We start from the raw sequence: 288,358 nt of genomic DNA, 5'->3' as shown, positions 1-288,358 counted from the left end.
ATAGCCACTTTGTTCGAAAGAAGATAAGCTACTAGTATCTACATTACCGTCGTTCTCAACACCTGCAATGAAATCATTTTGGTAAATATAGGATTAATTATATCTCTGACATTTAATTTTGTAGAATCAGAGCTGCCAACTTTCTCAGGTGGATGAGAAAAGATTCTGATGGTAGCAAAATTTATGGTCTAATGTCAACGATTCAGAGCTTAGTAATTTCGATTTAAAGTCATTTTGCCCACCATTGCATAAGAATAATACCAAAATTAGTATAAAACGCTCCTTTAGATTAGTTATCTAGTGATGGGCCTTTTATAGTGCTGGTAAACTTGAAAAAATTTTACTGGTATTAGCTCTAATACTTTAACACTTAATAAGTTTATTTTCGCTGTTGCGATCCCTGCAGAACATTTCAAATCTCCTTAATAAAATATTTCTGATTTTGTTAAGGGGAAAAATAATGCAGGTTGATATTCAATATTCAACAACGTAGACTCCAGCGTGACTACATAAATTGACTTAAATTCACATGAGATCTAACACTGTATATTATAAGCAACCCCATCTGAGACGCATATAGGTAGCTGTTTATAACACATAAATACTCTGAAAAATTCATTTCAAATAATCGCTAAAATTCCAACTTTTCCTGGCTTTTATTTCCTCGTTGTTCAAAGCGAAATATTGTAAGTTGGAATATTTATTTTTAGTATAACGTTCATTTAGATTATTAGAAATAAAGGAATACACTTATTTAAAAATACTAGTATACAATCGGTTAAAAATGGGAAGAATGATTGACGAAACAAATTTATTTTCATACATAGCTAGCAACTTGTACGGCCGTTGAGAAAAAATTTTCTTATTGGTAGCAACACTAGCGTTTTGGCGAATTAAATCTTGAGATTTAAAGTTCCAAAAAAAAAAAAAAAAAAAAATACCGCGACGAATCAATAGTTTAAAAAAATATGTAGATGAGATATACTTGTTGGCTAATTATACGTACGGCCCTGTATTCAAAATCTTCTCTTTCCAAGAGCAAAAGGCAGTTGCAATTCTAGGCAAACATATTCATACCAACGTACGATTATCATGCATTTATATATCTCCTATAAAGGTTAATTAAATGTAAAATAAGAGACTCTAGAATTACATAAAAGTATTAATGCATTAGGCTTCTTTTACAATTGTTTATTTCACAATTGCAACATAAATAAAAAAGACAGAAAATCACTAAACTCTTACTGAAATCAAAAAGCTTTCACAAATATTTACTGAAAGTAAAATTATTTATTTATAATTAATGATAAACACGGAAAACTTTTATTAAATAGAAGTACTGAAGTGAATATCTTTTACAAAAAGAGTTCAAATACGTAACAGTTGACAAATAAAGCTATAAAATGTAATTTTAATTTACTTAAACGTACTAGTTTAAATACACGTAGTACAGTAAATAAAGCTGAATATGACATAAGTTGAGTGTTAAAAAAGGGCCGTAAGGCCTCAGACGCCCAGTTCCACTACAACGAACGAAGTTCCACTACAATGACATAAGTTGAGTATTAAAAAAGGGCCGTAAGGCCTCAGACGCCCAGTTCCACTACAACGAACGAAGTTGAGTATTAAAATAATATTAAAAAATGCATTTTCAAAAATAATATTAGCATTGATATCAACTTGCTCCGCTTTGTAAAAATATATTTTCTATTGGCAGCGAAATTTCAGTTATTTCTAGTTTAGTATTTTTCCTTTCAAGTAGTGTCCACGACGTATCAAAAATTCAAAGTATTATAAATATGTATTGGAACTTTATTTGCAGTTATCTTTTGGTGACACTGTAGGGTGTAATTGTCCTTAGTCTGAAATTTATTCGCTACCAATTTATTAAAAAATTTTCAGGTGATATCTCTGTATTACTACTCTGTTTTTTTACAACGCATTTTACTACTTAAAGCTATTTCCTTTGAAACATATGTTGCAATTGAGATTTATTTTTTTTAACGAAAAAGTCATAGTTATCTGAAAGCAACTGCCTTAACTCACTTGTTGACCAGGTGGTAGAGCCGTCAGCGTGCTACGAAGCCAACGGTTCAAATCCCGCTTAGGACATGGATGCGTGGAAAAAAATTACTAATCTTAATCATTCACGGCACCGAGTAACGATATGTCTGTAGCCTGCCGCCAGAACACTTGTGGCAGATCATGTCTGTTTATTTCGTTCTGTTGCCATCTACTTTATTATAAATGTACTGCGTGTCAGATTTAAAAAGATAAATATTTTTATAATTAGTATACTATGGAAGAAAGAACTATTCAGTAAAACAAATCCTAAACACTTTTATTACAACTTTTTTTCTTTTTAACAAATGTCATCTTAAAAGAACACATGACACAAATAGATTAAGAAGACTCCTCACCGAACAAGGCGTGAAGACGGGGAGGGAAAATGTATTTAATTCATGTATTTCTCTATTTGGTAGTATCCCTCAGAACATGCAAAATATAAGGTCGTCACCCAATCTGAATTTCAGATTTAAAGTGTGCGGTATTTTAGATTCTCTTTTCATTTTTTAACATAAAATTATACAATCAATAGTGTTGTTTAAAAGTATCTTGATTTTTATGCAATTAACATTAAAGTAAAAGATATATAGAAATTAGTATAATGAAGATTATTGAAGAAGAAAAATTATTAAAGTAAAATATAAATAATTAAAAAATTAAAAAAAAGATCTGTATAAATATATAATAATTTTAAAAATATTTTTAAAAAATTTAGTTAAAAAGAATTAAAACGCCGAAAAACAAAATAATGAAAAGATATAATCTCCTCATCAGCTCACACGAATATATCCGCAAAAAGGAGTGCTTTCTAACATACCAAAGCAAAATGTATCAAAAAAATAGTGTGAAGAGTGCCCAATTTTTTTACTTAGAACAAATTAAGTAAAAAAATAAAAGAAATAAAATATATTAAGAAAAAAATAGAAAATAAAATGTAACAAAAATACAGAATAAAATATAATCTATAAAGCGAGAAGCGAATTCAAATGAACTTATACGTTCGGGGATCTTTCAAGAACGATTTAAAATAGTTCAGCTAGACAAATGATCTTTTGCTTCTGTTCTGATTAAATTTTGTGAAAATTGTATTTGTTCCAAAAGTTTATTTTCCATTTTATTACCACTAGAACACGGAGAGATCATGTATATTTGTCATTATATCGCTCCCAATTTTCCAGCCTTTAACAGACAACTGAACTGTCCTGTAGTGTCTGATTTCTAATAATTTACGTAAAATTAATCCAAACATCTATATAAAATACTTAATAATTAAGAGGGATTGTTTTCCGTCTCCAAATAATTAGTATGAGAATTTGTTTTAAAAATCAAACAAACATATTTTTTAATTGCTTTTGAGAAAAATTTCCTCAATAAGAAAACATGTTGAAAACTAAGCTACATACAGTAGGTTAATTCCAACTTTCAAGTAAATGCATTTTTAATAATATTATAGGTTCAGTGTAATTTTGCCTGAGAAAAAGAACAATTTTTCACTCAATAGAATCCTCTAAAGATTTTCCGTATTCAATGGTTGAACTACTGCGATGCCTATTGTTAAGTGAAGCGACGACAACGCAACATTTTCACCAAAGTGTAAAATTTCCTTGCTTTGTGAGTTACCCTTTCCTTCATTAAAGTAAAAACAATTGAAAAAGTAGAAAATGTAGTAAAAAAAAAAAAGAATTTGGGAAACTCTAACCAGTTTTACTCGAATAGATATATTTTAAAGTTTTCTTCTTTTCCTTTTTTTTCTTTTTCTTGCTTTATTGCGAAACATCCGTTTCTTGTTGCATAAAGTAAACGAAAAAAAAAGTAATTTAGTAATGATATGTACAGAAAAGAAGGTGTAAAGTTTTCAAACAAAAAAAAATTTCATAATTCTGAGAGCTGTTCCTTGTCATTTGCTGGTTGGTCATGCGATGCTAATTCTACGTTTGCCAGAACATCGAAATATTACTTACAAACTAGAAAAGCAAACTTTGATTTTTTTATTTTTATTTATTTATTTATTTTTTTGTCTGGCTGAAAATTGAACTAAGAGCAAACAACATTTTCAACGTATAAGTGGGTACAACGCACAATTTGCAGAGTTCCTCTAATTCTTAATAAAATTTTATTCTTTTGGAATCCAGCATATTTCTTTCTCTTTTTTTCCAAGAAAAATTTATCATGATATTAAAATTTATAGTGATATCATGGTATTAAATTATCAGTTAGATGCGCATTTATATTTTAGGTTAATAAAAACAAATATAAAAGCTTCTTAATTTTTTTTTAGCTGTTAATTGCTTTAAAGACAGTACGGATATAAATGCAGAGGAAAATGTAAAATTGTGATAGAAATTCCTTTCATATTTTCGTCTCCTAAAAGTGCATCTAAATACGTAAACAGTATTGGCAAGTAAAATAAAAAAAACTAATCAGAGAAATGATTATTCCTTTCAGACTTTTTTTCTTTCTGTGAGTGTTCATTTTTAGATGCTATTAATTTCATTTTACATTCTAATGTTTGATAATGATTATGTACGGAGGCTGCTATAAATAAATAGTGAGATAGTAGATAAATAGTGAAAAATTAAATACACAAATGAGATAAAATTGCTACCATTTTTTTAGGGTGCATCGTTTTCCAGTTGTGGAGTTAGATTGATTTTTACGTTTGACGCGAACTGCTACGTGGAAACTAATTTTATAGTTTAAGTGTGTTGCAAACTGCTGCTGCTAGAAAAACTGTTTAAAAGCAAGCTCGTTTTAAGCAGTTAAGAACTTAACGAAATATTTCGGATATTCCTCTTAAGAAGATCATTTTAAATAAATTAAGATTGTTCTTTAGCGAAAATATTCTCCAATCTTTCATTAAATAACCATGTACAATTTCCATTTATACAAACACGTTAGCTGCAACGTTATTGAAAAAAAAAAATGTAACTGAGACACGCCATACTTGCCTCATGGCAGCTAACGTGTTAAATATCTACTAAAATATTCCTTAAAATCTTAATATCTATTTAATACAATAATCACAAAAAGGGTAATTGTTTAAATTTTCTAACTTTAACCCAATAATTCAAAGTGCCATAATCCACTAAGTATACAAACCCAACGGACATTATTTTCTTGTAATAACTTGATTCCTTTTTTTTTCTATTCAAAAACAAAATAAATAAAAACTAAGATAAAATAATAAGTGAAATAAAAAAACAAAACAAAAATGCTTGTCAACGTTGGAAGAAGCTTTGTGATGGGAAAAATTAACATATTCTTGGGAGAATAATTAAAATAAGAAAAAAAAAAGCTTCTTTAGAGAAACTTTTTCGTTGCTTTTTTTCTCCATACATCACCGAGTTTTTTCTTTGGCATAATAAAGCGGGAAGTCCACTTTGGCAGATATGACAATGTGTCCCAGCATTTTGAACATTAAAGCACAAAAAGATACTTAAAAAAAATAATAATAATAACGAAGGAAGCACAGAATTTTATTTTTACATTATTTATAAATTTATATAGAATATAATCAAGACTTTTAAGTTCTGATTTATGATTGATAATAATTATTAATACACAAAATACAATTATTTTTTGTTAAAATAGTACAATAACTTTCAATTGTAGAAAGACACCTTTAACATGATATTAAAAAATAAATAGTTACAATTATATCGAAGCAACTATTTTAACCTCTTCAAGTCGGGCGAGTCATATATGTATATACGAGTCATATACGTATATGTATCATACATCAGGGTAAAAAAATAAAACTGGTAGGCAAAATGTTTCTATAGCAATTTGTTTTGGGGAGGAGTAATAATAGTTTGATTTACTTAATATATCACTTCTTAATTCAAAATAAAAATTATATAGTTACACTTTGAACTAACATTAATAAGATATGCTAGAATTAAAGTGAAAGCAAAAATAAAACTGTTAAATTATAAAAAATAAGCCTTGTCCAAACTTAAGCTACCGCTTTTTACTTTTTTCCATTCAGATTCTGGTTCCGCACAAATACATTTATGACTCGCCCGTCCCGAAAAGGTTAAAGACAATATTTTCAGACACTAAATAAAAACCAAAGGGTTTGTAACTTTTAATTTTCTAAATTCCGTCTATACATTAGCATAGCTAGTAACCAATATGCTTTTTGAGTTTCATCCTAGTACAGCAATCCCAGATAAAGTCAATATTGTTGAATAGTTTAAAAAAAAAAAAGTAAAATCCTCTTGGAAACTAGCTAATAACTGAAATGAAATGGTTTTACTACCAGTCTATCCTCTTTTTCGTTTCCCTTTCACACCTGTGTGACTATCAATATAAGTTAGTTTTTATTAATTTATATCTTTATAAAATGGTACCTTTAAAAAATAAGAAATTTAGTTTTCGGCTTGTTTTCGGATCAAGTGCGGAGGAGCGAAGTTATAAAATATAATGTGCTACTGTGCTACACAAAATTACCTTCTTTCAACAGAATAAATATGCCCTATTGTTATAACTTTAATGTTTTTGTTAAAGCCGATCGGCCTGTGTAGGGGTCAGGGAACTGCCCTTGCATCAGTAAGGTTCTGGGTTCGAATCCCGGGCAAGGCATGGATGTTCTTTCCTTCTCTGTACTATCTGCCCTTACTGTGGGAGCAACGTTGGCGTACTTAATATGGTGCCCTGAAAGAGAGGCTAACAAATCTGCCCTCTAAATGCCTGAATTGACGAGAAAACAATTTTTTTTAGCACATGTGGGCAATGGGAAAAAAAAAATTTTGTTAAGGGAATTGATATTTTGATGTCCTTTTATGGAATTGATGACCTTTTTAATGTGTTTTTATTAGTTTCATCCCATTTTTTTTTTTGTTCTGAAAATAATATTTTTTAAATAGCATTTCTAAGAAGACTACAGAATGTTTTTATGTTAGAAGCACGTTGTAGCTAGGAAAAACTACCGAAGATTGATTCAAATTACGTAGTTACGTAGATTGTTACGTAGTTACGTAGAGGTGTTACGTAGACAGAGATGCCAACTTGCTCCGGGCAGCAAATCTATATATTAAAGTGGTAGTTTATCAATTGTAATTCTTGGTTTAACAAATTCTGTTTAGTGGATTTTTATCCACCACTATTTCCTAATAATTCGTAGGTTTATATCATTCACCACTTTATTGTACTAATGTCATGCTGCACCTTTTTAAGATAATAGTCATATATTTGCAAAATTTGCTTTGTAGTTATCTACCGTTTTTTTAATTATTTTGGTGTGTCCGGAGCAGTTGGCATCTCTGCTTAGATTCCAAAATGAGTGAGCTTGAAAATCATATGAACATAATTAAATTTTTCAATCCCATTTTTAAATTTATTTTTTTCTGAATATGCAACTGTCTAAAACAATAATTTTCTTAATTTATTTACTTGTAAATTACACTTGAAAAGTTTTTCTTGAATTTCATTCATCTTGAATCTATTTCAACTCTTAAACCCATTCAAGCAAAATTTCCAAAAATAGCTTTCAGAGAAAGAAAAAAAAAAAACCTATGCTGTTGGTCAAATTTAAACATACCTTTAATCAGTCTATTAATTCATTCTGCTGTGTTTATTTTCTCTGTCGCTAAAGTGCTCACGACATGAAAACAAAGTTGGTGGGAGTAGACATATAAAAACAAATAGAATATAAAAAAATAGACTAAATATACTTCGCGGTCGATTAACCTTAAGGCCTACCCCCCAAGCCAGCGCCGTCACGCTTCTTGGTCGGCGTCTCTATACCGCTTTGACCGCCTTCTGATTGGTTGATTTTGGATCTTTGTCCATTTAGTGTTCGCATCAGGTGAGTTATCCAACAAAAAGGAAAAGAGTGAAAACTAAGAATTCGGTTATAAAAAAAAATAAAAAAAAGAAACACGAAAAACCTCTATTTCATTGGTGGAAGCAATATTTGCACCATCGGTCATGAGTAATAGCAGGGCCTAACTGAAAGAAAAAAATAAAAAAAAAAGGAAAGAAAATAAAAATTATGTATATATACATTTATTTATTATTATTATTATTTCTTTTTTTTTTTTTTTTTTGGTTTTCAAGGTTGCGAAAAATGGTTTTTTTCTATCTTTAACAGCAATACTTATATTACTCATATATAATTCTAACTCTAAGCCGAATAGCATAGCCGAATCGGATGTGCTGTAAATATAACTTATTCTATTTAAGATGGGTGTGCAGACAAGGTGTTGGGGGGTTTGATATTAATCTGTCGGTGGCTATAAGTTTGGAGATAACATCTGGAAGATGGTTATCTCCCCCCTTGTTCTCACCCAAAGTGGTGGTTTTGGGTGCATTTCATTACGGTCGTTTCCCGTGGTGATTATTTTTAGGCGTGAAGGGCCTGAGTTGGCCACATGCCGTGACACGTTCTGGTCGTCAATGAAAACTGACTCTGTAAAAATAGTTTCATCACATGCCAAGATTGGAAAGTGTTAGATTATGATCAGTTGTCAAGTTTATTTACTTTCTTTGTAATCCCAAAATGACTTATTGAAAGATAAAATGGGAAAAAAAATGCGTTGGACAGTTTGCATTGTCGACAAATGAAGGGAAAAAAAGTAATGAGAAAACATCAATAATTTATGTTAATAAAAATGATAATTTATGGTATAAAATTAACCTTCCTTATATATAGTATTATATTTCAAGTATTTCTCTGTATAATACTTTAAAATAACTAATTGAAACATAATAATATTTGTCTTAAAATTTATCTTAAAAAAAAAAAAAAAAAAAAGATTCAATTTTAAATTATGTGAAATTGTATATTTTTTCTAAGAATTACAATATATTCAATTTCTTTATACACAGTACTATATTTCTCCAATTGTATTACACATAGCAACCAGTTCTGTATAATATTCAAAAATAACTAATTGAAGAAAAAAAAATTGTCTGTCTGCAAATAAAACAATTTAATTTTAAATTTTGTAATAACATCTTCTTTAAATACAATATTCAATTTCTTTACATACAGAATTATATTTCAAATTTTATTACACATACTTAACAGTTCCGTATAATATTCCAGAATAATTAATTGAAGCACAAAGATATTTATCTTTGAGCAAATAAAACAATTTAATTTTAAATTATGTTAAAATACTTTTTTAAAATATTGAATGATATTACATTTCGTTTTATACGGTATTATATTCCAAATTTTATTACGAGTAATAACCAGTTCTGTACAATGTTCCAAAATTTCTAATTGAAACACAAAAGGATTTATCTGTAATAAAATAAAACTATTTGATTTTAAACTGTGTAAAAATATTTTTTTAAATGCTTCATAATATAATTTTTTTTTTTTTTTTTTTTTTTTTTTTTTTTTTTTGCATGCAGTATTATAATTCAAATAATGCACATTATAACTAGTTTCGTATAACATTTCAAAAGGACTAATTGAAACTCAAAAACATTAATCCGTAAACAAATAAAATGATTCAATTTTAAATTATGTAAAAATGTGTTTTTAAATACTACATAATATTCAAATTATTTTTGTTCATTAATATGCCAAATTTTATTGCGCAATATAAACTGCTCTATATAATATTCTGAAATGGCTAATTGAAACATTTATCTGTGAAAAAAAAAACGATTTAATTTTAAATTATGCAGAAATACATTTTTTAAATATACTACCATAATATTATATTTCTTTATGGAAACAAATTTTTTTTATATTTCTCTAAAATACTTAAAGAATCAGTTTATAACTTCAGAAGCGTTTAGATCATGCAATTTTTCATATTTATCAATACAGTTTAAATCTTTTAGGGGTTTGAGGGACCGACAATAAATTACAAACCGATAATAGTGTTTTTGAACACCCTATGTCAAAGAATGTAGTAATAAATTTGTAACTTGTAACAATTATATTTATATATATATATAATATTATAATATTTACACAAATATAATATTAATCATATATATATAATATTTACACAAAATTTCTTAAACTTATCTCAAATATTTATAAAAAAAGAGAAATTTTTCGATAAGAAACTATTTTTTTTTTTTTTTTTTTTTAACGTTTTTTTGTGTAGCTTTGAAACTATTCAATAAAATTAAGCAGAATTTTTGGATCAATTTAAAATTAATCAGCACAAAATTATTGCTTTAAAATTTAAAAAAAATTATTTAAAACTGCATAAGATATGTGTAATTGAAGTAATCTTTTGATACTGCGCATGAGCGGTAAAAATTTTAAAAAAAATTTCCCTAATTTTGTAGAAAAAAATTTGGAAACTAATAAAAAAAGTTCGATTTGAATATCTTAAAAACTTAAAAGGTTTCAAGCGAATTTCAAAGTAGTTTTTGTACTTTTTTTTCAAAAAAATCCCTCAAAATGATGAGGGGTATTCCACAAATTTCATTTTACACTATTAAATAAGATTTATTAAAAATAACACCGGTTGTTGGGAATCATCTCCATAAAAGTATCTTTTCCTTTGCCTGTTTTTTTTCTTTATACAGTTTTATTTGGTGTACGAACGTTTACTGTAAGGCAATTTCATTTGTTAATTAAATTTCTCTTATGATGTAAAATAATATTAAATTGCAGAAAACTCCTTTTAATTTTGAGTTTCTTTTACAAAGTACAAAAACTACTTATCGCTTGGAACTTTTTAAATTTTTAATTATTCAAATCGGACTTTCTTTATTAGTTGCCAAATACGATTCTCCTCAAAATTAGGAGAAATTTTTTTATTTATTTTTCCCTCCATAAGCAGAATAAAAGACTTACTTTATATAGTACTTACATCTTGCGTAGTTTTAAATAAATTTTCCTCAAATTCTAGAGCAATAATTTTGTAATTAGTTTTAAATTGATTCAAAAATTTTGTTTAAATATTTTTGAAGTTATAGTAAAAAGAAAAAAAAAACGTAAAATAAAAAAGTTAGTCTTTTATAAGAAATTAAAGTTAGTTTTTTATAAAATTGTCCATATCTCCATAAATATTTAAGCTAGGGTAACTAAATTTTGTGTAATTATTACCTATAATAACCAAAATAATTATTACAAGTTGCAAATGTATTACTACATTTTTTGGCATAGTTCGTTTAAAAGCATTATTTTCCGTTTGTAATTTATTATTGGTCCATAAACCCTATAAAATCTTTAAATCTCATTGTTAAGTATGAGAAAATGCCTTTCCGACGTTATAAACTGATTCTTTAAGTATTTCTGGAGAAATATGAAAAAAAGTGTTAGTATAGAAATGTTTCTATTATTTTGTCCACCCCCCATATTATATTCCAACTTTTATTGCACATAGTAACCAGTTCCGTATACAATTCTAAAATAACTAATTCAAATACCAATTAGTGGAATAAACTTTATAAGGATACTACCAAAGACTATACGCGAATACCAAATACGCTACCGTTACTACATACATTTATCTGTAAACAAATAAAATAATTCTGTTTTAAATTATATCAAAATGTTGTTTTAAATACTATAAAATATAATTTTTTTTTATAAAATGCTTTTTTTTCAAAGTATTGTTCCGCATAATGTACTAAAATAGTCAATTGAAAAATAAATGCATTAGTCTGAAAACAAATAAAGTGATTTAATTTTAAATTATATAAAAATAAATTTTTTATATACTTTATAATATCCTATTTCCTTATATACAGTATTTTGCTCCAAAAATTATTACGCCGAGTAACCAGTTCAGTATAATATTCCAAATTGTCTAAATAAAACACGAAAACATATATCTGTAAACAAACAAAATGATTTTGTTTTAAATTATATAGAAATATTTTTTAAGATATTTTAAAAGATTATTTTTTTCTATTATTATTTTCCAAGTATTATTCTGCGTAATATTCTAAAATAACTATTTTAAACATAAAAACATGTATTTGTGAGCATATAATACGATTTATCTTAAATGATGCAAATGTGTGAGTTTAAGCAATATTCAATTTCTTTATATACAGTATTTTATTCTAAATCTTACTTCGCATAGTAACGAGTTCCATATTAGATTCTAAATGAACTAATTGAAAAATAAAAATATTTATCTGCAAACAAATAAAACGATTCAATTTTAAATTTCATAAAAACATAATTTTAAATACGATTTAATATTCAATCTTTTTTAACGCAGTATAATGTTCCAAATATTATTTTGTGTAGTAACGAGCTCCGGACAATATTCTAAATTGACTATTTGAAACTTAAAAACATTTCTTTGCAATAAATAAATAAATAAAATAAAATAATTAAAGTGATTTAATTTTAAATTATATAAGTACATAATTTTAAATACTATATAATATTTAATTTTCATATGCATATTCTATTCCAAACATTATTTCGTATAGTAACGAGTTCGTACAATATTAAGAAATAACAAACTGAAAAATAAAAACATTTTCGATAAACAAATAAAATGCTTTTATTTTAAATTAAATAAAAATATAACTCTAAAAACTGAATAACATTAATTTTCTTTACACATGGTATTATATTCCAATTTTTGAAGCACAAAATACTTTCCGGTAAGCAAATAAAATATTTTTATTTTAAATTATGCAAAAATACAATTTCAAATAATGCTCATTTTCTTTTCGATTTGTATTCAGATTTAATTACAGTTAAATTATCAATTACATCGAGTAGAGTAGTTTTCTGTCCAATAATTGGTACGATCGGGAATTAGTACAGCAATGCTCCACTTTCTGCAAAAGTTTTAAGAAATTGTTAGCGAATTAAATTATATAATATGTAGAATAAGGATAATTACGCGCACTCTTTAAAGATCCAACCACGGAATAGCTACTATAAAGTTCCATTTCATATGATGCTTTGAATTTTCAATGATATGTAGAGGAAGGAAATTTAAAACTGAAGAATGTTAAACTAAAAATAACTTAAATTTCGTTACCACTAGAAAATATTTTTTTACGAAGCGGAACAAGTTGGCATCTCCGTGAGTATATCAATATCAGCAATATCGGTATTGAGACATTTAACGAAAAAAATTGTTAAGTTATTCGGGAAAAAATTTAACTGAAAATGTCACATTTCTTAAAAATGCTTTAAATTAGTGCATATTAATAGATGCAAATGTAGACAAATAAAAGTGAGAGGAAAAACAGCTTGGCAAATGTTTACGTATGCGATCAGATTACCAACCATTCTAAATTTTCCTTTTATGCTTAAATCAGAGTTGCGATGATTCAAAGGTTAAGGCACTGAACCGTTATTGTGAAGCACTGGGATTCGATGGGACTTGAAGCCCACCCAGCTTTAGATTGATGGGCGCTAGTTTCTCTAGGATATAAAGGCAACCTGTCCGCAGTGCTGACCAAATTGCAATTATCATGCCGCTAGTCATGAAATTGTGGAGCCTAAGCTTTCATAACCCTCTGGTCCACAACGGGCTATTGTGGGATTGCTTGACTTTTTATACTTAAATCGGGATTGCAAAAATTATATTTAAATATCTGATTCTCGGTTTGGCAAATTTAATTTAAAATTATTTTGTCTGCCCCGATGCATAAAATACCTGATAATCAATGAAATTTGTATATATACATATATATATATATGTATATATATATGTATATATATACAATATATATATATATATATATATATATATATATATATATATATATATATATATATATATATATATATATATATATATATATATATATATATATATATATATATATATCTCCTTAAATAGAGATTTGAACAGGTTATAATTAAGAATTGTAAGAGCTTATTTTTCTCGTCACGAAGGAAAGGTAGAAATGAAATGATTTTACAACCAGTTTTTTTCTCTTATACCTTACTTTATTACTTCAGCTATCACTTAATGTTTTAAGGAAAGGCCGCTAACGGCCCCAAACGCCCAGTTATATTTAAAATTTAAAAAAAATAACTTTTTTTTAAGGAAAAAAAGAAAAGAAAAAGGGGATTGTTTGCATTATGTCATATCCGTATTAATTTCTTTTTTAATATTAATACATTTTGAAGAATACGAGAGTTTTACATAAGCAAGATATAATAATACCAATGAAATTATGTTACTTTTATTTAAGATAAAATATTGAAATTTCAATATATTTTCGAAAAATTAGATTAAGTATTATAGGAGAAATCTAAAAAGCAAAACACTTTAAATGCATAAAATTATTTTAACATAAAAAAATCGAATTGTATTACAATAGGATTTAATGTTTTAATTAACATATTATAATTATATATACACCTCTTTAAAAAAATAAGTAAACGCCTTAGATATTTTCAAATAAATCGACTCCATTCCTGGATAAAGTCACCAGCAAGTCTGAGAAGTTAAAAGGTGTTGAAGATGACCGTTTAACTAGCTGTTGATAGGCGAGACTAGAGGGTCAGGAAGATTCTGATTGATGGGCCGGCCACTCGCCGTGATTGATTCTTTAGCCGACCGCCAACGTTGTAGTCCCGACCCTGAGAGGCTTTAGATAAGGGTTGCTGGAACTTTCTCTTGCCGCCAACAGCGCCGTACAAAATGAGACTTTTTCAATGGGGATACGGAAAGAAATATTCCGAGTAAACACAGATTTTTATACTGCAGTGAGTTTAATTAATATGATAATCTTATTAATATTCTCATTTAATTAAAGTTAATTATGTGTATTGTTTTGGAAATACTTTTAAATAAAATTGGAATAATAAGTAATACAATATTGTATTAATTTTTAATTTAAAATGAATTGTTATACTTTTATACTGCGTATTTTTTTAAGGGTTACTAGATTTTTCTGCTGCAGCCGAAAAAATAATGTTTACTGTATCAATGGGAATAAGGACAGAAAAACAAAATAAACACAGGTGCTAATACTGCGGTGTTCACTTCATTATTTAATTAATATTCTCTTTCAGTCTATAAATTTTAAACTAATAATGTGCATTCTATCTTCTAATTAAAACTGGAATAACATTGATTTTTAATTTAAATTAAATTAATGTATTTTCATGCTACGTATTTTTTTAAAAAGTTGGAACTGTCTGTTGCCACCAATAGCGCCGTACAAAAAATGGAAATTGTTTACAGTTACTTTTTCAATGGAAACATGAAAAAAAAGAAGAAAAAAAAAAGAAAAAAACAAGTACACACAGATCTTTATACTGCACTGATTTAAAATGACTTGATTATTTTATTGATATTCTCTTTTAATCTATAAATATAAAGTTAATTGATAATGTGTATTATATCGGACTTATTTCTAATTAAAGCAGGAACAATAATACAATGTTGCTAAGATTTTTAATTTGAAATAAATTAATGAATTTTCATACTGTGTATTTTTTTGTTTGTTTTTTTTTTGTTTGATAATTATTATGTTAATCTTTTTATGGAAGATTTTATCACCGTATCCATGATTAATTTCTTTTCAGCAGCGTTTGCAAAATAATAATAAAAGTTTTTAAACAATAATGTTTTTTATGCCGGATTTATGAATAATGAAGTCCAAAAGACAGTTTGCTTTGCATTTTATCAGCAAACTTTTATAACTAAACAGTTAATTTAAATTGTGATAAAGTTTTTAAGAAGAAACGAAATTATTAGAATATTTAGGGTAGAGAATATTTAGTACTAATGCGAATCTGAAATCACAATTCACAGAAGTTAATTATGATTTCAAATTCGATTTTCTCCTAAATTTTAAAATGTCATCTATACCGTTGTCCTGAAAATCACTGATTTATATTTAAATGTATTATCACCATGTTATCATCGGGAAATTATAGTTTGTAAGTAATGAAAATAACATCAACAACTATAATAATAACAATGTAAAAATTTATAAGCATTGTTTTAAGTGTGCCTCACGAGCCATATGTCATATTTGGACTAAGATTTTCAACAGAAGGAGCTTGTCGAGGTTAAAAAATAAATTTTTAATAATTACTATATATCACAGAGAGCTGTAGTGGCTCTGGGGAAAAAGCGCTCGCCTCCCAATGAATTCAATGCCAGCGATAGCTGGTTGATTCGAATGCAGCACCCGGCTCGCACCGACCACGGTCCTGACATAAAATATCCTCAGTGGTGGACTGATCAGGGGCTTGAGTCCTTTTGCCTTGCCTCAGTTGCATTATAAAGTCCTCCGCGAAGGCAAATTTCTCCTAATGCTTGATCTAGGAGTTCCCTTGTCTTCTGGATTGGATTGGTTCAAATTTTCCAGGCTACGGAGTTGAACACTAGTAGCAGTAAACCCTAAATTAGGTCGACTATTCAACGACGGTTATAAAATTATAAAATATATATCACAGAAAATCATTATTTGACATTGAGCGGATTCCACAAAATGCGGGCTTTTAACTTTCCATTGTTAAGCACTAGGGAGCAAATTTTTTGTTGCTTTCTTTCAAATATACTTGAATTAGGTAATAATTCGGATGTTTACAATTTTAAAAATTTATTTTGCTTGGAAAGCTACAGATTTGTTTCAAAAAAATATTTTTAGTTTAGTTTGTTTTTTGTCTGGATATATCTAGTGTGATTTCTCAAAGCGATAATGAGATAAAAATTGAATTAAAATTGCAGGTAGTAATATTTTTTTCCATTCCATTTCTATAATTCTTTTCCATTTTGCTAAAATCTAGATTCATCATCATATCATTATATCGCATTTATCAATACGTTTAATTTATTTATATAAGGGAGAGGGATAAGATACCGGGCTGGTGTAGACAAATGGAATAATCACTTCAAAAATGTCTGTAAATTATGGCAAAATTGCGTGACACTATCATAGGTAGTTTTAATACAAAACATCCGTTATAAAGCAAATAAATAAATAAGGTTTTTATGATGGAACTTCTTAATTTTTGATTTAATTACAACTTTTGACTGTTTTTATTCATCGTTTTAAAATCATTATGTTATGAATAAATATGTTCATAAAATTTTTAGAGTCACTTTTGATGTATCTTTCTTTAATTAACGGATAATGATCTTAAAAGAACTAATGACTACAAGTGATGCCAAGACAAACCGCGTCTTTAGTAGTAAATTTAATGGTAGCAAGAATTTCCGCTTTTAATGTACCACTTTAATGTCCAGTATTAATCCCTTCTCATGCAGATATTATTATTAATTTACAAGATAACTTATAGTGGGAATCGCAAATTTATTAATTGATCAAATTTTGTCTAATTTTCGTTAACAGTGAATAAAATTTTCAAGCGTAGGGAGACCTGTTATGATATTTACAACAGCAGAAAGTGTAGATTCTCTTAACATTTATGATGCTAGTGTAATAACAACTAAGAAAGCCCGCCAACTACTACGCTTCTGTCAAAAAAAAATTTAGAAAGTGAAAGACATTTTAAAAGCCTCACCAAATTAGGTATCTATTGGTTACGAGACTGACGTGCTACCAAGACTTACGCATGGGAAAAAAGTGGTGTTACATATGAGTAGTGGTGTTTAAAATAGGTTTAAAAGAATAAAAAAATGATACATTAAAGCACTAACTTAGATACCACTAGAACAAATTTTCACAAAAGCGTAGAAAGTTGGCAACTCTGCAATTGAAATTTGCAATGTTTAATTTGGTCATCATTTAAAGGTTTCTACGCACTATCAACCAGTCTTATATATTTATTTCGAAATGATAATTAATATCATTTGATTTTATAAACAGCATGGAACATACGACTTAATTCTGAGTTAAAGACTATCAATGTTCAACTCCATTGCTTAGCAATTTTGAACCCAACCCAGTAGACAAGGGAACACCTGTTTCAAACATTGGAGCAAACTAGCTTTCATAGAGAACTTTTCGATGGAGCTAACCCGCATTTGAGTTACACAGAGAAGAAAACCGTGAAAACCTTCTACGGTTAGCCAGACGGCAAGGAGATTCTAACCCATAATGCAGGAGTACAATTTTTTTTTTAGAAAATACATGAACACAGAAAAGTCGTACTAAACTAATAAAAAACATTTAATACGCCTTCATTATTAATATACATCTATACAGGTCTGCAACTTCCTATGTTTTAGTAACCATAATACTCAGTATAATTGTAACTCACACTATAATAGTAACCATGCAAATAAAATGTTCTTATTATACTTTACTACTTATGTAATAAGACTGACTTTTGATTAGTTTCTCAAACAACTATGCTATTTGACATATCTCTCTGGTATATGACATAAATAGTAACATTATTGAACGAAATGCTTATATTATATGCTCTTGTTTATATAATAAAACTAATCGTTATAACAAAGAAGTTATTAGATTAATTTATTTTTATTTATTTATTGTTACGCATGCATGCGCAAGCTTGTATACTCTATGCAAGATATTAAGATATTACCTGATTGAAAACTTCATTTGCTTAAAAAATTTATAAATAGGAAATAACAATGGATGTTTCCATTATCAAGACTTGCCGGGAGTGAATAAGAAGAAACAAAGTGATTTTAAATATAAAACGAAACACTGCCAACAAAAATACACTTTTGTTTCTTCTCATTCGCGTCTGACGAGTCTTGAAAATGGGTGCCTGTTTTGGAGGGCTTGAAAAAAATCAACAGTTAGTTCCCATTGATATATTTTTGAAACGAATGAAGTTTCTATTCAGGTAACATCGTAACAGTAGCTATATAAAACTAAAAGTTCATGTCATTAAATAAGACTGAGTATAGATTAGTTTGTTTAACAACTAAGTTATTTTACATATTACTCTGATTTATCATATAAACAAACACATTAAATGAAAAGTTCATATTATATCTTATAGTTTATGTAATAAAACCTAGTATTATAATTAGTTATTAATATTATGTATAAGCAAATCGTATTCTAACAAAGTTATTTTACATGTCACTCTGATTTATCCTATAAACAACCACATTAAACGAAAAGTTCATATTATATCTTATAGTTTATGTAATAAAATTATATTATATATTGTATTATAATTAAATATTAATAGTATGTATAAACAAATCGTATTCAAACAAAGTTATCTTACGTAGCACTCAGATTTATCGTAAATATACTGTTTGTATTGTATTAATGAGTATTATAATAATTATATTTCTTAATATTTATTTATAAAGAAAAAACCTTAAAAAGTGATAAGTTTGCCAAATGTGGCAACCCCAAAGCGATGAAGCAGTCCACTTTTCCATTTTATTTATTCCATCTCCTCGTCTCTTCCCCTCTCTCAAATAAAACTTACAAATTGCCTTAGCACCTTCGCTCCCTTGTCTTTTTGGCGGCTTGAATAAAACATGACAGTGGTTAACATGATTTGACACGTAGCAGAAAAAAAGAATGTCATCACATACATAGCTGTTTTCTTTTTTCCTTTTATTATACTCTTTAGCTTCATTTCTATTAGTCTCGTGATGCCCTCATAAAACTTATAATGATCATCTGCGTGTGCATTGTGTTTAACTAAATAACACGATATTTGAAACACGCATAATTGGTTTCTTTAAATTTAATAGATTCCATTTAGTTGGTCTTTCGATTTAGTAAATTGTTAATCATTAAATGTCATAATCAGGGGTAGAAAATCTCAGCCCAATATTTTAGCATTTTCAAATTGTTGTTTATATAAGAAAATATAAATATTTTCATTCAAACATCTTTAGAAGAAAATTTTCCATAATAGCCGCAACTGAAACCGTATTAAAAAGTGGTTCGAAACAGATTGTTTTCACTAATTCTTATCTACCAAGATTGGAGCACCTATGAACTTCTTATAGGGGATAAATTTGAAAATATGTATGAAGTTCCATAGCTGCCAATCTTTACGTAGTACTTAATTTTTATATGTAAATTCTAATGGAATGTAATCTATTATTGATTATTGATGGTTTAAGAGATAATAAAATTTGTACACTGCTATTTAATAATTCTTTGTAAATAGTTAAATTAATACAATTTTAAATGGTTTTAACCGCCACTACATGCTTGTTATTTATACAACTGTGTGTTTAAACCATGGTTAAAATGAGGACGCATTTTTTTCCCCTTCATTTAAACAAGTACTTGATTCTATCTAATTCGGGAGTTGCGATTCCAAATCTATCATTGGTTTCCTGCCGAAACCTACATATAATTAAAAGAAAATATATTTCGTAGTAACATAAAATGGAAGACTCGATTTCTTTCCGAATTAAATTTTTGAACATTAAACATTCAATTTACCAGTTTTTGCTGGTTTGAAAAGAGAGAAACATATTTATTTATCTACAATTGAAATGCAATTTTTTTAGTTTCTTATGATTTCTATACTTCTTTGTAAATAGTAAAAGTTGGCAGGTATTAAGCCTGGCTAACTTAATTTCTAAAAGTGAAGTGAAATTAAAAATATTTAAAGATTTCATCTGCCTCATTAAATATTTGTTAAACTTCCAGCCATACTGTATGCAGACAATATGTAAAAAGTAATTTTCTTTCTAATGAAGTGATAGAGAATTAGTGCTTAAACTAAGCTGATAAATTTTTACCTGTCTACCTCTTCAATTTTTAAAAAAATTAAGTGCATAGTTTCAGAGATAGTGCAGAAGAAGAAATAGTGCTAGAGAAGTGCATAGTTCAGCACTAGTGGTTCAGTGCTAGGATTATTTTTGTATAAGCTAGGCCGCTTTACCAACCATAATATATTAATAAAATAAACCTTTATAATGAAATCTGACCTACGGCACACTACTTTTTTAAAGTTAAATTGGTAGGTAAAGTAAAAAATATGTCCTACCATTTTTTAGCGAATAGTTTTTTTATGTAAGCCACTTTTTACGAATGGGTTAAGGGGCATCGAAATCGTAGTTCATAATTATAAATTAAAATAAAATGCTTAATCTTACTAATATATCACGGTAAGCAGGCGTGGTAAAATTTAGTATAAACTTAGTATAATAAGTTAGTATATTAGTTTATAAATTTAGTATAATAAGTCATAAACTAAGAATGAAATTCCTGTGCTATTTAATTTATGTGATAGCAAAGACATTTCATCATGGATTAATCCATTAATTTCCATCTCAAAAATGTGGTCTATGTATGAAATGTATGAAAAATAATTGATACTACCAAGTAGATATTTCTTTCACTTTAGTTTTAAAAATTCGTTAAATTCTTCTTCGGATCCAGACGGACTTCGGATCCATATTTTTATTCTTATATATTATAATAGACAAAACTGTCTTGTTTCTGCATAATGAATCTCAATAATAAAAATTGGTGATACCACTTTTTTTTTCTTTTCTGAAAAAGGAACTGTCCTTTTAAAAGTATGCAAAGGGCAAATGTATTAACCCTTTCGGGCCGACTGTTACAAATGCGTGCCAGCATAAAACCGTATCAACCAGGGTAAAAAGATAAAACTGGTAATCAAAGTAATTCTTTAGCAGTTTATTTGCGGGTGGGGTAATGATAGTTTGCTTTGTTTAATTCATCACTGCTTAGTTCGAATTAAAAATTGTATAGTTACACTTTTAACACACATGGATTGGATGTGTTAGATTTAAAGTGAAAACAAAAATAAATCTGTTAAATTAGCTATGACCAAATTTAAGCCACCGCTCCTTATTTTTTACCATCCTGATACTGATTCCTTACTAATACATTTATGACTCACCCGTCCCGAAAGGGTTAAAGTCACCAAAACTATTGTTCCTACTTTTTTCAAAACGATAAAAATTCATTTATTTATTTATTTTTTTTTTATTTTGCAAATTTATTTCTGCGAAACAAAAACATTCGTGTTCACCAAAATATAATATAACAACTTATGTTATTAGTAACAGAAGTTGTTACATTTTTTTCCGAAATTATGAGGCAGCAGTATTTTTTTAAAACTCAAATGATGCTAACTAGAGAATTATAAGACGCGATTACGGCACCCCATACTTGAAAACACCATTCACCAATTATTATTACGTAACATTAGCCCGGCAACGGCAATAGTCGAATTCAAGGCACAAGGCCAAAGGGCCAAGGCACAAGGTCTAGTAGGTGTTGACAAGGCCCTAAGTCATGAATGAGAAACAGCACCCATACTTTAGCCTACCAGCAGATAAAACCTGCTAGCAGTAGAAGCTATAAACCGAAACCTACCGGGCGGCGATGCCAATCGCCCGCAAGCGACGGCTAGAAACTTAGAATTATAACCTAAGCTTAAGCTTTAATCTCTAGATCTGTTTCAAATGTACTTTATACATCAAAAAGTGTAATGCGAAAGCAATGTCAGCAGGAAATAGAGTAACAGGACAAATTATATTAATTTTTTGATGTATTAAGTACTTTATACATCACATCAAAAAGGTACTTTGTAACGCAAACACAATGTGAGTAGGGAGTAGATTAACGGTTATTTATTAAAGATATATTCATAGTATAATATAATAGTTAAACTGCGTTGATAAAGAAATGACTTGTAAGCACTATCCAACAAATGAAACAATGCGATGAAAGGAAAACAAAATAAGCATCAAACGAAATACATTTATAAAGACGTCAGCGTTGAAAAGGGTTGGAATCTTTGATGACGGAAATGAACTAAAAAGGAAGAAGGAAACAAGGCAAAGTTCGGTCTGCCTTTGCCGTAGGAAATGAACACGAAGCTGAAAGAAAAAGCTTAGCTTCAATGGAGCCGAATAAAACAGCTCACATTCCATTAACGGGATTCTGATGAATAGAATGGTTGGCAATTTTTTTAAAAGCTTCTATTCAAACAAATAAACATTTGGATAGATCAAAATTTGCATATTTTGGTGTCGATAAATCAAAAAGATTCCTCAATTTCTTCTCGTTTTCAAACTTTGAATATTTGAATTTGGTTTGAAAGCTCAGGTTTATGTCGTCAAAATGCTTATTTTTAGTATATAGCGAGAGTTTAAAATCACTTGATTGTATTTTGGTTCGAAAATTATTTAATTTGTTTTTATAGATTTCTGGAGGAGGATTTTTAACGCACTTTTGGCATGGAAGGCAAAAAATGTCACAATTTAAACACTCGAGGCATAGCTATAGTTTAAAGTACACCAAATTGCCTTAAAAAATTACCTGCGATTTAAAATGTTAAATAGCTTAAACATTTTAAAAATTATTAAACTTTAAAAGAAAATTGCCAGTTTAGCAAAATTTCTCCCGCCTAAATGAGAGTCATTAAAATCAATTTATAATTCTCAAATTTTGCTAATTTCCTTGAGCTCAGATTATATAGCGTTGGAGTAAATTTTTAAGTATTATTAGCTTTTATCATAAATGCCTTTTATTTTCCTTAATTTTTTAGGTTTTATTAGCTTTTATCATAAATGCCTTTTATTTTCCTTAAATTTTTAAGTTTAATTAGCTTTTATCATAAATGCCTTTTATTTTCCTTAAAAATGCGGCATTTATGAATTTTGTGCCATTTTAACATAGAAGATGATGGATCTGGTAAACAGAGTTAAAATTTAAAAAATGTTACAAAATTAGAGGAACTATGAAAATTGCATATTATTTGATGAAATTCATTGCTTCGTGAGATAACAATACCTACGAAAAACAGACATATATCAATGGTTTGATTCGTAAATTTCTTTTGTTAATGCTTTCATTTGTGCTATAAGAAAAGGCAATTTTTTTTTTTTTTTTTTTTTTTTAAGTATACCAGAGATGTCAACTTGCTCCGGACAGCAAATATATATTTTAAAATCGTAGTTAATCAATTGTGATTCTTGGTTTAATAAATTCAATTTAGTTGATTTTTATCCACCACTATTTCTAAATAAATCCTAGGTTTATATAATTCACCAATTTTTAGTAACAAAATCCTGCTTTACTTTTTAAAAAACAAGAAAAAATAGTCAAATATTTGAAAAATTCGCTTTGTTGTTATTTACCGTTTTTTTTTTTTTTTAGTTGTTTCGGTATGTCCGGAGCAGTTGGCATCTCTGGTATACGTACCTGCCAACTTTTAATCCTTTCGAGGACGATTTTCCCCAGTGGTCGTAAAATGGAATTTAAATGGCAATTTTAGGCAGAAATGTATTTAGAAAAAGCTTATGCAGACGACCACAATAGAATTACATATAAATATATATGCTTATTTTTTTAAAAATAATGGTGGTCAAAATGATTATAAATTAAGTTTATAAATGCAAGGAATATATAGAAAGCACATATTGTACCACCAATTTAAATATAGAAATGAAATTTTACGCCAAATGCGTAAAAGTTGGCTGTTATGAGTATATGCCTGTGGGAGTTTACATTATTCACAGCTTCCAATAGTTACAGCTTTAGAATTATACTTTTTTTCATTATTGTTTGTAATTATTATTATTTGCTTATCATATTAGATGCAATATTCATATTTGCTAATGACTATACTGTTTTTCTTCCAATCCTTTGACTCAGAATTATTATTAACATATTTTCGATACCTCTTTTTCATTATTTTGTATCAATTTAAGTCAAAATGCGAGAAAATATTATATTTAGCATTTAATTAATTTAAGATTATGAGATACAGTAAAAAACACCGGTATCTTTTTCTGCGTTAAGGGTAAAATCTTCCAAACCCTTCTAAGCAATATTTTTTCAAATTGGCACTTTTTTGCAGTTATTTTGATCTAAGGAAAACTTTAATTCGTCATTAAATTTTTTTTTTAATTTAGAAAACTAATGATTGATACATTTTTGAATATGAATAATAATTATTTTTTCAAAGTACTTTTTTTGAATTTTTATTTCAGTACAAATATAATTATAACTATTACTATAATTAAAAACTACCAAAAAATTTTTTTTTCTTGCTATTATATATATAGAGCGTTAATATATATATACATACACAAACACATATATATTTTGAAGTTTTGAACAGTTTCTCAAGGCCCACTATTAGCGTGTAGAAAACTCCAGAAGCGAATTCCACAAAACATAACGTTCTTTTTTGGCCAAACTTATAAATCAAACAAATTTCCACTGGTGTTTAACTTAAACTTGTCGCCGCATGCCTAAAACTAAATTGTTTTCTAAAGTGAGCTGGATCCCAAATGGCAGAAACAATTGTATTAATATTCAACACAGAGGAAAAATTCTAAACACAATCTGTCTTATAACTGGACATTTTTAATTATTAATTTTTGACCGGAAGGTCAATGTGTTTAAATGTGAAGCACCCACCGTCATGTTCAAATATTGTGAGCAAGGGTTATTTTCTTCAATCGTAATATTATTTTGTTTTGTAGCATTATTTAGTGGTTTTATGAAAAATTAATAAATAAAAAAGCTTTATTTGTTCGGTATATTGAAAACTCCAACGTGGATAGGTATTATTTGCTTACATAATCGCATAATTGAAAAAAATATATTCTGTGTCATAACTTAAAATTTGTGAATCTGAACAGCCACCATTTTGTTTTTAGCAATTTAAAATAATTCATTTTTAGTTATCACTAGTTGTATAATAACTTTTTTTTAGAATTTTTATTTATTCAATTGTCTTTCCGAAAACAATTCCACAAATATGCTTAATTTTTTTTCGCTATAAGATCGATATGACCTCGCAATATCGGCAATGCGTGTTTTATTATACGACCAATAGAAAATATCTTTTAAAAAAAAGTAGAAGTTGTTAGAATACATGTTTGGAATTTCTTTCATTTGAATTTTTTCCCACGTTCAAATTTTCAACGCTAATAATGTGAATTCTTAAACCTATAAACAGATACTTAATACAATAACCTAAATTCAAATTATAAGCCCTTTTCTTTTTTTTCGAAAATAAACAAATAAATAATAATAGGTTTAAATAAATACTAGGAAAAAGGTATTGAAAAAACTCATTAACAGAATCGGAAATAACGGCTCACTTATTGAAAAAATCAGTCGATTTCAGATTTTTTTCTCTCTTTTGAAGAAGATAAGTATAAAAAAAGTGATTAGAAAAAGCCAAAATAATTAAAAATATATTTATTCTTATTTATTTAATGATTTAAACAATGCCAACAAAAGCAATGCCTGGAACAGGGACTAAAGTCACATCTGACTTCATGGGAAGGAATTTTCTGAAGAAATGTTTATCCATCGTTATCAAAGATTTTGAACTTTACTTTCCCACGTCCATGATGGAAATGTTTCGTTTAAAATTTGCTCATGAAACTAATTTTAGAGAAATTCATTGAGCCATGAAATTATTTTGGTCTCTTTATTTTATGAATTGTTAGCGATACAGAGGAAAGTGGGGTAAGACTTAAGATTCAAAAGCCTAATGGAGCTAAACTGTAAGACCCAAAAAACTGTCAGATTTAATCAAGAAATTCAGTGTACAATTCCTGTTCTTACCACATCAGATTGATAAAACCGGGTACGCATCTTCACTCCATAGGAAATTTAGAATTTCAGTGAAAAAGTATCAAACATAAATTAGCTACTTTATATGGCTTTTTAAGAAAATTATGCGTGTAATTTACTTGTGATTTAGTCAAGGTAGTAATCAAAGGGGTGAAAGAAGGACAATCGTCAATGGGCCCGAAACTGTTAAGGGCCTGACCAAAAAGATATAGTGTTTTTGACCCACCCTTACAAAAATATAGTGTTTTTGACAGTTTCCATAAAAGAAAATGACTGAAAATTCTTTCTATCTATATAAGAATTGCAATTTTGTATTATGGGTTGTAGTAGTGAAAATAAAGAAAACTATTATTACCCCTCCTACAAATAAACTGCTAAAAATTAGTTTGGCCACCAGTTTTCTTTTTTTCCTTGATTATCGACACCCTGAGAATTCATATAGTATGACTCGTCCGTCTCGAACAGATTAATTACTGATTTCTTTTGCTTTCGTGTAGCTGATTTATAATCTGCACTCTTTCCAAGATATAGATTTATCAATGACATTTTTAGTCCTTTTTTTATCTGCATAAACAAGTTTAAAAACGTTATATATATAAACGTTATATATATAAACGTTATAATGTTGTGACAAAGTTGTAGAAGAGAACTGACGGGTGATAGTAGGGAAGCACCCCTATCTGAGCACGATGACATTTCCAGGCATGATTTCCTATGCAATTTTAATCCTGATGGTGTGCCCTAACGCCCCTAAAAGGGAGTCGCGACATTCAGGAAGAAACCTATTATATGTAACATTTTTTAATTTTTTTGAACTCTTGATCATTTCGACAAAAATAGACTAAAATGTCATTAAAAAAATCTATTGCTTTAAGAGCAAAATTTCAGGTTTGAAATCCCTACACCAGCATTAGTCAAGACCAAGTATTTGTATAAATGGAACAAAAAATTAATGGATATTGCCAGGGAACAAAAAATTTGTTCCCTGGTAATATCCATTTTATTTACAAATGCATACCGATAGATCGGAATTAGTCAAAACAATTTGTTTCTCAAACCTTTCGTTTCCACTTTTTAATTTTTACCCGATTGCGATTGCATTGTTAGTTCTCAGAAAAAAAGAAAATTTTTTGGATTTATTGATTGACTGAAAGTTATTTCGTCAAAATATGTATTAAACATACATTTTTTTTATCTCTAGTTCTTTTTTTAATCTCTAATTTTTCTTATCATTATCTCTAAAAAAATTTTTTTATCGCTAATCAATCTAAACTATTTATAAAAATATAACTTTAAAAAAAATCTATAATTCGTCCAAACTGTTTCCAAGAACACAACTTTTTAATCTACTGTCTGGTTATTATATATTTTTTAACCCATAACCACCGCATGGCTATCAAGCTTGCCTTCCACCCCTCCCCCTCGAATGCAGAAAAACTGCTAACCCTATTATTTTATTCTTAATTTTATTTAGGAAAAACGAAATTTGACTATCTACTGTGATGCATAAATAACTTTAACCGGTTAACGCCCAGCGTCATATATATAGGACAGTTCCTTTTTTCAAAGACACTCATTGTGGTGGGAAACTTTTTTCAGAATTTTCCTTTATCTGGGTGAATTAAAAGATTCTCAGATACCGCAATGATTTAGTTATTTCTGATTAGATCTAGAATTATAAGGAGCAAGTACTTTTTGATCTATCAATGACTTTTTGAATGCCCTAACAGTAGAAAAACCAATTAATTTCGATAATATATTATACCACTTTTTCCATAAAACCACTTTTTGTATCATTTCAATATATAAATTCGGGACAAAACTGGTTAAGGTGCTCATTTTAGACTACAAGGAACGGAAATAATATTTTTTGAACTTAAGTGATACCTAGCATATGAAAATTACCACTTTTTATATATATATATATATATATAAAGATGGTAATAAAGTAAAATAACTTACATACCTTGTTCCCTATTCCCATTAATAGAGCAATTATTGTATTTCTTAGCTTTAAAACTTTTATATAAGAGCAACTTTTACAATATTATTAGAGAACATTTAAATTGTTTAAATGGATAACTGAAGGGCTGCTAAACATTACCCTTTTTGCAAAATATTTCATATAGTGGTTGACAGCTGAAGACGAAAGCTTTCAGAATTTTTGGTAATTTCACCCCAACACCTTGAGAGAGCTGAGGCAAAGAGGTGTTTTTTTTAAACTTTTGAATCATTTACATGTAGTGGTGTGGAAAGTAATTTTAAATAAAAAACAAAGCAGTTTAAATAAAAAAAATATTCCTACGATTATAGAAATCAAGTATGAATTTTGTTTATGTTATATTACGATATGAGTAATAAACTTTGGAAAGCCCTAATCTAGAAATTTCATTACTTTCTCCAAGATATATTAATAACGAAATCAAACATGATTATGTTGTTTAAAGTAGATTAAAAGCAGTTTAAACAATATTTTTTCGAAGTTATTTTTGATTATGTAACTTTTGTTGCTTAAAATCTGGTTCATAATTTGGTAAAAATCAGGTAAATAGTAATTATGACAAAGAGATATAAAAAATTAAATTAACTATTATCGTGGAAGCATTATTGAATTAAATTTAAAACAACTCAGTGAAGGAATATAGTAAAAATATATAAATATATTTTTATTTTTATTTACTTTGCTGAAAAATATTTTCTTAAACTCATAAGATTGTAGTAAAACTTTCAGCTTTATAATATAATGAATAATTTTTTATACATAAATTTTACTCCGTTAAATTATTAAATAGTATTACGAACTTTTGATTAATATTTACTAATACTTACTATTTTTCATTATCTAGAAGCATGTATTGGAAAATGTTAATTTTACACTCTTGAATAAATGCATGTGTTGCAAATTTTTTTTTTTAAATTGTTGCAAATTAGTATAAAATTTTCCATTGCTTGTTTTAAATGATACATAGCTTTAGTAAAAATAGTATTTTAAAGTACTGCAAAAGATTACACTACAATCACATGAAATGCCTGGATGCTCCTAGAGGTCCACTAAAAGTATTCAAGTGGTAGCAACATTTATACTATAAAATATATCGCTTGATTTTACAAAGGGATAGCTTAATTTGTTTGGTGACCACAAAGATTTGGGAAATTATTGCAATTTTGATACATGTTAGATAAAAATTATCTAGATAGAATTGGGTGCAAAATTAGGTATACTTCAAACTGCTTTAATGAGTAGTTTGCTACCACTTATATATAAATTTTTATAAGTATATAAGTGTATAAGTATATAGGTATCTAATATACTGCATACTATCAAAATACCATTAACTTTATCATACAACTCTACTCAAGGGGATCTCCCCATTCCAAAGATGATTTTCACTTCAAAACTCAAGATTTACTTCTTTAACGACTTGATTTGTTGTTACAACATACTACAACTTCAATGATATTTAGGTCCTCCTAGAATACGACAAAACAGATTCGATGAATCGGTTAGTGGCGCTTCGCGCCAAACGCCGAGCTAACCCCAATATTCAGCATCCAGGTATCTAATATATATACAGAGATGCCAACTTGCTCCGGACAGTGAATAAATATTTTTGAGTGGTAGTTAATTAATTGTGATTATTTGCTTAATAAATTCAAGATATTTGATTTTTATCCACCACTATTTCTAAATAATTCGTAGTCTTATACATTCACCACTTTATTGATGTTATGCAGATATGCCAACTTGCTCCGGACAGCAAATATAAATTTTAAAGTGGTAGTTTATCAATTGTGATTCTTGGTTTGATAAATTCAATTTAGTTAGATTTTTATCCATCACTATTTCTAAATAATTCATAGTCTTATATGATTCACCACTTTTTAGAAATTATGTCATGCTATACCTTTTAAAAAGCAAGCAAAAATAATAAAATATTTGCAAAATTTATTTTGCAGTTATTTACCGTTTTTTTAATTATTTTGGCTTGTCCGGAGCAGTTGGCATCATTTGTATATATATTAGATACCTTTGGGAGCTCTGCGTATCCAAAATCGGCTCAAACTTTCCGTTAGACCCAATATAAAGGGTTTCATCTTTCAGAACCAAATATTTGATTGTATAACTCGGGGGGAGGCTAGGCAGTCTGCCACAAAAACCTCTTCTCTCTCTCTTAAATTTGTTTGTTTAATCTCGAGACTTTACGCTAATTTTCCCTCGGTAAATGCTACTGAACCACAACTTCTACCATTTAATTGCGCTTCGGCGATTTATCATATACATTCCCATTCAGGTGAATTAGTTAGAGCCCCCCGCGGGGCTGATGCTAAGATAACTACCACATTTGAGTCTGATCTGAGTATTGGATTGTATTTTGATGGATATAAATGCTTTGCTAGATCAAATTTAGTATTAGCAAAGAATTTATGGAGTTTCCAGTCCATTTTGAAAAAGGAAATGTTTCAGAAGTAGAACATTGACATTTAAATAGCAAGCTAATTAATATTTCAATAAATTTGAATCGAAGTTTGTCGTCCACACTTATAAATAATTTAAACGTAGATATATAAAAGGTTTGTTGAAGTAATGGCTGGGCTGACAACTTTTGATACTTTTTGGGAAAATTTCTTCTAGTGGAAGCTAAGTTTATGTTTGAAGGCTTAATTCTTTATTTTGTAAATTAGATTTAAAGTTTTTTTTTCTGCACCACTAATTGTAATTGATTCAAAACTTTATATGAAACGCCGGTTTTTTCCTTATCGGATCGCTTAGGGAACTGCCTGGCCAAGCACTGTGCAAATCGTAGAAGTTGCGGGTTCGAAACCTGAATGCATTCTTAGTGAGGTTCTTCCACTTGAAAATGGTTTTTAACCTGCGAGTCTGCAAATGTATATAATTTCCGTAAACCAATAAGCCATCTCGCTCATGGTTAGGCTTTCAAAATGTTGGCAACATTAATAAACTCTCTGAAAGTTTTAGGTTTTAACAATTTACCACTGTATTAAATATTTCCCAAAAATTTTAGTAGTTAGCAATCCTGCAATGCTTTTAAATTCTGGTAACAGTCTTTTTTTTTAAATTGTTTGTTTCCGCTGATGTTCACTTTCATAGGAAAAATATTTTTCAAAAGCCTCAAATGTTGTGCCAAATATCAATCAAAGAATTGAATCAGTATAATATTCTTCAGTTTATAATTGAAAGGCAAGAAATTTCTTCTTAAACCTACAAGCATTAATAATGTTTTTAGTTGGTGGTAGTTACGAATGACTAAATAATTTGAAATATTGAAAGTTTTTAGCTCTTTTTCTTTTTTTTAGGTACGCAATCCATCACTGAATTCAAGCATTATATATAAATAATCAGATAATGATGCTGTCAAATTATTAAGAGAAATTAAAATCTTCACAGAATCTTTATTTATTATTTCACCAAAATATTGTGGGGAGGTATGCTATTAAATATGCATACTATATTTCCCCTGCTACCTATGGAAGAAAAAAAAATCTTTGATAACAATTGTGTAAAATGTAAACGAAAATTTAACTGTCAACTACTACGCCTTTTTTACTATATTTTATAGACTGGTAGACACTTAAAAACTAAAGTTTTTAGACTTTTTGGTACTTTTGCCAACATTTTTAAGAGCAGTACGGTGAAAGAGCTGTTACAAAATACATCAAAATATAAATTTAGCTATCACTAGAAGAAATTTTCCCCAAAAACATAGGAAGTTGGCAGTCCCAAGTTAATTAAAAAGTTGTAATAAAAAAGTGATAGATATTTAAAGATCTGAACATATTTTGTTTTAAATATGTCACAAAACGAGTGTTTGGTATACGTATTAGGTTTTAAAGGGGCAACTTCATAAACGCACTCAAACACGAATTACTTGTACACAGTCAAAAGGGTTCTGTCTACAATAATAATAGTATAGATATTCATGTTGGAAATCTTTCTTAAAGCATCATAAGTAACAAAAGAAATACCTACTTAGTTAACTATTATGTACTACCTCTTTTTTCTTAGAAGTGTTTTTTACATAAAGTTTGCTATATATAAAGTTTACAATATATAGAAAGATATGCTGGATGAATTAGTCAGAGCCCCTCGCGGGGCTGATGCGAAGATAATTACAACATATGAGTAGAAAGCTATGCAAAGATTATCACGATACACAAAGAATATATATATATACACACTCTTCACCCATTATGTTTGAATTAATTCGATAATTAGTTTTTAAATCAAAAATTAATGTATGTAAATGTTTCGCACACTAACATTTACATAATACGAGTACATAACGCAGAAATTTAAAAATTGCACTTTTTAGGGAAGTTTTTTTTTCTTCTCATTATTCGAAACCTTTAACTATATCTTCGATCTCCTGTTTAAAGTTAATATATAAATTGAGGTTTACTATTAAAAAGTCTAGTTAAGACGTGCTACATGTTATTAGGCGGAATAAAATGTATTTTAGTTGATAATATTTCTCTCTTTTTTACCGAATGAAAAATCACAATGAAAAAGTAAACTAAGCAAATCTTAAAAGTGCTGTTAAGATTATTGCATTTTATTATGTTTGTGAGTACTACAATAACCCTGATAACTAGATATTTGAATTTTCAGTTTTAAAGTAAAAGCTAAGAAATTTGCGGCTCTATTTGCTGTCAGTTTTTAATTTTTCAAGGTTTGTAAAACCCCTGTAAACTGAACTAACAGTACTATAAACTAAGTCTGATTTAAAAAAAAAAAAAAAAGACATAAAACCGTTATTGTGTTAGAAGGTTAACCAAGGGATGTCAACTGTTCCGCTTTCAGCAAAAGTTTTAAGAAATTGGTTGCGAGTTAAAATAATAGAATAAAGATAATTACGCTTACTTTTCAAAAGTGTCACCACTGCAATAAAGTTGCATTTCATATGATACTTTGATTTGATTTAAAGAATTGGATTTTTGATACGTAGTGGCGGAAAATTTATTTACAATGAAAAATACTAAACTGAAAATAACTTAAATTCCGTTACCACTAGGAAATATTTTTTTGCAAAGCGGAGCAAGTTGGCATCCTTTTGCTTTTCACTGACGGAGACCACAAAAATCAAAAATTCGAATTTTTAAATTTTTGTAGCTTAATATTTCGTTTTACTACATTATTTTATGATATTTGGTTGTTACGTTGTAATTTTGTATCATAGATTTTAAATATTTTACTGTTCACATTAAATAAAATTTTAAAATTTTCAGAGTGCAAAAGGTTAAAGTAATTACATGGTATAACAAGAGTAAGACTTAGACTGAGTTCTTGACTCAGCAATACATAAATTAGTACACATAACTAATTTTACTGAAGATCATTAGCATTTAAAAAACGGTTTTAAATACGTCAAAAAAGTTCCAGGTTAACTAAAATAGCACTGACAACAGAAAAGAAAAATTTAAAAGATTTCCTAATTTTAAAACGAAGTTTTTTCGAGTTTCGTAACTGATTAATATCAGTTCACTTTTTACACATTTTGATATTCTATTCACATCAAAACAGGTTTTGACCAAGTTCGTTTCATGATTAATGTTATTTTTATAAAACATTTCTTTACAAAATGCAATTGAGGTTCTGCATAAAAATGAATACTGTTTTTAAGTATTTGTCTTAATTAATGCATAAAAATTATACAATGACTTAGTTTAGTTCCTAAATTTTTGAGCTAGTTAATATATCTGTCTTGATTTTTTCAACATTGCTAAGTTAGTGTTATCTATGTAAACTTAACCCATATGTGCCTGGCATCCTTTTAAAAGAACATTTTCTTTTTTTTTTCAAAAAAGAAAAAAATTGATAGTTCAAGTGGTTCATTGCTGGATTAATTTTGCACAAATATGGGAACTCTGCCTCCCATAATGTATTAACACTACAAACTTTTATAAATGGATCTGAAGTAAAGCACATTACTTTTTTAAATTTAAAGTGGTAGGTAACAGAAAGAACTATCCACTTGGCATAAGTTAATATGTACTACAGCTTTTCAGGTTGTAGTTTTTCATACAAAGACCGCTTTTTGTGGCACAAATAGATGAGGAAGGGTACTCCAAATGAGAATTGATAAAAATTATTTTCCAGATACTAAGCATCAGGTCTGAAAGAATGGAGAAAAAAACTGATAGTAAAGCCGTTTTATTTTATGGAGGAGTAAAATATGCTCTTACAGTTTTCCCTTATAATCTCTTCATCACTTTTATCTTTTCATGGGTAAGAAACAGTCCCATATATATGCTATAAATGCTAAAAAAATCTTGGTAGACGTAGACATTCTAATCTAAATTCAATTGAATTACCAATAATTTGAATTATAATAATTGAATTATATATGATAACTTAATTATATTCATATAACTTGAATTATACGTAATAAATTGAATTAATGAACTAATAATTAATATCTTAAATTGAATTGAATCCAAGAATGCCACAAACTAAAATGTAAAAATTAAAAGAGGTGGTAGAATGTGTGAAGCTGCACTAAAAATGTAAGAAGTGGTAGAAGCACTACTCAATATTATTATTGTTTTTCATCTTGTTTAATTATTCACTCATGACTACGACCGCATGATATAAATTATTCATAGTTGATGCGAATAATTCTACTGGTTCACCTTCAGCAGTAATCTGTAAGAAATATGTTACGAAAAAGTTATAATCTCTTTTAATAGATTTTTGCGTTTAATTTATCGCCACTTTTTACATTTTTAGTCTCCTGTGCCATTTCTGGAATGAAATAGAAAAACCTGAGTTTTGTTATCACTAAAGATATAAAACCTTCGCTTTCTCATTCAAGACTTGATAAAGAAAATTTCTTTCATTCTTTTTCCTAACCACCGTGAAGAATATGTTTTACAGTCAAACCGCCAGTAGTTCAAATGACAACATATAAACTTGAAATTTATATAGTTTGATAGTATTTCTTTCCCTAATAAACTTGAATTTAGTGTTGAAGATATATTCTGATAAAGCTATTATCCCTCCATTAAATTTGAACTTGAAACATCTAACGAGACAATTCCAAGACAGGGTTTAACCACCGCTTACAACTAATGATTGATGGGAGTTACTCACCCCTCCCCTCATGGGGGTCCTAATAATACACCTTAATGGATTTCCTTGGGCAACAAAAGCCATCAAATGAACTTACCTTGATGCTGTTTCCTAGATGTTTTTTTCTCTTTCATCCATGGATATTCAGCAACATTGGAATTGAGACCGGGATGCTGTTTGCTGGGTGGACTTGGAGATGTATTTACAGTACCATGCATCGTGCTGGAAGGCTGGGGGGAGACTTCCAGCTGACAAAGGGAAGGCTGCACTGATGTCTGCATCGCATTGATTGATGATACTCGGTGAAAAGTTTCATTGATATGGGGTAGGGCCGTCATGAATTCGGCCATAGATGGTTGACTATTAATAAAACCGCTTTCACATGTTACTTCCATTCTGAATAGACTTCTTAATTGGAAGTTAACTTCTGTTTTGTCATTTTAAAATAATCACAAGCATCTTGCTTGTAAAATCAACAATTTTTTTATCACAGGAATTTTGTAAAATAAAATCTGAAGAATTGCTTATCAAATAGATATATTCAGCAAAAAAAAATTTTTTTGTAATTTTATTTCGAATCGCTGTTTTGAAATCTTGGTTTGCGAAATTTCAATAGATTAGTGAGAAAAAGTCTTTTTCACCTTAGGGGTGGTGACTAATGTTTTACTTTGTTGCACACACTCATTCCTTAAACGTTTTCTGGTAATAGTTTTTCTTGTGTCGTTTAACTCTTTTAAAGAAGGTAGACAGTTGTAAAACTGCTTTAAATAGTTTCTGTTTTTTTGTCAGCTGTCTATAAGATGTGAATGAAATCTTGATTTTATTTTAAACAGAATCGCAACAATTTCATGAATTTTTAAAATTTAGCGTTAAAAATATTATTTTGATTATGTCAAAGTTTTTATTTGTTGCTTTACGATTTAATTTATTGACAATAGTTAAAATATTAAAGTGCTCTAGGCATTGTAACTTTCATCGGAGCTTCGAAAATCTCAAGCCGCTACTCACGTAAGGAATAACGGGGAGAAAAATTGAAACTCACCGTCGAAGATCTAGTCTTGTTTTCTTTAATATACTCATTATTGCATATCAAATCTATTCGTATAATTTTCTGCTAGTCGAAATCTAAATATTGCACTATAAATTGATTAAGATTTTTCTCCGTTAAATGAGTATCACAAATAGTTCATACTTCGGTTTGTTTACGAACGGTCGGTATACGCTTCGGAGTCATCAACATCTCCCCGCGTTTCTGAATTGATATCACCAACTTAGAGAATTTCGGTTTCGGGATATCACGTGACCAGACCCTTTTCCAACCAATGATAGGGCGCGCTCCATCTATGAATAGAAGCTAGGCTGCTCGGACGCGCGGGAAGCGGGCGGCCATGCGCGCCGCCCTAGGGTTGCCGATTGGTGGAATACCATATCTACTATTTTATCACTGGTTTGAAAGAGAGAAAAAAAGATTTTCTTGCGCGCCAAATCTTTATTGTGAAAGCATTTAGCGCGTGGTTGATAAATTATCGGGCAAACAAGTGGAAACTGAGAAAGTTAAATGGTGGCAAAGTTAATTTTGCATTTCAGAGGAACATTTTTTGATTGAGATTTAATTTAATTTTAGTTAAAATTTCCTATGAAGTATATCATTTCCGTCTTTAAATAAATATCATTCTTATTTCTTACAATTTGAATACATTTGGATAGTCAATTTTTCGAAATTAAAGGAAATGTGATTTATTTCATATAAGAGGCTATGTTTTTAATATTTTGCGTTTTGAGCAACGAAAATCGCTTATAAATGTTTAATATTTTTAAGTGAACATAATGATGAATTAATTTTTAAGTGAACGCAGCGATACATCTATACAATTTGATCTATTACTTAATTTTGTGTCTGAAATATTATTAATTTCTTAAATTTCAATCTAATATTCAACAGAAAACACTCATTTATATATCTTCGTTAAAGAAATGAATTCCAGGGGCCACAAGTCCTGAGTTCAATCCTCGGACTAGCCAAGGCATCCCTTCAGTGAGTCGATAAAATGATTACCAAGCATGCTTGGGGAGTAAACACTGGCGTTCGGCTAATCACCCCAATCTCCTCCTGCACCTCAGAGCCCAAAGTCAAGAATACTGAGATGGGCCTTCTTTGGGCACTGAGTTTAAGAAATGGCATCATTCTTAATTATCTCATTTTATTTCCTTCTGCTCATTTAAATCTCTACAGCTTTATGTTATTATCTTTTTTTTTAAAAAAAAAAGAAAGGTCAATGCAATATTTAACATTATTCCAAATCAAAATTACACAGCTTCGTTAAAATAAGGATACTTATTTGTTTATTTTATCTACAACCATAGGTTCCTTACCTTCATTCTGCAACACATTTGAATACAACTAAACAGCTTTGTTATTTTAAGTACTTACTCAGTCATCTACGTTTTGCTGGTGCTAACGACATTTGAGTACACCTCTATAGCTTTGTCATTTCAACTAAATAGGTCTTTTGCATAGTAGGGTAAACTAACCAGTGAAGAAACACTTAAACTTCGCTTGCCTTTTAAAAAATCATTAATTTCAAAATTCGTAATTTTAGTTAAATGACAGTGTCATTATATTTGTTACTAATTGCAAATTATGTAAAAAAATTGTAGCGAACTTACATAATATTGTTTTAAAGTTTTGGAGGTTCAAATAACAAGTAGTAAGAAGTCCAAGTGAAGGAACAGCTCTTACCAGTGACTCAACACCCAGTAAAGGAACACTTAATTTCGGTTATTTTTTAATGCTCTTTATGAATTTATAAGCCATACAAATATTTAAAAACAAGCCTATTCTTAAAATTATAACATATAAATACTTGGAAAATGTTAACTTTTTTTGTAATTATGAATTGAAAATTAAAGTGTCAGCATATTAACACATACTGTTCATTCACTGAGAAATCCATGCCCAGTAAAGGAACATGCCTGTTCCCTCACTGATTGGAAGTTATTTTTCGTATTTTTAACGTACTTTTGATCCGGAACATTACTAAAGGTACAAGAAAATTAAAGTTTGTCTTATATTTTCATTAACTTAGAAAAGAAAACAGTAAAGGAACACTTGTTCCTTCACTGGTTTTTAATCGTTGGTGATCCAGTGAATAAACACCCCCTTATCTCAGTACTTTACTATGCTTTGATGCTTTAAAAAAAAATAAAACGTAACTTCAATAACTATATTTTGAATTCTCTTTTTCACCGTGAGAAAAATAAAACTATTACATGCAATTAATTCCACTTCAAACATATAAATACAAATACTAACCTTATAATTTTTTCAAAGAAACGAGGTGTTACAGAGATAATAACAAATTCAAAATTTTTTCCAGAGAAGTCTATTTGACCAGGTAATCCAAAACATTGCTACATGACTTCTTATTGTTTGGCAGTAAGCTATTGTTACCAATCTAACAAAAAACAATCTAAAGAAAAACTTTCAAATTCTTATTTTTAATCAATATACATGAAATGTTCCTTCACTGGGTAGCGTTCCTTCACTGGTTGGTTTACCCTACATGTATTCACGACATTCGCATACAACTCTTTTATAGCATTTTAAATGTTAGTTGAGTTATTGATATTAGGTATGGGATGGCTCAATGAATTCAGATTTGAATTCAAGCAACGAGTTTGAATGCTATCCTCACTGTACTTACCACTAGCAAAAATATGTATGTTATTAAATGCAGTTCTGCAGTGGACTGATTAAAAAGACAAGGTTCCCAGTAGAATACCAAAGTCAAGAACCACTGGCTGCAGTCAGTAAGTGACTAAGTGACCACCTTGATCAGCCTGCATAGGGATCGAGCGTTCTACCGTGAAGTGCTTGACTTCGCTCGTAGATCGTCAGGCAACCAAAGCGGCAGAGCCATCTCCTCTGCAGAGAATCAAAATTGTGATGACATATCTCTGGTTTATCCTCAGGGATATTTCCTAGATCGTTGCCAATAGCCCAATATGCAGCTCAAGTGTGACGTAAATAAATTACCTACCTACCGTAGGATGCAAAGAAAAATTATTTATTAAAAGTCAAAATTACGAGAAAATAGAAGTTAATGTGTATTACCTTAACTCATAATTTGTATAGCCAGTTCAGCGACAAAATTGAGATAAAAAAAATCTTACTCCAAATTAATAGACGCACTTTCACGAAGCGTTCTACATGCTACCGTATGCGGTTCTGCGTAAGCTCTGTACTTTATTTTGCGGGTGGTAAGAGCTGAAGTTGTTTTGTGATAACTGCGCAGCTCAGAACTTAGGTGTAGTCTGTCTACGAAAAGAACTCTCTTCGCCATTCATTTAGAGCAGCGGCGGTGACTATGATTACGAGGTTTAACTATATATTTCAAGTAGGGAGTCGGTTTTGGCAGCGATAAAGAGAAAATAATTGTTCTTCTGTGTGTTGTGACTTTTTTGAAATGTGTTATTTTTTGTTTCCATACTATAGTAGCAGACGGTTTTGTGGCAAGATGAGTTCTTTATATAGACAGACTATTTGTGAGTGTGAAATCTCTATAACCACTTGAGTAAAAGTTATCCGAATTTAAGACCACGAAATGCAGTGATTCGATTCTGATCTCAGAATAGCAGACAACCTTTCGGCAAATGAATTTTAATTTTTATTTGGTTAGCTTAGAAAGGTTGACTAATTAATCCTTTTTTAAACTTAGAAATATTAGAGTGCAAAATTTTGTTTTCTTAGATTTGAATAAATGTATGCATAAACCATTTAAAAAAGCAAAAAAAAAAAAAAAAATCAAAAAATCTTATTATTTACAGGAACTGTAGACCTTTTTTACCTTTTTTTTCAGAATGAAAAAAAAAAAAACTCGGCTCTCCAAATATGAAATTTTGCTTGCGTTGAAAACTTAATTATCAAGCCTACCTTCAATTTTAAACAGTCAAAGAAGGTTAATAAAAGGATCTGCATATAAACCTTGTTTCAGTTATGGTCTTAGAGTGTAAAATAGACCTTGAGAAGGTGAATTTATCCACGGTTTGAGAACGCTTTCTACTTTTGATTTGTGGAAGATGATTCATTCTCGATTTCGAAGTTTTTTCCATCCTTGCTCTGTAAAGACACACTCAATTTCGATATAAAAGGCCTGTTTATGCAAACCTCATAGGACGACATAAACTAGCGTAATTAAATTTAACATTGTTTCGAGCTCGCAACGTTTATTTGCTAATCATTTATAAACCTTGTTGGGCTTGGTGATGAAAGTTACTGTTGACGTTAAATGAACCTCACACTGCTATCCTGGATGGTTAGAACCACTGTTTAAGACACAAGAGATATTTCATGTATGCAAAAGTGTGCACAAATAATAGAAATTTTTCTACAGTAACTACGTTTTCAGAATATGCATACTTGAAGGTGAGACATGCTAGTTAAAAGGTTTAAATCTCCTTATTTTATGATGCAATATACAAACCTATGACGAATTCATGATACAATGTGTGCCAAAGATAACTTGAGTAACAAGCTCTCTGAAGCTACTAGCTAGGTATCAGGTATTATAATTTTAAGTTTTTTTAAGTATTCTAAATTTTTTTCTACAAAGTTATGCTTGATATTAACTCATTTGTGCCTAGCAATCATCAAAACAGTTTCTTATTGGAAAAGGGAATTAAAACATCCGTTTCATTATTAAGATTTATTTTCCATAACCAAAGATAACTACCCTAATATATGAATAATATAAATACTTATTTTTTATCAGAAGCAGTGTTTTTTAGTTTATTAAAGCAAAAGGGGAAAGTAACAGAAAGAAATGTCCCTTAGAAAAAACAACTATGCTCTACTACTATTTTGTAGGCTAGGCTTTAACCCTTGGTGGCACAGTGTAGCTAGTTTGGTAACACTAATTTCTTAAATGTTACAAACCACTAGAAAAGTGAAACTAATAACTGTTAAACGTTTAGCAACCACTATTCTTCAAACAACAAATATTTAAAGTACGTCGCGTCACGCAGAAAGATGCCAACAGCTCCGGATTCCACAAAAAATTTTGAAAAACGATAGTCCGAAAACTAAAATTTGCAGCTTTACGGGTAATGATGCGAATTTTTTAAAAGGCTTACAACAGTAAACTGCAACAAAGTGGCGTTTTATATAAGCTTTTGAATTTTTCATAAATAGTGGTGGATAAAAGCCCTACAAATTTAATTGACTAAACGAAAAATCATACAAGATTACCACTGTAAAATATTTATCTGCAGTCCAAGTTGGTGTTTTTGAATGTACTGTCTGATGTCGCAGCTGCTAATGACCTGTCTGACCAAAATTTTCAACCATAATTTGCTGGTCCGAAATACAGATTAAACAATTTCCACCAAAAAGCGTCGAAATAACCTATCCATTTAACACATAAGTTACTGACCACAAAATAATCACAATCATTGCGTCATATAACTGTAAGCCTCCTCACAATACTTTATAGCTAGTCCAATCTGATCATTGCGCAAGTAAACCAGTTTGCAAAGTATCCATTTAATAGAAAACCTACTAATAACAAGAAAGTGGCAGCAAAAATATTCTTAAAGCCTGTTTTCTTAATGAAAGTGGATGGTTTGTCTTATTTCCTTGTTAGCCACCACAAATTAATCTATCAATTGTATGAATTTTGAAGTAAGTTTCTTTCAGTTTTTTTTTATAATAGATTTTCGGTTCATGCACAGAGCTGGTTCACTTTTTAAGTAGTCTGCGCTGACTACTATTTAAAAACTGGTTAGTCTTTCTGATGAAGGAATCTAAATGCATTTTAACACCAATTTGTATAACTGTTTTTTACCCGTAAAAACAATGATAGTGATAAATAGTCTATATAGTGTGGCCACATCCAAGAAAGATTTCAGAAATGGTGGTAAATGTATCGCGACACTGTTATAAAGGTCCACTTTAAGAATTTAATAGATTAGTTAAAACATCTAGATATGTTTACAAATACAGAGGTTGGACTCTAATAACTCTATATAACCAATCTTTCTTTTAGCAAAAAAATGTTTTGGAAGGTGGCTGAACCGGTGACACAATTTGAAAAATCCTGCTTGAAGAAAGGGTGACCTATGGGAAATTCGGATTGACTGAATCAGCATTTGAAGCTTTTTTCCTTTTAAAATAACGCTATGATTAAAAAGAGCATTCTCATACGTAATGCGATTCTATAGAATGCCGCTATTAAAGCTAGAAAGAAGCTATTAAGTTTCTCTTATCATTTTGGTTGCTTTGGTTTTCGCATAGATAAAAATGGTACCATTTCTAGAAGTTTCTGTCAAATTGGTCTAAGAATTATGTCATAAATAATCCTCCAAAACATTTACTGCTTAAAGAAAGATTAATTTCATATACTTAACATCTAAGTGATTGTGTTAATATCATCAAACCCCTGTACATCGAGTCGTGGGGACGCAGGGAACAGAGCCTTCCAATGAAGTAACCGAGATTCGAATCACAACAGTGGCTTGTTGATACGAATTCTGCTCCCGATAGGCAACGACCACAGTGCTAAAGCGAAATATGTCCTCAATGGCTAACGGATCATGAATTAAAATTCCCTTGTCGTCAGGCTGACCGTGGGAGATTTTCATACTTTTCCTCTCCATCTAATGCAAAAGTGGGTTAATTACATCAAAAAGACTTCCAAGAAGACAAATTTGACCCCATACATGATCCAGGAGTTCTCTTGTCTTCTTAGCTTGGTTCAAAATTACAAGACTGCGATGTGAACAGTGATAGTCATAAACTCAGAATTGGATCGGCTGTTCAACACCGGTTATACACGAAAAAAAAAAAAAAAACCCTGCATATTTTGGTTGATAAGAATTATCAAAACACATAGTTTTCATCCCTCTTTCTTCATGAGTCGTGGTGGCTCAGGGGATAGAGCGTTCGCCTTCCAATGAGGTGAAAAGAGTTCGAATCCCAGCGATGGCTGTTCGATTTAAATTCCGCACCCGGCCACTAGATCATGGGTTAGAGTCCCCTTGCCATCAGGCTAAACATGGTAGATTTTCGTGGTTTTCCTTCCCATGTAACGCAACGCGAAAAATCCTCCACGAAGGCAACATTTCTTCCACAACTCGATCCAGGATTCGTACACCCCTGGAAAAAATAAATTGTATTAATTTTGTTTTAATGAAAGTGAATATATCTCAATATTAGCTTCAACTATCAAATTAACATATCCGCTACTTTCGGTATATATATATATATATATATATATATATATATATATATATATATATATATATATATATATATATATATATATATATATATATATATATATATATATATAAGCCCGTTTTGCAGGGAGGATCCAATCATACTCAATTTCTCATCCACAAATAATAATTTTTACCTAAATCAAAGAACGATCAATATCCAATTCAGTACCCCCCAGAATCATTGATTTGTTATGGGAGCTTGGAGAACTTTGTGACCCCGATAAATTTAACGTGCACCAGTCTCCATTAAATAAACGGGGATACTTTGGCCTGCGGAATTCGAACTTGCGTTCTCGCGAACACGAGCCCAATGTCCTACCAACCAATCTATCCCAGCATAATATATTATAGTAGGTATGAATGCCTTTTTTTTTTATCTAAGATAAAGCTAACGATTATATTTCTAAGTTGCCAGTCCTTTTCCTTAAACAAAAGGGTTCCACAAATTTCATTCGACAGCGACTTTTAACGAAATATTCAACCTTGGAAACTAATGTAGACCTTTCACCTCCGATGCCTCAACCATCAAAATAAATAATAATCCTCAACATAGTCCTCAATAGTCAAATAGTCCTCAACAAATCTTATCACAGTCTCAACCACAGCTTCAGCATTTGAAATTTCTGTTTAAACTACAATTCTAAAAATTAAAATTCTACAAAATTAAATCACAACTGCTAAAGTCTTTGAGAAATGAATATTCAATTGTCATGTAGACACATTTTTTACTCATCTGCAACTGCAACTAAAATTTTTGAAGCAAACCTAGTTTGGCTGTCTTTCCACTTATTTTTAGTTACTCAAGTAAAGTCAGAAACCTCACTGCCTGTTGAACACAAACTGAATTCATGATGAATGGGATAAATTACGCCACTAGATTAGGTGTTAGACTCTAAACAGCCAATATACGAGTCACTTAGGCATGAACGGGTGCCGACTAAACTCAATTTATTTATTAATTTATATTGCATTTAATTATTCAATCGTTACTACCACTATTTCAATTTATTCATATTGGAAAGCATCATTATAGTTCGTTCACCAGGAGTTGGCACTTGGCTCCACCTCCTCGGACGCAGAGTTCATTTCAGCGCGGGGGAGTAAGAGGAAAAACATTTCCCAGCTTTAAATCGAGATAATCTCTAATGCGCGCAAAGCCTCCACACGGTTTTTTATAGGGAGTCCGATCAGACCACTATGAAGGCAAACCAATTTACGAAAGAGCCCTTTAATAGAAAATCTAGTAGAAATAAGAAAGTGGTAGCAAATATATGTCTAAAAAATTTTTTAATTTTTGAATATGATTAGTTTGTCTTATTTACTTGTCTACCACTACAGATTCAATTCTCAAATATATATGATAAATTCCTCTCAGTCACTTTTAAAATAGAATTTGGTTTCATGCGCCCAAACTGTTCACTTTTTAAATAGTCTGCTCAGACTACTTATAAGAAACCTTGTGAAGGCTTTCTGATGTAGAAGGTGATGGCCAAACACAAACAGTGAATTCTTTTTCAGTCACTTACTTCGCTTTATCATCAGCTATTATACCTTTCGTTATTCTAGCTAATTTATATTTAAAAACTTTTTCCCAGCAAAATATCTCAAGAAGAACAAACTATTCAATAAAAAGAGAGAAATATCAACATGTTTATAAAATAAAATGCGCATGTTCAAAATATGCTCATGAAGATTGCGAAATAAATATTTTTGTCATACGATCGCCAAATAGCAGCCTTGTTCACATCCTTCTCCCCAAAATAGCGAAATAGTATCATCCGATACCATGAGATGAAGGCGGATCCAAGTGCCAACTCCTGGTGAACGAACTATAGTAGTAAATTGGAAAAAATATGCTAAAAATGTTTCTAATTTTAATCATCTTTGATAAAATTTTGAATTTAATTTCCCACCTCTTTTTGTAATTTTAGTCACCCGTGGCAATTACACGTGGTCATATATATATATATATATATATATATATATATATATATATATATATATATATATATATATATATATATATATATATATATATACGCGACTGATACTATATGCAATGCAGTTTTACAACAAATATAATGAATTTTTTTTATAATTATTTAATAATTTATTTAATGAATTTGCAATAACATCGGAAGTCGAGGAAACTAAAGTAACAGAAGGAAAAGGTATTTTTACACATTGTTTTTAGTATTTTTTTTTATTTTCCATGCAGGTCACATGACTCTCACCCTCTTAGATGAGTTTTCAAGTCGTTAAAATGTAACGGAAGACTGATTCAAATAAAAACCTGAGATCTTAATAAAAAGTCTTGAAAAATGTATAAGATGATTATTTTGTTGCAAATATTAATTGGTTTATTATTTGTGTAGATTACGCAAGCTAATTTATTTGCAAAAAAAAAACAAAAAAACAAAAAAAACAATCAACTTACAAAAATACTGTGTAAACACTTTGCCTAACAGCAAATTTCAATTGAAAATTTTAGCCAGACAGTACTTTTTAAGTGAAACGACATACTTTGGTTCTTGGTTCTTCAAAGAATAGTGGTTTCAATTTCTTAAAAGGCAATTAGTTTTGCATTTTTAGTGGCTTATAACATTTGATAAATTAGAGTTGTTGGTCTGGCTGTACTGCTCCGAAAAGGTTTAAAAATTGCTTCCAAGTTTTAGCTGCAATATTTTTTTGTTTTGTTTTTGAAATAGCGCAACTGTAAAGATCAAAACATACGCCTAATACTTCGAAATACCCTAACTTTTGTACTTGAGTTACGTGAAATTTGTTCAGAATTAAAAAGTAGTAACGCAATTACATTTAAACTAATCGAACTTTCCTTTAGTAATTACTTTAGAATAAGCTTTCTAATAATTTTGAAAGCATGCATGATATAGTGGATAAAAATGTTTGCAATGAATATGACACTAATGAATTATTCCTTCTAGATAGCTAGACTCCCCGAGACATCGGTGTTCCTGCTTTTATGTATATATATTTTTTCTGACGCTTTAATTACAAGCAAAACTATATTTTGATATTTTTTAATTGTGAAAAAAACATTCTTATTGCTGCTGAAAAATCTGCTTGATTATCGGAACTATATTTGCACTGAAATATAAAATCTAAAAAAAAATTAGTTTGAAATTTTTTGTTCATTCATATTCAAAAATTTACCAATAACCAATTTTAAAAATTAAAGAAATTTCATTGATGGATAACTGTTTCATTTAGATATGCAAATAAGTACAGGTTTGGAAAATTATTGTTTGGAAGTAAACCATGTTTGGAAGCCTTTAACGCGGAAAAAATAAAAGCCGTTGTATTTCATAGCCATAAAGTAATAACGCTAATATAATTCTTTTCACTTGCTTTGACCTAAACTAATAACCAAGAGGTGAAAGCGAGACAGAAAAGCTGGTTTGAAAAATTATTTCAGTTAGAGATAGTTTTCTAGAGGAATGAATCTATACTTTTCTTCCAAATATTCAGCGAAGTCTACATTTCGGGGGAAAAAGAGCTGTTTTGCATCTAAGCTATAATTGTAAAAAATCTTGGAAGTTGCAGATACTTCTCTCAAAAAATGCTAAAATGAAATGTTTTAATCATATCAAGAGTTTCTCTTTTCCGTTCTGATATGTATAGATTTTCAGTCATGTACCTAATTATCGAAAAGAAATATCCCTAGCAGCAAAATAACTTGGGAACTCATTGGACCAATATTCCCTATATAGAATTATCAGATTCATCAAATATTTTATATTCATTCATCAGCCAATATAGGCCCCATAAAGGCCGAGATTGCCCCTATATAGGAATAATATTAAAAAATCTAGACACCCCTATATTGGTTCCTTGGTGCATGTTCACATAGAACCCACACTGAGTCAATTTGGAGCTTAACCGGGTCAAATGGTTGCTAGGGATGTTTAATCAAAAATCTATGCCAAAGGGTTAAACAAAGTTATTATTTTAAAAGGATAATTAACTCAATTATTTAATCAACAATTTATTCTACGGAGATACGTGGCATGTGTAACCAGGGGAATTATTATCATAAGGTTTTGTACTCAGCACTGTAGTCCTTTTATTGTTTTGTTTTTCTCACACTCAAGTGGTAGCTAGGATGAGAACTCAAGGAAACTATTTAATATTTTTTAAGTCACATGGAGAGAATGTCTCATCTGAATTAATTATTTTTATCATCATTGTATAAGCTGCAAAGGGCCATCGAAAAGGTGACATTCCTTTGTCACGCTATAAATTCTCTTATTTTTATTATGAAGCTTAATACTCTGAAGATTTGATTTTTCGTTATGGAAATTTGAAGCAAGAAAATATACTACGATTTTTTTTCCATTTCAACTTTAATATATATATATATATATATATATATATATATATATATATATATATATATATATATATATATATATATATATATATATATATATATATATATATATATATATATATATATAAATACAAGAAAACACGAAGAAAGTTAAGCACTCTGTTTTGCGGACATAATCGTGTGGGCTGATGAAAGATTATATCTTTTTTTTCCGGTTTTTTTAAATAAAATTTCATCCTTTTTTTCCTTTTTTAAACTGTTGTTAGTTATTTTTTTACTTATTATTCCCCCCCCCTTTTTTTCCATATGCCTATAATTTTTCTTTGTTTTATCTTCATTTTGAACTTTATATATATATATATATATATATAAACACTTTGGTGAGAAACTTAAATTTTAGAAAATTATGATCAATCAATTATTATTTTATTACCACTTAGAAAAATCTTTTCCAATGATCTTACAAGTTGACTTGTATGAAAAGTCAATTTCCAGTTTTTGGAACATGCGTCTTTTCCAAAAAATGAAGACAGGTAACTCAAGTATTTCATTGTAAAAATCTTGGAGAAGAGAGACATTCGTATTTGTTAGAAGAATCTTTTCCAAAAAACGCACTAGTTGCTGGTATAAAACGCCAGTGTTCAATTTTTGAAACATGTTCCTACTACAATAGATGGGCTTTAACACGTTCACGCCAGGGTGACCCACCGGTAGGTCAGGCTAGATTGTCTCATCTTGGCAGCGCACCGGAATAAAAACTGGTAACAGTAAATTTCATTTTTTAGTTTTTTTCCGGGAATAATAAAGATCCGTAACTACCGATTTTTTTAACGGAATATATTGGATTTTTTTTATATTGAATTGCTTCTTCGCCGTGATAAATTTCCTTATAGCGAATTGTTATTGTTGAGAATAGATTAACTCCTCCCGAATATTATCTAATATTGAAATAGTTCTTCTACTAGTATTTTCTCTTTTCCCGTACCAGTATTTTCACTTTTCCCGGCTTGAACGTGTTAAAGTAGCATTGATTCTATGGAACAGAAAGCGGGACTCCATGTTGCAGTAGTTATAATGGAAAGATCTCACTAATGAGTGTAGACTGTGACATGGAAATTCATATACTAATAAATAATATAAATTCATAACAATTTGATTACGTCTACAATAATTGTAGTAATAAGCGCATATTGTTGCTAAGAGTCTGCATACAACTTTTTCACGATAAATGCTTAATGATATAATGTTACAGTGTTATTACCGTTTTTTTCTTAAATTTATATTTTACGTAACCTACGACTATATCCTAGTAATATATAGAAATGAGGCGGTACCAGAGATGCCAACTTGCTCCGGACAGCAAATATATATTTCGAAGTGGTAGTTTAACAATTGTGATTCTTGGTTTAATAAATTCAATTTAGTAGATTTTTATCCACCACTATTTCTGAATAATTCGTAGGCTTATGCAATTCACCACTTTATAGTACTTATGTCATGCTATGCCTTTTAAAAGGCCAGCAAAAATAGTCAAATATTTGCAAAATTTACTTGTAGTTATTCACCGCTTTTTTAATTATTTTGGCGTGTCCGGAGCAGTTGGCATCTCTGCGGTACTACTTGGTGCTGGCTCTCCTATTGCAGAGATGCCAACTGCTCCGGACACACCAAAATAAGTAAAAACACGGTAAATAACTTCAAAGTAAATTTCGAAAATATTTGACTTTTTTTGCTTGCTTTTTAAAAAGTATAGCATGACATAAGTACTGCAAAGTGGTGAATTATATAAGCCTACTAATTGTTTAGAAATAGTGGCGGATAAAAATCTACTAAATTGAATGTATTAAACCAAGAATCACATTTGATAAACTACCAATTTAAAATATATATTTGCTGTCCGGAGCAAGTTGGCATCTCTGCTATTGTGCTATCTGTCCTCTTCTACTTGACGAAGGTTTATAGGCCTATTTTGAGCACACAAGCCTGAAAATTTATGTAATTGCAATAACCAATAACCAACAGTAACATATAAACAAAAGTTCATGCTTTTTAAGGAAAAAACTTACGTTTTGAAATGACACTATTATTTTCGAAAAGAGGATACCGGGTGTTTCATTTCCATTGATTTTGAAGACACTCTTATAAATATACATTGTGTATACATTATAAACGTTTAATGTCTACACAAATATACACTAAACGTTTGAATCGTATTAATTTCAAACCTAGTCATTGATACATTAATTTCATATCTCATAACAGACTTATCAGCAGGAGTTGGATTAAAATATGGAATCTTTTAGCGGAAAATCTTTGGAACTGCAGGCGCATGCTTGAAGCTTTTTTAAGTAAAGCCCTTTTTACCCAAGCAAAATTTGGATCGACCAATATGAGGAAGTAATTGCTTTTTTTTTTCTAGCTTTCATACCAGTAATAAGACATACAGATGAACTGCAATATTTTTATTAGAATCTTTTTTTAATTATAGTGGTAGTAAAAAAGCTTTTATTTTTATGCTCTCATTTTGGTAGTATTTGATCGCAAATTTGATATAGGTAAAAAGGACATCAATTCTTAACGCCTGATCTTTTAAATTATACCAACAGTTTTGCCATCTTCCAAAGTATTTGCTGCTTAACACGTTGAACGCCACGCTAATTTTACATGTCTTGCTCTTCAGACCACAGCGGTAAATAACTACAAACTAAATTTGCAAATATTAGACAGATTTTGCTAGTTTTTAAATGGTTTAGCATGACATATCTGAAAAAAATGATGAATTTTATAAGCCTTCGTATTGTTCAGAAGTAGTGGTGGATAAAAACCTAGTAAATTGTATTTATTAAACCAAGAATCACAATAATTATGTATATATTGAATAAATTTTCCGCAATTCCATAAAAGAGTGTAAATTTTATAGTTCTATATCATGTTATACGCTGTCAGCCAGCTGTTTTTCGCGGCCTATGTGAAAGGTCAGTGTTAGCCACCGGTGGTTGACGCAGCGCTCAACGTGTTTAAAAAAAATGAGTTTACATAGATTTAGTGTAGAAGTTTTTCCATATTTTTGTCCAACCCCTGTAGTTGTCATATAAAAGTTTATATAAGTTTGTATAAGTCGTAGTTGTTATACTGGTTGGAAATAATTTTTATAAAACAATCATGATATTCAGAATTATAATTTTTTTGCTATCACTTATTACTTATTAAACTACTATTACTTTTAAACACAATTAGTAAAATATTATTTTGAAAATTTATACAGAGGTGGAGGATATTAGTCCTCCTTAGGTGGAGGATATTACTCAATACGTATCTTAGTCTGTAAAAATCTTATTTTGAATGAGATGGTTTAATTTTATTTTATTTATTCTTTTCTCTATTTGCTTTTTAAAAGAAATGTCAAAAATGGATCTAACTTAAGATACAATTTTGTGATATACGCTTGAATCCATGGAATAAAAATAAAGAAAAGAGTAGCTGCGTAGTGCGTAACACTAAAATCAATTAGATAAATTCATAAAAACACATTTAAATGCATGCTTATATTTAAATACAAAGAAGATATAAACTTCTTTACTTTTTATTGAATACATACAAATTTTATGGATAACATTGCACAGTTCTATTTTTTATACATTTATAAGTCATAATTTTTTTTATTATTCTTAGTCTCGATGAAAAAAAAAATGCCGGTTGCTTCTAAGCCTGATGTATTTTATCAATTCTTCCACCCGCAGACAAAGAAGAGAAAAAGTGAGATATGTTACAAAAAATTGACTCCAATTCTTTTAAAGTCCGTTCGTAAAAATGACTTAACGAAATTAAAAACGAACACAGATGATAAAAAATGATAAGTTCGGGGTGCACGCACAGACAAAAAAAAAAAAAAAAAAAAAAGTTTTTTTTTCTATAGCAAGTTTCAATTTTTCCCCTTTGTCGTGATAAGAGAATGAAAGGAGGGTTATAATTTTTTTAATTAATAAGAGTATAATTGAATTCCCAGTTAGTTGGCTATCATTGGCGGTAACTTGTTGGGCAAGTGATGATTAAATTATATTACCGCTGATAGAGATAAGACATTTTTTATCGCCTCGTGAAAAATATTATTATTTTTTAGAGGAGGGACTCTGTTTTTATTGAAAGTACTTAATGGACATTAAATGTTTTGCTAGGTTGTTATGATTTGAAGAGAAACAGATACTAAATTTGTTGGTCATAAATTAATGAAAAATTAAATCCTGCACAAAAGTTCTTTGTAACTGTTTTTATACATAATGAGAGTTCAGTGTTTTCGGATAATTTAATGTTTTTTAGCTTGACTAAAAAAATATTATCGCACTCTAAATTGCTTTGCGTTACAGTTTAGATGTAGAGTAAGTACCTATGAAGCATTAATCTTTCTCACTGTAGAAAAAAAAAATAATGGTGATATGAGATTTGATTAAATGCCTCTTAAGTATTTCCTAAGCTTCATAAACCTCGTAAATGATAATATAAATGTCAAAAAAAGTACGTAAGGGAGAAATAAAAAACTGGGAACAATATTTTGAGTCAGTTACAAAAATTGTAGAGATAATTATTACAAATGGCTGCTATTCATGCACTCTGATAGTCTAATTTGCCATCTCTCGGAATCAAAATATTAGATGCACGTAGTATGTATATATTTGGAAAGATAAACTTTGCTTTTGTGCTTAATGCGTTTTTCAACTAATAATAATTAAAAAAAAACTTTTATTAGCAAACAATCTTTTTCCAAGAGACAAAAAATTTCGGAACACAAATAATTATGTAAATGTATTAAAAGATGCTGCGCTAAAATATAGCCTCCTAGCATTCTAAGCTTACTAGAAAATTTTTCTTTTAAACTTTAATACGGAGTAAAAGAGTAAAATAAGTTATATGGGTTATTAATATTTTTTAAAATTTATCTAACACTTGACATCTTATGATTTTCTCGTGCTCTTTTGATATATTACAAAGCTGCGAAGACCTGAAAAAAAACCCAAAGGAAGAGAAAAAAAACTATAAAAAAATGCTTTCAAGAATTTTTCAGAAATTTAAATGATTTTCAAATTTAAAAAAAAATCTGGAAATTAAATAAAATTAGGAAAATATATTATCTCGTCGTCTGCTCATATGATTCTATCCGAGAAAACAGGGCTTTCTAATATTGTATTAATATAGCCTTCTTTTTTTTAAAAAAAATGCCCATGATTTTAGAATAAGATTATATCTTTATATTCATATTATATAAGATTATATTTTCATAACTTTCCTTGCTTTTTGAGAAAAAGTTTTCTAGTGCGAGCCTAAGTTTTTGCTTTAATGTATTATCCTTTGTTTCGTAAATTCGAATTAAAGTTTTTTTCCGCAACTCTACTTGTAAATGACTCAAAAATTCATACGAAATTTCCCTTTTTCCAGTTTTCTAGTGGTGAGGATATTAAAATGTTGGTAAAATTACCACTAAATAGAATATTTTGAAAAAAACCTAGTGGTTGGCAGCACTGTATATTGCATATATCACGTTAGCTGGCACGCTTTTATATCGCAAAAATAATTGTACAACAAGCTTTTATGTTAACACTAGGTTTACGGACGTTTCTTATATACCTATCTCTACGAACTCGCGTCAATTTGACGTATGAACGAATACATATAACAGCACTTACAGAGATGCCAACTTGCTCCGGACAGCAAATATATATTTTGAAGTGGTAGTTTATCAATTGTGACTCTTGGTTTAATAAATTCAATTTAGTAGATTTTTATCCACCACTATTTCTAAATAATTCATAGATTATTATGATTCACCTCTTTATATTTTCAAAATTTACTTAGTTGTTATTTACCGTTTTTTTAAAAATTATTTTGGCGTGTCCGGAGCAGTTGGCATCTCTACACTTGGAAAGCAATGTAATTAGATACTATAAGAAAAAAAATGAAAGTATGAGATATATATTTATGAAATATTCTAGTATTTAATTTTTCAATACTCGAACTAAGCAACTGAAACCTTCAAAATCTGACACTCTGACATCAATTGACATTCTGCGTTTGTTCGTTCTATTATTGCTTATCGGCAATAGTTGTTTATCGCTTGTTTCATTTGAGATAACGATATCGGATAACGGATCGAAGTATTGTCGGTCCATTAATATTTATTATTGATGTGATGTTTGCATGTTTACTCAAAATTTTGTCTTAATCATGATAGCGTCAAATCGACGCGTATCCGCAGAGATAGGTATACCACAAAGAGAATTTTAATATTTCAACACTTTTGAAGAAAATAGACTTCAATATATCAATGGATAAAAGTCACTACAAGAGATAAAATAAAAGTGCAAGCGTATTTCGTAATTTTCCTTATAAAATTCGAAATGCGTCAAAATGACGCGTCCCGTAAACTTATTGTTAACTGTCAAGATTTCTTACCAAGCTACTGAGACGATTCTCTTTGAACTTTTAATTTATGTGTTAATCATGTGTTAATGAGTGACACTCAAATTAATGGACTCTGAAAAAATGTCAAAATTGGGGTGGTCACTTCCGGAAAAAATTAAAAAGTGGAATAGAAAGAAACAAACAGATTTTACTAGTTCCTATCTGCAAAGATGCATTTGTAAATTAAACAAAATATATTTAGACTTTTAAACTGGCTAATCTAATTCCTAAAAGTGAAGAACGTTTAAAAATTTCAAAAACATCACGAAATAGTTTTCACCACTGTTTATATCGTTACCGATTGCTACTACCCAGAAAAATATAATCTTTGATACTCGAGATTTTCTTGATGCGCTACTTTATATAAGGGATAAACTTATTTAGGAATAAAACTAAAAGAAAAGATGTAAATAGTTCCATAGAATTATTGAAAACTTTCAGAATTGTTCGCAAACATTTTAAATGCCTCACTACGAGGAGTCACTTTTGAATAGTTTGCATGAAGTTGAGTGAAAAATAATATAAAATTAAATTTACAAGATAAAGAATGATACGCTGAAACATCTACTACAAGAGAAACTTTCCAAAGCTGGTTTTTGAATATTTGTATGTAATGGTGAGAAAAAATTCTTAATCAAACTTACTAAATACAGACAATTCATATGACCCGAATTTTTCACCCTTTGTTCCAGCTAGAATTAAAAGAATCTTATCTGATATTTCATAGGAATAATTTAACCAGAAAAGAATACAAGGCTGCCCCCTTTTGTAAAATATTTAATAGGGCGGTAGCCAATTAAAAACTAATGCTTTCAGAATTTTTGAAAATTTTTGAAAGTTTCACCATGAGAGCACTGGAACAAAGTGGCATTTTGTATGATATTTTGAATAATTTTTATGTAGTGGAGAGGAAAATAACTTTAAACCATATTTACAACACCATACATTAAAACATAAATAAAGTTACCACAAAAATTTTCATAAAAAGCGCTGGACAGACTTGATGATGTACATAAGATAAAAAAAAAAATATATAAATATATAAAAATATAAGTAATATTATAATAAAAGGTCAGAGATTAACGTTACCAAGTTAGTTAATTTTAATAAAACCTTAAATGTTTGAGGTTCTGATAATGATTAAATAAACTTCCCTTCTTTAGTAAAAGCAAAAATAGAGTTTATGTACGTGGCTTTCAAATTAATTGATTTCAAAATATAAAATAGCGAAATCCACGTGTCATTTCGATGGAAACCAAAGCATTGGATTACGTCACAGCAAAACAAAAATAGCCGGATCTCAAACTTCTTCGGCCAATATCCGAAAGTTACTCAAAGAGATGAAGCGAATAAATGCGCGAATGGATCGGCGCAAACGATTCCTCCTCATCCCTCATCATCTTCTCTCTTCCACCCCCTTTTGCTCCACCCCTGAGCCATGAGGTCGCTTTCTATGCTTCAAAATGACCGCAATGACCGTCTGGTCATTTCCTGTTGGACAAAAGGTGTAACCGTATCAATATGTTGTAATCTTTCTCCGGGAAGATCTTGTCTCTGACTGTCCACTTCAAGACAGTGCTTTCATCTTTTCTCAGAACTGGAATTCTGGAGTTTGAAAATTCGCGCCAGATGTGTGAGTCATATTTTTCGGAGTCAAGTTCGTCGATGTGTTTAGTATTTTTGTGAGGCTTCAGGTATGTAGAAAAGAATTTTTTTTTCTTTTCTAAAAGTGTTCTTATTTTGATTTAGTTTATATTGTTGGAAATTTGATATTTAAAATTTTTTTTTTCCCTTCTATTAAATAGACAAATAGGTTACGTGAAACAAAATAGTAAAGAATTGAAAAGAAAAAAATGGAATTGTCTTAAGCTTATTTTTTAGGATAGGAATTTTAAGAATCAGAAGTAGGTTTAATCAGGAATATGTATTTTTAAGATAGTTAACATAGGAAACATTTCTATATAAGAAAATGAGCGGTTGAAACTTTTTTTAAATCCTGTATAATATATTAAGGGCTGATTGGATAAAATTTTAAGAGATATTTCAGTGAATTTGAACAAATTAATCTTAAAATGTGAACTTGCCAAAATGGTAAAAAATATCCTGGCTTAAGTTCATGTTATCAATCTTCCGATCGAGGAAATCTATAAATATGAAGCATTTATTTCAACTGTTTGCGTCATAGCGTTCACACTGGGTTTTAATTTACTAAAGAACGGCCTTCCACGGTTCGACTTTGTTGCAAAATGTTGTAGGAATCTTTTTGCACTACAAAAGCACTAAAAAATTAGGGTCTCTATGAAATTTATTTGAAAAGGTAGAAAATTATACAAACATATATGTTTTAAGCTATTTGCCAAAAACATTTAAAGAATAATTATGTAAACTATTCTCAATTAAAAAGTAAATTTATATGTTTTTAGTAGAAAACTACCACTCCAGGTCTTTCTTCCTTCCACTGAGATCTACAAAATTTAAAGAAATAAGGTTAAATAAATATTTTTTTTTCAAAATAACTTCCCAATTTAAAAGATTTCAATTATATTGAAAAAAATGTATATTTAGTTTATTGGCGCGACCAGAGAAGGAATCCATTTTACCTCAAAGGCATTCAAAGTTTTAATCGATTACTATTATTTTCATTACGAATTTAAATTTTTCAAAAGATAAATATTTCATTTAGTATAGGAGGGAGAAAGGAGACGAATAAAATATTTTTTTGATTAATCATGCAAAAATTCGAACGCAAAATTGTGTAACGCTTTAATATGTAGTTTACAAACGTTTATGTAGTTTGCGAGAAAAGATTACAACATTATAACACGACTACATTGTAAAGTAGCCAATTAAAAAATAAGCAAGGTTTTGAAAAGTAACTTTTTCATTTCTGCTTTAATTGCAATTTTAAACTATTTTTAGCCACTGTTTCTTAAAACAGCGGGTATTATGTTTTGAACGAATATGTTTATTTCACATTTTAATAGTAATATTTGAAGTGTCTTTCTTGAATTAAAGAATAATGAGTTTAAAAGAACTAGTGTTTCTGTGGAAATGGGGACACATAGTGGTGGGGCCATAGTGAACAAGTCGATATTAACAAGGTTCGTACGAGTTTTATAGTGGAAATAAACTATCGTTATTGCAAGCAGGAATTTACATTGCCACGTAACGTTTAACCCTTTGGGGCCGACTGTCACAAATACGTGACAGCATAAAACCGTATCAATCAGGTTAAAAATATAAAACTGGTAATCAAAGTATTTCTTTAGCAGTTTATTTGTGGGCGGAGTAATAATTGTTTGATTTATTTAATTCACCAATCCTTTGTTCAAAATAAAACTATTTAGTTATACTTTGAATTAACATTGATTATATATATGTTTAAACTAACAATAATTAAATTAAAAGCAAAGTAAGTCTGTCAAATTAGCAACGACTACATTTACGTTACCGTTTTTTATTTAATTACGACTTGATTCTGATTTTGTACGAATGCTTTTCTGAATCACCCGTCCCCAAAGGGTTAAAGGTCTATTAAGCTAGAGCTCTCATGCAAATATGAATTTTTTCTACAAAGTAAGAAATGTTGATTATCACAAATGTATTAAATGATCAATGTTTATCTCCCTTTTGTTATCACAATTAAAGTTTTCTAAGAATTGCAGGAACACATATGCTATATTTGCATTGTTATTGATTTGCATATGCCTGTAATATTCAACCTGTTGATGCCTAAAAAGTGGTCAATGTATGAAAACTACCAATACGAATGTTTGTTTTAACCAAATGTTTGTTTCGTTCTATTACTTACCACTTGAACTTTTGCTAAGTGGTAAGTAATAGAACGAAGATGCCTTAGAGGCCTTGATTTTCGATCTAATTATAAATATTTATATCAATGATATATTGCTGCAGATATGGAATTTCCTCGTTAGCGTAAAATCAATGCTAGTCATGAACATTAGTGCTATCACTTCTTTTTTTTTTTTTTTGGAAAGAGGAACTATCACATTAAACCCTTAACTTGCGCGCAAGAGTTAATTCGAGCACGCTATGCCAAACTGTGCACACTCGAAATAATTCGAGCGGCGTTGTATTTTATGCTGCTATAATTTTTCGCTCTCGAATATAATCGAGAATTGAAAACAACAATGTGAAAGCTAAGAAAAAAAATTGCTTTATTGATATTTATCATTTACATAAGATTGTAAGCTATAACACTTATTTTTTTCAAGAATAAAATATACAGAGGTGCCAACTTGCACCGGACAATAAATATATATATTAAAGGTGTAGTTTATCAATTGTGAATCCTGGTTTAATAAATTCACTTTAGTAGACTTTTATCCACCACTATTTCTAAATAATTCGTAGGCTTATATAATTCACCACTTTATAGTACCTGTGTCATGCTATACCTTTTAAAAAGCAAGCAAAAATAGTCAAATATATGCAAAATTTACTTTGTAGTTATTTACAGTTTTTTTAATTATTTAGGCGCGGCTGGAGCAGTTGGCATCTCTGAATGTAGGCTTTTTCAATGGAACAAAAGCGTAGCATTTCAAAATTTTTCACCAAACGAAAAGACAATGTTTCAGAGTGTGTTTTTTTACATTAAAAAAAATGATTTTTTTGACCGTTTTTTTTCTGTGCATTAAGGGGTTAAAAAAGATGCTAGGTACAAATGGGTAAAAATGGTAGTGTAATTTTAATTAAGGTAAGAAACTTCTATTTAATATTGCCATCATCTAAAAACTTGTCCGCTGTCTTGACAGTTGTTATTTATTTGTTTAAATTGTGATGGTCAAATTATCGTTAATCAAATTTATTATCCTTGTAGTCTTTAAAAGAGCATAAATGTGTTAAAGGAATCATTTGCAAAGCAGGAATATTAAGTTTACGAAAAGTTTACAAGATTCACGAGGGTCTTGTAAATTTTAAAAAGTGGTAACGAAAATTAAACAAATGTCGATAATTTAATTTCTGTGTAACTACCACTAAAAATTGTTTTCCAACGAAAGTATATGAGCAAGAAAATTTCAGCTTCTAGACAACTTAACGAAGTTGGAAGCTAGAAATATCTTCTAGAACTAACCTAAATTAACTACTAAATTTTTTCAAGGATCGTGGGAACCCTTGTTTTATTATAATCAAAACCAATGAAAAAGAAGGAGCAAAACAGATTATTAGGTCGTCCAGAAAAATCACGTGCATACATATGTAACGAAAATATCCATTATGAAACACTTTGCAGGCATTCATTAAGGTTAGCAGTCGTTGTGGTCAGGCGATGTTTGCATTTTGAAAACGCATATTTGAATTTTTTGTAGCTATTAGAATAGTGGTTGCTACAAATTGGTGTTAATAAATGCTAAAAATGCATATTTTATTTAGTTTTTTAGAAACAAAATGTGACCAAAATGGGACTAGTAAAATCTTTTGGGTTCTAGAAAGACTTTCATTCGTACTGGGATTATTCCTGGTTAAACATTCTATTATCGGTGGCTGCAATTATTTTAATGAAATTTAACATTTTGGAATATTCTATATTGTTAAAATTTTAAATTCAGTAAGAAATATGAAGAAAAAAAATCAAGTAATACAGTTACATTTTTCTTATTTTAAAACTCATTAAAAATTTTAGAAATCGATGCTTATGAAGATGAAATTAAAACACATCTCTGAAGACTTAAACTTATTATGAAACGGCGTGCAAATTAAAAGGAAGCTTAGCAAACGGAGTTTAACTTACTTTTCCTAAAGAAGTTTTCGGAGAAATAAATTCCGCGAAAACTTTCATTATATTAAATTTATTAAACTATTACGTAACTTTAATGAAATCAGTCTACATCAAAATTGGTTTATAGGGGAATTCCTTTTAAGTTTTTTTTCTTTCGTTCGACTTGGAAGTCGAAATTTATGAAGCTTCTTAAGTTTGTTGCAACTTTTGCTAAGATGAAGGCTGAAAGTTTTCTTTCACGTTTTGTTTACAAGTCGTTAGCTCTAATTATTCTCTTAGAAGTTTCAGAAGGAGTTTTACGTTCAATTTGGTACGTGTATTATTCATTAATGAAGAAAGCTCGTTGTTATGCTCGAACGGCAAAGAGCTCGGTGATTGTTTAATTCAGCAGAAATGCCATCCCCAGCAAGAATTAATTGAACGGAAAGTGATCAAGACGTTTAATTATAAAGAGAACTTCTCATTTCTTTTTTAGCCATTTATCGCGAAATGTTTTAAAAACACATGCCTTGCAAAAGAAGCTTCTTTCCATTAGAAATAACTAGAATCAAAAGATCTATCTCAAAGTCGCATAAAAAAAGTTTTTTCTTAACTTTTAAAATTCAATTAAAGCTACTTGTATTATTTGTCTGGGAAATGTGAAATGAAATGACGTTTTATGGACAAAGTGAAAAATTAAAACTTAAATTTTATTTAATGAGGGAAATGTTTAAAAATAAGTCTTTTACTTTTAAATAACAGAATCAAGGAGAGTTAATTAATTATACTACCTTTTCTTAAATTTATTATTATTTATTATTGTTTGATTATAAAAAGACGGTAAAATTCCCAAGAAATTTCTTTCTTAGCGATTTATCGCTACAAGGAAATGCTTTAAAAACACATGCTAAAAAAGCAAACATTTCAAAAGGCAGTTTTTTTCGTTATAAATAACTGGAATCAGAGGAATCAATAGTACAATCTATTTCAAATCATTCGAGCAAATATATTGCAGTAAAAAAAGTTTGAATACTTTTTTCAACTTTTGAAATTTAATTAAAGCTACTGGTCTTATTTGTCTGGGAAATGAGAAATGAAATTACATTTTATGAACCAAATGATAAATTAAAACTGAATTTTTCTTTTATGGGGGAAATGCTTAAAAAAGATTCTTTTACTTTTAAGTAAGGGAATTCAAGAAAGTTATTTATAATAACCTTTTTTAAATTTGTTATTATTTATTATTGTTTAATTACAAAGAGATGATGAACTCTCCAAGATTTCTTTTTTAGAAATTTATCATGACGAGGAAATGTTTTAAAAACACAGGCTGAAAAAGCAAACGTTTCAAAATTCAATTCCTTTCATTATAAATAAAAATCAAAAGAATGAATAATATAATCTATCTCAAAGTTTTTGTGCAAATTTATCGCGCTAAAAAAAGTTGTGGAAAATTTTTTAAGTTCTCTAAGTTAATTAAAGCTAAAGAGTAAAGCAGGTTTGCTACGGGCGACTAAATTTGCAAAACGAAGTAAATAATAAAATTTAAACTTTTATTAAAATATTTTAAAATTAGCAACTGTTTATAGCATGTTTTTTTTTCAGTTTAATGCTTGAAAGTTATTGCAAATAATGTTTACGTTTTAAATATGAATAATTGGAAATAATTCAAAGCGGTAAGCGGAGATTGAATAATTAAAGAAAAAAAATGATTTGAGTTTCCATCATATTTTTAGTGACCCGGGACATCCCTGGGTAAGGAGAAATAAGATGAAGTTTAAAGAACCCAAGTTAAAATTTAAAATTGATTTTGTTTGAGACAGAATGCTTAAAAAATTGATGCAGTGGAGAGAAAATTCTTTTTATTTTTAACGCATTAGGGCTTCGCAATAAAGAGTGGTCTTTACCCGAAAAACATTTAGGTAAGTTTTAGAACATCTTTCTCTTCACAGTTCCCAAAAAATGACCAAAATATCGATATTTTTTATTGCTAATAATAAAAATTCAAACTATTTCAAATGCACTGAAAAAAAATCATCTCTCTATCTATATTTTTAAAAAAGTTATGAATGATTTTAGATTCCCCTAAAACAGAAACTTGATCAGCAGACAGACTTTAAAGTGCTTTTTCTCATAGATCATAATTTTGTGTTTTAATATTAATTAAATCCCCGAGGAATTTTTTCTATTTAAGATAAAGCTTTGAAGTAAACTTTTTTATCACAATTATAATACACTTATTTAAGCTGTGCATGGAATAAGAGTGAGTATGACATTTTATTAGTATTAAAATTTTTACAGCATATTATATATACCTAACAGGAATTTTTAGCCTTGTTTTCTACTTTTTTACAAAATAATCTGTAAAAAATGTTTTCATTGATATATCGACGAATGAATGCACAAAATTGCTAAGATGAATATAATAAGCACTAAGAAAAGAAAATTTGAAAACATGTGGAAATAAAAAAGCCTTAACGATTTAAACATTTTGATTTTTTTCAATTTTTTCAGACTTTTTAAAAACTTAAACAGTTTAATTACTTTTTGAAGATAAATTATTGACTATAAGTTAAATGAACATGTAAAAGTCTCCACAAAATAAATGATTATTCCTTTATTTAAAAAAAATGTTGCTAGGGTACTGTGACCCCTAACAACTACTTCACCTTTCGCTTTTATTAATCCCTTTATTTTTAAATAGGTCAAATTAGGAAGACTAATTATACCACATTTTTTAACCCCTTGGGGACGGTGATTCAGAAAAGCATTCGCACAAAATCAGAATCAAGTTGTATTTAAATAAAAAACGGTAACTTAAATGTAGTCGTTTCCAATTTTACATACTTACTTTGCTTTTACTTTAATTATTGTTAGTTTAATCATATATATAATCAATGTTAATTCAAAATATAACTAAATAGTTTTATTTTGAACAAAGTAATGGTGCATTAAATAAATCAAAAAATTATAACTCCGCCTACAAATAAACTGTTAAAGAACTACTTTGGTTACCAGTTTTATCTTTTTACCCTGATTGATACGGATTTATGCTGTCACGTATTTGTGACAGTCGGCGCGAAAGGGTTAAACAGGGTTCCCACGGTCCTTGAAAATTTTAAATAGTGGTAATAAAAATAAAAGAAATTTTGACATTTTTATTTCTGTGTAGCCACCACTAAAAGATGTTTTCTAAAAAATATATATACTCACGAAAATTTCAGCACTTTACGATGAAAAAGCATATTAAAACAAAAAAATATATTATAGCTCCACCCTAAATTTACTACCACTTTTTAAATTTTTCAAGGACCGCGGGAACCCTGTTAAAGCTCCCTTAAAAATATAGTTTCTTAAAAAAAGTTTTTAAATATTTTTTTAAAGTCTTTTAATTTAACCGCTTCCATTACCAATTTTTTTGAAAAAAAAGACGCAAAAAATCAGCATATTTTTTTATTTCATTAATAAATACAAGGAACTAAAACAAAACACAAGTTCTAAGTCGAAATTTAAATTTTTTTATGTGGAAAATATATTTAATTTACCATCAGTTTACAATCCAAAATTATCTCGGGCAAATGAAAAAAGTTAAATATTAGTGTTTGTATATGTTCACATCTTCATGATCTGAAAAATCATCTGTATTACTTTCACTTTCGTTCGCAAACGTCATTTTTTTACTCTTTTTTTTTCTATGTGAATTCATCAACCATTGTATATACAATTGTAAAAAACACGTCTGCAGTTCCACAAATAACAAATCTCCCAAACAAATATTGGCAAATTTCCAATCAAAGATTATTATTATTTTTTGCTTTACTTCCGGCCGAATAAAATCGTGATAAAGAAAAACGTATTGACGAATTCTGCTATGCTCGAATTTACTCGGGCTAATAAATGTTTGAATTATATACATGGCCGAGTTTACTCGGGATAATCCGGGAAGTGGTTAAATAAAGCGTATTATTTATCTGGGTAATAAGAAATGATAAGTTTGATAGATCAAGTTAAAAATAAATTTTTCTTTTACGAAGGAAATGCTTAAAAAGTAGATTCTGAAAAACTTTCAAATATTAATTCTTTCCCGAATTAATTGGAATCAAGGAAATTAACCACTTTTTTAAAGTAATTTCCTTAAAAAGGTTTTACTCATTTATTTATAATTTTTTTAAACCTAAGTAATGATAATAGTAATATTTGTCTAGTAATGAGAAATAAAATATTATTTGATGAAATAAATTAAAAATTAATTTTTTAATGGGGCAAATATTTAAAAATCAGATGCAGGAAAATAGGAGTTTAATAATCTAATTCTTTTAATTTTAAATAATAGGAATCAAGAAAATTAATCATGCCACCAGTTTTAAGGCTTCCTTGGAAATTTAGTACGCAAAATTATTTTTAATAACTTTTTAAAAGCTTTATAATTTTTAAAATGCCTATTATGCTATTTGTTTAGGGTAATGAGTAGAAACTCTCTAAACTAACTATCCTTATTCTGACGCACGCAATATTTTAGTAAGAAAATCAATCGCAATTTAGACAAAATACTTTTCAAATTATTTTATCTCCCTAGTTATCGATATACTTATCCTAGCATTTTAATTTTTATGGTTTTAGTTATAATTTTTGTTATTCGTTAAAATAATGATTACGTAATTTTTTTTTATTTTAACTTCTAATGGGTACTCTTTTTAATAATTAATTTAGTCAGCCTATTTATGTGTTACCTATTTAATCATTATTTACTTATCATTTTTCTAGAAACTATTTTCTAAAAATTAGTTAATTAATTACACTTACAAAGAGTGGGCGTAGTTTTCCTTATTCTACAAGTTTTAATATTTCATTCACTACCAATTTACTATAGCTTTTGCAGAAAGGAGAAATTAGCATTGCTGTATTCACTTTCAAAAATAAACCTAAAAATTATGCTAGCAAAAGTAGCTTGGTTTAATTTCTTTTAATAAACGTTAAAAAATGTTAGCGAACTACTAATTAAAATTTGCAGATTTTTGATAAAAGTAATTCAGATTGGTAAGGTCTGAAGAGGTTAAGATACAAAAAAATTTAATTTATAGTGATGACCTCTGATGACGCATCAGAGGCACTATGGAGTGCTAAGGGTTAAGCTAAGGCTCCTATACTATCAGAGCTGACCTATCAAGTAATATTGGAGCAAACAAGTTCGCAAGTTAACGTTATGTTAGTAATGTTATTACAGAGATGCCAACTGCGCCGGACTCGCAAAAATAATTTAAAAAACGGTAAATAACTAGAAAGTAAATTTTGCAAATACACTGGTTATCATAAATTAAGGAAAAATCACAAAAATAGCGATAACTCTTTCAAAAGTAAGCCAAACCGTGCAAAATTTGCATATGTTGTCCACTAAGAGTAGCTGAGTAAAATTGCAATATGCAAATTAGTGGCGCTGCACTCGGCTTACGTCATCTGCCTGGAGCATAAAAGTCCAAGTTTGAGAGAAAGCACACAAATTTTACTGTGATTGCGACATTGAAAATCTGAGATAGCCAATTCGTAATAATGACCTCTAGGCATCATTTGCCTGAAGAACTACGATGGAGAGCCATCGGGAGACTAGAGGCAGGGCAGAGTCAATCAGAAGTGGCCAGATGGCTAAATGTGAGTCCATCTGTGGTTCATAGACTTTGGAGGCAATTTCAAACCACAGATTCGGCATCTAGGAGGTTCAGTCAAGGACGGCCAACTGTTACGACCAGTGCCGATGACCGATATTTGACATTAAGTGCACGCAGGAATAGAACCGCTACTCCGACACATCTTAGATCCTCTCTTGCTGCAGCCACCGGAAGGTTGGTGTCAACGTCAACTGTGCGCAGAAGGCTCCACGAAGGTGGTCTGTATGCGAGACGACCAGCCATTTGCGTGCCGCTCACATCACGCCATAGGAGAGACCGTTTGCAGTGGGCCCGACAACATGTCCACTGGACGTCAGATCAATGGAGGCCTGTTCTCTTTACGGATGAGTCCAGGTTTAGTCTAGAAAGTGACAGTAGACGTTATTTGATATGGAGAGAACCTGGGACCCGTTATCATCCATCAAACATCCGTGAAAGAGATGCATACGGAAGAGGCAGTGTCTGTGTTTGGGGAGGCATATCCTTAGGAGGGCGCACATACCTCCATGTCTTTCCAAGGGGAACCGTGAATGCTCAGGTTTATCGAGACAACATCCTTGATGCTTATGTGCGCCCATATGCCGGGGCAATTGGTGATTGCTTCCTGTTACAGGACGATAATGCAAGACCACACAGAGCTCGCATTGTTGATGATTATCTTCAACAGGAAACAATTACTCGCATGGAGTGGCCAGCTCGATCCCCGGACTTGAATCCTATCGAGCACGTTTGGGATGCTCTAGGGAGGCGTGTATCTGCCATCAATCCGCCCCCTCAGACCCTTGCCACGCTTGCAACTGCTTTACAAGAGCAATGGCTCTCACTTCCTATTGAACTGATAGACCGCATAATTGAAAGCATCACACATCGCTGTTTGTGCTGTATTGCTTCTAGAGGCAATCATATTCCATATTAAAGGTACTTTTTCTATTGCAAACCGATACTTCCAATTTGTTTATTTTATACATGTGCTAATTTCTATACTACTATTAATGTCTGATAATTTCTTTTTATGTTGTTTAATACCTTACTATGTGTTGTATATTGTGGGTAAGTTTCATAAAATTCCATGTGTAATTTCTTGAGTTATCGCGATTTTTGTGAATTTTCCTTATTTTATGATAACCAGTGTAGTTGACAATATTTGCTTGCTTTTAAAAATGTAAAGCATGTAATAAGTACTATAAAGTGGTGAATTATATAAGCCTACGCATTGTTTAGAAATAGTGGGGGATTAAAATCTACTAAATCGAACTTATTAAACCAAGAATTACAATTAATAAACTACCACTTGAAAATATTTATTCGCTGTGCTTATGTTAGCTCTTTGCTCCAACAATAAATGATAAGTCGGCCTGTCTAATTCAGGGGCTCTAGGGTAAGCTAAGAAAAAGACAAGAGATGTCAACTTCGTACCTGCCAACTTTTACGCATTTGGCGTAAAATTTTATTTTTACATTTAAAGTGGTAGTAAATATATAAGCACTTTTTCTTTTATGAACTTAATTTTTAAATGACTTTGATCATCACTGTTCTTAAAAAATTTAAGCATATATATTAATATGTGTACATTCATGGTTGTTTAGTTAAGATTCTTCTAATAAAACGTATTTCTTTGCTTAAAATGGAAATTTTTATTCCGTTTTACTACCTCTGGGAAAAATCATAATGGAAGGAATTAAAAGTTGGCAGGTATGAACTTGTTCCGGACAGGGAATAAATATTTTTGAGTGGTATATTTTAAAGCATGATCATTGGTTTAGTAAATACGATTTATCAGGTTTTTACTCACTACTACATCTAAATAATTCAAAGGATTATGTGATATGCTACTTTGTTAAGCCGTGTTAAGCCTTTTAAAAAATTTGCAAAATTAACCAAAACCTACAAAGTTCAGTTTATAGTTCTCTACCATTTAATAAAATATTCTGTAGAATACGGAAGATATTAAAGCATAAACATGGCTGCATTGAAAGATGCACTGATTGAAAGATTGCAGAAGTCAAAAACTCAGTCATCTATAATGGAAAGTGCTTTAAAAATGGAAACATTCGCTTTTCTAATGGTTCAAATTATACTTTTTTTAAAAATACATTGATGATAATTACATTAAATCGTAAAATAACACAGTTTGTTGCTTTAATTATCAATTTCCATAACTGAAGTCTGTTTAGTTTAAAAAGCTTCTGAAAATATTATTAAATTTTGCTAGAAACATATTCCAGACACCACCTTTTTATACCTTTCTTAAAGTATAAAATATCGGATAAATTTTGTATTTTGTACTTCTTTTAGCAAATAAATTGGGAGCACAATTTTATTCCATTATTGTTTCCAAAATGCATTTCAAACCATTGGACATTTTTTTTCGTTTCCTCTATTTTCAGAGAAACCTTTTTTTATTATTAATATTCATTTTCTTATTCTTATTTACACTTATATTTCTTATTTTGCATATAATACCCAAAATCGGATAAGTGAAATCCATTTCTCTTCAAAGAAAATACCAAGAAATTTTAGATTATTTACCACAAGATCGTAGGAGATTTCAAATACTCTACTTATATTTGCATAACAGCATTGAAACACACGGATGGGGGAAAAATATATAAATATATATTTACGAACGCGATTTTTTTGCACTTTCTCAATTCGCTCCCACTGCCTTTTATCTTAAATACGGAAATAACCCGAAAAGCAGCAAAAACTTAACGGATAAGACAGAAAGAAAAAAAAATAATGAAAAGAAAACTATAAGCAGGGATGTAATTTAAATGTTATATCGAAATCAACTTTAAAGCACTTTTTCGCTTATTTTCATCTGATTTCGTAGAAAGGAGTTATTACATTTGGCATATAGCCAGATATGGGGGTTTTGGGGGTGTGAGGTAAAAAAAAGGGAGAAGGTATATAAGAAGCAATCCCTTGATACTTAAGAAATGGACAATGAAGTTTCATTTTTATTTTTTTCATACTTTCCATTTATCTTGCTTTTTGGTAATGGGCTTGAGTCTGGATTTCATATATGCAAGAAGTGTTTGTAAGTTCTTTCTATTTGAAGAAAAAGCAGGGGACAGCGCGTGGGAGGTAAAGAAAAAAAAACATATATTTTATTTGTGATTTCTGCGGTGTGATTGAAAAATGAAACTTTCACAGTCTTGAATGCATGTATACGTATATATATATATTCTTAGTTTTTGCAAATCAAGAGATTTATGGACGTTGAATGTTTCATTTAAGAAGACGGCTTTCTATAAATAAAAAGAGAATAAGAAAAAACGTTGCCTTTTTCGAGTAAATAGAGGGCGCAATATCTTTGTATTGAGTCGATAACATATTTGGTTTTTATTGGTTTTATATTCTGAATGGCCATGTTTCGGATTTTTAAGAAATAGGAGAATCGTATCAAATTTCGATGCTAGACTTAACTTCGGATATTCAATAATTTCCTTTGGTTGCGTTGAATTTTTTTGTAGACATATATCTAAAGTAAATTTTGTATCGATCATAATTTCTTTTCTCTGGCGATTTTTGGTTTAAAAAGACAGAGATGGAGGAAAATTAATCTTATATTATGTAAAAATAAATAAATTGGCTGGTTTTTCTTTTGGTATATTAGATATTTCGCAATAACCTACGTAATGGCGTTGATACCTATTGCGTCCTTTCTACTAAATATTTTATTAAATAGCAGTTATTTAACATATTTTATTAAAAAAATTATTATAAAGATAGGAAATCTTTTAAGCAGTGCCTTCTGGTTTAAAAAAGTTGATATACAGTCATTGTGAATGAAATATAATTTCAAAAATGCATAACGTAATGATGATACGTGCGCATAAAAATGCAAATAAATAAATAAATTAATTAAAAATAAATAAATAAATGAAAAATTCAAGCTTAAATAAATAAACCCAAGAAACTGAATCTGTAAGATATTAATTAAAAACTTCATTCGCTTCAAAGATACACAAATTGGAAATAACAGTGTACAAGTTTCAAGCACTCAAAAACAGGCACCAATTTTCAAAAGTAGCCAGATGTTAATAAGAAGAAACAAAAGTAATTTAAAATATAAAACGTAAAGTCGCCAACTAAAAATCATAAAATAAAGGTGAGAAACAAAACTAGAAAAACCATGGTAGTCAAAAGAGAAAACAAAACTATGAAAAACAGAACAAAAAAAGACACAGTGGCCGAGAGGAGCAAATCAGGGTAAAATGCATTCCCAGGCGTTATGAAGAGATGGTGAGGAATTAATGTCGTAAAAAAGGAAATCAGCATTCATATGATTAAAACAAAATTCCATGGTACCCAGAGGACTTGATGTGATTGCGGTGAAAATAATTTTGCATTTGCGGTGAAAATAATTTTTCAAATTGATTTTGCGCCCAAGATTCTAACAATGTGTTGTAATTGATGATATTTCGAATTACTGATAATGGAGATCTTGTGCCTTAATTCTAAATTTTAAAGCGCGACTAATTTGCTCTATGTATCAGGGAGTTCTCTAAAAGGAAGGCATTTGAATCTAGTTTGTTTAACAAGAACTGAATCAACTATAGCATGGTTAGCATCAGGCAAGATGAGATTTGTAGTTTAAAGAAGAGTTTCAGAAAACGAAATTATGAAATGCAGAAAGCTTAACGTGAGCCCTGCATATCTATTCATAATTATTTAATCGTATTTTGTAGACTGACATTCTCGGCTTTACAGAATAAAAATCCTACCAACTGCTCAAAAAGGGTCGATAATACAAGTAATTACACGAAATAACACAGTTATTACGTAAAACTAATGCGTTTGTTACATTCAAAAACAGGATTGGCAAAATTCATGATTTAAAAATAATAAAAAAATCTGATATATATGATTTAAATTGGATTTTTTTATTCATATTTTCCAATCAAATCAGATAAAATATGTATTGGGAGTTCTTAATTTTATTTGAAAACAATAACATGGCTAAAATAGTTGATATTTTCAACTGAAATGTTTCAATGTTTTTTTATTTTTTATTATTATAAACTAATCATTGAGTTTGACATTCTAAAATTTTAAAGACAGGGATACGATTTGCTAGTTAGATATCCAATGAAGAGTTAATTAGTTTTGATCAGAATACGTTAAAAAAGAAAAATAAATAATCTAAGTTACTCTGGACAGAACAAGTCTTTCTTCAATATTGGTAAACTCTGCTTATTTTCTATATTTTAAAGTAATAAAAGTATTCTAATAAATAAAAAACTTAATGCGTATAGTTGAAATTTGTTTATTACTAGGAAATTATTTCGCACACAGCTAATGGAAAATTATAATTTTACAGTTTAATGTTCTTTTTAATAAATTTTAGTCCCTAATTTTATTTATTTATTAGTCTAATTTGAAATATAATGAATGAAGGTTTCAGTATCCTCTTGTCTAGAGCGAATACAAAATGTTAAACGGTCGGACATTAAAGCAGCACGTTGCCTTGAAGCAATTGCTATAAAAATACCGCTAAATCGAGTAAACACGAAGGTTGCCGTCCCAAGTGCTCCTATATATATGCTCGTTCGGTGGCAAATCTGTGGCAGGCCAGGGAAAGACTGTCTGTTGAAGAGTATTGCTTGTTGAAAAAGAACTCCTGGGAGCCCTGTCATTAGTGGCAACGCATGTGACTGAATGGTGTCGTACCACTGGACTGCCATGGCACCGTGGATCAATATTAGAGGTGATCATGTGTCGTATGCTATGGTACCTTATACCATCACACTAACCGTGGGTGCTTCTGAACAGCGTACGCAGGATTGAGACCCATCACTGTTTGGACTGAAGTCGTTCTCGGTGGGATTGTACTGCAACCGAATGGAAAATCTTCAGTGATGAATTCAGATTTAATTTAGACAGTGATGACTCTACGTGCGCCTGTGATGAACATCCTAACTACACTGTACAGCTGCATCTACATCTGGTGCGATGGTGCCATCGCATACGTCACACTATCACCCCTTACTATTAAATTAATCCATGCCGACCCAGCTGCAGGTCGCTTTTTAAAGACACAAAATCAAGACAAATTATTTTTGTACCCTTGATTTCCTTGGTGCCTTCAATATTCATGAGGTACATGCGCTATGTCTTATTTATATGAAGAAAATAAATAGTACAATGCATATGTATCTTTAATTTAAACGTTTCGTTTTTGTAATGTTATGTTAATGTAATGTTAAGTAACTACTTTATTTAGTAGGTAATCTAGGTATTACAAAGTGAGTGTGTAAATAATGAATTATGTCTCGTTGTAAACTTCAAGTGATTAAACTTATTTTTTAAACCGGTTTTTAAGTTGCAAAATGGTAATAATTCACGATCGCAATTTCTTAGCGTCATTGACGCATCGGAGACAAATTTATTTAAAAAACAACCAAATGAAATACTGGTAGTAAGTTTTTGATACACAATGATAGGATCTTTTATATGTTCCTTCACCAAATATTTTCCCAACTGATCTCTTTTTGAAATAAAATGATAGCAAAATATTTCGGTAACCTCTTTTTATTTGAGATAAATGCGTGAAAAGAGTCACGATTGGACAAATCAAATATGCCAACTTTCTCCAATTTGAGGGATTTCTATTGGCAGCTAAATTTATGGTTAAACCGATTTGTACGTAGCATCCTTCTTTCAAAAAAGAAAAAAATTGGTAGATCATGTTGTTCATTGCTATAACTAATTCTGCAGAAACTAGATAGCTTTTCTGTCATACATAATATATTAACCTTTTCGAGATGGGAGAGTCATATATGCATTCTCAGGGTGGCGATAATCAGGGTAAAAAAGATAAAACTGGCAGCCAAACTACTTTTTAAGCAGTTTATTTGTGGACGGGGTAGTGATAGCTTGCTTTATTTAACACGTTCACGTCGGGGTGACCCACCGGTGGGTCACGCTAGATTGTCTCATCTTGGCGACACACCGGAGTAAAAACTGGTAAGAAATCAATTTCATTTTTTAGTTTTTTTCCGGGAATAATAAAAATTCATATCTACCAATTGTTTTTAATGGATGCAACTTTTATATTGAATTGCTTCTTTGCCGTGATAAATTTCCTTACAGTGAATTGCTATTGTTGAGAATAGATTAACTCCTCCCGAATATTATCTAATACTGAAATAGTTCTTCTACCAGTATTTTCACTTTTCCCGGCGTGAACGTGTTAAATCACCATTACTTAGTTCAAATTAAAAATTGTACAATTACACTTTTAACACACATGGATTGATGTGTTAGATTTGAAGTGGAAGCAAAGATAAATCTGCCTAATTAGCTATGCCCAAACTTAAGCTACCCCTTTTTATTTTTTACCATTGTGATACTGATTCTTTACGAATACATTTATGACTCACCCGTCCCGAAAGGGCTAATAATACAAACGGCATCATCATCATCAATATTTATCTGGGCGCCTGGGGCCGTTAGCGGCCTTTATAATACAAACGTTTATAATTGGATCTAAAGTTAGGCACATTACTTTCACAGTTAAATTGGTAGTTAACAAAAAATTGGTAATTAACCAGTTAAACACAGTTAAATAGGTAATTAACTAAAAAAAATATCCACTTGGTATAAACAAATACTTTCTACCACCTTTTTCAGATAGCAGTTTTTCATTTATTGACCGCTTTGTCTGTCTGGTGTATAAATGGGTAACAGAGATGCTAAGTTGTTCCGGTCATCGGATAAACATTTTCGTGTGGTAGTCTTTTTAATGTCTGATTCTTGGTTTCGTAAATTCATTTCATAGGGTTTTTATTCCCCACTATTTTGGAATAATTCGTAGGCAAATGTAATACGCAGTTTTGTTACAGTTTGGTTGTGCTTTTAAAATGTTGACGAAACTAACCGAAAATGTGCAAATTTTAGTATGTGTTTTTTTTTTTCAGTTTTTAAAAATGTTTTATCGAATCTGGAGCATCTCTGGCGTCAATGTATTACTTTCGGTTTTAACTCGAAGTGATCACAGCTACGTAAAAAGAGTTAAACAAATATACGTAATGTCTATTATTTTGTGGCTTTCAACAAGGCTTTCGCGTGTGACGTCATAAGAACTCAGTTCATTTTTTGTTTATTGATTTATTCAATCCTTACTACCCATCATGGCATTACTTAGTAAGCTATTAATATTTAAAGTAAAAAAATTCTTTGCATTCACCATCTGAAAGTAATATACTTTAACCAAACTGATAGAAATATGCTGGAAAAAATTGTTAATTTTAACCTTTTCTAATAGTTTTTGCTTTCTATTAATGACCACGTTTTACATTTTTTGTCGCGTGTGGCATCCTTGCTTTTAAGGGGTTAATAAAATTGAACAATAGTAAGTATGCATGCTTCAGTTTTCACCACTATATAAAATCTCTTCCGGAAAACAGAGCAGTTAGCAACTCTGGTTAAAATATAATTTCTCAACAAAGTAAATTAATTTCGTTTGAAAGCAAATAACACTTTAAACCGTTTCCAACATATATTTTTGCAAGAAAAAATTCAAAGAAAGGATTTTTTTTAACCTGAAAGTAAATGTTAAAAATGCTTTTTATGGCAGATTACCTTTTATCTACACAGTTTTGATCTGAGGAGGAAAATCTTTTGAAATAAAGATGAGCATCTATAAAGATACGCGGAAAAATATGAAATGCTTTTATATAATCATGATTGTCTTAAATTGCTGTATTAGACATTTTAAGAAATGTTTGAGGACATAGAAGAAGTAATAATTATTTGCAATGTTTTCAAGAAAATCTTTCAGAAACGATCACTTTATTAATCGTTTACCTGATTTCGCTCTATTTGGGTTTGTAAATCTATTAAATAGAAATTTTCTTCAGCTGGCTACTAATTTTGTTAAAAATGCAAAAACTGTTTAATTTCAGAAAAGCAATATATCGCAAGAGTTTTAGTTTTGCGTGATTAATAAATTTTGGTTGTTAGGAATATTCAGTTTTTGTAGCTAAGAATAAATATTTGAGTTACCAGTCTTTAACATTTCGAAAAAGAGACAAGTTCTAAAAACGGAACATGTTTTTATGTTTCTCTCACTCATTTAAACGTTAAAAATAGGCTTGCTATTTATCTTTGAAGACCATGGATGCCAACTGCTGTGCTTTGATCAAAAGGTTTGATAAATTGGTAACGAATTGCATAGTAAAACTTATACAAAAAGGATAATTCCGTTCACTCTTTAAAATTGTCACCCCGACGTATTTGTAACAAAGTTGCATTTCATATCATACTTTGAATTTCAGATATATAGGGGTGAAAAAATTACTTAAAATTTTAAGTACTGAACTAAAAATACCTTAAATTTCGTTACCACAGGAGAATAGTTGTTTACATAGAGGAGCGAATCAGAAACTCTGGAAGACCGTCTCCTCACTGCGATAGATAAGCAATATAAATTTTAATATTTTTGTGGATTTTAAGAAAGATTTTTAAGTAAAAAATATCTTCCACTTAATTTAAAAGAACACTTATTGATGTAAAAGGTTTGGTTTTTCACAATAGTAATGCGAAATAGCTTATTTTATTACAGAGTCTACCTATTTGAGGCTGTTGCGAATTATTTTTTTTCAGTGGTAGAGAGTTTAAGCAGATTTTTTTCGAAAGTTTTTTTTTTAAAACGGAAATTAATTAAGCACGAAACAACAGGCGAAAAAAAATGTAAAAGTGGTAAAACCTCAATTCATTTTTTAATTATCTCTTTAATTATTCAATCATAACTACCACTATGATTTACATTTTAAATTATTCATATTTAATACAAAAAAAAGTCTTTGTATTCCCTTACGATAGAGAACTGAACTAATTTTCTCGAATAAATAACTAATGTTTGTATACTTTAATAAAATTTCGAACTTTATTAACCCTTTCGCGCCGTCTGTCACAAATACGTGCCAGCATAAAACCGTATCAACCAGGGTAAAAAGATAAAACTGATAACCGAAGTAATTCGTTAGCAGTTTATTTGTGGGCGGAGTTATAATTGCTTGATTTATTTAATTCACCATTACTTTGTGCAAAATAAAACTATTTAGTTATACTTTGAATTAACATTGATTATATATATGATTAAACTAACAATAATTAAAGTAAAAGCAAAGTAAGTCTGTCAAATTAGAAACTACATTTAAGTTACAGTTATTTATTTAATTACATCCTGATTCTGATTTTGTACGAATGCTTTTCTGAATCACCCGTCCCCAAGGGGTTAAGCACCGTTGTTAGCAGTTTCATTCTTCTATATGACATACTGTTTAAAATAAATTGTGTTTAGAGGCTTTTTTTTAATTGTAATTTATTAAAATATAAATACAGAACAACGGACAAGCGGACTCAGTTTTAAACTTCCTCACCTAATGTGTCATAAAGAATTGGAAAACGGATCCATATGCAGAGGTGCTGAAATAGTAGATTTTCATTTATTCTATTTAAGTTTAAAATCTTAGCCCTGACTTTACATTGCAAATTATTCATATTCAAAACAAAAAAAATTCATTACATTCACTTTGCTGAATTGGAATACTAAGCTGAAAGAAACATGTTGGAAAAAATTGCTGATGTTAATGTCTTTTAATAGATCTTTATTAGTCGCCACTTTTTAAATTTTTAGTCGCCCCTGGCATCCCTACATATGAAGATACCTCTGTTTTATACTCAAAAATATAAAGTTTCAAATCACACGAAAAGTTCCTTTTTGAGAAGGATTTTTCTTAGTTGTAAGATTGGAATTGCAGATGATTTTTATTTCTAAAGTTAGCAGTTTCCTCCAATGATTATTATTCCATTCAAAGTTGCTTTTTTATGTAATGACGATAAAAGAGTAATTTTGAATCAAATTTGTCAAAGCAGGAATCAATTATTAAAACTTTTATTTAGTCAATTTTTTAATTGTTTAAACGTCGTCATCATATATTTTTCAATGAGTTTGAAGCCTTTTTCGGCCCTTTTCCTCGATTGTTCTATTACTGGAATATGTCACTTTTTTAAACAGATCAAAATTTGTAACTCAATCACTATTGCAATCTAAGAGAAATATATCTAGATGTGAAAATTATTGGAATTCCTGAAATTAATGCGAAAAATATGAAATCGGAGTCCTAAATGATACGTTATATTACGTTTTATTTTTTCAGATTTTATTAGTCTAAATGATCTTTATCTTTGAATTATTGCAAAATCATTTTAAAGCGAATGTAAAAGAAAAATTTTTGCAATTTATATAAATATTTTTGGGAAAATTTCGACCTAAAGTTGTAGAAACTGAAAGTCTGAATAAAATTTCATTTCATTTGTGATGATTATTATATTGATTAGAATCAAATTTAGGACTTTTACCAATTGATCATTCTCGAAATACTGTTCCTTAAGTCCAGATGTGAAAATTATTTAAATTCCTGAAATTAAAATGTATAAAGTCAGTGTCATAAATTATACGTTTTACTAAGTTTTATTTTTTTCCAGACCGTAGTAAGCTTAATTACGTTATCTTTCAATTATTCCAAAGTCATTTTAATACAAATATAAAAGAAAAATATTTGGTACTGCTCTAAATATTTTTTAATAATCAACATTAATCTCTGCTATATAAAGTAGCAGAGATTGGAAAGTCTAAATAATGTCTCGAGGAACAATTCATGTGTAAATTGTTTAATCTAATAAATAAAGCAGAGCTGCCAATTACTGCGAGTTTTGGAAAATATTTTATAGAGTGGTAGAATTAAAGACTAAATCTTTCAAAATTTTTTCCACATCACCAACATTTCTTATAAATTGCTAAATCATTCACATGTAATGGCATACCTGCCAACATTCATTCTTTTCGAGAACGGATTTTTCAAGTGGTAGTAAAGCAATTACCGAAAAACAGTTTTACTCAAAAAGTTATTTGTATTTTAACCAGATTGAAATTCGCTAACGTGAGGACTAATATGCTTTTTATATATTTGTTGCAATTATTTATATGTAGTGGTGGTCAAATTCATTTATAATTATTAATATAATTCAAAAAGTTAGTGATGAGTTTAGTGAAAAATTTAGACATGAGTTGTGCTAGCACTTTAAATAAGAAAAAAAAAATTTCCGGGTAAACCGGAAGAGTTGGCAGGTATGTAATGGTATTGAAAACAACTCAATAATAAATTTACAAATCAAAGAATAATGCATTAAAACATTAACTTAGCTACCATTAGAAGAAATTTTCTCAAAAAATATGGAAAGTTGGTAGCCTTGAATAAAGTTTCATTTTATTTGAGAAGATCATGATATTGATTGGAATAAATTTTTTGGACATTTCCCAATTGTGTATTCTCGAAATACAGTTGAGAATGGTCCTCTATGATAGGTGCCCAAGAGTCAGGGCCTACGGTCAGGAAAATGCCGGAAAGAGGCTACCTGTGGTCTTTATCAGCTATAGTAGAAGCTTTGAATGAATCAGCATTGCCAAGCTAGAGACTAAGTTATCCATTGAACAAGAACATCCACTTTCTTTAATGGCAAAAATCGATCCGTAGTGACTATACCTTATCGCTGCTTTCTTGGACCTTCAGGCTTTAATCAGGCTGCTTGAAAGCTAAGCTATGTCCCAATTTTTTCCTCGGGACTTCTTTTTCCCAATTTTTTCTCCTTTTCCTTTTTCTCCTGTGTTGTCTGTGCGAGCTGTTTATTTATTTATTTCTCTCTCTTTGGAGGGACTTTTCTTCTGTCCTGGTCAAAACTTTTCCATATTCTCATTGCCTTCAACTTGGATTCTTTCTTTTAAGCTTAAAACTTATCTTTCTTTTTTGCTTCTTTTTCCACCGCAGTTGAAAAAAGGCATAGAATCAAAAAAAAAAAAATTATCGACAGTCATGCCAGTAGAGAGAAAGAATTTTTCCGGAAAAAAAGCAAGATAAAAAAGAAAGAAAATGATTCTTTTTTCATAAGGCCCGCTCTTGGCCCATAAATCTACGGCCCCCAACTTTATTATTATTTTTTCACCCGCTAACTTTTCAAAAAGCTCATATAGGCAGATAGATATCGGGATAGATTCGGAAAGTATAGAAGAGTATATCTTCTACCCCTGCAAGAATCATTAGATTGCGGAGTGAGTTTAGAGGTTCGTGCGGATTTTTTGGAAAGGTTTACTTTCCTAGCAGTCATTTTCGTCCCGTTTCCCATATACTATCTTCTCATATACTTAAGGGCCGAGCACACCTTGCATTTTAGAAGATGATGCGAGATGCATAAGAAAACCCTTAGTTTAATGTTGGGGTTTCCCTCCACTTTTTGGCAGATATGAAATATGAAGCATCAAGTGATAAGGAGAACTCTTTCTTTCGATCGAAATATTATCTGATAATCCACCTATAAAATGATATCATTGGCTTTTTCAGATAAATATGAAGAAAAAAACATATTTCAGAATATGTATATTTATTTAAGAATACGTTTAAGATTAATGACGGTACTATAGAAAAATAACTTTTCAAGGTAATTTTCTTTCACCAAATTTCAAGATTTACAAACATATTCAGAAGAAGCTAAATGAAGAACATATTTCTAAACTTATTACAGTTGCTAATTTTTTACTTTCAAAAACGTAAAAATTGGGCGCGTAATTTTTTCCTTTTTAGTTCTTGTTTGAAAAGGGGAAAAATCATGCCTGTCAGTCGTAATTCTTTAATATTCCATTTGTCGTTAAAGTCCCTTTAAGATAATGTTTTTTTAATATTTTTTATTTATTTATTTTTGAAAAATGTAGCTGCACAGATATTTTATTATTAGGATTTATTTTGCGAAAATAAGATAGTTTTGCGTACCATAATACGTTTTAACATTTATACTTGAATTTTAGTTCATGGCAGGGCTGAAAGTCCTTATATATCAAGACGGAAAAGAGTAAAAACTGGTATTAAATAAATTTAAAATTTTAATTTTTTTTCGGGAATAATAAAAATCTATAACTACCAGTTGCTTTTAGCGAATATAATTTTTTTATTGAATAGCTCCATCGCTGAGAATAAATAAAATACAGTGAATTGTTTATTGTTAAGAATAAAATAACTCCTCCCGAATATTATGTAATATTGAAATAGTTCTCTTACCAGTATTTTCTCCTTTCCGCTTCACTTTCAGGTCTGGTTCATGGTACAGTGCACATCAAAAATAGCACAAAATCTCACAAAACAAATTATTACGATGTATGCTAAGCACGCTGAGATACATGATCAAAGAAAATATACACAAGCTAGACAAACTCAGTCATTGCATTGAAAAACTGAATAATTTTTTTAGAGCAACATTAACCAGTTGGGGACGGGTGATTCAGAAAAGCATTCGTACAAAATCAGAATCAAGTTGCAATTAAATAAAAAACGGTAACTTAAATGTAGTCGTTACTAATTTGACAGACTTACTTTGCTTTTATTTTAATTATTGTTAGTGTAATCATATATATAATCAATGTTAATTCAAAGTACAACTAAATAGTTTTATTTTGTACAAAGTAATGGTGAATTAAATAAATCAAACAATTATAACTCCGCCCACAAATAAACTGCTAAAGAAATACTTTGATTACCAGTTTTATCTTTTCACCCTGATTGATACGGTTTTTTGCTGGCACGTATTTGTGACAGTCGGCGCGAAAGGGTTAACAGTCGTAAACCCCAAAATTGGATCTTCTGTTCAACGACGGTTATATAATGAAATAAATTGCGAATATATAAATTTTGCTACCACATTAAAAACTTTTAAAAAATCCGGAAGAGTTGGCAAGTATGCAATGAAAAAATCAGCGAAAGCGACAAAAAATGTGAAATTGAGATTTTAATATATTTGCTATTTATGTTCCAAGCTACATATTGCTAAAAAATAAATTTTCTGAAATTCTATTTTAGAGCATGAAGCGAAGGAAAGAAAATAGTGGTCAAGCTTGTTTTCTCTATAGTGTTATCGAGAAGCGGTGTTTTTTCAATTGCACGGTAGTTTTTTATGAAAGCAATATAACTATTCTTAATTACAATCAATACATTCGTCAGAAACTGTCCAACATATGTTCAGACCATTCCGAGGAGGTATTTCCCAACCAAAGGACAAATTGAAATGCAATTGTAATTTGCTGTAGACGAAATCAGATTAAATTTATACATCCAAAAATTAAAAAGAAAGGTTCATTACCAATTTAAATATAGAAATGACAACCCGTAGTTGTATTATAATTCTAGTAAAATCTAAGTACTAATGAAAATTTTACGCTGGAATTAATAATCATTTTTCCAGTCTTTTTATTCTTTCTATATTAAATTTACAGCCATGATGGATCATGCTCTTAGGCTGTGATGAAAATTTTAATGATTTATCTTATTTATTTTCTTATTATTTATTTATTTAATGCTTTAGATAACTTTTCATCTCAACAGAAAAAATGTTTCCCCAAAACATCACATGCAGGTTTATGATTTTCAAAAGAGGTATTTGCCTAGTGATAATTAACAATGAAATGAAGATTGTACGTCGTTGTTTTGTAAAGGCAACAATTAAAAACACTATCTGAGAATGCCAGTTAACCCTTTAACGGGCCCTTTATTTCAAGTAAAAGTAAATTAAAGTATTTTTGGAATTGAAATTGTTTTAAGAGCAGTAATTGATATATATATATATAAAAGCTCATTTAATTTATAAAAATGCCATTTTTTTGGTGGTAAATATATTTAACATGACCTATTAGGAACTTACTGACTTTTATTTTTCTTCATTTATAAAATAAATTCCTTAAATGCTACCAACTTCAGTAGGAATTATGTATTTTATAACTTTTATATGTTTTTTAAAAGTGACAAGTGGTTACCAATTTTATTCAAACTCACTTGTTGAAGTTTTGCTGAGAAAGCTCACTTGCTGAAGAAAGCTGAAGTTTTTGAAAAATGGAAACCTAAATTAAAAGTGGTAAAACGTGGTGGTAAGTATACTTACCACGGCCTTCAAAAGGGTTAAAACAGAGTTATGGGGGTATATTTTCTCCTTCATCTCAAATAATCGAATTAAGGGTAGGAATAATAACTAAGTCCGGTCAAAAAAAGAAATAAAGAATTGTATATTAACGAAATCTGGGATATAAGTACACAGTAGCAGAGATGCCAACTGCTCCGGACAAGCCAAAATAATTAAAAAAACGGTAACTAACTAGAAAATAAATTTTGCAACTATTTGACTGTTCTTGCTTGCTTTTTAAAAGGCATAGTAGGGTATGAATACTATAAAGTGGTGAATTATATTATCCTACGAATTATTTAGAAATAGTGGTGGATAAAAATCTGCTAAATTGAATTTATTAAACCAAGAATCACAATTGATAAACTACCACTTTAATATATAAATTTGCTGTCCGGAGCAAGTTGGCATCTCTGCAGTAGTAAATAATCGGAATAGAACACCATCAGAAAGTTAGCAGGCCTACCATATAGGTCTTTAAATTATTCAAATGTAATGGTAGTGAAAATCATTTTTAATAGCATTTATTTAATGAAAAACAAAATCAGATACCACTTAATTAAATATATTATTATGATTATTAAACCATATCCACAGAACAGAATAAAGTTACCAGTATAAGCTTATTCCGTCATGACTTATGAGCATAGAACAAACCAGTATAAGATAAATCGGTTGGTGGCGCTACATATATAGCAACAGAACAAAGTCCACAAAACAAAATACACCATAATAAGATTTTCCACCATATTAAATACTTAGATACCAACTTGCTTCGGACAGCAAATATATTTTTTAAAGTGGTAGTTTATCAATTGTGACTCTCGGTTTAATAAATTAAATTTAGTAGATTTTTATCCACCACTATTTCTAAGTAATTCGTAGGCTTATATAACTCACCACTTTATAATATTTATGTGATGCTATACCATTAAAAGCAAGCAAATATTGTCAATTATTCGTAAAATTTACTGTGCGATTATTTGCCGTTTTTTTAAAATTAATTTGGCGTGTCCAGAGCAGTTGGCATCCCAGTAAATATAAATATAAAATCTTCCAGGAAAACCGGATGTGTTGGTAATGAACGCGTTGGAGGATATAGAATGCATATAAAGTTGATAATTTGTTTTCTGATCTTTTATTTTTATTAATTATATGTAGTTGTGAAGTGTGATATGTATGTATATATATATATATATATGTATATATATACATACATATTGCATATATATATATATATATATATATATATATATATATATATATATATATATACATATATATATATATATATATATATACATATATATATATATATATACATATATATATATATATATATATATACATATATATATATATATATATATATATATATATATATATATATACATATATATATATACATATATATATATATACATATATATATATATATATACATATATATATATATATACATATATATATATATATATATATACATATATATATATATATACATATATACATATATATATATATATATATATACATATATATATATATGATATGTATATATATATATATATATATATATATATATATATATATATATATATATATATATATATATATATATATATATATATATATATATATATATATATATACAGAGAGAGAGAGAGAGAGAGAGAGAGTGTAAAATACCGTAAATAGCTTGTTTACACTCTCGACAGGTATAAACATTAATTTTTAAGAAATCCATTAATTTTGATTATTTCTAATTCTAGCATTAAAAATGAAAAATCATTAAGAACGTTCGAGACAGACATTTGTAACAGCTCATAAAAGAGAATGCTCGCCATGTTGAGATAAGCTTGAAAACAAATTTAGCTGTTTCAGCGAGTCGGAACTTGCCGAATCAATGCCAATTTAAATGCCGCCAAGCTATAAGTGTTTGACAACTGGAAAAAATGTCGACGATCAAATAATAATATAAGGAAGAATGCTAGCTATCCAATATTGGAACCAGGTAAAAAGAAATCGCCCTAAGCCTTTATCGTTTTCCTATATTTTGCTTACAGTTTTCCGAGAATGCATTGAGGCATATTAAAATAAACATCGCCTGTTTTCTAATGAAAATATTTATATACATCTGAATTCCTAAAAGTATATTGATCCTATATTGATTTAAAAAATATGGGGAACCTCGAAGTTCAACGAAATAAAAGTACTTTTAATATTTACTTAACTTCGTTCATTGGAGAAAGAACATACGCTATTTATAGGTTATGTACTTTAAGAACAGGGCTTATATATATCAAGACGGAAAATAACAAAAACTGTTACGAAAGACAATTCCCTTTTAGCATTTTTTTCGAGAAAAATAAAATATCTGTAACTACCAAGATTTTCTTTACAATTGCATAGCTGCCAACTCTTCCGGTTTTCCCGAATTAAGATTTTAATTTTGTATTTAAAGTGGTACCGAAACTCATGTCATGCCATTAAATTTTTGAATTATAATAATAATTATAAATGAGTTTGACCACCACTACATAGAAATAATTACAACGAATATATAAAAGCATACTAATCTTTACGATAGCGACTTTTAACCTGGTCAAAGCATAAATATATTTTTGAGTAAGATTGTTTTTCGATAATTGTTTTACTACCACTTGGAAAATTCAATTCCAGAAAAAGCGAAAGTTGGCAGGTATGCAATTGTAGGATATCAATAAAACTGCTTCATTCCCGCGAAAAAGAGAACTCCTATTTGCTCCCTAAACTTTATTTTTGTCATGTATGTTTCTTAGTCCAATTTCAGGATGAATGGGAAAAGGTTCATAAGGCCTCAGACGCCCAATTCCACTAGAACGAACCGAGAAGTGTTGATTTGTTTGGAATCGAAAACTAGTTATAGGTGGAACAAGCTATTCTGTCCTAAATTAAAGATTGTTTCGAGCAAATATGATACAATATGACACATTGCTGACCGGATTTTGTGGCCAAGCGTTGGTAACCGGTCACGAGTCATAGCAATCATATTAGCAGTGATCTCATGGTGACTATTTTAAAAAGTGGGCATAATTTTCCTTACTTTTCAAGTTTTGCTATTTAATTCCCTACCAATTTATTATAACTTTACGAAACCCCATTTGCAAAACTTGTGGTGTACCATTACACGAAGGTGATTGTTATACTTTTTATCATTCGAAAAAGAAATATTAAGAGTTGAATAATAAATAAAAAATTGTAATTTAATTCCTATAATTTTCAGAAAGTTTGCCTGTCAGCAATTGTTAAAAGTAATGGTTATGATAGGGGAACTTACGATAAATTGATTTTACTATTAGAATTATTCTTGCAAAAAAAGTTACAAAATTAAATATGTTATTCTAGAATCAATGCAAACGTTAATCTTTAGCGATGCAGTTGATATCCATGCACAAGTGACACAGCATGAAGCTGAGCGTAGCAGCCAAATTTTACGATTTTTTGCTAAAGAGTTTTCGTAATGGTAGTTGAAAAAGCAGAAAAAAAGTTAATAGGAAAATTTTTAATATTTGGTCCAGCTTTTACATGCGTAAGGTATTATTAAAGCGCTGAATGGAAGAACCAGGTAAGTGACATTTTCAGAGCAGGGCTGCCAACTTTTTACAATTTTTGTAAAAATTTATTTTAGTGGTACCTAAGTTTATGTTTTAATGAACTTATTTTTCACCTCAACACATATAAATGATTTAAAAGTTAATACTCAACGCCACTTTGTATTATCTCGTTAGTGGTGAGGCTTTTAAAATGTTGGTTAAGTTAACAAAATTCTGAAATCTTTGCTTTTTAAATGTCTACCCCTCTATAAAATATTTTGCGAAAAGATTAGTTGTTGGCAGGCCTGTTGGAGTAGAGTTTCTTATCAGGTTGAGTCCATTATCAGGGTAAGAAGGAAAAAACTTATTCGAACTAATTTTTTTAATCAATTTACTTTGAAGGTGGAACTTTGCCTTATTTTATTTAGCACTACCTAATTTAAAATGAAAATCACGCAAAACATACTCAAAACTTATGTTGATTTGTTATCTTAAAATTATATGAAAGCAAAATCGAATTTTATACTCATTTTAATACTAAACATGTCCATACTCGTGAGACCACTTTATATAATCTTCCTTGATTAATAAATACCCCTGAAAATGTCGCTTACCTGCTTCATCCACTAAGATCTTCAATTATTAGGTTTCTACAATCGATTTTTCAATATATATATATTGTATTTTTAACTGGAAAGACTTAAAACTTCCCTTAAAATGCTATTATAACTTATCTAAGCACTGAAAATTTTAAAATATATCATACAGAATTTTCATATAATTTTTAAAAAATAGTGGTTACTAATTATAAGGATATAAAAAATTCAGAGTGGTAACTTTTGATGATGATGAGAGGTGAGCAAACCGAGTCAGAGATGAGACCGAGTGTAAAGGGTTAAATCAAATCAATCAAAATATTGAAGCACAAAATTGACTACCATTAAAAAACAACGTTTGTAAAAATCGCAAAACTTGGCAGTTTTGTAGGCGCCATTTGCAGGGCTGAAAACTACTACGCTCTTCGTAAACTATTTTATGGAACGGTAGTCAATCAAAAACTTTAATAATTTTGCCAACTTTCTGAAATCCTCAGCATGGAAAATGTTTCTTTTTTATGTAAGTCTTTTACGTGTAGTGGGGTGGAAAATAACTTAAGGCTTGATAGATAATACAATTGTATGAAAACTGTTTCATAGATATTTTATGTTTGAACTTTTCATTTGTTCTGTTGTCCTTTTGAAATTTAAGAAATCAGGACATTCAAACATAAATTTTAATAACATGAAGTCAAATTTTCCTTAACTTCCATACAAGTTGGCAATGTATATATTTCTAAATAATTTAGCTATCTAATCTCTGGATTTGTCACATTTAACCTTTTCATTAAAATGCAGCAACTTTTTACGGAAGCTTTGTGGGCATTTTTATTAAAATACGCCACATTGAAAACCCACGAAGCCATATCTATGCAAATACACAAAATGTTGCATTTAAGCAGTATTCTGTAATAAGTTCTACAATTTTTATACATATTTCTTTTTAGAAAAATTCAAAATTTTCAAGATTCTGAATTTTCGTTTAGGTTCTCTAGAGATTTTTTTAAAAATTTGACTACTTGCCATATCTGTATAAATACTATATAAAAGGAAAGACAAAAAAGGAAGAATAATTATAATAATAAAATAGATATTCTCTCCCTCTATTTTTAATTCAGCCTTTTGAATTCGTTCAAAGAGTTACTAATTGTTATATCTATCTAAATAGATAAAAGTAAAACGTAAGAGGAGAAATAACCATCCATGTAACAGTCTTATACATTCTGAAATTTGCTTCCAGTTACTATGTTTGCATCTTTGCAATCTGCAAAATATGCAGTATGTTTAATTCATACAAAGCTCACAGCTAGCTTTATTCAGATGAATATATAAATAGAGGACAGAAAAATAGCCTCCTCTATCTTTTATAACAGTAGTAATTATCTGTTATAACAGTAGTAATTTAAACAGTTCTGTAAATTCTGAAATTAGTTTTTAGCTATTCTCTTTACCTAGCATTATGTTTATTCCTTTTTTAAAAAAAATACAGAATCTTGAATTGGCTAAAAAAAAAAAAAAAAAACTCATTAAGATAAATATATAAAAGGAGGACCAAAAAAAGACAAATAGCCTCCCCCATCTTTCATAACAGTACTAGATGTCATCACTTTTTCTTTGATCTTTTTATTTTCTCTCCTACTACCGAATTTCGCGTGACTTGCTTCCATTTACTAAACCATTACGGTTTGTACTGAGTTAGTATTCACGGCACCAATACATTGCGAAAAGAAGTCAGATACCGTGCTAGAATCACGAAAAAAAAAAAAAAATATTGAGGCGGCTTTTTCCTTCGTATTTCCGAATCGTATGTTAGTTATCACGGAGCATTAACTTATGCGTAAAAGGCAGAAATACAAATAAAGCAGGAAAGAAGCATCATGTGAAAGTGATCATATTTTTTATTAGTAAAGGCTATTCTTTTCTTCTTTTGAAAAATAATCGAAGACATTTTTTCCTGAAATTTATCCTTTATTTTCCTTTTTTTTGTGAGGTCTAGTTATATTTTTAAATATACACAAAAAAGTTTAAAATTGTATCTCTTCCAACTAAGCATGGAAATTGTTTTTATAAATATACTAAGCGTATTCTTACTAGTACATTTAATACCATAGTTATGACTTATTAATAAGAATAAGAATATGGCAGAAACTTTTTATCAAGTGAAAAGTGACTGTATAATACATCTGGGCATCCCATTCATCTTTAGTTTGAACTTTGTGCTGTTTCGATGAGATTGTGAATGCAAATGTGAAGTAAATAATATAAACAATTAAAATCATAACAATTAAACAGTGTGGTTTTTAATCAACCATTTCTTATTTAAGAAAATTTAAAGATAAAGCAAATTTTTTCACCCTGGATATGCATAGGCAATATCAGTCACCCCAGAGACTCCTCCTGAATACAAACTGTTTATATTTTTAATTTGTCTATAATAATGTCATGATGAATGGGATATGGGTTTTCTGCGCTGCCCAGGTACCCAACTTTTGTTAAATTAAGTAAAGTAAGTGGATATGCATAGGATAACCACATTTCTCCTGTCTTTTCGGGACTAAATTTCTTACCGAAAATTTTCTTCCCCCGAAAGGTTAATTAAGCACAATTATTTTTACTAAAAATTGCCAACCATTGAAATATCAAAGCTGCATTCTACAGTATTTGCTTGAATTATAAATCTGCCGTAGCAGAGATGTCAACTTGATAGATGAAATATGGTTGGAAATATTTTCGAGTGGTATTGTATGATTCTTGATCAGGGATGAATCGGAAAAGCTACTAGCAAAACCATTTCAGTTATTACTAGTTTTTCTGAGGACTTAATCTACTTTTTTTCGCAAAAGAAGCAGTTTTATATGCATTTGCTATAATTTAAAATAACTTTGCTTTGCTTTATTTATTAAAACTGGGTACCCCTACCCCATATATCATGAAATATAACTTACATTGAGTTAAAAACATATTGGGTTTAGCATCATTATGGTAGCTAATTTCAAATAAATAAATTAATTAATTAAAAAAAAAAGTCTAGGTAGTTACAGAAATTTTTTTTTTCTCGATTGATGCTAGATTGAAAGAAATGCTGGATAAAAATGTTTTTGCACCAGTTTTCGCTTTTTTCCAATTTGATACATGTAGGCTTTCAGCACTGTTCACGGTTCAAAAATTCGATTCATAGGGTTTTTACTCACCACTACTTTCAATTTGAAGGCTTATATAATATGCCATTTTGTTACTGTTTAACCACGTCGATACAAAATATTTAATTGCCTTTTCACTCCAATTTGCATTCCATTTATCAGAAAGCGCCATCTTAAAAACAACATTACAAGACGGAAGGGAAAAGGGCCGCAAACGGCCTCAGATAAATTTTGATGATAACAATGTTCGAACCTTTTAAAAAGCAGATAAAATTTGCCCAAAATCATGAAATTTTAGTTTTTACTTTTCTATTTCAAAATGCTTGGGCGAATTCGTAGCACTTGGCATGTCCGTCGTAGTAATCAAGAACTCAAATTATCTCGTACCAAAAATAAAATGTCAATTTACAAAATCTGCTAAAATTGAAAGGAGGCACCTCAGTATTCCTATAATTTTACAGCTATAAACATAGCCCTAAGCTTGTGAGCACGAATGACTTTTAAGGAATAAAATAGTCCAATTGTCTGTATGCTCTAATTAATTAAACTATTTTAAACTGCTACTTTTATATAATATCTCACGAAATTTTCCCTCGGGATTCTCAATTGCATCACTTTCTTTCTCCAAAATAAAGCCAAACAGGAATAAGAGGAGTAAAAATATAGAAAATCCAGTTGAATTGTCGGAAAAGGACTTTTGGGAACGGGGGAGCTCCGGGGTGATTTACTGCTCTGTCTGGTAACATCAAGTGGGCCGCAAAAGCAGTTTATTTTCTCACTTGTCAGGACAAAAAGATCGGGAAACCCCAGAGGGTCCCTTTTAGAACGAAGGAGAACAGCGGCGAGAAAAGCGTAAACGTGATAGTTGAAAAGTCCATCCTTCAGAATTGAAAGATTGAAGGTTTCTTAACAGCCAATCTCGAGTGCTTTTGTCCCGTTTATCAATCTTTGTCTCTTTTAAGAGAAAGAATTATTCTGTAAATTAACTAGAAACGTTTCATGGTTGATATTATTTTAAATGCTGCAATTGACCTAAATTCCAAAATGCCTTTTTCAAAAAAATTTTTTTACTTTAACTGTTAAAACATTACTAGACAAGTAAAAAAAAAAAAAAAGTAAAATTTTGAAGCTGTAAGTACCGAACACAACAAAATGTAATGAATTTCTTTATAATGATACTTTATTTACATCGCACTAGAGCTGCACAATGGGCTATTGGCAACAGTCCCTGAGGATAATCCGATGACATTATGATAAGGAATCACTAAATCTTGATCAAAATTTTGATCCACTTCAGAGAAATCTCATTCATGAGGTCACTTCCTTAATTTGACAAAGGGGAAGGAAATTTTCTCCAGACCCACGGTACTGCTCAACGTTCAACCACAGGGATTCCGCAGATTTTACAAGGACACATATTGCATGTACTCAGTGAGTCTTTAGCGGAGTCGATGATCAAATCTTGGCCCTCTCGGCCGGAGTCTGATTCTCTAAATACTGGGCTATCATTGCCTTTCGGTAATGTGAAACATTTATATTTGTGAATATTAAGTATGGATTAAATTACATTTTAATTACAAACCATCACCTGTTGAGTAAATGATTTTGTTTTAGAAATTAAATATGATGGTTATAATATTGAAGCAAAAAATTCAAACAACAGCGAAGTATTAGTACAGAGTTCTCTCATGTCTTGCAATACCGATGGAGTTTTCTAATTCGAAAATTCGTTAACCCGACCTTCTATAAATGGGCCGGAAGGAAAATCCCGGCTCTTTTTATCACTTCATTCAGAACTTATAGTATTATCATATGAACCTTGTTGGCTAACTTGGAAATAAAATCAAAACTCTTTTGAAGTTAAAATAATTTCCTTCATCAAAGAGATTAAATTAATATTGTCTGTTTTCATTAATTTTATGAATTAAATCTAGAAAATCGACTGGAAAATTTCAAAAATTAGTTCTGTTAGGAATTAATTCACTTGGGTAAATTTGCTCAGATAAAATTCCAAAATCATCAAAATTTATTACCAAAAGATCATCAATAAATCTGAGAAAAAAGGAATTTGAAAGAAGATTATCAGATAACTTTAATGAATTCTTGTAGAAAAAGTATTGCTAATATCAGTACTAAAATTATTGCCCATAGTAATACCATTAATTTGTTGAAAAAGACAATTATTAAGCAGAACATATTTCTTGTTTAGTCACTAAACAGAATATAATTGTTGTTATGAACGAGAAATTTAAAGCACTTTTTATCAACTTAATCATTAAATTGGCTTTGAATTTTGAGTATCAAGAATTTTATTAATTGGAAGGAATGTATATAGGTTTTCGAAATCAAAAAAGCTTATAAAATTGATTCTATTCAAAGTTTTTAGTGCTTTTTAAAACGTTATGGTATTTTTGATATTCACATTCAGGTGATTATTACTTTTAGTGTGTTTGTTAATTATTTTGTATATCCTTTTAAGAATATTTTCAAAGTAAATACCTATTTTTTTCATATTACTATTGATACCACTAACAATACATATGAATTTAGTTGGGTTTTATGGAATTTTGGATTAACAGAAAGAAAAAGAAAATTTTTAATGATTTTGATTCAATTCTAAATCTTTTATAAATCGTTTTATTTATATTAATAATAATATCACTAATGGCGTTAAGTTTTTTATAGTTAATACTGCGGCTTAGCTCATCCGAAACAGGTTGATTGTAAAAAAAAAATCAAACATTATTACTACCGTAAACCGGGGCGAGTCTACCCATCCAGGGGCGAGTCTACCCATTTTAGTTTTATTTAATTTTCACTATTTCAAATTGCAAATAAATTTTTTTTTACCGACGGAGGACTTAGTTCAGACTCTAAGGAAGATGGAGCTGTAGTAGTTTGATCCGTTTTTATTTATTTGTCATCTTTTTAACCGACCTGTTCAAACGTCTTCTGAGAGATTAGTATTGAAAATCAGCAAACTTTTAGTTGGTGCTCCGTAAGTATATTATTATTATTATTACTATTTTCACTTTGGTTAAGTGATAAACTTATCTAAGACTAAGATTACATTAATTTTATATGAAAAAAAAACAAAAAGAATGTAAGTTTTGCTGTTGTGAACAAAAAGCCAGAATTCGCGGGGCGAGTCTACCCATTCGTATTTAGTTTTAATAAAGCATAATAATATAATTTAGAACTTTGTTTACATTAAAATTAAGTAATTTTAAATGAATTTTATTATATTATTTTAATTCTGCATTGATAAGTTTATCATTAATAAAAAATTTATAGGTTAAATATAAATGTGAATATAAAATATGTTTATTTTACCAATTTTTTCAATCTTTATATTACAAAATTAATTTTTTTTATTTAATATTATATTTCAACGAGAAAACATTGTAAGAAAAATGACACCTCCCAAAAGAATGGGGAAAGGATTTTTCATGATTCCTAATGTTTGAATTTCGATTTTGTTAATAATCTTTAATTATTATTATTTATTAATTATTTAATTGTAAATTTATATTAATTTTAATTTACTTTTATCAACAATAATCAGAAAAAAATGTTATTTTATAATGTTAATGATTATAAAAACAAAACTGTGATCAAAATGTGATAATCGATCAAATACTCAATTTGTGTTATTTAATGAATAAAAAAATGGAATATATAATAAAGTTATGAATTTTACTTCATACATATCCCATGTGGTAACTAAAATAACAATTTAATAGTAAAATTTGATTATTTACAATGTTAACCATTTTAGTAGAATGGGTAGACTAGCCCCATACGAGAGATTTGTCAGCAGTTCTATAAAGATATACAGTAACAGCGTAACTGTTAATATTTTCTAAAATCGATTTCACAGCTTTAAAGAGGGATAAATAGCGATTCCGAAACACCTATTAAAAGCCTTTTTTCTTTAATATTTACAAAAGTTTGACCACTTGAAAGTTGACAAACTGAAAAAAATGGGTAGACTCGCCCCGGTTTACGGTAGCTATATTCAGGAGTGGTGAAAAAGAAACTGTTTTGAATTGTTTTAATTTCTTGTTTCTGTTTAGAGTTAAAATTAAAATCTTTATGAACAATTATTCTTTTCATATTAGTTTTAAAAGCATTATTGATATTTTCTCACCATTAAAATAAAATATTCAATTGGAGAATTATGTTTGTGTGGTAATTTTGAAATGAATTCATCAAGAATTTCATTAAAAATAGTTGTAACTTTATTCTTAAAAGTAGGAAAAAAGGGTCTAAATTTGGAACCTAAAGACATAATTTTTTTATCATTATTAATAATATTTAGATCTCCCGTAACATCATGATTACGGATGGTAATTAAAGCAGTATTGCTTTTACGTTCCTTACACTTACAAAGATTGTACAAACTGTCTGTATCTAAAGCCTTATAATTAAAAACTAAACTTTTTAAATTTTTGTATACCTAAAATTAAGTGTTCAATTTAATTGAATAAGAAAAAAAATATTTATTTTCGCAATCATAATGTTCAAATAAGGTTTATTTAAATTTTTATTTGTAAAATCTAAGACAAAATTTCATAAGTCGGAAAACATGGTTTAAATTTTGAACCTTATGACGCAACTTTTTTAAATTCATTATTTATTTATACACACACGTATTATATATATTATAGGCAATACACTAAAAGCATTAACTTCCTCATCATAAGTAAAAATACAATCTTAATTAAAAAAAACGTAATAGTTGTAATTACAACTGTGCATCAAAGAAAAAGTCGCAGATGAGTGTTATATTTTTATTCGGTGACTGGTAAATATAATTAACTTAGAAAAATTTTCCCATCTGTAGTAAATCCGCCTTCTTATTTTCCTCTGTTTCCAATATGATAGTTCAGTCCATTGACTCTTAATTATAGTGAATAACAATAAAACGATGTTCATTTTAATATAATGATACGGAAGAAACTGGTAACAATAAAGAAGAAATTTGTTTAGTTCTATAATTATTTCTCTTTGTAAACCAAACAATTTAAATAATAGCCTACAAGTAAACAAATTACAATATGAAATATAAACAATTCAAATAAATTGTTATAAAAAAAGAACGGAATGGGAAGATAATTCAAAATTTGTGTCAATTCTTGAATTTTCATCCTATTTAAAGTTACAAAATGTGTTTGAAAATTTCATTGTTTAAACCTAGATTATTACATATTTGTTAAAGTGATGCTCAACTTATATCAGTTTTAAAAAGGGGGAATATTTTCGTAACCCTTGACGTTTCAGTAATTGCCAGGAAAGTGTTATACTCTTTAATTTAATTAAAAAGAAATTTCTTCCAGTAAAAAAAAGAGAGTCCTAAGATATTTAAACCTCCACTCTTTATTTTTTTCCAAAAATTTCTAATTTCTTGCAGTTAGCTTATAAATTATAACTGTTTGAATTGAATGTTAGAAATGTCTGAGTTAGTATTATGTGAACATGAAGCATTGAAAAATCACAATCTTGCCTTAGTGTATTCATTATTTTTCCCAAACCATCAAAAAATATGTTCCTTAAATATTTCTCTGATTGTTTAATTTAAGTAGAAAGGTGATGCATCAAATTCATTTCAAATATAAACTCATAGGTCAGTAGACATTTTCAATAAAATAACGAATAAAGTATAACACATCAAAAATGTTAAACGAAATTTTTTTTAAATTGTTTGATAAACTTTTCTTTAAAAAAATTATATAGAGAACGTAGAAAAAATATTTGATTTGCAAAGTGGCTGTGAGCTAGATGAAAGTTGGGAACCTATACCCCTACACTAAAGTTTTTATTTTGAAGGGTCAAGTGCTACAGCCTGGAGCCGCAGCGGCTCTGGGGATGGAGCATTCTGCTCCCAATGAGGTCACCCAAGTTCAATATCCAAGCAGGAGCTGGTTAATACAAATTTGAATCCAGGCCGCAGTGCTGACGTAAAATATCCTCGGTGGTAGACGGATCATTGCTTAGAATCCCCTTGTCTTCAGGTTAACCGTGGGAAGTTTTCATGTTTTTCACCTACTATAATTTAAGCCCACTTTATATAAAATAATAACCACCAGATAAGTGCAATAAAGTTGCATTTCATTTAATATTATGAATTTTTGATTTATTGTGGTGTAAAAATTACCGAAAATGAAAAACACTAAACTTAAAATAACTTAACTTTCGGTACCACTTCAAAATATTTTTTTACGAAACGGAGTTAAACTTAAACTGTATAAAATATCTGGGCACCCGAGGCCGCTTGCGGCCCTTTTCCCATACATCTTGAGCTTGATCTGTGTGGTGCATCGATGAGGTTTTACGAAACGGAGTAAGCTGGCATTTTTGTAACTGTTCACTACTAATTACTTTCTCACAGGTAAGAAACAGTTCCTCCATACATTATAACTGTTATAAAAATTGGCAGTCATAGATATTTTACTCTTCTTAAAACTAAACTAAAATGGAATTATTTTTCTAAAAGTTGTTTGGGTTTCTCCCTTCTAGATGTATGTAATTTTTCAGCCCTGACGCAAACCCGGAAGTCTTAACACCCTGCAATATTTAAATTGGTATAAAATATATTTATGCATACCTGCCAACTTTTACGCATTTGGCGTAAAATTTTATTTCTATATTTAAAGTTGTAGTAAAATGTTTGCTTCCTTGCATTTATAAACTTAATTAATATTCTGTTTGACCACCACTGTTTTTCAAAAAATTAAACACATATATTAATATGTAATGCTATTGCGGTAATCCGCATAAGCCTCCTCAAAATACTGCTTATGTTTCTGTCTAAAATTGCAATTTAAATTTCATTTTACTACCACTGGGGAAAATCATCCTCGAAAGGATTAAAAGTTGGCAGGTATGTATATATATATATGAAGAAAAGGTTGATTTATGTACTCTTTCTCGCTCTTAAAAACATCGCTTTATTGAAATTACATACATTTGCAAGCATGGCTTCTCACAGCGGGCAATACCGCTCGTTCAGGGAAGCCCAGAACTTCAGTGTTAGGTCTGTGTTATTTGCTTAAATTATTTATGTATAGTGGTGCGCAAAATAATTATAAATCAAATTTCTTAAAATTAATTGATAAAGTATACTTGTATGATGAAAATCTCTCATCAAAAGTGATACCAAACAAGCAATTGTAATTCTCTTAGAGCTGAAATACTACATTGTAAACGGTAGAAGTCAACTTGCTCCACTTTTTGTAAAAGATTGTTTTAGTGGTAACAAAATTGATGCTTTAATGTATGATTGTTAGTTTAGTTTTTTTTGCCCCCCCCCCCCTAAAATACTTAATACTTAAAATATAATATTTAAAAATTCATATAAAATATTAATTTATTGCAATAATGTTATGTTGAACCTCATAGAATATAGCAAAATTTACAAATATCCTGTAAATTTTTGTTTCTCCATCACTTAATAAAATTCTTTTTATTTTAAGGGCTTTCTTCCTATTTCTTTTGAAAAGGGGGAATGTTGTTTTAGTAAAAATAATATCTAACTTCGATCAACACTCGAGTCTATCGGAAAATTCTGTTCGCGAAAGAACACTCCCCATTATGCAAGGATGCTAAAAGTATTTTTATAAATAAAAGTGGAGGGGCATTTACCCTTAAATGTATAAACCAGACGTACCACTGTTACAAGTTTGAATATGTAGGCCCTTTCTCTTTAGAGCCATGTATGTTGTGTCTCTTTAAGCTAGAACATCCATTGAGTTAAAGGGTAAACCCCTTTTGTATTACTGTAAAAGGAGGCGTGTGCTTACATGGGCAGAGCATTACGGTAGACCTATTAGTAAAATGCCAAATTTATTTTGATTTAGTGCGTATTATTGCTAACATATAAATTCTATTAATTTAGATGTATGGTTTGCTTATTGATATGTAGCGATAGTCAAAATCAATTTAAATTAAGTTTATTTTAGTAAAATTAAGTCCAGTAGCAAGGTAGCCAGAAATGATTTTAAAAAAATGTTTTAACAGATTACTATCAGATAAATATATTTGGAAATAAAATACTTGTGATATTGACTGAATTTCTGAAATTGATTTGAAAACTGACTTAAAATCGAAAACCTATAAAAATTACGTGACCTCATAAAACATTTGTCTCATTTTTTTAATTTTTCCAGACTGTTGTCACCATGAATAATTAAAAAGAAATGTTACTAACACCTTATAAATGAAAATAAAGTCTTTTGAAAGGAGCCATTAACAGCCTTAGATGCCTGAAATAAATTTCGATAACGATAATGATGAAAATATTACGGAAAATCTATAAAAGTTTACAACTTCGAAATGGGAAATTTTAGACTTCTAGCGTTGTAAAGATAGTGTTTATGAAAAGAGCGGTTTAGTTTTTATTAAGCGAAAGGTTTTTTGTTTACATTACAATCCTAAATGTCACAAATTTCTGACCCAATTAATGCATTGCAGACGGATAACTTTTCCAAAAAATGCATTACAATGTATATTACAATCCAAAAAATGCTAGAGATTTAAAAAAAAAAAAAAAAAAAAAAAAACACGATGGGCTATTGTAGTAGTGATTCCATATGAATCATTTATGTTTGTGGTAATAACGAATGAAATGTTTCATTGCAAATCAGAGAGGAGAAGTAGTTATGCAAAAATTTGCACTTGCAAAATTTTTTTTAGCATGCTTGTTCTTTCGTTGGCGGAATTTTCTGGTAAATCTAATAATAAAAGCACTGAATCCTTTAAATTCATGAAAAATTATTTTATACACTAGCTTACAATCATACAAGTCACAAATACGTGCCAGCATTAAACCGTATCAATCAGGGTAAAAAGATAAAACTGGTAACCAAAGTAGTTCTTTAGCAGTTTATTTGCTGGAGGGGTTATAATTCTTTGATTTATTTAATTCACCATTACTTTAGTTCGAAATAAAATCACTTAGTTATACCTTGAACTAACTTTGATTATATTATACATACCAGCCAACTTTCATTCTTTCCGAGAATGGATTTTCAGAGTGGTTTTAAAACAATAAACGAAAAACAATCTGACTCAAAAATATATTTATATTTTGATCACATTGAAATTCGCTTGCGCAAGGATTATTATGCTTTCATACATTTATTGTAATTATTTATATGTAGTGGTGGTCAAACTCATTTATAATTATCATTATAATTCAAAAAGTTAATTGGAATAACCTGAGTATAGCTACCACTTTAAATGGGAAAATAAAATCTTCCGGAAAATCCGGAAGAGTTGGCAGGTATGTATTATATGATTAAACTAACAATAATTAAAGTAAAAGCAAATTAGCAGCTCCTACATTTAAGCTACCGTTTTTTATTTATTTGCACCCTGATTTTGTAAAAATGCTTTTATGAATCACCCGTCCCCAAGGGGTTAACATAAGCATATCTTAAATTTCGGAGTGATGATTTTAAATTTCCAGGTTTGAAATGTTATTGATTTCAAGAAAGAAAAGAGAGATATCTGGTGAAAAAATCATTACATTTTAACTTATTTTCGGAAAGAGTGATATGTTTTAGAGATATTATAGACAAACTACTAATTTTTCTTTAAATTCAATTTATAACTCACATATAGAACTGTTTTTTAGTTGTGAGAAAGTGAATAGTGATTAACAGTTTAGGATTAAAAATAATTTAGCATATTTTACTCCTAATCTGCCTGCAAATGAAATGGTGTTAAAGTACCAGGTTAAAAATTTCTTGTCCCGTTCACTACCGTTGGAAAAATTTAAGATGTTACGAATAGCCTCATATGTTAGAGAATAAGAACTTCTTTATTTGCAATAGTGACAAAAAAAATATTACTTTGTGAACTTTGCATAAAACTTAATGCAAAGTACTGTAACCAGTTGCGACATGGCAAACGAAATCCACATAAAATTCCGAAATCTTTCTCTCACAATAAAAATAGGAGCCATTGAATGTATGCAGTACGTTGACAATACCTTCTCAAACGATTTGTTAGAAAAAGAAGAAAAAATAAGCAAAATAAAAGAGAGGACTTCATTGAATAAGTTAGTGCTTTGATTGCCCTTAATATTTCCTAAGCTGAAGTTCTAATAAAAGTTTCATAAGAAAATTATATTTATTTTGAAAATTTCGATTCTAGTTCATTACCACTGGAAAAGAATAATTCCCCTCAGCCTTATTTGTTTGAGGCTACGAACTTCTTCAATTATTACTTTGAGAGCAAAGAAATTAATTCCTTTACGAATTTAGGATAAAACTTAATGCAAAATACTGAAATCAGACGCAACATGGCATACGAAATCCACATAAAATTCCGAAATCTTTCTCTCACAATAAAAATAGAAGCCATTGAATGTATGCAAAACGTTGACAGTACCTTCTCAAACCATTTGTTAAGGAAAAAAGTAGGAAAAAAATAGGCAAAATAGAAGAGAGGACTTCATTGAAAAAGTGGGTGCTTTGATGCGGGACCCTACTAGGGGTAGGCGAATTAGGGAGGTAGTACGAAAAGTACACGGCTAGGGGTTGGAGGAATGATTTATGATGAAAGTGGGGGAGATTTCTAGGGTTTACTTTCTCTGGGGATTCTTTCATTTTGCTGAGGATAGAATCCTCCGTTTTTCTGCCGATTTCTCATGGTTCTTCACTTGGGGAGTGAATCCCAGTAGCAGCTATGAAATCAATATTGTATAAAAGAAATGGATTTTAAAATACACAACTTTATTTAATCATTTATGAAATTATTGTCAACTTCCATTAAACAATTAAAACGCTAATATCGTAGACAATTATTTTACATTAAAAACAGCTAATTACTGATTAAAAAAAGAAAGAAAATGAGTGAAAAGTGCATAATTTTCGATTAAGAAATAATTCGTACCTTTTTAATCCTTTATGACGCGGTGTAACTTTTTTGTAAAACTTATTCTAAGATTCTTAATTTACTTTTCTAAAAAAAAAAACTTTTTTAAGAAACTACAACAGTAACTATGGAATGGAACTTAAAATGTGCGCTATTTTACTTAGAAAACATTTAATGCCTTAATTATTTATGAAATTCTTATCAATTTACTCAAACAATTAAAATCCTAAAACCGCAGCTAATCAATAATTTAAAAATTAGCGAAATTTTCTTGATTTGAGATTACAAAATAATTCTTGCCTTTTTAACACTAGATTGCCTAAGGAAGTCATTTTGACTGCTTTTAATTTCAATTAGAGAAACAATGATGTATATAATGGCACAATTTCTTAGAATTTTGTGACTTTTGTACAACATAAATTTTTTTTATCGTTAATATTTACTAATAACTTGTTATATAAGTGTAAATAATATAAAAAATGGTAAAAATTAATTTTAAACAAATTAATTCACGCATTCACAATCCAGTCATTTTAATTGCTTTTGGGCAATATAGGTATAGACTAATTTTCCGTCTTTCTAGTGTTAAACCTTTACAAATGTACCCTTTTTGTAATACGCATTCTTAGATTCTTAACGTAAAACTGTTTATCTCTAAACATCTAAGATTTCATAATAATCACTTATTTTTGAAACACGTTCACTGTTAACCGAGAGCAGTTCGTTATGCTATATCTATCAATGAAGAGTGGCTATCCATAAAAAAAAATGAAATCAAAATTAAGCTTTCCTGTTTTAGCAAATACTTCAGTTTTTAAATTTTACAATAAGTTTATTTCAGAAATGAAAATGTGATTGTCATGAGAAAACATCATATTTTCTGCAAAAATAGTTGATTGCATCTGGTTATCACTTGATCGATTTTATTGACACGAACTGTGATTTCGTCTCGCTATATTGCGTGATCGGCAACGAACGTATAAAACAATATAGAAAAAATAAAAGTACATAGTTGCACTAAATTTAAGAATAAATCCTGTATAAATATGCCCTTCTTCAATTTTTGCTTTTTTAAACTTAAAAAATAATAAATAAATAAATAACTAAATAAATCCCTTTCAAAACGTTTTGTAATACTGCTAGTTTTCAAAATTTCTCCATTTCTCATGATTTGATAAACAGAAATTTGCGGGCTTTGTATCTCAGTAACTTTCAAGGCCAAAGTTTTTAAAGTTTAGTCCAAAATTTCAACCGCTCAATTGACTAAACTATTAAAACAATATTTTTCAGATTGCCGCTACCCCCTATATTCTGAGGGTCAAGAATCCAAATCTGTGGATAATAAGGTATTCATTCTTGTGTCTGATTTCGTCACATAAAATATCACCGGTACTAATTAATTTGTACCATTAAGCCCTGGTACATCCAATCATTTTATCACAAATTTTTCAAAGTGCTCCATTTTTTATAATGCGAACTGGGTTACGAGTAAACGAAAATCTGCAAATTTCAGTTAGTAGTTTCCGACCGTTTTTTAAAATATTTTGTCAAATTTGGAGCAATCGGGATCTACATTGCTGTGACAAACATAATTAGCAAAAACAAATAGCTCGGAAATTCATATTGATTTTGCCTAATGAGATACTCGAATTTATTTTCTTAAACTTTACTCATCAGTACAAACTGAAAATCCGAATTTACATACAGTGATTAAGTTTTTCTTAAAAGCAATGTAATAATTATTTAAATTATATAATTATTAAATAATTATTTAATAATTATAAAAAATATTTTTCTAAATGCATCATCCTATCAAAATCAGGAAGTTAATTAGCCAAGAGAGTAATCTTTTGTGATAAAATTACATTTAATTAAAAAAAAAAAAAAAAAAAAAAAAAAAAAAACGTTTAAAATCATAAATGGTAATTTTTTTTATTAAAACTTGTACGCTTTCAGATGTTACATTGGTACCCCTTCACCAGTAGGATCTTTAATCCAACCGATGAAGGTGAACTAATGAGCCACCGAAACCGGAGTTTCCAACTACTACCCGTTTTACGAAATATTTTATAGTAGTGATATGCAATTAAAAATTAAAGATTTCTGAATTTTAGGTAATTTTGCTAACATTTTAAGAGACCTACTATGGGAGAATTGGAACAAGGTAGAGTTTGATATGAAATTTTGAATCTTTTACATGTAGTTGTATGGACAATTATGTAAAATAAAATTCATAAGGCAACGAAGCAAACATTAAAACGTAAAACATTAAAACGTGGAAGTAAACATAAGGGTTGCTGTTTGATCGCCAACGTTTGCCACTTCAACGGTTTTTTCGCTGAATGGGCGATTTCGTTTGAATCGACTGAGCTTTCGCTTTTATAGAAAAACGAAAACGATATTCGGTTTTTGATATCTTAAAATTACATACGAAAGTGCAAAATTAAAATATTTACACGAAAATACGTTTCTAATTGTTTCAGTAAACACATAATTTTATTTTGAGAATAGTTTTAATGTATTTTTTTTAAGTTCAAATTAAATTAGTTTTAATATATTTTGCTTAAATATCTATGCAAAACATAACTTTTATAATTCCATCGCAAAAGTCGTATAGAATTAAAAGAATATGCTAAAAAAATACTCTTTACTTTCATAATTAAAATTTTTTTTTACATTTATTAAAAGTTAAATAATATTTAAAATAGTTTTATGTTTCACCGACTGATTTAAAAATATATTTGAAGGAACTTCATTGATTTGTATTTTTAAACTGTTATCTTTATTTTTCTAAGGGAAGTATGTTTGAAATCTATTTTTTTTAACAGGGAATAAAATATCGTTCTTTTGAAGTTTGGTAAATTAGAATCATCGTCCACAGCTTTGAGAACTTAGTTTATGGTCGGAATTTCGTTACGGCGGAAAAAATCATGAACTTTTCTTCTTACAGCATTTGTGTCGAAATCGTCTATGTCATCCAAAAAAGTTTTACGAGGTTTAATCCACTTCGGTGAATCTAATACACTATCCCTTTTATATTCTTTAATAATTCTGAAAACAGAAGCTGTGCTAACTCCCGATGCAGAAACCGCATGATCAGCCGCATCAATGATTGGAACATCTGGTTTTGAATGCACTTCTGTTTTATAAATGTTCAGTATTATTTCCTTCTCAGCTTTACTTATGTAAGATTTCTTCTGCCGTTTTTTAGGAGGACTTAATTCCATCACTTTATTTTCTATATTGCTCATGAAACACCTGCAAAAAGATACCACCTCGAAACAAACAACCCTCTAAGAAATAATGAGTTTTTGCTTGACTAATAGGCGCTATTTGTCATTAATCCGGTGCCAACGGTATTGCGCCAAATAGCACGCCGCTTTGCTTACTTTCACTATCAGTTCTCGTTGAACAGACTATAGAAGACATTTTCCCGAAAAGAGTCGAAAAGTTGGCCCCTAAATGTATATCAAAACGCATAAAGTGATAAATAAGTGATAGAAAAGTTAGTGGTTTTTAACCTTTGACACAGAATTTTCATTAAACATGTTTTTCTTACTTTTTTTCATTATTTTTTTATTAATTTTGGTCAAAATAAGTGATAAATTGTTTAGCATTTCAATAGTTTTTGTTTGTGAAATACAGCATTGAACACTGATGTCCCTTTTTGCGTTAAAAGAAAAATTTTCCAAACATAGCTCATTTCCAAACAATAATTTTTCAAATTTTCACTTATTTGTAGTTACTTAGATTTAGGAGAAACAGTAATTCATCATTAAAAATTCTTTAATTTATAAAATAAATTGTTGACAAATGTTTGAATATGAAAGGAAAAAAAATGCCAAACTACTTTTTTCTTTGGATTTTATATTTTAGAACAATACCGAGATTCTAACAGATTTTTTAATAACTATCAGACTGTTTTTTATAATTAAAAAATGCAGAAATATATTTTTGCTTGTAATTAAAGCATCAGAAAAAAAATATATAAAAGCGACTATGATGTCTCATCTGCGCCAAAGGGTTAAGCGTTATTTTTAATGAAATGCAGGTTACTGTTAATAGTTATAAGTAACTTTTATACGAAGACTTCAACAGATGCTTACTACTGTACTATAAATTTCTATAAATTTATAGTACATAATACAATTATAGGACTATAAATTTCGCAGTATTTTTGTTTATTCTGTAAATGCATTAAATTCCTTATCGCGTATATTTAGGTGCCATTTTGTATATATGTTTTAGTATTTAGATGTATTGGTGATCAAAATTCCTCTGAATCAAATTTTCTAAATAAGAATATATTAAAGCATCAAATATTAAAACATAAACTTTACTGAGACTTAGAAGAAAAATAATAAATTTTTTTTCTTTTTTTTTTGGGGGGGGGGGGAGGAATACGAAAGTGGTATTTTGAAGTACTGCAAGTTAATATAGGGTTCGACAGTTTCCAGGGAAGTAAAAAAGCGAAATATTTGTAGTTTAATAAAATGGTGTAAACCTAATGTTTGATACTCTCTTGGCACGATTTTCTAAAATTGAAGCAATACTTGAATTAAGAAACTATTAGTTATATTTAATTTAAAACATGCTTCTATTAAATTTATTATTTTTTTTCGTCTTATCATTGTCTCACAATAATAAATATGAACTTGAATTTTTGAAATGATAATGTTTCTCTTAGTCCTTAGCTCTCTCAAAAACGTTGACATGATCTAATTTGTATTGTTATCAAAAATACTCTGTAAGAGGCTTACGAAGTTTAGATGTTTAGATTTATTATTTCAAATGTCAACGTCTTTCAAAACCTCACCTCACGTTTCATTATATATATATATATATATATATATATATATATATATATATAATATATATATATATATATATATATATATATATATATATATATATATATATATATATATATATAATTTTTAATAGTTCAATTTTTTACTTTAATGGTTAATAGTTTAATTGTTTACTTTAATAATAATGTTACAATTTCAAGTATTGCAGGGCACGTCCGTGTTTATTTATGTATCAGGTTAGCTACTTTCTTATAAACAGGCAAAAAAGATAGAGGAAACAAAACGTTTTAACTAATTACCATCAACCAAAAATATTAACAAATTAAATATCTATGTTGCACCTGAAATATTAAAAATAACCTTTTCTAAGGTAGTGGTAAGCATATTTAGCCACCACTTTTAATTTGGTATGTCATTTGTCCTCAGATCTAATGAAGTACGTTTTATTAAAATTGACAACAATATGAAAAAAAAAATTCGAATCTATAAAAACAAATATGTAATTCATTTTTTAGTTTGTAGCACTTATAAAATGCATTTCATGAAAGGAAAGAAATAAAACCCATTAGGTTTCTTACTTTTCATAGAAAATTTAGTGGGGAATGAAAGAATATATACCACAAAAAAGGGTACTAAATATCTTAACAATTAAGGTAAAATATTAAACTGTTAAAAATTAAAGTAAAAAATTTAACTATTAAAATTTAAAGTAAACAATTAAGCTATTAAGAATTAAATTAACACGTTCACGCCGGGAAAAGAGAAAATACTGGTAGAAGAACTATTTCAATTTTAGATAATATTTGGAAGGAGTTAATCTATTCTCAACAATAATAATTCACTGTAAGGAAATTTATCAAGGCGAAGAAGCAATTCAATATAAAAATTGCATCCGTTAAAAACAATTGATAGTTATGGATTTTTATTATTCCTGGAAAAAAACTAAAAAATGAGATTTATTGTTACCAGTTTTTACTCCGGTGCGCTGCCAAGATGAGACAATCTAGTGTGACCCACCGGTGGGTCACCCCGACGTGAACGTGTTAAACAAGTGACTATTAACAATTAAAGTAAACAATTATTATAATTAGAGTAAACAAATTTTCTGTACTTAGTTGTTTGAACATAGAAAATTTCTTTAGATGGAATCGCAGGAAGCAGAAAATTTTCAATCTGCTTCTAGTTAGAATATTTCTGATACTATTTGTACTTAGAAAATTTCTGAAGTTATTTGTACTTAAAAAATTTCTTATGTTACTGGTACTTAGAAAATTTTGTGAAGTTTTTCGTAATTGAAATAACTTTGAAATTGTTTTGACTTAGAAAATCTTTCAAATATTTTATACTTTTAAATAATCTGATGTTGTTAGAACGTAGAAACCTTTTTTAGTTGAAATCGTGGAAGTTTGAAAATTTTCAACTTGTTTGTACTTAAAAAATTTCTGATGATATTGGTACTAAGAAAATTTCTAATGTTATCTGTACTTGGAAAATTTCTGAAGTTGTTCTAACTTGAAATGACTTTCAAATTGTTTTGACTTAGAAAAACTTTCATATTTTTTGTACTTAAGAATATTCTGAAGTTGTTTGAATAAAGAAAATTGTTTTAGTTGGAATCGTGAAAGTTTGGAAATTTTCAAGCTGTTTGAAAAATTTCTGATGCTATTGGTACTTAGAAAATGTTGGAAGTTGTTAGTTCGATTACTTCCATACGTAATTTAAAGTATAAAGTGAGTTGTGGCAAATATAGAGTGAGTCATAAAGTATCAAATACTGAAAAGAAAATTTTGAGATTTTGATAACAAATTATGAGAGGTTGAGTTTCTCGGATCCGGAATTTCTCTTCCAATAATTTGCTTGCATTTTGATATTTTGAAAATATTTTTTAGGCTAAAAAAACAGCATGAATAACTCTAGGTGCGCATAAACTCAACTTCTCCATACTTTTAATTTTAAATTAGTTATGGAGAGGAAGCAGAATTGGCGATGAAAAGTTTCTCCAGTGGTATAGCTTTCTTTTAAGTTTAAATATCTCCCATCCAATAGAGTACAAAATTCATTCTATAAGGATTATAATAGAAAGGGAGAAATTGGAAAAAGGGTTATTATTGGGAAACGTTTTAAAAATGAACAAAAGTAAAATACCAAATATATTTTTTTTATAACATTTATTAATTCTTGATTTTTTCTTTCAAAACAGTAAGTAAAAAATAGTGGCAGTATAATTTCAAGTGGCAGTCAATTTATATTGGTAGCAAAATAACAATTATGGTCAGTATAATTTCTTTTATTTACATCTTCTTTAATTTACTGAGTTGGGCATGCGGCCCCTATACCATCCATCATGTTTATTTAAATAGTTGTGATGGAACTTTATAAGGTCAGTCAACTGCGTGATGGCTGTTATTAGAGTTCACGAGCTTTGCTTGAGTAAATAAAACTAATGAAAATTATAAGGAGCATCTTGCTCTAAACTATGTGTGGTTGAATTTAGTTCGATGATCAACGCGGGGAAACGCTTAATCAGGTTTTCAGTATCGCTATTGAATTTGATGCTTTGAATGGATCTGTAAATAATTATTTATGTTGATAATTGTGATATGAAGCGTTGGATGTGAAGTAAGCAGCTATTGGTCTTAATTTAATCTATTTTTTATAGTCTTCAAAGTTGAATATCTGAATGAAGTTAACTACGTTGCATTTTGTGACCTTGTCATAGAAATCTGCATTTAATTTGTATATATATTCTGATAAGGTCGGAATCTTGAGATCTTCATGGATATTTGAATTTCTGATGAACCATCTGGCACGGGTGATTTTTCAGAGTATTTTGTTCTGACTTTGGTTGAATTTTTTCATGAGGTGTTCCGTTATGGTTGTCCAGGCAGGTGAGGCATATGCGAGAATTTGTCAGATCATTGATGTATATAGTAGTTTTCTTACCTTTAAAGAAACAAAATTATTATAGATGAGAGGTTGTATTGCAGTTGTTGCTGCGTTTGCTTTATCTATTATATTTTTGATATGGTCATTCCAGATGAGCTTGCTGTTTATTATAAAGCCGAGGTAGTTTGCTTTTTTAACTATTGGATTTTGGATGTTGAACAGTTTTGGTTTGCATTGCGGTAATATTTTCAGTCTTCTTTTTGTATGATTAGGATTTGGGATTTGTCTGCATTTACTGCTGTTTTCCATTTAATGCACCAGTCTCCTACTTCATGAATTTGATCCTGCAGTTTCTGTAATGCTAAATTTGGATTTATTGATTTGATGATGATTCCTGTGTCATCTGCATAAGAAGTTGTAATACTATTGCAGTCTGTTTTATTAACTGGAAAATCATGAGTTTATAAAATATATAGGATCGGCCCAAGAATGCCGCCCTGAGGTACTTTAGCTGTGATATTTCTTTTTGATAATTTGCAGTTTTGAATGGATACTTGAAATGTTCTGTTTGATAGATACCAGGAAAGTAGCTTAACTAGATCAGGTCGAAAATTGAGTTGCAAAACTTTCTTTTACCTAGAAATCATATCTAATATATTTACTTAAAATTATATTTACTTTATTAAATTTTTTATGTTCAGTGGCGATCAAAATTATTGCAAATCACGTACATTAAATGATAAAAAAGGGCTTAAAATTTACCAACATTCCAACTATTTAAGAAAAATCTCCCTCTGAAATGGAAACACATACTGTCTGTCTTTATCAGAAGTAAGAAGACAAGAATGCGTGATTGTAAAGGAAATATATAAAGGCAGTGGGGCAATATAATGATAAGCCACATATTTAAAAGAGCATTTTTGGTGAAAATGCTACAATTTCTATGATGGCAATAATATTGTTTTATGCATTTTACTATTTCCTAATGAAAAAACTCGTAAAGTAATAATCCAGAAATAATACTAAGGAATAGTTTGACTAAAAAATATCTCTTACAGAAAATACGTTGTTTATCACTACTTTCCCCAAGAATGTTCCATTCAAACTACATATTGCATTTATGCTATTTATTACTGTTCAAAAATAACTGAGAAAACTCGTATATTTTTCTAATCCGTTCACTCTATTTTTATAAAACAAAAACCAACAAATCCAATGAAATGACGCAATAAAACCCCTGTTCCCTTTCTGCTACGCTATTTGAGAGCGTTATTATAGGAAATAAAAAACAATAAAAAATTCAAAAGTGGGAATTGTCGATCCTTCGATAGAAGTAGGGGAGGAGAAAAATAATTCGCCAATAATTCTCTGCGTAACGCTAGAGGCTTGTTTAAAAGCGATAAAATATCTTCACCAACATAAAGCAGGTTGCGCTATATTGAGGCATAACGCGGCCATAAAACTACCGATTAAATGACGAAGCATTTAACCACTAAAATGGACTTTTTCAACAGACGTTTGATGGCCCTGAATATTAAATGCTGTGAAAACTTATTGACCGTTTTAGGGAGTCATTCCCCTACTTCTATAGACAGATCAATTTTGTTAGAGGACTCTCTTGCTATGCTGGATAAGAAAGAGTTTTTAATCCTGTAGTTTTCCATTTCTACCTAGACAAGTTATATTTTATAAAAATGTTTTTTCTTATTGAGGCTATTTATTTTATAACTGGTTTTGAGAAGTCGAGCCATTTACGACTATCATTGTTCAATTTGTGATTTTGAAACTGATCCGGATGACAAAGGATTAGTTTCAAAATTACAAATCGAATAAGGGATTCAAGGATTCTTCTGAGTCAATCTAACGCTCGTGGAGGATTTTTTAAAGAAATTACCAACATTTACACATTTTTGAGGCATAGAGAAGAACATGTACAACGTGCTATAAGGAGAGAAACATGTACAATGAACATGTTACATGTAGAAACTTCCACGGTCATCCCAATGGTAAGAGGATTCTAGAGCACCATTTATCATTGAGTATATTTTTCGACAAAGTCGGTATGAGGCGATAAGAGTCATCCAGCCATTGATGGTATCTGAACCAACTCATTGGGAGCTGAACCATTGAGGCTCCTTGAGTCAACTTTGGCAAGAAAAATAATTTTTTTCTCTTGCAACGTTTGATTTGTGAAAACGCCTTGTGAAAACGTTGAAAACATAATAATTTTTATCAACCTTTTTTTTTTTCGTTGTATGACATTTTTTTGTAAGACACATTTTCAAAGGAAAAGAAAGCAACTGAAACCTGATACATATTGTACCTTAATTTAGTTTCAACAACCATCTTACTGCCAAGAACATCAGTATATCGATGGAACGTATACTCCCAGGAAAATTGGTCCATCATTGAAATTTTTTTGCGTACAGCGAAGTATAATACGGAGCATATTTGTTGCAATCTTAATAAGATGCTAAATTGAACCATATTTCTGTTCAAGGTGAATTTCAATGCATTCCTTCATCTTCAAATTGTATCGTTTAATAAGAGTTACATATATAACTGTCCTAAAATTTAATAATTTAGAAACTATTCGACCAATTATGTTCAAATTTCGTATTTTGCCTTTTAAAATTATATTTTTTAAAATGATGCAAAATAATTGTATACCTTAAAATAAATTTTTTCGACCATCATTATTTTATCATAAAATAAAATTTTAAGAAACATAATAAGTAATTATCAAAAATAATGTAATTATAAATAATAAATTGGTATCATCTTGAATTTTATAATTGTATGTAAAAAAAATTTGATTTACTTAAGTTTTAAAGGTATGGGAAAACACTCAAAAAGAAAATTCAAACTTTCGAGCGCTCAACTGAACCAAACTATAGGGATCTGATTATTGCTACCTCTCCCCCTATATTTTGAGGCACAAGAATCCGAATCTGTCGAAAATGAGGTATGTTTATTCAGAGAAAGTAAGCTCTTGTATCTGCTTTTGTAACTTATAGTATCATCTGCATTAATTAATTAGTCAGTCCCTTGAATCTCTAAAATTAAGTTCTGGTACATGAAAATCCGATTGTTGTATCAAAAATTATTCCGGGTGTTCCATTTTTTATATTGCAAACTGTTCAACTACTTTTTCTTTCGTAAAAACACTGTATTATTTGTGACTGGGCATTTATAAGGAAAGTTCAGTACCATATGTTATCTAGCTGCTCATCCTGCTTTTTACGCTTTTAAGAATTAAATTTCATTATTCCTATATAAACATACCCTTCTTCAATTTTCCATTTTTAAAATTTAAAAAAAGTTTTTCTCATTTTCTCGATTTCTCATGATTTGCCAAAACAAAAATTAGCAGGTCTTGTATCTTTCATCTCAGTAACTTTTTAGTCCAAAATTTCTCACTTGACCAAACTATTAAGACAATGTTTTCTAGATAGCCATTACCTCTTATATTTTGTGGGTCAAGAATCCGTCGAAAATAAGGCATGTTTATTCATAGAGAGTATGTTCTTGTACCGGATTTCGTAACTTAAAATATCGCCTGTACTAATTAATTAGTCAGTCTCTCGTACCATTTAGTTCTGGTACATGAAAAAGTCCGATCATTGGATCACAAATTTTTCAGGGTGTTCCATTCTTTATATTGCGAACTGTGCTACGAGTTATCTTTATCGTTAAGCTACTGTATTATTTGTGAACAGGAGTTTTTCATGTACGCGCAGTACCGTTGGTCATCCGGCTGTACGCCCATGCTAACTTTAAAGAGTGTATTATTTAAGTACATCGCTGCATTAGATTTCATTTTAAATCCGATATAAACATGCACTTCTTTAATTTTAGATTTTTTAAGCTATTAAATAAAATTCCTGACCAACACATTTTTACATTTTCTCAAGATTCATAAGAACAGAAATTAGCAAGTTTTGTATCTCGGCAACTTACGAGGCCAAGTGTTGCAAAGTTTAACAAGGATGAAAGTATGCTGCTTTAAAATTCACATCCCCTAGTCCCCCATGCAATGTCCACGCTTACTTTCCCTGTAAAATAAAGAAACTCATTAAGCTCTAGAAAATTAGTCCCGCTTATATGACCTGGAAAGGTCTACAGAGGCAATTAGAACAAGCATAAAGCAAAGTCCAAGTAAAGTTTGTGCTGAATAATGCTTTTAAACTCCTTTCTGACTGATGGAAGATTTTCCAACATGGTATCCTTCTCTTGAAGTCCGTGTTATTGACTTTTGCAATAACTGAACCCACCTCTATTCCCCTGAAACTAAGTCCGGTGGTAGACAATAGGATTTGCAAACGACATCCGAGTACAATGTTTCTGCTTCGACTACTTGTGAGTAGACATCGTTTGGAATGTCGCCTGACGTTCGCTGACCCTCAACATTTTGCAGAGGATTAAAACCAACGTTCAGTAATTACGCCTTTCTATGTGAGAATGAGGATTTTTCTCACTCTTTTAAAATTCCGCAGGTAGAGGACAATCAAAACATGTCATTAACAGTCATTTTGATTCGCGGAGTCGGGATTCAGTGCGGAAAATCTCACCCGGATTTGTTATCCGGCAGGACATTCATCTTTCTTGATGAGCTTCCTATTTTGTGCCGCTCTTCCGGCACTGAAAGGCTTAGAATATTTTATTTGGTGCTTTCGATGCTAACTGTTCAGTTTTGAATACGTTTGTTAAAAGAATAACCCCATTGTTTTTCGATTAAAAAGATATCGGAGGTTAAAAATTTTATATTAATTTGATAAATAATATAGGTGAGATTAACTATTATAAGCCATATATAAATATATATATGTTATCCAACAGGAAAATTCATCTTTCTTGATGAGCTTCCTATTTTGTGCCGCTCTTCCGGTACTGAAAGGCTTAGAATATTTTATTTGGTGCTTTCGATGCTAACTTTTCAATTTTCAATACGTTTGTTAAAAGAATCAACCTATTGTTTTTCGATTAAAAAGATATCGGAGGTTAAAAATTTTATATTAATTTGATAAATAATATTGGTGAGATTAACTATTAAAAACCATATATAAATATATATTTGGAATACAACAACAACAGGAAATACAACAGGAAAATTCATCTTTCTTGATGAGTTTCCTATTTTGTGCCGCTCTTTCGTCACTGAAAGGTTTAGAATATTTTATTTGATGTTTTCGATGCTAAAAGTTCAGTTTTCAATACGTTTGTTAAAAAAATAAACCTATTGTTTTTCGATTCAAAAAATATCAGAGGTTAAAAAATGTATATTAAGTTGATAAATAATTTTGGTCTGATCAACTACTATAAACCATGCAGTTCGCATTTATTCTCGATTATGTAATATTAAAAACAGCATGTCGTTTCTCAGTTGAGGTGATAATTCCTTTTCATCAGCAACGTAAAATATAACAATAATCTCAGATAAAAAAAATTATTGCTAACTGCTTTTTCAGTTGTGTAGAAGTCACAAAAACGTATTTTCTTCTTACAAATATGCCTTTTTCTTATGGATTGGGATTTTTGCCCAAACAAAATAATGGAGGGGGTGGGTTAACTGCATTCTGAAAAATATGTTTCTAATAGCTTATTTAGGACATCATTCGAGAAAGTTCAGGTCCCTTAATGATATTATTTTCACTTTTTACCTGTTTTAACTTATCTCGGAAATTTTTTAAGCGAATCAAAAAAATTTGTGCACACCTTTGTGTATCCAAAATAATTCCATTTGAAAAAAAAAAATTCTAGAAATTATTTATTACATTTTAATTTTATTTAATTATGATTAAAAATATATTAAAATGTAAGATATACAAGTTTTTCTTTATTTTAAAATAACTAAATTCGAATGATATAATGCAATGTTTGAATTTGATAGTTCTCTCGAATTTCAAAAAAATACATATTTTTAATTTTTCATTTTTTAAAAGCTCAACAAAACTGGGCAATCTTTGCTTTATCTTACATTGTTCCATTTTCAAATTATAAATAAATTTTAGTTTAATTGCTTTGCCAGCAATTTAAATTTGTTTTAAATTTATTAAAGCCAGAAAAATATTTTCTAAAAACTTTTTCTAATAATTTGTTTTTAATTTTACAAGGAAGTTATGCTAGGAGCAAAAATAACCTTAGTTGCTCAACGTTTACCTAATTAAGCAAATCAGTATACCAATTTCTTTAATGTGTACTAATTGTCGGTTAACAACAATTTAGGAAATATATTCATGGTATGCTACGCATTTGTCATATCTGTATTGAGATTTTTTGTGCAATAAATCTGTTAGTATGATGCATAAATATATTGTAAATAATGATGGTTATACATTTTATTCAGGTTCAACGAAACGAATTTCAGAAATATGTATTTCATCTCCTTTAGAAAAAATGTGGTATCTTTTTCAATTTCTGACAGCAATAATCAAAAGCATTTCTTGTCTTCTGCGGTAATTTAATAAACAGTACTCTTTCTATATTTTTTATCCTCTTCTCTCGCATACTTCATCTTTCTTTTCTTCTATTAATTCTTTCTTTTCATCTCTCGAAAGAGAAGAAAAAAATGGATCATTTCAAGTTGTACATGTTTTGCAGGGGATTTCGATGCATTAGATTTAATCAAGCGCCTAAAACTAAAGCAACTCGCCTTCACTTCCAAAAAACGCAATATGTCAAAAACAAGCCCCCGTCTTTCATTTTGCATTATCCCCCCTACATATTTTTTTAATATTTTTTTTCTCCAAAATCTTATATTTTCCTCCTTTACTAAGATGACGGGGCTGCGACGAATCTATCCCACCCCTAGCTACCCACTCGAAGTTTCTAAGAAGGGACTAGTGCAGGCGACTCGCGGGACGAAGGGGAGGTGTGTAGCGAACGCGTGTTCTGTCGCTTCGACGATTATCAATGCAAAACTTGGTAACCAAGTGATGCGAAAAGTAGAAGCTAACTCTTTTCTCTCTGTGTAGTTCTGCACATTATCTCTTCTACACAGTGAGCCAAAGATTGGTGGAGGGGGGTCTAGAAAAATTTCCAGCCAAGCGAATGACGCCAGTGATCAAACGTTCAGAAGACAAGCAAGAGGCGAAATGAGGGGTAAAAGAATTTAGTAGGGCTTCAGGCTGAAGCTTGGCATAGTTTCATTAATTTTGTCAAACGCCGTCTAACGGTGTGTTGTCAGAGCTCCCCCCCCCCCCATTTTTGTCTTTACTCCCCCACCTCCTCATCGTCGGGAGATTCTCTTTTCTCCGCGCCTCCCCACCCCTCGGGAATAAAACGTGTTAAGTTTTGGATAGAAGACGTGAAATTTAATGCAATATTATTCCGAAAGGACTTTCTACGCACGCTCTTTTCAGCGTTTCCTTTCCCCGCAGAAGCGTTGATAATTCGTTTGGAAAGAATAAAATTTGTTTGAATGAGATTTCTCGCGTAGGATGGGGGGGAAAGGGTCTTTCTGAATATGAGGGGAGGCGTCAGTAGTGAGTTATTCATCTTTAAAGCGTCTTACAGTTTAACTGAGATAATTAATATATAAAGCAATGGGGAGGAGGGATTTTTATAAGTCATAAATGAATTTTCGCTTCGGGGTTAAGCGTTTGAAATAAATTATTCCTCCTTAGTGTTTTACGTGTGAAGAGAAAACGTTATGCGTCGGCAAAGTGTCGGCGAAGCATTGGTATCCATTTGGTTTTGGTCTTTCACCCCAAATGAATTGCGACTTTACCAACTGAATAAATTATCTTCAGATGATCATTGTTCACAAATAATTTGAGCTTAATGTTCTAGTTGAGAACTAGAAGAACGGAACTTTTGAAGAATTATTTTAGGGTGAGGAAGAAAAGGATTCTACGTTAGTGGAACATTAGGAAATGTTAATTTTTCTGAAAAATAATTGCGAATGAAATATTGCACTTTGTTTTAATTTAATAATTATTAACAAAAAACTCGTTTCAATGGGTTTTGTAAATTACGATTAACATTTGATAAGAACAACATTTAAATATCGCTAAGAAAATGCTAATTTCTAAAAAATAAAAATAAATCACTTACATTAGTAACACAAAAATGATTAATTTAGTGCTGTTGTTTCGAATGATACTTAGAAAAGACAAAGCCGCCAGCCATAGACCTTGTGAATAAACGAAGGAAGGAGTGCCTTTCGTTTGATAAGAGAACACCGCTGGAGTGAAAGTGCGATTAAGCTCAGAAACTCTCGGATAGAGGGCACCACCACTTATTCATATGGCCTCTTCCACAATTTAGACATAGTACTTAAAATTAAATAGTAAAGCTGCGATCCAGGTCCGTAGTGCTCATACGCCAAAAATTCTATTCAATCGCTACGAAGCAACACTGCAGCAGCATGGGTAGGCCAAGCAACCTCGAGACATGTGCGTGAAGGAGTACCACAAATCAGGTCGAGAGACAAAGGGAGACTTTAGCAATCAAGCCCTTTCACACTACACCCACAGGGTGGCAGTGCAGCAGAGAGACATCCCCACACCACGAATCACTGCGTGGCCATAAGCCTGTAAGATCTACGAACAAATTTCTTCCCATAATTCACAGTTTTGGTTTAACTTTTTTGGCAAATTATATATCATTTACCAAAGCAAAATAACTAGAAAGCAAATCGCAACGTATCACATTATGAAATGTGTTTGTGACTGATGGTGTGCATTTAAAAGTATATTGAATTGTAATTATTTTTCATTGATTTGCTTGCTTGTTATCTAAAGCGCTATCAGTTGGAAAGTTTTTAACTGGAATCAGAATTTCTGGGAGGAGAATCTCTTGCCCTGACACACAAATTTGCCCGTAAAGAAGAAAAAATAATAAATAAATAAAAAAAAACACATTTGTTTTTCTGTTATAAGCATTTAAAAACTTTTAGCCCTGAATTAATTTTACTCAAATTGATATTCCATTTTAATGAATTGAAAAACATAAATTAGCTTGAACAAAAACAAAACATAGATAGACACCTATCACTTATAGTTTAAAATGATAGTTTAATGCCACGTGTAAGGCACATAAACAGTGACAAAATGATTCGGTTATTCAAAAAAATTTTTTGACTGTGTGCAATAAGTACAGGGTGAAAACCATTTAAATTTAACCCTCTTGTGTCTAGGTACTGTTAACCATAATTTAAAAAAAGTGGTCAAAATATTGATTCATTAAGCAGAAACAAGATAATTCTACCTACCATGCTAAATTAATGATGTAAGCATTAATATTTGGATCTTAAGTCCTAAATGTGTACTTTTTTAAAGCTTATGTGGTAAGCTGTGAAACAAATTATCCGCTTTTCTCATGAACGTGTTTTTTTCATATATTGACCCTTTTTTTGTGTCTTAATATTAATGGATTAAGCGATTATTTGATCAGAGTAATATCCTGTTATTTTGAAGGCTGGTTTACTATCTCTTAATTATTTCTGGCTAACAACGAGGAGCCATGAAATTATTGGTTAAAATTTGAAATATTATGTTACTAATATATCACTGATAACAGGTATGTTTTGTTCCTCCAAAATGAAAACTTCAAATAAACTAATTATGCAACCAGTTATTGAGTTTTGAATATAAGAAAGTTTTCTTGACAAGCAGTTGTACTCTGAAAGAGATGTTCAAATCAATCATCATCTTACCAATCAAGTGAGATTTCTTAAAACAGTCTGTAGTATGTTTTTAAATCTTTTTCTATCATATTTTAATGGTTGGTCAAACAATGAAAAAACATAACACTCTTGCTGAGCATCATAATAGTAACATTATATTTTCTATCATATTTTGATGGTTATTGTTGGACTAACAATACAAAACACAACCTGCTGGTTGACAATATAATGATAAAACAACATCTTCCATTAAAATATGATGGTTAATATATGTCCATCGAAAATAAAATATTACTTAATGATTTACCACCATTGCACAAAAGCAACCTTTACCAAGTTTGTTGGACCATCAAAAACTATTAAAACTTGATGAAAATTGTTGTATGATGGTGACTATTAGCATATGTTGGCAATCAAGAATCTTATTTAAACCAACATAAACCATCAAAATCATTTCTGGTACCATAAAAAATTTTGACTTGGGTCATGAAGAGAAAAATTGCTGCTTAATATTTGAAGTATTATATTACTAATATATAACTGTTAGCGGCCATGTTTTGTTTCGCCGTAATAAATATTTCAAATAAATTCATTGTGTTACCAGTTATTGGGTTTTGATTAAAAGAATTGGTAAGTTTTCCTGACCAGCATCTGTATTTGTACCAAAAGAGATACGGATGTCCATATGCTTCTCAAATCAGTCATCATCTTACCATTCACGCCAGACAGATTTTTTCTTGAAACAGTCTGTAGCATGCTTCAAAATCCTCATCTATCATATTTTGATAGTTGTTGTTGGCCCAGCAATGAAAAAACATAACATGCTTGCTGACCCTCACAATAGTAAAACAAAATTTTCCATTCTATTTTCATGGTTATTGTTGAACCAATAATACTAAACATAACTTGCTGGTTGACTATTATAATGACGAAACATCATCTTCCATCGAAATATGTTAGTTAATCGTAGTTCAATAATCAAACATTACTTGTTGGTTTACCATCATAAAGCAACATTTAGCAATTAAAGCACTGAAGCAGCATTCACCATATTAAAATGATATCGGTTTGTTGAACTATTAAAAACAATTAAATCTTTATAGAAATCGTTGTATGATGGGGACCATTAACACATGTTAGACCATCAAGAATCATATTTAAACCAAAATAAACCACTCAAATCTCTTGATGATACCATCAAGAATTTTGACTGGTTAGGAAGAGATAAATTACAGGTTAAAATTTTATGTATGTATGTATGTATGTATGTATGTATGTATGTATGTATGTATGTATGTATGTATGTATGTATGTATGTATGTATGTATGTATGTATGTATGTATGTATGTATGTATGTATGTATGTATGTATGTATGTATGTATGTATGTATGTATGTATGTATGTATGTATGTATGTATGTATGTATGTATGTATGTATGTATGTATGTATGTATGTATGTATGTATGTATGTATGTATGTATGTATGTATGTATGTATGTATGTATGTATGTATGTATGTATGTATGTATGTATGTATGTATGTATGTATGTATGTATGTATGTATGTATGTATGTATGTATGTATGTATGTATGTATGTATGTATGTATGTATGTATGTATGTATGTATGTATGTATGTATGTATGTATGTATGTATGTATGTATGTATGTATGTATGTATGTATGTATGTATGTATGTATGTATGTATGTATGTATGTATGTATGTATGTATGTATGTATGTATGTATGTATGTATGTATGTATGTATGTATGTATGTATGTATGTATGTATGTATGTATGTATGTATGTATGTATGTATGTATGTATGTATGTATGTATGTATGTATGTATGTATGTATGTATGTATGTATGTATGTATGTATGTATGTATGTATGTATGTATGTATGTATGTATGTATGTATGTATGTATGTATGTATGTATGTATGTATGTATGTATGTATGTATGTATGTATGTATGTATGTATGTATGTATGTATGTATGTATGTATGTATGTATGTATGTATGTATGTATGTATGTATGTATGTATGTATGTATGTATGTATGTATGTATGTATGTATGTATGTATGTATGTATGTATGTATGTATGTTGCTTTGAAAAAAACACTTGTACGAACGTACGTACGCATGCATGCATGCATGTATGTATGTATGTATGTATGTATGTATGTATGCATGCATGCATGCATGCATGCATGTATGTATGCATGCATGCATGTATGTATTTGAAACAGAAATATGAAGGGTCAGTATGTACATGCATGAACGTAGGCTACATGCATGCTTAACTACATGCATGAACTTAGGCTACATGCATGCTTAACTACATGCATGAACTTAGGCTACATGCATGAACTTAGGCTAATGCATGCATGCATACATGTATTTGAAACAGAAATATGAAGGGTCAGCTTTCTGCAACTTAATCATTTTTGTACCTAGCGTCTTTTAAAAGTTCATTTTTTAAAAAATAAAAAATGATAGCTTATGTGGGAACTAAGCAGTCTAGATAGAAATGTTTCCCTTTTTGGACCCTCTTCTTTACACCAAATTCAAAAAGGCAGTTTACATTCTTTTATCAAATAGAGTAGCCTAAGTTCAGATAGAAAAAATAATAGGACTACGTTATAATTTTCGAAACTATTTTCCGTTTACCCCTAATAGTTTCCATATTCAAGCCATTACGAACACGGGACAATTATTCTATTATTATTATCATGGTTTTTCGAAGCTCTTTCGCCAAGGAGAATTAAAAATTATCGCCGATTAAATACTTAACACTTGAAGCAAAACTATAATTTTGAACTATATGTGTCCGGGAAGAATTTATCTCGGCTTTAGAACGACCAAATAACTTAAATATTTTAAAAGTTGTTTAACGTTTATAAAAGATCTTCAATTTGGAGAAATTTTTCCCTTTGATGAAAATTATCAAAATTAATGCCTTCTTTTTTTGCAAATCTTTATTTGCCCAGATAATCCAGCATTGAAGTAAGTTTTTAATCAGACCAGAAACGCTTTTCCTTTTTCAAAACTGTCACCGACATTTTGCGCCATTTTCAGGATAAACATGAAGGACTGAAGATAGGCTAAACATGAGGATCTAATAGTCATGAGTGTCTCTAATTCATAGCAGTTATGAAAATAGCATACTATTCGTACAAAGATATCATTTCATATCAAACCTGAAAATTTATTTTCGTACCAATGAATAAATGGAGAATAAAGTTTGTAATACAGAAATAAATTATCCTTTGTAAGAAACCGTTCAATTATGTATTCTTCAGAGAGGATAAAGGTTCATGATGTAATGCAAAATTTTGCATTAATAAGAAAATATTCAACTATGTATTTTAATATTTATGATTCAGAAAAGATAAAAATTCATCCAATACAGAAATAAATTCTCCTTTTCAAAAAACAGCATTATATTCTTGCCCACCAAACAGACCTTGTGCTTGGAGCAGCATTTCCTTTTTGGACCTTTTGCCATTAAACCAACTCTTGCCAAACAAATCAACCATTTTTATGTAATATGCCGTATTAATATTGGTTGCACCATTTGCAGTCAATTAACGAATCCATATTAAGAGACATTAATGCCACTGTATCTTTATTTTCATAGATATTTACCTAGATTTGCATTTGCAATTATTATTTTCAAAACTATATAAAATTTCAGTCTCAGTTTGCAATTAAGGGAAATTTAATATTTTACATAAAGGAAGAAAAAGAAACTAAAACGCACGTAAGTTGCACAAAGTTGCACATTATTATTTAACGCCCAAGGGTGAAGATTAAGTAAAAAGCTAGTACTCAGTGCATAACAATTCTTTTGTAGTCATTTAAGTATCTTAGTTATTACATATTCCGCAATATGGGTAATCTATAAAAATTTTCATTGCCTTATTTTATCGATGAATTCAATAGACTTTTTTGCTTGATTACATTCGACACATAAAGGGATACTTATATAGCCTATACTTAATTTAAATAACTGGTGTTCTCGTCTTGTGTGGGAGGAAGGGAAGTTAAAAAAAAAAGGCATGCACACTCCCACTCTTTTTCTTTGTATCAAGAAGGCCCGGAAGTAACATGCGAATTTTTAACATGTCGATTAAAGAATAAATAATAAAAATAAAAAAAAACTTAAGAAAAACGTGGTGTGAGTAAAAGGAGAGGCTGAAATAGAAAAGAGGAACAAAAAATCAACAAAAAAAGGGGAAAACTCATTAATACCCCCAAAAGAAGGAGATCAAAAACGAAAGATAAAAATAAAAAATCCAGCAATCGAATAAAACTTTGACAGTTTTTGTGAAAAATGAATAGGCACAAGGCTGACAGAGTGTCGCTGCGTTAAAAAAATCCAGGGGTGGTTGGGGTGAATAAAAAAAACTAGCTGTTAGGAAGAAGAGAAAGGGGCAAAGAGATGGAGGGGTGTGTATGCCTGCAAAAGTGATAAGACCACTTTTGTTCCTTTACGTAGAAGATAACACTTTGCTGCATACTTCTTCCCATCCTCCCTTAAATTAAGGAAGGACGCTCAGAGGTATCTTTTATAATTATGAGAAATCACTTCGTTTCTTTTTAATCGACTATCTTCTTGAAGAAGTCTGGACCCTTGGGGGACCCCTAATAGGGTTGCAACGATTTGTAGCCCTGCGCCAATCATAAAAACGTTCTGTCTCACACATTCGCCAAAGAAACGATCTTCTTTTTCACTTTTTTTTTTTTCCTTTTTGAATATTAAAACAGTTTAAAGGATTTTTCCCGATGCTTTTGGCTCCAAATGAGCTATAACACCAGGAATAAAAAAAAAATTGTTTCGAAGTTTGCAAGGGAAGTTCAGGGTTAATGTTGAAATTTCGATGGAAAGATTGCTTTGCTTATATGCGCATATTATGCATGTCAATCATACAGTATTAATTTCATGAGTATTTTCAATTTTTAACGCGTGAAGAAGTGAATAAATAAACGTGTGAAGAGGTTTATTGCAGAAAATAAAAATGAGGGTACTTAGTAACATATCGAAATGTGAAGCACAAATACTTTACTTCCTTCATTTATGGATGTTTTTTGTATTGTACTAAAAAGTTATTTTTTAGAAGAAAAAAAGAAAATGGTCATATGCCCTTAGACTAATTTGTTATTTTCCAGCCTTATCTACTACTTTACAAAAAAAAAATTTAGGATATTAGATTAAGAAAAAAACAAATGTCTCTGCAAGTAAACTTTTACAAACTGAATAAATACTAAACTCAGAGAATATAGTCATACTAAAAGTTAGCAGCAAGTTTTTGATATAGTAACTATTTGGACTAAGAACAACTTCCACCCCAATACCAACCAGGACTCAGGGAAAAAAAATCAGAAATTAGTAACAAATATTTTAAATTTAGCTTTTTTGAACTACCAACAGAAAGAACGACCAATTTATTTTAAAAAAAAACTTGGATTGGAAAACTTGCTATAAATTTACGTTTCGAGCAATTATTATAACGAGCTTCCCCAAACTTTATTTTTGTCATGTATGCTTCTTAGTCTAATTTCAGGATGAATGGGAAAAGGGCCGTAAGACCTCAGACGCGCAGTTCCACTACAACGAACGATCGAGCAATTATGAAATCAATTTAGTTGCCACGAGCTACTAGTAGCTCATGATCGATGATTTGGTGGTCACTGGTCAACACAATGAAAGTCTACTTTTGATTCGGAATTATAGCGTTACGAAAAGTAAGTCTATTAAAAGGACTTAAAGCCATTTAATATCAGGGTTTTATTTTAAAGTTTATTTAATATAAATATTTATAAAGATCTATCAGCAGATGATTTTCAAATAATACCAGTTGTTATAACATTTTTATTTTACCTGAAATTCGACTCGTCATTGGAGGATAACAATGGGGAAATAATTATATTTTGTTTTCAGTTGCATGAGGTTTTTTTTAAAGAGATCTTAGATATTTTCGCATCTCAGATAATTTTAATCTTATTTCTGCAAGGTGTTTTTATGCAATTTAATGAAGTAATCCGAACTTTCCAAATGCATTCAAGTAATAACTAAGTTTTCCCACTTCGCTGGTACGTAAGACATGAAATAATTTGGGAGGTAAAACTTCCGGGTTGGTAAAACCGTTAAAAGATGGTGATGAATCACTTAAAAGATAAAACGGTAAAATAAATATGAAACATTTGCTTAAACGATTTACAAAAAGAACGAATACTTCACTTTTTGTAAATGATGTGAAAAATAACCCTTCGAAGACTTTGAAATGCTGTTTTAACTAACATAATGCAGTATTTTTATTTAATTTTTTAAAATTCTTAAAATAATAAATAATTAAGCTTCAAAGATTTTTAATTTTAGAGTGGTGACTGCTGATGGCACCTCAGAGGTGACATTGGAATGTAAAGGATTAAAACGTAAAATTTTTTGAATTTTCTTAAATTTTGTTGGCACAGCTGCATTATATGTGTGCATTAATTTTCAGCTGCATTATATGTGAGAAAATATCTTTTGAATTTTTAAATTTTAAATTATTATAATAATTTTTTTTCCGAAAACAAGCTACAATGATACGTTTTTTTCTAGTCTTGGTGTATAGAAATTTATGCCCAACGAACTGTGTAGGGATCAGGGAGCTGGCTTTGCATCAGAAAGGTTGTGGGTTTGAATCCCATGCAAGGCATGGATGTTCTTTTATTCTCTGTACTATCTGTCTTTACTGTGGGAGCATCGTTGGACTGATACGGTGCCCCTGAAAAACTGGGAAGCAAATCTGCCCTGTAAATTTCCTGAATGGACGAAATGTTTGCACAGATGGGCATTGGAAGTAATATATATACATATTAGCTTGCAAGCCGGCCAGGGGGCCGAGCGGTTAGCGTGCCTGACTGCGAAGCCATAGGCTGCGGGTTCGAATCCCGCTCTGGGCATGGATGTTTCTCTCTTTCTTTGTGCTGTCCTCTGTTGTGTGTGTGTATGATGTGCGAATGTGGCCCACCCTATAAACGGGTTTGTGGCAGTGTGGCGTGGGCAACGTTGCTCGCCTCCGTGACTTTGGTTCACAGGTGCCCACTGGGTAACGCGAAATGAGCAACAATTCTGGCACAGTATAGGCAAAGATACAAATTCAGTGCCCGCCATTGGAGAAAAAAAAAATTAGCTTTTAAACACGCATCGTCAGGCGAGTGGGTTAAATAATTTGGCTCATCGTAGATCAATTTTAACTAATCATACAATGAGTGCATTAAGCCTCCACACAGTTTCTTGTAGGTAGTCCGATCAGACCACTATGAAGGTAAGCCATTTTACGAAAGAGCAATTCAATAAAAATCTTGTAAAAATAAGAAAGTGGTAGCAAATATATGTCTAAAAATTGGTTTAATTTACAAATATTATTGGTTTGTCTTACTTATTTGGCAACCACTAAAGATTCAATTCTCAAATATATATGATAAATTTTTCTCAATTACTTTTAAAATATATCTGTCCTCTTCTACTTGACGAAGGTTTATAAGCCTATTTTGAGCACACAAGCCTGAAAATTTATGTAATTGCAATACTTTTAAAATAAGCAACTCCACTGCCTGCTTACCTCAATGCTCAACCAAAGCAGTGCTAAAATTCCAGATGAATGGGACAGTCACTTTACGGCCCAGGTGCGCAATAAAATCAAAACACTAGGACTACTTTTAAAATAAATAAGTTAGAGCCCCTGACGGGGCTGATGCTAAGATAACCACCACATACGAGTATGAGTACTTTTAAAATAGAATTTGGGTTCATGTGCACAACTACATATAAAGTATAGTGGGGAGGATTGAGCATACTGAGTACTTTAAAATTCTTTCCAATTTATTCTAAGTACTTATTTATTTAAAGCATTTGATGCAATATTACAATGCACCAACTAACAAGCATAAAATAATGTGTTAACAAATTATTAAATTCCAAAAATTTAAAATTTCAAAGTGGTGACTTTTAGTGTCACTGTGTAGATGTTAGTGGAATGCAAATAATTAAAAAGGGGCTCCCACTGGTTTAAAAAGGTTGTTAAAAGGGTTACAACAATGTTAGTAGTACTAATGTAGTTAGGCAGTAAGTTATGTAGAAGAAATAGAAGAGTGTTGAAACACCATTTTAATACTTGCACAGAGCTGAAAAGTTGTAAGCTGTTGGAAAAAATTTCTTCTAGTGGTATATGTTTTAATGTTCAATTCTTTGTTTTGCAAATTTGATTTAAAGTTATTTTCCAACCCAATACATGTAAATGATTCAGAAGTTTATATGAAGCTCCACTTTGTCCACACGGAGAAAATTAACTAGAAAGCATTATCTTTTAACCATGAGTTAACATATTTGGCAAAACATTTAGTAGTAGTTGGCAATCCTACTTGCTTGATTGATTGATTGATATGAGTGGAATCTCGGCGTTAAGCGCGAATCGCTTCTAACCGATTCATCTATACTGTTTTGGCATTTAGACTAGATGTTATATGCAGTTCAAAGTTTTAAGTTAGGATCAGATAATAAGTCCATGATGAGGTGAGGCATGAGTTGATACAGTAGTACATCAGTTGGATGGGGAATTCCCCTGGATTAAAGTTGTGAGAAGATGCAGCACGTCTTGGTCCTTCAGCAAGTCTTTAAGTTCACTGATGAGGCTAACAGGTCTGTGGGCTGTAGAAGTAGGCGTGTCCTTGGTCGTTTTCCTCTTTCGACTGGGGCGGGCCTCGCACCCAGTGAAATTTGAGGTGTGGTTTTGCATGCAGATGCAGCATTTAGCTGGGGAGTCTCGGCTCTTTCTGCACTGGAATGAATAGTGCCCTTCGGCACATTTCATTCATCTTGGGCCTGAGGAGCAGGAGCGTTGGGTGTGACCAAAACTCTGACATCGAAAACACGGCAGCGGTCGCCGGCCGCCGTGGTATTTCTCTATGCTGATCGGGATCTGCTTGATGCTCTCAATATGGTAGATCATCTCGTGATTGGCTAGCATTGGCATAACGATGAGGGTCCTACTTGCAGTGATTATTATGCAAATATATTTCTCTAAAAAATATTCTGTAGTGGTGGTCACAGTTGTATTAAAATATCATTTCATTATCACTTTATTATAACACCCATAAGAGCCCTTTTTTTTTCTTTTTTAATTACTTTCGCTTCTTTTCACGACTAGAAGCTAATTAAAAGCCAAAAAATTTCATAAGCTTATTGTTTTAAACACTTTAGCTATTTCTGAGGAGATTGAAAGTGATTTCAAAATTATGCCTTAACACTTTTTAACTAAAAACACGCAAAAAGGTAGCAAAAGTAAAGGCATAATTTCAAGAAACTTCAGCTTCTTAAAAATCATGTTTATGTTGTATAGTTGCCAAATAACTTAAAATGAAATTTATTAAACAAGAAATGAAGTGTAAAAATATTAAGTTTGCTATTTATTTAACTCATTAACAGCCGACTTTTCAACTATGTTTAAAACTGCCCTTTTTTGAAAGTTAGTTAGTCCCGCGACATAGAGCTCTTGAAGTCTGCTCCAAACTGTTTTGACAATGCCGTTCGAAAAGTTTTAATCTTAAAAGAAACTATATTTGTTTCTTTCTATTTTTGTAATAAAATTAACGATTTTGTGCAGAATGTTTTAAAAGCACACTTTTCATTTTAATTGTCATTCCTTTTAACTCAGATTTCTTTTTCCATCAAACCATGATCTCAAATTTTATGTTCTCATTTTTAACCGGTTAACGCCCAGCGTCATATATATAGGACAGTTCCTTTTTTCAAAGACATTCATTGTGGTGGGAAACTTTTTTCAGCATTTTCATTTATCTGGGTGAATTAAAAGATTCTCAGATACCACAATGATTTAGTTATTTCTGATTAGATCTAGAATTATAAGGAGCAAGTACTTTTTGATCTATCAATGATTTTTTGGATGGCCTAAAAGTAGAAAATACAATTAATTTCGATAATATATTATACCACTTTTTCCATAAAACCACTTTCTGTATCATTTCAATAAATAAACTCGGGACAAAACGGGTTAAGGTGACCTCTCGAAATGACGCAGGGTGATCGGAATTCAATTGTTTTGACTCCTAACATAGATGAAACAAACCGCTTCTCTCACGGTGACCAATTAGACTGCCGTTATTCTATCATAGATGAAAGAGTGGAACTCTGTATCTCATCACGTGGTCGTAAAATTTTTTTTTTTTTTTTTTAACCTTTTCCGAGGCAGTATAGCTAGTCTGCAGGGATGCTACAATAAATTTAAGACGTGATACAAACACAATTAATTTTGTTTAATTTCTATAATCATTCAATCGTAACTATCACCTTCACATACATTGTAATTTATTCATACTTAAAGGTAAAATGTCAGCTTCAAGAGATGCGTGTTGGAAAAAGTTTCCAATTTTATTCTCTTTTAATTGATTTTTATTAATCACCACTTGTTACATTTTTAGTCACTTGTTGCTTCCCTGAGTCTGGCTACAATTTAACAAATGTTACAAACAACTAGAAATATAAAAATCATGATTTTAAAACATTTAGCAGTTGCTATTCTTGAACACTAGATTTACGGAACGCGTCATTTCGACGCATTTCGAATTTTATAAGGAAAATTACAAAACCCGTTTGAATTTTTATTTTATCTCCTGTAATGACTTTTATCCATTGATTGAGGTAAACACATATTGAAGCCCATTTTCTTAAAAAGCGCTGAAATATTGAAATTCTCTTTATAGTATACCTACCTCTACGGATATGTGTCAATCTGACACGGTCGTAATTTAGACAAAATTTTGAGTAAACATGCAAGCATCACATCAATTAAAAATAGGAATGTACCGACAACACTTCGATCCGTTATCCGATATCGTTATCTCAAATAAAACAAGCGATAAACAACTGTTGCCGATAAGCAATAATAGAAAGAACAAACGCAGAATGTCAATTGATGTCAGAGTGTCAGATTTTGAAGTTCTCAGTTGCTTGGTCCGAGTACTGAAAAATACAAAACTAGAATATTTCATAAATATATCTCCCATATTTTAATTTTTTTTTCTCATAGTATTTAATTACATTGCTTTCAAAGTGCAGAGATGCCAACTGCTCTGAACACGACAAAATAATTTTAAATAACGGTAAATAACTTCTAAGTAAATTTTGCAAATATAAAGTGGTGAATTATATAAGCCTACTAATTATGAAGAAATAGTGGTGGATAAAGATCTACTGAATTGAATTTATTAAACCAAGAATCACAATTGATAAACTACCTCTTTAAAATATATATTTGCTGTCCGGAGAAAGTTGGCATCTCTGTAAGTGCTGTTATATCTATTCCTTCTTGCGTCAAATTGACGAGTGATCGTAGAGATAGGTATATAAGAAACATCCGTAAACCTTGTGTTAAACAGCAAACAGCTAAAGTATGTCGCTTCTCTCATATAGTACCAGAGATGTCAACTTACTCCACGTTTCAATAAATCATTTTCGAGTGGTAACGATATTTAAGTTATTTTCAGATCAGTATTTTTTTTTTAATAATTTTATCGTATGAAATGGAACTTAAGTGCATTTACCCATCACCTCCTACATCAGAAAGCCTCCACACGGTTTCTTATTAGTAGTCTGCGCAGATTATTTAAAAATTGAACTACTTGTACGTATGACAGAGATGCCAACTTGCTCCGGACAGCAAATAAATATTTTAAAGTGGTAGTTTATCAATTGGGATTCTTGGTTTAATAAACTCAATTTAGTAGATTTTTATCCACCACTATTTCCAAATAATTCGTAGGCTTATATAATTCGCCACTTTATAGTAGTTATGTCATGCTGTACCTTTTAAAAAGCAAGCAAAAATAGTCAAATATTAGCAAAATTTAGTTTGTAGTTATTTACCGTTTTTTTTAATTATTTTGGCGTGTCCGGAGCAGTTGCATACCTGCCAACTTTTAATCCCTTCCATTATCATTTTTCCCACTGGTATTATAATGGAATTAAAATTTCAATTTTAAACAAAAAAAATCAGTTGTGTTTGAAAACACTTTAGCTGACAGCCATGATAGTAACGCATACTAATATATGTACTTAATTTTTTTAAGAATAGTGGTGATCAAAATCATTTAAAAATTAAGTTTATACAAGAAAAAATATTATATCTTTACTACCACTTTAAATATGAAAATAAAATTTTACGCCAAATGCGTAAAAGTTGGCAAGTACGCAGTTGGCATCTCTGGTATGAGCCCAAATTCTATTGTAAAAGTACTTGAGAGAAATTTATAATATACATTTGAGAATTGAATCTGTAGTGGTTGACAAGTAAATAAAGCAAACCAATTATATTCATAAATTAAAAAAAATTTTAGACATATATTTGCTACCACCTTCTAATTTTTAATAGATTTCATATTAAATGGTTCTTTCACTAATTGGTTTACCTTAATAGTGGTCTGATCGGACTACCTACAAAAAAAAAACGTGTGGAGGCTTTCAGTTATAGGAGGCAATGATTTACCTCGAGGTGGCTCTCTTAAAGAATGATTATTCTTATTTAGGGTTCCTATGATCGGGAAATATAAAAATGGGATAATTCAACCTACCAGCAAAAGTGGGATAATTTAACCTACCAACAAACTTTTAATTTAAAAGTAAATGTAAATGGGTGCCAAAAAGTAATTCAGGAGCAACAGCTTGGTGCAACATATCCACATCACTCCTTAAAAAACTCAAAATATGCCAGAATAAAATCCCCAGGAAAATAACAAAAGCGAGATGGTTTATCCGCAATAAAAATATACATCGTGACCTCAACATAGATTTTTTAGATCATCATATTGCAAAGTTAAATTTCAGATTTTTCGAAAAGATCATAAATTGTGACACCGCAGGATTCAACGAAATTTTTACTTTTGAAAACTTAAGAGAAGACGTAAACCTCAGACCGATGGCAGCTCATTTTTGTAGTGACGTAATTTTAACTAAAATACAAAATATTTAATTCCCTTTTATTCCAATTGCATTCCAATTACCAGAAAGAACCTCCTTAAAGACCACAATACAAGACGAATGGGAAAAAGGCCGCTAACGGCCCCAGGCACCCAGATATATTTCGATGATGATGATGATGATAATTCAGGAACAACCAGTATAAGCTTATTCCTTCATCACTTTTGAGCATAGAACAAACCAGTTAGAGATGAATCGGGTGTTGGCTCTACGCGCCAAGTACCGGGGTACCCTACATATCCAGCATCCAGCACCAGTAATTCAGGAACATTTTCGTAGTTCTCAAATGAAAGCTAAATTTAAGCATTTTTCAGTAGCCTTGAAAAAATCTTAACTACCATTCATTTTTTTTCTCCAAGTCGTGGCAAACCTGTTATTCTACAAGTTTTACTAGTTAATTCGCGACCAATTTATTAAAACTTTTTCAGAAAGTGGAGTAATCTGCATCCCTGCTGTACTGCATAAGATTGCACTTGCTAATGTCCAGCTTGTCTAAAACTTTAATTTTCAAGAAAAGGCTAATGCAAGCAGAGAGCAATAGACGTCCCTGAAATGGCAAAGAAACTAATTGCTTTACTTTCAACAGAATATGTTAAAGAGAAGTATGGTATAAGACATTAAAATTTATAAAACATGTTTTATTACTTTAAAATTATGCACTCGTTTAAAATATGAAGTAGTTGCTATGTCAAATAGTTTAAATTGGTATAGGTACGATGAAAAGTAGCACCGCCTTTTATTTAAGCTTGTTTCGAACTGCATATGGTAATAACATTGGTAATAATATTGATTTTTTCTTGCCAACTCTGCCCGGATGATTTTAGTTTTATATTTAATGTTATAGGAAAATTTAACGAATCACATTTTATCCTTCATTAAATGAATACGGTTCATTTAAATAAATATGGATTTTGACTACCAATACATTTGAATAATTTAAATACGTATATGATAGCTCTCTGATTATCAGGGTTTCCGAGGGTCTTATAAATTTTAAAAAGTGGTAACAAAAATTAAATAAATGCCGATAAATTAATTTCTGTGTAACTAACTACCACTAAAAATTGTTTTCCAAAGAAAGTATATGTGAGGAAAATTCGAGAATCTAAATCACTTAACGATGAAGTGGTATATTAAAGCAAGAGATATCTTCTCGCGGTTACCTAAATTTACCATACCCTCCAACTGCTACGGAATTTCCGTAGTTTCAGAAATCTTCTTTTCAGACGGTAGCAAAATTAATGTCTTAATATTTTAAAAAAATTAATTTTAGCGTAACTTTTCCACTATTACTTATAAAAGTGCAGGCCATATGGCTAGATTCTTAAGTTCTGATAAAAGTTTTATGAGAGATCCATTTGCTTTAAAAATTTCTACTTTTGTTCGCTACCACTAGAAAGAATTATTTTCAAAATCCTCATAAGTTGGAGGGTATGATTTACTACCACTACTAAATTTTTTCAAGAGCAGCGGGAACCATATCATATGACAGTGTTTTTAATTGGCGTAAATTTTTACGAAATACCAACATACAATTTCATTGGCCTTAGCCTTAAGGTAGGAAAACACCCTATTAAAAAGCGTAGAAGTTGGCAAGTATGGTAATAAGATTTGTCTGTAAATCAGCACATGATGTGAATAAAATATCATGTTCTAAAATTTACAAAGGCTAAAAAATATAGTTTAAAAAAATTTTAAGAAACTGGGACTATTTGAGAAGAATACAATTTTTTTTGTAATTTTCGAGTTATTATGAAATATCATAAGTTAATAGGCAATCATAGAGAGATTTTGCTTTGCGTTTGTATTACTATTTTAATTTTCTACAACTCTAAAATATTTCACAAAAAGCGTAGAGAGTTAGCAACTCTACAAATGTATATATACGTTACAGTGATAAAGACCAAACATAGTCACCATTTTTTCGTGAAGGTTAACCCTTTTGGGACTGGAGAGTCATAAATGTATTCGTAAGAAATCAGCATCAAGATGATAAAAAATAAGAAGCGGTAGCTTAAGTTTGGGCATAGCTAATTTGACAAATTTATGTTTGCTTTAACTTTAAATCTAACACATCCAATCCATGTGTGTTAAAAGTGCAACCATACAATTTTTAATTCAAACTAAATAGTGGTGAGTTAAATAAAGGAAACCCCGCCCATAAATAAACTGCTATAAAAATAGTTTGGCTACCAGTTTTATCTTTTTTACCCTGTCTATCCCCACCCTGAGAATTTATACATTACTCGCCCGTCTCGAAAAGGTTAACAATCACACAGTCGCTTTGGATTGGTAAATGTCAAAAATATGTGACTTGATATTAATGTATACATCAATATTTAAATATTTATTAACAATTCTGAAATCCAATTAGGAAAAACATCACAATTGGGAATATCGGGCAGGCATAATAACATGTTTTCTCTATCCTAATGTTTTATTTTTTTAGATTTATAATCTTTGTATTTTGTTATCTGGTTTACACTTTACCGGTATTCCCTACACTGATTCTTTTTAAAATTAAGTACTCTTGCCCTACAACCAGTATTCCCTACGTTGATGTTTTTCTTAAAGTTAGGTGCCATTCTTGGTTTATACTTTCCCTACACTGCTTTAATAACCCTATTTTCTACTTCTTAGCGATTCTGTGATTTGTTGAGAAATGTTTAATCAAGTGCTGTGAAGCTAAGACGCTTAGAGAGAAATAGTCTCGAATAAAGGTTCTTTTTTTTTTTTTTTGATGCACCTAAACATGCAGTCCATTGTAAACATATCACTTGTCGTAAAACATTGCATGAGCGAAATACGTTTTTGAATTTTCTGGAGTTATAGAAAAGTGGCCCCATTTCGTTTCATTTCTGTTTTTCAAAGAAATAACTTGATCTTTATTGCAACAAACATGATTGATTTAGAACTAAAGGATTTTATTAATGATAAGAGTTTATTAACCCGTTTTGTCCCGAATATATATATTGAAATGATACAAAAAGTGGTTTTATAGAAAAAGTGGTATAATATATTATCAAAATTAATTGATTTTTCTACTGTTAGGGCATTCAAAAAGTCTTTGATAGATCAAAAAGTACTTCGTCCTTGATTTGGCTGAGGCCTTTAGGCCCCGAAGGGGCCTTTTACCTCTTCATCTTCAACTTGTTGGTCTTCAGATGTTTCTGTCTTGATGTGGAACCTAGAAAGGAAAAGATTAAGCAAAAGAACTATTAAGATCATATTGGGGATCAAAAAGTACTTGCTCCTTATAATTCTAGATATAATCAGAAATAACTAAATCATTCTGGTATCTGAGAATCTTTTAATTCACCCAGACAAATGAAAATGCTGAAAAAAGTTTCCCACCACAATGAATGTCTTTGAGAAAAGGAACTGTCCTAAATATATGACGCTGGGCGTTAACCGGTTAATAAAATACTTAATTCAAAAAATAATATCCTCTCCTTCATATCCTTGAACAACACACTTTCTGAGTCATCACCCACTACATACGTAAATAGATCAGAGCTTCCTTAGAATAATTAAAGCGGTAAATAAATTTTTGGATTAAAATGTTTTCATGTTTTTTTGCAAAAAACAACTTGAAGTATCACCACAATAGCTCCCTAACTCAATCACATATAATGAGTTAATTTGTGGTTAATCCCCAGCTTAAAATTAGTAAATTTCATGACCTTTAAATCCATGATCAACAAGTTAAGATGAAATGGTTGGGTAATAATTTATAGCATTTAAGTAGTTGCAGGTGAATTTCCACTGATAAACGAGCTACCACTATAGCAGTTTTAAGGAGCCCTTGTTATGAGTGTAATGCTTTTTATCATATTTGTCATCAATTATGTTTTTCATTTTTCAAACATCAATTATTGTACATATCAAATCATGTTTTATCTTTATTTTTTTTAAGTCTTCAATCAATAGTTCTAATGTTATGCAAAAACGTCAATTTGTCATATTGAGTTTTTTCATTGTTTTATTATTTTACAAGCAAACGCCTTGATTTTCTTATGGCTACCACAATGTTTGCCAAATCAATGTATTTTACCTTACTGTATATAATTTAATGATGAATGGAATAGGGGCCGCTTCACGGCCCAGGTGCCCAGCTTATTTAAATAAATAAAGAAAGAAAGAACGAATAATATTTGTGCCAAACGTCGTTTTAAAAGAACAGTTACTTTAAAAAAAAAAAGAGAAAGAAAATGTTTCTAGCTCAACTGGTTCATTGCTGGTATTAATTTTGCAGAAACCTTTTCACCATAATATGTTAATAATATAAAAGTTTATAATTTGATCTGCACATTATTTTTTTTTTAAAATTTAAAGTAGTAGTTCGCAGAATGAATAGTAACTTGGTATAAATTAATATGTGCTAAAAAATTTTTCAAATAGTAGAATTTTATACATAGACCGCTTTTTGTACCTGTGCATAATTGGATTAATAAGCATAAATTTTAAAATTAAAAAAAAATACATAAAAACATTATTTTTATTATAGATGTTTTTCAAAACTTTTATGCATTTCGAAAAATATCAATTAAAATTACATTTACAATAAATAACTTCGATAAACTTAAAATTCCTGAATCCTTATCATTGTCTAACAAATCACGCATACTTTAAAACTTTCTCGTAAGTATAGCAACCCACAACATCTTTATGACGTGATTCAAAAAGCTCTCCTATCTACCTATTAGCCAAATGAGCCTCATAATTAACTTGAAGTACCTATTATCATAGAACAAAATGAGCTACTAAGTGATGGCGTGAAAAAGCCGAAGGAAAAGGCGATTCTCAGCCAAAACTAGGCAATCCCATTTTATCGAAAAATCCCTATTTAATAGTCTTTACGAGATCTACCTTCAACACCGTTGACTTTTCCCGTTATCTTTGACTTCCTTTTTCCTCTTAAACTTCTCCATTTTTTCCCTTCATTACGTCATTGTCTTCCAGTCTTCTTACTTGCACTGACCCATAGCAAATCTAATTAATGGACCAGTGCTATTTTGCAAATTGCTATTTTGGGAAGAGGATGACGTTTCTTTCCAATAATCGTTTTTCTTGTTTTAGAAAGAGAGAACATTTAAAAATCTTCACTCTTATATCAGTATCAAAATGATAAGAACAATAAAACTTTATTTGAAATAGTACAACTTAATTATAAATATATTATATGTAAAGAACTTGTAAACGCATTTTTTTTCCGCACTTTTTTTTATAACAAGTTAAAGTAATTATAGTAATATAAGAATGATTACATTCACTATACTAGTACGTATTTAAAGAGAATAATTTTAGTTTTCTTATATAGTATTAACAACAGGCGTATAGTAAGCTGATTAGCTTTCCGGAAAACTAAAAATTAATAGCAAATTTTAGAAAACGGTCCATGTCGTTTCGATCACTTTCAGATTCAGTATAAATATAATTTTTCAGCTCATTAAATTATTTATTTATTATTTCTAGTGACAAAAAATCATTAATTTTTAAATGGTTATTAAGTATTTAAGAACTATTAAGAGTGGAATTAAGCGTCTCAAATATTAAGAATATTTGCGAGGGGGTTGCTCACAATTTTCTAATAAATTAACGAAAAGCGTATATATATATATATATATGTATAGCTTTATCATTCCAATTTCTTTTAAATTTTATATAAATAAATAAATCGTTGCAAAGGATTTCTGGTCTCAGAACATTAAATTAGAAATTTAAAGCAGTGAGTTTTTGAATATCGTAGAAACTTTATTGTTAGTTTATTGATGGTTTTACCGGGGCTTCCGGTAAACTTTCGTGTGTGCCAGGTTTTTTATCAATACATCTTTTAAGCAGGGAAGCTAACAGTTCCACTTTAGGTAAAAGATTTTATAAAGATGTGCAAAATTAAATACTAAATTTCGCAAGATTTAGACTAATTCTGATAATACTTTAAAAACCATCCCGCTAGATAGCGGGAAGAAAATGTGTTTCATGTATAATTTTAAATTATATATGAGCATTAGAAGTCTAAATCATTCTAAACGAAATTTAGAAAATCAATAATCATATAAACTTTGTTACTATTTAAAAGAAACTTTTCTCACAAAGCGAAGCAAGTTTAAGTACTTTTAAGTTCAGGGGGTGACAATCATAACGAAAGGGGGAAAAGTGGGTGGTATAATAATGATTTAAATAATTTTATTCTACAATACTTATTTCAAAATGAAAATCATATCAGTATACTTTGAAGTCATCTAAATGTAAAAATTAATGTGAAAGAAAAAACTTTTACATTTGTCATACACATCTAAAGGTCTTTGACACATTACGTAAGCACATAGGGGGTTTGTAATTTGCTGATATGTTTGGATGGACTCTCCTTATTGATATATATATATATATATATATATATATATATATATATATATATATATATATATATATATATATATATCACTCACATATTCCAGCGCAATTCAAATGCATCGAAAGATTTTAAAAAAAAGTTAAATTCAGATTAATTCGAACGTTAAATTCGAAAAAAGAACAAAATTGTTGAAAAACTTTTTCAATTAGTTTCAAAATTCTTATGAAATAGATGATTCAGTTTAAATTTTATTTTAAGCAAAATTAAATCCTCTACTTGAATTTAATCTTAGAATTTTTAAAATTGTATTTTGGCTTTAGTACGTAAGCATGAGAGGAGTTTGTGACTTGCCTGTTTCGACTGACAAGTGACAAAACATGCTTAGGTATTATTTTATCAGACCTTACATATTTGATTTTTTTTTACAATTGTTGCCACTTTGTCAGGCTAAATAACTTTTAGAAGTGGGAGACAAATATAAACCAACTTTATGAACACTTAAAAACTCCCCCCTGTCTACTTTTTTCCTCTATTTTATTTTTTTATTCTATTTTATTTTTTCTTATCTTACTTTTAAATAAACGTTTTTTTCGCTTTATAATTAATTTTATTCATTATTTTACCGAAAACTGTACTTTTATCCATACAAATTATTACTCGTAAGTAAATATTACTACTCTTTGACGTTTATTTATTGTTACACATATAAATGCAGGCTTTAAAAGGAACCTTATCCATTCTACATAAAAATACAACAATACTTATTTCTCACTTTCGATAGTACTAATAAGAGACGCATTCATTTCTCCGTTATTATTAATCTGTTGCCGCGACAGTTCCTAAATAGCTTTTGAAAAATTAAGATTGTTAGAAAGAGTCAAAGAACGAAGAAAGAATCACTTTTCCCGGAAAACATTTTTAAACCATTAAGTCCGCATTCAAATAGTACTTGAATTTTTATTCGAGATCACCACGAAAGAGAAAAAGTCGCCAAACAACAACGATCAATGCAAGAGTATTGCTCGCTCTTTCAAAAAACGGAAAAAGTAAATAAAAATTTGCTCTCACTTCGTTCGCTTCCATGCACTAAATTGCAGAGTATAAATGAGGCAGTTAATTTTGAACTGGGGGTTTTCAAGAACAGATTAAAGCTCCCTGCTCCACTTCTGAAATATTACTCAGAATTATTCGTAGGTACTGACCCTTATAATTGTACTTACAAGTCATTTGTTTAACACTAATCCTCGCACTTGAAAGAGTTGGCTGAATGCCTGACTTGCGGTATGAAGATGGGAGGGATGCCCCCCCCCCCTCTACTGAAGGCCAATGAACAGAGCATTAAGGGGGGGGGGCGTGACATAATGGTAAGATTATTTCTATCACATGCATCTCTTGATTGTTTTCCTGAATTTTCTTGCTTATTTTCTTCATCTTTATTTGTGTAGAGAGTTGTTTAAGGAAAACATATTCTTTTGTTTGGGTTCCTACAATGAAGAAAAGTTTTTTTATTATTACCCCTTTTTTTTTACACCCATTCTCTCTCGTCTTTTTCGACCCTTTAAAAATAAATTAAGAGGAGCGGTGAAGAATCTTTAAACATTTTTTCGATTAAAAATTTTGCAAAGTATGAATAGGGTAGTATTCTTCAGTTGGCTTCATTAATTCAAGAAAAATCTGTGAATATCTCTTTTTTTTTTAAATGAATTATTCTAAAAATTTCTTATTGAAGCTCAAAAAGTATTCATTGTTGGGGATATAAATAGAATTTTAATTGTTCAGAATAGAATGTTGAAAAACTGCATTATTACCTTCATTTTCATTGAGTGATGCCACAAAAATATGAAGGAAATAAACAATTTGTAAGCGAATTGTATTCTGATAAGTTCTTCAGAAAAGTCTTTCAATAGTAATGGCTCTGGAAGATTCTCATACCAAGATCCGTATATTGCTGTAATACTAAAATTTTAAAATCAGCAAAGGAAGCCAGTACTATTTTAGATTATTCTAAATAGCGATTTAGATCATTGGTATTAAGAGGGATTCCTGAGAGATTAACCAGTAGATACGAATTGAATATTGGCACAAGTAATGGAAGATTTTTACACTAAATGCGATATTTTTTTCCTTCAGCTCATTTTAATTAACTCTCATAGTTATTAATCAACTCAATCACGTTCTCATTGTGACTAAAAATTCAAAAAATCATACCTAATGAAACTTTATTAAAAGAGATTTAAATTAGCACCATTTTATAATATATATTTTCTGTTGAAAGTGAATGCAAATAATGTTTTGCTTTAAATATGAATAATTTGAAATGTTAAGTCATAGTGGTAGTTACGATTGAAGGAGATAATAAATAAATGAAAATCAATTTATCAGTCATCCTGCCAACTCTTCCGGTTTTTCCGGAAGATTTTAATTTTGCATTTAAAGTGGTACCGAAACTCATGTCATGTCATTAAAATTTTTGAATTATTACAATAATTATAAATAAGTTTGACCACCACTACGTTTAAATAATTACAACAAATATATAAAAGCATACTAATCTGAACGATAACGAATTTTAATCTAGTCAAAATAAAAATATATTTTTGAGTAAGGTTGTTTTTCGGTAATTGTGTTACTACCACTTGGAAAATTCATTCTCAGAGAGAGTGAAAGTTGGCAGGTATGAGTTTCTACCACCTTTTACATTTTTAGTCATCCTTGTATCGTCAATGAAGAAGAATTTCTCGGTTATGATGTTTAAATGTCTACCACTGTGTAAAAAAAACTAAAAAGAAAAGGCATAGTAGTTGGCATGCCTGTCTATGCAAGGAGAGTCTAAGCAAAATGTCAAAACTTTATTGGATGATTACACGTATCTACACGAGCAAAATTTGTCTTAGAATGTTTGATTGGAAAAAAAAAGCAGTGAGTAATTAAAATTTAGATTTCTTCAGTCACATTTAAAAAAATTAATACAAGATTCTTCAAGAAAGTTTTTAGTCACGGGTTGGGTATAATATTTATGAACAGTGCGCGAAATAATCACATTGAATAACTTTTGATCTAATGATCGGATTTTCACGTTCTAGGACTCAATCTTAATGGCTCAAGGGGGTGACCTCAAATATGCTACTTAATAAGTGCAAACGATATTTTGAATTACGAAATCAGACACAAAAACGTACTTTCTCTGAATAAACATACCTTTTTTTTCAACGAATATGGATTTCCAGTCCCAAAAATATAGTGGTTAACCGCAATCTAGGAAATATGTTCCCAATAGTATGGTCAACAGAGCGCTCCAAAGTTTTGACGGCATAATGTTAATTTTTACTTTTTGCGAAAAATAACTTTTATTTGATATTTATTCTTTTTATTATATTTTTTAATAATGGTCAAATCAATTTCGAATTGTAAGGTATACAATTTTTTGCATAATTTTGAGGTATATAGTTTTACGTGGCAAAATTTGAGTAAAATCAGACGAAGGGGTACTACTCTATCCATCCCCGGCCGTTCCTACCTGCGTTTAACCACAGAATTATCTCGCACACCTGCCTTAGATTAACTCCCCTCCTATAAGTTCAAGATCGACTGCCGCATAAAAATTTTTAACGTGTGCGCCAGAATAACGAAATAAAGCCAAATCCAGATGGATGAAACTGATGGCTGCCTTCTTGAATGATGCGTAAAATAGTCGTCTTCAACGATTTATAGCTACAAAAATGTTGCTAATGCAGCTAAGAACATGAGAAAAAATGGCGATGCCGAATTAAAACAAGTACCAGTCAAAATATCTGTACATGAAAAATATTTCTTAATGTGCGTGTGTGTGTGTTTTTTTTCTTTTCTAATTTAGAGCTGCAATGTAAAATTTATTTTGACAATTAAAAATTTTCTTCATACATTTCGAATATGATTAATTATTAATCTTGTTTAAATGTATTCTTACCATAAAAAGTAAGCAATCTCTCCTTTTTAACGCGATAATTTATCTTTCCTGAAAATTAAAATTACATCAATATTGTTTTATAATGAAATATTCTACAACAATCATGTTTACTAATTAATTACAATTATACATTTTTTTCTATGTAATTCTGTACACTGATAATGTTTTTAAAACACAATATTTTACTGTCAAATTTAAACAAAATCATATTGTATAAAATCGAGTAGTCTGAAAAATTAAGTAATATTAAAAGTCTAGTAAATTGTCGTTCCCGAAATTTGATTTAACTTATATTTTTAAAATATTAATCTTATTAACAATGTTTCATCTTAGTTAAAGTATATAAATAACATGTAATTCGTCTTACATCTTTACATAACTATAGTTTTTAAAGAAATTAAAATAAAACAGCAATTTTTTGGTTAATTACTTGAAGGTTCATTACACTATCGCTTCGTTTAACAACTCCTATAAATCTACCTCAATCATTTTAGCTTTGTTTCTTCCTAAAAATCGATTAAGAAAAAGATTTTGTCTTTAAAATTCTCGTTACTCTTTTAAGCACATTTTGTTAAGATTTAATTTTATTTGTTAAAAATTTATAAATATAACTTTCTATCATATAACTGTTAAAATAAGAAAATGTTTAAATTTCTTTTGAATCGTTTATATTTTTAAAAGTTTCGATAAAAATATATACTTTTAACAGTATCAAATGTTTGAATCAGTGTTTTATTAAAATGTGTCAGTTTTTGTAGCTTTTGACATAAAGTCAAGTGTTAGTACTCGCATCCAAAATGAAAATTTCGAGACAAAAAAAAAGCAAAAAAAAAGAAGAAAAAATAATTATTTAATTGAAATTATTCAACTTAAAAGAAGTTTAAGAAATGGCAAAAACGCGAATAAATCAGTAATAACTTTTCGTACAAATTGTAATTGCCCTCTATAATTTCAGTTACGCGAATATATATATATATATATATATATATATATGTATACACACACACCCGCAGTGGACTGATCGTAAAAATTCGGTTCCTAGAAGAGAACTGAAGTCAAACAGCGCAGGCTGCAGTCAGTAAGAGGGTGAGTGACCATTTTGATCAGCTTGCGTAAGGACCGAGGGTGCGCGGCATCGGTCCTCGTTAAACTCTTCTACCGTGAAGTGCTCGACTTCGTGCGCAGGTCGTCCGGCTACCAAAGCACGTGAGCCATCCCCTCTACAGAGGATCAAAATTGAGATGGTATGTCTTCGGATCATCCTCAAGGATGTTTCCCAGACCGTCGTCAATGGCCCATTGTGCAGCTCTAATAGCACTTAAATAAAGTATATATATATATATATAACATTTAAGGACACCCTTGTATTGATCATTTCGGGTGTAAAGTCTTTCTCCACACCCGTTTTCACCGATACAAGACCAAGCTGTCTTGTTCTTCAATTCCCCATGAAAATAATAGAGGTACTTTTCCTGTTCCAGGATTTTTTTTTCTTCCAAATATTGAATTATGAAAAAGTATCTCCCTCTTGATTGTTAAAAATACTATATTGACAACACGTTTAGGGGTTGCTAAACAGATGTTTCATTCGCGATGGACATTTGTTGAAATTCAAGAGTCTCCTCTTCAAAGATAACAATACATTTTCCACTTTGACACATTGATGGACATGGGTGAAAGCCCTTATATAGCAAGACGGAAAAGAGAAAAACCTGGTACTTAAAACATTTCATTCCAGCATTTTTTTCGAAAAAAATGAAATATTTGTAACTATCAAGATTTCTTTTATAATTCTGGCATATATATAAAACTGCTTCTTTTCCAAGATAATGTAGATATTGTTGAAAAATTTAAAAAAAAGAATAAGTAAACTCCTCCCCAAAACTAGCTATAACTGAAATGGTTTTACTACCAGCCTTTCCTCTTTTCCGTCTCGCTTTCACCCCTGTTGATGGATCATATCTATTGTTATGACCTTCAGGTTGAAAAATCCTAGGATGGACAGGCCTGTCCCCCGTCGAAGAGTTTCTGAGAAATTGAATTTTAAATGCCTTACTTTTTTTTTAAAATTCAATTTCTCAAGAGCTTTTCAACCGATTTTGCTCACATTTTGTATTTTCACATGCAAAGTTATATTTTTAAAAATGATGCGGAAAATTTTATGTCTTACAATTCAAAATTTTTTCGACCATTATTAAATAAAATAATTAAAAATAATAAATATTTACTAAAAGTTATTTTTTGCATGGAATTATCTTTAAACAAACGAATTTTATAATTGTGTGCAAATATTTTTCAATTCGTTTAAAAAGTTATACAACGCAAATACGCGAAAAGTATAATTAACATTAACAAACTTTGGACCAAACTGTTGAGACCCAAATTGCGGCTAACCCTTCTATGTTGGAGGTCAGAAATCCCGTTGAAAGAAAGGTATGTGTACTCAGAGAATTTTGTTTCTGATTTTGTAACTTAAAATATAGTCTGCACTTATTAATTAGCTTAATTTGAGATCCACTCCTCAAGCTGAACTCAAATATTCTAATTAATAAGTGCAGACGATATTTTAAATTACGAAATCAGATAAAAAACGTACTTTCTATGTTTATTCAGCGACGTCTTTGTGTCTGATTTTGTAATTTAAAATATGTTTGCCCTAATTAGCATATTTGAGATCACCCCCTTGAACAATTAAGATCGAGAACATGAGAATCTGATCATTAGATCAAAAGTAAGTTTATTTTTTTGCACACTTTAGAAAGAAATTGCTCAAATTGAAAACTACCTTTTAACTCTTTCGGATTCTATTTCAGGTATTGTTGTCTCCACACGGAGTTTAATAAATGGTCTGATCAGACTATTTAAAAAGTGAGCCAGTCGCATATCTGCCAACTTTTGCGCATTTGTCGTAAAATTTTATTTCTATATTTAAAGTGGTAGTAAAATGCATATTTTCTATATATTTCTTTCATTTAAAAACTTAATTTTTAATCTTTTTAACCACCACAACTTTCAAAAAAATTAAGTATATAATTTAATATTTAATAGTGTCATGATTGTCTGCATAAGCTGCTTAAAAATACAGCGTATGTTCTGCTTAAAAATGTAATTTAAATTCCAATTAACTACCACTGGGAAAAATCATCCTCGGAAGGCTTAAAAGTTGGCAGGTAGGCAGTTGTCAGCATGAATCCTAATCCTTTTTTAAAAGTAATTGAAGGAAATTTATCATATGTACTTGAGAATTGAATCGGTAGTGGTTGACAAGTAAATAAGACAAACCTATCATATTTGAGAATAATGCAAATGTTGAGACTTATATTTGTTACCACTATCTTATTTTCACTCGATTTTCTATTAAATGCTTCTTTCGTAAACTAGTGGTCTGATCGGACTATCTACGAAAATCCACGTGGAGGCTATGCGCGTTCGCAGTAAAGTTTTGCCGTTTTCTTCAGACTCATTCTTTCGTATTTTAAAAATATGGTTTCTCTGTTCGGACGATTTCACTCAAATTTTGTATTTTGCTATGTAAAATTAAATTATTCAAACCATTGTAAACCTTACGATTCAAAACTTTTCGACTATTATTAAATAAAATAATAAAAAATAATAAATACTTATTTATAAATATAGCAACAAAGAAAGCGAAGGAAATAAAAATAAAAATATGACCACCGAAGCCGACGTCTTCAGGGGGTACCGGCCTCGGAAGCCATAAAACTTTTTTTTTTTCAATCAGCGTATTTTAATAGAGGGCGCTGCTTTCTTTTGTTTTAAGTGTTTCCTCTGCATTTGGTTTGCTTGTGAAATCGCTATTTGACCGGTTTAATGTGAGTTTTATTTTCTCAAGATTTTGTGTGAATTTCTTTTCTGAATTGGTTTTATGTATTTCATGTATTTTTTCCTGGACTTATATAAAACCTACGGGGTACTGAGAGAGTTACTTTTAGCATTCAATTTTGCCTCTCTCTCAATAGAAAAGGTTTTGTTTTATGGCTTTCGAGGCCGGTACCACCTGAAGACGTCGGCTTCGGTGATCATATTTTTATTTTTATTTCCTTTGTTTTCTTTATTGCTATATTTATTCTTTCTTTGGGCGACGCTGCTCCACCGCCGTGGCTTCGCCACAGATGCCCACTGGGTAACGAGAAGAGAATAGAAGTTCTGGTACTCCTGGCCAATGGGACAATACATCCCAAGCATTAAAAAAAAATAATAATAAAAATTAAAAATATTTATTCTTTCTTTTGAAAATTCTGCTGCTTTTAAACACGTTTCTTTTAAAGAATGTTTTGTCACTTTAAAATTAAATATTTTGTATTCTTTTACTACTGCTTACTTATAATTATTTTTAGCTTGTAATTTTATCTTTGGATAAACGAATTTTATAATTGTATGCAAATAAATTTCAGTTCGCTTAAAAAGTGCTCGAGATCTAGAGAAATGCGCAAAAAGTGAAATTAACTATAAGGAATTTCAAAGGATTATGGAATTAAAGGATTTAAAATTAACACTAAAGGAATTTTTGTTCACAATTATAAAATTCGTTTATTCAATGAAAATTATATGCAAAAAATAAATTCGGTAAAGAACTTTTATTATTTAATTTAATACTAGTAAATTATTTTGAATAGTGAAGATATACAATTTTTAACATCATTTCAAAGAATGCAATTTATCATGACAAAGTACAAAATTTGAGCACAATCGGTCGAATAGTTCCTGAGAAATTGAGTTTTAAGTATATAACTATTTAAAAATTAGAATCAGGGTAAAAAAATCAGAATCAGTCGAAAAAAGGTATGTTTATTCAGAAAAAGTATATTTTTGTGTTTGATTTCGAAACTTAAAATATCGCCTCCTGGAATTAATTAGCGCATTTAAAATCACCCTTTCGAACCATTTAGAATGAGTCCTAAAACGTGGAGATCCGATCATTAGATCAAAAGTTATTCAGGTTGGTCCATTTCTCATTTCTCAAGCTCAAACTTACAATGAAATATACAGATTTTTATCTTTTAGGTAAAACACTTCTTAAAAAATATTTATTTTTTGGGATCTGATAAAAACGTATCATGAATAGAAGAAAAACCTGTTGTACTAAACACGAAGAAAACCCCAAATATCCATCAAATTAGTTAACTGTAATTTCAATAGAAAATCTCTTATATTTTTTTTTTCAAATGAGTGTTAAATTATTCACCGTGTTGGGCTGCCCTAAAGCTTATCTTTCTTTTTAACCCCAATAAGAAAGAGGGGTGAAGAAAAGGAGAAGTTAGAGGGAATCGAAGAAAAAGAACAAAAATAATATTAAGGGGGAAAAAAGTAAATTTAATCGAGACATTTCCTTTGATAATAACGAAGTTTTTGAAAGTATTGACTTCGGTCTCTCTCTTTTAATATTTCTTTTTTTTTTAATCTTTTCACCAGAAATATATAAGACTGTGTTCTTCATTATTGATCTAAAGCCTTAGTAAGTTTAATGTCGTTACAAAATGTTTCCTACTCCATTCTTAATTAAAAACGTTTTCTTATTTTCATCGTTTCTTTTCTTCAACCCTCCAACTATCTTCAATATTTTGTTGTTTTCTTCTTTCGTCAAGCTTCAACCATTTTTTTTTCAACCCATTTTTTTATCATTTTTTCATTCTCTTATTATAATCAGAAAAGGAAAAATGTTTATCGCTTTTTTTTAATCCTCAGACTTAGTGGATTTTCTTTATTAAATTGGGGATGAGCCTTTTTTTCTTTTGCTGTTGATTGCTTTTCTTCTTTTCTTCTTTTTCTACCCCCTCTTTTTAGTTTTCTTATTTCTCTATCGCGTCCTGGAGGTTTCAACAGATAATTTAATTATAAAAGTTTTCAGTTTATTTTTCAAAGTGATGTTCCAATATCTAACGTAATTACGTTTTAACTCTTTGAAGTTGAATTATTCTTCCATGGTTTAACACAAGAGTTGGAAATTTTGACAGTAAACAAAATATGGAAAATTGAAATGGTACTTGTTTTATCATTAGTTTTTTCTAAAAATATGGGACATCAAAACCAAGATAAGAATCAATTGCATAAAAGCGATTTCTTTTCTATAATGTGACATTCAAGACTACATATTAATTTATTATTGCATATACAAGCATGAATAATTATTCCAAAGCATGTCTTATAAGCCCTTATTCAGTTGAAGAACAGATTGCAAAAACTAGAGAAGGATACCACAAAGATTGCTTTGGGATTTGAACCCACTGCGTTAACTCTACAGAACATTTGAATGTATGAGGAAACCCAACATTCAAGACTACAAATTTATTTTTCTATTGACTATTGCAAAGTGCGTCTTATAAGCCCTAGTTAAGTTGAAGAGACAACACGAATTAGAGAAGGATATTACAAAGATATATCCAATGTTATCGCTTTATTAGGACGCACTTCATCCTCGCAAAACGTTATACAGAACGTTTGATGGTACTTGAAGTCCGACATTCAATTGTATGAATTTATTTATATATTTATTGTTATATATACATATTCAGGCACATGTACGCATTACAGAGACGGTGTATAAGTCCTTGTAGTTGAGGAACATGTAGAACAAATTAGAGAAGCACATTACGAAGATATATCCAAGGTGATGGAGGGATTCGAACCAGCTACTTCCACTCTACAAAGCATTTGCAGGTGATAGAGCATAACATATGAGTCATGAATAATTTTTATTGTTTATTTATTGAAAAGAGTATTATTAATGAAGTTAAACTACGCAGTATTAAAATGTATAAAAATTACTTTGGTACACAATTTGTTGTTGTTGTGTAGTTTGTTTACGCCGCACTAGAGATGCAGAATGTTTATTGGCGACGGCCTGGGAAACGTCTATGATTATGATCCGGAGACATACCATCACAATTTTGATCCTCTGCAGAGGGGATAGCACCTCCGATTCGGTAGCCAGACCACGTGCGCGAGAAGTCGAGCACTTTTCGCTAGAACAGTTTTACGATTACCAATACCGCACACCCTCGGCTGATCCAAGTGGTCCGCCCCCCCCACTGACCGCAGCCAGTGATAGTTGAATTGATTTATTTATTGAAATTACATACATTTGCTGACTTGTGTGCTCAATATAGGCTTATAATTCATTGTCAAGTAGAAAATACAGATAGAACAATTCAGAGAAAGACATCACAAAGAATACATCCAGGGTTACAGCGGGATTCGAACCCCCTACCTCCACGCTTAACAGAGCGTTTGGAGTGATACTTGACTTCGGTGTTCTACAACAATGTCTTAACGATCAGTCCACCGCGGGACGGTACACAATTTTATATATTTGATGAAGCAGTATTTTTTTTAAATTTCTTTTTTTTCAACTAAGGCAAAAGAAAGTAACATTTTAAGCATATTTCAAATGATGGCTGAACATTTTAAGTCAGAAGTAACGAAAACATTAAAATATATTCAGCTTAAATCAAGTTATATTTAATTTCATAAACTTTCAAATTAGAAGTACTATTAATTATAAAATACAAAGTAATAAAATTAATATCAAATAAAAATTAAATGAAAGATGGGAAGGACAACATTAATCGAACTAATAAAAATATTTTTATTTTTAAACTAATTTCAATGCCAAAATCTTCTGCCTTTAAACTGAGACTTTACCATATTTTACCTTCATGTAAAGGATAAGAAGTCATACAAACTATTATTTCCCTTTTTATCGGCTTTTAGTGGTCAATTTAATAATATTTAGAATAAGTAGACACGGGACAAGTATATTTCAGTGAAGTAAACTAGGAAACAACGTTTTTCTGATTAATCGAGAGAATATAGAAAAATGCTAATAAAAATATAGGATTCATTTCTAATAAACTTGACATTTAGCAGCAAAAATATTCACTATATATAAATTTAACATCCTTTGTTATGACAGTAAAAATTTATCTTAAATATCAAGTTTTAAGGGGATAGAAGGGACATTTTACACATTCTAATTGAACTGTTATCATGTGTATAATAGTATATACACATGAATGTATATACTATATACATTCAATATAGTAACGGTATAGTTACTTCCATCCGATCCACCATGAAAGCTAGTTTGTCCGAATGCATGATTCAGAAGTTCTCTTATCTTTATGTTTGGGTTCAAAATTACAAGGCTATGTTGTTAGTCGTAAACTCAGAATTAGGTCGGCAGTATAAAATAGTATATATATATATATATATATATGTGTGTGTGTTACCGGACCGGCACTGTATAGAATGCCGGATTTTTTTAGGCAAAGTATGAAATAAACGTCCTGATGAGGTTATTATGTAAATGATGTGCATGTTACTGTGAATGACCGAAATCGGTGGTTGTTGACTTTCACTGGTGAATGTTGACAATCACATAGTCGCTTTGGTGAATGTCCGAAATATTTATTACATTCGATTTAATATTAATTTATTCGAGCTTATACTTAGAGAAACATCAATGTATACCCTACAAGAATCACAATTAATAAACTACGACTAGAAAATATTTATTCGCTGTCCGGAGCAAGTTGGCATCTCTGTGTATATAAATAAAACTATTTTTGTGTGTTCTATATTGCATTAATTTCTTCAAACATTTTAGTAGCGATAATAATACATAAGAAAATTGAAAATTTACTCGAAGCATGTGTTTCTAATAATCCTGCCTTCGCCGGTCTCCGGTGACCCCCATGGCATTCAACGTGTTCACGAATTTCCAATGGTATTAAATTTATTTTAAGAAAGCGAACTGAACTAAACTGTATAAATTTATAGGCTGAAATTGTAATCTTGAGCCGCGATGGCTCAGGGGATAGCGCGTTCGCCTTCTAATGATGTGAACCGGGTTCGAATATCAGACGATACGAATTCCGCATCTGGCTTGCACCGACCACAGGGCTGACGTGAAATATCCTCAGTGGTAGGCGGATCATGGGTTAGAGTCCCCTTGCCGTCGGGCTAACTGTGGGAGGTTCTTGTGGTCTTCCTCTCCATGTAACGCAAATGCGGGTTAGCTCCATCAAAAAGTCCTCCACGAAGGCAAATTTCCCCCAATACTCGATCCAGGAGTTCCCTTGTCTTCTGGACTGGGTTCAAAATTACAAGGCTGTGGAGTTGAATATTGGTAGTCGTAAACCTATAAAATTGGGTCGGCTGTTCAACGACGGTTATAAGAAAGAAAGAAAAAAAACTGTATAAGAATGTCTGTTAATTATATGTAATATCATATGTAACAAATGGTATAGCTCAGACCTATTTTCAAGTATTATTGCAATGAGGCTTTTATCTTGGCAATTCAAAATAATTAATACATTGCTTACCACGGTACATATTGCATATAATTTTGTATTTCTTGTATGTAATAGATGATAGAGTCAATGGTATAGCTCAGACCAACTTTCACACAATTATTGCAATGTGACTTACATCTCTGCAATAAGAAATAAATATTACACAATTTAGCTGGGCACTGTGTACTTGTTTCACATAAATCCTTCTGTAGCAAATTGCATCTTATCATACATTCCTTCCTAGTACATCTCACTGATTACTACAGGGTAAATGAGCAACCTTTATTTTTAAATAATTTAGAGCTTTGATTAAATAGATTTGATTCTCTTTAATTTCCAATAAAATAAGATGAACGGGAAAAGGGTGGCTATGGCAAACTCCCAGTTCCAACTTCGCGTTCAATTTTCGACTTGTTTCGACTTGTGAAGAATTTTTAATTGTTTATTTATTTATTTATTTACTTTTTAGTTGATAGTAAAGAGCCTCGGTAGCGCTATAGGCAACGCCTTAGTCTCATAATTGATAGTGTTTAATAATTTGTCCATGTTTGAATGATTGTTTTTAGGTTTCGTAAAGAGGCTCAGTGATTAAGTAGTAGCGGTTCACTCTCCTGTGTCACAGGTCAGGGGCTCTATCCTCAGACCGGACAAGGTTGACTCAGCATTTTATTCCTTCAGTGGGTCTATAAAATGAATACCAAGCATGCTTGGAAACTAAACACTGGGTGTTCAGCTGACCACCCAATCGGAACATCTGATGCATCCCAGAACTCAAGGTCATGAAAATTGGGATGGGCACAGGAGGCCTTGGCTCTCTATGGGCTGTCGCACCACTGAGTTTAGAGGGAAAATTAAAGCTAAAAACACAAATATTTTGAACATAAGTATAAAAAACCACTTTACTCCAATTACATTGTGGTGAAGGTTTTATGATGTTCTTATTATTATACAAAATTCTGAAAATGTTTGAGTTCAATTTCTTCAGACCCAGAAGTTATCCAATAGGATACTTCACCAAATGCAGGATACCCACCATAGAGTTGAAATAGTAGGTAGAGGAACCAAGTTCGCTTTATTCCTTCCGAAAAGACACGCCACAGATAGCAAGCAAAGAGTTACAATCACGTGATGGAAAGAGTGCAATACTTGGCGCAGTATCACAAATGTTGGCGCACTAATTTTTTAAACAGCTTTTTTTCGATATTACCGATGCGCAAATAATCGGAGCATTTGAAAGAGAGAAAAAAAATATTTTCGTTAATCACATTTCTTTAATATTATTAAATTGGTTTTTAAAACATGGAGTTTTTTTTTTCTTAACAAATAATTTTTTTATTAAAGTACTGCCTTTATTAAAAAAATTTCAGTAGTTCTCGTCTTTACCCTTAACACTATTCCTTAAAATTTATTCATTATATAAAAATAAAAAACGATATTCTGCATCCCTTATATTTATTACTATATTCAGAAGAAAATTTTTTTTAATGTTTTTATTGCAAAGACCTATTTTTATAAAACAAATTAACAATATATATTGTAATAACTATTATTACATTTAACTATTGTTATTTTTTTTTAAAAAATAATAACTTCGATACAAAAATCAGGATTTTTTATAAATCTACCAGGGCTTAAAATGTGAATTTGAAAATGTTGCCTTTCTTTTTTAATGAAACATAAATAAATTTAATCTTTGCGTTTTAAAAGTTTTATTACTGTTAGATAAAACAAATTGTAAAATTAAACAGATTGTCTGAAAAAAGTTCGATGCTTAGAAATAACGTTAATGTTGCAACACTTTTATCATTTTTATTTATGTTCACCAAAAGACTGCTCGAGAGGTAATATTAAATTTCGGGAAAAATAGCTTCGAGGAAAATAAAATCCGTTTTTAATAGAATAGATTAGTTAGAAAACATATTTTTGATTAAATTTAATTACGTTTAGAATTTTATTTATATATTGAATACATTAAATTATTTATACAATAAAGATTATTTACATTATTAATTTAGAATTTTGACTTTTTTTTTTCCTGATACTTAAAATAGATATTTTCAAAAATAAACTGCTGTTGCATTTTAACTTAATACTCAACAATTACTAGGAAGTTTGAATTGTACACGCAAAGAGACTAGTAGAAAAGCTTTCGAAATTTAAATAAAAGAGAAAGCAATTAGAATTTTTACTTTGTACTAAATGTAGATTGAAACTAATGACGAACTTATAATTAAAATATCTTACTTTTATTTGTGATAGAAATTGCAATTTATGCAACTTTTTATGAGGTAAATTTATGCAACTATTATAGGTCAATGTATATTTAATAATTTTTATACAGAAAACCAGTAACTTAAAAAGTAACAGTTAAAAATATTTTATTTTACAAATACAAAACCATAATCATTTTATGGACATTAAGAAAATTACAATGCCGCTCCATAAAAAATGTAATTTTCTTAAATAGTAAGCGCATTTAAAACTATATCTTTTAACCAGCTGCAAATTAAATCTATACAAAGGTAAAAACAGTTGAAATTTTACAAGAAAGGTTCACGATGTTAAATCTTTGCACCACAGCCAGCTGTTAGCCTTGGCCGTCTGAGCAGTTTATTCCATACCAATGCATCACATGCGCTAATTTACTGCACTAATTTACTCCTATACAACTTAGCCACTTCTATGTTATGTTTTCTAAATTTGTTGCACTAAATCAAACTAATTCTACGCTTTAATATACTAGTAAAATAAAGTATTTCCAATATAGCAACTACTGTTTAAATAAAAAGAAGATAAACAAGTACTTAATGATTATATTAAATATACCTTAATTTATTTTCTAAATAGTACATAATTTGTATTCATTTTATGTATAGTTACAGAATTATACAATTTTATTAAAAATTAACACTAAAACTACTATACACTATTTTATATTTAAATACTAAAAATATTTCATAGAATTTAATTATTCATCAAACATAAAAGAATATACAAATAATTTGTTTTTTAAGCATTCCTATGTAATTTAAAAAACACAACTTCTTATGTACCATATTTTTTATTTAAATATATATATTTAAAGGAAACATTTTAGAACAAGATAAATATTGGGTTTTAGTAATCAAGAGGTAAAGATATACAAAATCTTCCGAATATACAGAAATGATATCGACATTTAAAGAGAACTAAAACAAAACCGAAAATTTACTCAACTGTTCCTTGGCGCTAAAGTATCTCGCCAAGGAAGCCAACAAAGCTTTGCAGCTATTTCAGCTAAAAATAGAGTATATATTGAAATATACTTAAACATTATAAGTTTAAAGTTTAAGAAACAATAAAAACTTATGTTAAATGCAAAAAAAGTGAGCAAAAACGAGCGTAATTGATTATTAAAGCAAATAAAACATGATTATCAGAGCATGACTGAGTATCAGAAAAATTTTAAACTCAATTTTAAAATGGAAAAAGTGAAAAAAAATGTCGCCCTTTCTTGTAAAAAGTTATCGGACAGTCCCTAGAAAACTTCTCCATGCAGCAAAATGCTCAGGACTTTTGTACCATTCTTATTTCTGAATTAAAAAGACAGACAGTTAATTGCATCAGACGATCGCAATGCTAAACGAATGGACGGGAATCGAAGCGGTCTCAGTGAACGGCAAGTTTGGGCTACAGTCACGTGACTTTATCTTGTCCACGGGTCGGGGGTTATTCTACTCTCTCTACCCAGTATTTCAACTCTATGATACCCACAACCAGGAAAAGTTAACAAGTGGTTTCATAAAGTTAATTTCCGATTGATTTTATAAAATATATGCTTTTAAAGGTATATGTTTTTAAATATATAAATTATCACTCCCCGGTAAATGAAATGAAAATATTTTTAGCTACTACTTCAAAAATAATTTATAAGCCGTGGTTGAGGCCCGCCATTGCCTGAGATACCACCTTGCTACAGCAGATAAATATTTTCAAGTCGTAGTCTTTTACTGTATGATTCTTGGTTTAGTATAGTCGCTTTGTAGGATTTTTACACCCCAATACTTAAAAATAATTCAGAGGCTTATAGGATAAGCCATTTTGTTACCATTAAGACATGATGAGACTTTTAAAAAGATTGCCAACTATGCCGAAGTGCTTTTTAATTTGTAGTTCTGTACCTTTTTTTAAAATATTTAGTCAAATCAGTAGTGGTTTCCATCGCTAGTCGGAAGAATTTAACCGATAAAACCTTATCTAAACTGAACTGTATTAAATATCGGAGCAACTGAGGCAGGCCCTTATCCCATTCATCTTTAACTTGAACTTGGTGGTATTTCGATGAGGTGGTGGTATGCAAATGAAGTAAAGGTGTTGGTTGGTTGGTGTCGTGTCATGGACAGAAAATAATTTTAAATGTGATCAAAGTTCCTATAAACAACCTCTGCAAGTTGAGGGCAATTATCTTCATATAAGTTCGCCCACGGATTGTCACTTAGTTGCTGCATTTGTGCCAGTATAGCTGGACAGTTGAAAAGATGTATGGGGGTTAGTTCTGTGTCTGGGCAATTTTTGCAGAGGCCGTAAGTCCTTGTTCCGTCACCATGAATCTTCATCCTCGGAGTCTTGTTAGTGTGCTGGGGAGAGCTCTATTGGTAATGATTTCTGGTATTTGGTGTTTGATTTAGATTTTCCTACTATTGAATTTTGCCTTAGTCACTGAATTGATATCGCTGAGAGTGACATGAGTAACTTTTCTGTTGCTTAATTGTCTTACCTCTTTTGACAAGGCATCAACCATCTCGTTTTCAGTAATGCCAACATGCGCGGGAATCCGCTGCCTGGTGTACTGTTTCCTCAAATGGAAAATCTTACGGAGTGTACTGTGTATATTTATAATTAGCCCTGAAGAACCCCTTTGAATTGTTTGAAGAGCAGCTCTACAGTAGTGGAAGATGAGTAACCCTTTGGCTCTTTCATTTTCTTCAAGATTTATATACTCATCTAGGGCTTTTTGGATGGCAATGAGTTCACAAGTGTAGTTTGAAGCTATTTTGCCTCCTCCGATCTTAAATTGCTTTGTGCTTCCACTCTTTGGGAAAGTAAAATTGACACCAGCTCCACCGTTGTCAAGAGTTTCATCTGAGGAACCGACGGTGAAGGCAAAGACAAAGTAAGTGAAGGAGTATTTATGTGGATAGATGAGTTCTGACTGTGTAGTTATATGCAGTAGAGTTATAAGAGCATAATGTAAAAACATGAGGTATAACTTGAGCTAAGCTGGTATGGTGAAAATGAGGTTATATATATATACTATGCTATTGATGTCATCACAGCAATAGTATATTGCTATTGGTCTGATGTTCTTGTCTTCAGTTAAATTTTCATATAGAAATATTTCATTGAAATTTACTGCAGATCAGGAAGTAGCATCTTCATAAAATTTGATTTTTAATTTAGGTATATGGTTGTCTATTGCATCTATTTTGAAATCAAATGAAACCTAAACCCAGAGAGCGAGCTATACGTGAAAAAGATCAAGAAAATAAAAGTTGTAGTGCATATTCGGTCATTACCTATATGATATTACAGCTTGCTATCTACCACTTAACTTAAAAACGTACCTGCCAACCTTTAATCCTTTCTAGGATGATTTTCCCCAGTGGTAGTAAAATGGAATTTAAATTGCAATTTCAGGCAGGAACATACGCTGCATTTTGAAGAAGTTTATGCTGACTACCTCGACTCATACTCATATGTTGTAGTTATCTTAGCATCAGCCTCCGCGAGGGGCTCTAACTAATTCATCTGAGTGGGAATGTATGATAGATCGCAATTGAATGGTGAAGGTTGGGGTTCAGTAACATTTACTGAGGGAAAATTTAAATAAAATAGCAAGATTTAAACAAGCAAATTTAAGAGAGAGAGAAGATGTTTTTGTGGCAGACTGCCTCGCCTCCCGCCGAGGTATAACCTCAGAGCTTCGCAGGTGCACAGTAGTCACATAGCCTCAGAGAAATAGGAAAAATACATGATAATAAATGCGCAAAAATATATGCGAGTATTTACAACTTCAGTAGAGTCCCGATTATCAGAGTTAATGGGGACCGCAACAAACTCGGATAACTGAAAAACTCGGTTAAAGCGAAGAGTATAAAAACGGAAAGAAAAACAGAAGGTATTAATGTAATATATTTAAGAAATACAAAAAGTATACGAGTATACCACATACAATTCATATTATAATTAAAAAGCTTACTTAAAAACATTTAAAAAGCATACTTTACGAGAATGAAATAGTTTTTACTTAAAAAAAGTCCTTAATCGTTTTTCGTTCTACGTAACTTAGGCGCTTTTCTGTAGTAATGTTTCGCCTTTTTTAGGGATAACAGGAAGGCTGGTGTCGAATCTTTTTGTTGTTCTATATATTCAATAGTACATTCGATAGCTTTTAGTCCATCTGTATGAGAGATTTTTATATGTTGATCTTAATAATCACTGTCTTCATCATCTTCGCTAGATTCATTATCATTATTGACGATATTAACGATAATTTCATCAGACCAAGTTGTCGGATTTTCTTTTTCTGAGTGTTTGGAAGATGAAATTCAGATTTATTTTTCAGCGGTTTTTTAAAAAATAAACTAGAACAAAAAAAATCCTTGAAATATTTGATAGCTCGGTTAAAGCGGAAACTTGGATAACTGGGGCTCGGATAATCGGGACTCTACTGTATTTACAAAATTTACGCGACGAAACCCCATCGGATAGGAAAAAGGCGGTTGACGGGCTATATTTTATGTTGTCTTTGATGAGCTCAAAATCAAAGTTTTTAAAGTAGTTGCACGTATGACAGGAGAGTGCATCTCTGAAGAGATTTGCACATAGTTCAGCTATATGCTCATCTATTTTGTTGATTTTTAAATCTTTTCTTAGATCTTTTATTCTCACGGATCTGGGGGCTCCAGTGATGTATCTAAGAAATGTATTTTGAATACTCTCTAGTTTCTTCTTTTGAGTAGCAGTGGTTGTGCTCCATGCCGGGGCTGCATAGCTCATGATCGGTCGAATGCATTGGAGATATAGCGTTCGTTATGTTTTGAGTGCAAGTTTTGAGTTATAGTTTAATATCTGCTTCAGAGCTCGATAGGCTCCTTGCGCTTTGCTAATAATATAATCAATATGGGAATTCCAGTTTAAAATACTAGTAATGGAGACTCCTAGGTCTAACTGGCCTTTCGAACTAGTGGTATTGTATCATTGAATAGAGTAATATTTGGATAAATGACTTTCGTTTTACTTGATTTTCTAATAATTAGTAGTGAAGATTTGGTGGTGTTGATGGCTACTTTCCATTTTGTGCACCAGTCTTCGATATGAGGTATGATATTACTGAGATTAGTTACTGACTTCTTAGAATTTATGGATCTGCTCATAAGGGCAGTATCATGCGCGTAGAAGGCTGAGGTGATATTTCTCATATTATTAAAATTTGGAAAATCCGCTGAAAAAATTAGGTAGAGCACAGGGCCGAGGAACTACCACGACACTATTACATATTAATAAGTGCGTTTAATTTTTTTAGAAATAGTGGTGATCAAAAAAGTTTATAAAATAAGTTTATAAATGCAAGGAATATATAGAAAGCATACATTTTACTACCACTTTGAATACTAAAATAAAATTTTACGATAAATGCGCAAACGTTGGAAAAAATGAATAAGACACTAAGAGTTGACTTCATATTGATATATATATATATATATATATATATATATATATATATATATATATATATATATATATATATATATATATATATATATATATATATATATATATATATATATATATATATAACTAACTAGAATAGTTAGATAGATGTAAAATCAGATAAATAAAGTTCAATAGTTTTTTAAGCACTGGTAAATAACAGAGTAAAAGTTCCACTTAACAGAAGAAATATTATGTAAGGGATTTTTCATGTAACTACAACTTGTGTAAAATATCCTTTAGTTAGGCAGTTAAGCTTTTAAATATTTTTCAAGTAGTTTAATTTAAAAAAAAAGAAGTTTTTTATTAGCATAGCTTTTCATATCTTTTCCTAATAATTACAGAAGTTCGCAGATATGTACAATTTAGTTAAAAGATAGAATTAATTGAACTATAATAAAAAACCTTTTTACAATACGCATGAAGATAAAATCTGTTCTGTCAAATAAACTGGAAAAATTCGATTATTCTAGAAAAAAAAGAAGGGATATATCAATCAAGTCGGATGTAGTCCATGATATCGCAAAATCGCATTATCTTGGTCATCAAAACATTCCAAACAGTAGTCAAACTAGCCATAACTTTTACCAATACTTTTTTTACCTTTTATAATTGTCTATTGAGCCAAAAAATAATGAATCTTAAAATAGAGTTCAATTAATCGTGTCTTCGAAATCGTACTCTATTATCAGCTTCAATGAAACTGGCTTCATTCCCATTAGAGATAAATCATAATTAAATTCGGAAACAGTTCTATGTTGTTTCATCTATTGTTGTCATTCATTTTTACGATTCAATACTACTGAAATCATTGGACGTTATTTAATTAGATTCGTGCTGCGCCTTTAACTTATGCGATATGTACAAGATCATTGATTTTATTATAAGAATAACCTCGATTCTTAAGACGAAGGAATGCAGTTTTTCCATCATTTTATATTATTCGACACCATTATCTCGCTTAACGCATATTTAAATGCAAACTTCCGCTTAAGGCGAAGTTAATGTCGCACCGAATGAAACTAATACTCTATGTGATCTTCGATGAAACAAGTTTTTTGCTTGTCATAAACTGGAAAAGTGAGGATAGTAAGTTTATTCTTGGAACTGAGTTTATGGTTCACCATTAGTTCACATCAATCTGCAATTGTTATCGTCGCCTACTGTACATGTGAGAGGGTGGGCCTTTGACGACGTGTTAAGCTGCACCAACCTATAGCTTGCCTATAGAAAGAATTCCCTTTGCCACAAAGTCTGAGCTCGCATGTTGCTTTAGAAATAAGGAACAGCCCATTTTAAGGAGGGGAGCTTTTCTTTCCCCTGGTGCCCTTTCTCCCTCTGACTCGTTCCAAAACCTGTCTTAAATATTGACCTGACATCCCTACTTCAATTGGTTAAACCTCGTAACCACAGTCACCGCCACTGTATCAGACGAATGGCATGGGGAGTTCTTTCCATAGACAGACAATAGGTGGTGACGCAAGGGTAGGAGAAAGGAATTGTATTGTTGTCCCAGTGCAATTTCCTGCTTAATAGCTTTTCTGCTCATTCTTTTCCAATTAAGTGAGGATCTTAGTGGAAAAAAGAGGAAAGTGACATTTTCAGGGGTATTTAAAAATCTGGGAGAATAACATAAAGCGGTTTCGTCAATATCTGTATGCTTAATGAAACAAAATTGTTCTTGTTTTAACTTTAATTTTAAGGAAAGTCAATTTTAAGTTTTGAGTATGCTTGCATGATTTTTATTTCAAATAAGGCATTGGTAAATAAAATAAGGCAAATAATTATTATCCACGCTTTCTAATAAATTTATAATAAAATAGTTCTGCTACCACTTTTTTTCTTCTTATCATGATTACAGCTACTCTTAAAATGTAACTTACCTGGTTCTTCCAGTAAGTTCTTCAAATATAGACCCAGGCAATATTAAAGTCAGGACTGCCAATTTCCTATGCTTTTTGTTTAAATTTGTTCGCATAGTAGCAAAATTTTTGTATCAATATATGATCCTTTGTTAGGTGATCTCAGATGGCAAGTCGACCAGCGAAGCGGGTTTACGACTTTTCGCAACCACTGCGTAAACATCTCCCTGCACTTCCGAAGGTCGTCAGGACCCAGGCCCCTCGGGGGCGGAAACCACACAGCCATCACCCAGAAGACGCAATTGCGGTCCTGCGCACCTAGTACCAAATCCTACAGCTCTACAGATCCACTAAGCTCGTCTGTCGAGGCTTGCTGTAAGGGAAGGGGGTTAATACATAAAATTCAATTACTTCTACAAATTATTAAAAATCGAAATTGCTCTGATTAAAATTACTAAGTTTACTTGATTTAAAATTGCAGAAATTACGGAATTGCAAATTAATGATATAGATTAAAGTTACTTGAATTAAATAACAAATGATCCTTTGTTTAATAAGTTTGATTTAAAATTATTTTCCACACCACTACATGTGAATGAAGTTCATATATAAATGCACTTTGTTCATTCGTGCTCACGCTTTTATATTGTTGACAAAACTAACCAAAATTTTGAAAGATTTTCATTGTTTATCACTTTATAAAATATTTTGCAATAATTGATTTCCGGTAAATTAATATTTTTGCTATCATTTCAAATAATCGAGAAAAATTGGAGAAAGTAGACGAAAGTAGTATCAGAGGAATAAGCAAAATCAAGTCCCTGATTTACGAGCATAAATAATTCTCATAACTGGATGAAGATGTCAAACGCCTATATATTTGAGCCTTTTATTGTTATAACTAGGAATGTTTTAGGATAATTTTTTAAAAACACATGATAGCTAGATGGAAAAGAGGGTAGTAAAAGCATTTTAGTCTTAACTAGTTTTCGAGATTAGTAAATCTGTTCCCTTTTTCGAACTATTCAACAGCATTTTTTCTTCTTTTCTTGGGCTTGCTTGCTTTATTTAAATAAACTGGGCACCTCTGGGCCGCGAAGCGACTTTTTATGGGTTCCTTCGTTCGTTGTAGTGGAACTGGGAATCTGAGGCCTTACGGCCTTTTTTTTCTTCGGAAAGAAGCAGTTACATATATGCTCTATAATTGAAAAAAAAAAAAATCTCGGTAGTTACAGAAATGTAATTTTTCTAGAAAAAATGCTAGAATGAAATGTCTTCCGTACCAGTTTGTGTTTTATTTATTGCCTCATTGAAATTACATCCATTTGCAGTCTCAATTTAGGCTTCTAAGCATTGGTCAAGTAGAAGGACATCAAATCCAGGGTTACGACGGGATTCAAACCCACCACCAGTTTGTGCTCTTTTTCGTCTTCACGCAAGGGGTCGCTAAAAAATTATGCATGGAGTTTGTGATTTGCTAACAGGATTAGGGCAATGCATTAACACGTTCAAGTCGGAGTGACCCACCGGTGGGTCACGCTAGATTGTCTCATCGGGCGGCGCACCGGAGTAAAAACTGGTAACAAATAAATTTCATTTTTTAGTTTTTTCCGGGAATAATAAAAATCCGTAACTACCAATTGTTTTTAACGGATGCAATTTCTATATTGAATTGCTTCTTCGCCGTGATAAATTTCCTTACAGTGAATTGTTATTGTTCAGAAAAGATTTCTCCGAATATTATCTAATATTGAAATAGTTCTTCTACCAGTAATTTCTCTTTTCCGTCCCGCTTTCAGGCGCAACACCCGGCGTGAACGTGTTAAAATATCAATGTTCTCAAGGCACTTGAAAATTTTGAAAAGTGGCAACCAAATTAACATCTATATTTTATTCTCTTTGCACCCGCCACCAAAAATTATTTTCCAAATGAAATATATATGCATGAAAATTCGACCTTGCTAAGTCAGTTACGATAAAAAGGTATATTGAAAATATATATTTTAGTATTAACCCTTTCGCGCCGACTGTCACAAATACGTGACAGCTTAAAACCGTATCAATCAGGGTAAAAAGATAAAACTGGTAATCAAAGTATTTCTTTAGCAGTTTATTTGTGGGCGGAGTTATAATTGTTTGATTTATTTAATTCACCAATACTTTGTTCAAAATAAAACTATTTAGTTATACTTTGAATTAACATTGATTATATATATGATTAAACTAACAATAATTAAAGTAAAAGCAAAGTAAGTCTGTCAAATTAGCAACGACTACATTTAAGTTACCGTTTTTTATTTAATTACAACTTGATTCTGATTTTGTACGAATGCTTTTCTGAATCACCCGTCCCCAAGGGGTTAACCTAAATTTACTACCACTGCTAATTTTAAAGGATCGCGGAAATCCTGGTATTTTCTAGAAAATAAAAAGACACACGCTGGGCTGACAATCATTGCGCTTCATGCAAAATATTTTATAGAGTGGTAGACAATAAAAAGCGTTTAGAATTTTCAGTAATGTCTCACCAAGAGAGAGCTGTAACAAAGTATTGTTTAACTTTTAAATCATTCAGATATAGTAGTGTGAAGAATAACTTTAAAACAAATTAACGCAACAAAAAATCATACATTAAAGCGTAGCATAACACCAGAAGCATTTTTCCCAAAAAGCGCAGAAAGTTGGCAACCAGGTATGTGTGGAAAATTTCAGATTTGGAATGAAAGTTAAATTCGAGGAAAGAAAATTTTCAAAAAAATTTCTTCGCGTTTTAGAAAAACGAATTAACAATTAGCAATCCAGGGGCGCCATCAACAGTCACCAATTTAAAGCTAAAAAATCTTAAGAATTAGCAACCACATTATTTTAAGAATTTAAGAAAAGGCTGTATTAATGTATTTAAACAATTTAGTGCTTATATCTGTACAAACATAATCTTAAAGTATCCGGAGTGCAAAAAGGGTTAAAACGAAAATTTCATTTATATATTTCATTTCAGTTTAATCCTAAACTGCACAGATGCCAACCTGTATATGGGTAGAAAAAATAATTTTCTTTATGGTAGCAACTTTAACGAATTAAATCTTGAAATTATAAATCGACAAATTAATATTTTAAGAAAATATATAAAATACGACGAATCAATAATTTAAGAAAATATGTACACTAGTTCTATTTGTTGGCTAATAGATGTCTTCACTGTTTTGTTTCTAGAAAATTCCTCCAAACTGAATTGTTGTTTCACTACCACTTTGTAAAATCTTTTTCAACGACCGTCCAAGTTGGCAGGTGTAAATCAAATTAAAACAAAGATCTAAAAATTTGGGTGTCTAAAATTGTCCAAAGCAGGTTTACATAATGTGTTTGAAGGGCCCCTTACAATGAAAATATTGAAATCACTATTAATTTTGGTGAACCGATGGAAGCCTTGTAAATAATACTTGAATAGTTTTAACGATGCAGTTATCCTAGTACTGATTATATTTCAGTTGATAGAAATTATTATTTATTATATAATTACTAAAATATTAATTATGATGTTTCTATGTTAAAAATTTCCCAATAAAATATATATATTTAAATATAACAACCCCTAAATGAGGTAGAAGAAATTAAAAAAATGTGTTTTTATCCTGAATAAAGATCAACCGTAATAGTATGTGACAAAATCTAAAAACAAGACATGCCTACTCCAATGAATATTCGTGAATAGCAGTCGGGCAAAAAGTGGATTGTCACTGTGAACCGTGACGATCCAATGGCAAGCAGGGAATGATCAGATAATGGGGAGAGTCGTAATTGGACCCACGAAAAGCCAGCGAGACAGGAAGGACTGCTTAAAACGGGGTTGGTGAGACCCCATCCTGGCGCCAACAATCAGACGATGTCGATGAAAAAAAGAATTGGTGCAACAATTAATGCTTCTTATTTCTCTTATGTAACTGGGATAGATTATTAGTCGTGTTTTATTAGATATTACACACAGCACATTTTATAGAATTTGGAATAAATAAAACTAAAATCGGGAGGCTATAGGTGACTATAAATGTAAAATGTGGTAGAAACTCAATTCAGTTTGGTTTATTCATAATATCTTTTTAATTATTCAATTGTTACTTACGAATTTGACTTACATTTCAAATTATTCATATTTAAAACAAAATTATTCCTTGCATTCACTTTCAATAGTTAACTGGGAAATATATGCTGTTGCTAATTTTAATATCCGTTAATAAAATATTAGTCACCAATTTTTGCCTTTTTTAGACTCCCATGATAACCTTGCAGAATTGAATAGTTTCTTTTTACATCATTGCATGCGGACAACTTGACCAAAAAATGTCTTACTGTTATGGATTACAATTTTAAGAAAGTGGTAGGCAAGATTTCAAAGTTGGAGCAAAATTTTTCATAATAGCTACAACTTCAACTTGAAAAAAATTTATAACGAAAGATAATTTATGATTGTGGTAATCACGAACGGAAATTTTTTTTGAAAAACAGAGCTACAACGAAGTAGTATTGCTACAACTTTTTAAGCTTTTGTATGGATCATAGAATTTTCAAAAACGTATTTTTACGTGACCCGCTTCCCATGCATACCTGTCAACTTTTGCGCCTTTGGCGCAAAATTTCATTTCTATATTTCAAGTGGTAGTAAAATGTATGCTTTCTATATATTCTTTGCATTTATAAACTTAATTTATAATCTTTTTGATCACCTATTGCTAAAAATATTACGCCGATATATTAATATGTAATACTGTTTTGATAGTTCGCAGAAGCTCTTTCAAAATACAACGCATTTTTCTGCCTAAACTTGTGATTTAAATTCCATTTTACTACCACTGGGGAAAATTATCCTGGAAAGGATTAAAAGTTGGTAGGTTTGCCTATGTGTTAAAAGCGAAATAATAATAAAAAAGAATTTTTTTACTCGTACTGGTGACGTTATTACATAGTTGTCGCCATATAGTTAAAGAGAGTTTGTTTACTGATTTGTGGGGAAACTTTTTGTTTGCTTAGTAATATTTATGTTATAAATTTTACTAAGCAAACAAACTAAGCAAACATTATAAAAAAAGAAAGAAAAACGTGACAATTTAACAAATTAAAATGTTTGTATGAATGATGTTGGTCAGACTGTTGGGCTCTTAAGAGGATGGTATATAGCAGGAGAAATCTTTCATTGCAACTTCTGTCTCCCTTCCAAAACTATTTTAAAATTTGAAGTATTGAAAAAATGAGTTCAGGCAAATCTAGAGTAAACCAATTGCTGAAAAAAAATTTTAAATTATCAAAATGTTAATTAATTATTGAAGTTATTAATTTATTATTAAGTTACTTAATTATTAAGTTATAATTATTTATTATTGCCTCTTCAGCGCTCTCAAAATTTCCGTAAACAATTCCTACTTGTTACCTCTTTGTAAAATTTCTCTAAGCGACCATACAAGAGGGCTGGCAGCTATTTTACTAGATTTATTTATTTTTTAAAAGATTTAGCTCCCAGTGTCATGTTCAGATGCGTTCTTTCTTTCTATCGGTCTTTCTTTTTATCAGAAGAGTAAAAAGTGGTAACAAAATTAATTCGTTATAAGGAAATATTCGTATATAGGAGAAACAGGAAATTTGCGCCTAGTTTAATATATTAACATATTGAAAATTAATTTTTTGATTTGATAACAGATGTGTTAGCGATTTTTCAATACAAAAGTTGTAGCTATTAGAAGAAAATACCATTTTATTTTAAAATTAGACACAATGCCATTTATTTTTCAAAAATCATTTTTGCTTCACTTAAATAAAGAATGTCGGAAATGAAATGGGTTGATTTGACTACATTAATTTAGTTTGCTCAAATTTGTTTTGCAAAAACAAAAAAATATAAATTACTCGATTTTACTAAACGGAAATGACGGAGATATCCCCTCCCCCCAATTGAATGTAGTTTATATGGCATTACTAATTAAGAAATAATTATGTCGTGTTTTGAACTTTAATTAATTTTTTCTAAAAATGCATCGTTAGTTTTTAGAGGTTAAAGAAACATCATAACTATATTTTCTTTCTTACTGTATTGTGAGCAGTTAAAGCATATAAAAGTAAGATACGTTTTTCATTATAAATTGAAAAATGATATCAATTTAAAAAATCTGTGGTATGAAAAAAAAAGGAAGTAAACAGGGCAACATTGCATTAAGCTTACAATAAATACAACGTTGCATTTTTTATATTCTGCACAGATTTGAAAAACAGTCAAAACAAATCTGAAACGTAGTTGTCAAGTTTTAGGAACTAGTCCACCATAATAGCTACGGATTCTACAATTTTTTTCAAATTCTTATTGCTATGCTATCGAGTATTGCAATAAGAATTTCGTTCTCGTCACACATCCATGAAACTAAACAAGGCACCCGTCTAATTTACTTAAATGCCACTCTACATTTAATTCCCTAACACCAATGCCATAAAAGTAAAATTTAAAACACAGAAAAATGTTAATTTCTACAACAGTAGCAATTCCTAAAATTCCGCTAAATCCTTCGAACTGATAGCAAATTTTTCTTATAAAACACATTCTTTATTTTTGAAAATTGATCGTTAAATTTTTCTTGGTCCCACAAAGGTTTTGAAACTTATTGCATATATAAAAGTTTTATGCTGTCTAGATGCTTAATAACTAAATTTTCATTTTATATCAGAGGTTGAACAGCCGAGACCCGATTCTGAGTAAGCGACTATCAATGTTCAAATCCGTAGCCTCGTAATATTGAAACCAGCCCTGAACACAAGGGAACTTTTGGAGCATCGGGAGAAACTGGCCACCATGGAGAATTTTTTTGTTAGAACTAACCCACAATTGTGTAATATGGAGAGGAAAACTACGAAAACCTCCTCTGGTTATCCCGATGGTAAGGGGATTCTAACCCATGATCCGCCTATAACTGAGGATATTTTGTGTCAGCACTGTGGTAGGCGTGAGCAGAGAGTAGAATTCATTTCAATCAGCAATCGCTGGGATTCGAACCTGGGTCATATCATTAGGAGGTGAACGCTCAAACCCCTAAGCTTCTGCGGCTTATTATCTAAATTGAAGTAATTGCGAAATTAGGAAAACTTTAAATTGATGAGTAGTTTGCCACCTTTTAAAAACTTTTAGCGGACCTTTAGGCTCCCTGAATATTTCCTCATAAATTCATAGAGCAAACTTGAATAACATAATTCATTACTTATTGAGCAAATAATAATTTATACTACAAACTCACTTCAATTTATCACCATTTCTTATCACAAAAATCACCTTTGTAAAACATGATGAAGTCACGACGTTTCAAATCCCGCATCATAGGTTCTAACGTTGTTGTTTCTTAAAAAGAAATGTGAGGGTTGAATAACATAATAATAAATGAAAAACGCCAAGAAAAGAACAAAGGGAGGCGGCTGTGCGTGGGTGTAAAGAAGAAATGCCGATAATTCAAATCGGGTCCTGATTTTCCAGTGATGATTATTGGTGCAGAGCTTTTTCCTTCCAGTTTATTTTTTTTTATTTTTTATATTCATCTTTTACATTCTTTTGCCATTCAAAAACAAAGCCTGACCGTGTGGGGGAGGGGTTGGCAAAATCGAAGTAAAAACGAATAAAAAGACAATCGAGAAAGCAAGGGAGGGGTGGAACGAAAATAATAAGAAAAAAATACAAAGAAAGAAGGGTGGGGAAAAACCTTGAAATGATAGATAGATTGGTGAATAGTGAACGAGAGATAGAAGGATACTTTCGAACGTTCTTTATTCTGAACACCCCATACCCCCTCAATCGTATCTTCGAACTTCGTAGGAAAGTGTTGAAAAAGTTGAGACTGTTTGGTTATTGGCACTGCTGAAAGACAAAGAATGAGAAGAAAAATCGATGAGATTTCTTAGTCTTTTTGTGTCTATATTTTTCTATTTTAGAGCTTTTTTTTTTCCTACCGTACCCTTATTTCTTCTCAATAACATTTCTCCCGAACAAGAGAGATCACGGGGAAAAGAGAAAAAGGATAAATGGATATCCTTCATTTTTATTCTTTCTTTTTCATTTTTTAAATTTGTTTTGCCGATTTGAATTAGTCGAAATTTTTATCAATGATAACATGGGGTGTTAAAATTTTTGCTTAAGTTTTCAATTCAAGCAAATGTTTGAGTAATCAGTACATGTTTAGAGTTTAGCACGTTATCGTTTAAACCTTTGATGAATAATTTTAATTATTTTGTATTAATTTATATCAAAATAAGTAAAAAATATTTGATTAAGTATTTTAATAATTTATGACTATGAAATACAGCATGAACACCGGTGTCTTTTTCATCGTTAGAGATTAAATTATTTTATATTATATTTATATTAAGTTATATTGAGTAAATTATTAATATTAAGTTATTATTAATATTATTGGTTCATATATTATTGACTATTACGTATTATTGGCTTATTTATATATTATTGGCTTATATTATAAGTGCTGTGAGTTTGAAACTCATGATTGTTAGGTCAAATTTAGCCTGTCTACAGCCAGCGCTGTCTACGCTTATTTTGAAAATAACGCAAAACATCAATATGAAGAAAAGCCACAGTTTTGTGAAAATGAAAAGCATATAATCATTAATTATTTAAAAACTTAATCTAATGCTGCATTACCTGAACTCATAAACATTTGCAAAAGCTTAGAATATGGCAGTGATTTTGATAATTTTAATCTAGGAGAAAAAAGGTCCCCAAATTTGAGATTTTTAAAAATGTTTTTTTTTATTTTATAACCATCGTTGATCTGCCGACCCAATTTTTGGATTTACGATTACTAATGTTCAACGCCGAAGCAATGTAAATTTGAACCCAATCCAGCCAATTGTTGAACCAAAGCCAAATGCTAAATTCCTATCGACCAGCCATCGCTGGAATTCGAACTCGGTTCACCTCATTGGGAGGCGAGCGATCCCATAAGTCATCACGGCTCTTTTAAAAAAGTTTCATAACTTTTTCAAGTTGTCGGTTCTAAAGGCCGGAATTCTTCACGGCAAGATTATATATATAGCTTAAAATCCTACCATTGCTTCAAGCGTAAGACCCTTAAAATATGACTTCTTTATTTTTTTGGTGACAGAGCTAATCAGGCAGATCATTAGCAAATGCGACCTTATCTGATGATAAGTGAAACTAAATACTTTACCTCTTCGATGTTTAAAAGTATAGTGGTCACGAAATGGTAAAGATATTTCTAGTAGTTTGTAATATTTATTTATGCCAGACTTACTGCACTGGAAAGGGTTAAAAACACTAATACAATTTACTTGAAATGAATATTTGTTCCGATTAATAGAGTCAAAATTAATGGTCGAAAAGTATACAATATATAAAAATAAGCAAAATTCAAATTAAGTTTCTAAAGTACGCCCTTCTTGATTCTGCAATTGTTTCCATCATGTAAAACCATAACCTTAGATTGAGTCTCCCGAAGTAATCCATTTACGATAATATAGCATGCAAATCTCACTTATGGATCTCTGTAAATCCAGAGCAAGAACACTGTATGTGTTTGTTCAACATTTTAAAGTATCAATCCTTCTGATCCCAAAACTTGATGAAATACCCGTAATATAGGATTAATTTTATAACCAATCAATTGAATATATTAGAATAACCTTTGTTAATTACTCTCTTTGGATTCAGCAATATCGTGAACATCAAAATTACGTACCTTGCAGGTTCAGTCAAAAATATACAACTATACGTATAAGTTGGTCAATGTTAGGTGCAAAAAAAAGGTACAAAATTGTACATTTTTGTATAAAAAACCCTTATAACTTCTAAACTTTTAGTTCGATCGACTTCTGATTGATCTCATTCAATTTATCATAAAAAAAATAGATCAGAAAAAATTCATTCACCTGTATAAATGATACACAATTCTCTACCCAAATCATCTCCATTCCCCCTCTCCTAAAAAAAGGGGGCAACGCGCACAGGGGAATTGTAGGTAGCTTTCAGCTCCTGTTTATAATAACATAGTAAAGCTTTCTGTGGAAAAAAAAATATCTTGGGGATATATTTTTCCGAAGACACACTTTTTTTGCTATAATTACTTGACTATATATTTAGCCAGAATGATTTTAATAACGTTAGTTTCTTGTATTTTCTTCAACATCTTGTTTTTATTCTTGCCCTCTTTATGTTTTTTCATCACTTCACTTTGCGGAATCTAAAATTTGCAATTATCTTTTGACTGGTACTTGAAGGTTTTTATAAAGGTTTTCGTATAGACTGTAATATGGTTCTGATAACATATACATTAAAGTCCCTGCTTTTGAGAAAGATGTATTGTTTCCATTGCCATAAAAACACTTTTTTGTACAAGTTTTAATTTCATTTCGTATTCTAGAATGTTTTCATTTCGTCATTTATTTATTTAATTAGCAATAAGCTGTGTTGCCACTTTTAGAGAAAACTTTATTTTTAACGAAAAATACTGTTTTTAATTTTAAACTGTTTCTATTTAAAATATCCCTTATATTTAATAAAGAATGGGCTAATTAAATTGGAATAAAAACTTGGAAATAAATAATGAGAGGATATAGCGATCGTTTCTCGTACAGAATACACGTATCACCCAACCAAGATTAAACAACAAACCCTAATCTTTTAACAACCATGGTATGAATGCAACGTAATTTTGACAATGGTCAGACGACGTGCGCAGCGTCTGATCTGGTGCCCCTTTCCTCAAACTTCCACAGCACAGCCAACGACAGATTTAACGTGCACCTTGTTGCGTAAACACGCCGGTGGTTTTGTCTGCAGTCAAGATCGAACTCCCGTATGTGAGCAACGCCATAATCGACTATGCCGCTGGAACGGAATCTGGTACAGATTATCCAGGTTTGAATCCTGGCTAGACTTGGTGAGTTAGAAAGTACCAAAGAGCTGATATAAGGAAGACTCTTGGTTACCATGGTTCATGAGCACGTCCTAATGCAACGAAAACGCTGTTTAATTCCATTCATTGAATCCAAAGGTTTGTTTCGTTTTTGATTCTGTAATTCAATTGTATTTTGAATTTAGTTTTAAGCTTATGAAGATGGAAATTGTTTCCTCGAGTCCAAGTATGTGCATAATATGTTCAGATAAAAAATAATAATAAAAAAATTATAATCACAAAAGAGAATATATGACCCATATAATACCCGTAATCAAAATTTCGCTAAAATATTTATCAGCAATGCTGACGTCACACCCGTTGAATCATTTAATAAAGTTCTCATTCAATGGGGACAACCTTCTTTGCTGTTCCCTCAAAATTATGATCTGTTCGATACCTTCCCTCTGAACAGCTGTCTTAAGATAATAGAAACAGAAAGGACAATTTTGTTCATAAAGCTTTTTCATGATATATTACGAAATATGTGACAGTTCCACTTGACAAATAAGGATGAAAAGGAATGTCGAAGGAGAAAAAGAGGCAAAAAAGAAGAAGAAAAAATTTATAACAAAAAAAAAAAAAAATTCTCATCTTCCCATACGTTTACCCCATCTAATATCCCAAGCTTCTTCTCAGTACCAACAATGCTTTCTTTACCATCTGGCGTCAGCTAGGATAGGGGAAGATGGAAAAGGGTGGTGGCAAAAAAACGCCTGGTAGAAGGAAAAAGGGACGAAAAAGAATTTTTGTCTAGCACAAAATGCACGTACTCCAAACACTGTTGCTAGTTTCATCGAGAAGATGCGTACATCCTACTCCGAAAGCTGAAACCGAACCTGCAGCAGCTTGCCCGTTCGGCTCTTGTTCTATTTCCTTTATTTTATCTTCAGCATCTTTTCTCTTGCCTCTTAGCATCCTTTGCTCTGGAGCTTCCCTTTTCATTCTTTGACGTCATCCCAGCTGTGGCCAAAATCCACCCCCTTCTCTTCCTCGTCTCTCATTTCTTGGAGCTCCACCCAGCCCTCCTTGTCTTCGTCAACCCCTCTTCCACAATCCCTTTTCATCTACATATCAGAGAATATTTACAGCAAGTCCCTAGGTCTCCCCCATTCTACGTCCCTCAATTTTTAAAACAGAATTCTAAACTGCTTGTTCTAAATGAGATGCACGACTGCAATTCGTTTTCAGATCCTTTTTTATGCGTTTTCACCTATCTCTTTTCATGTTGAGGTTTATTGAAGGTGAAAATTCGATAAATTGAGATCCATGTCTTATGGAATGGTAATAGTGTCAGTCTTAAGCGATTTGTTCTGAGGAGTTGTTTGCTTTATATCCTTAAACCCATCTACAAATTTTCCAATGAAGTAAGAAAAGCCTTTACAAGCACCGAGAAAGTTGATATATTTTTTAAATAAAGTGAATTTTTTTCTTGCAACATTTTTTTGTTCTACTTTTAATTTTATACATTAAAACCAGAGTTCCAACTGGCCTTAAGAATTTTTAACCCTTTTATTTTTTGTACTTACTCTTATTTTTCAGAAATTATTTTATTTTTCTGAACATCGGATAAATAAAACTGTAATTTCTTTATCAAATTGATATTCTACCTGATAAATATCTGTTCTTAGATAAAATTTTTGATAAGTCGAATCGTTAGACATTTTTAGAAGGGTAGGTCAATTTAGTTTTAAACGCTTTCATTCCTGGGCATTGGGCATTGAATCAAACAGAGATTGGATAGCATGGACGGGTACAGCCTTCCATGCAGCTTCAACATTATGCCACAATTCATCGACCATAGTGACTGCCAGGTGGCGTGTCAGTCGTACGGCAACCATTGACCAGATATTTCCAATTGGTGAGAAATCAGGAGAACATGCTGGCCTAGGCAACAGGTGAACATGTGCTGTGTCAAGGAAGGTCAGGACAGAGCGGGCAATATGCAGTCATGCATTGTCCTTCTGAAGCGTAGCGTTAGGGAGGCCTCAAAGATAATGCAAAGCAACTGGCCCAAACACCTCAGAATTGTAACAGCTGCTGTTCAAAATGCCGGCAATGCGAACACGATGTGCTCGGGACGTGTATCCGATGGCACCCCATACCATTACTCCAGGTGATGGACCGGTATGACGATGTCGAATGCAAGCTGCCAATGGGCGTTCTCCACGATGTCACCAAACGCGGATGCGGCCATCATGATGCTGAAAAGACAACGTCATGCCATTCCTGCCTCCAGGTTCGTCGTTGATCACACCATTGGAAGCGTTCCTGCCTGTGATGCAGCGTCAAGGGTAGCCGAAGCCATGGTCGCCATGCTGATAGTCCATGCTGCTGCAAACGTCGTCAAGCTGTTCGTGCAGATACTTTTTGTCTTGCAAATGACCCCATTTGTTGACCTAGAGTTCGTGATGTAGCTGTACGATCCCTTAAGGCCATGTGGATAACATGTTTGTCTTTTCAGCTGTTCAAGATGGAGGGTAGCTGAGATCCCACCCGGCTTTCCGTATGACCGTCGTGAACCCATCGATTCCGTATTCTGCTAACAATCAGGAGATCTCGACAAACGCGAGCAGCAATACTTCGGTATGATAAACCGCAATCCCGGTAGGCCACAATTTGACCTCGATCAAACTCAGACGGGTGCTGGTAGGTATTTCTCCTTCTTACACAGGGCATAACAAATTTTTTTTAACCAGAACAATACTCCAATTAAATTTTTGTATGAGAAACTTACTGTGAAATATCTTCTTTTATGATAGACAATTAAAAACTAAAGCATTCAGAATTTGGGGTAAGTTTACCAACATAACATTTTATAAGTTTCACCCAAATAGAGGGGTATTTACTGACTTCATTTACCAAAACTGGGCTACCCGCAGCAGCCCCTATCCCATACATCATGAAATAACTATATACATTGATTTAAAAACATTTTGATGTAAGCAACATTATGGTAGCTTTTAAAAAAGTCAAGCTCTTTGCTTGATAAATTAAGAACAATTTGCATTACAAGAAATTTAAATATGATATTTATATACAGGCATGATTTGAAAATATACGTTGGTACTTATTTACGGACATAATTGGTGAAAAATAGACGGGTAGCAAAATAGATGTTTTATATAAACTTTTGAATCAGTTGCATGTAGTGGTATGGAAAATAACTTTAAATTAAATTTATTAACTTAGAATAATTCAACAGACATAAACTTAGCTACCACTAGAGTAAATTTCACCAAAAAGAGTAGAAATTGCCTGCCCCAAATCTTTAAACCTTTTTTTTTCTTTTAATTCTTGAAAATTTACACACATACCTTCCCCAAATAATTAAAAAAAGACGGTAAATAACTGAAAAGTAAATTTAGCAAATATTTGACTACTTTTACTTGCTTTTTAAAAGCAAGTAAAAGTAGTCTATCACAATGGATAAATTACCACTTTAAAATATATATTTGCTGTCCGGAGCAAGTTGGCATCTCTGCTATCCACTATTTCTATTACGGAGAAAATTTTAAAAAAAATAACCGCTTAAAAATTTTATTTACAGCTTTCAGAAATTAACTGCGAATTTAAAAACATAAACAATATATTTTGAATATCCAAAATTTAGAAGTATATTTTTTATAAGTTTTATAATTACTAGAAAACAGTAAAAAAAACTAAATAAATAAATACAATCGAAGGAATTGTAGGAATCCTAAAAGAGATTCTTATTTTTATCAACGTAAAGCAATTTCTTTTAAATCTCGTTTTTAATATTTACTTCCCCTTTAATATTTTTATTCATTTTTCAGATCGTTGTCGATTTTCTTGTTTTCATTGTCTCCCCATTCTTTCGTTGTCATACAGGGATGTAGAAAGAATTTTTATTGTTTTCTAAGAGATAGGAAAATTTTTATTAACGCCAGATATCACATCTCTTGTTTCGAAATTAACAGAGCGAAGCACCCGCGGGTTGGCGCCTCTATCCATCCTATTTTTGTTTTTCCTTGGCGAAAGAAAAAATAACTTTTCTCTCAATTTTTCCTAGTGTGCTTCTTTATTTATTCCAAAGAGTATTTCTAAAAGTTATATCTGGCGGTACTTTGTCAAAAATGTGCGCCTTGCTGAAATTAATAACTGTCTTTTGTAAGAAGCAGGTTGTGGCCCAGCTTGAAGCTCTAATATTCTAGAGATGAAAAAATAATTGTATTATACTGGCTACATGTTTTTGGTTTTTTTGACAAAAAATAAATAAAATAAAATAAAGAAAGAAAGAATTCATTGTTTTGTTTTCAGAAAACGTATAATTCTTCTCTTTTTTTTTTATTTATAAATAAAGTTCAATTTTAAAATTAATGACTGATCTTATTGTGGCTGTGAACAATCCAGTATTTCATACGCGAAAAGTAAATTTTCTTATGCATAAATAAAAAGTGACATTTTGTTTTAAAATAACGTTTATGATTCGAGATTCGAAGATTAAAAATAAAGGTAAAAATTATAAGATTTGAAATAGAAAATAGTGTACGTAAAATTTAAAACACTACCCTATAATTAATTTAAATTTATTCCAAAATTTAAACATAATGCTGACATTAGACATTTCAAGTGCTAGAAATGAAAATTGCAGGAGGTAGAAAAAGGGGCAAATATTAGATAAAAAATATTTCAAAAGGAGTCTAAAGTTTACTAAATAACTCAAAACAACTGTTTTAATTTCTGTCTTTTGTATGAGACAGGCTGTAGTCCAGCTTGAAGCTATAAAAATGTAGAGATCAAAAAATAATTGTATTATCTTGCTTTCGCGAATTTGGTTCTTTTGAAAAAAAAGGAAAAGAATTAAGGAATTTATTATGTTGTTTTCAGGGAGCGCGTAATTCTTCTATTTTGTATGAATGAAGTTTTAGTTTGAACTTAACGGCTGATTTCATTGCAGCGGATAACAATCTCGTATTTCATAAGAGAAAATTTCTATAATATAAGTAAAAACGTGCAATTTTATTTTGAAATAGAGCTTATGATACGAGCCGGGAAGACGTAAAAAACTTGAAAAAATTCCCTTAAAAGTAGCAAATAATGTCATTGAAATTTTAAAACATTACTTTATAATTAATTTCAATTTATTTTAAAATTTCGGCGCATTTTAAAGTGATTAAGCTTGAAAGAGTTGCAAAAAGATCCTAAAGTTTATTAAATAACCCAAAATCATATTCGAAAAGAGATCGGATTGCTACTACCAGGAAGAAAAAAAATCAAAAATGAATTGATAAGTTTTCTCAGCGCTACTAAAAAATATATAATTCTTTTCTTAGGCATTACATTTCCACTGTCTTTTGACACTAAAATAAAGTATCTAGAATTTTCTCTTTTTTTTTTATGCCACTTCAAAAAGCAACGTTGAAAATTCTTCCTTGAGAAGTACAAAAAGGCCGAAAAATGTAAATTTTATCCATACCTCATCTATAATATTTTGGGGAGTTTAGTAAAACGGTTAAATGATAAAAGAATAATAGAAAATGCGCTTTAACAAATACTGAAACATTAGAGTATTATTTACAAAACTTTCTCTTTTTTTTAAAAAATCAAAGCTGTCTTTCTAATAATCAGTTCATCCCTGAAAAAAAGAAACATTAAAAAAAATATTGGAAAAAAATATCAATAAATTAATTATATATATACTACCTGCACATTCTAAAATTTTTCACGTATGCTTGAGTAAGAAAGCAGCTATAATCGAGTAAAGATATGAAGTAAGTGATCTAACTTCCAACCCGGCAGTCTCAGCTAAAAAGATCATTGAGTCTTGGAAGATAAAATTTCTTTTAAAGCGTAGCCACCAAACAACTTTTAGGCTAGAATGAGATAATAAGTTGAAAGGAATAAATAAATAGGTAGGTTGGAAAGTACATTATTTACGCCATACTAGAGCTGCTCAATGTTCTTGCAAAAATCTCGGAAAGCCCTCCCTCATTAGTCAGCGTGCGACAGTCGCGAGTGGGGAGTGGGTCAAGTAGAGATTTTAAGAAATGTCTCCTGTTTCAATGTCATTGCTTTTCTTTTACTGCGCAATACGCATACTATATCGCAAACATCACTGTATCATATCATAAAAGATAGTGCATACATAGTTTTTTTTTCTTTTTTTTTGCATAATGTGACTTTAACTATTAATATTACTGAAGAGTTTTAAAGTTAATTACTAATCATTATTTTAATTGAATACTTTAAGCGAATATAGTTTTTTTTCGTATAATCATGTATTATTAAAGAAAAGAGAATCAAAAATAGCTGAAATGATAAAATAAGTTTAATTTACATGGCATAACTGCCATATTTCTCTAAAATAAAGGAGGTTTGGGCGCAATGCTGACAGCAATCTCAGAACCGTAATATATTTTTCGTCGGTAAAGTGATTTAAAAATAATGTGAATTTAACTATTAATACTGTCTAAGAATTTGAAACAGTTATTAAATATTTGTTATTTTAAATCGATAAGTTGAGTGACAATAGTTTTTTTCTTTTCTGTATAATCATTTCCTATCGAAGAGAAAAGTAACATAAAAAAGCTGAAATGATAGAAAAAATTAACTATAGGGATAATTAACTATATAATCATATTTCTATAAAGGAGGTTCGTGCGCAATGATGATAGCTCTCTTTGAATCGTAATATATTTTTCGTTAATGAAATGATTTAACAATAATGTTAATTTAATAATTAATATTGCTTTAGAGTTTTAAATAGTTATTTACTATTTATTATTTTAATTAATAAGTTGAGAAAACATAGTTATTTCTTGTATAATCATTTACTATTTAAAAAAAGTAACAAAATTTACCTGAAAAGACAAAACAAATTTAATATACGTAACGTAACTGCCATTCTTCTCTAAAATAAAGGTAATATGTGCGCAATGCTGATCGTCCTCTTAAAATTGTAACATATTTTTTCTTAATAAAACTGTTTAACAATAAAGTGAATTCAACTATTAATATTGCTTAAGAATTTCAAACAATTATTTACTATTTACTATTTATTATTTTAATTGCATACGTTGAATGAACATAATTATTTCTTTTATATATATATACATATAAATATAAAAATCTGAATTGACAAAATAAGTTAACAGAGAGTAATTATTAATTTGTCTGGGGGAAATAAAGGCGGCCTGTGCGCAGAGCTTACATACCATTGGTCAATAGATTTTGGACCCCTAACCTCCCTGTCCCACAACGACTGTCCCGAGTATATTTTACATTCCTTTTATTTTTATACAAAGCGTAATGGTAAAAAACGTATGAAAATTCAAAGATCCTTATAAAGAAAATAGAACTGGATAAAAAAAAATACCGTTAAATAAGAGATAAACTTTGGTAAATAGGAGATAAACTCATGGTTAAACATAACTTTTATTATTTTTAAGCTATTACGAGTATTAGTATTCGTTCAATAGTTCGTCTATAAGTGCTTATTAATGATGCTCAAACAAGATAGCGAATAATTTTTAATCAATAAGAAAACTTATCATTTTAGGACTATTAAATTTATTTTTAAATAATAAATAATGCGGAGTTTAAAATCAAAACACTCTTATTAAAAATTAAGAAAAGAAATAAATACATTTTTACGAAATCACAGCGCTTTAGATAGTCAACAGCATTTTAATTTTTTATGTTCCCTAAAAATCACTCCCTTTAACACGTTCACGACGGGAAAAATGAAAATACTGGTAGAAGAATTATTTCAATATTAGATGATATTCGGGAGGAGTTAATCTATTCTCAACAATAACAATTCACTGTATGGAAATTTGTCACGGTGAAGAAGCAATTCAATATAAAAATTGCATCCGTTAAAAACAATTGGTTGTTATGGATTTTTACCCGGAAAAAAAACTAAAAAATGAAATTTATTGTTACCAGTTTTTACTCTGGTGCGCTGCCAAGATGAGACAATCTAGCATGACCCACCTGTGGGTCACCCCGACGTGAACATGCTAATGACCCCGTGCAAGGAGTCTCCTGACCCACGAGCAGGCACACGTCATTTTACATGCAGAAAGGTAGGCTGGCTGGTTGTGGTCAATGGCGCATGGCATCCATGTCTAATGAGGGAGGGCTTTCCGAGATTTTTGAAAGGTTGTCCTCAGCCTAAGAATGATCGAAAAACGCGCCATCACAGTTTTGTAAGGTCACTACCTCAATTTACACATAGATCTGAAGGGGAAGGAAATTTTCTCCAGATCCCATGGTACTGTTCAGCTACCGACCACAGGATTTTACAGATTTTACGAGTACGTATATCGCAAGTACTCTGTGGGTCATAGCGGAGTCGAGGTGTAATAAATAAATAGAAAACTACGAATAAAATTGAAATTGCAGAAAGCTTTTTTTGGTTGAAAAAAGGATTAATTTTTTTAAAAATCTAATTTAAGTAGAAAGGACACATTTAAGTATAATTGGCCATCTAGAACAAGTCAGAAAAAAAAAAAAAAAAAAACTACAATTTTTTGATCTAGCGAAACAACTGGTTTGGCCATCTAGTGAATTATATGGAGCGTGCATTAGTTCTATTAAGAGATCGAATCAAAGGAAGTGAAAAGTGGCTATCCAATAATCTAGGTAATATGAGAGAATCGAAGAAATATGAGCTTCTAAATTCTAAAAATAGAAAAGAAGATTGGGGAATTTTTAATCCGATATACCAATGAGAAGTTTCAAGAAGTGTGCATACATTAACGGCAAGAGAAGTTGTTCAGTTTATAGAATTTCTTTCCGATAGATGGCGTTCAATTTTAATGTCATTGAAAAGGTTTCTGTTAGAAATTTGTTGCCTAAGAAATCGAATGCTTATCAATAATGTTCATTAGTGTAGAGTATGAATCAAAATGTGAATTGAATTAAATAATGAAAGTCCCATTTCTGGGTTCTAGGAATTAATAATATTTTCAAATAAATCATAATTTTTTTTTCAGCAGTAAGAAATCCCAAGCCCATTTTAAGGTAGTCAGGTAAATCCGTTTAATAACTATTTAAAAACTTACATATCGAAACAGATATTCTTCAGATACCTAATTCACCAATGATATTGTGATTGTGCAAAAACTTCGTAATTGTGTTAAAAAAAGTACCTTTTCGACCACTTTCTTCAAAAGTCTGTCAAAAGGTAGCATTTCTATTAGTTTTATTTTTATTACTCACACATTAAATGCGAGTAATAATGTAATAAAAATTCAAAAAGTAAAAATAATATAATAAATATTAGTATATACATATATATATATATATATATATATATATATATATATATATATATATATATATATATATATATATATATATATATATATATATATATATATATATATATATATATATATATAGTATTATTATTTTTATTTATATTTATCTAAATAACAAGCGCTATTCATAGATAATAGATATAAACTTGATAGAAAAAAACAGCCAGTATATCTTAAGAAAGTTATCAATATATATATTTCAATTCGTTGCCAAAACGTAACATTCTTGTGAATCTAATTTTATTACTCACACAGTAAATTATATATATTAACTCTTTGGACAACGATGTCCCCACGGAGGCACCAACAACAGTCACCACTTTAAAATTAAGAAATTTATACTTTAAAAATTAGTAACTACATTACTTTAAGAATTTTAAAATTGTATTACAGTAGTATTTTGAGTATTTTAAATGCTATAGTGCTGATCTTGGCGAACAAAGATCTTAAAAACTCTCGTATCCTTTGGCCAAGGTGCTGATATTAGATCAAACAGCTTTTAAAAGTACTCGGGGTGCAAAGGGTTAATATACATTTATTATATATTCCTTGTTTATATTTTTCCAATTCCCCAATGATATTATGAGTGAGCAGACATTTCGTAATTGTATTAAAAATGTACCTTTTTGACCACTTTTTTCAAAAGTACTGCTTCGGAAATTTACGTTTAATTAAAATTGATAATTTATATATATATATATATATATATATATATATATATATATATATATATATATATATATATATATATATATATATATATATATATATATATATATATATATATATATATATTTCATTTGCTGCCAAAGCGTATTAATTATATTTCTATTACTCACATAGTAAATGATATGCTTATTATATTATTTTTTTAATTTATAATTATCTAAATAACAAACTTTATTCTTAGATATATCTAACCGATATCAACATGGTATAAAAAAGCAGAAGATCTATCTTAAGAATGTTTTCATAAGATATTTTTTTTTATTTTCTGCCAAAACCAATCATTTGTATTAATTTTATTTCTGTAACTTGCACTCTCTGTTTAAAATACTGAACATTAGAATTTAGTTGAAGTTGTCGACGAAATGGATTAAAAATGATGCTGCTGAATTAAATTGATTTAATGCGTAAACTGAGTTCATTGAGTACCGCAAAGTAGTCAATTAACGCGGAGTTCTTCACGTTTTCTAAACGAGTCGAAGGGTCAAACTAATTGAGGAATATTCTGGCCACTAAAACTTTTAAGGGACCATCTCTAAATTGACGAAACATAATTTTATAATTCTTTCAGAACTTTAAAGGTTGAAGTTATCTGCATGAATAATTTTGGTAAAACAAGATTCTAATTTTTTCTTTTAATTTGTAAAGTTTGCCTGTTTTAAAAATGAAAGCAAAAGGAAAAAAAAATTAGTTCGCTTTTTAGTTTTCTTAACGATATAGTTAAATTTGTTACAACTTTGTGCGGATGATTTTTCTCATTGAAGGACCATTAAAAAACAAACGGCGGAGAATGACATTTATAAAAAAATGACTTACCCAGGCGATGCACTATTCTGGTAGTTTTAATGCTTCATTTTTATTATTTTTTTAATTTTTCTACTTTTAATTTGTTATTTAACTATTTCTAAGGAGAATAGTTTAAATAAAAGAATGTAATAGTGTTGCCTACTCGATTTCGATAAGATTTCTTGAACACTTAACTGATCTATCATTTTTTAGAATATTTTGTTGGAGTCGGAAAAGCTGTTTGCTCCAATTTCTAAAGCTACAGAAATTATATTTTTCTCGAAAAAAATGCGAGATTGATAAAACTTTCGTGTCAGGTATTTCTCTTTTTCATCTTGATTTATATAGGCTTTCAGACATACAGAAATGTAATAGTGTAACAGCTGATGATTTCAGTGGGGAGTTTTTCTTTTTAAAGTGATAACAAGGCGCATAAATTAACATTATTATCTTGATTTAAAAAAAGTTGAATTATAATGATTACGACCACCACTATACATAAATAATTAAAATAAACGTATAAAACTCCTAACAAGAAGTGTATGTATAGTTTTAAAAGATCGCTGCCATTACAAGCAGACAGGCAGCAAAAAGTTCTGGCTTAAAAAATTCGAAATTTTATTATAATAGAGTAAGCGTACCAGCATCCACACTTTCCGAGAATGGTTTTTCCATTTGATAGCAAAACAATTACCGTATCTTTCTCAAAAATATACCTACTTCTATTACTCAAAAATATATATTTTGGCGAGGTTAAAATTCACTAGCGTAAAGACTATTATGCTTTTATATATTTTTTTAATTATTTATATGAAGTGGTGGTCAAACTCTTTTATAATTATTATTATAATTCAAAATCTTTAATGGAATAACATGAATTCAGCTACCACTTTAAAACAGAAAAGAAAATCTTCCGCAAAAACCTGAAGAGAATGAATCTATGAAATTATTAATTTTTCTTAGCATATTCTTTTCAGTTTACTAGGGAAAGTGAAAGCTTATAATAATTTTGCTTTGTATATGAATAATTTGAAATGTAAGCAGTATTGGTAGTCATGACTGAGTATATAAAGAGATAATAAATAAACAAAAATGAATTGAGTTTCTGTCAGTTTTTGCATTTTTAATCGCCCTTTTTAATCTTGAGAGCTTTATCGAAAATGTGAGAAAAACTGCATCTATGACCCGATCTGATCCTCCTATATTCCAGTGGCTCCAGTTATGCCCCGAGGGTAACAGAAATAAATGTATTTGTTGTACTCTGTATTTATTTATATATACTTTTAGATTTCATCGGAATTTCCTGATTTTATCTATCACACTAGCTTTAAAAAAGTACTTATTTTACATAGATAAAAGTTGGATTTTGGGATTATTACAAAGGCAGCTTATAAACCCTTTTCAAGTTCAAGAATATACAACACAAATTCGGAAAGGACGATACTCAGATACATCCAGGTTTGAGCAGAATTTGAACCCACTACCTCCGTGCCGTTTTTTAATAATGAAAAAAGTATGAAAAATATGTTCAGTAAAAATTTTGCGTCAAAAGGTTAAAACAACTTCAGGATAAAGTAACACATAATGGAGAGGAAAAAGGTCCCTACGTGGACTTCGAGGAACCATATGACTATGTGTTTCGTCCTAAAAATTTCAGTACAAAATTTTAGTATTGTACCATGTAATAAATTTAACCGATAAACGAGTATTTTGTCTGAAAACTCTCCCTTCATTCATTATTCAAAACGAAAAACTTTTTCATCATTGATTGATTTCTTGTTCAAAAAAAAATAATTTTTTCCTTCAAGAAGTAAAAAAAAAAAAAATATATATATATTTATATATATATAAAAATTAATAACTTTGAAAATAACGCTTGTTGCTGAGTGATGATAGAAAATAGTATGATAGTATATAGATGTTTGAAAAAGCGAAATAATCCTAATCAAAATGCATAGCTTCCATTAGTACTGTTCTCAGAAACATTTTACAAAGTGGCTAATAATACTTAAGGTATTATGAATCATGTAAAATTATATTACTTTACTTATACACCTATAGGCGTTATTATCCCATGTTTGTGTAACACCTAAGATGTAACTTTCAAACCTTGCACTGTGTATTTATTCAATGGTTGAAAAAACGGACGTAACCTCAACAAGTATACCAGATTAAACTTACTATTTGCACTCTTATCATATAATCCCAGAAAACCATTCATAAAGTTTTCAATAGACATTAAGATATAAACTTTCCAAAATACTAAAATAATACTAAAATCACTATTTGGATTTGAAAACTTCTTATATTTTGAAGCTAAATTGTTGACTAAACGAATAAAACATCGATTTAATTTATTCACTATAAGCAACTTTTTTCATAAAGGAGCTTTTTTTTGTTGTAAAATGTGACGGATAAGCTTTTACAATATCCATAGCTGTTTTCCAAGAGTTTTGAAACAACAGTTTTAACAAATTGTTATAGCACTTTTTATTACCCGCAGAGAAGTAGTTTAAAATAGTAAGAAATTATTTTACTCCTCACAAATACCAACCTATTCTCCTTTCCATTTTACTTTCCGATTTTTTGTTTCTGAAACATTTAACTTCTTTCTAGCAGAGGAACCAATTTAGACATTACCATTAAATGCGAAAACTAAAAACTATTGACAAGGAATTTCACTTTAATGTAATAAAAATATTATTGTCACCCCTATATTATTTGAATTAGTAATATTTCTGGTAACTATGAAAATTTTAAGCTAGGTATGTTTTCTCTCCTTTTAGAAATGCCACAAGAGCCTAAAAGTGTCAAAAGTTTAGTTTAACAAAAAGCAAAAATTTACTAAAAAAGAGTAAATATTAGTCACTTTTATTAGCATATTTTCTTCGGTTTACTATTGAAGATGATTGCAAAGGAATTTTTAGGTTTAAATGTTATTTATGTTAGGGTGATAGTTACGATTGAACAAATAAATAAAAAATAAATTGAGTTTTTACAACTTCTTACATTTTTATAAGTGTGTGGAATCCCCGTACCACATTAAAAAATTTTACGCGCCGTAGGGACTTAGAAATATTTTAGTCTCTCATATACAGAGGTAGGACAAAAATATAGAATGACTTATATAATAAATCTATGTAAACAATCTTTCTTTTAGATGTAAATGTTTTAGAAATTTTTCATGACAAAATTGTTGGATAGATTTTAAAAGATCATGCTTAAAGCTTTTATAAATTAGTCCTTTTCCCTAGTTTTGCGTCAACTAAAAGCCTGAAAGCTTCTTTCTCTTTTCAATACCACTATAAATAAAAGAACATTTCAATATAAATACTGCCATCCTACATAATGATTTCAGAATTGCTGGTATTCAAACTAGAAAAAAGAAAGACTTGGTCGATCTAAATTTCACATGGGTAAAAATGACACAATTTCTAAGCTCATGATCTTTCAACAATTTGGAATGAAACAAAACATCTGCTGTAAAAAGAAATATTGTTCACCTTGAGATAGTGTGTCCATATTTTTGTCCAACACCTGTATATGTCTTAAAAGCGTTTGCACAATTATAGGCAGATTAGAATAGAGCAGATATTCTTTTTTTAAATAAATAATCCAGCTTCTACTTAATTAAAAACTTCATTCGCTTCAAAAACATGCAAACTAGAAATAACAGTCAACATGTTCAAGCATTCAAAAATAGGCGCTCATTTTTAAGACTTGCTAGACTAGAATGATAAAAAACAAAGTGATTTAAAATATAAAACGTAAAGTTACCAACGAAAAATATGAATACAATATGAAAATTCTGGCTTTTTTTCGTGGGCAACTTGAATTTTTATATTTCAAAACACTCATTTACGTTTGGCAAGTCCTGAAAATGGGTGCTTGTTTTTGATCGTTTAAAACCTGTCAGCTGCTATTTCCAATTCGTATATTTTTGAAGCAAATTAAGTTATTAATCAAGTAATATCTTAAAGCTTCCGTTTCTTGGGATTATTTATTTAATCCAGTTACTGTAAGAGGCAAGCATTCACGTTAGTTAATGCGCATGCATTCTTTATGCCACGTGAATGCTATTTTTAAAACCTCTAACGACTTGTCTAACAATGAAATTGACGATTATTGCAAAGCACGAATAATTATTATTGTTCTTAAATCTTTGCTCAAAAATAAAGCAAAAACTATAATTATGTTCTGAGCTTCTTTCAAAATATGTATTTAATTGCTTTCGTTAGTTGATGGCAATTCTAAGTTCGAAAGTCATTGAAAAAACTCACCGCTGAAGAAAGTAAAGTTTTCTGGTATCTTAATTTAGTTCAAACTATATTGTCACGTGGGGATTAGCTGCGTTGAAAATTTTCGAGTGCTTTTAATGATAATCCATTTAACCATATCTGTTTTAATTATATTTACGCATTGTGTTATGTAAATAATGCGCCAAATAAGAAGGTTTGTATCTCCGAAAGAGAAAAGGAATTTTTCCCGAGTGGTGCGAATTGGAAACTGCAAATAATTCAGAGCCATTGTAGAAACATCCCAACGGTAATTATCGTTTGCTAGAAGTATGGAAAAGGGCTTTTCCCTAATCTACTACCCCTGCTTCTCCTTTTCATTATGCTTCCTCATTTCTATGCGTCACTTGATGAGAAGTCTTTCTTTGTTCCGAGATCTTGCATTTCCGGAATATCTTTTAACGGAATTTTCCGTCCAAGGAAAATATACCCCCTTCCACATTGATATCCACACAACATGGAACGGAAATTCGGACAAGTTTCGAATAGAAACGGTTAATTATGATGATGGAGTCTGCTTATTGTTTGGTAAACCGACTAAGTCCAGGTAAACGGGAAGACAATGGGAATAGTTCGGAGCATCCCCCAATGGAACTTCAGCGCCATCCTCCTATAAAATCAGAAACCATCATCAAATACATTTTGAGTGAATCCTGGTAAAACAAGTCTTTACCTAACAAAAACGGTAAAGGTGAAATGAATAATGATCTTCTACAGATGAAAATAATAAGTTTGTCGCGTTTGCTTCTACATGTGGGAGGCCTTATTCATTTTAATTCGAATCTTGCTAGTCATTAGTACCATTTTGTTATTAAGGGGACTAAGTGGGGTGAGTTGGTGAGGGAACTCGTTACGTTTTCTTTTGTGTTTGGACTCAGTCAATCAATCGAAGAATAAGTATTCTTTTTCCCCAGCATTTTGCTGAGTTTTCCAGTTGTGAGCCCGGAAGCAATAATTCGTATGAGAAAATTAGTGCCTACGCCTGCAATAGTTTTCGTTGAGACCGACCCTACGCCCCCAGTTTTCCTTCATTCTGCAAAACCACCACCAAACATGATTGTTAATTAGTAGAGGTGGAAAATTCCGCTCCCAATAAATCCCCTTTTTTCATTTATATATCGGCAGTAATTAGCAAACAATGGACTGAGTTATCGGAAAATTTTGAAACTCATCTCCCCTTCAACGTTTTAACAAAATACTCTCATTCGTTTCAGGTCCTTTATAGAACCTTAGAAGAATTTTGGTGATATCTGAGTTTCTTCTCCAGTTTTGTTTCAGATCCAAAAGAAAAGGCATCTACCAAGTAAGATGTATTGTTTATGAAAACTTTTCTAATCAGCGTTTTTTTTTTTTTTCCTTAAATAAATTTTTTTAACTTCCATAAATTTTCAAGCATAATAGCAATTTAAAAGAAAAGATGCGACGGCATGGTCGAAGGAAAAGCGAGATTTATTGTTTGTTTTGCAACATTAGGAACAGTTATGGTCTATTTGTTTTTCTTTTGCTAAAATGTTATTACCTCGAATAAATGACGAAGAAACGAAATTTCCACTGAAAAACCGCGGCACTCTATTAGCAATTGGTTTCGTAAATGTTATAAAAATCATCATTTAAAAGTACGACTTGGTGGATTCTTGCAAATTATCGAGTTCTGTTAGTCTAGAATCTGGATGTACCGTTATTTCTTCCACTGGCCACAAATTATTTCTGATAAATGGAAAATTCAAAACTACCATATATATAGTAGCCCGTTTATGTATTGCAAAAAGACAGTTACTTTTTTCAAAATAAAAAAAAGTTGTATCTTAAGTAATTAATTACTTGGATTAATATTGCATAAAAAAGATAGCTTTATCTACCATATTATATAACTCATACTATATAACTCATTTATAATTGAAACTTCAGTAGGGCGCATTACTTTTTTTAAAGCAGTAGGTGATGGAAAGTAACATCCACGTATAAACAAATTTGTGCTACCACTTTTTTCGGATAGTATCATACGCAGGCAACTTTTGGGCATAACTGGTTTAATAAAATAGTCTCTAACATATAGATGTTCTCAATATTTTCAAAAACGGTAGAGAACTACGAACTGAAATTAGCAGATTTTCGGTTAATTTCGCCAACTTTTTAAAAAGCTCAACACGGCTTATATGTAACAAAGTAGCATATCACATAAGTCTTAAAACAGTGGTGTTCATACATTAAGAGACTACTACTCAAAAAATATTAATCCGCTGTCCTGAACAACTCTGATAAACTGAAATGATCCAATTTCAAATTTTGAAACAATGCAAATTATCCCCTTAATTTAAGCACACTTTTTGAACTTAATTTAAGCACATATACTACCACTTTTTTCACAAAGGCACTAAAAAGGCAAATAAAAAGGCAAATAAAAGTGTTCTGTCTATAAAAAGGTTTCTAAAATGCCGCTTTAGAAAAAATACTTTACGCCCTACTATTAGAAAAAATACTTTACGAAAATTTTAAATTTCAGGAAGTATGCGTTTGATCGTCAATGCCCCATGCTTTTGTAAAATAATAGAAAATCATAAAATAACGAATAATAGAAGCTAATAATTCAGTAATTTTATTAGCAATTATCAAGCAAAACATTCGCATCAGCATTCCCAACTTTTTCCGTTTTATCGAGGGATTTTTCCTGAAAGGTAGTAAATAATAATTGGTAGTGAACTAACAGCTTTACCATTCAATATATAACAAATTTGATTCACAATGATTTTGACAGCCATTAATTTTGACCACAACACAATAAAGAGACAAAAAAAAAAAAAAAAAAAAGACAGATTAAGGAAGAAAATATAGAAAAATAATAAGTTTTATTTACTGCGCAAGAACTGCAAGTGCAGTTTTGCAAGATGCTGATAATTTATTTGCAATGATATACAATTGACTCAATGATATCCAATTAAAAATTATTGAGTTAATTGTATATTATTATAAATAAATTTACTAAAAAATTTACTTCTTAATTTATATAATTTTTACTATGTGCAAATCCATTTCGGGCAAATCCGTGGCTAAAATTATGTGCAAAACAGGCAATTCATGTTTCTTTCACTTTTCGATTTCATTTTTTTCTTATCGAAATGCTAATTTTCTAAAATTAATAATTGTCAACTTCTTTGAATTATTCAGTATAATATTACTTTGCGCACATCCATTTTCGGACCCATCCTTGGTAACTAACAAATCAAACGCACTTCAGTAATGCAGTAAGAACGCACTTTAATTCGAAACACCTCTATTTGCGCTTTTACCTCAATTTGCGCTTTTGGTTTCATATTTTGCAATCTGGCAATCTTGTTACGAAAATATTTTAAATCATTCTCGAAAAATTTCCCGTTCATGTAAGTTTATTTGAATTCGCTACTCGCTTTATAGATTTCGTTTCATGTTTTATTCGTTTTTTCTTTATATTCGTTTTTTCTTTATATTCGTTTTTTCCTCATATTTTATTTTTTATTTTCTGTTTCTACATGATATTTTTTCTTAATGCGTTCTATTTTCTTTGTTGTAAATTTTTTTTGAGTGCTCCTCACACTCTTATATTGATATACTTTGCTTTGGCTATATTGATACAATATTGGAAAGCTCTCCTTTTTACGGATATAATTGAGTGAGCTGATGAAAAGATTATATCTTTTATTTTTCGGATTTGTATTAATTTTTTTCCCTTTTTTCGGATTTTTTTTCTTCAGGTTTCTTATAATTTTTCTTCCCCCCTTTTTTTTCATTGTTCCGTAAAATTTTCCACGTTTTCTCTACATTTTGAACTTATTTTATGAGTTCTATTTACTTTCAACTTATGCGCAGTAAATAAAACTTATTGTTTTTCTTATACTGTATTTCTTATACTGTATCTGTTATGTTTTAATTAATGATACGTGAAGCAATTTAAGATTAGCTTTGAGAATAAAATTGAAATATTAAAATAGGAATATTGTTACTACTAAGAATCCTCAACAACCATACGGCATCTATTCTTTACAGCTTAGAATGCTCAAACAGTTCAACTTTACTGACTTCTTCAATGATATTTAGAGAATAGGCTTTTTCCCTTCAATGTTTTACATCAATTCTAATTTACATTGTCTATTTTCGATTTACGAAATCAATCCAATAAGTTTTTCTGTTTACCTTGAGTTGAATTTCATGCAGAGACGTAGTTTCAGAAAATAATTTTCCTAGTGGTAGCATGTTTAATAGATTTATTCAACAAAAGAAAAACTGTTTCGGTTAAACTACGCGTTTGTCTCTTTACTTTCTCTACCATCATTTGCTGTTTAGTCACTGATGAAGATTCTTCTTTACAGAAATGAAACTCGTTCATTTATGAACTTTCTTTTCTATTATATTCTCGTTGATTTTTATTTTCATGCATTTACATTTTAATAAATTGGAATTTCAAGAATTATGTCCACCACTAAACGCAAGTAATTTGAAGAGATATATTTGAGGTTATATAAAAAAATTTTTTAGTTCCAGTAATTTTTTTAATGAAGTTTTAATTTCCAGAAAATTGCCACAGCATCAAATAGTTGGAGTCTTACTTCTTTCTGTTTTTAGAGGTGGATTTAAAATAATAGTTAGAAAATAAACATTGAACTTCGCGAAAAAATACATAACATCTTATTTATAGGTCTCTGATTCAAGATTTCTGGAATTCCATTGGAAATGAGTCATGCCCATGTTCTTTAGTGATATTTACATACCTGCCAACTTTTAATCCCTTAAAGTATAATTTTTCCCAGTGGTAACAAAATGGAATTAAATTTTCAATTGTAAGCAAAGAAATATGTTGTATTTGAAAAATCTTTAGCTGACGACCATGAATGTAATGCATATTAATATATATGCTAAATTTTTTTAAGAATACTGGTGATCGAAATCATTTTAAATTTAAGTTCATAAAATAAAAAATAGTATATATTTGCTACCACTTTAAATATAAAAATAACATTTTATGCCAAATGCGTAAAAGTTGGCAGGTATGTATTTAGATAACAGGCCTTTCAAAGTTTTAGTCAAAATTTGACTGGTGCTTTACAGGTAAATCACAGTGCCGTGTTTGAATTCTATTTCACATTATTTATTTTTGCTAACAAAATCAACCAAAGCAAGATTTTTCTATTTATCTTACACTAATTTTCATTCATTGCATTGATGTCATTTCATGACATTAGACTCTAACTATGTATAAGGTTTCTCCGTAGTTTCAGAAAATATTTTTCTTAGTCGTAGTAAGGGTAATATAATTTTAGCTTAATAAATTAGAATGAAAAGAATTGTGTACCCAACTAAACACAAGTAATTCAAAGAAATACTTATACGGCTGTGCAAAAAAATGTTAAAGTTCTTAATATTTTATTTTATTTATATATATTTTAAAAATCTGCTAAAAAAATTCCACTTTAGGTCCAAAGCAAGACTTTTCTATTTATCTAGTGCTGAATCTCATACAGAGACACTAAATATAACGGACTCTCTGTAGTTTAAGAAATTCCAAATTTAGAGGAAGAATTCTCAAGAATATATTTTTCTTCTAATATATTTTCTTAAAGTAATTTTTGTTTCAGCAAATTCGCAACAGCGTCGAATAGTTGTTTTTGTGAAGGTGTAACCTGTTACTTCATTTTTGTTTTTATAGATTGAAAACAATAGTCTGAAAATATAAATTGGACGTTGTGAAAATTTATATGCATCCCATTTATAGGTCTCTCACTTAAGCGGTTCTCATTTCTGGAATCCCATTGAGAATGACTCACGCCCCTGGTTCTTCATTGATGTTTAGAGAATAGGCCTTTTCCATTCAATTTATATATATATATATATATATATATATATATATATATATATATATATATATATATATATATATATATATATATATATATATATATATATAAATTCTTCCCCGTTTCTTCCAATATTACCCACATTGAGAAGAAAAAGAGGGGAAAAGAAGGCGTAGAAGGGGAAAATTTTTCATGCATCAGTTGCATGGAGTTTTAAGGGGGAGCGAACCCTGTCATTGCCAAAGGCGGTCCTATAGACTAAGAGAAAAAGAAAGGGAGGCAAGCAGGGAAAAAAAAAACCCTATTTGAATGAATTTTGCATTTCTTTCTTATCATACAAATACATATATATATCTATAGATATTTCTTCCATCAATGTTCTATTCGAAAAAGGGATGGACGGTAAGAAGGGGTGGAAAAAGAAAGCGAAGGTGGGAGGAAGTGAACTGCTAAAGTCTGGGGAAAGCCCCGGTAGCAAACCCGTTTGCCAGTGGGGCTGTTAGATATTGGTTTTTATTTCCGATTTCAAATACTAACAAGAAAAAGCTTCGGCCAGTTTTCTTATTTTTTTCTTCCTTCGAACTGCGTAGGGAAGGAAGGAATATTAAAGAAAAAAAAAGGAGGGGAAGGAGTAAAATAAAGGATATTCTAAAAGAAAAGAATAAGAAAGACGCAGAAATTCTGAGAATGAATAAGGCGAAGGAAGAGGAAGAAAAAAAAGGGAGCGAACGTTTTCGAGGAAATGAAATGGTCGAAGGCAAAATAGGAAACAAATGAAAAGAAAAAAGAATGTGCATAAAGGGGGTTACAAACGTTCTGCTTACTTGCTGATCGCTCTGCTATGCGAAAAGAATAGACTACAAAAAGTACGCGCAAAAATTCAGCTACTCAATGCTTATCTTGTAAGATCTTGCATTTGAAAAAATTATAAAAGAATCTATCTGAATAAAGAATTCTTATTTTTATACTAAAAATCGTCGAACCAAATCTAAATATGACAGTTACAAATGTAGATCACTCAAACAGTTTATTTCATTTACCTTTAAATTTTACAAAATCACAAGATAAATGATTTTATTCACCAAAATCTATAAATATAAATGGAGACAACAAATTATTTCAGTTTAGTTTTTTTTTTACTATATACATACAGAGGAAGAATTTCATCTTTTTTTTCAAGTTGACATCCTCTTTCATTCCTATTAATAACGTTAAATTATGCTAGAATGCATTTTATATAGGATTTAAATAGTTAATATTAAATTCTGCAGTATTTAATTCCGTATTAAAAGTAGTAGCAAAAATGATGTCAAAAGATGATGAAACTTTTGCCACCAACATTTTACGATTACAAAAAAAAAAAAAAAAAAAATGCAAATTCTACTAATTCCGATATTTGGACATGAAAGTGGTAGCTGAAGCAAGAAACTTTTCAAAATATTATTGAGATGTTTTGTGAGAAGTGAAGCCTGGGTTGGCGGAGTCAAAGAAAATTTTGCGGAAATCAGCGTTGAAAGAATTTCCGACTCCAGTTAGTTAAATATCATATTAAAATATGTATATTACTTGAATGAAATTATCACAAACTCTTATTTAAGTCCCCGTGCCGTCAGGCTAACCGTGGGAGGTTCTCGTGGTCTTCCTCTCCATGTTACGCAAATGCGGGTTAGCTGCATCAAAAAGTCCTCCACGAAGGCAAATTTCTCCCAATGCTCGATCCAGGAGTTCCCTTGCCTTCTGGATTATGTTCAAAATTATAAGACTATGGAGTTGAACATTAGTAGTCGTAAACCAATCAAATTGGGTCGGCTGTTCAACGACGGTTATAAAATTATGAAATATTAAACTCCTATTTAAGAGCCGTGTTGGCGCTTGCCTTCCAATTAAGTGAACTGCGTTCAAATCCTAGTGATGGTTGGTCGATACGAATTACGCACCCGGATTAAACTGTCCACAGTGCGGAAGGAAAATATCCTCAGTGGAAGACGGATCATGGGTTAGAATCCCCTTGTCCAGAGTGGGAGATTTTCGTGGGTTTCCTCTCCGGGTAACGCAAAAGTGGGTGAGTTAGATCAAAATGTCCTCTCCGATGGCAAATTTCTCCCAATTCTTGATTCAGGAGTTCCCTTGTCTTCTTTATTGGATTCAAGATTCCAAGGCTACTGAGTTGAAAATTGGTGTTCGTAAACTCAGAATTGAGTCAACTGTTCAACCCTGGCTATAAAATAAAATAGAAAAACTCTTATTTAAACATTTTTCAGCCTAAGTTTTAACGAACTATTGAAACAGAAAATAACTGAAACGATGGAAAATTTCCAGTAAGTTTTTAATTAGTCATCGTTTAATTTATGAATTACCAAACCAAATTTGTTTAACCTAGTTATTAAGTTAATTTAAAGAATTCCACGAATGAATTTGTTGTAACAGTTTCCTATTTCATGAATATTACAATTCTGTTAACATAAGACTCTATACAATTCTGTTGTTATAAGACATTTTTGTAAGTGCAAGTGTGTTTGTGATGCGTTTTTCTTATAATTGTTTTGTATATTTTTATAATTTGTACAAATATAATTCTTAAAATTTATGTCTTCAACTGTTATATTATAATACGAAATGTAATTTTAGCCCTTTCATTCTAATCAAGCACAATTTTAGTTTATAATTTAAAGATAACAGTTACACAAAAATATTAACCATTTGCACTCCGAGTACTATTAAATGCTGTTTGATTTAATATCGGTAATGCAACATTTAAAATACACAATATACTATTCTCATAAAAATTTTAAATTCTTAAAATAATGTGTTTACTAATTATTAAGATATAAAATTTCTTAATTTTAAAGTGGTGGGGACATCCGAGTGCAAAGGGTTAATAGTTGCTGGGATGTGGCGGAAATTTTATTCAGTTTAGGTCGGATTTGGAATTGGAGTTAAGCTCTTTGGAAGGTCATCGGAGTTCTCTCTTCAATGCAATCAAGTTTACATTAACCGAAATATAATAAACAAGTGAAAAACTAACCAACTTTTTCATAGTTTAAAAATTTGTCATCGAATGGTTGATAGGAAAAAATAAGTAAAATGAAAATTCGAACATTTGCAAAATTCAGACAAGATGCTTCAAGAAAGTTTTTATTCAAGAAAGTATTATTGATAAACAGTGCGCAAAATAATCACACTGAATAACTTTTGATCTAATGATCGGATTTTCACGTTCTAGATCTCAACCTAATGACTCAAGGGGGTGACCTCAAATATGCTAATTAATAAGTGCAGACGATATTTGAATTACGAAAGCAGACACAAAAACGTACTTTCTCTGAATAAACATACCCTTTTTTCAACGAAATCGGATTTCGGATATGGGGTGAAAAAGTACTTTTTAAAATTCAATTACTTTTATACAATAAATATTTATTACTTTTAAAAATACTTTTAAAATTTGATTTCTCAGGAATTTTTCGACCGATTTCATTCAAACTTCATATTTTGACACTTAAATTTGCATTTTTTGAAATTATGTAAAAAATTGTGTTTTCACAATTCAAACTTTTATCAACGATTATTAAATGAAATTTAAAAAAAATAAATTTACTAGAAATCATTATTTAGGTGAAATTATCTCTAGACAAACGAATTTTGTAATTATATGCAATTTTTTTTTATTATTTCCTTAAAAAGTTCTCGAGATATGGTGAAATACACATAAAAGTAAAGTTAACATTTAGGGGTCCAAATTTTCGGCTATCCCCTATATTTGGGGTGTCCGAATGCGTGGAAAGAAAGGTACGTTTATCCAGAGAAAGTACCTTTTTGGGTCTGATTTCGTAACTTAAAATTTTGTCTATAATAATTAATTCGCTTATATTTGAGGTCTCCCCCTTGAAACATTGACTCCCAGAACGTAAAGGACCGATATTTAGATCAAAAGTTATTCAGGGTGAACCGTTTAATATTTTGCGTACTGTACAGATAAGGTGAGGAACTTCGTACTTACTAGTTCGACATTAATTACATACTTCTTGACGGTATTTTTTTTTGACAAAAGGATGCATACTTATCTAATGAATAACCAATATTCTTAAATAATTACCAAAAAAGATTTTAAGTTACTGCAATTTACCTTTATGGAAAATGTAACCAGCACAAAGCATTGCATTCAGCCGGTTAACATACACAAATTTTCTCAAAAAAATCTTCGCCCTTTTATGAAATAAAATTGCAGGATAGACTAATACAGCGGTTCACTATTTTGTTCCACTAATATAGTCTGAATAGTCCCCCGCCCCGCGGGATGTGCATTAGCAATACTGAACAAATTAATGAAAGAAAGATAACTAATTGTTTTGAAAATATTTAATGTGAAGAGTGAAATTTTTCATCGTTTTATTCATAATAATCTTTCATTTTAAGCTAAGTTTTGAAAGATTTAAATGAAGTTTTTAATTTAATTATAAATATTAGAGAATAACTTTAAATGATGTTAGAAAAGGGTTATAAGCCAACTTGCTCAGAAGGCTGATTAATATTTTCGGTTTAGTAAATTCGATTTAAAGGGTTTTTATTCACCATTACTTCAATTTAAAGACTTAAATGATACACCAGTTTGTTAGAGTCATGTCGATCCTCCTAACACGTTGGCAGCTGCAAATTCAAGTTTTCCACCTTTTTTCTTTTCGTTTTCTTTTCTTTTCTTTTTTTTTTTAATATTTAGTCGAATCTTGAGCAGTTAGCATCTCTGATAAGGGAAGCACTTTTATTTATCGCTAAATTTAGCTCTTTTATTTTGAATTGAAAAGAACTATGAGGAATGCAAAAACAGTTTTTTTACACTCATTCAATCTTTTTTCAGATGAAATAAATATACAATAAATAAACGCATTTGTTTCTGTTTTAGATTTTAATATTGTATATTTTTATTACTCCATTGAACGCATTGAAGCTTTACAAATTATAAAATAAAGAGCGTTTTTTTTTTCTCTCTTTTTCGACATGGATGAAATGCATGACCTAAGATTATAAATCGAAGGTTGCGATTGCAACAAAGAAAGGTGTTATATTTTACTCCTACAATGCAAAGATAGTAATGATAGAAAAAACTGAAATGTCCTATAATGTTAATGATGCTTGAACTTTATATTTTCATTTCAGATTTTTCAGAAGTTGAAACGTGTGTTAGGAAACTTTCAAGGTCTGCTTCATATGGAAAAGAGTTCGGATATGTGATTTACAGTTTTTCTATATGTGACAAGAGATCAACAAAATGTTTATTTTAATAATAGTTATAATGAAAAAAAGTCGTTGCATTATTCTTTTAGATCAAAATACGTACACTGGATGTTAAAAAAATTAAGAACACTAAGCCCATTAGTATTTAGTATCTCTTTAAAATTGAAAAACAGCTATTAAAAAAATGTGAATAATTACGCTAGGAAACACATTTTTGGTGATTTCATACAAACCTGGAAACCTGGGAATTTGAAATACTAGATTATACCAAATACGAATGTGGGAATTTGAAATTGAAATTAGTTTCGCACCTAAGCACTTTTCGTTGAATGAAATTTTTACTCAATTTTTTGTAGAAATTGACAAGTTTAAAAACGTTATATATATAACAAGTGGTAAGATGTAAATGTTGCGACAAATTTCTAGGAGAATTAGGGCTCAGCATCAGGATTAAAACTATCTATGAACCCATGACTGGAAATGTCGTCGTAAGCGGCTAGGGGGGCTTTCCTATTATGACCTTTTTAGAAGCATGCAAAGAAACAGTTTATAATAGGGGAAGTGAGCGTAGTGGCGTATGATGACATCTCCCGGTATAGGCTATTCTGATGGGCATAAATGTTGCATCAAACTCTCCTGGAAGTTTGTTGCAACATTTATGCCACCCCTGTTGTATATAACGTTTTTAAACTTGTACATTTCGACAAAAAATAGACTAAAAATATCATTTAAAAAAATGTAAATTGGAGAGAGAAACAGATTGCAGATTTGAAACGAAAATATCTAAGATCGGCAAAAAAATCTTATGCAACAGAAAAAAAAATGTTCCCAGCGTTATTCTCAGCAAGCATCTGTCTGGTGTCCAAAAAAATAATTAAATAAATTGGTAAAAGGAAGAAAACGAATAAGGAAAAACAGAAGAAATTTATTTATACCAAGTTTCAAAGTAAATTTCAAAATTTTTCAACAGATTCGACTGCTGAATACCAAAAGTTACGAAATAATGTTCTCAAAATATCTAATATATGCAGAAAAAATGCTTCACAGTCCAAGCTAAAAAGTTACGTAATTCCGTTTAAATTTTTTTAGTTAGAATCATTTGAAATGCAGTGGAACTGCATTTCAAATGATTCTGACTTCATAGTTTTACTAGGAAAATTACGCCCTCTGTTGACAAGTTTTAAAAATATTTTTGAAATAGTTTGAGAATTAACTCTAGTTTCTTAAGAAGAATGCAGTGTACTGTATATGCCAACCCTCCTTTCGTTTTCTGAGATCAAAAGATAATTCCATGTAAAAAAAAATAATTTTGAATAACTTTGTTTTTTATATTTATTCTACTACAGCCAAAAACAATTTTTAACTGCTTCGTGTACAAATTTTTACATAATAATAAGAAGTGCAATATTAAATGAAAAAAAAAATACGAAACTTTTTTACATGTTGTATTTTGTCACCTAAAGTAAAGCAAAAGTTTTATACCTTATAATTCAAAATTTTGCCGATTATAATTAAGTAATACAATATAAAAATTAAGTAATTATTATTTATTTAACTTTTACTGTGAATCTTTGAATAAACGAGTTTCATCATTGCGTGGAAAAACGTTTCAAGATATATCGAAACAGGGTTCCAAATTTTCGATCGCCCTTTTACCTATACTATTGGGACTGAATTTTACAATTTTTCTATATTTTGAGGGTCAAAAATTCAAATCTATGAACAAATAAATAAAAAAAAAGTCATGTCCACTTGGAGTAAGTATGATTTTGTAATTTAAATTATCGTCTGTTCCAATTAATTGGCGTATTTTTGGGTTGTTCCCTTCTTTATTTTATGCATTTTTTATTTCCCTTTTTATTTTATGCACTCACATTCATTTAACGTATTTTCATAGATATGACACTTTTTGCCGATGGGGATTAATTAATTAAATTAGGCACGTTTGAGTTAACGTTAGTGACAGTTTATTAACTAAAATATAATAATTTAAACTGTTAGCGTGCTCTGGTTTTAAAAAATGGTGCTTCATGTAAAATTAATGAAAAAAGACTAAATTTCCTTTTCTTAAGGATGCTGCGGTTGTTGTGGTTGTTACTAATGCCACTTGCCAATATCAGCAAGCATACGTTAAATGAGGCAAATTTTTTAAGGCAGAGGGTGACGCCATTTATGTCCAGGAATATGACTTCTACCACACACATGCCACAACCCGTTTTACAGACAGGACCTAATCACACTCCTGTCATTCTTTCACAGATCGCAATTTTGACTTGAACCAGAGAACGATCAATCTCCAATTCATTGCCCCCAGAAATATTGATTTGTTATGAGAACTTGGAAGATTTTATGACCCCGACAGATTTAATGTGCACCTGTCGTCATTTAATACACGGGGATTCGTCGACAGTCCGGTTTCAAACTCCCACTCTCACGAACTTGAGTCCAACGTCCTACCAGGCTATATCGTCCCGCTGTGGTTGTTTTCACGATTTAACGATTAGAGCTAGGAGTACTAGTAGAATCGTTTCTTTGCCACGAGGAAAAGTTCAGAGTTTTTGAATGTTCTTATAGAAATTTTAATAAAGATGTGGCTTAGTAATTAAAGATGTGGTAGAAAATTTAAAATTAAGTTTTGAGAATGCTTCATAGATTTAGCAAACAATTGGGTTAAAGAAAAATACACAGTAAGTTGATTACAGACCAAATTATAAAATCTAGTATTATTAAAATATGTTGGTATATACAGTGCGCAAAAAAGACCACACTGAATAACTTTTCATCTAATGATCGGATCTTCACTTTCTAGGACTCGATTTTAATAGCTGAAAGCAAGCCTGATTGGTAAAACTAAGCTTCTTTGAAGCAGAGGGTACGTTTCTTGCTTTTCAGTGGCAAAATCTACGGCAAAGAACACGACTTATAAGGCTGACTTATTCATACATGCATTTATTCATCCACAGATCGTAATCTTGACCTGAACCAGAGAATGATCAATCTCCAATCAGTCCAATCCCCCCCCCCCAGTGGGGGATTATTTGCTTTGAGAACATAGAGGACTTTGAGAACCGACAGATTTAACATGTATCAGTCACAATTTACGACAAGGATCGAACTCACGACCTATTGGACATGGGTCCAACACCCTACCAACCAGGCCAAAAGTATATGGGTGATTCTCACGAAATATGACAATTCACAGTCTCTTGCTCCAAGATCTAATACTATATTACTAAAAGAGCTTTTAAAAAACATTTAATAAATAGCATTGCTGTTAGCATTTTAAAATGACTTTGCCCAAGCATTGACTGCTTTGTATAGTTAAAAAATTTAATTGAATATCAAAATTTAATTTTCCTGGTATGTCACAAACAATATTTCCAATAATAACTTGCTTCAAAACTACCCATACAGTTTTCAATATATAATTTCTCTTTTTATCTCAACCGTTATAAGCATTTCTAGAATATATGCAAAGGGTATTATTTCCAAAAACTGCGTTGAAAAAATTTTTTTCTGTCAATAATTTGTTTGTCGCATGAAAATCAGTCATTTTCCTGGCCACTTTATTTTAGTAATTTATAACCAAAATCGATAGCTCCAGCAATCAATACCTTAGGTTAAGAGATTGATTAGAATACCATCCTATCAGAACATGTCTAATTGCAGGAATAAAGAACCAACTTTCTGAATCAAAATGTATTTTCAAAAATTTTACAAAGTGAATAGGTTTATATGTTGTCTTTTTCCTGTCCTCTTGAAATCATTAATAACATAAACTATTTACATTTACCTTAGTTATTTCAGGAAATCCTGATGTTTTTTGCGGAAAGTAAACGTCTTGGGTCAAAATGTTAAATTAAAGTAATGTTAATACTGTAAAATGGCAAAATTGTCATTTTTCTAACTTAATTCCCGGACATTAACACAGTTATAAGAAAATTTTTTAAACAATGTAATGTAAAGAGGGAAAGTAAATATTAACCTAATACTCAGCTTATGAAAGATTGTAATAAGCTAGCATGCAATTAAAGTTATTTATTTATTTAATGATTGATTATTATACACATTTCATTTTGGCTACTGATATCAACAACAAAAACATTTTGGATCATTTCTACAGCGGATAAAAGAATTAGTTTAAACAAATCATGGTTCATCTAACGCAAAGGTGTCAGGAGATTTTTTTTCGAAACACAGTTAGTTAAGAATATAAAGGATAAACTAAGAACATCACTGTACAATTTAATTCTGTCATAGTCTTTAAACGCTACTTGGGTGTATAAATTAAAGAATGTAATAAAGTTGTAAAATAAAATGATTTTAAATATCTTAAATTTAAACAATATTATAAAAAAATTTCCGATGTAAATTATTATAACATTAATTTTAATGTAAATTTTTATAAAGTAAATTCAAAAATTCCTAACATTATCATTTTCACTGTAGGAGAAGTTCTTGAAGTCGTTCATGCAGATATTAAAGTCAACTGTATTATTCGTGCTGGCAAACAGACTACTAATCATTTTAAGTGGCCCGGGAAAAAAGACTGTGTCAAAGTTGCTTAGAATATCACAAATTCAAAAATGTCTGGTTTAAAAATGTCTGTCTGTTGAGATAGTTTTTAATTTACCTAATATCTTCCAGGCATTTTATTTCCTCTAAAAGCTTCAAGATTAATGAAAATTTGCAAAATTGTACTGTTTTCTTTGTTTTAACTGTTTCTTTGCAAATTAAAGTGTAGTAAAATTAAAAATTATCTGATTGCGTGTGTTACTCTCTCACTCTCATTATACTTAACTAATTTGTTAAAATTGTTCACAATAATTATATTTGGAATTTATTGACATAAAAAGTTAAAATTAACTTCTCAACTTTGTCTTTTTTGAGTAAGTTGAGTTACTTACTACTAGCTTAAAATGACTGTTTTCTTAACTTTTAAGATAATATGTCATTTTCCTGGCCTTCTAGTTATTTTCCTGGCATTCAAAACTTGGTGTATCTCTATTTTATTTTTTTTTCTTGATCAAATGTCAATAAACTACACTAATGTCTGTAAGATATTAATAAATGTAACTAAATAAATATACAAAAAAAATTAGACTATTTTGAAGACTTTCAATTTGAAGAAATTTTTTTTTCCGAATTTTCATACTTCCAAAGAATCACCCATATACCCCTTATAATATTTTTGAGGCACCACTAAACGCTGTATTCTAACCCCCAAGCAATGAACTTTCTTGATTTTTGCCTTCAATTTAATATTTTTATATCCATAGGTAAGGTGACCAAAGTCCTTAAGAAACTAAAAAGTAAATTTAGATACGAATAATGAAAACTTACTGCTTTCTTTATCATTCCAAATTAAAATTATTAGAACAGGAATTCTCTGGAAGAAATAATTTTTTTAAAAGGTTAATCAGTGAGATTTTAAATGTTCATTTAAAAATTTTGCTGCTTTTTTTGTTTATAGAAAAACCTGGTTATCTTTTCCCTAGTGTATCATAAACAACTTTTTATCCCCAGGTAGCAATAATCTTATACAAATAATTTGAAAATCTACTTCAGTAGATAGCAGATTCCTTTTGTTTCCATTCACATATCATTCAAAATCCCCCATTATGATGTTGCTCAACAATTTACTCCTATATACTTAGTTTTCTCTAGTCTGGCTTATTTACTTAAGTATGTAGATATTCAAGAATATCCCTAGGGAAAATCATCTTCCGAAAATCAGATGTGTTGTTTTTTTTCACTCTCTATAAGAAGATTCTTTTTTATTTCAAAGATTTTTATTGTTTATCTTTCTTTCGATGGGAAAAACTCATGTTTTGAAATGGAAAAATAGAAGGAAAGAAAATACATACCCGCCCCCTTAAAAAAGTCTGTATGGGGTAAAGATGGAAGGGTGGGTAAAATTCAGTTGTTTGTGGCAGTTTTATTTAAATTTTGAAATTGTTATGTGCAATTTTTTGTTGTTGTTCTTTCTTTCTTTCTTTTTTTTAAATGTTAGATTTCGTTGGGTATGAAAGAAACAGCTGTTTAGAAAAGATATCCCGATTTTTTTTAAATTTTTTTCTTTTTTAATTCAAGCGTTGAGTTTTGTTATTTATAAAAGAGCTTCAAATTAATTAGCAATTTTGTAAATTAAAAAAAAAACATTGAAATTTATGGTTAAAGTACATTTGTTTGTGGGTTAAGCTGTTATCACCACGTAAATTTGAGGGAAAAAATTATGGTCATGCTCGGTTTTTACATGCTTTGCGCAGAAAAAATAATTAAAAATTTTAAACCATTTGCGCCTAGCGTCCTTTTAAAAAGAACAGTTTCTTTTTACGAAAAGAAGAAAAAAATAGTATTAGAAGTGTTTCATTGTTAGCATTTATTTTTTCAGAAACGAGATAGCACTGTAGGTTATAATATATCCCAGATAGCAGCAACATAACAAGCATTATATTTTCATTTTCATTTGGTTGGCATGAAAAGGTAGACTATTTGATGCTTTGTTGAACTTAGTAAAAATATTTGTTTCCTTAAAGACTGAATAAAGTCACGCAAAAAACTTTATAAATGAATCTCCTTTTTTTAGTTTTTACTATAAACCTTGTTTTTGCCCTCTTTTTTATTATAGCTTTATCAAGACTCTCAAAATCATCATTTTTTTTTTGTGTTGAGATCGTAATATCAGGACAACTTACACTTTTAAAGTGTTAAGGAAAATATATAAAAGCTTGCCCAAATAAACCTTGTTTCAGTGCTGATCCAAAATTCTAAAGTAAACCTTGATAAGTTGAATTTATTCTCTGTTTGAGAACGCTTTCTACTCTTGCTTTTTGACTGATGATTCATCATCGAATTTAGAAGGTTTTTCTTGCCTTATTTTGTGAAGGCAGATTTAATCTCGATATAAAAGGGTTGTTTACGCAAACTCAATGTGAACCTCATAGAGCGTTAAATATCACAGTTAAATTTAACATTGTTTAAAGCTTGCATGGATTATTTTCTAGCCATTGACAAAAATTGTTAGGCTTCATGATAAAAGTTGTTGCTGACATTGAAATCAACTTACACTGCTGTCTGGTATTAATAATATAAAGATATATATTTGAATTTGAAACCATTGCAAAAGGTCTCTGCAAAGTTATATTTGTAGGTAACATGGGAATATCCATTTGGTTCAAATATATATATTTATGTTAAAAAAATTTTTTTTTATTAAGGCTATTTTTGCATCACTTCTGTATTTATGGTTAAGCAGTGATGGGTTAAAATATTGATTGATGGCTGTTTTGTTTTGCATTACTTATCTCCCACAAATCATGTCACATCCAATCCATGACATATTGGTCAGTCACATCCTGAATCAATTTCACTAATTCGATTTAACTATTTTAATACAGATATTCCTTTTCTTTTTTTCTTCACTGCAGTTGATTCGCTTTAATGGCACTTTCCATATATTTTTTTCAGTTTATAAAATTTTTTATTTCCAATAACAAAAAAATCAGGAATAGTTATTAAGTATTTAAAAATATTACGTGTGCGAAAAAGGAGTTTTAAAAGAAAAAAAAAGGAAAAATTACTGAACAAAAATAAATTACAAAAATAATATCTCATTTAATAGTGTATCTTCAATAGATACTTTAAATGCATAAAATATCTCTGAAATATATTGAATCTTTTTTAATTAACTCATAAAATTTGAGAAAAGGAATTTCCCTATTTTATCAAGTGCGGATGGGGGGGGAGACACCTTCCTCCCCCCCCCCTCCAAAAAAAAAATGAAGTGCGAAAAAACATTTAAAGAGTGGGGGGAAAATCCGCCAATTTTTATTCTGGGGAAAAAAAATAAAAAATTTTCAATAAAGAATAAATAAGCAAGTAAATATTGCGATTCTTTTCAAAAAATTTTTACTTTGAAAATAGAAAATACTTGAAAAAGAGGCTAAATGTAATCAGGCTAAAATTAATAAAATAAAAATAAGAATTTATTACCGATTGCATTGAATGTTTTGAATATAATTGGTAACATTTTTTGACCAGGAAATGGCAAAAGAAGGAATGTTAAAGCATGGATGCCACGAGTGATTAAAAATATAAGAAGTGGTAGAAACTCAACTTATCTTTATTTATTAAATTATTCGATCCGTTCTATCATAATGACTTACATTGAAAATTATGCATATTTAAAGCGAAAACATTCTTTAAATTTTCTTTCAATAGTAAACTGAAAGAAATATGCCAGAAAAAGTGGCTAATTTTAATCTCGTTTAATGGATTTTTTACCACTACTTTTTACATTTTTAAAGGAACCGAAACGTTCGGTCTCATCTGAGAGGTTTTTCCCTGTTACGGGTTAATATATTAACACATTTGTTCTCTTATTTTCAACCCTTTGGTGTGTTTTTTTGTTATAGTTTTTTTTTAATAAATACTAAAATAAATCATATTTTATGTTACAAAAAGTTTTATTATTATATCAAACCACATTTCAGTCATTTTTAAACTGTACACCAACCACATACAAAACATTACCTGAGCCCACAGTTTTTCACATTTTTCACAAAACCAAATGCTACCGATGAAATTTATGTAAATATAATATCTTTGGCTCACCAAAATAGCTCCATCATTGCTAATTTTTATAGTTATGTCTAAATTAAATTATAAAATATACAAATATTATGCAATTAAAAATTAAGTTAATACATATAAGTTCTTTTTTAAATATAGATATATTTATATAGTTTATTAATGCATATAATATAATTTATATAGATACTTTGATCTTGTTTTTGATTAAATATTTTTTTTAAAATTTAATTATTCATAGAACCTTTTCAGTGGCCCTGAGATGATTCATCTTTGGTAAAGATATAGTGTCACAAATTATATATATATGTATATATTTTAATAATTGGCATAGTTGTAATACATAGCAACTATGGATTATCATTACTCAAAAAGAATCGTTTAATTTTTTTATTCTTTTTAAAACACACTAAAATTTAGCATAAAATGCAAGTAGAAGTCTACCACGTAGATGTCTAAACATTATGAAATATTACTAGATGGTTTCCATTTAAAATATGAGCTCAAATTCAAGGGATATAATATCTTGAACAGCTATTTTGATTCGCATTATCTATGAATGTTCCTTCATAAATGAGCAAGTTTAGGGGATGTAGATGGAAAAGCATATTTTTGACCTCTACTAGCTTCTTGAGATTGCACGAGCCATTCATGTGTCATTGGACTGCTTGCTATCATTTGTTGTGGATGCGGATAGTAATAGGATCCAGAATGCAACTGAGCTTGATACGCGGAATTATTAACGATAGCTCGAACATTGTTCGTTGCTGAATAATCCACCGCTGTACAAAGTAGCCCCATAGAACTCTGAATATTATTCTGAAGTTGCATGCCTACACCACTTTGATCCCAAGCAGAGTGTGGTTGCACCACAAATCTCGAAGCCATGCCTGAATTGTAATAAAAAGCGTTGTTTTTCGTGCCAGAATCCATGTCTGACATGAATGGTACATTCATCGGTGAATCTGCAGTGACAGGTTGGAAATTAAGTTGAAATGGTGATGAAGGAGATGGTGGCGTAGAGACACTTTGAGATGGTGTTGAGGATGCCGAGGGGGATGACATGACACTCTTCTTCTCATTTTGAACGAAACATAATTCTTGTTGCAAATGGCGATGCTGTAGATTTGCATCAGAAAAGAGATTCTGGTATGGTTGCACTGGTCGATTATTACTTGACGTATTAAATGGTTTATTGCTTAGAAAATTTGAAGCTTGGGAAACTGATGCCTTAATGGGTGAACTTAAAAGTGGATCGGAATGAGTTCGAAGTGAACAAGATTCCAAAACCCCTGTGTTGCTTGGTGAACAATCTAATCCATATGCTGTAAATGACTGATTAGTACTATCCAAAGCAGCTGCTTGAGTTCCGGAATTAGACAAGTTACAATTAGAATTCGAAGCTGTATTCGGAGATGTAGGTGAATGTGTTATTGGAGATGAGCCAGGTAAACTCCCACCGGAACATGGAGTTTCCTTGTCCACAGCCTGGCAAAAAATACCTTTTGATTTTTGTTCTTTTTTGTACTTCATGCGACGGTTTTGGAACCATATTTTGATCTGACGCTCTGTTAGGTTAAGTAAAGATGCCATTTCAATTCTCCTTGGTCTGCATAGGTAGCGATTAAAGTGAAATTCTTTCTCTAGTTCCACCAATTGGGCACTGGTGTAAGCTGTTCTTGCACGCTTCGCTGGCTGGTCTCCTGTAAGCAGAGAAAATACAGTTTAAGTAACGAAAGTTATAATTTTAATCAAGTTACATTTGCTAATATGTACTTACGAAATGTTTTTAAATAAATTCAAACAGTCAGAAGTAATAGAAAATTGGAAATGACAGATTTCCGCTGAGTCTTACAAGTTTTGAAAAGTTGTAAAGAAAATGAAACAAAGGGCTATATTTTAATACATTAGTGACCACCGTTGTTTCTAAATGATCATCCATACTCTCAAATCTCTAACGGTTAAATAAGTATCTTTAACACGCTGAATGCCACACTAATTTCACATGGCTTTCCCTTTTGGCAAAACGGTAAATAACTACAAACTAAATTTGCAAATATTAGACGAATTTTGCTAGCCTTTTAAAAAGTTTAGCATGAAAAAAGTGGTGAATTATTTGAGCCAACGAATTGTTTAGAAATAGTGGTGGATAAAAATCTACTAAATTGAATTTATTAAACCAAGTATCACAATTAATAAACTGCACTTGAAAATATTTATTCGCTGTCCGGAGCAAGTTAGCATCTCTGTGCATTTTTGTGTGTTCTATTTTGCATTAATTCCTTCAAACCATTTTAGTAACGATAATAATATAAAAAAAATTAAAAAATTTCTCGAATAATGTGTTATAAATATTTTTAGTCCTTTTAAAAAGGAGACTAGGCTCAAATGGTTTTCACACTGCTAAAATAGGTAGTACAAGTGTTGCATTCTTAGACTTAATTTTGTAGATTAAAGATTGTTTTGGCTGCCAGATTATTTAAATAATATAGGCATTCATATTTGAGTCCAAAACCGTGGTACAGTTCCTCTTCGAAGCTATGGTGTTAAGTAGATGGTAAAGTGGGAACAAAAAAAACTATTCACTTAGTATATGCATGTTTCACTACTTTTTTCGTATCAGTGCAGTATTTGTAACCAAGCATTAGCGCTACTAATAAAACTAATGCAGTTGGAGTAATTCAAACAACAATACGCTCATATTTGATACAAAAATTCCAGATAGATATACTTTCTTATACTATTTCTGATAACTCCAGCTTTCAGACATTGATTATGGGGTACGATGCCATGGCTGCCAACTTGTGTGATCGTTGGAAAAGATTTTACAAAGTAGTGTAATAATACTTAGGCAGGGCTGTCAACCATTAAGCTTTTTACAAAATATTTTATAGAGTGGAAGATAATTACAAACTAAAGAATTCAGAAATTTTGGTAATTTTGCCAACAATATTAATGCCTCAAGACGAAGGAGCTTGAATAAAATGGTGTTTTACATGAATTTTTGAATCATATACATGCAGTGATCTGGAAAATAACTTTAAATGAATTTTACAAAACAACTAAATACAAACATTCTCGACATTTTCCCAAAGTTGGCAGTCCTGCTTAGGGTATCGAAAATTTTTAATAATCCAGGTCCTTCACAACAACTTAATAGCATAATATTTAATTATTATAACTTATATAAATATGTTCGAATTATTGATTTTCCATGGTAATTTGGTAAATCACAGTAAAACAATTTATTATTTGACTTTTAAATTTAGATTTGTACGTTAAAACATAAACGTTGCAATCACATAGTAAACATTTCGTAACAACCGTACAAGTTGGTACCTACACTAAAAGGATACTCAATGGTAAAAACAGATACTAAAATTTCACGAAAGTTTCTTCGTTTTTGAAGAAGCCGTTTGCAGGCATATACTCCCAGTGAACTTTTGCTCAAAGTGACGAAATAACTATCGTCATTTCTTCAAGGAAACGAATTTCGTCAAAGGTAAAGAAATATTTTGTATCGGAGAGTGATCATCTATAATTTTTTCGTCACTGTCAAGTTGGATCACCGTCGCCCTAACAACAATCGAAGGACAAATAGGAAAGATAAAACTGGGATTTGAACCCGGGATCTTCCTGGTATGAGATCAACTCCTCGACCACTATACCGATCGACCTATTTTGTCATTCTAGTTTCAATCGTCTAATCTTCATTCTAGTTAGCATTATCTCACAATGCACTGCTATAAGTTTTCGAGTTGAGGAAACATTTTCATCATAGATTTGAGAACTCGCATTTTGTCACAAATCGCGTGATTTTCTGACGAAATGATTTTCAAAATTAGCGTAGTACAGCTCAGGAACTGCTGAATCGTCAAAAGAGAGAGTTTTGTTTCTGAGAGTGTACGCGGTACCAATCGCCAAGCTTACTGCTGGTGTTTTTATGGATTTCCATTCCATATACAAAAGTAAGATAGGGGCTTAAAATTACAAATGTAGGTGAGTAAAAAGTACTGTTCAGTTACGTAGATAGGCTGATCACAGACTGTACTAGAATAAAATAAAATGTAATATCAAGATATTTTTAAAGAATGAAAACAATCTACTTCAAACATACAATTCTCTATCCTTTTAAGCATTGAAATATAATCCATCGAAAAAATTTGAATAATATTCATTCCTCGGTGAACTGATTTTATTCTATTTGAACAGAACAGAGGGTGTTTCAGAAACATTCTTTTTTTTTTCTGTTGAAACAGGACTGATGTAGAGAACTAAATCTGATGCGTCACATTTGAAAGGGAAGATTGTCTTTTTGAATGTTTAAAAAATGTTGCCGAAAGAAGAAGATGGGGTGTACGCGTGGGAGGAAATGGTCTCGGACAGGGACAGTTACGAACCACTGAGTCGTAAACAAAGTGCGCTTTTGCTGTCGTATCCAAATATCAACCCACCTTATTTGCATTTGAAACACAGAATACTGAAATTGAAGAATGGATGTCCTATTCATCACTGTGGAGCACACCAAATTTGAATAAACCTGGAAAAGGGCCAGATAATATTATAACTAAGATCGAAAATTCTCCGGTGGGGGGGGGGGCTGCCCACGCCACACAGACGCAAACAAGGGGTTGGTTTAAGAGAAAAATAATAAATAGAAGGGAAAAAAATAGATAAGAGAGAAAAGTAAATCCAGCGTGTCTTATCAAATATAAATCATCCCAGCAAGTTTTTGTTCCAAATGGAGAAAAAGGAATCAGCAAAAACGGAGAATCTACATCATTTGACGCAAAGCTTTTCCCTATCCCCCACAAAATTCCCTCCCCCCCTATCTCCTCATCCTTTGCAATGCAATACGACTTCTTGTGTGCATATATCAGTCTAATACCTGCATCTTCTCCATTGAGGGATAATTCGGTGTCCTCGTCTATCCCTTTAGGGAATGTTTTATGCATAGTCCCTCCCCAACTATTCCCACCACCACGTCCAAATGGACCACAGTCATATTTGGATTACTGTGTTTAATATGTTTAAAATGTAAATTTGGAAAGATATATATATTTTTTTATTCGCCTCGTGCAAATCAAATAAAGAGAAGCATACCAAAATGTAAGAAAAGTTGCCAGGAGAAAGGGATGAGTAGGGAAAAAGGACGAGCATAGCTTTCGAAAAAAAAAAAAAAAAAACATATCAATCTAACATGACATTTAGTTCGGTTTATTCATGTCAATGAATTTATTAACTGATGGCTTTGAGCTTTAAATAAAAAATGGTTGAAAAGAGATATTGGATGGGGAAAAATATTTATAAATATTCGCTTCATTCATAATTTAGAACATGTATCAGAAACGCATTTCCTTAACTTTTAATACTTGATTTAATAACTTTCTCATGCAAATAATTGCGTTTTTCAACGCCTTCAGCGACGAGTTGTTTCGAAGGGAATTTTAATATCTTGGGTAGGGGCATCTCTTTTCTATTTGCACTTAATGAAGGTATATCGCTTCGAAAACAAAATTATGATGCATAAAAAAGCAATGAAGTGTTTTTTGAAGCTAGATTTTATCATTTTTTATTTTAATTTTTTGGCGAAGTGTTAATCAAAAAAGATTCAATATATTTTGGACTTAAAGATACTTTTTACGTCTAAAGTATCTATTGAAGAAACACTATTATAAATGAGATATTATTTTTGTTACATTATTTATTTATTTTTGTTCAGTAATCTTCTCGATTTTTATCTTTTTTTTTTCTTTTAAAAAGGTTCAAGTTGAAGTTAGAGAGCGAGGAACGATGATTAAAAGTAGGCTCTATTTGCAAAAATTCTTTTTTCCATGCAGCAAAAAAAAAATTTATGTTTAAGATTTTTTATAATTTGGTGCGAAGATAATAAGAAATACGTAAAAAAATATTTTATCCGTAAGTATTTTGAAATTATAAGGGATTAGATATTTTCTCAGTTAGGGAGTTCTATAGCGTAGTTTCATTAAAATTATATTTCATTGCACTTAATGAAAGTATGTTGCTTTTGAAACTTAATTACAGTGCATAAAAATTCAACAAAGTGCTTTTTAAAGTTAAATTTTATAAATTTTTATTTTGAATTTTTTAGCGAAGTTTTACCAGTCGATCAAAAAAGATTCAATATATTTCGAACTTAATGATACATTTTATGTCTAAAGTATTTAATAAATGAGATATTATTTTTGTTACATTTTATATTTTTGTATGGCAATCTTTTAAATTTTTGTCTTTATTCATTTATTTATTTATTTTTTTTCAAAAAAATTCAATAAGGAAGTTAGAGGGCGAGGAATAATGATTAAAAGTTAACTCTACATACAAAATGTTCAAGTATTTTTTACATACGTAAAAAAATGTTTTATCAGTAAATATTTTAAAACTATAAGAGATTAGATACTTTCTGGGTAATTGAGTTTTAGAAGGTCATATAGTTTTATTAAAACTATTTTTTATTGCACTTAATGAAAGTTTATTTCTTTTAAAACATAATTGCGGTGAATAAAAATACAACAAAGAGTTTTTTAAAGCTAGATTAAAAAAAAAAAAAAAAAAAAAAAAACATCCGGCACAGTTTTATTTAAAGGAATTAAAGATATTTTCGGTGACTGAAAGTATTTTTTTAAGATACACAATTGTAAATGAAATTAAAAACTTTCTTTACTTTTGTTCAGTAATCTTTTTATTTTAATTTTTATCCTTTTTATTTAAATTTAAAAAAAATTGATAGGAATCAGAGAGTAAAGAAAAACAATTAAAAGTACTATTTGTAAAAATTAAAGTTTTAATTCTAGTGACAATACTTTAATTACAATCCTTTATGTGTTTAGCATCAAGATAAAACAATAAGTAATAAAATGAAATTTTATCCGCAGATATTCAGAGTCAAACTTGAATAAATAATTGTTAAAAAGAATTTTTTTTATAAAATATGATATTTATTTTTATTAAAAATATTATTATCAATTTACATAATTTATTGTTTAATTTAATAATGCTTGTACTATACGTTAAATAAATTAAATATATTTTTAAAACATAAGTTGTTTATCAAAACCATAAAATAAGCTTTAAAGATGGTATTATTGTACTTTTGCACTAAAATGAAATAGTCTTCTTTATTTTTTAATTTTGTTTTTGCTTTATTGCTAAATTCGAGTATGTTATAGGACATTTAAAAAATGTCACACTGGGAAAAATTTTTGTAATTTTTACAGCAAATTTCAAACCGTTCGAAACGATTACTGCTGACTGAAATTGTTAGCTGCAATTTTTTGTTGGTTTTATAATATGAATTAATTTTATAAATAAATTTTACATGATATTAATAAATTTTTATAATCCATGTGTCAGTTGTGAGGGTTTAAAATCAATTAAGTTATAATGATAGAGGTTTTGAAGAAAAAATTTGATTTATGAAGCCATAAAAAAAAAAAAGAACATCGGTTATTTAAATAGCGCTATAAGAAGAACGTATTTAATACTAGATTCATCAATTGTCCAAAAAAATTGTGCAGATTTTCAAGTGAATTTTTATCTTTATCTATAATTTTTTAATATTAATTATATGGAATGCAATACTTATATTTTCGATAAGTTAATGAAAACTTTTAACTTTCAAAATGATTGAATTTCTATGCTATAAAGCAAAAAAATAGCGATTAAATTGAAAACAGGTATATCATATTTAATTCTAATATTATTACTGCACGTGGGAAATATTATTTGAAATCATTTCTTGTTATATACTATTATATTATCTTGATTTTATGTCGCTTGTTCTATGGCTTCCATTCCTTTCAATTGTATTCTGATAGTAAGGTTTCGATTCTTAAAAATTTGTAGTTTATAAGGTTACGATATTAGATCTTATCTTTCATACTAAATGAAAATGGAAGATAAATATAAGCTTATTTTTTATGTCTCTTTAGTTTATAACGAATAATCGAATTGAAACAAATTTGAAAAGTTGAATACTTTGCAACTATATGTATGAAATATGCTTCATGTGTTTAGCCACGAGTTAGTATGATAGAACGAATAATCGTATTAAAACAAATTTGAAAAGTTGAATATATTGCAACGATATGCATAATATAGAAGAAAAAAAAAAGGATTCCTATACAATATTTTTCTGTATCTCCAGAGAGAAGGATCACAAATTAAGAATCATTTTATTGCGTCTTTTGAAAATATTTAACGTATTTTTTAGATTTTTAATCACTGAAACAGAATTACCACTCATACTCATGCGTGGCAGTTATCTTAGCCCCGAGAGAGGCTCTAACTAATTCATCTGAACAGAATTGCTACTTCTTAACAGTAATAGATGTATTATAGAATTATTTAAATATCATGGTAGTTGAAATATTTTTCTTCATGTTTATACCCTAAAACTTATTACTACCACTTAAAAAGCCTCGGTAAGTATATTTCCAATTAACTTCATTAATTTATAATGTCGATAGGAAGCTATTTTCCTACCTATGATTTGACATCTTTTAATATCTTTGAAAGAGTTATGGTGGTTCAGGGGAGAGAGTACTCGCCTCCCAAAGAGGTGACCAGGGTCCAAATCTCATCAATGACTTGTCGTTACATTTCTGCACCAGGTTCGTACCGACCACAGTGCTTATATAAAATATTTTCAGTGGTAGACGGATCATGGGTTAGAGTTTCCTTGTGGTAGGGCTAACCGAGGAATGTTTTCGCGTTTTTCCGCTTCATGTAAAACAAATGGGGATTAGTTGCATCAAAAAGCAGTTCACGAAGGCCAGTTTTCCTCAATGCTTTATCCAGAAGTTCCCTTGTCTTCTGAGGTGGGTGCAAAATTACAAGCCTATGAAGTTGAACATTGATAGTCGTAAATTCAGAACTTAGTCGTCTATTCAACGCCAGTTTTAAAATAAAACATCTTCGGAAATTGAAAAAAATGAAGGAAGAATTTTGTTTACATTAACAACAAAGGTTAGCGTGGGGTCAACACAGAAGATCTATTTCTCCTGGACATCATCCGTTCGTTAATTTGATCATTTCCCAAACAGTTAAGCTGTAGTTATACACACAGATGATAAAATTCTGTTATTTATAAGCACAAAAGTTAAATTTTTTGGCCTATTCTTTGTCTAAAGTAAAATTTTGGAACTATCACCCAACTTCCAAAAAAAAAAAAAATAGTCTTGAGAAGGAAATTAATTTTAGATTACATTAAAATTTCTAAATTAATTTCTTTTTATGAAACAATCTCAAGCCGAAAAATATTTTAACATAACATTTCTAGAAAAAAAAGTGCCCCTATATGGAATAAATACGTGACACCTTGATGAGGAATATAGCCCTGGATATATTATATACATAGCTGCAAACTCTCTTGGATTTCCGGGAGGAATTTGTTTTTATATTTAAAAAAAAATTCTTCCCGGTCCCTTCATGTTGGATACAAATTTTAAATATCGATATCTCGGATACTTTTTAAATTAAGATGAAGTGTTTTTTACCATTTTCATGGTGATTTTTGCAAGGAGCTATTGTGTTGCATTATTGTATTAACTTTTTTTGTCTTCGAGGGTAGTATAAAAATTTTAAATTTTAATCTAAAATTTAAATTTATATTATTAAAATTATTTTTAACTATAATGGATGTGTTAAACAATATAATTTCTGTTAATCTTGTTGAAATATGAAAAAATTACGAGCAAAAAAGCTAATTTTATTTACAATTTTTTAGCGATTAATATGCTGAGAAAAAAAATGCACGATTTTAAAGCGCACAAGATTTTATTCAAATGCATTAAGTCTAAACAAGTAAAGAACATTCAGAAATGATGCTTTTAATAAATATTTAACACCTTTGTTACACATAGAACTGCAAATTTGAGATAGAAAATTTATTTTTGATTAAAAAAAAGAACTCTGATGCATCAGTATCAGGGACAATCCCCACACCACATAAATTAAATAAATAACATAATTGGAAGTATAATTCTTGAGAAGAAAGGATTTAAAAACTCTTTATATTAGGCTTCACCGTTTAAATGTGAAAGTATATTAAAAAAACAAGTTTCCTCAAATTTTAGTATAGAAAAATAATTAAAATAAATGAAGAAAGATGTATAAAAAAATGTATGTTACATATGAGTTATATTAATTATTATGTATCTTTTATTGGATGCTTTAAAAGTAATTTTTTTTCTTCTTCAAGGCTTAAGAAAATTTAAATGGTTTTTCTACCTAACATATATGTCAGTCAGGTATATGCCTTGAATATATGTTCAAGTACAACAATAAAAAATAATAAATATTATTTCAGAAAAAACAGTATTTTTTGAAAAATTAAAAGGTAACTCCAAGTCCAGCTGTTTAAAAAATGCCACACAACCATCAAGGAATGACTTTCCAGATACAAAAAAATCCTCTTCGACCATAATTCATAATTGTGTAAAATACTCTAAATACAATGTCATAAGAGAACTTTATAAAAATATAAGTTTTCGCATAGTTAATTAAGGCCGCCCGGGGATTTTTTGTTTCTCCACACTTAATTGAATTTTTTAAACTGTATAGTTGAACTTTATGAATGTATGGATTGACTAATAAAGACTACTCCGTATAGAAATGTGAGCAACCATTTATAATGTTGTATGTTTGGTTGATGAAGTACAAGCTTTTTACTAGAATAGCAGATCGAACAAACTAGTAATTTAAATTTCTTAATTACCATTTAATATATCTATTAAACATTTTTTATTTTCAAAAAACGAAGCATTTTTTATTTTAAACTTTATTTGGTTTCAATATAATAGCAAGAGGGGAGCTCTCATTTAAGCAAAAGACAAGGACATAAACTAAATTATTTTTTTTTCAGGTGTTTACTGTGAACTTTTCTGCCTGTATCCCATCGGCATTTATAGATCAGCTTTCGATGGCGAGATTGCGGCCACTTACCTGTCACAACTTCGGCCGCGTTTAGACTCCTTCTCAAAAGTTGTAATATTATCTGACTCAAAGGCTGCACTTCAAGCAATTAATGCTCCCAGCCGCACTCGATCTTTAACCATCGATAATTACTCAAATCTCCTCAAATTTTTTGCCAGTAATAACAAGAGGCAGCCGATCCAGGAAAAGATGCGGCCGATCTCCTGGCAAAAAAGGGAGCCTTTGTCCTACAGAGATCTAATTCAATACGCCCTTTCTATAATATCAAAAGTCTCATAAAGAACATCCTCAGGACCTCTTTTCGTGAGGAACTCAAAAATCGTAATTCCAATAAACCTTAAGCAGATTCTCAATGTCCCCAGGCCTGAAAGCAAGACAGAAAAGAGAAAATACTGGTAGGAGAACTATTTCAATATTTGATCACTTTCAGGAGGAGTTAATCTATTCTTAACAATACAAAATTCAGTGTAATTAATTTTTTCCCGGTGAAGAAGCAATTCAATATAAAACTTTCATCCGTTAAAAACAATTGGTAGTTATAGATTTTTATTATTCCCCAAAAAAAATTAAAGAATGAAATTTATTTGTTACCAGTTTTTACTTTTTTCCGTCTTGGTATACATAAGCTTTCAGCCCTGAATGTCCCTCAGTGGCCTAGGATGAAAGCAGGGATGTCAACTTGCTCCGCTTTGTAAAATAGTATTTTCTAGTGGTAGCGAAAGTTAAGTTACTTTCAGTTTAGTATTCTTCATTTTAAGTAATTTTTTCACCACTAAATATCAAAAATTATAAGTATCATATGAAATGCAACGTTGCAGCATAATTCGACTGGATACTCTAATAAACAGCGGGCGTAACTATACTTCTCTAACGAATTTTACTATATAATTTGCTACCACTTTATTAAAACTATTCCAGAAAGCGGAGCAATTGGCATCCCTGTGAAAGCTGTTGCCATTTTTCGTCTGATAACTGGCCACGATTGCCTGTTGAAACACCTATGTCGCATCAACGTGGTTCATGATCCCTTTCGTGCATTGTGTGACTTCCACGAGGTAATGGATTTGTCTCACCTGGCTGGGTGCCCTGCTCGGAAATCTATCTGGGAATGCAACTGAACTGCTCGCTCTTATTTATAGATTTGTTGTTATCTTATTGATGGTCAATTATCTTTTAATGTGTCATTGGAAATAAATAAAAAGAAAAAAACAGTTTTTTCATTTTATAGTAAATAAATTGAATAAAATAAATAAAGTACTATTTCTATTTATAATTACCAATTTTTTATATAAGTATGGTTATCATATTTTTGGAAGTATCAAAAATTTCATTTAAAAATTTTATTTCGCATGAAAAAAAAATTTAATTTTAATATTTCAAACATCATAAAAAAGAATTAATTTCATAATCAAAAGTTGTTTTTTAGAGCATTTAATTAAATTTGCTGCTATAGAATCTTTTATTTTGATAACTGCATTTAAAACTTTAGAATTTTTTTACTATGCTTTTTGTTATTGTTAATAGTAATAAAACACAATTTTGTTTTTTGTCTTAAGTAATTAAACCTTTTTTTTGAAAAAGTGTAACGAATCTGTTACAGGGACAATCTGCACATTACAGTCTTTCTACGTCACATCTTTATATTAATTTTTTGTCTCCATCATTTCACAGTTTCGATTTCGCGAGCATGCGCAGTCAATTCGTTTAAGGGAAAAAGGATATATTTTTACGTTATGTGCCGCCAAGTTGCGATTCCCTCATTGGTGGAGTTTATACATGCCAAGTGACCATAATCTTACACTAACTCCTATTCCCAGCCCAGCCAATCTTTTTGAGCGATTGAAATGGGTGTCAAAAACAGGTGTGAGGAGGAAAACTATAAGTAATCATATTTTGGGGGTCAGAAATCATTGTTTATAGAAAAAAGGGCGTCTTATTTAGTAACTAGAAATATCATTTGTATTATTAGATCCGATCATTAGATCAGAAGTTTTCCAGGTTGGCCTGTTTTTTATTCTGCGCACTAAAAAACCTAATTTCTTTCATGCAAAAATACCTATATTCAGTCAAAGTAGTTTAAATATTTAAGGGTAAAAATAATTTACCGGATCGAATATTTTACATGACTCGGAATATGATCACCAATCCTTATTATTCAGGTATATAAGTTTTTAGAGTTGAAGAAACTAAAATTTTCAATTATTTTCATAGAAAGAATTTTAATAATTTTTCCTTCGAAGAAATTCTTCCTTTGGTAAGAAAACTGATCCCTGAAGACGAAGACAAGCAACCTATTCTTAAAATGCCAAACAAAACCCGTTGTAAAGCCACAGAATATTCCATTCTTCTTTTCTTAAAGTAGTGAATGAATCCCCCAGGAGAGAAGTGAAAGATGGTAAAAAAGAAGCTCTCGTCGAATTCCAGAGTTACAAATACTGCTGAAAGGATAGTCTTTTACTCCCAGCTGTCTACTTAACTCGTCTTTGTTCTTGAATATGCAAATCAGGAGACACGGGCAAAGGGGAATTTTAATGATTGCTGGGAAATAAGAACCTCTTTGGAAAAGAACTCTCTTCAGGTCGTGATGCTTCATGTAAAGAATTTAAATATTCACATGGCTTTTCCACCTAACCAATGGGGTTTAAATCGCATTTTCGGCGATTGGAAGGCTCCCATTATTGTTTGGGATCTGTCATATACCGAAAAGCTTTTACGTTGCCTTATTGTAAAATGTAGCCTAAATGAAAAATGTTGCCTTTGTTCTATTCCTTCGACTAGTCTACCTAGCAAGTGCAGTTGTAGGGTGCCACATTGCAGAAATATTAACTTTTTTTTTTGTATTTTCCTGCATAATTTATTTTTATAGTTAAAGCAACTAAAGCATTTCTGCAATAGACCGTAGTTGGCTGGAAGGATCACGAAGGTTAAAGCTCTATAATTTCAATTCTAGTGGCTTGATTGTGACAATGTGTTCAGCATTCCAGCAATGTGGTCAATTGTGCTATACATCTCGTATACCTGGTAAATATTACGCTCTCCCAAAAGGTTTTTTTTTCTAGTGGTAAAGAAATAACTATTGAAGTTAACGTTAGGCAAGTACTTAATAAATTTTTCGTCATCACTTAAAACAAAATAAGATACCTAGCACGTGTTATATGTGTATGTTTAAACTATTTAAATATAGTGGTAAATAAAATTATAGTAAATCTAATTTGCTGAAATAGGAATTAAGTATGAATGCATAGACACTGCTATCTCATTAAATATAAAAAATAAATTTCCTTGAATGACTGGTAAGAATACACTATTAACCCCTTTAAGGCCACATACTCCGAGAGTAAACATACTAAAGAGTACATACTGATACCTTAATGAGATCACGTAATGTTGGCTGTTTGAGTCAGAAAGGGTCATTTTTGATTTGAGCATATACCGTGCAGAGTGAAGGAGAATTTCTATCTGATCACGGTCATAAAAGGGTTAATAACATGTCCATGTTCAACGCAATTTCATAGCTACCAACTTTTACGATTTTTACTTACAGCCCATGTGGTGAAAGAATCTGATATGTAGTTGTCAAAAAATTGCTTAAAAGGAAAAATACTAAACTAAAAAGTACTTACTTTTCGTTCCACTAGAAAAAAAATTTTGCAAGTAAGTTGGCATCTCTGTGATTAAAGTGAAGCAAAAAATAAGTATATCAAATTAGGCATACCCACATTTAAACTATCTCTATTAACAAAAAATTAGACCGCAAACGCTTTTCATTTTCACAAAATTGTGACTTTTCTCCATACTGACGTTTTGCGTCATTTTCAAAATAAGCGTAGACAGCGCTGGCTTTAGATAGGCTAAACTTGACCTAAGTGTCATGAGTAACTGTTGCAAACTCACTGCATAAAAATTGCATATTATTCACAAAAAAACATCATTTCACATTACAATGGAGCCTTTAATAAACAGCCTTATTTTGAAGTTAGGCAGCAAACATGTTATATCATGCATGATTGTCCCAATCGGATTGTAAGCCAATGCCTAAAAAGGGATAATACGCACTGTTTAAAATACATTTATTTTAAAACATATTAAAATAAAGGGAAATTTTTTTTCTATTAACTATCATTATAGTTTTAAAAATTATAGTTATTGCATTGCAATGGTAAAAAGATAGATCTTAAAATTACCGGTGTATTAGTTTCAGATCTCCTGTCATTTCCTTACCACGCAAAATACTCGAAATACGAAATAACTTTAGTAAAAAAAAATTTTCTTGCGCCTATATCAGGAATGCGCTTTCTGCAAAAGTTTTAATAATTAAATAGTAAAACTCATAGAATGATGATAACTGCTCTTTAATAGTGATAAATGCAATGAAGATGCATTTCCTATGATACTTCAAATCTTTGGTATGTAGTGATGGTAAAATTACTTCAAATGAAAAATACTAAATTAAAAATAACTTCAATTTCGTTGCCACTAGGAAATATTTTTTACAAAGCGGAGGAAGTTGGCATCTCCGCAAAAGTATGCTAACTTTCATTCATATTTCTAATTAACTATACAGGTGGGAAATAAAATTTGACTCTCATTATTTTTCGAAAAAGTAGTCCAGATCGTTCAAGAGAATATAATGGTAGACATTGCCTCCACTTTTCATATCCTTGTATCAACGCAGAAAATTCAAAAACGAACTTTTACGCGGCGGTAATGTAATGTGTTAAGCCATAATTAATTTTGTCTATCGTGTCTCTTATAAAAACGTATCTTATCTTTTGATCTTACGAAGGTCACTTTTTGATGTAATATCAATCATAATTAATTTCACTTACTGTATTTATTTTTAAAACTGTTGCTATAACTTCAAGAAAAAAAAAGAAGAAAAAAAGAGAGTAAAGAGAGAAAGAAAAATAGAGAGTTTTTTTTAAATGAAAACATGTCAAAAATTTAACATTACAGACTACACTCATAACTACATTCATCTCATAAAATCCCTCTACAAAAGCTTAATTTCAGGAATGCAGACTTTTCCGCTTTCGTCAAAAAAATTTATTAAGTGGTAGGGAAAATTAAACACTAAAACTGCGTAGTTTTAATTCTTTCAACTACTCAACAGAACATAACTGGAAAAAGTGATGTTTTACATTGCTTTTTTTTTTTTTTTTTTTTTTTTTTTGGATTCATAAAGTGGCTAGAAAATAGAATTTTAAAATAAATCTATATAACCAAGAATCATGAATTAAAAAGTATATTTTGCTGCCACTGGCAAAATATCCCCGTAAAAGGAAACAATTTGAAAATTTTATAAATTTATGGACAGAAAACATTGATATCTAAAACTGCAACGGAATACTTGCGTTAGAGAAATATTTTTTTTCTAAAAATGATAATCAAATTTAGAGTCTTTTTTTTTTATTATTATTACGGGTTTTTAACTTTAAATTTCACAAGAAACACTTGAAATTAATTTCTCAAATTTTTAGTTTTACACCTATATTTTTACGACTCAAATAGTTGTTTCTACACAGATCCATTTTTATAATAGTTCTAGGTAATTTGCATTGTAATTGTAGCTTTTTCCTAAAATGGCAGTCAAGATTAGAATTTATCAATTTATATATTTAATTTATGCATTTATAATTTATTTATTTTTCTTATGAGAAAAGGTGTCTCATGAGGTGAATCTATGGCTAACCACACATTGAATTTAAGAGTTTTTTCATTAACTAAAATTGCACTGTAAGTTTAAAAATATTATTAAATTTCATTGAAGAGGTTCTCCCGATTGAACTCAACTGTCGAAAGACAGGCCTTTTTATTTAATTTTCACTAAGAAACTGATGGTGGATAATTACTCCATTTGACGGTATTTTTCGATGAGTGTGAAATACAAGGCCGCCACCCAATCACAATTTGAGACACAAAGGGAGCAATATATTAGGTTCTCTATTCATTTTTTTGTAACTAAATTAGGCCTATACAATTTTACTCGAAACCACACAAATCGCATCAATTTATTGACTTTAAATTTTGCGGTAAAATTCGCAGAAGTACTAAAAACTAACTAACTAACTAACTCAGTGGCGCGACAGCCCATTAAGAGGGCCAAGGCCGACTGTGCCCATCTCAGTTTTCTTGACCTTGGGCTCTGGGGTGCAGGAGCATATGTTCCGGTCAGGTGGTCAGCCGAACGCGGAACCCCCAGTGTTAGTTCCCAAGCATGCTTGGTACTCATTTTATCGACCCACTGAAGGGATGAAAGGCTGAGTCGGCCTTGCCCGGCCCAAGGATCGAACCAAGGACCTGTGGCACGACAGCGCGAAGCGCTACCGCTAGTACTAAAAACTATCCAGCGCTATTTCTAATAATCTACTAATTTTTTTCCAATCTTTTTTGCGTCTAATAATACTAGGTCATCAAAAATTTGCTAAGTACGAAAAAATAATATCTAGAAAACCCAAATTAAAAAATTCAACCTAAAATCCAAGATGTCGAGAGTGGAGATCTCTCAAAGCTTGAAACTATTAAAATTTTAATAATTGTGTATATTTAAAAATGTACTTTTATTGCAATCATTAATGAAAGCAAAATTAACATATTGCTCATATGTAAAAATACATAATAACTTCTTTCATACCTTATGTCTTTCTTGCATTACCCTTCTGATAGTGCATCAAAAAGTTCAATTCACCTGTTATTTTTTTTTCTGCAGCAACCCATCGATTATAAATCGGTATACAAATTGATATGGTGTCGTTGGTGCAACAATTGAACCCTTCTAATTATTCACCCAAGCTAAGACAAGAAGAGACGATCTAATTAGTGTATTCTGCTGAGCTTTAATCAGTGGCTAGACTAAGCTCATTAAAATGAAACCTCCAATTCTTTCTCCGTAAATATCCTTCCAATGACGGAACTTTGTTACTACCTTTTAATTGAGCTCTTTTCATTAATAAGAGACTTTTAAAGGAAACTGGCTTCTTCTTAAATCTAATTACGTTGGGATACTTCTTTTTCACTTTTAATCAATTCCCGGAGGTCTAATATTTTGTTTTCAGTTAATCGAAGTGCAGGTTATTAACAGTTTTGCAAAGTAAGCAATAACGGCTGATAGTTCAATCGCCGGTAACCGTTTATTTGCTCCTGGTTCAGATTGAAATTAAAGGCTGTTTCTTGCCGTCTTACCAATTAAAGAAGGCTATAGATACTCTAATTTGTAATTGAAGAAAGCGAAGAAGATGTCGGGTGGGGCACAGAAAATTAGGCAACCAAAATTTGTTTTAATCGATTATTTCTATTGATTTCAATAGTTGAACCAATCTGCAAAATTGTTGATGAGCTTACGCAGCTAAAAATAGATATCAATTTCTGCAAAATTGATTCATTAATAAGTTTCACCGGCGAAAATTATTCCGAAAGATCTGGTACTTCATAAAAAATTGAATCTTAAATATATGTCTTAATGGATTAAAAATTTTAATAAATCCCGTTTAAATTCACAATTTCAAAACCAGCACAACTAGTTTTGACTCGTTAGTGTTAAGTTAATCTACTTTAGCAACATTTTGCTTACAACTTGTACAGGGTATCAAGAAATTTCCCGTGAAAAGCAAATTTGGTAGAAAACGCAGTCCTTTAATTAAAAAAAGGAAGTTTTAAAAAAATTCAGAAATTGAAATTGAGTGTGGGGTTATGTAGGGAGCAGTATATGGGGTAATGTGGTGAATGCTTTCTGTAATAAAAGTATTCCTTAGTTGAAATTTCAAGGACAGTTTTGCATGAAAGTGACTGAATAATATCGCTACTATTGAATACTATAGTGACTAATAATACTGAATAATATAGTTGCTTAATAATATTGCGAATTTAAAGCACTGTGCTTTTGTAAAGCTTAATATTAGAATAAAATATCTATTTAGTATTAACAAATACGAAGTACCACTTTTTTCATTATTTTTTCCTAATTTTTCAGGGCAAGGTGTAGATGGGTGAATCTAGCGCCTCTTGAATGATTTGTAAGTGCCCCTTCTCTAATCAAAAAAAAAAAAAAAAAAATTATAACTATAATATGAAACAGAGGGACTATAGTGAAGAGATATTCTGGCATTTATAATCATTAAGTTTGCCTTAATTTACGATAACGAAAATCGTAATTGTGATAAAAAAGTGGAATTTTGATAAGGTACTAAATTGAACCGTTGCATGCACTTCCCACATTGAAATTAAATACATCGATAACACAGAAATAAATCCTTATTTTACAATAATTAGATTTAAAGTTCAGTCAATTGCTATTATTATCTATGAAGTGAACTAAAAAAAGTCTCATAAATAAAAAACACATCTTTTTTATAATTCGCTGTGTTATTTTTTCGGAAGCTTGCGCCCTTAATCCCCTTCAGGCATTGGGTTAGCCCATTAATGCCTAATAGTAGGATCCTAATTAAATGTAATATATATATATATATATATATATATATATATATATATATATATATATATATATATATATATATATATATATATATATATATATATATATATATATATATATATATATATATATATATATATATATATATATATATATATATATATATATATATATATATATATATATATATATATATATATATATATATATATATATATATATATATATGGGTCATTCTCACAAAAACAGACATTTTCATGTCCCCAGTATATTTTATGTTTGTTTTACAACTTACGAAAAATTTTTTTTCACGGAAAGTGTCCTTCAGAATGCAAGCTAACAAAAGAATAAAAATAAAATTATCAATTTTTATTTTTTATTAATTTTAGGTAATAAAAATATACCAATATGTCATTCCCTCACTTGTCCCCACTGCTGATTTAAAAAAAGAAAAAAATTGTTTCTGAAATAAAAATTTTTTTTTTACAAATTTGTGGTTTTTATTTGAGAATATTGAAATATAGAATTCAGAAAATAAATTTTAGATTTAATTTCTGATAAAAATATTAACACAGCACTATTTTAAACTTTGTCCCCAGTGTTTCGCGTCATTCCCTCACAACAATGTTCTTATCACCTGCAATCATCTTAGAATAAAAATATTTTAATAAAAACTTCAGAAGTTAACAACTGGCATCATAGAACAAAATTGCAGTATGTTTCCATCTTCAACTTAAAGAAGCTTTGCTGTGGAATAAATTTGAATGAATCAAGCCAGGTAAAATTTTTTACATTTGTCATTCCCTCATGTCGTTTTTTAGAGTAAAATAAAATACAACTTCATCGAGAAAGTGGATAATTATATGTTGCTTTCTTGTATGAATATAATTGTATGTGATTGACTTCAGAAATTAATAAAGCCTAACTGTTATTTTTAAATTTTATTGAATTCGTCATTCCCTCACTAGTGTATAAAGTGAGGGAATAACGCTGAAGTGAGGGAATGATTCAAGATGAGTATATTATTAAATTTTTTTTTGTTCAATCGTGCCAGCCAATTTTATTTCCCAAACCTGTAAAAACTATTAAATATATAAGACTAAATTATAATAAATATTAGATATACTTAGTATGTTATCATTTTCAAACTTTAGGTAGATGTAACTTAGATAAAAACATGTATTAAAATAAAATATCATTCCCTCACTATTAGTGTAAGTCCCTCACTTTTTGAATAGTGAAAATAATTAATTTACTTATTAATTAATTTGAAAAATAAATTAATAAATTGATTTATTAAACTAATTAATTTTTTTATTAAATTAATTAATTAATTATTAATTATTATAAATTAATAATTATAAATTAATTATTAAAAAAATTAATTAATTTAAATATTAAGTATAATTTATAGGATATATACTTTCTTTATAATGCCATTACATATTTCTATTAATATAGAAAGTTTCAGAGCTTTTTATTCACTTTACTTTTTTGGGATTTTATGAACTGAAAAATGACAGTTTTCGTGAGAATGAACCATATATATATATATATATATATATTGATTTATTATTAAATTATATTTTTCTTTCACGTTTAATTTGCTATCTATTTGTCCTTTGGGCAAATTTGGAACAATGTCAGTGTTTCGTTTGATGCCAAAAGTTGAAAGCTTTTAAAATATGAAGTTGTGGGACATTCCTGAAAAAAGAATATTCCCTGAATAAAATTTTTTGTTGTAAATTACTTTTTTCCGGGAAGTTGTGAAAATTACTTTCGAGTCAGACATTTAAAAAAGCTGCATCATCAACTAAATAAATGAAATTTGACGCCTTTGAAAACCAAAAATAATGAAATTTAATTTGTGACAAAACTAATAATTTACAGGAGCTTTTCATCTATTTTAGAACCGTTCCTGAAAGGGGATCATAATAATTAACGGGTTTACCTTGATATGAAGAATTATGACTTTACAAAATAAACTAAAGAATTTATTTAAGAAACAAAAATTACTATAATGTCTACAAATTTAAAAGAACAAATATACGTGGTGTTATAAGAATGTGAAATGATTTGAGAAAATTAAACAAGAAAGAAGGTAGTCATTTACGATTTTTTGCGTTCTGTTTAAGAGAGTAAAATATTTATTCTCACTAAGATTCAAATCAGTTACAGAGATTGTCACCAGATGGCACTGGTAAGAAAGAAACACACTCATTGTTTTCAAAATAAGCATTATTTTAAAAACATCTCTAGAAATATTTATAAAAACTTCAATTTTTTAAAATTCATTTTTAGAACTGTAAATTTGAAAACCTTGTTTATATTCAATAAATTATTTTATCGTATGGAAGTGATAAAAAAGAAGGCAATTGTCACAACACTTCTAAAGAATCTCCTCGAAAAAAATTAATATAAATCAAAATTATGGAATTAGAAAATAAGATTTTGTAAAACATCAACTTAAACAAACACAATTCTTAATTATTAGAAATTTCTTCAAATTTCTGACAATATAGTGTGAATACCTATTCAAAAATTAGATCACAAATGCTTCTCTAAAAAATTAATAAAAAGAGAGAAGGAGAGAGAAAGAAGAGGGAAAAATAAGAAAAGGAAGAAAGAAAAAAAATTGTAGGTGTTTCTTTTTTTCTTTAATCTTTTTAATATGGACACTTTCTACCACTTTTTTACATGATCAGCTAATAATATGTTTACAATAGCTTGGCAAAACTTTTTCTAATAAGGGCTCCCAGTGGTTCGCCAAAACCTTTAAGCTAATTTTAAAATTCATACCGTAAAATATACTCCTTATTTTTAAAAAATTGATCGATAAATTTTTCTTGATCTCCACAAAGATCTTAAAAGTTATTGCATTTATAGAAGCCTGATACAATATAATAACGGTGTCCAATTTTAGGATCAGATGTTTATGATCCAAATTAAAGTGGTTAGGAAAGCTTCTTATTACTCTAATGAGTAGTTTGCTACCACTTAAATATTTTCCGCAAAAGTTTCGTAACCAATATAAATAACTTTTCCCGCATATTATTCCCTAAATAATGTTATTTCATATATCAAAAATATCTTTGTAGAACAACCTTGAAACATCCACCATATCAATAAAAATATTTTGCTCCTGAATAGATAAAAGGACAAAACTTAACCAAACATTAATAAATGTTACGAGCTCACAAGAGTTTTAGAAAAAAGTATATTATTCACTATACTGAGTTGTTTTATGTATCGAAATAACCATCATGGAATAGAATTAAGAAGCCCACTCCATCTTGTATTTCAGGTTCAATTTTTGATGTTTTTTGCACTTCTGTCATATGATATTATTCAGCTGCGTATACCTTCAAAAAAAAAAAAGTAGAAAATAAAGAAGTTGCCTTACTAAATTTAGAGAAATGATTTATTGAACATTTAAGAATTTTTCTTTAAAATTTTGATGCAATAAAATTATACGATTTGTAGATTTGAGAAAGTAATTTAACACTACACGTTTCTCAGTATTTAGATTCTTTAAAATCTAATTATATTTCAGTTTAAACTGCAGAAACTCAGAAAAAATTGATCTGAAATACCGCAAGCTTTATATCTCAAACTGTGAAAGGCGGTCTTGTATTTTACATGCATCGAAAGATACTGCCAAATAAAATCCACCATCAGTATCTTAGTGAAAAATAAAATAAAAAGGCCTACCCTTCGACAATTGAGTTTGGTCTGGAGAACCTCTTCAACGAAATTTAATAGTATTTTTAAATGAGTAGAATTAAAAAACTTTTAAATTCAATGTGTGGTTAGCCATCGATGAAAAATTAAATAAAAAGGATTAAAAGCATATTTCCCTGCCCGTCTCCACCCCTTCAAGAGTTCGGTGGGGAGAAGAAAGGCCTTTAAAAACACAATATCTATTAAAACTTTTCCTTTTCAAATGAAGGCTAAACTATCACGAATTTTTCACAAAAATCTGAAAAATTCATGCGTGAAAGGGCAATAGGTTAAAATGCATCTGCAACAAGTTTGCCGCAGTTCATGAAAACTTTTTCATTACGATACCTTCAATATTATCATATAAACATGAACGAATCCTATAAAATTCGACAACCCTGTTTCTACCTTGCACTACACGTTTATCACCATTTGAGGGGTTCACAGTGCCCCCGGGGGCAGCTATTAAGGGACTGGTCTTCCCCATCCAAAACTGTAAATCTAGAGGAAATTGATTTATCTTGAGCGTGGCCAACGAAGGCGTGATGATTCTTTTCATTTTCATGAAACTTCGGTATTTTGAAATGTATCTTCTGTCAAAAGCTTTCTCTTCAACAAATTACGATTTCTGTCCCAGATAAATGTTATAGACCTGCGTCTTAAAAAATGAGAAACATTTAAGAGTATTTAATTAAGTAATAGTGAAAATGTTATAAGATGAGAGATAAGACTATTAATCGGCACATATGACCAGTATTTATCGCGATAATAATATTTTTAGATTTGCGGTTTTAAGCTTGGATAAAATCCTTTATGAAATAAAACTATTTAATAAATTATGAATAATTATTTCATTTTATTCAATGTTTTTATTTCTTTTTTTTTTTTAAGATTTGTTTATAGCAGAGTATTTTAAATTTTTTGGTGAGTGGACCCCATAATCCTTAGAAAAATTTTGTGGGACACCATCAACATTGCGCGAATTCGATAAACACATGGGTGAAACTACCAATTTCTACACTCGTACTGTATTATACTATAGCAGTTTTTTACTTTAAATGTAAAGACATAAAAAAATGTGAAAAATTTAAATATGGAATAAACTTGAAAGTATAATACAATAATAAAAATACTTCGCTACATTTTCGTTTCTTCTTCATCTTATCATTATCTATTTTCAGGTAGATTGTGTAAAAATATTTGATAATTATTAACTTATTATAAGTTAAAAAAATAAATAAATAAATAAAATTCAAAATTTCTAGCATTTTTGGCTATTTTTGCTGCAGAGTTCGAAAACCTTCTCGGGGTCTGGACTCAAAGTTTCTTAAACTATGGGTCCAGACTGAAGAATATATTAAATCCTCTTTTTTTAGTATGAATCTTACATTAACTTTCTTAACCCTTACATGAGTTTGACAGCAAATATATATATATATATATATATCCTGTTAGTATATTTCCAAAGAAAAAAAAAGATCAATAAATAAGATAATACAAAAATTTGGGATTCCTTGTAATAAATTAGAAAAATATTACAATAGTGAGAGGATTTTAAATAAGTCAGAAAGTTTTTTTTTTTACAGTAAGTGGACAAAAAATACATCTTAGAGTTTTCTTTTGATCGTAAAACAGAGATTAAAAAAAAAATAAAAAAATGGAAATATAACTGCGTACCCTCCAATAACTGTGATTTCAGTGATAAACTTTCTTCAGTGGTAGTCAACAGTAGCAGAAAGTGTTAAAACCATCCGAAATGCAATATAACTTTCAACGGAACTAAAAGCATGATTATGTTTTAAATTGATCTTTTACACATACTTTTAAACTATTTACATGTAGTGATGATTGAAATTCGTTTAATGTATTAAACATAATGCATTAGCTTATATTTTTTCATTGCATGATATTAAATATTGAATATCCCAGTTTTCTAAATCTCGCAATAATCTCTTCACCTTTAAGTTTCATTCAAACTTAATCTAAGTTTTTTCTCACCTTTACTTTTCCAGAAACAAATTAAAATATAGCGACAACAATTTTTAATTTTTTAATTTTCAGTAAAGACATCGAAATGTGTCTTAACATTTTCAATTATTTCCAGTTTTATGAAACAAGAAAGATGTTATAGAGAGGAAAATAATCTGCACAATTATGACTCGTTGTTTTACAGCTAATTATGGGCATTGACGGCACTGTGAGTTCAATGGGTTCCTGTTCAGAAGGGTCGCGTAGTCAGTTGTTGAGCTGTACTATGGGTACAGTTTCTTTCCCCATTAAGTCTAAATTGAGGAAATTGCCTCACGAATGAGTGGTGCTGCTATCTGTCAGTAGGTTTCTGAACTAAGGCGTACTTTCACCCTAGCGGAGCTCTCTTGTCAAAGGAAAGGCGCACCTTCCTGACTTTATTCAAAACAAGTCATTAGCTGGTGAACTTGGCTTGTCCAAGCATTATTAGAAGCAGCAATAAAAAGGTTAAATACGTCGACAGGCAATAAAAACATAATTAAGACAACTGAACTAAATTTTAAGTTCTCGTTAATATATATAGTCATTTTTTTATTGCACATATAAATAGTTACACACTTTACAATTCACTAGACAATTTAAAAGCTACTATCAATCAGTATTTTCCTTAAATGCTGGAAATTGAGAAATTTATTCTCAGGCATTGCTCTTTGTTCTCTACAGCAATAGCTTGCAGCATTTTTGTCTTTAACTTGCTGACTGGGAAATTATAACCTAAAAAAGAAATTTATTAATGAGTGCATTAAAAATAATATAAAACAAAACAATATGCATATTTTCATTTTAAACTCAAGAGATTTATAAGTACAGTTCAGATTGAAAGAAATAAACTTAAGTACTATTGATATCAAATTAAGTATTTCGAAACAGTCTTTTCTTTAGAGAGTGGCCATAATTAAGAAAAATTTAAACACTTGTGACAAATATTTCATTAGGCTGTCGGAAGTTTTAAAAGTTTTAATTTCAGTTTAATTTTAGGAATTAATTAGGCCAGTTTTACATCAGATATATTTCCTTTAATTCTCAAATATACTTTGACAGAGAGAATTAGTAAAAACAATTTATTTCTTCAATATATCTTTCCTGACTATATTTTTAAATTTCTCCCTGATTAATTTATTATATATACATTATTATTAAAAAAAATAAACCTATTATGAACTGTTTCTTCGCGTGCTTCTGAACGATGACGAACGTACATTTCTGGGCATGGCTTTCCTTCTAAGCAATTTTTATCCTGATTATGTGTCTTAACTCAACGCCTCCTATGACTGAAAGCCTACACACGGTTTTTTATAGGTAGTCCGATCAGACCACTGTGAAGGATATCCAATTAACGCACGAGTCATTTAATAAAGAATATAGTTAAAATAAGAAAGTGGTAGCAAATATACGACTAAAAATTTATTTTATTTATGAATATTATTGGTTTGCCTTATTCACTTGTCAACCACTACAGATTCAAATATATAAGATAAATTTTTCTCAATTACTTTTACAAAAAGTTTTGGGTTCATGCGCACAACTGGTTCACTTTTTAAACAGTCTGCGCGGACTACTTATAAAAGAACGTGTGGAGGCTTCTTGATGTAGGAGGTGATGCCTAACTCCCCTAGAAGCTTATTGCAACATTAAGCGACCAACTGTTATTTATATAGCTCTTAGACTTGTACATTTCGGAGAAAAAAAATAGAGTAAAAATGTCACTGAAAAAAAAATCTCAGATTTAAATCCCTACTACCGAATGAAACAAGATCAAATAATTTTACAAATGCAACAAAAAATTTTCTCCCCAGTGTAAAGGTTTTTTACGAAGGCTCTGTTCTCATAAGAAATAGCGTTTTTTAGTGAATAATAAGCCGTTTTTATTACAGTTAGGAATTTTTTATTCATGGCTGTCCACCTTTTTCGCATCTGTAAAAATGTGTGCAAATTAGGAGCTCTTTATGTATATTAATGATTTTCATCTATGCCAAAACATTTCGCTTAATTTGTGATTTTATCGCTTAATTGAATTAATGAATTGGGTAATAATGATTTAAGGAACTTTTTAACTCGTTAAAATCCAACTTTTACATTGAAATAATGTGAAATGGTCTATCAGAAAAAAAATTGTAATACAATGTTGTTTTTGGTTAGGTGAATATTTAAAATTTATTTTATACAATGTGAATATTCTGCTGAATTGGCAACAATTTTAGTTAAAAAAAAGCCACATTGATGATCCACAATAAAATGTTTTTATGCATTAGCATGGTGGACCATATTTCATAATACTACTAAATGAAATAGTTGCGCCTCCAATCCATAACTTTTGAAGAAAAAAAACTTTTTCAACGTTTAAGTTTGTGTTTTTTAAAATTGAAGTAAGAATAGCAAAATTGTTTCTTCTTTTAAAAAGAATTGTTTAGTTATTTCTAGTTATTTTTTCTTTTGTTTTTGTTTCATTTTTAGAATTTGTCTTAATCTAAACTTTATTTTCTAAAAATAAATTTAGTTATAGTTATTAGCACATTTTATCATTTTTATTTTTGACACATTTAATTTCAATTTTTTTAAATTTTATTTTAAGTATATACTGGGTGGCCTTCTCCAAAATTATAATAGTTCATAATGCGATAATTATAAATCATATGCTTTTTTATACATTTTTTATGCTCTTTTTCATAATACGTATAGGTTTATATATATATATATATATATATATATATATATATATATATATATATATATATATATATATATATATATATATATATATATATAAACCTATAAGTTGTTTATAAACTTGCATATTCAAACAAATAATGAACTAAACTGAAAATACCATTTCGTAAAATATCTGTAGTTTTCTTTACAAATGTAACTTCATACTTGAAATACCCACACCAGAATTAGAAAAGATGAAGTACTTCGACAAATGCAACAAAAAAATTATTCCCCAGAGTTATCGCTTACGTTTCTTGGGGCCTAAAAACTGAGAAAAGAGTCATCGAAGTTATTGTTTTTTTATTTTTTTTTTAATCGAAAAAATTGCTTTGTATTTTGCTTTAATTTGTAAACTTTAATTGAGGAAAATTGCTATCAGTCACCTGTTTTCTACATTTCTAAAAAAATCTAACTAAAATTTTTAAAAAGAAGTTATTAGATTTAAAAACTGCTAGGATTTATGCATGCTTTTTATTTTTAATTCATAAGCTTTTATTTTTTTCTCTCTCATATGAACAGTTGTAATCCACGTACTTTAAAACATCATTTAAACTAACGCTCCTATGCTATCAGAGCTGACCTATCGAGCAATATTGGACCAAACAAGTTCGCAAGTTAACGTTATTTTAGTATTCGTTATGTTATTACAGAGATGCCAACTGCTGCGGACACGCCAAAATAATTTAAAAAACTGTAACTAACTACAACCTAAATTTTGCAAATAGTTGACAATATATGCTTGCTTCTAAAAATGTAAGCATGTAATAAGTACTATAAAGTGGTGAATTATATAACCTGCGCATTGTTTAGAAATAGTGGTGGAATAAAATCTACTAAATCGAACTTATGAAACCAAGAATTACAATTAATAAACTACCACTTGAAAATATTTATTCGCTATGCTTATGTTAGCTCTTTTCTCCAACAATAAATGATAAGTCGGCCTGTCTAATTCAGGGGCTCTAATTTAAACTAAAAGCACAAAATCATTTTAAATAGGTATTTTTTTTTTTTAGATAAAAAAGTTATAGTGAATACTAACAATGATAAAATAATAGGGTCACTATATATTAATTCATAAAAATCTTTATATTTTAGAGTGGTAACTATTGATGTCCAGTCTAAGGCAAAATCGTGTACTTTTGAGCAGTTTCATTTCAAAATATTTAGAAAGCGACCCGAAAAAGAGCCTATATTTGTCTTGTTCAATCCCTGGATGAGATCTTTTCCGGCAAAACTCTCTCCTTTTTGCAGAATGAGAAATGATTTCTAAGGGATGAAATACAATGTGCAACATAAAATTATGTCCAAGTGAAATTTTTCTGTAAATTCTGAATTAATTCGTATTTTTTTATTATAATTTTATTGTATTTGTAATGACTCAGTAATAATATTCCCTATTATAGTAGTAATGTTAACATTAACACAAAACTGCTGCAAAAGTTTAGGCCCAAATGATGCTTATTAAGAGAAAATAATGTCTCTCTAAATTGCAATTTATTTCATTTTATAACGGCGATCCAATTCTGAGTTTACGACTATCAATTTTCAACTCCGTAGACTTGTAATTTTGAATCCAGTCCAGAAGTCAAAAGAACTCAAGCTTTGGGATAAACTAGCCTTCTTGGAGGACTTTTTGAAGAAACAGCGTTACATGGGAAGAAATATCCCACAGAAACACTTCCCACGGATTAGTCCGATGGCAAAAGGTGTCTAACCTTTGATCAGTCTACCATATTTTACTTGATTTTTTTTCTTATATATACAACCGTCGTTGATCCAATTTTATGGGTTTACGACTACAAATGTTCAACTCCGTAGCCTTGTATTTTTAAACCCAATCCAGAAGACAAGGGAACTCTTGGATCGAGGTATAGGGAGAAATTTGCCTTCGTGGAGGACTTTTTGATGGAGCTAACCCGCATTTGCGTTACATGGAGAGGAAGACCACGAGAACCTCCCACGGTTAGGATGACGCAAGGGGACTCTAACCCATGATCCGTCTACCACTGAGGATATTTCACGTCAACACTGTGGTCGGTGCAAGCCGGATGTGGAATTCGTATCGACTAGGATTCGAACCCGGTTTGCCTCATTGGAAGGAGAACGCTCTTGCCCTGAGCTTTCGCGGCTCATTTCACTTCATTTGTAAAAATTTCAAATAAATTTTTTGCACTTACTTTATTAACAGCATCAATGACTAAAACTTTAATGTCTATAGAGCATTTCAAAAGCATGTGAAATAAATTTTTTCCAGCCAGGGTATTATGAGTTGAAATTTTAACAGAAAAAGAACCAGCAGTGACTTGTAATAACGCTTTATAACTTAACTAAATCTCGTCAATAACATTCCTTTGCTTAAAAAAGTTAAAGTATTTTGTCTTTAGTTGTTTGAAACTGATGTGCTCAAGCATTTTTCAAAGTGTCAAATATTTAAATGGCAAGCATTGGTATTTCGTAAAACAATACTATATTTCAATCTGATATATTATTTATTTTATATTATAACCGTCGTTGAGCAGCCGACCCAATTTTTGGGTTTATGACTACTAATGTTCAATTCCGTATCCTTGTAGTTTTGAACCCAATCCAGAAGACAAGGGAACTCCTGGATCAAGTATTGGGAGAAATTTTCCTTCGAGGAGGACGTTTTGATGGAACTAACCCGCATTTACGTTACACGGAGAGAAAGACCACGAGAAACTTCCACGGTTAGCCTGAAGGCAAGGGGACTCTAAACCGTGATCCGTCTACCACTAAGGACATTTCACGTCAGCACTGGTTCGGTGCAAGCCGGATGCGGAATTCGCATCGACCAGCCATCGCCGGGATCGAGCCTTGGTTCACTTTATTGGGAGGTGAACTCTCTGTCCCCCTGAGCCATTTCGGGTCAGTCTGATATATTGCAAATCTGAACACTGGCTGAAATTTAGAAATAAAAAAAAAGTAATCAAAAAATTGTACTTGCCGAATTATTTGGCACCATGGCATAGCCCGCTGTTGAAAGTAATTTAATATTGACCCTAATATAATTGAAGAAATAAGAAATAAAAAAAAAAACAATTCTTTCAAACATATACTATAAAGCTTTTGTAGCAGAGACAACCCACAAAAAAATATCAAATCAAACAACGAAAATTTAAGTTAAAAAAATCGTGATTATTGAATAAAATTAAAAGTATATAATGCTAATATATAATGTTAAACTGGCCATTTGTGCGTATTAAGAATAAAATAATTTTGCTACCAGTTTCTTATGCTTTTAAAAATAAGAAGCGGAAAGTCATGTAATTTTCAGTGTGTCAAATATGGGGGAATAATAGCATAATTATTGCATTCTAAGAAGAAACAAGAATTTTGTTTTCTTAAAATAATTGCTCATTTAACACTCAGACCTTTTCCATTAACTTATAATACTAATTCTGGCTGTGGAAGCTAACACCGCCAAAACTTTTCATTGATTTTTCTGACAAAAAAAGGACATTTTTGAAATTTTTTTTTTTTGTGAGAATGATAATAATAGTAATAAAATAAGACAAAATGTAAAGAATATGGTGTATATATTTTATCTTATTAGTATTACTATCATTTCAATAAAGGAAAAATATATACTTACAAAAATGACTGTTTATAATATACTATGATTTCAGAAACAGTTTTTAAGAATTGGGACTCATTTATTTTGCTCAGTCTCGTAAATAATTCCAATTGGCCAATAATTCTCTGCATTTTCTATTTTGTAACATAAATTGCCTGAATGAACCCATTGAAATTGAAAATATCAGCAATAAACAAAGGGTATGGAAATTTTTTACAAAATATGAGTTTGTGATAATTATAATAAAATCATTTGCTTCAGTTAAAAATTTCGAAAATAAAGAAAGAAAATACAAGAAAACAAAAGTTTAGGTCAGTACATATTTAGAAAATAATTTTTATACATTTTCTGGAAGAATATTTATTCTTATAACTTATTGCTACAAATTTAATTCACATAATTTTGCAAAATTAAAAAATATATAAATAAACAATAAATTAATTGATTTTATTAGTTATTTAAACTTCATTTATAGCAAAATAAATTATTATCTTTAATTCATTTAAAATATTAAAACGAATTGTTTAACATGATATATTTTCTAATTATAACAAACCTATCTATGTTATTCAAAAAAAAAAAAAAAAAAATTATGACTAAATTGCATTTTGTGTTTTGAAAATCAATATACATTAAAATAAAATTATATGAGGGTCAATGAAAAAGAATAAATTTATAAAAAAATGTTTACTTACAAGCAAGTTGTCCATTTGGATCTTCTTCATTTTCTTATTCCTCAGGAAACTCTGAACATTTTTTTTATCACACAAAAAAAAAATGTAAGGCCTTCTATGAGTCCAACAACTGTGTTAATAATCCTTTCTTAATTTTACTTACTTTACAATTTTTCTATTAACAAAGCAGAGTAGACTGTGTAATTTATAGTGGATTGCATGAAGCAATTTATTTGAATACTTTAATTATCCCTTGTACTGTATTAGGATACCCATTTGATAATAAGGGGTAATAATCAGGTGAAATAATGGTAGCACAAACAAAGTGATCACATTAGGGTGACGCACTGGATGAGTACTAGTGGCGCCAGTTCAGCCTTTGTATACTTAGAGCTACATATTGGAAATTGAAGCATATAGTTCAATGTATACATTAATTCTATTAAGGACAAAGTATTTAGCAATTTTTAAAACTACTTATGGCTACATACACAGCGATGCCAACTTGCTCCGGGCAGCAAATATATATTGTAAAGTGTTATTGTAAGTGTTATATATATTGTTTTCCTCTACCAAACACCATCTAAAAATGAAAATACTTAGCCATATATATATATATATATATATATATATATATATATATATATATATATATATATATATATATATATATATATATATATATATATATATATATATATATATATATATATATATATATATATATATATATATATATATATATATATATATATATATATATATATATATATATATATATATATATATATATATAAACTAACTGTTTTTCCAAATAAATATTCTTAGAACAAAATTCTCTCACACGGGTTCACTAACAGAAAAAATATTTTTAAAATGGTACTACGGTAAGTTTTTTAATGTTCTTTTATAAATTTTCTCTATCAATTTTTTTTAGTTTTTTGATGACTCTGTTCACTTTAAAATATTTTAATAATATTAGATCAAAGTTTTTCTTAAAAAAATTAATTTCCTCAAATCGTGATTAAATTCAAGTGATTTAAAACATGTGAATCCGGCAGAAGAGTAGAACAAGCTATTTTTTCTCGAACTCACTATTTTAATTTTTAATTAGTAATTAAAATTCTAATCGGATAAGATGACCTAATTTTGTCTCTTTGCAGTAAGAGAGATAATCAGCAACTGCAATAACAGATGGTAATCGCAACCAGTGGAGAGAAACCGCAAATCAGTTATAATTTTGAAAGCACCATCAATTATAATCTATCAAAGAAATTTCATTGAATATTCAATGTTGCAATCAATTTGCTATTAATCTCATCTGTCAAAATACGGAACTAATTCTTTCTCTCAAACTTTGAAACAATGTTGTAAGCAGACATTAACTTTAACAATATTCACAATCCTTCGTAGAAAATAAATACACACAGAGGTTTAGCAAAATAACATTTCTATACCAATTCAATTGGATCGGATTACCATTTATGCACAAAGTTGGAGCAAAAAGTGTATAACGAAAGAAATAGCATTTGTTTAAACGCTGCCTATTACTATGTTGCTTTGAAAAGTCACCCAAATACCCTCCAAAAATATTCAAGTGATAGCAAAATAATCTAGAAATTCCTAATTTCGCAACTACTTCTATTTAGATACTATTCATCAAGCATGCGTCAGACTTTTAATATACAATAAAATTGGTTAAAAAATATTCTAGTTGAGCAAAATACACATGAAATTTTCAATAGGGATCAAGAAAATTGCATTTCCCACTTGAAAAAATAAAAAAATTCTGCTTATAGTTTAAATTTTGCAACCCCATTAAAAAACGGACTTTCCGGGGTCCTGAAATGTTGACAGACTTTCTGATATAAAAATACGTACTTATGTTATAAATATATATTGAAAGGCAGACTTATCTTCATGGGCCGTCTCTAACCCGCTTTATTCCGACTTTTTATATTGAATTGGTGCAAAAAGTGTTTTTTTTATGAAAAAAGTAGTATAACATGTTATTCAACTAAATGGCTAATATCAACTATTTGTTACCATTTCAGTTCGAAATGTCCCTGCACCTTATAGTTATGTATCTAGTGATAGAAACTTAAATCACTAATAAATTATGGTGGAAGGGAAACTTTTAATTCACCTAGATAAAAGACAAAATTGAAACAATTGTCCTACCACAATATATTTTTTTGAAAAGGAAACCGTCCTATAAATATGACGCTGGGCACTAACAGGTTAAGGTTAACTAAACTAAACTCAGAGGCGCGACAGCCCATAGAGGGCCAAGGCCTACTGTGCCCATCTCAGTTTTCTTGACCTTGGGCTCTGGGGTGCAGGAGCAGATGTTCCGGTCAGGTGGTCTGCCGAACGCGGAACCCCCAGTGTTTAGTTCCCAAGCATGCTTGGTACTCATTTATCGACCCACTGAAGGGATGAAAGGCCGAGTCAACCCTGCCCGGCCCGAGGATCGAACCAGGGACCTGTGGCACGACAGCGCGAAGCGCTACCGCTCAGCCACCGGGCGTCAACAGGTTAAGGTTAAGCAATCTTAAAAACTGTGTCAAAGTTGCAATAAAAAGTTCTTTTTATTAGCAGTCACTCTTGATAAAAAATACGAAACTTCAGATTTCTCAACTAGATATATTTCTTTAGAAAATTAATTATGGTGGTGAATACGAACTTGTTAAAATATGTCTTATTGTCTTACAATGGCTAAAACTTTTTTATTTTTTAAGGACCAGACGAGCCCCGAATCTTGTCTTGAAAATTAAATGCTTATAACGAAATGATAGCATTACAACTTCAGAATATTAAAGAACCATCCTATAAGCACAAAAGGGTAAGAATTGAGATCCGAGATATACATAATTTAAATATTACTGACAAAGAAAAGTATTCTTAAACCTTCTTAATCACTTTTAGAAAAGCAAACATCCCATAGAATTACTAAACCTTAACGTACTTTTTCAACATTTTTGATGAGGTGGAACTCAAAATTTCCTCAGAATACTAAGCATTACTAATTGTAAAATAAAGCGAACATCTAACTTAAAAACTCTTAGTAATTAATAAATATATAATTCAAATTAATATTTTTAATTTTTTAAAAAAATACCATTAAAAGTAGACATTAGTCATCGCTGACTTCTCTGTTAGGAAAGCAAACATCATGGCAGGTATAACTAAAGAATGATAACTACTTCTCATAGCTTTTCAAGGTTTTTACACTTTTAATTTTCAAAAAAAATACCATTAAACCGTAGACATTAGTCATCCTTGACGTTTCCTTAACACATCCCAGAATGGCAGATATAACTACAGAATAATAACAACTTCACATGACCTTAGTAACGTTTTTAATGAAGTGTAACTCAAAATTACATATTATCAACAATGTAACCATTATAAATTAGTAAATATAGTTATATTCAAACTTCTGATCTCCAAATTCATAGTTATTTTATTAAATATAAAATTCAAATTGTTATTTTTAATTCCTGAAAAAAATACAACTAAATCATAGACATTAGTCATCCTTGACATCTCTTTTAAACATTCCAGATGCAACTAAAGAATAATTACTACTTTAAATGAGCTTACTTAACGCTTTTAAGGAACAAAATTTCATATTACCTGAAATATGATCATTGCTAATTCTCAAATATAGTGATATTCAAACTTCTGATCTCTAAATTCTTAGTTACTTATTTATAAATACATAATTTAAAGGATTATTTTTAATTCTTGAATGAAAAAGAAAAAAAAAAGACTTAAACCGTAGACATTAGTCATCCTTGACATCGCTTTTAGGAAAGCAAACATCTCCAAATAGAAGTAAAGAATAATGACTCCTTAACATGACTTTTTAACATTTTGAATGAGGTGTAAACTCAAACATTTTACATATAATCTAAAGCTACTAATCGTTACTAATTGGCGATTATGGCGACATTCAAACTTCATCATAAATATTCCTTTAGGTGGGGGGGAGAGACATATTTTAAACGTCCTGTTAAAGATCCCGCGGAAAGATCGGGTGTCAACGTCCAAACCTCCAAAGAAAGAAGCATGGGTAATAAATTACAGGAAGCCGCATTTTGGGGATGCTGTCGTTCTTCCTTCGCCAAATGAATATTGGCTCCAAAAAAGATGAATTGGAGCTGTAGAGTCAAATATGACAGTCGTATGCTTACATAAAGAGGATTTCTTTTTAATATGACTGGAAGGATTTTATTTAATTCACGTGAGAAGTTAAATTCTTTTTAGAAGTATACAAAAATTTGAAAAAATAATTAAAATAATAATAGATTCACACTTAAAAACTTATTGAAAAGTGATTAGTGAAAAACATAGTAGAATATTAACTTGATAATTAATTAATACAAAAAAATTTGAACATTTCTTGACGACTATATGTATGTCAAAAGATGATTTCATTTTAATATTGACAACAAGGACTTTGTTTTAATTCATGGGAACAGTTAAATTTTTTTTTAAAATTAATATGTGAATAAAAACTTGAAAGATTAATTAAATTTATTATAAATTTACACCAATAAAAATTTAAAGTGAAGGAAAAGGGAAGAAATATGGGAAAATATTAACTTAACAATTAAATAACGCTAAGAATTAAAAAATTTCTTGAAGATTGTGATATATTTTATTATTGACAGAGAGGATTATTTTGATTCGCGTGAACATTTGAAATATTTTATAGAAGTCTATATATGCATAAAAATATGAAAGAATATTTAAATTAATTAATAATTAACGAAAAAATCAAACAATTATTAATAATTTTGTAAATGAAGACTCTGGGAGATTATTAAATCAATAATTAATTAACACAAAATATTAAAACATTTCTTGAAGACTATAATGTATATAATCCAAATAAGAATTTGGGAAAATATTTTTTTCTGCAAAAATATTTTTTTTAAAAATTACATTAATTATTATAATATATGTGATTTCTCAAAAAATTTATTAAAAATTATATTAATATGAACATAAGTTTTAAATAAAAAAAATAAAGTGTAGCTTACTAAGCTATCAGTAAGAGTACATTAGCATTGTTTCCCTCATTATTAGTTTACTGGTCAATATGATAATTATTCAGATAAGTTATAATGAAACCATCATCAAACCTGATTTTTCTTGCAAACTTTTCAGGTTTTTGCGCTGTTTATGCAGTAGTAAAACTTATGCTTTAACGTTTGGTATAAAATAAATTTTGCCGCAAAGACACCTAAATAATTCCTATCGTACTGGTTGCTGGCTAAATTGATTTTTAATTTTTATTTCACTAATATCTCAAAAACTGCTAAAAGCTGAAGCTTTTTAGAGAAAGATGATTTTTTTTTATGCCAGTGTCTTACTACATTTGCACTGAAATACCTGTTGCGTCGATAAAAATACGGGGTAGCATTTACTAAACATAATTTTTTTTTGTACCAGCTGCTTCAGTTTTAAACTATCACAATTATAAGCTTTATTTACAAGCAGATAAGATTTTTTTCTTCTTTTTAATAAATGAAATGATTATATATTATCTATTTGAGAAATCTTATCAACTTATCCAGGGGAACCACTAACGGGAAAATTTCTTAAAAATAGCGGATAGTTAAATTAAAGAACCAAATTGTTTTTACTAATTCCGATTGACCAAAATTCATTTGTAAATTAAAGGAAATCTTAAAACTGAGCAACATAGCTCTGAATTTTAAAGTGAAATTAAGAACTGAAATTAGTTAAAATTGTTAGACATTTTTTATACTAGTTATGAGAATGATGCAAAATGACAATTTAACTTACACTGCTTGAGATCATAAGGGAATATTATTCATTGTTTGAATATTTTATTTATGAGCCTAATTTAACCCTTTTAAAGGCCGAGGTAAGTATACTTACCACCGCGTTTTACCACTTTTAATTTAGGTTTCCATTTTTCAATAACTTCAGCTTTCTTGAAGTGAGTTTGAATAAAATTGGTAACCATTTGTCACTTTTAAAAAGCGTATAAAAGTTATAAAATACATAATTCCTTTTGAAGTTTGTAGCATTTAAGGAATTTATTTTATAAATAAAGAAAAATAAAAGTCAGTAAGTTCCTAATAGGTCATGTTAAATATAACTTCACCACTTTACCACCAAAAAAATAGCATTTTTATAAACTAAATGAGTTTTTTTTTTATATCAATTACTGTTCTTAAAACAATTTCAATTCCAAAAATACTTTAATTTACCTTTACTAGAAATAAAGTGCCCGTTAAAGGGTTAAAATAGCTCCAAATTTGCACCTTTTTTTTAAAAAAAAAATTTTAAGTTTTTAAATATTTAAGAATTTGTTTTAAGACACAGATAAATTTATACGGTGCATGCATAGTTTAAATTTACATCTTTGTTTTGAGCTAAAGGCACTCAAATAATAGATTTTTAAATTTTCTTGGCGAGAGAGCATTAAAAAACACTCATGTTGACATCAAAATGAAGCTAAGAGTCAAGTAGACCTGGCAAAAACAGTTCTTCAAATAAAATAAATCAAACGATGAACTCTCGCCAAATTATGACGATAGAGTTATAGATGACTACATGTAATACTGTTAACAGACATAAAGACTGCACTACATTTCTAAGAGGCACAATAAATGATTTACAGCACTTACGTAATCGTTCTGACTATTAATCATGAGTGAGACTTTACAATGTTTTTACACGCACGTCACTTTTGTTTATATTTTTATTCATCGTAACAGTAAATTGTGTGTTTTGAGTTGAATGTCAGATGATAAAGATCGTGTTATCACGGAAAATAAATGTTTTTTTTTTCTTTTTTGTACGTGCTTAAGCATTTTAGAAAGGTTATGTATGAATTATGCTAAGAATAATGTTTTTTTCTTATTTATTTACTTTAACAAATCTAACTATTATATTTTAAAACCGTCGTTGAACAGCCGACCCAATTTAGGATTTACAACTACCAGTGTCTATATCCGTAGCCTTGTAATTTTGAACCAATCCAGAAGACAAGAAAACTCCTGGATCAGTATCAGTACCCCAAGAGGTTGATTTGTTATGGGAACATGGAGGACTTGCATTTAACGTGCATCAGTTCCCATATGGTCAGCCATCAGCCCCCATAACGTGCATCAGTCCCCATACACGGGGAGCCATCGGCCACCGGGGATCGAACCCCCGACCTCATGGACATGAGCCCAGTGTCCTACCAACCAGGCTATTCCGGCCAAACTAACTATATGTGATAAATTGTGTTTTTTTTCTCTTTTTTTTCTTCTTACTGTGCCTTTAAGAAAAGTTTTAGCAATAATATCAGAGATACCAATTTGCTCCTGATTGCGGATAAATATTTTTCTAGTGATAGCAACATTTATATTTTTAATTTTATGATTCTTTGTTTTGCAAATTAGATTTATAGGGTCTTTCCCACCACTACTTCTAAATAATTTGAGGGCTTGTATGAAATGCAACTTTGTCATAGTTACATCATGTTGAACTTTTTAAAATGTCACCATAATTTAGTATACAGTTTTTTGCATCTTTTTTTTTTTAATATTTTGCAGAAATCAATATTTATTTCGACCATTTAAATTAAAGTATCATGAAATATTTATTGATCAATTAAAAAAAAATCTTTTTCACGGTGCTCTAAAATCCGATTTGAAATTAACCCTTTGACGCAGATGGGACACTGGTCCCTTTTATATATATATATATATATATATATATATATATATATATATTTGATACAATATCAGAAAACACTCTGTTTTACGGATATAAACGTGTGGGCTGATGAAAAGATTATATCTTTTTTTTCCGGTTTTTTAAATAAAATTTCATCCTTTTTTTTTTTTAAACTGTCATTTGTTATTTTTTTACTTATTATTCCCCCCCCCCTTTTTTTTCATATGTCAATAATTTTTCTTTGTTTTATTCTTCATTTTGTACTTATATATATATATATATATATATATATATATATATATATATATATATATATATATATATATATATATATATATATATATATATATATATATATATATATATTTCCGACGATCTAATTGCAAGTAATAGCAAATTTTGGTATTTTTTTAATTAAAAAAAAAAGTTTTTATTAGTTACTTACGAAAAAAAAAATGTGTTAGATTATCGGATTTTTATATTTAAAATATGAAATCCACAAAAAAAGGTAGTTAGAAAATTAATTTGTCATTCTTATTCATAAATTTATTAAGAATAAATTTTATAAATTGAATAAATTTTTAGACCTTTCTTTTAGACCTAAATAACTGCAAATTTGAAACAAACATTGTTTAGAAGTCAACCCTGTAGAAAAATTTAATGTAGAAAAAGGTGTTTCATGCTGTATTTTATAACAATAAACGATAAAATGCTAAATAATCATTTAATTGATGCAATATAATAAAAAAAAAGAAAAATATTTTAAATAACAATTCTGAGTCAAAGGGTTAAATAACACACAAATTCTTGCTTTAATAATTAATTTATAGTTTGTTACAATTACGAAAAAAGTAAAAATATTTTCTTTTATTTTTCAAATTTCTTTCATTAAAACAAATATTCCTCAATAAATCAGTTAAAATAAATTCAGCAAATAAACAAATCAATCCCACAACGCACTCATGACATCTTTATAATCCTACACAAAAACCATAAATTATGATAATATCAGTGATTGACACTTCACTCAAGGGTTGTGTGAAGAAGGAATAAATTAAACAAATTAGAACGTATTCATTTAAAGCAAATAAAAATTTTGACTAAACTACGCAGAAAAAGTTGTTAATCTAGGAAAACCCACAATATATTCTTGTGTTCATTATTTATAAAACAAACACACCTTCTGCAGCCTTTGTAAACTTTCGGTTTCCCATTTGGGGGTGGTGTCTGGGAAGGGATTGGTGACGTCATATAGAGAATCATGAATCATAGAAGGGAGCTTACGCTTATTCATAACCCTACAAACGAATCACGCAGTTGCAGTTAAGCTTACAGAGTTTTGTCCATTGTTTTTTTAAATGTATTTTTGTTTTCCTTTTAAATGATTGTTCTTAACAAATTGTGAAGCGGCAAAGAAATATTAAGTCTTTAGAATTTTACTTTCATGTATTTATTAACTTTTTGAAGCAAATTTTTATTAAGCATATTTTTCATACTTTTTTCATTATATGCATTATTTTAGGTCAAAATAAGTTAAATATTATATTCAGCATTTTATAAAATTATAGTTATGAAATGCAGCATTTTTTTTTCCCCTCCTGAGTTAAAGGTAAAGTCTTTTAAACACTCCTAAACAATAATTTTGCAAATTTGCGCTTATTTGCAGTTATTTAGATCTATGAGAAGCAATTGTTCATATTTGAAATTTCTTTAATTTACAAAATCAATTATTGATACATATGAATTAAAAAAAGGTTTAATTAGAAACTTTTTTAACATGTTTAGTTGCAAAATCTGGAATTTTGAATACGCTCATATATCTACCAGTTTATACGGTCGTTGAAAATGATTTTAAACGTAGTAGTAAAACAATTAAGCTTGGGAGATTTTTCTAAAAGTAAAACTATTAAGACATTTTTTCAAATTTTTAACTTCAAGATTTTAACTTCAAGAAAATTGTTTCTCAATGGCCGTACAAGTTGGCAACTCAGCTATTTCATAGTCAGCTGACTTCATCTATCTCGCCTCAATCTATCTTCGAATTCATGTCGAATATTATCGCTTTTTAAAAGCAGTTCCTCAATTTTGGATTTGTTTGAGAAATTGTATCTTAAAAATTAATTATGCCAAATAGCTTCCAAAATGTTGGGAATAAAGTACGATAAACGGTCTGTAGAGAAAGCGAAGTCGGTTGTCAATAAAAGCACTAACAAATTATTATGAATAAACAAAAGAATAAGGCCCTGCTACACCAAGCGTTCCGTAGCGTGGAGGTAGCGAATTCCACCTCTATCTTGGATGTATTTTGTTAATGTCCCTTTCCAATTTGTGTTAGCTGTTCTCTGCCTTAAAGCCGTATTTATAATGAGTACAGAAGTCTGCTTATATATGTGTAACAAAAAATAAACAAGAATTTATATGTATTAAAATAATTTGCTTAATTAAGAGCCCACAAATTTTATTTCAAACAGTTTTTTTTAGACAGATGTTGTCATTCCAGGAAAATTCTTTTAATTTGCAACCGATCTAAGTTACTCTAAAAGTAAAATTATAATACCATCAATCTTATTTCCAGAAATATACTTTTTACATAACAGATAGTTTCACATTGCGCTCTCTTATAAGCGGTCAGGGTTCAACATCAATCCCTTAAACGTGCTTGAACTTTGAACCCTACGTTCAATAACTATTTTTTAGCCTAGTGCGTAGGCAACGAAAAATATCTCACTTTTTATGTTATGAACACACACCTTAGGGGGATTTCTTTGCTCATCGCTCAACTTATTCTAAGAAGAAGCGGAAAAAAAAATAAATAAATAAATGTGGGTGATCTTTTGACCATGTGCAGAAGAGCATAAAGTTTCGAATTTCTTGTGAGAGTGACCTACCTGAAAACTTTTAAGAAATCGAACTTTTTTTTTTTTTTTTTCATTACATGAAAGAGCATTTGGTGCAAAAAAATACATACATATTCAATTTAATAATAGTTAGGAAGCGTACGCCATTTCAAACTCTCTAACATTCGAATTTTGGGAGAAACAAATTTTGATTTATGAAATTTATTAAAATGTTAATTAATGTGCCTTAGCCACTTGGAACTATGGAAATTCGACAGTAGTTAGAGGGTATGTCATATATATATATATATTTTTATTTATATATATATATATATATATATATATATATATATATATATATATATATATATATATATATATATATATATATATATATATATATATATATATATATTTTATTTATATATTTATATATATATATATATATATATATATATATATATATATATATATATATATACAGAGATGCCAACTTGCTCCGGACAGCAAGTATACACTTTAAAGTGGTAGATTATCAATTGTGATTCTTGGTTTAATAAACTCAATTTAGTAGATTTCTATCCACCATTCATTCTAAATAATTAGTAGGCTTATATAATTCACCACTTTATAGTACATACGTCATGCTATACCTTTTAAAAGCAAGCAAAAATAGTCAAATATTTGCAAAATTTACTTTGTAGTTATTTACCGTTTTTTAAATTATTATGGAGTGTCCGGAGCAGTTGGCATCTCTGTATATATATATCTATCTATATATATACATATATATATGCATATATATTGAGAGAAAGAGCATCGTTTTGCGAATATAATCGTATGAGCTGACGTCAGGAATGTATTTTTATTTCTTTATTTTAATTCTAGCTTTATTTTTTTTTTAAAAATTATAATTTTTTTTAAATTTTTACAAATTAATTATTTTTTCATAATCACTTTATTATTCTTTCTAAAAGAATTTTTTATTTCTTCCCTTGTTTTCTTTGTGTTTTTATTGATATATATATATATATATATATATATATATATATATATATATATATATATATATATATATATATATATATATATATATATATATATATATATATATATGTTAAAAATTTGAATTCGAATTTTTGCACAAATCTACAAAATTTGTTTATTCACCGACAATTCTTGTCCAAAGATCTTATATAAACAAAATTCTTTAATAACTTGAGCCAAATCAATTGAATAGTTCTCGAGAAATCGAATTTTAAAGAAGTCGCATATATATTCGATTTTTTAATTCGATTATTTAATTCATATTTTTTCAATTTGATAAAAATTCTATTTTTCTGGAACTATTCAACCAATTTCACTTATATTTTGTAATTTTTTTCGTAAAATTACATACTTTCAAATAAGGTAAAAAACTGTGTACCTTACAATTCAAATTTTATTTTACTATTATTCAATAAAATAATGAAAAAAATATAAATATTTGCTGAAATTATTTTTTGCCTGAAATTATCTTTGGATAAAAGAATTTTATAATTGTGGTCAATTTGCTTTAAAAGTTATCTAGATGTAGTGAAGTATGCAAAAAATATAATTAATATTAAGTGGACCAAACTCCTCTCCTCTATTAGGACCATATTTCCCGCGGCTGCCCCCTATATTTTTTAGGGAAAGAAATCTAATATATATATATATATATATATATATATATATATATATATATATATATATATATATATATATATATATATATATATATATATATATATATATATATATATATAATTTTTTTTTTTTTTTTTGAACTCTGTGCCTCCACTACTAAACAATAATTCAAACTCAAGAATGCCAACTTTCTGCGGTTTTTTAAGGTCTTCTTGTAGTAGCTAAATTTTGGATTTAATGTATGATTCTTTATCTTGCAAGTTTGATTTAAAGTTGTTGTTGACACCACTACAATTAAATGATTTAAATGATCATATGAAACCTCCTTTTGTTCTAGGTTCTAGTATTCAACAGTTTCTAGTCTATAACAGGTTCTAGTTTTAAAAATAATCTTAGTTTTTAATTGTTTACCAAGATATTTAAAAAAAAAACGTAATTTCAGAGTTTCAACGATTTTAAAAACTTTTAACATGCAGCAAAATTGGGACGGATGTTTTAATGTAATTGCATCTATCAAAAACTTTTCAATTTAGAGAATTATATTAATGGATGTAAGGAAAATAAAACAAGTGGAATGTTTTTGTCATAATCTAATGAAAGTTCATTTCAAATAGTTTTCAGGAGCTAGTTGCGATGAAACTTAGCTTTAGCCTAGAGATTTTTCCAGGTCGTAGTAAATTGTATTAATTAAGAAATCACGATGTAAAGAGCTGGTAAAAAGTTGAATTTTTTTCGAAAATTCTTACAACTTTAACATGTCGCCATAAAGGGACAGGCAACGAATGCAGTTTTTTACTAACACTTAGTGAAATTTGTCTCAGCAACTTCACAAGTTGGAAAGTATCCTAACTTCAAATTCAAAGAGCACGAAAAATGTAGAAGCAATCATAGTTTTTGTCAATTATTTCCACTACATTAATTCCCTCCAATTTTTCCGCAGTGAACTTAAGTATCAAATCAAGTAACATTTCATTTTTTAAACATCCAATTTGGTGAAACAAAGACAAATGTGTTCATCAAAATATGATATTAATATATTTTATTTTATTGCATAACAGTCGTTGTACAGCCGATCCAATTTTGGGACTACTAATGTTCATATTTATATCCGTAGCCTTGAAATTTTGAACCCTATCCAGAAAACAAGGGATATTCTGGATAAAGTATTGGAAGAAATGTGTAAGGAGATTTTATTAACAATAATAAAAATGAAAGCAATTATTCACAAAAACTCATGCAATGAACGCTACAGTATTAAAAATAGTTCACCGTTTCAGTTAGCATGAGAACAAAAATGCTCTTGTATGAAATTATTTTTTTAATCTTTAGTAGTTGAAAAAATTCCTTATAATGAAAGTGTTGCAAGATGTTACTAACAACAATACTAATTTATTGTTATTAAATAATTATTATATAAAAACTATTTCAATCTGAAATTTCTATACCTAAATTGAAGTCTCTTCATTACCTCCCATATGTGGACCTTTGCAAGGCCGTAGCCAGGATTTTTTTTCTGGGGGGGGGGGGAATTTGGTAAGAAGCAAGGATGGTTTCAGACATGCAAAGTAGGGGGAAAACATTGTAACAAATATTGTTTATTCTGTTGTTTGCAAAAGTTAAACTAGTAATTAAAAAATATTACATAATAATTATTTTTCAATTAATATTACAAAATAATTATAATCAATTTGTAAACAAAGTTTACAAAGGTATGCGACGAGGATTTAAAGAAAATTTTTCGATTACTTTTTTAGGACAAACCGGAATATTCCGAAATATGCTTAATAAAGTTAGTTAATAAAAGGTTTGATTCGACAGTTTTTGTTTTTCTTTTTACTGAGAGGCTCAAAGAAAGACTAAAAAGTTTGAATCCCAGAATTTCGGGGGGGGGGGATTTGTCCCGACGCCCCCCCCCCTGTCTACGGGCCTGGACCTTTGCTTCTTAGACTCTAAAAACCATCTATACCCTTGCTGAAGCATTCTTCCTAGGGATTCTTATAGATATCAGTTAAACTGCCATTTAATGCAGTATTACATTGTACCTAGATCTTTAAAATTTATTCCTAAATCTATTCATTATTATAATTAAATTGACCATATGCATGTTTGTTCCTACTTTAAATGCAATTTAACAAGCAAAATATTTAGATTCCTTAGCTTAGTTAAAATCGGTCCACATATGAAAGGTGGATTAGCTTATTAAAGGTCCACATATGTGTACCTAAAATTATTAGCCCCCTTTCAGTATAATTTACGTTTTGTTTATCTTTTTATGACTTATGCCAGTAAATTCGAAACAGTAATATATATATATAAATATATATATTTGCAATACTCCTTTATACTTCAGTAGTGAAGAGGTTAAGGTAGAAAAAATTTATAAAATTAAAAAGGAACAAAAAATAGTAAAGAAAATAAGTTTCGAAGTATTCCGGATACTGAATTGAGGGCGTAAATTTCGAAGAAATATTCCGCCTCCGCTACACCTCTTTTTTTTTTTCATCCCTAACCGCTGCTTCATATTTTTTGTATCTTCTTTTTTAACGTTAAGTACCGCCCGATGCAGAAAATCTGTAAAGTTGTAGTACATCCTGTGTACAAAGATGATGAATCTGTGGGATGCCCCCCGTCATACGAATCGTCTGTTTGACACAGCTGTTATTCTCAAGTCCAGAGCCAAAAATGGCGAGTTACCGCTTTTGGCGAAAAAATGGAAAATGATAATGTTTCAATTTTCGCACATATAGATAGTTCTAAAAATTAAGTTACTTTTATTTGGATCTGAGATGATTTATTAAAAAAACTAGGAACAGAAAATTAAATAAAAGAAAAAAAGCAATTTTAATAGATTTTTTTACTAATATAATAAAATTTGCTTGCTCCATAATATTTAATATTACCGAGAAAAGTTGCACATAAAAAATATAATTTTCCATGGACGAATGACTGCTTTTGGTGAAAATTGGAAAATGGGAGTGTTATATGTTTACGATTTATTAATGTAAAAAATTATTTTACTTATACTTAAAAAATTGAGTAAAAATAATTTTAATCAATGTGCAACAAGAAATAGGGAGCAAAAGCACTTTTATTAGAGTTTTAATTAAAGTATTTAAATCGGCTTTCTCCTTAATATTTTATATTATAGTAGAAAGTAACATTTTTACGATAAATTAGCAGAAATTAAAATATGGAAGTGTTATTTATACTTTTGTTCATATATAACAAAAAATAAATTTTACTTATACTTAAATTCGACTGAAAATGATTTTAAACACAATCTAAATATAAAAGTTCTTATTTTCTAATTTTCTATTCATGAAATTAAATCCCCTTTTTCAGTAATATTTTATATTACTGCGAAAAGTTTCGATTAAAAAAAATAAAATTTACCATTTATAGGAAATTGGAAAATGGGAGTATTTTGGTACATATTTTACCTGAAAGTCATTTTATTTGTGCATAAATTCGTGAAAAACTAATTTTAATCAAAGTTCAACAGAAAATAGAAAGCAAAAAGCTCTTTTATTACTGTTTCGATTAAAATATTTGAATCCACTTTCTCCATAATAATTTATATTACTGTGAAAAGTTGCGAATAAAAAAAAAATTACCTTGAATGAGTACCATTTTTTGTGGAAATTTGAAAATGGAAAAGTATTGATGTTTCCACACATATATAACCATAAAATTATTTTACTTATACTTAAAATTCAAGTGAAAAAAATTTTTATCAATGTGAAACAGAAAACAAAAAAGCACTTTTATTAAATTTTTATAAAAGTAATTAAATCTATTATCTCCATATATTACTGAAAAAAGTAGAGTATTAAAAAAATTACCATGAACGAGTTATCGCGTTTGGTGGAAATTGGAAAATGGGAGTGTTATTTATGTTTTCATACATATATAGCCATAAAAGTATTTTCTTGCAATTAAATTCAAGTAAAAATAATTTTAATCAACGCTTTTCAAATGTTTTAATTAAAGCATCCGCTTTCTCCATAATATTTTATCTCTAACTGGCAAATAAGGTCTTTGTTTTTACAAATTAAGAAGGGTGTAAGGTTTGAATATAAATAATTATGATTTTATTTTTTCGGGGATTTAGTTTATAATAATTATGTAATAAATTTAAACATACATTAATTACTTTAGTTATAATATTGTTTTTAACCCTTTCGTACAGAGTGCCGTATTTAGTCGACATTTACGTGACGATTTATGTAGCCCAAGTCAACGTGATATTGTTTGATAACCATTAATAAAACTAAAAGCATGTTTCGCTTAATATATTTTTTAACGTCAATTGCATTTTGATTTTTGTAACGCTTTCAAAATCTCCAAATTTAAACAAAATAAAAAAGCATCAGATTACCGACATGCAATGTGCTTACTTCGCTGCACGATTCAGTGGCGGCACTTCAGTAGAGCGGATTGCCATAACGAAAGGGTAAAATAATATTAAACTCAATTTAAAACCTATTGAAGACTTTATTATTTATTCTTTTATTCAACATACCTATTTTAAGTTTATTTATAGTAGATAAGATTAGAAACTAGGCATAATTCTCTTCAAATGTTAGTTACCATTTTAAAAGCTTAGTCTAGATTTATCATGATAGAAACCCTGTTGTTGTCCACTTCTTTTGCAAGAAGATTTTCTTAAAAAGGTAGAAACTTTTAAGCTTTAACATTTTTATTTTAGTTAAAAATATTTGATGTTGAAAAAGTTAGACATTCATAATATTACAAGTGCTAACGAAATCCACAAATAAGGAATACAACTAAAAGCGAATACAAATGATAATATAATCAAAATAAGAGAAGCTAATCAGTCACTTACCTGCATTTACTTTCTCATCTGAACTCCTCTTTCCAACAACTCTAAAAGCATTCTCAAATATGTCTGAAGTGCTGCATCCATGATAATCGAAACTTTTGAATAATAACGCTTTGGGTTTCAATCCGAATTGGTCTTGACGATAGTATGAATTCCCTAACTTTGCAATTCGTCTTGGCGAAAAACTTTTTCTTTTACTACTTTTCCCCTTCATTTTAAGGTTTATTAAAAGCTCAATATTAGTCAATGCTTTATGAACATATAACTGGTGACCGAGAAAATAGACTTTTTATATATCTAAACCAAGGGTCGAAATTTTATGCTTTTGTGAAAATTAAAGATCTCGTTTTCTTATGAGCAAATCGACTGAGTAACACATATATAGGTAAAATTTAGAAAATTATCCTATTTACCTATTTTAAGAGAAAATTAGGATCTAATACTAGAAAATTAAAATAATATATTCCGAATACAAGTAACTCTTTTTTATTAAAAAAGAAAATTACTGTCTTATCTTTTGAAGGCAAGACCCCTGACGGAGCGCGACCAGGTAGCTTGAAGATCAAAGTCGATTTGAAATCAAACTCAAAGCAATGCAAAGTAAAAAGAAATAATTTTCTTCCTCTTTTGTTAATGAAAAATTTAATTAAATTTCTATTCGAGTTTTTTGAACTCTTCAGTAACCTTTTTCTAAAAAAAATCTTGGTTTCTTTACCGAATTTTCATGGCCCTGAAACAAACTTTTGGATGATAATTATTGAGAACCGCCAGTTTTACTTTTTTATTGCTTTTTGTTAGATCAAACTTCCGAATAGAATTCATCGTGAATAGGATTTGTAATTTTTTTAAACTAGTGTTTACCTTTAAATTGAATGGGAAAAATCGATTAAATAAGAGAGTTCGGAACTTGGTCGGTGACGCCTTTGATCCAGGACTCATTGATTTTATTTTAATTTCCATGACGAGTATTTTTCGAAGTAATGAATATAAAATAAAGCCAAACCATGAGGGCATTACACCCAAACTGAAGCTTTATTTTTATACTATACATGCAATCCATTTTGCTGAGAAAATTTGACTTGGCTTTAAAATAGTTAAATATTTTAAATATTTAAAAAATATATAGACTTTAAATAAACAATCGCTAATAAAATATTATTTTTCTCCTGATGCATGATTATTACAAGGATGCCAAAGGCGACTGTAATTGTTAAAAGTGGTAAAAACTCAATTCATTTCTGTTTATTTAATATCACTTTAATTATTCAATCTTAACTACTACTAGGATTTACATTTCAAATTATTCATATTTCAAAAAAAACATTCGTCGCATTTTCTTCCAATAGAAAACTGGAAAAATATGCAAGAAAAACTGCTAATTTTAGTATATTTAATCTAATTTTGAATTTCATTAGTCACCACTGATTGCTTATATAGTTGCCCATGGTAACTCTGTTGTTAAAATTCTCAATAATTCTCAATTTTTCGATATTTTTTTCAAGCCATACAATGCAGTTTTTAAGTAATTTTTAAAAATTAATCTTCTTGTCTGGTGCTTTTTGAAGCTCTCGCTAATGAGTAAAAAATGATACCAAGGCTTTCGTGCGTTACACCCAAACTAAAGCTTTCATTCTATACTACATACGCACTATTCTCTTGAAAAAAATGGACTTGGCTTTAAAATGGTTAAATATTTTCAATATTTAAAAAATAAAATTTGTATTAAAATATCGCTAATAAAATATATAAATATGATAAATAATTATTTAAATCAGTGAATAATTCTCACTTTTTGGATATTTTATGAGATGCAGTTTTTTCATTAATTTTTAAAAAAATGAAAATTGGATCCCAAACGCTTTTCATTTTTAGAAAACTGTGGAATTTCTTCATATTTTCTCATAACCTCAGTAGAGAAAGGCGGTCCACAACAGTCATAAATAACTGTCCGGAATTCATAACAGTTATCAACAGTTTTAAAAATAGCTTATTATCCGCTAAAAGCTACTATTTATAAGACTTATAAGCTTTAAAGAAAATTTTAAAAAATTCCGTTTCCTCTTTCCTAGAAACAGCTATGAGACAGGGGTGCCCCAATCAACAAAAGGATTTTCGAAATTGGCAGATAATTTGAAACTATAATTTTCTTTCGCTTCACTAATATTTTAAATAAAGCAGAAAATAATTGGACGTATAGCCTACATATATTCATTTACTGTGTACCTGCCTGGGTAAACCACATTCATATGAATAAGGGTTATAATCAAAATTGTTAAAGCAAATATGAATTAGGTAGATCAATTTGAATTCTAATATTACTTTTCTGTGACAAGTATAAAGTTTTCCCGAAAATTCTAGCCGTGAAAGAACACGTCCTATTATATAACGATGCAAAAGGTGCCTTTATAAAAATAAAGTGGTAGGGTATTTACCCTTAAACGTATGTATAAGATGTACCGCTTAGTTTTGTTGAATATTTTCGTCTGAATATATGCTCTTTTGTGCCATATATGCTGTATCACTTTAAGCTCGAACACTAACATTGAGTTAAATATTCTTTATTTCATAAAATAATCTTTTATATTACTGTAAAGAAGGCAGAACTTTCCTACTATGTTTATCATTGCATCATATACAGAGATGCCAACTTTCTCCTCTTTGTAAAGAAGATTTTTCTAATGCCAAGTTATTTTTATCGAAGTATTTCTTATTTTAAGTGATTTTTCCGCCTCTACATATCAAAAACTCAAAGTATCATAAGAAATGCGAATTTAATTTCATGGTGACATTTATAAAAAGTATCCTTATTCGACAAGTTTTACTATTTAATTTGATACCAACTTATTAAACTTTTGGCCAAATATAAATCAAATTTATACCATATATAAATTGAGCCTCCTCGCGCGGCTGACGCTAAGATAACCACCACATATGAGTATGAGTACATAAATTGAGTGAAATTATATGAACATTTGTATAATTTATGTGTAGCGGTGAGCAACTTTAAAAAAAAATTTACTAACTCAAGAAGAAATAAATATATTTTCTAGTTCTAGAAAAATTATTTTCGCAGAGTGAAGCATATTGACATCGCTGATAAAGTAAAAAAATATGATAAATCAGTTTAAAAACGGAAATGTAGGGTTATACAGTTTATAATTTCGTTATTGATTAATTGACTTAATCTAACAGATTTGCTTTCAAATCTAGCACACAAGCTAAATAATTAGTTAGGCTTTAATTTATAATTAAGTAATTAAGTTAGGCTTTAATTTGTTAGTATCACGAGCTTATTTTAAAAATAAAGAATATATAATGAAAATTAGTATAATCGTTCCACCCCTCTACCGTAACGGCTTGCTCCGCTGGGGAAGAGAGGCGTACCGTAACGGCGTGTTCCGTTCCAAACCCACTACTCCATGTCATGTTAATTTTGAGTGGTATGTGATACGAGTGCAAACAATTAAATGAGGCAAGTTTTAAATTTTTATAAAGAAAAGCAAACAACTTAAAAAAAATTATATGTATCATTTTCCATATAAGTTCCTGATACAAAAATAGCGAATAAATTTATATAAAAAAATAAATAATGTTTTTTTTTTTTTTTTTTTTTTTTTTTTTTTTTTTTTTTTGAAAATTATATTTTTTAAACTCAAGCTCAATAACCCATCGAATGTTTCAGTATGAAATTATTTCAAGAAATAAAAATAAATAATAGTTTAGTCAGTTTATGGTCTTGCAATTTAAATACTACTCATTGTAAAAATGCAAAAAAATATTTAATTATATGTCTCATACTTCCTGATTAAAAACCTTGATAGAATAAAACTCTGATGTCTAGATTCGCCTTCTCCGAATTATTTTATCTCGATATTTTCTTAGAACTATTTGCGTCCTAACCTCGAAAGCAGCTCTTTTTTTTCCTCTTATTCCTTATATATTTTTTTCTTTGTTATTTTCTATTTTACAGCCCACCCCTGGTTGTTTTCTTATTCGTGGATTGTGTCTTTTAATGGGAGAGAAATTATAATGAATAGACTTAGTTGGCGAACTTTGCCTCCCATCACTTATCATTTGTCGATGTGTTTTTATTTCCTTATGTTGTCTTAGAGAAAACGAAAATTTCTATAATTTGCAATAAGATTTCCGTACGACTAAGCATGGCCAAAACAACATAACTCAAAGACTGTGGTTACTCTTTATGTGATGGATCATTTAAGTTGCACTGTTACAGTCTAGTTTTTGTCTTGCCCGTCTAATACCTTTCCTAAATAAACGTTTTATTTTCATTTGTCTTTTTATGCAACTGTGATGCATTAGAATTTAATACGAAGGCGTTTGGCTCATGGTTGCTACATTGTATCCCGGGCGTGTTGAACTTGTTTTCATGATAAGGCAATTAATTTTCTCGGAGAACTGTAAAGATTTATGATTGAAAAGCGTAATTAAGAGGGTCACACATCTAAATGAATTGTTCTGAATTCAAGGTTTACATTGACATAATACACTTACTAACGCTCAGTACATAAGTTTCAATACGATGTTAATTTCAAGTCAATACTATATATTACTGTTAGTACATATCTTGTTTACAATTTTAAAACAAAACTTATTCCTCGTTCGAACTACAAGGCACTGCGACTGAAAAGAGTAATTAAACCCTTCTCACACCTTCACATATAATTATTCTAAATCAAGGTTTATACTATACTAACATCGTTGACGTATTAATTCAATACACAGTTTTCAAAATAATATATATATATATATATATATATATATATATATATATATATATATATATATATATATAAGACCAAGCAACAATAAGACCAAGCAACTCCCGGATCTGCATCCCCGGAGGTATTGATTTGTTATGGGAACTTGGAGGACATTATGACCTCAGCAGATTTAACGTGCACCAGTCACCCTTTAATACACGGGGATTACTGTTATATATTTCAGTTTTTAACTTGTTTCTTGATTAAGCTACCCATTTTTCTTAGAGCAGCAAATCGCTATGATTGACAAGTGCAATTCAGGTCACAGCATAAAGGGGAGGGACAAAATTATTAATACACTTCCATACTAGTTCTATGTAAACATGTTTCTATGTAATTCTATGCAAATTTTTTGGAAGATTTCAAGTGGAAAAACTGTTGGCACAATTTCAAAGAAGATGTTTGAAGCTCTTAGAAATAATTTCATTTTTACCCACGCAAAATTCGGATCGACCAAAATGAGAAGAGCAAGCAAACAATTTATTAAATATCAGTAAACAAAAATCAATAGAATTAGAAATCAGAGAACGCAAATGGCGATGGATTGGACACACTATCAGAAAACCGGAAAAATTCAAAGTAAAACAGGCCAAAGACAGGACACTCCAGAATAAACGAACGTGACACAGAACTTTTCTGCATGAAATAATGCGATAAACAAAACATGGAGAGAGATAAAGTGCTTCGCCACCAACAGGATGGGGTCATAAAAAAGTGTCTATGTTCTCTACAGAGTGAAGAAGTAAAAATAAGCTAACAACTTCTTTCTAACTCTAATACCAGTTTTGAAATGATTGTATAGGATTCTAATCTTTATATTATTTTTTTTTTAACTATAGGGATATTGAAATAGAAAATTAGCTTTTAACTTTTTGCTTTTATTTTAGTCGATGCAAATTTTGCATGGGTAAAAGTGGCTCCATTTCAAAAAGCTTCAAGCATAATTTTTAATTACTTGCCAAGCTTGGAACCTGCCAAAACAAAATACTCAAAAGGATGACTAAGGCGCAATGGTTCATTAAAAATAAAGACAACCATAGAGATCTTAAAACTGACCCACTTGACCCAATTTTGACATGCTGAAAACAAACTTTTTTGATCTGGCCAATGTTGCAAATTTTAATGATATTAAGTTTGAAAATTTGCAAAGAAGACATCTCAGTTAAGACCAATTGAAAGCGATTGCCGGCGTGTGCATAAAGTTATCAGTGTTAACAGACAAGGTAAATGGCGTGAAATAACCAGAAGCATCAATATGGGGCGTGAAATGGTCCTTTAGAATTGAGCGGATACATTTGGCTGTATTGGGCAACAGAAGACCCACTCGAGTGGTTTTACTTACAGCACATCATGTCTCTTCTAGGCTCACGACCATATTGGTTGGACAAAATAGAAGACTGCTGCTTTGTTAGATGAGTCACGATTCTAGAGCTAATAGGTAAGTTCGAGTGTGGCCTACGAAGTACTGTGGAATCTGCATGTTGCTGCTTTTCCATGGCATCTCATTAACTGTGTTCAGTAACAACCATTCATGTACCTCCCAAACACCGAGGGAATTTTTATGGATGACGATTCCCCTAAATTGTTCAGTTTGAGGAACATTCTGGACAAATCCAGCGAATGATTTGGGCACCTCTGACATGAATCCCATATATGGGATATAATCGATATGTCAGCTTGAGCACAAAATCCTTTGTCTGAACATTTTTGCAATTATCGATTATATCTATTAAGGCTGCGTGACTGAATACTCCTGCAAGAGATTTCCAACTTCTTGTTGAGTCCATACCACATCTAGTTTCTGTACTTCGTAAGGCTAAAGGAGATCCGACACCATATTAAGAGGTATCCCATTACTTTTGCCACCTCAGTGTAGATGTATATAGCCAATTTGTTTCTTAATTTTTAAGTACATTTTTGCATCAATTCAACTGTACTTATCTATATGACTTATACTTCAAAACTTATGTTTTTTTTATTGAGACATGCCCCGTCCCCTTCTAAATACCATTTGTATTCCTTTTGCTCATAGTATTAACCCAAAGATCACATGTTCAAGACGGAAACAGAATTTGCAAAAGCTTAGATTCTAACAGCTATTTTTTGAAAAATCTGTTTCAGGAAATCTATATTTTAAACCAAAAAGTTAGCTTATTTCAATGTTTTCAATCTGAAGATCAACTCCCAATACTCGATCCAGGAGTTCCCTTGTCTTTTGGGATGGGTTCAAAATTACAAGGATACGAAATTGAACATTAGCTGTCATAAACCCATAAAATTGGGTCGACTGCTCAACGACGGTTATAAAATAAAAAATAAAATCCGAAGATCAAAAGTTCAAGATGGTTAGAATAAGGGCATCTTCGCGACCCTGGCACTCAGTTCACAATTCGTACCAGAAATTTTACATCTATATTTTTAATAAGGCAGTCATTTTTTAAAACTGAAATGATAGATGAAAGACCGAAATTTTTGCATAGTTTCAAATTAGTGTACAATCCTTTTTGACACAAGGGGTAAATATCTAACTTTCATAAGGTAGATCGTAATTTTATACGCATAAATCAAGAATGAACTTTTAAAATAAAAAATAGCCGATAGTGCTTGAAGATATTTTTTTAAATTTTCTCATTCTAGCTTACAAATTTTCTATTTAAATATTATATATTTATATCCCATAAAAAATACATTTTTGTTAGTTGTTGTAGTAGGCCCTGATTTATCAGTTTTTTTATCAAAACAAATAATATAGATAATTTATCAATACTTTTAACTTGAAAAAAAAAACTGCACTTTTTTATTAGTACAACATACAACTACCTCCCACGCCGCACAATTGTTAAAGTTAGGTCTTTTAGGGAAAATAGAGTAAAAACAAGAATAATATAAAATAAACCTTTTTCATGTTTATTTATGCAAAGTTTTTTTCTTCTTTTTCGCGAAAAAAATTTAAAAAAAAATAAAAGAAAGAAAGAAAAGAAAAGGAGTCAAAAATGCAATTTTTTAAACTAAAGTGCACTTTTTTAGAATAAAAGAATTAGTCAGTGCTTTGTTAACACTAATATTCTAAAACAATAGCCTATAAGTAACTTTAACCACTACACTCAAATTAGCAATGTATGATTCAAATTAAATTGATTAGTAAAAAAAAAAAAAAAATGCAATGCGTTAAAAAACGGAAATAGTTTTCATATAAACAGTCAATTTATAACTGACAATCTATACAACTCCTTCAACTTCAATTTTTCAAAATTCCTACTTGATCAATTTAGTTTAAAATTATAGATTTTAAATCTCAAAAGCAATAATTAATAGGAATAAAATAATTCACACCTTAACTGTAGTCCTTCCGCTTCTCGTTAGATATATGTATAACAAATTATTTGATAAATTTCACACTTAATTTTTTTCAATTCAATTAATATCCAGTCATAATATTTTTACCAAGTAATACTAATTAGTTATCTGAAAATTCCAATTTTAAATTAAATGACAGTAGTCCATATTTTATAACTCATACTATTACACAAAGTCGAACGGAAGTCCCCAGATCCGGGAAAGTGGAAGATTTGATTGAAATACCTTACGAAAAATGTGGTTATTAATTAAATGTTTTAAAAATTTCGTATAATTCATTTGATGTTATTAATAAAATATATTAATTTCATAGATTCTCATTATTATTATTATGTTTTTTATATAAAATGTGTTTAGTAAATAATTGAAAGTATTTAGTTTTCAGTAAAAATAAGAGCTAATAGAACAGATGGAAGTTAATATGTTGAAATGTTTACAAGGATAGATATTCCTACAAAAGGATTTTTTCGTTATATCTTTCAAAATATGATGATGTTTCGAAGAAATGGGTAATGATTTCTCTCTTGATTCGCCTATATTCGGTGGTATTTTGAAGTTTGATTTTTTTTAATGTGCAACAAAATCTGACAAGCATAAAAGTCATAATTAATGTCAAATCCTAATGAAAATTAAATACGAATTTCCAGGAAAAAAACTGACAAACAAAACCTAATTAATCTTTTCCTTAAACTAATAAGCTAAGTAGACAGAAACTGAAAATAATAATGCTTACAGATATATGAAAGGAAATACAGTATTTTAAGAGCAACCGTAGATGGTGAGTATTCAAATTATCAAAACATGAACATCAAAAATTGATATTTACATTTTCATTATAAAACAAAAGGAACATGAAAAGCTTTCAAAATAACTCATAAAAATTCCTCAAAGAATTCGTGAAATTTTTTTATTTACATTTATTTCAACTAAGCATTTGAGTATTTGCATTAATTCAAATTTATTGTTTTGTAAATTTAAATTTGTTCCGCTGAGAGCATTATCGTAACCAATCAATTCAACCTTCATATAATTTAATAATGAAACATTTTAACTTCATATCGAATTTGCATTTTTTAAAAATAAAAAAAATTTCTACTGTGCATTATTTTTTAAAAATGCGAAGCATAAACTATTGAGCAGTCAGTTCATTCTGGGAGCGATGAACGTAAAAGCAATAATTGTATTGAGTTTATTTCGTTTTTTGGATTTAAAAAAAAAAACAGACTTTTAAACATATTTTCGTAAAACAATCCTGAATTTAAGACCGATGTAGGCGTACCTGGACATGGAAATGAAATAATTATTAATCTTAACATCTTTGGGAAATAAAAAAATAAAATTTTTAGTACACATTTGTTAAATTTGGACAAAGCATTCGATACACAGAAATCAGACAAATAATAAATTAAATCAAAAATCAATAGTCGCGAGAGAAAAAGTATGTCGTATATTTTGTATTGGACGAAAATTTTCAAAATAAATAAATAAAACATCTGATTTTCACAAAGTTGAAATGGATAGCATATAAAATAAAAATATATGCATTAATATAATTTCTATTCTTATTTTGAAGTTTATCCCAAAATAATTAAAAAATATTTTTACCTTACTTATTTTAAAACATTTAAAAAATAATTAGTCACATAAATTATGGGAAATTAAAGCTGCATAAGGATGATAAATAAGATTGGAGTTAGAAAGGTAATGGTGGATTCCATAACTTCTTTAATTAAAAGCTAACAGAAAACGTAAATTTGTAATTCGCTATATGTTAATGTAAATCTTTTCACATAGGCTTTCTATTATTATAAAAATTACCATTGAAATATCTTTTTAACATTATTAAAAAAGTTTTTTTTAACAAAATAATGTATCTAATAATTATTCTATTTATTAATTAAATAATTTCATTCCAAATCGAACGACATTAATGTTTTATAAATTTATGGTAAGGCATAATTGTTTAAAATGCAGGTCAATTTATTTTATTGACATAATAAAACAAGACATAAATATTAAAAACTGAAACAAGTACGATTTCGAGAAAACGAAATTCGAGGCAATCAAAGAATTACTTAAGTTATTAAAATAGTTTTCTTGTGTTTAAAAAAAAAGTTGTTAAATAAAATAAATAATATTAGAAATAAGATAAAACTTAATAATAATAATTAAGTAATTTTAAATCGAAGAGCAATAAACACTTTCATTTCAAAATTCATTCAGCAAATTTTGGAACAAAATAACAAACTAGAAAATTGAGCTCACTATTATTATTATTGTAGTAATTTTCAATATTTGTAATCAAACATATATGAATATTATATATATATATATATATATATATATATATATATATATATATATATATATATATATATATATATATATATATATATATATATATATATATATATATATATATATATATATATATATATATATATATATATATATATATATATATATATATATATTCAAATAAGTAAAATCAACTTAAAAACTTAACAAACAGCTAATATTAAATGAATTAAAAATAAAAAAATTTTTTTAAAAACACTTACCTAAATATTGACTAAATTGATCTTTACTGCTTTCATATACTTGAGACTGTCTATTTTTTGTATTATGTCTTGAATCAACCATCCAAGGATAAATTGGTTTATTTACAAACATATCCTCCGCATCCTCTCTAGAAGGAAAAAGTTTTTGATCCTCACTTGACACATTTCTTGATTTATCCTCTCTATAATTCAAATATTCAACATTATCAAATGAAGGACTCTTGTCATCACGGGGGGTTTCTTCCTCTTCTAGTTGCGGTGAAAAGGGGGACAGGTTTTGTAACCTCCCCTGAAAGGGGTTGAAAAGTTTTATTGAAGTGAAAGCTGAAGTATACGTTGAAGGAGCAACAGGTGGACTATTCTGTTCTTGGCATAAACTTCTAGACAACAGTAGGAGTTTTTGTTGTTCCTCGTCTAGTTGAGAGCCTTCATCGTGATTACTTGTGTCCTCAATGTCTAGGATCACTTGAGAATTACCTGAGCTATCTTCATCGTGGGGGTGGTCATTTTGGTCCCCTGAACCACCCCCATCGAAACCCTTTGCCACCAAATCTGGAGATGCAGTGGCGTAACAACTGTTATTATTTATATAAGGAGAAAGGGAAGTCTTAAATGGCATAACAGTCCGGTAAAGTTTTTTATTTTTAGATGTTGATGATTTTTTCCATTTTGAAGTCTGGCACATGTTGTCCCATCGTAGAGTTGATGATGTCCTCCCTGGTCACATGATTAGTTGGAGGGCCAATGATTATAGAGTAAGACCTGTTATGAGGAATAGAAGAACAGTAGATGAGAGAGCGAGTTAGAAAGAAGGGTGGTTATGTATGTGTGCGTTACAGGGGGATGGGTGAGCTTAGTTGAGTGATTTGGGGTTACCACAGTTGGCATCATTATCTTTTCCTCCATCATTAATAGCTTATTAATGGCTTGTTTCAAAATTCGTAGACAGAAAGAGTTTTGAAGTGTTGAAACAACATTAACAAGACACTTTTGGTTTAATGGAATAATAAAATAAGATTTCCTGTATTATTTACCTGTATAATAGGTAAGCGTATTCTTATACGTTTGAGTAAAGTTCCTTAAACAACAAAATATTCATTACAAAAATTAACTCAAAACAGAAATTATATTGAATTTATTAATTTAATATCCTAATAAACATAGATTATTAATAATGCGCAACTATTTATATGTAAACGTTTTTTAAGTATTGGAAGAACGATGATATTTAATACACAATGCATGATATTTGAATTATAATAGATTCGTGGCTCCCAAACGTTCTCCAAAATGCTTAAAATAGCAGCAATATTTAAATATTACAAAATGTTTCTAGAATTGAAAAACTAAAATGAAAAATCTTGATCCCAGCAATAAATCAGAAATTTCTTTCGTTTATATAAATTTAATATGTAGAAAATTCAAATTATTCACTTTGAAGTGGTTGCAAAATTAGAGAAATTTTCACTAGTTTTGATAAATAACTTAATACCACTTACCTATTTAAGAAGCATCTTTGGAAGTCCTGTAGATTAATTTTATAAAATCTTAACTTCCATTTAAATTCAAGTTAATTTCTACAATACTTGGTTACGTAACACTTGAAAATATCCATTTAGTTTAATCACAAATTTCGTTCCACTTTTTTTTCTCCTAAAAACCTCTTTTTATATTAATTCAAAAATTACCTTTCAGACAGATATAGAAAGTACCTCTTAGTTCATATATAATAGTACTAAAACAAAGTAGCGTGAAAATAAAATGGCAGAATTTTTCTTGAAGAAGATTGGCAACAATGTCTATGAGTTTAAACATAAAAGCGGAGCTACATTCACTTCCTTCAAAAATTGAATAAACATGTAACCTTTTTACTAGTTTGGTTTCAAAAGGAAAAGGGAAATTAAATTACATGAGTTATTTAGGACATTTTGTGTAAAGTTACGACAGTATGTATTCAAACTATATAAACAATGAGTTGAGAATTTAATCATTTTTCGAACTAAATCCTTGAATACAATGTTATGGCAACTTTCAATGAAGTAGAACATTTATAACTTAAATAATGATTGATTTTTAAGTGCTCAGTTACTTTTAACCTTGATTTTGCCTATACTTCATATCAAGGTTAACTTTAATGTGATCTTAGCGAAAATAATTGCTTAAGGTTTTTTTTCCCTTGAAGTGAAAGTACACAATAAAATATATGTTGTGATATGCTTCTGATTTTTAATTTTTTTTCTTTTCTTCATTACTACGACTATTCTCTAAATTGAAACTGTATACTCTGGGTGTACAGTGATCCCACAAAATTGTCATAGTGGTATAAAAATTTTTGTCATAAAATATATTTCACATTTTAAAAAGTTGAACATAAACATGAAACATTCCTAATTGCCACAATAATTTTATTACTCAATTATAAATAAAAAGCTAATGAGATATAGCTAATGAGATAATGAGAAGCTAATAAAAAGCTTATGTCATGAGAGAGACATAGACTACTATTCGGGATTTTCCGAAAAATATTAATTTTATGTTTGAAGTGGTTATTTTAATCTAATTACCTTTATAAATTTAATTTAAAATGATTTTGGCCACCAATTCATAAAAATTAATTAAGCATATATATATATATATATATATATATATATATATATATATATATATATATATATATATATATATATATATATATATATATATATATATATATATATATATATATATATATATATATATATGCACTGAAAGTAGTATTACATGCTATGCGTAAGCTCTAGCAAAATATACAAATAATACTGCCAGTAATTTTGATTTAGTTGTCATATAGAAAAATAATTCTCGGAGGGAATCAAAATTGGAAGACCTATTAGGAATTAAAAAGTTCGTTATTAACCCTTTCGTGCCGACTGTCACAAATACGTGCCAGCATAAAACCGTATCAATCAGGGTAAAAAGATAAAACTGGTAATCAAATTAGTTCTTTAGCTGTTTGGTTCTGTGCGGGGTTATAATTGATTGATTTATTTAATTCGGCATTACTTAGTTCAAAATAAAATTAATTAGTTATACTTTGAACTAGCATTAAGTATATATATGATTAAACTAACAGTAAATAAAGTAAAAGCGAAGTAAGTCTGTCTAATTAGCATGATTACATTAAGGTTACAGTTTTTTTTATTTATTTACAGCTTGATTTTGATTTTGTACGAATGCTTTTATGGATCACCCGTCCCCACGGGGTTAAAGTTGGTTGATTAAAAATTGGAGTTAGGTTTAGGGAGAGAAGATTTATAGCATTCAGAGGTATGCCACGGACGACAAAAAGTGCACAAAGTGGTGACCAGTATAATATTTTAAAATTAGCTACTTTTTACAGTATAGTTTATTCAGCTTACTGTTGAAGGAGAATGTTTTCGCTTTAAATATGAATAATTTGAAATGTAAATCATAATGGTAGATACGATTGAATTGTTAAATAGATTTTAGAAATTAAAAAGAATAGATTTTCAACCATTTCTTACATTTTCCTTTGCATTTGAGTGGTTGCTGAACTAGATGAATTTCCACTGATTTGATGGTAATCTAATAACCACCATAACAATTTTGAGGAACGACTGGGTGCAAACTAAGGTTTTAAAGTTACTGGTAAAAATATAAGGATTTGAATTGCTTCACTTTAAGAAAAAATATAATTTAATAAATAAAAAAGATAAATGTGTTTGAAAATGAAATTATGAAACATTGAAAAACAGAAAATATACGTAATAAATCAAAATATGAAAGATCCACTACTATCAGTTTAATTTAAAAAAGAATGACACCCAAATGTTTCAAATCTAATCTATACATACTACCAAATCGAATATACATATATATTGTTCAAACGATTTAAAACAGGCTTGTAATTGTTTTCCAATCAACTGTTCATGTTCAAAATTAAAGGAAAAAATAAATGCGTTTAAAATGTTTGCGATTTCATGTTTTCATCGTTGTTTTGAGTGCTTTCAATAAGGGTTGGGTGAACAAGGGTGGAGTATATGGGGAAACGAAAGGGGGCGTGGTGGAGACAGACCACTGGTGAGTAAAAATTGGATGATAAAGGAGGAGATATGTCAACTCATCACAAATGCTCTCACAGTACAAAACATTCTTTTCATGATTTTGCTGTTTGATATTATATTAGATTTCGACATGTAAATGGAAATAAATTAATTTTATGCATTATTCAACAATTACATTTTATCATCACATTATGATACGCTTTTCATGATAACTAATTTTTTGTCGAACACAGTAATATGTATTGGTGTAAAAATACATTTGGGGTTGTTTAAATATTACATAAGGGGGGGAGTGTTTGTAATTTGCTATGTTTACTCACAAGGTGGAAGGAGGGACGTAATTTCCTTATTTTCAATCTTGTTATGAAAAAGATGAATAAAAAAAATTAACAAAACAAAGTTACATGTGAAAAAATTTCATACAAGTTGAATTTGTGGAGAGAAAATTTTTTTTTTCAAAGATTTTGAAGTGAGGAGTTTGGAAAACAAACATTAAAGATTTGCAAGAATTATTCTACTCAAAATTTTATAAAAATTAACAAGCGATAGTATAAAAATGGCTATGAGTAATTTGATATACTTATTTTTTGTTTCACTTTTTTCACGAAGATGCAAACTTGCTTCAATTAGTAAAAAAATAAGTTTTAGTGATAAAGAATTTTAAGTCATTTTATTTTTGTCTGATGCTTTAATTTTCAATAATTTTTCCATCACTACAGACCAAACATTCAAAGTATCATATAAAATGCACATTTATTGCAGTTATTTTGTGGTGACACTCAGGCCTGATAGCGGGACGGAAAAGAGAAAATACTGGTAGGAGAACTATTTCAATATTAGATAGTATTCGGGAGGAGTTAATCGATTCTCAACGATAAAAATTCACTGTAATTAATTTATTCCTCAGCGAAGCAGCCATTCAATATAAAAATTGTATCCGTTAAAAACAATTGGTAGTTATAGATTTTTATTATTCTCGAAAAGAAGCTAAAAAATGAAATTTTTTTGTTACCAGTTTTTACTTTTTTCCGTCTTAATATATATCGGCTTTCAGCCCTGGTGACACTTTTAAAGAGTAGGTGTAATTCTTTTTATTCTACCACTATATTAAAACTTTTGCAAAAAGCGGGACCTTTGGCATCCATGCAATCCATGACAGTTAAAAGTGTAACTAAATTTTGATTTTGTACTAAGTAATGGTAGATCGAATATCTGTCAATCAGCAAAAACGGTTAAAGTAAAAATCAAATCTTAAAATCCAAAACTGTAAGAAATATGCGTATGTAATATTTCAACGCCCCGCTAATTTATATAATTAATTTATTATGATAAATACTAATGTCTTGTTTATCCAAGATAAATTTCAAGAACAAAAAATAATTGTATTCCTTACCGTTATGTATAGAAAAAAGTTCATCAGAACGTTCACCCATTGCCAACTGCTGCGAAAGTTTTAATAAATTAGAAGCGAATTGAATAGTAAAACTTGTAAAATAAGATAATTACGCCCACTCTTTTAAAGAGTTACCACGAGATAAATACCTGCCAATTTGTACTGTCGTTAAAAAAGATTTTTCAAAGTGGTAGAATTTTCTAAAAGCGAAACTATTAAGACCACGCGCATAATAAGCAAACAAATAAATCTTAGCTACTTAATTTTTTAAATTATTGACTCAACGCGGTAGTTTAAAAATGTTTGCTAAAAATTGAGTTCAAAAATTCAAACTTCAAGATTTAATATGCCGAAACGTTAACGTTGCTACCACTAAACAATTATTTCTCAACGGCCGTACAAGTTTGCAAATATGAAAATTTACTTTACTTTATTTAAAAACAACTGGGCACCTGGGCCGCGTAGCGGCCCCTATCCCATTCATCATGAAATTACAACAATGAGATAAAAACATTTTGAACATAAGCAGTCGTTGTGGTAGCCTTAAATATGCTAATGTCATCATCATCATCAATATTTATCTGGGTACCTGGGGCCGTTAGCGGCCTTTTTCCCAATCGTCTTGAATTGTGATCTTTAGGGTGGTTCTTTCTGGTAATTGGAATGCAATTGGAGTAAAATGAATTTAAATATTTTGAATTTTAGATAAAATTACGTCACTACAAAATATGCAAATGTAAAAAAGATGCATTTTATATAATATTTCAAATATTTGAATCATATTGGTGGAAAAATTACACTGAAAATGAAAAATAATAAGATAAGAATAACTTAAATTCCGCAACCACTAGAGAATATTTTTTTGAAAAGTGAAGTAACTTAGCAACCCTGCTACTGTTGGGAAAACGCAACGTTTGCGAGCAATGTAAAAAGTTCCTTAAAAAAAAATTAAAAAAAAAAAAAATTGGTAACGCATTTATGGATCTAATCTGACAATTCATAGTATTAATTACCATTTCCATTTTAACCCTTTAATGGGCCATTTAAGGTAATTTAAAGTATTTTTGAAATTGAAATTGTTTTAAGAATAGTAATTGATTTAAGAAAAAAAAACTCATTTAGCTTGTGATAAATGTATTTAACACGACCTAATAGGAGCTTATTGATTTTTTTTCTTTATTTATAAAATAAATTTTATAAATGCTACGAACTTCAAAAGGAATTACGTAGTTTATAACTTTTATACGTTTTTTTAAACTAATTAATTGTTACTAATTTTATTCAAACGCACTTCAAGATAGCTGAAGTTATTAACAAATGGAAACCTAAATTAAAACTGGTAAAAAAGTGATGGTAAGTATACTTCCTAAGGCCTTCGAAAGTGTTAAAATATCGCAATTACTTAAATTAAAATAAAAGAGTTGATATTTGCTCTATTTGCAGGGTTTTTTATTAGAACTAACACGTAGTTAAAATCCTCATAATATATTAGAAGTTTTACTTACACTCACACACACACACACACACACATATATATATATATATATATATATATATATATATATATATATATATATATATATATATATATATATATATATATATATATATATATATATATATATATATATGAAAAGTGGCCCTTGATGAGTAAAAACCTGTTCTATTTCGATTTATTATATTGATGTAATACGAAAAGTGATTTTATGAAAAAGGTTGTAAGATTTTTATATTTAAACACTCAAACCTCAATTTTCCATAAGGGGGATAGGTCATTTTTTTCAAAAGGATAAAGATTTGTAACTTAATTAATTTATTGATATCTTTGGCAGTAAGTTCAAAAACACCAAAATATTTATTTAGCTCTGAATTATTAATACATCGTTATATTTAGTTTTGAAATCACGGTAGGTTTAGTTTTTAAACCAAATTGGTAGCTAAAGGAGCTAAATATCCACTTAATTGCAAATGTACTTTAACTAAGACATTTTTCTCATAACAAAATGTGGGTCCCATCAGGTAAAAGGTTACATTATTAAATATTTTTGACTGTTAGCTTATTTCAAATTGCCCCGCTTATTTTTAGTACCAGATCTAGTAAGCGGTAGCGAACTTAGTGATGCATTACGATCGATCACAATCTTTCGTTTCTCGTAGACAAAGGATGACAGGAAACAATTGCTCCAGAATTATTTATGTCTTTTTTTTTTTTTTGAAAAAAATAATAATAATAAAATAAAAATCTGCGAGACAAACGTGACCGATGAAATCGTGTTATAAGTTTAATTTTGTAAATTAAAAATAGAGTTTGAGTGAAAATACTTGCGAAGTTAACCCTTTAATACCTGGCCACAAAAAAGCATAATACACTCAATGGATAATTACTTCTACTACCTAAAATTTAATAAAAGCACCTTAACTTACATCTCCACAGACAAATAGTATTATTAAAATATATAATAGGCAAAATTATCTTACTTATTTTAAATAAATTCTATTAGGAAAAATTTGTATCATCACTTTTGTACAAGCACTTGAAAATGGTGCGATAAGCACAAATGAGTAATAAGCATATTTTTAAGGGCAATTCTCAGAGATTTTTTCGATCATCAGAATATGCTGTCTACATGTAATTACTAAAATACTAATACTAATATTGTATTTGAAATGTTGTGAATCTATTTGTGTATATCAAATATATTTCGTTATCTATTAATTTAATTTTTATCGACTCTGATCAAGGGCAATTTTAAGAGATCATCAAAATCTGGGGTCTACTAATAATTACATACTAAGATGCTAGTACATTTCTTGAAATATTGTGAATGTATTGTCATCTACTAATTTAATTTTTATCGACTCTCGGAACACATCCTTCAGAAGAATGAGTCAAAATTAGCAAGTCAACTGTAAACATCTGAGTCACAAAAGAAAAAAAAATCCTCCCAAATATACTCTTCCAAATCCCCCGCACACTGGAGGTGCATAAAGGGAAAAGCTCGATCTTTAAATGACAATTCTCCCCATTCTGATTAGGAACATTCCGTAAAAGTGATCCATCAAACAGAATTGTTTGTGTCTCAGTCGGAGACAAGAACCGCTGGCATTTTTGTGGTAAATTGGTGAAAGTGCAACCCGTTAACAAAGGTAGGGGGATATTCGTGGTGGAACTGATTTGATGAGTTCTCCTTTCAGTATCTTTTGAACTTTTTGTGGTTAACCACTGCACACACAGCGTAGATCTGGAAATAATCTGATAAGAGAGCGTTGCATTGTAGAGGTTCAACATATTCTATCCCCCACCTGTTCGATGTTTATCGGTGTTAGGAGATTAGAAGAAATGACACAGACACGCCTGAAAGTTTATTATTTAAATCGTGAAGTCAATTTGTTTGTTACATTTTAAGAAGATTTAGAAAAATAATAGCCGAAGAGTCTCAAACAGTAAATTTAAGATTTTGAGAATAAGAACGGGAAATAATTTAATCCATTCATACCTGCTGAGAAAATCTTCGTAGTCCATAGTGAGAGAAAAATCACATGCTGGGTCATTACGGTAGGTATTGCATTGTAAAATACTGCTAACACCAAGCGTTTTTGTAAGAGTATTTTTTTTTCCCGTTAAAATTTATTTTTGATTTCAAATTGGAATAATCTTCCTCTCGATCCCTGAATACCTTGAAATATTAGTAATATAAAACTCTAAATTTAAAGTTGTAATATTGCACGGGGAAAAGAATTCTGGTAAAATTACCGTGCTGTATGGTAATAACATTTCTGTTAAAAATATAAACAAACATAATTCTGGGTAAAAAAACAAAAATATCAACCATTCATTTGGTAAATTTTCCGTTCATATTGCAACAGTTTTTAAATTCTGGTTTTAAAAATTCCTGTTACCACACATTTAGTTAAAAATAAAGTAAAAGTTATATTTAACCGAATCAATGAACTTTACCTTAGTTTAGACATTTTTTATCATATTTTTCTTCGGTGTGATTTTATTTAATATATATATATATATATATATATATATATATATATATATATATATATATATATATATATATATATATATATATATATATATATATATATATATATATATATATATATAAAGTGATTGTTCGCATAGAAAAAATAGCACTTAACTTTCACATTGCAGTCGAAAGGTGATTCTACAGCACTATTGTCCCCAATAAATTTCCTGTCACTTTAAAAGTTAACATTTTTATCATTACATAGCACCAGTAACCATTTTTTTAGTGGTTTCCAGGTATTATATGGTAAGTGTGCAAACAAACCAGTTTGCTATGTCTCTTAAACGTTTATATTTTTTCAGCAAATCTGAGATTATTCAAAGATACCAATTCGCTCCAGACAGCGGATAAAATATTTTCGAATGGTTGTCCTTAAATGTGGAATTCTTGGTTCAGTAAATTCGATTAATGTATCGGGTTTTTCCTCACTACTACGTCAAAATAAATTAATGCTTTAATGATACGTCACTTTGTTACAGTTAAGGTCGGGGCCACCCTGGTCAAGCAGTATCGCCGGCCAAACGCTGTGCAAAGCTTGGAGGTAGCGGGTTCGAATTTTTGTGATGTCTTTCTCTAAATTGTTCTATCTGTCCTTCTACTTGCCAAAGATTTATTCGCCTAAATGGAGCAAGCAAACCTACAAATGTATATAATCTCAATAAAGCAATACAGTTCCCCCACCTGCCTCCAAAAATTAAAAATACCATCCGATTGAAAAACTGATGTAGAAAGTGGCATCAAAGAACCTCCGGTCAAGCTTACCTTAATGAAATAAAACAACTAAATAAAGAGATAAAAAATCTCAACAAAAAATACAAAAAGCAACTCTGGCAAAGCGAAGACATGTTAACTCGATTCTGTGTTGGGGTACCTTTTCACAGATGAAGGTTAACATTGTCGATAGCTCCTCTCCCCACCCAGAGCAATAAATGGACCATCTGGAACAGTGCACACAATGGAAGACAAAACTGAAATACTTTGCAGACTCTCTCCAAACCCAAATTCAGATCAAAACCATCATAATTTAGTAACAGAGGAAATAAACAATTTCCACCAATAGCATCCTATAACTGAAGCAATAGAACCAACTAATAATGAAGAAATCTGCAACATCATCAGTAATTTAAAAATTAAAAAAGCACCAGGTGAAGATGAATACAAAATAAAATGATAAAACAGGTACCTCACAACTATATGCATAAAATCATGCATATTATTAATAGCTGCCTTGCTCTGAATTATTATCCTCAAACCTGGAAAAACGTATCAGTCATACTATTACTAAAGAGAAAGAAAAATCCTAGCTGCCTTGAGAGTTACAAGCCAATTAGCCTTTTAAACATTCTGAGAAATATTTACGAAAAGATCATATATAATAGAATCAAGCCACTACTCACAGCCCTCCCCGACGAGCAGTTCGGATTCCATCAAACACTGGACAATACAAAGCCACTACTTCACATAATCAATTACACCGGCAGAGCTCTAATCAGTAAAGAAACAATAACATTTTTAATGATAGATATTTCAAAAGCATTCGACAGAGGCTGGTATACTGGTACAATATTCGAATTAATGCAACTTAACTTTCCCCCCGTTCTCATCAAACTACTTTCCTGTTATCTCTCAAATAGAACCTTTCAAGTATCAATTCAAAATTGCAAATCCTCAAAAAGAAACATCACAGCTGGAGTACCTCAGGGCAGCATTCTTGGACCGATTCGACTTATTTTATACACTAATGATTTTCCAATTAATAGAACATATTACAATAGCATGACAGCTTTTTATGCAGACGACACAGGAATGTTGTTGGTGTTGTTGCTTCACGTCGCACTAGAGCTGCACAATGGGCTATTGGCGACGGTCTGGGAAACATCCCGGAGGATGATCCGAAGACATGCCATCACAATTTTGATCCTCTGCGGTGGGGATGGCACCTCCGCTTCGGTAGCCCGACGACCTGCGCGCGAAGTCGAGCACTTTACGGTAGCACAGTTTAACGAGGAACAATACCGTACTCCTTCGGTCCCTACATAGACTGATCCAAGTGGTCACCCACCCGCACACTGACCGCAGCCAGTGATGCTTGACTTCGGTGATCTGCTGGGAACCGTTTCTTAACGATCAGTCCACTGCGGGACGACGCAGGAATCATCATTAAGTCATGAAATCCAAATATAGCATTAATAAAATTACAGGAACAAATACACGAAATAGTAGACTGTTGAATGGAAAATAGCAGTAAAAGCAGATAAATCTCAAATCCTAATTATACAAAAAAGAAGAATAAAAATATTAATACAGTACGAACCAAAAATGTTCAAAATAACCATAGTCAAAAAAGCAAACTACCTCGGCCTCATAATAAATAGCTAACTCACCTGGAATGACCTTTTCAAAAATATAATAGATAGAGCAAATACAGCAACAATAGTAATACAACCACTCATCTACAACCAGAATATGTCCTTTAAACTAAGAAAACTGCTCTATACATCGATGACCAGTCCAATTCTCACATATGTCTCACCTGCCCAGACGACCATACCGGAATACCTCATGCAAAAGCTCAACCAATGCCGAAACAAAATACTAAGAAAAATAACCTGGTTCATCAGAATTTTCAAATATTCACAAAAAATTCAAGATTCCGATTCTATCACAATACATTCATAAAATAAATGCAGATTTCTTCGACAAGTCCCAAAAATGTAATGCAGCTAACTTTAACCAGATATTTAACTTTGAAAACTACAAAAAGGATGTAAATACAGACCAATAGCCGCTCACTTTACATCTGAAGTCTCATATTACAATCATCAAAATAAATAAGAGCTTTAACAAATTTCTTATCACAGATCCACCTGAAACATCAGCTTCAACACCAACAATATTGAAAGTTCTATCAAGCGTTTCCCCACTTTGACCATCAACCAGCATCCAAAACTCATGTCACATATAGTTTAGAACAAGCTGCTCCGTTTCATTATTATTATTTATTCAAGAAAAGTGTTAGAAGCCCCCTGACAACAACCACATTGAATGCTAACCTCAACGAAACCTAACAGAATGACATACGCGATGAATGGGATAGGGGACACTTCTCGGTCCAGGAGCCCACATCCAAAAGCAAGACTGTTCTCCTGCGTTGATCCTTTTAACCTTTTCCATTCCACTGAGGCCCCATTAGCAGTTACCACTTTAAAATTAAGAAATTTTATACCTTAATAAATAGTAACCACATCCAGCATTATTTTAAGAATTTTGAAATTATTTAATAATACTTTGTATTTGAAATGCTTATAGATGAAACAGCTTTTGAAAGTACTCGGAGTGCAAAGGGTTATCACTGCCTCTCAAGAGCAGCTGATCATGCACTACTTAGAATTGAAAAGTGATAATCGATCTAAACTCTTCTTTGTTAAGTTTTCGTTTTTAAAATTTGCAACAACTTCTTTTCAATAAATAATGTGTCGGGACAAAAGATCATATTTTCTGCAAAAATAGTTGGAAGATAATATACATTTAATTTGTTTAATCGACACAAACTACTAGGGAGAATTTCGTCACGCCTTAGAATGAGATCCGCAGCAAAAATATTAAAAAATTTGCAAAATTAAACCGAAAATCTGCAATTTTAATTCGTAGCTTTCTACCGTTTTATAAAATGTTTTGTCGAATCCGGATCATGCAATTCGTTTAAGGCTTATTTCAAACGTAATTTTTGACTTAAGTTTCTAAAGAACCATTTCTAAATAAATGCCTTGAAACATTGAATAAATGTATGGCAACATCTAATATTTTAAGGATATATGTTGAGGAATTTTATTCTTTCCGAGGATGTATTTCCCAAGTGATAAAGTTTAATTAAAATGCAACTGCACAGCTGCCAATTCTTCCGGTTTTCAGGAAAATTTTATTCTTGTAAAAATCTCATGTTATTCTATTAAACTTTTTGAATTATAATAATAATTATAAATGAATTACAAAAAAGCATAATAGTTTGCACGATAGCGAATTTCAACCTTGCCAAAATACAAATGCACTTTATAAATAAATTGTTTTCGTAATTATTTTATTACCACTAGAAAAGAGTGAAAGTAAGTATGCAACTGTATATGAAAGTTTCTCTTTACAATTGCTACGGCCTGAGCTAATTTTCGTTTCTATTACTTTGTCTTCTTTACAAGATTGATTTATTGGCGTTTAGTGGTAGTCAAAATCATATAACAATAAATTTATAATTAAAGAGAGATTTATACGGATCAATACCACTTTAAATATTAAAATGAAATAGTACGGACAATCATTAGATGTTGGCAGCCAGCTAAGTATAACCATAATGTTGCTCATCACAAAATGTTTTTTATACTATGTTTTAATCACTTTTCATGATGTATGGGATATGGGCCGCTGCTTGGCCCAGGTGACCTGTTTTTGGATAATAAAAGCAAAAAAGCAGCTAAGTATAGTAACATTAAAACTAAAAAAACTGCTTTACACGTAGATGATTAGACCAATTCTCACATATGCCTCACCTGCCTGGACAACCATACCAGAATTCCTCATGAAAAAGCTCAACCAACCAGCCACCACACTGCCTGCTAACCACAAGGAACTCACACAATGCTAAATAATTCAGGATGAATGGGATGCCCAGCTAGTATAACAAATGGAATAAAATGGCAGCTAAGCATATGCATAACCAATAGTGATAGCAGGAAGAAAGAAACTACCAGCTTACGTTCTTCAAAATAAATTTTTTAGCTAGTAATGAAATAACTAAGGAAGCGATGTTATGCTTAATTCGCTTTCATTTTAAGGACTACAAGTATCAGTTCTTCATTTTGTAAGTTTAAGCTAAGCGAATGTCAGGGGTGAAAGCGAGACGGAAAGGAGGAAAGGCTGGTAGTAAAACCATTTCAGTTATAGCTAGTTTTGGGGAGGAGTTTACTTATTCTTTTTTCAAATTTTTCAACAATATCAACTTTATCTTGGAAAAGAAGCAGTTTTATATATATGCCAGAATTATAAAAGAAATCTTGATAATAACAGATATTTCATTTTTTGCGAAAAAAATGCTGGAATGAAATGTTCTACGTACCAGGTTTTTCTCTTTTCCGTCTTGCTATATAAAAGCTTTCACTCATGGCTAATGTAAAGAAAAGTATTTTAATTCAAAGTAAGTAAAACAGGAATAAAGCCAGAATAAAAAACCACATTAAATTTAAAAATAAAGTATTCTGCAAAATTAGTAGTATGAAACCATCTTCCCAATTAAGCCCTTTAAAGAGTTGGGACCTATAAAGCAGAGATGTCATGGCCGACTAACAATGTAAAAAGTGGTAAAAATTCAGATATTTTTCTATTTATTCAATCTACTCAACCATTCTATCGTAACTACCACCATTACTTACATTGCAAAATATTCATATTTAAAACAAAAGCATTCCTAATACCAACCGTTCTGAAAATAACGTTTCCTCATGCTGATACAATTCTGAACAACTCCAAAATCAAAGAAACACAGTTTAGAGCAAGCTACTCATTTTATTTTTTGATTCCTTTTAGTTATTCAAGCAAAGTGCTTGAAACATTCTTAAAAGCAACTCCACTGCCTGCTTACCTCAACCATCACCTCCTACATCAAGAAGCCTCCACACGCATACCTGCCAACTTTTACGCATTTGGCGTAAAATTTTATTTTTATATTTAAAGTGGTAGAAAATCTATACTATTTTTCTCTTTTAAAAACTTAATTTTTACATGATTTTAATCACCACTATTCTTAAGAAAATTAATCATATATATTAATATGTGTTACTATAATGATTGTCGAGTCTTCGAACACAAAACCCTAAGACGAATCACTGGGGCTCCCTGGTTTGTCAGAAATAACACCCTCTATAATGACCTCAAAATCGACAAAATAGACGAGTACCTTTTTAAACTCAATGCATCCTTTTTTAAAGGTGCCAAAAATTGTTCAACATGTAAATTCAATAAGTTATTAGACATTGATTTCATAGATGACAATAAAAATTTCAGCCCGATAACCGCTTTTTTCTTAAGCGACTGTGTTCTCTCTAAGCATTTCGGATAATCATGACTATCCCCACTGCCCTAGACAAACTGTGTTCTCTGCACCAATGAAGCCCGGTTATACCGGTGGGAGGCGAGAGAGTGCACAGGGAGTCTTCCCCCTTTTGTAAATTTGTAAATAGTGTAAATATTCTTTCTTTATCTTTATCTTCAATTTGTTCCCTATATTATGTATCAACTTGCGACTTATTTTTATGTATGACTCAGACTTGATTTTATCAATTATTGTTCATTCTGAGATTTAACTTAATGTTAACGCAGCACCTCCCTTCCCTTCCACCACATATTATCCAATTTAGATGAAAGAGCAGATATCCATACATGGATAGGTACTCTGAAAAAATTTGATTAGTTAGTTAGTTAGTAATGATTGTCAGCTTAAGCTTTTTCAAATACAACGTATTTTTTTTGCTTAAAATTGAAATTCCATAATGGAAGGGATTAAAAGTTGGCAGGTATGCACACGGTCTTTTATAAGCAGTCCGCGCAGACTGTTTAAAAAGTGAACCAGTTGTGCGCATGAACCCCAAACCTTTTATAAAAGTACTTGAGCGAAATTGTTCTTATATATTTGAGAATTGAATCTGTAGTGGTTTACAAGTGAATAAGGCAAACCAATAATATTCATAAATAAAATAAATTTTTAGTCATATATTTGCTACCACTTTCTCATTTTAACTATATTCTGTATTAAATGACTCGCTCGATAAGCTCCAGTTGTTACTTTTAATGCATTTTTACTTGTCACCCCTTTTTGCATTTTCAGTCACCAGTGGCATCCCTGCAACGGAATTGTATGCACCTGTTAATCTTGAATGGTGAATATTTTTATTTCACTTGCAAAGAGAAGCAGGAAAATCTGGCAGTCAGTCCTTTTCATCCCGTAGTCGAGAAAATTTTAAAAAAGTGGTATTGTAATATGGGAGAAACAAATTGCTTAGACTATCCCTATCTACTAAAATATGAAGGAAATCTTGGCTATTAAAACTAACCAACTAAATTCCTAAAACTAAAACGAAAAAAAAAATATTTTTGCAAACCTTTAAAATTTAATAATACCTTTAAAAAATACAATAGCTTCATGAAACCTTCGACATAATTTTTTTAATTTTTCCACGTTACACTTTTTTTTAGTTGTAAGTTATTGACATCTATCCCTGTTTAACTGTTATAATACAGATAATTAAGAAACACGCAAAGAGCCCTTCCTACTACTTCCTAACTACTGCCCTTCCTTCAGCATATTTTATGGAATGCTAAGGGTTTTTAGTTGATTTTTGGATTTTTGGTCGATTTTTCGAACGTTTCAAAAGCCTCTGTAAGAAGGAATTGGATCCAAGTATCGTTTTGAATAAATTTCCGAAACATTCACATACAATGGTGAGTAAAATTACTTTAAATCAAATTTTCAAACCGAAAGGCGGAACTTTGTATATATATCTTGTTGTATATATATACATATATATATATATATATATATATATATATATATATATATATATATATATATATATATATATATATATATATATATATATATACAACAAGATAAATATATACAAGAAAACACAAAGAAAGTTAAGAAAAACTATAAGTTTCATTTATTGTGCATAATCTACAAGTAAACCGAACTCATTAGATAAGTTCAAAATGAAGATAAAACAAATGAAAATTATAGACATATGAAAAAGGGAGGGGGGAATAATAATGAAAAAAAAAAGAGGATTAATTTTTTTTAAAAAAACTGGAAAATAAAAGATATAATCTTTTCATCAATATCTTTTATTTTCTGTTTTTTTTAAAAAAATTTCCTCATTTTTTTTTAAATCAGTTTTTTTTTACCATTATTACTTCCCCCCCCCTCCTTTTTTTCATATGACTGTAATTTTCCTTTGTTTTATCTTCATTTTGAACTTATATATATATATATATATATATATATATATATATATATATATATATATATATATATATATATATATGGGTTGGACAAATATAGAGATACACTTCGATACCGACTCTAAGTATATGATATTTCTTTTAGCTGAAAAATTTTGGAAGATCGCAAAACTGCTGGCTCAATTTGAAAGTTTATGATTGAAGCCTTTAGGATAGGAGTCATTTTTACCCATTCAAAATTCTTATTGACCAAAATGCGCAGAGGTAGTTATCAACTTCCTTCCAATTTAGATACCAGCAATTTTGAATCCATTTTAAAGTATTGCATTATTTATATTAGAATGCTTTTTTAGTTATACTGGTGTTGAATAAGCTTTTAAGTCGCTCATTTTGTTTGATGCAAATTTTGCTTGAGTATAATAGGCCTAATTTCTAAAAGCTTTAAGAATGACCTTTCAAATTGGGTCAACAGTATTGACATCCAAGATTTCCAAAAATATTTGTTATTAAAAGAAAGATTGCTTACATAGAGTTAATTTAGAAATATTTTCGCATTTTTGCCCGACCCCTGGTGAACATTTACAAGATAATGAAGGCATATATTTAACTATTAATAAGCAGAGGTCACGGGTAGCTCACTCATACTTAAAATAAAAATTAGTTATTTTTAGATTTAGTACTTTCTATTTTGCGAAATTTGATAGTCTTATATACTTAATTCTAAATTAAAATTCAGAAAAATCAAGAAATCAATCGAAATCTTAAAAAAAGATTATTAAAACAGTTTTTGAAAAACACCAATTAAAAAAATAATATTTTTTTTGTTAAAAAATTATAACAAAATAAATAAGTGCATAAATATATTTATAAAATTTTATAAATAATAATACAGGGCTGATTGTACAGATTTCTTTTTTCGTTTGTTTTAACGCGCTTACGCCGAGAAACGTGAAAATACTGGTAGAAGAACTATTTCAATATTAGATAATATTCGGGAGGAGTTAATCTATTCTCAACAATGACAATTCACTGTAAGGAAATTTATCACGGCGAAGATGCAATTCAATATAAAAATTGCATCCGCTAAAAACAATTGGTAGTTATGGATTTTTATTATTCCCGGAAAAAAACTAAAAAATGAAAGTTATTTGTTACCAGTTTTTACTCCGGTGCGCCGCCAAGATGAGAAAATCTAGCGTGACCGTGTTAAGGAATAAAATATCCATGAATACCAAGACTTACTAAGAGGTTATCCAAACAAGAAACATATACCTATATATTACAACTGATAATAAGTTTTTTCTGTTATCGCGGTTTCTAAAACAAGATATATAAAATATAGGTTTACTACCAGTTATTTTTCTTTTCCGAGATAACAATATTCCTGGAAATATTGATGCAAACCCTTAAATGTTATTCCTAACCGGATATTTCATGATGAATGGGATAAGGACCATTTAGACCTCAGATGCCCAGTTCTACAGCAACGAACCAGCAAACCCTCAAAGAAAGGATTTTTATGACTATCTCTATTAAATATGTAGATATTGCATTAATACCAATTTGTAAATGTGATATCCAGTAATTATTAATTCCTTGTAATTGAAAATTATATCATCTCTTAACCTGATTATAAAAATAGAGTGTCTAAAATGTGTTTTTAATTTCGAAGAGTTGTTTCGTATCAAAATTCTGAGCTATGTTTCTTAATAAGTTTTCAAAAATTTTTATGTTAAGTAATTTCTTGTTTTGTAATTTTTAAAAACCAATTCTTGAAAAATTAAATACGCATATTATTTAACTCTAAAAGAATTGAAAGAAAATAATATTTATTTTCTTGCTTTACGCCTTGACTTTAAGCAAATAAAATATTTACTTTAGTAGGAAAGGATTGATTAGAAAAAACACTTTCAAGTAAATGAGAGTTTTAGAAACGTTGCAGTAATTTTACTCAACTTTCAAATTAATTTTAACTATAATATGTAGAATGTTTAAAACGATCTATTAGTTTAGTTTATTAAATACAATATATATATATATATATATATATATATATATATATATATATATATATATATATATATATATATATATATATATATATATATATATATTTATATATATGTATAAACTAGAAAAATCATTAAATAAACATAAACTATTCGTTCATAAAGAGTAGTAATAGTAAATAAATTGAGCAACATTCGTAGCAACCGTTTACTTACTTTATGCAAAATTGAGATTTGATCGAAAAATTTAGTTTAATTTATAAATTTTATGGAGTTAATTTATTTAATTAATTCCATTGCAATTATCACATGTATAAGTAATTGATCAGATAGTATCTTAAAATTCGTATATAAAACGGTTCATTGTTTGAATAGTATATGTCAATAATTGGTTTGCTAATTAATGCTGATACGATGTAAAAGAGTTAATAAATGAATCATCCATTGAAAATGAGTATCATTTTAAATAAATTCTGTAACTCGTTTGCTTACTCGATATATAGTTGAAATTTGAACGCAACAGTAAAATCTAACTCCATTATTGTCATATGTTGTGACAGCAACTAATTGAAAATAAATTTAGAATGACATCTTAAAAATGGTTACCGTGTTAATTGCTTAAAGAATAATTGATAAGTTAATAAAGCAGAATTTCAATACCCATGCTATTCATAAGAGTTATTAAATAAACTATTCATTGTTAATGAGAAGCAATTTTAAATCAATTCTGTAACTCTTTTACTTACTCGATACAAAGTTGAAATTCAAGCGAAACAATAAAATCTAACTCCATAATTATCATGACAATGATTGTAACTCATTTTAAATGAACTTAAAATGACATCTTAAAAATTTGGCAATGAAACGGTTAATTGCCTAAAGGTTATAAGTAAATAATTGATTAGCTACTAAAAGATAATTTCAAAACGCGTTATTAAATAAGCCATTCGTTGATAATGAGTAGCAATAATAAAACAATTATATTAATTATTTACTTACCCAATATATATAATTTCTTTTAATGATATACCTAAAGCCTTTAAATGAGTTCTATTTCGTTTTCATCTGCTTAACAACGCTCAATACAATACAAACGTTTACTTATTCGGCGTATAGAGGTCCCGTATTTGTTTGACTTGCAGCATCAGGGCACAGCTTGCATCTATTAGGGAAACAAATCTAATGTTTCTTTACTCGTGCCATTTTCAAATTCTTTTTTTTCTCTCTATTTTTTTTATCTTTTATTGCAAACAGCATTTTTTTCTCATTTTCCTTTACTCATGAAGTCTAGCTTGCAGTGGGTGTGTTCCGCAGTTGATTGCGTACGATGGCGTGTAGCGAAAATGCTCTTAGTAAATATCGTTAGAGATGGTGGTCGTTACAACATTTTTATCACGTGCAATTTATTCTTAATATATTTTAGTGTAATTAGTGAATACGTTGTTATGAATGTGTGCACATTGGATTATGCAACGCTTTTTGATGATGTATAAAGTAACTTTATGAAGACAATGCGATTGAAATCAGGAATCGAACGCACTCGAAAAAAATTATAAAGTTTTATTAATATTTACGGATTTTTTTCAAACGTTATTATCTTCGTAGCTATCGGAATATTTTATTTACTCTAAATAAATATATTTTAACTCGAAAGACATTCTAGGTAATAAAAACACTAGTCCTTGACCATTTTGTCTCTCGTCTTTTGAAAGTTACGATTTTTTTTTTGAAGTAAAATGTAGAGATGCAAGTGATTCTTTTAAACATTTATTTTGCAAAAGCAGAATATTAGGTTGTTCATAATTTTTTTAATTTTTTTTTAATGAAAATGAAAGGAGTTTTATTAAAAAGGAATAAATATTTTATTGAATCATATCTTGTCCATTCTTGCTCAATATCTCTTGCATATCAGTTGCATGAGTTTTTAGTTTCAGCTTTCACATCAGTTTTTTGACATTTCAGTTGTCACATCAGTTGATCAGTACTCAAGTTATGGCTTTAATCAGCATCGTAAGAACAAAACTAAATTTCATATATATATATATATATATATATATATATATATATATATATATATATATATATATATATATATATATATATATATATATATATATATATATATATATATATATATATATATATATATATATATATATATATAAGCAAGAAATATTACTTAAATACTTTCTGGTATTTTCTGGATGCCCTTAATTATATCTAACATTTATGAATATTTTACGAATCACTTCTATAAAAAGAAAAAAAAATCACTATATTTCAGTTGAGTTGACAGTTGAGCACTTATTGTTTATCTTTTAATTATAAATGTTCTCGATATCCCTGGAAATTTGTTGGAAGGTTCATACAAATTAGAACAGAGAAAAAAAGTGATCGTTTGGAAGGTGTATTTATGTCGTCTGATTTTAGAGAGGTGGCAGACGAATTTTCTCACGAACAGCTGCAAAACATAAGGATAGATGTGACGTCATCTCACGAACGGTGATCGATGATGTATTGTGGCCGAACCTGAACGGATACGTTTTTAATTAGAGTTGGGGGATCCCTTTTGGAGAATCATTTAATTTTTGTTAGTTTGTTTTATCAGCTGAGTAATTGGGAAATTAACTGACATTTAAGAAGTTTGATAACAGATGCCTGATTGTTTGAAAGAAATCCTTGAGCTGAATAATAATAATAGAGTTACGACACTGGAATTTAAATTAAACAAGGTGGAAGACATAGAAAAAAATTTAAATTATTACGGGCCAATTTCCAACCTAAAAAATGTAAGTGTTTTATTTTTTAATTTTTCAGAAATACACTAACTGTTACAATTCATATTGGAATACATAACGAAAAGGGGTAACCGTTTCTAAATTTTAAAGTAGCAGTTAAAAAAAAAAATTGTATAATTTATTATTGAGCGCAGAATAATTTAAAAATGAAGACTTTTTGAGCTAGTTTCCGAAATGAGTAGAAAATGTTTAATTAAAAGCTCTGAATCGCATATTTTCTTTCGTTTCTTAAATATTCATGACAAAGTGTCAAAGTCAGAAAATGCTAATAATGTCAAGCATTTATTCAAAAAGAGTTATTCAACGTCCTCTAAAACAAAAATAATAAATGAATAAAATAAAAAATAAATAAAATAAAAGTTAAAAAAATAAAGTGAAAAAACAAAACAAATAAAATGAAAAATAAATAAATAAATAAAAGAAGAGGTTATAATTTTGTCCACAGATATGGTTGTAATGTGTTTGTAAAATGGCTGTAAAGTATGGGTAAAGTTTATTTATCAATCATACAAACATGGGAGGGGGTCATATTCTTAAATGCAGATCCGAAAAACTTACTATGATAACCGTTTAGCGCCCCCCCCCACCACATGACATTTCAAAAAAATGCGAAAAGTAATGCGAATATAAAATTGGTAGCAATATTTGTATTAAATTAAGTGAATATTTTACTTATTAAAAATCCA

The 288,358-nt window shown here is 29.8% G+C and overlaps 3 protein-coding genes and 1 long non-coding RNA gene across 8 annotated transcripts in view; 1 reads left to right on the top strand and 3 right to left on the bottom strand.

The window, feature by feature from the left end:
• LOC107440709 (uncharacterized) overlaps nucleotides 1-36,910 on the bottom strand; it is a 91,002-nt gene extending 54,092 nt beyond the window's left edge. Inside the window, exon 1 of the mRNA XM_016053693.4 lies at nucleotides 35,622-36,910. Coding sequence (XP_015909179.1) covers nucleotides 35,622-35,919 — 298 coding nt within the window. The 5' untranslated portion in view covers nucleotides 35,920-36,910. The remainder of the gene's footprint in view (nucleotides 1-35,621) is intronic.
• A 19,181-nt stretch (nucleotides 36,911-56,091) lies between these two features.
• Nucleotides 56,092-198,203, top strand: LOC107440710 (uncharacterized). The gene is made up of 3 exons (XR_006225388.2): nucleotides 56,092-56,299; nucleotides 187,057-187,145; nucleotides 196,822-198,203. It is a non-coding gene; the product is annotated as an uncharacterized LOC107440710 (long non-coding RNA).
• Nucleotides 198,204-205,348: 7,145 nt separating this feature from the next.
• Nucleotides 205,349-286,114, bottom strand: LOC107440707 (homeobox protein Mix.2-like). Of its 5 annotated transcripts, XM_016053691.5 has the most exons (4): nucleotides 285,874-286,114; nucleotides 279,969-280,016; nucleotides 265,365-266,126; nucleotides 205,349-207,194 (listed from the first exon to the last, which is right to left on the bottom strand). In XM_016053691.5, exons 3-4 carry the CDS (start codon nucleotides 266,047-266,049, stop codon nucleotides 206,059-206,061), a joined length of 1,821 nt encoding a protein of 606 aa, XP_015909177.2. In that variant the 5' UTR covers nucleotides 266,050-266,126; nucleotides 279,969-280,016; nucleotides 285,874-286,114; the 3' UTR covers nucleotides 205,349-206,058.
• On the bottom strand, nucleotides 231,124-259,432 carry LOC147801120 (uncharacterized). Its single transcript, XM_087155853.1, has 2 exons — nucleotides 254,669-259,432; nucleotides 231,124-231,340 (listed from the first exon to the last, which is right to left on the bottom strand). The coding sequence occupies exons 1-2, from the start codon at nucleotides 254,877-254,879 to the stop codon at nucleotides 231,234-231,236; spliced, it is 318 nt and encodes a 105-aa protein (XP_087011979.1). The 5' UTR covers nucleotides 254,880-259,432; the 3' UTR covers nucleotides 231,124-231,233.
• Nucleotides 286,115-288,358: the final 2,244 nt, after the last annotated feature.

Source organism: Parasteatoda tepidariorum, chromosome 12, assembly GCF_982258835.1.
Source record: "Parasteatoda tepidariorum strain Cologne lab strain chromosome 12, Ptep-v5.0, whole genome shotgun sequence".
In the NCBI taxonomy this organism is placed as follows: Eukaryota; Metazoa; Arthropoda; class Arachnida; order Araneae; family Theridiidae; genus Parasteatoda; species Parasteatoda tepidariorum.
The sequence above is the reverse complement of the archived record's forward strand: the minus strand, read 5'-3'. Positions and strand labels throughout refer to the sequence as shown.

Excerpts from the sequence above, each read along its gene's own strand:
- LOC147801120 (XM_087155853.1), bottom strand. The coding sequence starts at position 254,879 with ATGAAGGGGAAAAGTAGTAAAAGAAAAAGTTTTTCGCCAAGACGAATT. Across the intron at positions 231,341-254,668 it reads AGATGAGAAAGTAAATGCAG|GTTATAATTTCCCAGTCAGC; the intron begins GTAAGTGACTGA and ends TTTCTTTTTTAG.
- LOC107440707 (XM_016053691.5), bottom strand. The coding sequence starts at position 266,049 with ATGTGCCAGACTTCAAAATGGAAAAAATCATCAACATCTAAAAATAAA. Across the intron at positions 207,195-265,364 it reads TCAATTTAGTCAATATTTAG|GAGACCAGCCAGCGAAGCGT; the intron begins GTAAGTGTTTTT and ends CTCTGCTTACAG.